Here is a 251,475-nt window from a genome sequence, read left to right on the forward strand (position 1 = left end):
AACAAAAAGTCTTATTATGAGGTGATCAAACACTAAAAAAATACTACTATGAAGATCATGTGAATGTAGAATAATAGTGTAATTTGAAATGAACAATTATCAGAGACTATCTTCTCATGCTGAGAAATGTGACAGTGGATGCTGTAGAGTAAACAGAGCAGGTCGATTGTCTCCTTGCTGTTGACCTTGGCAGCCATTGAAACAAAGCTGGAATCTCTTAGGCTTCTCAGCAGGGTCAGTCAGGCAGAGAGCAGCAATAACTTGTCAGTTAGATTATCACACCTCGACCACTGTTTCACCTGTGACCACCGAACTGTCTCTAACCTTTCAATAACCCCCTACCGCTGACCTCTGACTCCTCCGGGGTCGCCGTGGCGTTCACCATGACGTGCATTACATGCTTGAGAGGCACATTGTGCTACAGGTCAGCGTCCAATGATAACGCAACGCCAACGGCCTTCCCAGTTGTGAACGGAGACATCCTGGCGAAGTACAGGGATCCTCATTAGGACTTGTACAAAGCCCTACTTAACCTTTGACCTCACTCAGACCAGAACTAATTATCTGGCACAAGATTAACCCACATTGCAGAGTAAATTATCAAAATACATACGGCTTTACTTTGAACTGAGACACAATCTTTACAGTCATATAAGGCAGATTTTTTTAAAATGACAAAGACTATTGTTGTCTTCTGTCTCTAATGAAGCAGCATCAGGACTTCAAATGTTTTGCTCATGTTAACATCTGCTCATTATTCTGCCGTGTTGCATGCATAAATACAATAATTGCTGATATAAACTGGGGAAAGCGTGTTGATTTCATTTATAAATACAAAGAGGAGAAAATTGGTCATTTATAAAATGCAGGTTGCTCAGTAGTGTGTTATATTTTGTGCTCTATTACTGACTGATATAACAGCTTTAAATGAGGAAAATGCACCCTGGGATACTAATTAGCTGATGTTTTTTTTAGCATCGCTATTCACATTTTACACAGCAAGACAAATTTTGTTTTTGATTCATAATTTATTATCTATATTTCCTCAGAAAAGTTCATACCACTAAGTCGATGGCTGCTTTACATAACACTTACAATTACTTTAGGCTATGTGAACGAGTATTTACTATTAATTCGGCACGCTAGCATAATTAAAGCTTGCAGTTATATTAGGTCATGTAGATGTGAATGCAATCTTGTTTGAGTCTCTTTAGTGGTGCTAGCTTAGCTACTAAGCTATTAGTAGCTAAGTAGCACCACTAAAAGAGACTCAAACAAGATTGATAATTTAATGATAAAAATGACAAGATTTAAATTATGCTGGTGCCGAATTAATATATTTTTTCCTGGGCAAAATTCGGAAGATATATTTTTGATATAATATAATATAATATAATATAATATAACTAGTGCTGTCAATCGATTAAAGTATTTAATCACGATTAATTGCATGACTGTCCATAGAAATGGTGATTAATTGCAAATTAATTGCACATTTATTATCTGTTCAAACTGTACTTTGAAGGGATATTTATCAAGTAATTAATACTATTATCAACATGGGAGTGGATAAATATGCTTTCTTTATGCAAACATATGAATATATTTATTATTGGAAATCAATTACCAACACAAAACAATGACAAATATTATCCAGAAACCCTCACAGGTACTGCATTTAGCATAAAAAATATGTTCAAATCATAATATGGCAAACTGCAGCCCAACAGGCAACAACAGCTGTCAGTGTGTCAGTGTGCTGACTTGACTATGACTTGCCCCAAAAACTGCATGTGATTATCATAAAGTGGGCATGACTGTAAAGGGGAGACTCGTGGGTACCAATATAACCCATTTTCATTCACATATCTTGAGGTTAGAGGTCAAGGGACCCCTTTGAAAATGGACATGGCAGTTTTTCCTCGCCAAAATTTAGCATAAGTTTGGAGCGTTATTAAGCCTCCTTATATGAAATAAAATATAAATAAATAAAAAATGAAAATATATTCTAGAATAACTTGTTTACTTTGACAGCCATATATATAATATATAATATAATATAATATAATATAATATAATATAATATAATATAATATAATATAATATAATATAATGTGTATCATTTTTGATCCACCTAATGAAAAGTGGAGGTTCAAATGACCGGTGCATCTAAGGGTTAATAGAGTGTCTCAACAATTGGTAATTGTGTCATTTACTGTGTTACTTGTGTTTTTTCTTGGTCTGGTTGGTGAGCAGCACTGTGACTGTGAGGAGGGCAGGATTTGTTGCTTCCAGGAAGTTTCCTCGTCCTTGATCTGTTGGTCTACTACAGGAAGGTGATGCTGGGACGTTGTGATGTACTGGATGTTACATTGGTTCAGACGGCTGTGTGAAGCCCAGGAGGGACACGGACAGTTTGAGGCTCGTCTGAATGACACGGAAACTCAAAAAAACCCTGAGTTTTTCTTGGTGCTTTTCAAGGTCAGGTGGCATAAATGATTTAATTCAGAGCGGCTGTCCCTTTGCATCTGTGTGCATTTGGGAACGTTTTCCAAGAGGCCGGGAGGCAGGGCTGCATAACCCTTTAAAGCAGACATTATGCATGGATAATTGGAATATAATGGTTTTAATTTGGCATTTAAAGGATGAAATGGTGAAATTTTCCAACCACTTTTCTCTGCGCCACCCTCTCAGCACTGACTTGCTGCTACATTTTTGCAGGCAAAAAAAACAACAAAGACACAAACCCTCCCTCCTACTTCTCCACCAGCACAGGACCAAATGTCATTCAAAGCAAAGACACTTCTTTTGTCCTTCACAGCGGCACATTTCCTCAGACTGAGAACACCGTCCGGTATTTTTTGATTGATCATGTATTTGTATCTATTCATAGAGGCCAGATTCATCATTCCAATTTGTCAAAGTTGCTGGAGTGCCGAGTTAATTATGTGCCGGAGAGCCCGGGAAAAAAAAGAGGACAACCTCCTGTTTAGACTCATCTGAGGTTTCCCCGCCTCACCTCGGCTCCAAACGAGCAGCCAAAGCTTCAACCGGGGCTACGGGAGCTGCTTGGCACCATGGGTAATTAGTGTGATGAATGCTTTAGCGGAACAAATTGTGGCAGTCGCCTGTCTCGCTCATCGTGTGGCTGTGCTGTCGTAGCTCAGGGGGCTGTGGGCTCATCAGGGTAATGGATGATTCTGCAACAGCACCATCCTTCAACCAACAGCGCCACTACGACTCAGCAGGAAACACTGAGTTTTACAGGGTTTTTTTCCTGCCTGAAACAGTGCTTCTTCTTACTTTCCTGAAGGCATCTACATGCTGGTTACGGATGTCAAGTGTTTGGAAGGTTTACTGACAACCAATAACCGTTTGGAAATATGTAATCAAGAAAGTCCTGAACACAAATGGAAATGCAGAGGGATGACATGACACATTATTATAAACATGTTTTTGTGATTTCTTTTTTTCCACGCAGCCTCTCAGGACTGCATATATGGATATGCAAACATCTTCATACTAATCCTCTGTGGGATTCTTTTCCATGCCCGGGGTGTAGAGCCGTCGCTGCTGAAATGATGGATCACATTATTAGATTAGAGGAGAGCCAGCAGCTGGATTTGCAATTCACAGCCTCTTTTGTATGTGGACCTTTTCTGCATGAAAGGGATAATTGGGACGTTGTCACCGAGTCAGAGATTGTTTTTTTTTAACAATGCAGGGAACCTTGCAATAAATCAGGTCAGCTGTCGGAGCCATGTCACAAGACAAGGCATTAGTCAAATATGCAGAATAATCCTTTTTGCATACAATGTAAAGAGGAATACATCATCATTTATTCACAGCGGGGCAGGTCCAGATATCCTAATTTTTCCAACAAATGAAGGGCATATGCTGATTCTTGTCTTGTGGATGAACCGGAGGGCAGAGGCAGCCATGAAGGTCTGGCTCTTTGAGCTGTCATTTCAGTACCAGCTAATGGCCCGTGCTTACTCTGTGCCTTGACTTTCGAACCCGCTGTGACAGCGATGAATAATACGCGGTGCATAAGGCTGAATTCTCAGCCATGTCATCCGTGTAGCGGAAGCTGAATAGGTTGACTGCCACAGACGGGGAATCCATGGCTATATCAGTAAGGAAAAAAAACACAAGTTCAGTGAATTGTTTCGATAGCAGCCAGAGCCAAGGCTAACAGAGCGTGAAAGACAGGCAAGGTTGCAGAAAGGTTACTCCTGGGTCCAGGAGGTGAGACTTTGGGGATGCGGACACGTCAGTTCGGCAGAGTCCTCGGGTCAATGTGAAGACAAGTGGAAGACACATTTCTCTGTCAGCACGCAGAGAGCCCGCACGGGTTCAGGCTTTCGTCGTGGAGTCCCAAGTCATTGAGTCAATAGCCAAGGAACATGACACAACCTCTCACAGTCACTCGGCATCAAGCGGAACAGGGAATGGCATGCTTTCCATTCCACTGCACCGTGGCCCCGGCAAGACCCCGTCTGCACTCGAGAAAAAACAGGAGAGCTCTCAGCCCCGGCTCTCGCATAAAAGCAACGCCGCGACCTGGCCCTCCGAACACGTACACCCGTTCCCTCAAAGCAGCGGTACGAGGTGATCCACCGGTCAATCCATAACCCCGGTTATTATCTCCACTAGCTGTCGTAGCGCGGCAGGGAGGCCCGGGGATAACCACAGGGCTCGGATGACAGGAAATTAGATCATGGCAAAGCACAAGCACATTTCAATTAAACTGATGTCAGGATTTATCTTCTTCTGTCTGTTTAGACCAGAAAATAAAATGTGACCTTTCACCTAATCTGACCTACCAAGCATTCAATACAGCCCTTTATCAAAAGCATGGCTCTACATGGCATACAGTAAACCACAACATATTGTCAGAAGTATGAAGTATGAAGTATCTTATATCCTCCATATCATCATCTAATGCTGGTGACTCTTAGAGCCAACACATTTCTACTAATGGCCCCATGACACAGTGTGCATATGTACAGTATTATCTGTGAGCACTTCAACCAAACACTGATGTTCCCTTCTCGGGTTGTTTGGTTGAAATCTTTTCTAGAGTTCTGAGAAGGTCGAACTATCTGCTGTTTCACAAAATAAAAGCAAATATTTGAAAAAAGAAAAAAGAAACATTTTGAAATGTATTTTCTTCTCTTTTTTTTTTAACTATCTTGTTAATCATCTCATGACCCAACAGATTTATCACATGATCCCTAGTGGGTATGGAGGACTAAAAAAGCCAAAATCAAAAATAAATAAATAAATAAATGTAAAAAAATGATAAAATAAATACATAAATAGATAAAAGGGGAAAATTAAACAGAAGAGTAAATAAATAAGGGAATTAATACAAAGATACATAAAGAAGCAAATTAAAACAGGTATATTAATTTATGTCACATTTTATCAATTAATTAATTGCTACATTTATTTTAAATATTATTTTGTTACATTTAATGACATTTATTTATTTATTGAGCCATTTATTTTTTGATTTTGGCAGGTTCCGTCCTCCATAAGTGGGGTCCCCATCCCCAATAGAAGATGAAACATACACAGGGAGGCAAATTCATTAGCATCTGGCTAAATACTGCTATGCTGTGGCTCTCATGATTTTAGCCCCGCTAGCGGCGTGGCTCTAGGGATGGCAAAGTTGGTCTGTAGGTTGGTCCACGACTTTGGTCTAGATTGAAATATCTCAAAAACTATTCAATGGATGGCAATGAAATTCACTTTTTCTCTAGCGCTGCCATGAGGTTCACATTGTGGTTTTGAGCCAAATGTCTCAACAACTATTGGATAAAGTGTCAAGAAAATTTGGTAAAAAATATTCATGCCCTACTCAGGATGAATTGTAATAACTTTGGTAAACCCTGAACATCATCTGGCACCATTATCAGGTTTAATTTGTCTGCAAACTAATGACATTCCCATCAGCCTTTGCGGTCCTGTCGAGAAGGTAACCCACAAGTTGCGAAACGAAAAGAGTTATCGTACAGTTTTGCAACTTAGGGGTTACCTTCTAGACATGACCAGCCTCAGCTGTACTTTGAGTTTAGTGCTGATTAGCAAATGTTACCATGGTAAACAAAAATGGTGAACATAAACAGTGTTTACCTGCTTAACATAAGCATGTTTATCGTCACTGTGAGCATATATGCAGCTTGTGTTAGCATTTAGCTGAAAGCAAGTACAGCCTCAAGGAGCCACTAGCATCACTGCGGGCTTTTAGTCTTGTTCTTCACAACTAACCGTATTGACGTGTAAACATCTGGTAAAAAAATATTTAACAGTGCAGATGTTAGGTGGATGAACAGTTGATGCGATTCTAGCATATTGAATATGAAAATTGATATTTCAGTGGTGTGGAAAAAAAACACCTCACAGTGACAATTAGATCTGATTAACTATGAAATCATCATAGATTTGTTGATAGTTGTCAGGCAGAAAATGTCATATTAAAAACAAAAATAGTATATTTAATGTATTTACAATAAACATACAATCATGTAATCTTTTCCAAGAAATATACAGAACATAAAAGCTTTTAAATATAAATTCATATAATCTAAAGAAAAAAAAGAAAGAAAGAAAAGAAATCCAAAGAAGCAATAGAGCATATCTAAAAATCTTTAGTGATGCTTTGAAAATATAGGTGATATTTTCTTATTTCAATGCCCTTTTCTTCTCAGAGGTCCCCTGCAAAGAGCCATGAAATTCACACATTGAATACCACCCAACAACATAAGCAAACACATCAGTCTATAAACCCGGCACTAACATGGTTAGCACGTGGTTTCACTTTAATCCAAGGCAACATGCTGCCTAAAGGCTCAAACCAAAGGATTATCTATCTGCATACGAAGAGTTTGCTCCCAAAATAACATCCATCGTTTACAAAAAGTGACTATCCGTTATAAATAATTAATAGCAACAAAAACAAATCATGGGCCTATTTACAGGATAACTGTCAAAATGTCTCTCTAATGATAAACCTCAGGACTTTTTTTTTTGCCCAGAAATGTCATATTTTGGCAGTAAACTCTTCATATGTGCATACTTCTGTCACTAAAGATCCGCTATAAAAGTCAATCTGCTGTTACCACAAGGCAAAGGTCATCAAAAGAGAATAATGAGAAAAATAGGATGTAAAAAAACATTTATGCTCCAAAGTTATTTTCTCATCACAAGGCAAAACAGTCCTGTCGCCGCAGGTGAATACAAGGTCAAGCAAGCGCTGTCGCACTTGCCCAGCGTGTTAGACAGACCTAGAATATGTTGGCTTCTTCTTCTTTGCGAGTGTTGAATGTTACAGTGCACGGGTTGATATGGCACAACATCAGGAAGTCTCAAGAGTAGAGATTTAATATCCAGGCACAGGTGCAGGACTGCTATCAGTGAAGTTCGGCTGACTTTCTACAGTCAACCATATCTACTGTACAATGTCAGGCTACAGCTTAACATTGGTGCCACTTATTTCAAGCAAAGTATTGTTTTTATTTGGACCAAAGCAACAAACAGTTATCAGCTTTGCCACTGATGGAAAGAGAGATTAATCTAAATTAGACAATACCTTCACTAGTAGAAAAGTCCTACATATTAACAGTTATTACATCCTAAATAATACTGTTTTTCTAGATTCCATATACAATATTTTATAGGCAATATGTTTTTTGGGACACTTTTTGTATGATATGGTGAAAAGTAAGTGGAGGGATATCACAGAAAGGCTACATACAGCTGGAGGATCTGCTCTGAGCTCCAGCAAGTTCTCTGCAGGACATTACAGAACACTTCTATGGTGTCACTTTGGCACTTGTATGGCACTATTATGTACAGAGGAGTCGGCACTATGACACACTGGACGTTACAGATATCAAAGACAGCGCCACCTGTTGGGGGGGTTACTGAGGAGGAGACGGTGGCCAGCTAGTCGACCCCCTCCTCCCCATTAGAAGCTCTTAGCATCATGTCCGGCTGTCCTGAATGTCCTGCTATAGGAGCCAATCTTCCCATCATGGACAGTCCAATTTTGAGAAACTGTTTACACTACCTAATCAGTGCCCCAAAATCCTTCCATTTTTAAGAATTTAAGTCTCACTGCTGTGCTGTATTTATACTCTCTTAGTTCACATCAAACCAAGCAGACATGAGTCTGGTCTGGCATGGCTCTGTGTTGAATGTAGGTCCATTGTTGATCTCCAACATTCTCTAACATCTGTCCGTTTTCCCCCTTTTGATATAATATTCTCTCTACTATTTATGATGCTGAAGCATCATTAATGTATAGTTTAAGTCTTATACTATTAGCTCATTGAAGTGCTAAACTAAATACATCATATGAGTAGTGTGGATCCAAGATGAATTCCACCATTTGCAAAAAGAAAAATGTACTCATAAAACATGAGCAGCAGCATAAAATGAGACTGAATCATGGAACTTTAGACTTAAAACTTTAAGAACAGTTAGACATTTTTAGGGAGTACGCTTTTTTTGCTTTCTTGCCGAGAGTTAGATGAGAAGATTGATGCCACTCTCATGTCTGTACGGTAGATATGAAGCTACAACCAGGAGCTGGTTAGCTTAGCTTAGCACAAAGATGGAAAGCAGAGGGAATAGCTAGCCTGGTTCCAATAACAAAATCCACCTACGAGCATCTCTAAAATTAATCTATTAACACCATATATCTCATTTGTTTTACTTTTTTTTACTTTATAACTGACAAATTTCCTTTTTACGGGGAGATATGTACACGACTATTTTCTGGCGGCAAAAAGTATAGAAGCAAAGAGACGAAACTCCGGTGTTTTTCTGACAACAGCCGCTGCCGCCATTTTGGACTGAAAACGCTTATTATATTTATGATATTTTATTGTTCAACACAGACCATTTCGGTAGGATATGACAATAGAATAGAAATAAATTTGTGGACGTTTTACTGGAGTCCGGTAGTCGCTTTTAGTCCAAAATGGCGGAAGCGTAGCTCTGCTGCTGGGCACTGATGTTGCAATGGAATGAACAATTGACTTTCACGTCTTGGCAATATATGTTCTTTGGTGGCGGGGTGCAGTGCCAGGCAACCCCCCAAGGCAACAACTTGTCATTTTTACACTTCTGTTTTTGTATGGATTAAACAAACCAGATATAACATGTAAATAAATTAGCTTTAGAGGTGTTGGCAGGTGGATTTTATTTAAGCCAGGCTAGCAGTTTGCCCCTATTTCCAGTCTTTATGCTAAGCTAAGCTAACAGGCTGCTGGCTTTAGCTTCATATTTACCGTAAAGACTTGACGGTGGTATCGATCTTCTTGTCTAACTCTCGCCTACAAAGCTTAATTACCAAAATGTTGAACTACTCCTTTAACCCCCACCTCCAAACATCAAAAGGGGTGAAATCTATTGCGATGGTGAGTGGCTGGACAAAGGTCCATATTTTTGATGCAAAACATATTAAATACTTACAAAGTAAGCCAGGAAAAACAATATATTCTCTATATAAACTGGATATGTCAGAAATCAGAATCCAACAGAATTCCTAAAAACAAAATTATCATTTGAAAAAAAAAAAAAATCAGTTTAGACAATCACTGCAGTGTGAGTGATTATGAGTCAGCTCTTTGCTAAAAATTGTCAACATCACAATGCAGTATGCATTATAAAGCTTTTTCCATGGTCTAAAATAGAATTTGGAGGCCATTGGAGTTAAATGTGTATTTAACCGTTTACCATGGCCACCAAACCACAGAGTCTGTGCAGCTTAGTGACATACTGAATATTTATTTTTTATCATTGCATGCATTATCAGCATGCTTTTAAATGAACTAATTCTGGCTGGACACTGTGCGTCATGCTATGCTGTGTCTGCTGACAGCTAGCCCATCACAACCATCATTGCCTTGACTTGGCGTTCTACTTAAATGCCTCCACACTCTCAGTCTGTACGCTCACGTGAGCTTCGCTGCTGTTACTGATTCTACTGGCGAAGGCCTCCTCCCCCACAGCCTCCACCTGCTTTGGCCCGACTACATACATGTCTCTGTACCCTGGAGAGTCTTATTTGCAATGTTCCCTGCTTGTTATTTATCATGTTGCTGTGTATTCCATGCATTACTGCTGCAGGGGGCGTCCCCAGGAGTAGAATTACACCGCCAAGCCAATCTGCACTTCTGTCTCGATTTGCCATCAACATGAGTGTTCCTGGCCGAATTATAACGGCGGTACGGTCAAATCAGTGGTTAGAGAGATAGTCAAGTAGCTGAAATGTCACAGGTTCAGCTACTGAATCAGCTCATATGTGTCCTGTCCAACTATTCATAGGTGGGCCACCAAACTCTCTCTCTTTATCCTCTCTCATGGTCCGCTGCTTTTTTAGATCATCAGCTTAACACCTAGAAGGACGTTTGGAAGTTGCACTTAATTTCTATAAATGCCAAAGAGAAAAGACTGTATATCAACAAAATGGTGTGAAGTAAAAAAAAAACAGTTCTGTGAGTCTGAAACAGAAAATTTGTCTCAGAATCTCGTCCAGCATTCATAGCAAAACTCCACACTATGACACAGTAAAGGGATAATAAATACATACTGACTCAACACTCCTCTACCTTCAACAGATGTCCTAAAATGCCCTCTAGAACAAGAACGGGCTATTTAAATTGAAAGCTATTGAGAAAGACTCTGCTCCTTGTTTTTTTAAATGTGCAACATCAACTCAAACTGAAGAGTTTGGTTCCAAAATGGGATATCCACCCTTTGATGCAACTAGAGACCTCTACTCATGCAAAATGACTGGTGGCACAAAACGAAAAATAAAATCTGTTTCTGTGACGAATATTGTTGTAAACTTCACTTCTGGGCAATTTTATAAGATATTGAACATTGAAGATAAACAAAAATAAATAATCAAGATTATTAAATACATTTTCAAGACTACATCTTCCATTCATTTTCCACTGCTTAAGATTAAAGGTACAGTGTGTAGGATTTGGTGGCATCTAGTGGTTGTGGTTGCAGATTGCAACCAACTAAGTACCCCTCCCCTCACTCCTCCCTTTCCAAGACTGCGGTAACGTGAGCCGCCAAGTGCAAAACTGTGGTTTCACAAGTGTATGGTGGCCTTCGGGTAACGTAATCGCGAAAGACGCTCTCTAGAACCAGTGTTTGGTTTGTCCGTTCTGGGTTACTGTTGAAACATGGCGGAGCAACATGGTGGACTTCGTGAAGAGGACCTGCTCCCTATGTAGTAGGGGTAGGAGAAAAAATTTATTCACCTATGTATTGTGATTTTTTTACGATCAACGCTACAACTGTAGAGCACCCATATACTAACATTTATGTTAAATACAATGGAGCTGACCATGGACGTATAAACGGGACCTGACGGGAGAGCTAGCTCGGCGACGTTAGCAGAAGTATATACGTGTGACTAGGTCTGTTTTTCAAAATAAGGTGTTAACAAAAGGAGCTGTATATACAAAATACATATATGGAAATAAGATTGATTGGATCATATTCACCAGGAGTATAAAACATTACATGTCCCTTATAAATTAAAAAGAAAATACCACTAATTTGTGAGGGAAATGTCGTTGCTGGAAATTTTTTTAGAAATAATGCCTGACAATGACTGATTTATTTAACTTCAGAACATCTCTGACTACATAGATGCTGAAAATTTTAATTTTTAATTTAGATATTTTCCAAAGTAAAAGTCACTAGAAGTGTGTGATTCAACTTTTTCCCATGGTCTAGTTTTAAAAAAGTTAATAAATCGCAATATCGAATCGCAATACTTGTAGAATCGCAATGCATATCAAATCGGCACCCAAGTATCGTGATAGTATCGAATCGGGAGATAGGTGAATCGTCCCAGCCCTGCTATGTAGATATAAACGGCTCATTCTAAGCTAACGAAAACACAATAATTCTTAGTTTCAGGTGATTATACACTAACGAAAACATAGTTAAGAATATTAAATTACATTTCTGCTAATAGATCCCCTGAAATGTTACACACTGGCCCTTTAAAGAAAAAAACAGTTATTGTGTAATGAGTTTGAAATTAATTGCTTTTAACTGGGGTAGAGAGGTCCATATTTTGTCTATACATATTTTATATTTTAGGCTTTAACGATGTAGCCAGGAAACAGGGTCGTCTAGAGGTGAGACATCTCTGGTGTTGATGTAATATGTTGCCCCTTACTTTATCAATTACTGGGATCATGCCTGTTCCTGTACTCCTATTTCTAGTTGTTGCTGATTTGTTGGTTTTCCTTTGCTTCTTGTGTGGTGTGCCTACATGGGCCTCTGTAGTCAATACAGATCTGTTTTTCCCAATTCATTATGTTAAACTTAAAAAATTGAGTGAAGGAACACAGTCTGTTAATAAGTCTATAGTAGGGTTGCCTAGTAGTTAACTGCATGTTCTGCATGTCTGGAAAAGTACTCCAACCATGAGCTAAAATATGCATCAGCTAATATGCTGACTGTCATCCTTTCTATCTGGCATCTGGACCTGAGAAGTGCTTCCTTCTAAAAGGAAAATAAACTGTCTAATAAAGCTAATGAATAACCAACATTTCAGATTTCTGCTTCTCAAAGAGCTCTGGTCTCCTAATAAAACCTAATAAGACTTCAATTTGAACCGAACTGTTAATGAAGTTGAACTAAAGAAGATCGTTTCAGGGACGTCCTGGTGGATTAGTGGTACGATGCATTAACTGCAAAGTCATTCCTCGTTTCTTTCCCCGTTTTTCTGTCAATCTCTATTTCTGCTGTCAAATTAAGGAAATGTCAAAAACAAATAAAGTTAGCTTATGATTTTGTTTGACAAAAAGTGGACCAGATCGCCTGTATTTTAGTAAAAAGTGCAATGTGGATATAGAGCATTTTGGGAAACATCTCTTCAATAGTTTTCCTTATGTCTGATGTTTTGGGTGAGAAGGAGATAAGACCCTTACTGAGAGCGTTCTTCTACACTGATACAACACCAAAGAAACATCAGATCAGTTGCACATCAACAGCCTCAGCTCCGGTCTGCAGTCCCGGTGCAGACCACCACTATAAAACTGACTCCATGTTGTCGCACATCTCTTGGTCCTCCAGGTTGTATATGAACTTTGTCCTGTTGGCTGGGTTCTGGGTGATCTCCTTGCCCAAATTGTCCAGAGTCACGTTGGAGGCAAAGAGTTCGGTGGGTGTGAGGTAACCCTCGCTGTTCTTGATGTATTTCCTGTAGTTCTTCCTCAAACACTGCCACGTGGTGGTGTACAGGATGAAGGCTGACGACTTGAGGACGATGGCGATGCTGACGTACAGGTGCCTGTAGGCCACGTTGTCGTACAGCATGCAGGCTCCCTTCTCGCCGCAGACGGAGCTCCAGAACAGACAGGTGGAGTCGATGCCCATGCCGAAGATCAGAGGGGGAGGGATGAAGCCTGGAGCAGGAGGGGATCGTTGGCAAACAGCAGGTCAGAGGTTCAAAAAGCACACTGCTTTGAGTTTCCCATATATCCGCCATAGACTGTATGTGGACGTAATCATCGTGACCTCATCCATTGGTTTGTGGACTGCCGTTTTGAAGCCTTGAGTTTGGTATTTTGGCTGTCGCGATCTTGGTCTTTTGCGACCAGAAGTGACACGAGAGGGTCGAGCCCTCACATTTTTAGGCGACCAAATGTGATTTGGAAATGATATTCGCACTGACAGAAAGATGAGGTTAATTTAAACCAAGGTGAAATTCTGACATTTACATCACAGAGCAAAACTACAGGACAACCGTGGGTATGAAAAAACAAAGCAGTGTGAAATTCATTACAGATCGTGCATCTATACCAGTGGGCAACCTCCGGGTCTAAGAAGTGAAGCCAATGCTGAAGTGCCTTAAACCTGCATTCTTTCTAATAGCCAGCAGAGAGCGACTCTTCTGGTTGCAAAAAGAAGTCTGATTGTATAGAAGTCTATGAGAAAATGAGCCTACTTCTCACTTGATTTATTACCTCAGTAAACATTGTAAACATGAGTTTATGGTCTCAATCGCTAGTTTCAAGTCTTCTTCAATACAGCATGATGTTTATTTAGTAAATTATGGTTCCATTTAGAGTCAAATAGACCATAAAGAAGGGGATGCTTTAGGGCGCGGCTATCTTGTGATTGACAGGTCATTACCACGGCGTTGTCCAGTCTGGGAGTTGTCTGTGTTTTTGTTGTTGAACTTTAACTCTTTCACAGTGTGCTTTTAGTTCATTAAAGTTAATTATAACCTTTTTGGTCGCCTAAAAATGTCTAATTCAGCATTCGGTTGTACTTAGCTCCACCCTCTCGAGTCACTTCTGGTGTCCAAAAACCAAGATGACGACGGCCAAAATGACAAACTCAAGGCTTCAAAACGTCAGTCCACAAAACCCCAGTGACTACGTTCGCTTCTTATACACAGTCTATGACTAATACGAATGATGAATTGTTTTTCTGTGGATATAAATGCATTACAGTAAAGTATATAAAGTGAATATATGAAATGTCTTACCGATCAGTCTCAGGAGCAGGAACAGAACTCCGAGGGCATATGATTTCAGCTCTGGACTCACAGTTCTGAAAACAAAGACAGAATTGGCATAAGCGATTCGTACTGGTGACCTGAAAACTCGATTTGCGACTAGTAGCCAATTCACTCTGGTTTATTAAAACTTGGGTCTGATTACTGTAACTTGGGCCATCATTCCTTTCAGTTATGATAACATTGTTCACACCAAAGCAGCTACTGCTGTGATCTGGGAACACGGCAACAATTCAACAACGAAGTTTGAAATCACGCAGATTTTAAACAAGCCAACAGATTAGACAGCTAGCACTTTATTTTGAGGTAAAACAGAAAGTGAGCACACCCAAAAAGTTGTTCATTTGTCCTCATTGGACAGGAAAACTGTGCACACAACTGCGGCAAATTGGTGTGGTAACTGGTCTGTAAAATGTGATGGATGTACACAACAGACAGTTTGCCATCTTTACTACTTGAAACCTGACGAATAATGGACTAGTTTAACAATTTGGGAAATATACTTATTTGCTTTCTCATTTTTTTTTTCTCCCAAAATGTCAAACCACTGTTTGTGTTCTTGCCCCTGCTGCCTTCTTCTTTAGAAATGTTGCCATGGTGACAGATCACAGCAGTTAACTTGATTATATTCTATCTGTAATAATAATGTAATTATATTATAATTCTATTGATATATGGACACAAGTATGAAAATAGGCCCCAAGTTGTAATAAACCCAAAATATTCTTTAATATATAGACAGATATGCATAATTTACTATATTTATGTAGTGATGATATGCATACTCATCTGCTCATCTACATAATACATACAGAGAGGTGAAGTCCCTCCCCGACTGGTTGGACCTTATTAAATATGAACAGTAGTCAACAGTGAGACATAAATCATGTTTTGATCCTGTCTGAATTGCGCCATGAATGTTTAATGAACACATGATGTTTGTCAATTTAAAACATAATTTTGCAAGTGGCGGCCTGTCGTAGGTTTGTCGTAGTATCATTTAGTTTTGTGTGAAACCGCTCAGTGAACTTCATCTCTGGACCCGCAGAATATACGTCACCAACACTAGCTAGCTAGCTAACTTTGCTATGTTCCACGCACAAATGAAACATTAGCTTACTTGATGTGTTTTATCCAGCGACTACTGGTCTTTTAATCAGCCGGGAAGTGAAAGAACGATCAGACCCGCTGCTGGTGTGAGTTCATCCCCGTACGTAACACACAGGCATCGTAGCTTCAGCGAAAGAGATGTCACTTACATGACTTTTGGGTGTGTAGTCTTTCTAATTATGTATTTTCACAGTCTTACCAAAAACTGTGACTTTCCTGACATTCAAAATTATCTTTTAAATTGACAAACATCATATGTGTGATTCATGGAGCAATTCAAATGGGATCAAAAAAATATTTGTCTATCGTCGTTGACTACCGTTCATATTTCCTGCATTCAAAATTTGACTTAAGTAAAAGCACAAAAGTATACAATAAAGTACCTAACTTTGAACTAATTTGATTTGCTTTATACACTGCTGGGTATCTTAACCAGTAATAATACATCCTAATTTATTAGTTGAGTTGTTTTTTGCATTAAGAATCTGAATCTGCAATGTAACTAGTAACTAAAGTAATCAAATAAATGTAGTGGAGTTAAAATATAAAGTAGCATAAAATGGAAATACTCAAGTAAAGTACAAGTACCTCAAAATTGTACTTAAGTAAATGCACTTCCACCACTGTCTGCACCAAAGATGACTGAAGTGATGCCTTTGAGCAGCCATAAATGTCAACAGCTCCCTCTTGTGGGCGGTCTATGTATAGCCACAGGTCTTCTTACCTGATGAGGATGATGACAGAGGGCGTTTGGGCCATAGCTCCGATCATGCTGCACACACAGATAACACACAGGAAGGTGAGGAAGGCCTGCTGACAGCCTGGACTGGGACACTTCCCTGGTAACGCCACCGCTTCTTCACTGTTGCTGGATATACACGTGCAGCTGGTCAGGTTCTGGCACAAAGACAAGAAATGAGATCAAAATGTTTAACCCACTGTCAATATGTGGAGACCTAAAGCAGGGCTGCTGCACTGCATGTATGCTTCTGGTCTCTAGCATTTAGTTTGAGCTCTCCAGTGTCCGAGGTCATCATGATAACAGCTCATTTCAGTCAGTGTTGACTTCTTCACTCACTGGTTTGAGGCAGCCAGCGAAGCAGGCTGAGAGGTAGGTGACTCCATTGGAACCACAGACGGGGCTCACTGATGCTGTGTAGCAGTTACAGTTATTGATGCACGGTGACTCAGGTCGCTGCCAGGACCGCAACGTCCTGTGGAGGTCAAAGGTCATGTTAGGGAGCATATATATATGACGACACACGTTGAGTGACAACCCCCTCATTTGCATAATGAGCCAGAAAGAAATGTATAAGAAAAGAATATAGAAATAAATCAATTTGGGGAAATAAATAAGGGGTGAAATGGAAAAGTAGAAATAAATAAATAAATACTGTATATATATATACCACAGACAGCATGTGGTACCACATACTGTATATATATATATATATATAAATAAATACATACATTTAAAAATAAATTAAAAATAAATGCAAAAATAAATAAATATATTTAAAAATGAATAAAATTAAATACATAAATAAATAAAAGGGAAAATTAAACAAATTAGGGAATTAATACAAAGATAAATAAATATAGAAGCAAATTAAAACAGAAATATCAATTTATATGTCACATTTGAACAATTAATTAATGGCTACATTCATTTATTTTAATATTATACATTAAATTAAATTAAATACATTTAATGACATATTTATTTGTTTATCAAGTCATTTATTTATTTATTTGTTTTGGATTTTTGTTTTCTGCCCTGTGTGATTCAGTGTGGAATTATCTTTTAAAGCACAGCAAACAGTGAGAATGCATCGGCCTGCTATCTGTAATTTAAGACATCAAGTTAAATATATAAAATATTGCTGCTACTTTACTGTTGATGCACAATTATGGAGAGAAGCTCCATAAATCAGCAACAAAACCAAAACCAGCTTGTTCATCTTGTCTCTCATAGTGACAAGAATGGTAGTTTTTGGCTAACTTGAAGTCTCTTACGCAAGACTTGAATTCTGTATTAATACACAATGCATTAATGTCAACAGAAAATTATAGGAGTGGTAATAGCTATTTAGCTATATCTAAACAAAAAAGTTGCAATACTTAGCATTATTTTTTGTATTTTAGCATATTTTAGCATCTAGCATGTTTGAAGTGAAAGTCATGTGAATATGTTTCTTGAGAAAATGCATCAGTAGGTTTCCCTGCTTACTCGTTTCCGTAGGCTACTGTAACCCCGGCGACAGGTCCGGTGTCACAGCCCAAGAACAGAAAAGAGACATAGCAGGCGGTGGACACCAGGTTGACCATCATGGCCATGCGGACGGCGCCGAGAGCTGACAGGTTCAGCTTCTTCACCAGCAGCCCCCCGAGGAAGATACCCAGACAGGCACAGGGGATGGCTGTCATACCTGGGGAGGAACATTTCCCAAAAATGTTTACTAGCATTGTCCTTAGTAAAGGTATCTGCACTACACAAATGTTCTCATTATATTTATATCTTTTTTTGTTTGATTGTAAAACAGAACAATAACTGTTTGCCCTCCACTCAGAGAGGATTATGATCCACCTACCTAGCAGCTGATTGGCTGAGGAGGTGGTAAGGTTGAACTGCTGCTCCAGGTATTTTCCCAGGAAGGCAGCAAAGCCGGCAACCACAGCGATCTCCATGCAGGCCGCCAGCGTGATGCAGCTGAATACCGGATTGGAGAGAAGGTGCCTGGTTACCCGCGGGATTACTGGGTCGAAGAAAATGGAGAAAAGGGATAAAAAGGACAGAGAAAAATGATCATTTCTGAGATTAACAAAATCTGATGTTATATTTTGAAATTCCCCACTTGTCTTCAACCCTTTTCCCTCAGCATCCCCGCCCCTCTGTGCTTCCCCTTACCTCTCAGATGCTCACAAACCGAGAGTCCGCTGTTCATATCAAAGCCGTGAATGGCTCCGTTGGGTTTAGAGCCCTGGTACTCCAGGGTCAGTGAAGAAGGCAGCATGGCCTGCTCACTCTCCCCTCCACCGTCCATGTCCGGGTTGTCCAGCGACTGGGGGAAGCCGAACATGAAGAGGGCCGACAGGAAGAGTAAGGCACCGCAGAGGAGGAAGCCACCCCACCACGCCCCGATCCAGCGAGGGTCATCTGGTGTGATGTCCAGCTTACCTGAATAAGAGGTAGGGGAGTTTACCACAAAGGATGGATGTTGAATGATGTCAGAAGATGATATTTCACAGTAATCAATGTAACTGGATTACGGAAGAAATAAAATGTGTCTTCTTAATTCTTTCTTAATGTTTCTATAGAGTGCTAGAGGAATGAGTCCTTAAACACGAGTTAGCATTTTAGCACTTCCGGCTCCCTCGTCTGGAAGCCAATGGGTTTTTTTAATTGGTTTTTAGTTCAATGCCTGAAATAAGGTCTGTGGTTAACACAAGCTGAAGAGATTTTAAGGTTTTGTTGTACAACATGAAATACATCAGTAAATATCACACTTTTTGAAGCATTTTGAAGCCTTCATATATCTTTAAAAAGGCGGTTGCTAACAAGTGGCTAAATGAGACTACTAAACGTCATCACGCCGACTCGTCCTCCTTTACAGACTCGTTGTGTATACTAGCGCTCATGCGACCGTGGTGTAGTTAATTTATAGCCTAACATTATTTTTTTTACTTCTACTTCATTCACACTTTAATAATCATAAAAGTGGTGTTCATTTGTGGAGATTATCTTGCTGAACAAAACGTGTAAGTATCATAAACGTTTGTTTGCCACAGAGCTTATTTTCTGCAATAATCCAAAACCCAATGGAACAATCCCATTGTCTTTTTGTCAAGGGAACCAGGGCGATGCTAACTTCCTGGTTGGCCTAAAAAGATACGTCATCCATGGAGCACTCTATTGGGGTATAATATTAGGTTATTCTTAATTTTCCCAGTAGGGTCAATACAAATATAACTATTGCAATAAATAAAATGAACAAAATGTAAAGATACATCTAAAGAAATGCAAAAAAAAAGCAACTTTCAACTTACTGGTGTCGATGAAGACAGCATCAACGTAGACTTTGGTACAGACAGAACCTAAGATGAAGCCACAGGCCGGGCCGAACACTAATGTTGAAAATAAAATACCTGCAAGACAGAAATAAGAGCATAAAATAGTCAGTCGGGATGGAAAATGGGATGGAACAGTATATTGAAGTATTTTAATTTAGGTTATCTTTTAGGACTGCAACTAATGATTATTTTCATTGTCGATTAATCTGACGATTATTTTTTCAATTAATCGATTAGTTGTTTGGTCCATAAAATGTCCGCAAATGGTGAAAAATGTTGATCAGACGTCCTGAAGACGACGTCTTCAAAAATCTTGTTTTGTCCACAACGTAAAGATATTTAGTTTACTGTCAGTGAAGAGTAAAGAAATCAGAAAATATTCACATTTAAGAAACTGGAGAAAGATAACTCAAACCAATTAATCGATTATCAAAATAGTTGCGATTAATTTAATAGTTACCAAGTGATCGATTAATTTATTAATCGTTGCAGCACTAGTTTATTTTTTATCTTAGCTTAGTTGTGCAGTGATAACACTACTTATATTGTCCATCATCCAGAAGCCAAGAAATCAGCTTAAGAATGAATTCAGTGAGTGCATTTCACCTCATCTTTCAGCAGAGGGCAGCATTGTATCAAGACTGTAAAGTGTCTATTACTAAGGCCCTTTTATTAAATACCAGTGTGTGATAACATGGAGCTTCTTACAGACACTAGTGTTGTTAAATCCACTGACTGAGGATGAAATGTATTCTATTCAAGGAGAGATTAAGTGTTGAATTCATGCCATGGGACTTTAAATTTCATCAGATGTCTCCCACTGACAGATTTATTCACTGTCACTGTAATATGCGGCTCATAGGTTGCACAGCGTAATTGATCTAAGACTAGATTATCCCGCAGGATCATAAATAATCAAGCAGGAAATGGGTTCTTAGTGTAAGAGCAGCAGGGGACCACTGATGCAGTAGCTCGGGTTGATTTCCTCTTGAAAGCAACGCTGCCCTGCTTTGGCCCAGAGGCCGAGAGGTTTCCAGTAAGCAACGGCAGACTGTGTGTGTGTGTGTGTGTGTGGTACTGAAACTCAGTTATCCATGCTGGTGGTAAGTGGAACAATAGGAGTGAGCTCCAGTAGCCTGACTGCTAATAGAAGAGCCCAGAGCAGAAGTGGCTGCTCCCTACTGAGAGAACGAGAGGGCCAGTCAATGTTTCCTGTGAGGGATGTAATGATTAGTGCCGTGGTTATCACCAGCGATAAATCTGAGAGCGGAAGGGCCGCTTCAATTTTCATGGCTCTATCAATGCATTTCTAAAGATAAAATCTCCATAATATAAATCAGAGACAATTTTTTGGGGGGATTTTTGGTCGCCACCTGTGTCAGCACATATTTTATCCTTAATTATTTTTTTAAGTATTTTGGGGCATTTTTTTTATTCCCTTATAAGAGATACACAGTAGAAAGGTGACAGGAAATGAGGGGAGAGAGAGATGAAGACTGCCAGACTCGAGCTGGGGACACTGCGATTCATGACTAGTGCCTTGGGGCCAGCAGGGAGCCACATCCATAATTCTTTTGACAGATTTGGGGTCTTACAGAGGCACAGACACAGAAATATCTACAATAACTAACTCTAATTATTATAGTCAGGAGCCTCAATCAAAACCACAAAACATATATGTTTGTATTCCTATTAGGGCTGTCAGTCGATTAAAATATTTAATCGCGATTAATCGCATGATTGTCCATTAGTAATCCTAATTAATCACAAATTAATCGCACATATTTTATCTGTTCAAAATGTATCTTACTGGTTGATTTGTCAAGTATTTAATACTCTTATCAACATGGGAGTGGGTAAATATGCTTGCTTTATGCAAACGTATGTATATATTTATTATTGGAAATCAATTAACAACACAAAACAACGATAAACAGTGTCCAGAAACCCTCACAGGTACTGCAATTAGCATAAAAAATATGCTCAAATCATAACATGGCAAACTGCAGCCCAACAGACAACAACAGCTGTCAGTGTGTCAGTGTGCTGACTTGACTATGACTTGCCCCAAATGCATGCGATTATCATAAAGTGGGAATGTCTGTAAAGGGGAGACTCGTGGGTAACCATAGAGTCCATTTTCATTCACATATCTTGAGGTCAGAGGTCAAGGTACCCATTTGAAAATGGCCATGCCAGTTTTTCCTCACCAAATTTTAGCGTAACTTTGGAGCGTTGTTAAGCCTCCTTCTTAACAAGCCAGTATGACATGATTGGTACCAATGAATTCCTTAGGTTTTTCTAGTTTCATATGAAACCAGTATCTTCACTAGTATCTAGCTTTAAAACTAAGCCTGCTACAACCTAAATCGCAAGTTGTGTTAATGAGTTAAAGAAATTAGTGAAGTTAAAACGAATTTGCATTAACGCATTATTATCGCGTTAACTATATATATATACTGTATATACCATATACATTTGTATTCATATACATAAAGATAAAGGTGGACTTGACTGTTTTGTAAAGATTTTGCAATATCATCACTTAAGAAAGTGAATTTTACAAGTACAAAACCAGATACTACATTGTCCAGTTTTCACATTTTCAGGACGCTAGCAGAGTTAATCCCAGGCAAGCTCCATATTCTCTAAACTTCACTGTAGGCACCACCAGCTTTACTGTGTCTCCTATAAGGCCAGAGCCTGGAGAGGCCTTCGCAGCAATAAGCATGATGACGGAGAATTACCGGTAAGCTTTGTTATGGCGTGAGAAAAGACAGAGAGCTCATAATCCTGTGGCAACAGCTGCTCGACAGCCATCAGGAGAAGCATTCAGGACTGATGCCAGTCTGCTGTTTGGACTCAACAGTTGGTACATCTGAGGCCATTTCCTCGGAGACACGACCAAAGGCTCATGGCAGCAACATTCTTTTACTGCCGTGAACTACTGGAGCTTTAACCACAGTAAAACCTTTATTACTGTACAGTAAAAACTATTAGAATATTGGATTTTCTTGACTCCCATATCTGAAAGCAAGTGCGCTCAACTTTTACACATCCCCTGGTCAATATTTGGCACATTCCTGCACAAAACTCACTTTAAAAACATTTATATTTTACATATTTCTATATTTTTTTCATATTTTCTACTGTAAATTGTTGTATTTATATCATGTTTATGCACCAAAACACCAAAAGACAAATTCCTTTTCTGTGCAAACCTGCTTAGCAACATAATGTTTCTGATTCTGAAGTGTGACTCCTTGTCCAGTCCATGTCGACTCTTTCAGAGTCGACATGGACTGGCGTAACAGAATTTACGAAATAATGAATGGCAGAGGATTTGGAGTTTAATTTTTGCTTAAAATATCTGATTTATTTTATTGTGGTTGTGACCTTCAGTATATTTTTGTGAGATTATGGGAGAATTTATGTATTAGGTGTGACCAAAACCCAGTATTTTTTTCCTCAAATTTTCTAAACCTGTAAAATTATAGAAGAATTTAGCAATCCTGTAAAGAAAAAACTAAAATTATGACTTTAAGACGTATTCATTTTAAAGAAATGTAAGAAAAAAAATTTAAATCAACCTTTTGAAATAAAATTTGCGATGGCGTAATTTGAGAAAATTTGCAAACAATAGCAACATTAAATACATTAATATTAAAAAAAACATAATGCATCTGAGGTTAATTTTCAAAGGATTGGTTTAACTTTTGATTGTTATTAGAGGCAGGATGTAAATCCTTCTGAATCTATTGACTTTGCAATGATTGCAGTTCTGCCTCAGTGTAGCCGTGGATGAGAGCTCTAGAATTCTGCAGTGTAGCAGCACATATCAATGGACTGGTGGCTTTGGGACATGAGGTGCGGGGAAATGGTCGAAGCTATAAAACTAGCTGTTAGGAGTGATCATCCTGTGAAAGCTTATTTAGCAGTGATAACACTATTTTTCGCACTTAAAACAATCAAACAAGCCAACTTTGGTAGAAAAAACGGCAACATCTGTTCAGGAAGGCAAGGATTATACAACATTTAATATTTATATAAGACTTCCTTTTCTAAAACAATGTAAACTATAGGGTGTATTTTTATGAAGGACGGAACCTGCCAAAATAAAAAAAAATAATGAATAAATAATTAAATGACTTGATAAATTAATAAATGTCATTAAATGTAGCAAAAATATTAAAAATAAATGTAACCATTAATTAATTGATGTGACATAAAATTGATATTTCTGTCTTTAATTCACTTCTTTACTTATTTATCTTTGTATTAATTCCCTTATGTATTTACTCTTCTGTTTAATTTTCCCTTTTATTTATTTATGTTTTTAGTTTTATTAATTTTTAAATCTATTTATTTATCTTTAAATGTATGTATTTATTTATTTATTTCTGCATGATTTTCCCTTTGCATTTCACCCCTTATTTATTCCCCCAAACCTATTTATTTCTGTATTCTTTTCCTTATACATTACTTTACACATTTCTTTATGCATTTTTGCCTCATCATGCAAATGAGGGAGCTCTCACTCCACGTGTGTCATCATGGGGTCAGGGTGCATGACTATATGCTAACTGGCTACAGTCTCGTCTAGTCTGTACAACTTATTCAAAGACTCCCCTATGTTTCTAATTATCCTTTAACAATCTTCTATCAATTAAAATATAACATTGGTTACCTTATTTTGGAACCAAATTCTTAACTTGTGATTGCAATCAGGATGAACTAAATGCCACAGATGTTTTATGAACATGTATATTTACTGTCCAGAGATATTTTAGCTCAAATCCTCATAGCCATTATAGAGAAATATATTACTAAAGGTACTTGCAAAAGGTTTAAAAATGGCAGAGAAGAGTGTTGGTTGACATGGAGGAATTCAACATGACACCCATCTCAAACACACGCTGTGGGCTGTTTTAGCAGGACATACTCGGCTATGGAGAAGCTGTGCTCTATGAAATATCTCCAGACAGAACCTTAATGGATTTCCAATGTTTCTATGCAAAAAAAAAAACAGACTGCTGTTGTATCCTTCTTGACACTATTTTCAACCTTGCTGTGTTTGAGGGCTGTGACAATGAATATACGCACAAGATGAAGGTAATATAATCCTGCTGGACAACAAACTAATGGGAGATTAGTTTAATTATATTCCTTTCACACTGTGGCGCAGACACAAGCTGACTCTGTGCCACTTTGTGTCACATGAACCTAGATGACATGAATCTAACTGTAAGAGAAAATGTACAATTCACAGGATCATTTATTAAAGAAGAGACACTGCGGGAAGGCTTAGAGCTTCAGAGATGACTTAGATATCCATGTAAAACTCTGGCAGCTTGTCTGACCCAGCCATTTGGAGATGGCAGGTAGAGACACTCCACTTAAGCTGAGAGCTTGTACAGGATTTGACAGCTCCTCCTTACTGTGAGCTTCTATAGCTAAGTGATTTTAATACTATATATAATATAGTCTGCAACTTGGCCTGGACCTGACATGGCTTTGTTCCTAAATTATTAGTATTACTATTAAACATGTCCTGAATATATCACTTTCAATATCTAAAGTACAATTATTAGGGCTGTCATAGTTAACGTGATAATAACACCTTAATGCTAATATTATCTAACTAAGAATATCCTAATATTGTTTTAATGCCACTAATTTCTTTCTCTAGAGTGAAAATACGAAACCTAAGAAATCCACCGGTACCAACCAAGTCATACTAGATTGTCGAAGGAGGCCAGTAACGCCCCAAAATGACTTAGTGTAACTTTGGCGAGGAAAAACTGACATGGCCATTTTCAAAGGGGTCCCTTGACCTCTGACCTCAAGATATGTGAATGAACATGGGTTCTATTGGTACCCACGAGTCTCCCCTTTACAGACATGCCCACTTTATGATAATCACATGCAATTTGGGGAAAGTCATAGTCAAGTCAGCACACTGACACACTGACAGCTGTTGTTGCCTGTTGGGCTTGAGTTTGCCATTTTATGATTTGAGCATATTTGTTTTGCTAAATGCAGTACCTGTGAGGGTTTCTGGACAATATCTGTTACTGTTTTGTGTTGTTAATTGATTTCTAATAATAAATATATACATACATTTGCATAAAGAAAGCACATTTGTCCAGTCCCATATTGATAAGAGCATTAAATGCTTGATAAATCTCCCTTTAAGGTACATTTTGAACAGATAAAAAATGTGTTATTAAAGTGGCAGTAGGCAGTATATTTTTAGCATCATTGGGCAAAAATTCCATAATAACCTTTCAGCATATTGTAATTCAAGTGTTCTGAGACATAATAGACTTCTGCACCTCCTCATGGCTCTGTTTTAAGGCTTTAGAAAATTTAGCCTGTGACGGGAGACTTTGACCAATCACAGGTCATTTCATTGAGAGAGCATTCCTATTGGCTGTGCTCTGGTCATGTGACCAGAACTTTGCGTTCCTTCACCAGATTTCACAAATTGCGACGGCGTCACAAACTTTCTAATTTTACAGCTAAACCGTGCACCACAAGATGATTCTGAAAACATTTGAGGCAAGAAATAGGCATCAACGTAACATTATATTGATTAATATTTGATCAGCGCTGCCTAGTTTGACCGTTTGGTCGGAGTTTGCGAGTGATTGACAACCGGCTCTCATAGACAGCAGCTGGAGAGCAGACCTCAGATCAGCTCTACTGCTTGTTTTCCTCCGTTATGTGAAATCTTTCAGATGCCGTTAGGAGCACCAGAGGACACAGAGGCACATGATTTTTTTCAGGTTACCTGTTTCATGTTCTACTGTCACGATATAGCGACCGTTTTATAAAAATAACTTTCATTTATCATATTTGCTCTAATCTCGCCTACTGCAGCTCAAAATTGCATTTAATCAGGGACAATCATGTGATTAATCCCAATTAAATATTTTAATCAATTGACAGCCCTTACAACATATTCAGTGTTTGTTCATTTTATTGTTAACATTTTTGCTTTGAATCTAATAAAAACAGAAGTGAAAGAAATCAGGCTCAACATGATGGTAATGCCTGTGTTCTGTACCCAGCTGCAATGAATGCAGCAGAGGCAAGGTCATACTGTGTGAAACGGGGCTCCTCCACCTGGTCACACTGCCAGCACATGAATAATTTCTCACTCAGACTCACATTATGGCACGGTTCAATCACTGGCACTTTGTATCTTGGCAAAGGTGCTCCTAAAAGGTGCACATATAAAACAACCTGGGCCGGTCCGAACAGACAGTGTGTGCTGAGTCAGCGTCCGTTCCTTCCTCTGCTGTCCTACAGTGGAAGAGTAATAACTCCACCGGAGTAAAAACATTTTGCTGCAGTGGACTCTCAGCCTCACAGCGCTTCATTACACGCATTACAGCGATGAATAGGGGCTAAGATATGAGGCAGGAAGAGAGAAGCTGACCCAGCCGCCGCAGAGCTGGACCCCTCTGGCTCCGACTGCTCTTTTACTTTACTGTATATTGTTGTGTGCTATAGGTTACTGTACTGTACAGTGTTGCTGCCATTTAACACTATGCTGCAGACCTTAAACATTCCTGTTGTTGTCCAGCCTAGTCTGAGGTACGTTTGTGCGTTCACACAATAATGGGAGGGTCTAACTGTGCTGAACAGCAAGTCATGTTAGTTTGTTAAATATTTCAACAACCTAAACTTTCTTTAAACCAACGTTAGAAAAAGTATGATTGTTAGTCTGACTAACTACACACAGTGTTCACAGTGCTGTGCTTGGAGCAAAATGCTAAAGTCAGCATGCTAACATGCTCACAATGACAATGCTAACATGCTGATGTCCAGCAGGTACGTTTACTATGTTCAACATCTTAGTTAAGCGTGTTAGCATGCTAACATTTGCTAATCAGCACACCTGAGGCTGATGGGAATGTCATTAGTTTTAGAGGTATTGGTCTTAAAGAGGACCTATTGTGCTCGTTTTCAGGTGCATACTTGTGTTTTGGGTTTCTACTAGAACATGCTTACATGCTTTAATGTTTAAAAAAACGCTTTATTTTTCTCAAACTGTCTGTGCTGCAGCACCTCTTTTCACTTTCTGTCTGAAACGCTCTGTTTGAGCTCTTGCCATCCGCTCCAGCTCCGCTCTAACTAGCTTTGTTTGAGGGCGTGCCAAACTAGCCACTAGCAAATGTGTTACTTGGTGACATCACCACGTTACAGAAGAAAAGGCAGGCCTTCAAGTGAGGCATTTCAGGCAATTCAGGAGCAGTGTTTCTGTGGGTGAAAGTAACTCCCTTTGGCGTGGGCTTTTTAACTTTGCAGACCTTTTACATGCACAAAAAGCTATATAACACTAAAGAAAAGGAAAAAAGCACAAAAGCATAATAGTTCCCCTTTAAAACAAAGCATTGCACAACATAAAAATGTATTTGACCTGATAATGGTGCTAGAGGCAAAGTTAGGGATCACTAAAGTTATTACAATTCATCCCGAGGGGAACGTGAACATGTGAACCAAATGTCAAGGCACTCAAAATTGTTGCAACATTTTACTCAAAACCACGAATGCAAACCTCACGGTGGCGCAAGAGGACAAGTCAGGGTATCACCGAAGTGAGTAGGCTTCATCCTCTGGGGATGACGAATGTCTACACAATATGTCATGGCAAGCCATCAGTTGATGAGATATGTCAGTCTAGACTGACAGGCCATCTCTAGAGGCATGCTGCTAGTACGGCTAACAATTAATGTGTCCAAGTGTTTTTGTAAAGCTTCATTTTGACTTCAAAGAGCAATTTTAAAGGAGAAATTTTGCTTTTCTGACACAACAGACAAATACGAATGCATGGAAACCGAGAAAAAACTGTATGTATTTAAATAGCCTACTGAGTCTGTACACTGTCGTGTTACTGTGGTGCTCACATAGACTGACTATATGCTGTAAAGAAAAAGATTTACATCTTCCATTAGCGAGATACAAACATTTACACAGCGCCACATACTGAACCTCATTAGGATGGAAAGCAGAAACTATTTGGAGCTACATTATTGTACAAAAAAAAAGGCACAGAGCATGAATACTGTAATTGAATAGCTGCTTCTCTGTTGGAGGCTCTGTGAGCGATACAATAGATAGGAGGATTAGTTGTCTTTGTCTAGGGTATCAGTCAAGCAGTAGACAGCAATCAATAATCCAATTACACTTCGGCTCGGACATTATACTGTAGTCGACAGAGCTCAGGAGCAGGTTGGTCTTTCTGTGGGAAGCCATTTTCTGGTCATATAAGCCGCAGGTCAAGACTTTAAATATTAAATAGACACACTGTAACTTTAAAGGTGCTAAATGCGAGATTGGGAGCATTTCTATTGCCTCCGCACAGCTCTCAACGGCAACGGTGCTGACAGAGCTAACAGTGCTAACCTGAGGGGGAACCAGAGGGTGGGTGCTACGCTTCCGCGATGATACCGTTGGATGGGATGGCGTCATCAGCTGTAACCGCTGTATGAGAGCAGTACAGAGCGGCGGCCATGAGCTAGCCAGTGGGGCACGCTCACATGCACTTACATGCACTAAAACGCATGCACGGTTGGCCTAGTCATGTCAACAAAGCATGGAGAAGCTTTGATTACAACACACACAGAGGGTGAATGACTTCATTCTCTGCTCAGGTGGACATTACTCCTTTATATCTTTACATAGACAATAGTTGCTTGCTGCTATATTAATTCTCTGGATATTGTATAGAGCACCTTTAATGTGGATGGATATATACCGTATGCACATACACACACACAGATTCAACATCATGTGCATGTACTGCTCCCATATACATACATCTGCTTCTATATTTACCATATACCAAGTATTTCCTTTATTATTGTACTGTATATTATTTGTAAATACACATTTTTTATTTATTTATATGTATTATTTTTGTTAATTCTATTACTGTAAATTTCTTTTGTTATTGTTGTGTAATTTATTATTATTATATTTATTATTATTATTATTATTATTATTATTTTATTTGATTTTTTGCTACTTAACTTACTGTTTCCTTAATGGAGCTTCCCAGCAAAAAAGTATTTCACACGATTGTACTTGTATAACAGGTGTGACAATAAACATATTGAATCTTAATTAGCAAATGTTATCATGCTAAACTAAGATGGTGAACACTGCTAACATTATAGCTGCTAAACATCAGCAAGGTTACCATTGTCTTTGTGCTCATGTTAGCATGCTGACTTTAGCATTTAGATCAAAGCACTGCTGCTGCGCCCCAAGTAAAGCCTCACAGACGCATGGCTGTAGATTCTGGACACACAGATCCCACTCTTTATTGCTTGACTGCAGTGTATCACTGCTGCTTTACTACCATTTTTAAATCTGTTTGTTTTCTTCTCTTATTTGCTTGAAGGTACAATGATCTGATGGCCAGCTAACTGAACATTTTTCCTTTTTATCAGCCGGCTGCGTGATATGTTGCTCTCATTGATCAGGATAAATACACACATAGAGGACAACACAGAGAGAAGTACAGGACACCAAGTGAAAACCTACTCAACGTTTGAGAAAGAACAGGCTGCAGTACTAGGACACAGATACAGGACAGGTGCATGCTGGAAGACATGTGCCATGACAACTGGGAAGTGTTTGCTGGTTTGCTCTCGAGTATTCCCAGTGTCTCTCATTCAGGCAGTATTGATCCATGTGGGGTGAAGATGTGGCCACAACAGAGCAGCGTCTCCTTCTATCATCTGGTTTGTTAGCGAGCCCGCAGAGAGCCGCTGCTTTAATATTTAATCATTTGGTTAGATGTTTGCTAAACAACTCCTAACTGCTGCTCTGTCACGCTGCATTATTCAGGGCTTTTCTTACAATGTTACTGCGTCTTCACACGTCAAGCTTGTCAAACAACGCCACTGCCTTGAGACGAGGAAAAGGAACATGTACATATAACACGCATGTGCTGTATGAAAACCGGTCTCCATGCAATTACAGAAGCCACAACAGACGACGCAGCAGTCACATTGTAGGAGGTAACCATGGCAATCAATATGCCTGGATTGTAAAACGGAGAACAGAGAGGGGGTGGTGTAGAGAAAAGAATAATAGACTATCTGTAAGTGTCAAATGAAGAAGCTTGGGGGATGTTATGAAACAAAAAAATCCTTATGGACTGGTATAAGGACCAGGACATAGAACAGTGGCCATGATACCAAATCAGAGACAAGATTTCAGTCCAAAATGCAAGGTATGCACATTTCCAAACTAACGGACAGCTGAAGAGTGTACCAAAAAAAAGAAGAAGCAACAAATGGTGGTACATTTTTAAAGATTGCCGTTAAGAGACGTCCTTGGTTGACTGACTGGACTGTCAAATCCAGTCTATCACAGGGCTAACTTTAACAGACACAATCAGACTCATACTTACAGGCAGTTCTGACTCTTAAAGTCAAACTGAAATCACAGTTAGTCATTCTCTGGCAAAATAAAGCCAGAGTACTTCTAACGTTGGTCAACCATGATTTGATGGCTTACCATGATTGATGGCAATAATTACCATTTTGTAATCCCTTGACCTTTTCGCTAGCACCACCAGCAGGTTGACATTTGTGGCTTTGAGTGAAATGTCTCTAGTTATCTAAAATTTTGTTCAGACTTTCACGTTCCCTTCAGGATGAAATTCAAAAACTGGATCTGGTCTGCGGTATCTTTGTCAAGGTTGAAAAGAGTGATAAAGTTTGCCGTCTTGGTTCGGACTAAGGAGCCTCCGTGTTGTTGTTTCAGAAATATAGGCGCAACTCAACCCGTTCCGCACAGCATGATAGGTTGATGCCTTTATTCGCGGTACGAAAGCTCAGAAAATCGACCTTGTTTCAGAAAAAAATTACATCCCTTTATTCACCGCGTAATGTTTGAGTTCTGTGTGAAAGTATTCATGACAAAAACAGTTCGAAAAAATATACTGACATGCAAATTAATGGCCTGAAAAAAATAATGCTGGTGTGTAATGGCCTTTAGTCTTGCATTAATTTAAATTTAATTTCAATATATCAGATTTCTTTTTCTCAAAAGAATGCAGGACATGTATTTAAAAAATAAGACCTATATGCTGTGGCAAAACAAAATCTAAACAAAACATACAATTAATTTATTAGTATTATTTTTGTTATTTTACAAAAGCAATAAATGGATAAATAGATAAATGTTAAATGTGTAGTAGTGCTTATTTGTTATCAGATTATAAAAGGGCAATGTAGAAGGGCTATGATGTAGCGCATCATAATAAGTGAAGTGCAGTGAATTCCTTAACATTTTCTAAAATAGCAAAGAAGTATCAAGTGTAATGTCTTACATCAAGCATCTGGTATGAGTTGGCCTCTCGCCAAGCTGGGGGGTAGGGTGGGTTGTTGGGTGCTGTGCTAGCCTTCTTTGCCCTCCTTCCTCTGCTCCATCCCTCCCTCCCTCCCTCGTCTCCTCCCTCCCTCCCTCCCTCGTCTCCTCCACTCTGAGTGTGGCTGACAGAGACTGTACAGATCAAAGCATGCACAGAACAAACCGCAGGCTTTCTCACCCTGCAAGAGGTCTGCACTGAAACGCAAACAGAGACACCGCAACTGGCCAAGGACTAGCAGAGGAGCCTGTGAGGAGGAGCAACTAGCCACATGATCGCCAACAATAATAATTTATTACCTTGTAGTGCCTTTGTTCTTCCCATAGGAGTAAAACTGATGAATCTACAATAAGAGGAGCTTAAGAACAGCACAAGTACTCTTACACAATAACATAAACTACAGCTGTGCTTTGACTTATTGCTGCATCAGCTCTTCAAGGTTTAATGTGATGGTGGTTTTACTTTAGTATACATTATCATACAATAATTGAATGTCATACCCAGCTGTAAAATTTGCAATTGAGTGCGAACCGCAGTAAGAGGAGATGGTAACACTTAATTTTACAGGTCCGTAAATTTCATGGTAATTAGGTGATAATTAGCAAGTAACCTATTTGAAATGTCTTTGGAATTACTGCCAAATTACTCCAATATTTACCTCAAAATGTATCAAAAATTACTTTATTATAAACATTATTTAATAATTATATGCTGAAATAGCATATAATGGTTAAAATAGGGCCCTTAGGCTTGAGAAGCGGCTGTGCGCTGCTTTTCATCGGAGGTGAAAAACCAAAACTAATAGAAGACACTTCTGATCAGGCACAAATCTCACCATTGTGTCACTTATTGTCTACACAAATGTAACCTGGTAGCTAATGTAATGATTCAGGGACTTTTTAAAGAAATTTCAAAGAAGTTATTTGCTAATTATCATCTATTTGCCAGCAGACATGGAAATAAAGCATATAAATTAACTTTGTATTCTTTTCCTGGAAATGTATTGAATAAATTACCAGCTATTTGGAAATAGCAGAATATAATTATTAAATAATGTTTATAATAAAGTAATCTTTGATACATTTTGAGGTAAATATTTGTGGTAATTTGGCAGTAATTCCAAAGAAATTTCGAATAGGTTACTTGCTAATTATCACCTAATTACCATGACATCTGCAAACCTGTAAAATGAAGTGTTACCGAAGAAATGCACAGATATGGAATTGGATATTTCAGGGCCAACAACATGGACCGATTTTACCGATATAATACCAATAACATTATTCTTGCATTTGTAAAAATGTGAAGAATACAATAAAGGACAATCTTTTAGATTGACCAGTGTATTTTCCCACTGGCAGTACATTTTTTGTAAATAAATTGTTGTTAACCCACCACAGTTGCATGCTACTTCCAAGTTTTGGCAGTCTGGTATTACTTGCTTTGTCCATTTTGTACTTTTGTAAGAGAAAAGCCTCAACATTATCAGATTAAATTACTGGCTAATAACAAAAATATATTTTTTTCCTTATTTTAGTAATAATGGGAGTCTTTTTTTCTCTCATCCTCCGTCTCATTCTCCCCAGATGGAGCTCTGCTACTAGCAGGTCGAGGAGTGGTGAGACAAATAGGAATGGCACATACTGTAGGCTCAGTGCGTGTCTCTGTACTGTTGCCTTGGCAACTTTGGCAGACGGGCTGTAATGTGTGTTATGTCGACCTCTTGGTTTCTGCTGTAAGTATAACTGCAGTCCTCTGCTGCTGACCACTGAACACGTGCAGAAGTTGGGAATAATGTGCTTTGCTCAAAGGCACTTAGGTGAGAGAGGGCAGGATCAGACCCACAATTTCCCCATCAACAACATCAATACAGGAAATTTTAAATTAAATAAGATTATTCCTTCTGTTCACAAGGCTGCTTTTCTAATCTTAAACACAGTCATTTTGTTGCAGCGAGGTAGTTTATGACACCATTCAGCAAAAAAGATCATAAAATAGCACAAGCATTGATGGACTCCCCTCACACGTAACTAACATGTTTAATAGTCAGGGATATTTCCATCCACTGGCCAAACTCATTATCTGGGCTGGACAAAACTGTCGAAGTCAATACTGTGCAGTGCAGTATCACAGAAACACGTAACTGGACCTCTCTCATCTCCTTTAATAACATACAGTAATAGTAGAGTATCTAAAAAAAAACATGTTTAAACCAAGAAAAAAAATGTGTGCAGTAGTTGGACAGTTCTATTTTTCTCTCTAAATTAGATCGGCAAAAATGTTAATACATAATTTGTAATGTGAGCTGTTCATGTATGTTGCAGTGACTAAGTGACAAAATCCATCAATGTATATTTATGTTAGATATTCAGTAACACTTCATTGTACAGGTACGCAAATTTCATGGTAATTAGGTGATAATTAGCAAGTCAATTATTTGAAATTTCTTTGGAATTACTGCCAAATTACCCCAATATTTACCTCAAAATTTATCAAACATTACTTTATTAAAAACATTATTTAATAATTATATGCTAAAATAGCATATAATCACTAAAATAGGGCCCTTAGACTTGAGAAGCGGCTGTGCGCTGCTCTTCATTGGAGGTGGAAAACCTATTATTAAGATAATAATCCACACAGATCCTTCAAGGAGGATCCTTCTTTAGAATTTTCCTGCTCCTCCAACACCTTTGGAGCTGGTAAGGATTCAGTGATTAAAAGTTCTTTATACGATATCCAAAGCATTAATATAGCAGCAAACAACTATTTGATATTTAAAGATTAAGAGGAGTAATGTCAACCTGAGCAGAGAATGAAGTCGAAGGCTTCTCTGTGCTTTGTTTACATAGCCGGGTCGGCCACGTGTGCCTTTAATGCTCGTTTGTGCATGTGAGCGTGCCCCACTGACTAGCTCACGGCCGCCCTCTGCACTGTTCTCATACGGCGGTTACAGCTGATAACACCGCCCCGACCGCCGACGTCGTTACAGAAGCAAAGCACCCACCCTGCGGTTCCCCCTCAGGTTAACACTCTTAGCTCTGTCAGCACTGTTGCCTTTGTTTTCACTGTTAGCACCGTTAGCTAAGAGCTGCCTGCTCAGCCGTTGCCATGTTGACAGCCGTGCGGAGGCAATAGAAATGCTCCCGATCTCGAATTTAGCACCTTTAAGGACCACATCAGAAGACACTGGATTTATTCCATAAAGTGTTGTATGTCTATAATTGTTCTGATCAGTGTTTTCAAATGGTAGATGTCTTATTTGCAAATGACGGCCTTCTGAGCATTCCTGCACACTGACCGGCACTGACTGTTTCAGCACATTATATCATATGAACTGTTTTATTGTTGAACACATTGTGATAAACTTTTAAAATTAAATTCAAAAGTAAAATCTAGTCAGAGGTCATGATATCCTTACCATCTCTTGAATACTCTGTTGTCTCTTGTGATTTGATTGTGACCACATTTTTTTATCCATCCATTGCACTGCACACTAACTAAAGCCTAAAACCTGCCATAGCTCCCAACCACTTTCACTTTTACCTACTTTGCTGCACGTGCACCTATCATTATCAATTTGTCTAACTTATCATGACTAATTATGATTTAGTGGAGATTATATCAGCGATCAGATTTTGTTTAATATAATGTAATAATAATGTAATCTTGTAAAATCTTCTAAAATGAGCCTCTGTGTTAATTAAGGAGATCTGATCATTTAGTGCACATGTGAATGATTAATGTCACAGTCATGTTTCAATTATGCCAACATTATCATCCCATTTACTTTGATAGATATTGTGATTGTACAGATTTTATTATGCCATTAGCCTTTGTTTCTTATTACTTCCAGCTAACTGGGATGCAAGACAGCCGAATGCAGGAGTACGAAGAATCAAACTGTTGCTAGTTCTTGTTCAGTTCAGGGATCTTTGTTTTATGCTTTTTAAATGCTAGGACTGGTTCTAAATAATATTCTTCATTGATTATTAGTTGTAAATTTAGCTTAGGGCCGGTGTTGTTTTGGATGTGAGTCAATATTATTTTCTGCATCATTTTATTTCACTCCACCCGTACACTCCATCTGGTGTGGAATGACGGACATCTGGTGTCTTTGATAGTACTTTGAATGTACTGGCATTTACACCCAGCACCATATTCAACATGCTAAATTTGATTTGAGATTTGTATATTTGAGCCTTATAGGTGCCTTTGGACAAACGCATGATTAAAGAAATAGTTGGAAATTTGGGGGAGTACGCTTATTTACTTTCAAGCCGAGATTTAGATGAGAAGGTCGAGACCACTCTCGTGTCTGTTAGCCTACATGCTGGAGCTAGGCTAGCTGTTTGCCCTGGCTCCTAGTCTTTATTCTAAGGTAAGCTAATTGCCTGTTGGCTCTAGCTTCATAGGGCTACTTAAGTGTACAGACATACAGTAAGAGGGGTATCAATCTCCCAATCCTACTGTCAGCAAGAAACCCATTAAATGTGACTTAACTCTGTTGCTATATTGTTGAAAAGGTTAATAGCTCAGCAACCACAGCATATTTACCACATCATAATTGTTTCTGCAGCTTTCGTGGTGTTCATTATGACTCAGCTTTTAACCAGGAAGTTACATACTGTACATCACGGCTGAGCTGGCAACAGTGCTTTCACTCAGCAGTGATGGGAGCTAAAGAGTAAAAAGCTTTTGATATATTGACAATAGAAATCACCTTCTATGTTTCAGTTGTACAGTAGCTACTCACCTATATACAGCGAGGAGTCCTTCCTGTGGACATGGTCATCGATATAGGACACTCCCAGAGGCTGGACGGGCGTGGCTCCGATGCCCAGCAGAACCTGGGCTCCGATCAGCAGAAGGTACATCATGTTGGTGTTGGCTCTGTTGCCACATTTAAACCCAGAGTCCTGGTTCTCCGACCTGGAGGTGTTGGAGCAGACGTCCCTGCCGTCCTCGGCGTGCCACGAGTCCCCAGCCTCGTACTCATACTGGTGAGTCAGGAACTCCGGCAGGGCCGACAGCAGCGCCCCCAACGCCATAACAATCCCGCCGCAGCCAATCAGGCGGGGTCTGTGGGCCTTGGCGCCAAAGTAGCTGACAAACAGGATGAGGGCCAGGTTGCCGATTTCGAAGCTGCTGGCGATGACGCCCACATCTGCACTCTGGAGGTTGAAGCGTCTCTCCAGAGTGGTCAGGACACTTACCTGAGAGAGATGTGGAGGTAAAGGAAGTGTTACAGTGTTTTTACAAGTAGCAACAATTTAGTACTGACAATGACTTTTTAATACAATTTAATCACTTGATTTTATATTCAGCAATTAATAATGTATCATTTCTACACTATTAATTACTGTATCAACCTGTCAGAAGAAGAAAATATGATATATTTTGCGTTCCATTTAAATGTTTATGTAAAACAATAAGGCATTGAGCTTCAGGTGCTGTTCAGTAAAAGCAGGTAAGAAACAGCCATCTGTCACTCGAACCAACAACAGCAACATGTTACTCTGCTTCCAACATCTTCATCCCCACACTCCTCCTCCTCCCAAAACAACCCTGAGGCTAGCCTGATGCCAACCTGGGAAAAAGACATATGTGCATGTGTGTGGCTTTAGGCAAGAAACCTCACGCAGCTGTTCTAATTATGAAACGGACACAAACACATCGTACCAGCTGTGTTCTGGGTGTGTATAAAGTGATGAAGTGGCTCCTTTTACATCAAATGTGTGCTGGATCATCTACAGGACAGGACTGATGATAACAGGTTGGTCAGGAGTTATTTTAAACTTCTATTAATCATTCATCCACAGCAAAAGGTGCAGTACAAGTCCTGAGGCTTCTTGAAGCAATTCCAGATGAAAAGGAGAATTCGCTATGCAGGTGAAATCAGACGGATCATGTGTGATATCCATTCATTTCACACCAAACTCTATTACAAAATCACACTATTTCTTGTTGTCTTATTTACCACCGATTATTTTCATTATCAATTATTCTGCCAATTACCTGATGAATTATTTCTTCTATAAAATGTCAGAAAATTGATAAAAGTACCCGTCACAATTTCCTGAAGCCCAAGATGACAACGTTAATATTTTTCTTTTTTCCCAGAGAAAAAGCCCCAAGGATATTGAATTTACTATCACATGAGAGAAAGAAAAGCTTCAAATCCTGACAATTGAGAAGTGGAACTATAAGCAATGTTTGGCATTTGTGCTTGAAAAATTACTTGAACAATGAATCGATCAACAGTTGATAAATATTTAGTTTTATGTCAGACAACTGATCAATTAATGAGGACCATTTCTAATATGTTAGGGTCCAGTTGAAAAAAAACATCTTATTCTTACTTAAAGCTGAAGTCGGTAACTTTGAGCAAATATGATAAAAATAACTTTATTTTTATAAAACAGTCACTTTATCCTGATAGTAGTGTTTGAGACAGATAATCTGTGAAAAAAATCATGATCCTCTGTGTCCTCCGGTGTCATCCAGTGCTCCTAATGACATTTGCAAGATTTCCCAGACCGGAAGAAAACAACCAATCAGAGCAATCAGTTTGCTGCGGCCGGTAGGCAGTGCTTGGTTTTGGCTTGACCGTTTTCAACATGGCTGCCGGGTCACAATCATTCTCATTTAACAGCTAAACAGTACACTACAAGATGTTTCTGAAAACATTTGTAGAGAGAAATAGGCATTACAGATTATAGATTAAAATATATATTGATTCATATTTGATCAGCGCTGCCTAGTTTGACTGTTTGATTGGATTTCAAAAGCAGTGATTGACAGCTGCCCAGAGACAGCTTGGCTCGGATTGGTTGTTTTTGTTTGGGCGTGGTAGAATCTTGTAAATGCCATTAGGAGCACTAGGATGACACAAAGGAACATGAATTTTTCACAGATTATCTGTCACATGAACTACTGTCAAGATACTATATAGTGACCATTTTATAAATATAACTTTTTATCATATTTGCTCAAAGTTACCAATGGCAGCTTTAATCTTACTTATTAATAATGCTGAAAGAGAAATAACCATGCCCTCTGTCTAGTGAAGCTGTACTGGGTCTGTCCTGGTTGAAACACCACCAGAGTCCAACCAGCTAGACACCTGGCACCCCCCCACTTTCCAAAACAAATCTGTATTTCACTCCTAAAATAGGAAGATGGCCGTCATAGGTCTGTTATTTCAACTGTGGAACACTAACCTAGTTCTGTCACCATGCAGTACACGTGTGGGACTGACGGTACAGCCTGACAATTAATTAAAATGACTACTTAACATGTACTGAACATTCAGCACACACATTGTGCCCACTGTTCACCTACAATTATTACAAAGTTGTAAATCATAGTTCCCTGACATTACAAAGTGGGAGAACACAGTTCAGAGGTCTCAGAGTCTAAACCACAGGGCTAAGATTTACTCTTGTGGTCCTAGAAGATTTATGTACGGCCTCTTACTGGCTGCTGATGGAGAACAGCCGCTTTACACCTTTTAGATTTACACATTTCAGTCCAATCCACTCTGATGTTTACAGACAAGATGAATTGTAGTAGAGCTTTAGAGAAAACCTGCCCGTTTCAGTTTGATGAATATAGCCTAAGCCATGGAAAGGTGCTGCTGTGCTGACAGTGATGATCTTCAGTCATTATAGCTTCGTCCGCTTCCAAAGTTTTACTGTAATTTATTTGTAAAAAACCCAATATGCTACTGAAAAAAAGAAGAGAGAATAGATGCACACTGTAAAACCAATTAAATTAAGAATAGACAGAGAATAAAAGATGATGACAAACAATATTTTATACAGGGGGAGGATAGGCAGTGCTTCCACTGTGCTTTTGTCTGCAGCGGGATTTGCTAAAGGTGCACTTTTGTTTTGGGATGCTGGTTTTAAAAGGAGGAAGATCCACTGCAGTCTTCAAGGTAAACACTAATGCACTTTAAATTTGTGACTGGTGCAAAACATATTAAAACCAACTCAGTTGTGTTTCTGCCAAGCTGCAGTCTTCACCAAACATCATGGAGGAACTTTATTTGGCACGTTATTCTTTTTCTAAACAAAGCCTCCTTTTCAACATATCTACTGGGAAATGTGACTGTGTACAGTTATGATCGGATCCTGGAGATCAGCTCGTGTTGTCACAATACAATTTAGGCCCTTTGTTGTTTTTCTCATCCAAGCCAGCAGCAAGGAAAAGCTACACCAATATATAAAGGTCGGAGCTAATGAGAGTCAAGAAACTAACCTTTGACCTTGCCTCTTTTCCTGGACTGTGTTTATATGACTGTACTTCATCAACTAAGTGTTCTTACCCTCCTGAAGAATAAAATGAAGCCTGCATGTGCAATTATTATTTATTGTATAAAGATTGTGCTGACACCTTTCAGGGGCTTTGATCAGGCAAATTATAATCCTGATTAAAGTGGCAGCTTTCATATTTATACAGATTTACAGTAAGTGGTCGAGCCATCTCTGACTAATGAAGGTAGACCACACAAAAATATAAATACAATGAACACACTTCAAAATTCATTCATCACATATTTAGATTTATAATGCTTCAATTTCACCTTATGCATGAAATTATTTAAAAAATAAACTTATTATTTTTATTTCCTTTTGGCTCCTAAACTCATTTCACCCATCTGCTCACCTATTGAATAGATGTTATCTCTTATATTGACATCAATAGTAAACATATCAATGCATAAAATATAGCACATTATTTGGATCAAATTGACACTGGGAATGCAGTGTAAACGAGTCTAAATAAAAAGGGAGCTTTTTCGGACAATACAATATTAGCTATTGTCGCTTCTGTTGTGGTGATCACGTCATCTCTAGGCCTATACATCCCTCCAGTGTCAAAGGCCTCCTGCGTTACTGAGGCATGCAGGGTGCAGCATGTAGCAGAGCCGGCAGGTTGGATGGATGGACCTCCTCCTCCTGACCGGTGTTTTCATAACCTGCTCTCCAACAAACCATCCACATACGCATACATATATATATATAATTCTCCACCAACAACAACGTGGAGCCTATACGGCCGGCTGTGACGCGCTTTGTGTCATGCAGATGGTGCATAGGCCTGATGGATAATACGCAGCAAGTCATCAATCAGTGAAAGCACCGCGCTCCCATGGCTGCCTGGAGGATGTGATTATTCTAATGTGATCAGAATAATATGATTATTAACCGCATCAGTGGAAAGCACCGCATCGTTGCTCACTGTCTGTGTGTCTGTGCCGGGTTTTTTTTGAAGGGCGCTGCGTTAACCCGATGTTACCTGAGAGATATACACTGCGATATAACGATGGAGCAGCATTGTGTGGCAAAAAAAAACACTCACCAGATAGGCGCCCACGGTGCCCTGTGCCAACATGAGCGCACATTCCGACACCAGGAAAATCTTGATGTTGGAAAAACACGAGGTCTTCTTCTGGTTGTCATCCTGCTCCGGGTCGTCGGTGGTGCTGCTCCTCTCGGTGCAGATCTGGTTTTTAACCTGCATCCTTCGGTGCTCAGGGCTCAGGGCTCAGGCTCCGGTCGGGTTGGACGGCATGAAACTGATGAACGGGTCCGGTCCGGCGGAGAGCATCTGGGTTGTAATGACGAAGCTGCACTGCAGAAGAAGAAGAAGAAGAAGTGCGAATGTCTTTGTCAATATAGCCTATAGTCTAGGCTGGAATACACAGAGAGAAATACTGCTGTCCACTCAGCATTACGCGCAGTCCGTCAGCGACCTCTCTTCAGCCAGCGCGCATCGGCTACATCATATTTAAATACGTAGGCTGAGCGTGGATATGTATGACGGCTTCTAGTACCACGACGTAGAACTACAGGACATCCGGGATGTTACATCTCCACCCAGGACCGGCGCCGACTGGATTTTGGTTTCTCAGCCCGGTTCCGAACCGCAGCTCTGCGTCCTTCAGGCGGTGTTATGATGCTCCTCCTCCTCCTCTCATCCATAGACCAGAGGTGTAATCTCTCTGTCTCTGTTCCTCCCCCCCTCTCCCTCTCCGTCAACGTGTTTCCCAACATCATCATTTTACCTGTGCAAGACTTTCAGCCTAATCATTGCCACAACAAACGCAACATTTCATCAGAACACTGAGTGAAGAAGGACCTCCATCAGCACACACAGCGATGGCTGTAAAATGACACAGCACATCTTCACAATAACAAATGTGTTCTTATATGAGGCTATTTTGCAGATTTAATGATACCGCTATAATAAACAAATATCATTGTGAGATGGCTTCACATTTTACAGGCTACCTACATCACACACCATGTGTGTAGGACTTCACTAGACCAGAGCAGTATTTCCATTTAGAAGTCATATTATTTAAAAGGTGCAGCGTGTAGGATTTGGCGGCATCTAGTGGCGACTGAAACTTCTCCCGTATGCCAAGCGTGTAGGAGAACGACGGTGGCCGACCCAAAAACGTGAAAACGCGAATGGCCCCATCTAGAGCCAGTACAGTGTTTGGTTTGTCCGTTCTGGGCTACTGTAGAAACAAATCGGTCGCACAAAAAGGCGTATGAATGACACGCTAATGCGCAAGGCAAAAGCGTGTAATAAGAACACCGTTCTTGCTTTTGGTGTGTCATTTGTACGACATGTAGTCTGTACTGACTGCATTGTAAATGCATCTATATATCATACTTGCCAACCCTCCCGATTCTCCTGGGAGACTCAAGTTTTTCATTGCCCTCTCCAGGTTTACTCCCGGGGTCACAATTCTCCCGTATTTCTCCCAATTTATGACAAATTTTCAGAAGAGAGCAGTTTATGCTCGCGACACAGCGCAGTTTGAGCTCATGTTTAAGCTGCTCTCGCCACGGTGCGCAGCACCCAAAGTTGGGCTTTGCTCGATGCAGCGAAAAGCCGTCGTGGCACGGCGCAAGCCATAACGGGGTTCAGAGCGCAGTGGTGCCGTTGTTGCGTTGCGTCTGAAAGGACCTTCAGTGAACGAGACAAGGAGAGGGAAATGGAACTAAGAGAAAGAACTACTCAAGAAAAATAAAAAAAACCCGATGAATATTGGTTTATGCTAGAGATTCACACCAGAGGGACAAATTATTCAGTTATCTTCTTTAACTCCTAGGAGTCAAAGGTAAAATCAAAAGTTTAACACAAAAATGCTGTTGCAGTGTACTTATTATTTTGGTATTTCCTTTTAAAGTTACCAGAATGCAGGAAACAAAGTCTCTGAAACTCAAAGACCCCCGCTTTGGTTTTGAAATCCTTCATTTTTTTAAGGTCTCAAGGTTGGCAAGTATGCAAATATGCTACGCTCAGAGCTAGTGACGTTGAATAAAAAGTGTGAGAGACCTCTCATAAGTGTATGGGTCCAACAAACGCAGGACTTTCAACCAGGAGACTGGTGATCGAGACCGATGTTTAGTTTTTTAGGTTACGTTAGTGACGTTTGTGACGTGTTTACCGTACTTATGTCACGTTGTTTCCGTACGTATTGTATTTAGTTTACGTACTTATTTTAAGGCCAACCATGACGTTTTTCTTAAACCTAAGTGGTTTTGTTTCCTAAACCTAAGTGAGTGGTTTTGTTGCCCTCTGCTGGTACTGCACCTTCATACACGCGTGGAATATTCATGCCTTGGCGAGGCAAAATGTGACACTGACACGCAAACCTCTGGTGGACAGGTGGGTCGATTACATGCTTAGGTGTGATACGTGATGTTGAGAAACACTGCGGCCGGCTTCGTAAAGAGGACCCGCTCCGTAAGTAGATATAAACGGCTCATTCTAAGGTAACGAAAACAAAACGATTTGTATTATCAGCTGATTATACACTAAAGAAAACATACTTATTGATATTATATTAAATTTCTGCCAATAGATCCCCGTAATGTTACACACTGGCCCTTCAATGTTTTGACACTCACAGCCTCCTGCTGCACAACTCTAATGTTGCAGTCTTCTGTTTTATTTGCATTATAAAGTAATTCACCAGAAGCTATCCCAGTTAGAGAAGGTCACCACTGTCCTCTGTGATTCCTCATCCATCTCTGGTGAGGTGCAGTGAGACACTGAACCCCACAGCTTCTCTAATGGAGCTGCCAGTAGTAGTGGAGTGAGGATGCGTTAGGCGTCTTTATAGTGTGACTGTACAGCGGAAAGTTACTCTGAAGACGAGAGATGATGATCAATGCACAGTCACCCACGTCATGATATCTAGTAAGATGTAAGATATCAGAGGAAACCTGATTTGCTGACAATAGAGCAAAAATGTTGCTGTATTCTTTTTATTCTGAATTTTTTGATAGGTTTTAATGTAATTTTCAAATATCTCATGCCTAATTATCTGATATAACAAGAGATGCTTTATTTTCAAGGTTCAATATTTAAATCTCTCTATTTTCACCTGCATCTTCTCAATTTACCACTGAATTCTCATCACCTTTCAAATTTATTTGAAAGCTTCCCCTTATATCCTGTCGCACTGGAATGAAAGAGAGAGCCACAGTGCATGTTTGCCATTTATCATCTTTACCTTCCAGAGATGATGGTCATTTCTGCTGTAACTTTATGCGGTATGCTTTATCTCAGGCCTATATATGCAATTTACATTAAATGGAATAAACGTTACTTTCTATGGGGCAAAGAGGGGTTGGGGGTTTGGCAGACCTGAGAAGTGAAGCCAATAAGGAAGTGCCTTAAACCTGCATTCTTTCTAATAGACAGCAGGGGGTGACTCCTCTGGTTGCAAAAAGAAGTCTGATTGTATAGAAGTCTATGAGAAAATGAGACTACTGCTCATTTGATTTTTACCTCAGTAAACATTGTAAACATGAGTTTATGGTCTCAATCGCTAGTTCCAGGTTTCTTCTATACAGCATGATGTCCATTTATTAAATGATGGCCCCATTTAGAGTAAAATATAGTAAAAATCACTACTGCTTCCAAAAAAACAACATGGCGCCGGCTAAAAATCAAGTTGGCGAGGGCCAAAATGCCAAACTCGAGGCTTCAAACGGCATTCCACAAACCAATGGGTGACATCACAGTGACTACGTCCACTTCTTATATACAGTCTGTGGGTTTAGGTAACCTTTTGTTTTCTCCAAGGTTACTACATTGTGGCATTTCAAGTTGCATCGTCAAATGACCCTTTGTGGTACCACACAGGGTCACTTGACGATGCTTGTCTCTTGATGATAGTGTCTCATTAGGGAAAACATTAAGCATTGAAGCGCCTCAGGGCACAGAGGCTTGTTAAATAAGGGTCTCAAAAAAGGGCACCTGCAAAAAGAGCTTGGTCAGTTGCCCCCTAAGCCCCACCTCTTGTGCACACCATGTTATATTATGGTACTTTTAGATTAGGTAATCTATCTTCCTATCTTCACGCGTGGCTGAAGTACACTCAGCTGGCTTCAGGATGGTTAGAAATTCAACACTTGCCACACAAGAACTCTATTACACACATCAGCAGCCCAATGTGTTGTACTGCTGTAGCTGTTCTACATGAAAACATTCAAGGTGAAGCACTGTGGCATCATTGTGGACAAATGCTCAGGGACTATTATAATCTACACCATATTTATTTTATGATGCTCAATGTGTACTCTAAGCGGCTATATTTTGACACTTAAGGTGGTATGATTCTTTTCCTTGGAGTGAGTAAATGATGAGAATGTGATGTGTATGTTCGGCATATTCGTATACTATACTCAATTGCTGCTATGAGAACTGAAATTTTGACCTCTGTAACCATGAAGCCACCATGCCTGCCAACAACTGCCACAATGCTTTGTCCAGTAAATGCATTGAAAATCACCAGACTGGTATTGCTGGTGCAGAGCAAGCTATACAGCTACCAGTCAAGCGAATGTAATGTAACTCTCCATTGTGCTATTTAGAGTTAATGCCTCCTGGAAATCTGGATGTGATGGTTGAATTAGACCAGCAGCACCTCCCAAAGGGCTTCATCAGCTGTACTATGGTCTAGAGTTTTATGTTACCAAATTGAATATACATTGGTTGTGTTTTCATTTATTTAATCACATTTACCTTGTATAAAATGCAAGCATTCAATTTGAGTCCTAGCACCAATTTTCTTTTTAAAATATAAAGTGTTTGTCTGGTTTGTATCAGGGATCAGAATGATGCGAGTTCATCCCCCCTGAAGTTGGCCATGCAGAAGAAATGGAAATGACAGCAGAGTGGCAGGACAGAGTGCCACACAGACAGTAGTAAAAAAAAAAAACACAGGGCAAAAATCCTCCATCATAACTGTGAAATAAGAGAGCACTGAGTGCCAAGGTCACTTACCACTCACCCCACAGCTTTTGGCTTACAATATTCCTCGGACCATTCAGATGCTCTATCAGGACCAATTCAATAGCATCTGAAGCAGCACAATCTATCAGGCAAACTGTGGACTCAGCAGGAAGAGCGTCCATTTCTCATGGAGTCACTCAGAGTACCCGGGGTGATTTAAGATCAACCACAGTGCCTGCTGATGCAGTGCAAGCCAACTGAAGACATTATTTTAGGATGCCTCTTAATCACAAGGTCCACAGAAAGGAGAAGGCATTCATGCGTTTCTCCTGTAACAAACAAATAAATTACCAGAACACAAATGCAAATGATGTCCGAGTTTATATTTAATGCTAAAACCTCTAAGAAACTAGTGTTTTTTGTGTTTTGCTATATATATATATATATATATATATATACACACATATATATATATGTATATACAGTATATACATATACATATATATATATAAAATTAATATTTAAGCGTGATTTAATATGATTGTCCATGATTGATCACGATTAATAGCAAATTAATTGCACATTTTTTATCTGTTCAAAATGTAGCTTAAAGGGAGATTTGTCAAGTATTTAATACTCTTTCATGGGAGCGGGCAAATATGCTGCTTTATTCAAATGTATGTATGTATTTATTATTGGAAATCAATTAACAACACAAAACAATGACAGATATTGTCCAGAAACCCTCACAGGTACTACATTTAGAATAAAAAATATACATGGCAAACGTAAGCCCAACGGGCTACAACAGCTGTCAGTGTGTCAGTGTGCTGACTTGACTATGACCTACCAAAACTGCATGTGATTATATCAAAAACATATCATATCAAAATAACGCTCCAAACTTACGCAAAATTTTGGCGTGGAAAAACTGTCATAGCCATTTTCAAAAGACCTCAGACCTCAAGATATGTGAATGAAAATTAGTTCTATGGGTACCCACGAGTCTCCCGTTTACAGACATGCCCACTTTATGATAATCACATGCAGTTTGGGGCAAGTCATAGTCAAGTCAGCACACTGACACACTGACAGCTGTTGTTGCCTGTTGGGCTTGAGTTTGCCATGTTGTGATTAGAGCCTATTTTTTATGCTAAATGCAGTACCTGTGAGGGTTTCTGGACAATAATTGTCATCGTTTTGTGTTGTTAATTGATTTCCAATAATAAGTATATATACATACATTTGCATAAACCGAGCATATTTGTCTACTCCCATGTTGATAAGAGTATTAAATACTTGACAAATCTCCCTTTAAGGTACATTTTGAACTGATAAAAAATGTGCGATTAATTTGCTATAATAGTAATAATCGCAATTAAATATCTTAATCGATTGACAACCCTAATACATAAGAATTCACATGATTAACATAGATCATGTGAATTCTAAATGGTCTAAGGTAATACAAGATGTTTAGTTCAGCATGTCCCATGCAATGACCAGAGATAACAAACCATGTTTAAAAAGTGGGTTTGTCCGTGGAGTCCTCCCTTCAGAAGTTTGTTCAGGCCTAGCAGTGTAGACCCCAACCCATAATCCTCCTGCAGACACACCTGTAGAGAAGAGTATAAAGACCCTGGACTGAACTGAGTCAAACATCAAGCCTCAAGGAGTCTCTCCACAGCAGCTCTCCAGAGAAGCTCCACAGCCTCCAGACCAACCATGAAGATGACTCCCTCTGCCAGCCTGCTGCTGCTGCTCCTGCTCGGCCTCTCTCAGGCTCTTCCTCTCCAGGAGGAAGGAGGCGAAGAAGAAGAAGAAGTCCCAGACACTGTCGACATCACCACCAGGATTCTGACCTCCAACAACGACACCGATGAGATCCTGCTGGAAGGAGACCTGCTGGTTCCCAGAACTAGAAACGCCATGAAGTGTTGGTCCCAGGACTGCCTGTGGAGGAAATCCTCCAACGGCTTGGTGATGATCCCCTTCACTGTGAGCAGTGAGTTCACCAGCTGGGAGAGGCAGAAGATCGACTACGCCATGGAGGCCTTCCACAGCTGGACCTGCCTCCGCTTCGTGCCCCGTCAGAACGAGTACGACTACATCAGCATCGAGAACAGAGCCGGATGTTTCTCCTCTCTGGGCAGAACTGGAGGCAGTCAGGTGCTTTCTCTCAACAGGCAGGGCTGCCTCCACCACGGCATCATCCAGCACGAGATCAACCACGCTCTGGGCTTCCAGCACGAACAGACCAGGAGCGACCGCGACAACTACGTCAGCATCAACTGGCAGAACATCAACCCGCAGATGGCCTACAACTTCCACAAGCAGGCCACCAACAACCTGAACACTCCCTACGACTACTCCTCCATCAAGCACTATGGAAGAACAGCCTTCTCCATCCAGTACGGGAAGGACTCCATCACCCCCATCCCCAACCCCAACGTCCAGATCGGCCAGAGGCACGGCATGTCCTACTGGGACATCGTGAGGATCAACGTGCTCTACGGCTGTTAATGACAATGGTTCTGATCCGAAGTTGTCATTTAGAAAAACAAATCAGTACCAAATGTAACAAATTCATTTTTTCCCAGTTGGCTGTAATAATTTAAAAGCTACTATACTTTTGATTTCAGTTCCTGTTACTGTGGTCTTTCAATATTCTGTAATAAAGTCAGTGAAAAAAGGCTAATTTTCATCTTATTTTTATGTATTTGTGCCTGCGTATACACACATTAGTACAAATATGCAAATCTAGGTTGGGACTCGCAGACCCCAAGAAAACAAAACTGGCTGCTGACACCATATCTAATGGTGTAAACTACTGTAAAGTAAAAGGAACATTAACAGCATCTCAGAGAGACATCTGAAGAGCTGTTCCTTTTTTTAACTCCACAATGAAACAGGTGTTCAGATCCTATAGCCCAGCGGGGGTGTGATGTGTGTGGGTGGGTGAAGGTGGGGGGCTTCATCTGCTGTTTTAATGAGAGTAACGATAGATATCAGCCTTAAAGGTAATGTTCACATAATGTGTTCTATTGTTTCCAATAGTGGTTGAGTTATTGCTTACTTTGGGTTTTCTTTGGCTCATGCACCTTGGATGAACTGTGGAGGTTTTTTTATACCCTTTACCTCAGTGAGAGGCAGCCATCGCGTGTTCATCCCATCTGTTTTCATCTTCCTGTGGCATATCTCACCTCGGCTGCCTGCCTGCCAACTATCTCTGCCATGAAGTGAGGACATTTCCTACAGGCTCCACAATTCATATGGAGGACCCTCCTTCAAGACACAGCAGACAGGCAGAAAGATGCCTCTAAAACTCGGCTCTGTTCTGCAAATCAATGTCTCTCACACAAGAGATCTGTACAACGGCAGTGTTGTACCAGTCAAACCAATTAACCATGTGCAACAGCAAAATGCGTACAGTGTAACTTCAGAAACACATACCACTACAGCCGTCACAGCACCACATTTTTAATCAAGGAAAACTTCACAGGGGATATCTGATCGGGAGGTGATACATCATGTGCTTTATGTGCTTAAATAAATGTGTATAATAAATTAGATTATATAGTCAAAATTATCTTTTTTTTCCCTGATGTATTGAAGCACCAAAAACAGCAAAGAAAGCAGCACAGAAGCCTATTATTGTCGTACAAATGACAACATGATGTAGGGGAAGAATCTCATTTGCATGGCCCTTTCATTGGTATTACAGCATCGCTAGATCTGGTAAGCTAAGTGCCTTAAATGGAAATACCGATGCCTATATTTGCATTTTATAGACTGTTCTGTAGTGCCCTCTGGAGGTCATTGAAGTTAATGTCAGTCAGGACATAAATCATCTATAAATCCATAAACTATACCCATTTAGCATTGATTGAGAGGGGCGGGGAGCCAATCCCAGCTGACATAGGGCGAGAGGCAGGTTACACTCAGGATACACTGGTCAGGCTGCCATTCAATCACAGGGCTGACACATAGAGGCAGTCCAATCAGTTCAGTTCAATACAGTTCAATTCAATTGATCAACTCAACTGGAATTGGTGATCAATCAGGGATTCTGTGATGGAAGTATTCACATAGTATACCACAATGTAAAAATACTCCATAACAAGTAAAAGCCCCGCATTCAAAATCTTACTTAAGAATTAAGTACTGATTTAGTATTATCCCTCTAAATGTACTTCAAGTATCATGTACTCATTGAGCAGAAGAAATACCGCTGTGACTGTAATGATAATAATGGATTATTATTGCTAATGCATTGGATTATTATTGCCGTTCCCTTCTTTATTTACTGTTGCATCATTTAATCTATAACATTGCATGATAGTTCAGATGCTGATCATAAATTTCATTTGTAAAATCGTAATCTTAAAGTAACTATAGTTGTAAAGTAAATGTAGTCAAAAGTAGGGCTGCAGCTAACAAATTATTTTCATTGTTGATTAATCTGTCGATTATATTCTCGATTAATCGATAAGTTGTTTGGTCTATAAAATGGCAGAAAATGGTGAAAAATGTCGATCAGTGTTTCCCAAAGCCCAAGATGACGTCCTGAAATTTCTTGTTTTGTCCACAACTCAAAGATATTCAGTTTATTGTCACAGACGAGTAAAAAAAAGACAGAAAATATTCACATTTAAGAAGCTGGAATTTTTACTTTTTTTCTCTTAAAAAATTACTCAAACCGATTAATCAATTATCAAAATAGTTGGCGATTAATTTAATAGTTGACAACTAATCGATTCATGTTGCAGCTCAAAAGTACAATATTTACCTCTGAAATCATGTAGAGAAGTATAAAGTATCAAACATGGAAATACACTAGTAAAGTACATGTACCTCAAAATTGCTCTTGAGCATAGTACTTGAGTAAACATACGTATAAGTTATCCTTCTACCACTGAATAAAATTTAATATAAAATGGGTTAATTTTAGAATTTAAAGTATTGGCAGTATTGAGTGTGCAAACGGTAGCATACAACAAGCCACACAATACACATTAATAAAAATATACACCTGTCCATTTGTAAACTTAAGTTAAGTTATTAAACTAGCCAAATGTCGGCCAAGACAAAAGCGACGTGAGGTGACGCAACATGTACAAAAAGGCTTGAACACATTTAGCCTCAGTGTTAAATACAAAAGGCCTTTTCCACACAAGACATGATGACATGTCACAGAAAAAAGCTCAGGGGTAAATAATACAATTAATGCTGTTTGAATTCCATTTAGCTGCTTCAGTTTAAAGGGTCTTAGTGTTGTACATGCTGGCTCACTGTCACGGCTGACTGGGACACTTGAATATAACAGAGCCATCACTAATGTTATTAGTAACACCTGCTTGTCCCACTATGACAAGTTACAATGTCCTCTATGAAAAAGGCCTATTGTATTTAGCATTGAGGCTGATATGACATAAATGTGTTGTACTGTGTTGTACTGTATGTGGACTTAATGCCACTAGATGGCAGCAAAGCACCTAATAAGTATGTCACTCTATTCTGTCCCAATAGCATATCTCTGTTCTCCATCAAACCTCTCATATCTGCACTGTATTTATTCATGCAACGTGCCTGGGTTGATTTTATCGTAATTCTCCTCTCCTGTGCCTACTACAACAACAACCTCAATCTGCTTTGGCAAAATTCCCCCCACTGAGATCATTAAAGTTTAATTTTGTCTTGTTGTCATATCCTGGTCCAGAGATGACATACGGTCACCGATTGAACCCCCCAGAGAGACTGGGAAAGGAAATGAGAATCTCATCCTTCTCATCCCTCAACATATAGAGTACTATATTATATTGCAATATCATATACTGTAATATATACAGTGCCTTCTCAGGGACAGCTGACTGGTTTTACTGAGCAGCTACCAGATGCCCCTCTGCAAACTGTCTCTGGAGACATGAATGCTTAAAGGTGCTAAATACAGGATTGGGAGCATTTCTATTGCCTCTCAACGGCTCTCATCATAGCGACGGCAAGCCACAGCTTGCAGCTCATTGTGCTAACAGCGCTAAACAGTGCAAATAATGTCGAAAGTGCTGACAGAGCTAACAGTGTTTACCTGAGGGGGAACCAGAGGGTGGCTGCTATGCTTCCGTGACGACGCCATCAGTTGGGATGGCGTTATCAGCTGTAACCGCCTTATAAGAGCAGTGCAGAGCGCCGGCCGTGAGCTAGCCAGTGGGGCACACTCACGTGCACGAACATGCACTAAAAGCACGCGACCCGGCTATGTCAACAAAGCATGGAGAAGCCTGGATTAAAACACACACAGAGGGAGAGTGACTTCATTCTCTGCTCAGTTAGACAGTTCTCCTCTATATCTTTACATAGACAATAGCTGTTTGATGCTATATTAATGCTCTGGATATCGAATTTAGCACCTTTAAGAGGTGCAGTGTGTTGGATCTGGCAGCATCTAGCAGTGAAGTTGCAGATTGCAACCAACTGAAGCCTTGCCCATGTGCCAAGAGAACTGGTGGCCAACGCGAAAACGTGAAAGGCTCTCTCTAGAGCCAGTGTTTGGTTTGTCCGTTCTGAGCTATTATAGAAACATGGCGGCCGGCTCCATGAAGAGGACCCGCTCTGTATGTAGATATAACGGCTCATTTTAAGCAGACATACATTCTTATTTTCAGGTGATTATACACTAGAGAAAACTTACTTATTAATATTATATTACATTTCTGCTAATAGCCCCATAAATGCTACACACTGGTCTTCAACACACAAAGCCAGTTTGGTGCCTATAATGGAAAGCTTGAGCAGGTTGAATGCCTTGCTCAAGGAAATCTATATAGTTGAATGCATTCACATCCAGAGTTTCAGCTAACACAACCTCCATCTGACAGGGACCAAAAAAAAAAACAGCCCCAGAAAACCAATTTCCCCCTCTTCACACTTCTTTGTGTTTTCAAAGTTGACATTTTGTGTTAGCATGGCGTGGCATCTCCTTACTGAGGCGTTTTCAAAGCTTCCTTTGATCTGACACAGCCCTTTCATCTATAGACAGAAATGAAACGGCGATAAGGACAAAACTCAAGGTGCAGAACTCATCATCAGCCGTATTGTACTGTACGTAGCTCCTGCATCTACCTCATTCATTTATATACATACCTGTCAGGGACATCTCACACACACACACACACACACACACACACACACACACACACACACATGTTGCTTTTCTGACATTGACTACTGGAAAAAACACTGCTGGGAAAACTACAAAGCATCTGAATCTCTAAAGCAGAGACATTTTTAGTCATGAGTTCATTCAGTGATGTTTTTTGTTATAATTTCGGCGAATATTACCCACCGTAATGTATTGTTTGCTGTAAGCCTTGAAGCACTAGTCAGATTATAAATAGTCCAAGTCACCGTTTTCATGTGGGGAGAAAAGAATCAGTAAACATGTATACATATCTTTGGAATGTCGATGTGTGTGTGTGTGTGTGTGTGTGTGTGTGTGTGTGTGTGTGTGTGTGTGTGCGCGTGTGTGTGTGTGTGTGTGTGTGTGTGTGTGTGTGTGTGTGTGTGTGTGTGTGTGTGTGTGTGTGTCTTTTTTTTTTTAAACTATCATGTTCTCTTGTTATATTAGGATCACAATTAGCTGCCAACTTCCTGGGATCCTTACAGAGAGTTTATCAGTAACACAAAAGCTAAATGTATTTATTTCAGTTAGGTAGAGTAGCTTCCCAGGAAAGATAAAGTAAGAAAGATGAAATCATGTAGGCATTACTCATCAGTGCATAATTCAATGTCTTAAAATAGGCTTGTTTGTTGCTAACCAAATGGTTAGTTGTGACTTTTTCCACTTGAATAAATTGTATACCATTAGCATACAGTTATTCCAATTAGAACATATGATTTCTAGAAGACAATACATTTCTGAGGAATGTGAAGACATTAAATAAATCTAAATTTAGCTGCCTGCCATAAAGAGGCATTTTAGCAACATTATCATACAGTATTTGTACTGTTTGAGCATCCAAGCATCATCCTAGCTGTTCTACGGTGTGCCAGTTAGTTTAGTTCCCTGTTTGGCATTGATTTTATGATCAATAGATTAAATATAATAAATGTTGCTCTGTATCTGCTGAATGTCTGACTAAGCAACTGCTTGCCAACAAGTTCATCAAAATGTACTGTAAAATGTGATGACATGCGACGTATTAGTTTGTTGCACTACCCTCAAGTGGCCAGAAGAAGAAAAATAAATTTGTGGCAGAAAGCAATTGATGCATTTATGGATTGAAACTTTCTTTCTTTCTAATCAATGTGGTCACTACCCACTAGTCAGCTGTGGCGGCTGTTGGCGATAGTACCTCAGTCCGTAGAGACTTGGCTGGGGAACCGGAAGATCGCTGGTTCAAGTCCCAGCACGGGTCAAGCACAAACTGTGGACTGGTAGCTGGAGAGGTGCCAGTTCGACACCTGAGCACTGCCGTGGGTGCTCTTGCAAGGCACCGGATCCCCAAACTGCTCCCCAGGTATTATATAGTAGCTGCCCACTGCTCCTAGGATGGGTTAAATGTAGAGAGTAAATTTCACTGTGTGCTGTGCTGTGTACAATGTACTGTGTGACAATAAAAGCTGATTTACAATGATCTACATTAAAAGGGTCAGTACAGTGCTGGTTTGTGTTGGGTGGAGGTGGTTTGTCATTCACATGTGACACAACAATCAAACCCTTACACATGTTTAAAAACAATCATTGTCTCTTGTACTTTTCCCCTCATATTCACCGTATTCGCAGTGTTTATACAACATGTCAAAATATATAAAGTATATCAAGTGATAAAATGCATCAAAACAAAAATTACCTTTTTCAGATATATACATTTCATGAAATGTGACTGTGACAAAATAGCGTATCACAAAGTATCACAAATAAAATACTTCTAGTATTTCATTCACTAATTTTTACTCCACTTCTATGCTCAAATCAACATATATGGCGTTCGTATCATATCGTAAATATGTTTTGTGAGCCTGGTTGATAGCTCAGGGCTTTTGCCCCTTTCTATCCATAGGAAATCATTGGAGGGAGGAGAGAGGAGTTGGAGTAGGAGCCCAGTTGGTGTTGAGGCAGCATGGCCCATGCCCGGCCAGTTGAGGAGTTTTTTTTATATATATATATATATATATATAATTTATTTTTCTCTTTCCTTATAACAAAATAAAATCGAATGAAATATGGATAAAACAAAATGGAAAGAAAAAAAAGTTGTAATATTACTATAATAAAGTCATAACTTTAAGAGAAAAAAAGTTGTAATATTATGAGAAAAAAGCATAATATTACGAGACTTAAAGCTAAAGTAGGCGAGATTGGAGCGAATATGATTAAAAAAAAGTTATTTTTATTAAACGGTCGCCATATCCTGATAGTAGTACTTGAAACAGGTAACCTGAAAAAAAAATCCTGTGTCTCTGTGTCCTCCGGTGTCCTCCGGTGCTCCTAACGGCATCCGCAAGATTTCGCATCATTTCGCGAACCTGACCTGTGGTTGGTCAAAGTCTCCCGTCACGGGCTAGATTTTCTAAAGCCTGAAAACAGAGCCATGATGAGGAGCAGAAGTCTAGTTTTCTCTCAGAACACTTGAATTACAATATGCTGAAAGGTTATTATGGAATTTTTGCCCAATGATGCCAAAAATATACTGCCTACTGCCACTTTAATTGTCCCCTTGGGGAAATTTGTCTTGGATTCAGTGCTGCACACCATCAGCTGCCTCCACAGCTGCATCAATAAATAGAACAATTTAAAACGAACAATTCACATGTAAACACAGAAACATATAAACATAACAATGTAAACCACAAACAACATACAGTATATTGCACATTACCCTTATTGCACAGGATCTATATAAATCAGCATAAATAAGAGATAAGAATAAGAACACAATGACGCTATTGCACAACCCTACAGCCTCACGAAACATTATTTAAAATTTAAATAATGTTTAATTTACTCAGTTAGGATTATCATGATATTAAAGCTGATATTAAGTTTAGTTTACACCAACCAGTTAAAAGTTTTAATTGGGTTGCATGTAATAATCCCTCAACCAGGGACGTGCAAAGCTCCTTTTATCCTTCAGTATGGGGTTTTATATTTCAACTTTTGCAACCACTATGGGTCTAAATAATCATGTTTTTCTTTTTCAACATTTACTGCACCGAAATTGAGTCGACTTTAGAGTTAACAAAAAGAAAAACACACACTGCACTGAGTTTTTATTTTAATAAACTGTTGAGAGAGGTCAAAGACACTGTTTCATTAAAATCTCTTCTCCTGTCAGCAGGAAAAAAAAGATCCTGACTAACCATGGTATGAATAATCCACATCCTCCTTTTTTTGCTTTCACAGAAAAAAAAAAAATCCATCTGCCACAGGACAAGCTTCACAGGGACAGAGGCGAGACAAGGGAGAGTTTAAATAAATGCTAAATACTCTAGTGATATTCCACAATCACTGGAGAAAATGCTTGGAGGGGACCACAGCAGTCAGATAACAATGCAAAGCCTAATCGAGTGCAATGATTATTGGCTTTTTGTGAGTCGAAGGATTAAAGAAGACAGTTCCAAAACGTTTCGTAAATGTAAAACCCTGGAGTGCAGAGGAGAGATTGGGATATGAAATCATCACAGTCATTGTATTTATTCCCTTTGAATTAAATTATCTCACCCATTTGGCAGAATGTGTGTTATTTTGAGTTTAAATGACTTCTTACTGCAACATATTCAACCTTCATAGTTTTCTCATAGCAGTGTTTTTTTTTTTTTTTTTTTACATATTAACCCTCTAATACACTGGTTCCCAAACTGGGGGTCCCAACCCCCACTAGGGGTCGCCAAAGCTTCACAGGGTGTAAGGTGTAAGTGGAAAAAAAAACATTGACCAATATCTCAGAATTTCAATCATTTCTGTGAAGAAAGTTTGTATTATAATTTAAGATATAAACAGGATAAGGGCACGGCGAAGACCTGAACACAAGCTATATTCAGAGAGCCTTCCCTCTCTGCTAAACAGCCTTGTCCTGCATTAGAAAAGTACGCAGTTAAAACAAGAAAAGAGCTAATAGAACAATGGCAAAGCGTCAGGGAGAAAACACTAAAATTGGCAGAAAAGAAGCCTTTTTAAGTATGAATGATTGTTAGAAGAAAACAGTGAATAATCTGCTCAAAATTCATCCATATCGCTCGTTTTACACAAACTTCCTGCAGTTATTGTGTTCACTTTTTGGGCTAATTGCGCAGTTTATCAGTTGTTCTGTACTGTTATTGTTATGCATTGAATATAATATGAAATATCCATAAAAAATGTCACTTAGTCAGGGGTCGTCAGTTTACTCAATGATAGAAAAGGGGCCCCTTAAAGAAAAAGGTTGAATAATAGCATGCATCAGTGCATTGAAAGTTGCTTGTACATGTTTGGTCAGCAATGTACATTAGAACATGCAGTTGCAATGACTCTTGATGCAGTTACACTACTTACCAGGATTTATTTAACTTCCTCTATACTTCTCAACGTACTTTGAGACTGTGCACCCATGCACAAGCCCCAATTTACCATGAGTGATAAACACATCCCTAACCCAGTTTATTAGACAAAAATGGCAACATCCTCATCAGTATCCTACAACAGAACCAAAGGAGCAATTGTGTTGTTTTTGCACAGCCATTACACACTTCTCCTGTATATTATGAGCCTAAAAGGATAATACTGGTGATATTTTTTTCTGGACAGGACCCAGGTTCAGATGGAGCAGGCAGGCAGGATCAGTTCAGTGATTTATGGCAGGTATATAGGCTTACTGGTAGGTGAATCGCAGGCAGGCAGGTTCAGGTAAGCAGGCAGGCAGGCAGGTACGGGGGCAGATCTGGTGGATGGATGGAAAATGTCAATAATGAAGGGGCCTGGGGAACCGAGAATGTGGCTACACAGGAGGGACAGAGAGACTGACATGAAGATATGCATCTTTAAAAATTAGTCACAACTAAATACTTTATTTTTTTAATGGGAAATAGTTTCTGAAAACAGTAGGCTATTTGATTTTTTGCAAATGTTACTTAAAGGTACAGTGTGTAGGATTTGGCAGCATCTAGCGGTGTGGTTGCAGACCAACTAAGTATCCCTCCACTCACTCTTCCCTTTCCAAGGACAGTGGTAACACGGGCCACCGAGTGCAAAACCGTGGTAACGCATCACATCCTTACCAAAGTAACTCTACCTTAGGGAGCAACAGTAGTCAGACGGCGGCTGGCAGTACCACACTTTTGCACTCAATGGCTCAGTTTCAGTTTCACAAGCGCGTGGGAGAACTACGGTGGCCTTCAGGTAACGTAAAAACGTGAAAGACCATCTCTAGAGGCAGTGTTTGGTTTGTCCATTCTGGGCTACTGTAGAAACATGGCGGAGCAACATGGAGGACTCCATGAAGAGGAACCGCTTAGATATGAAGGGCTCATTCTAAGATAACATAAAAACGCAACGATTCTTAGTTTCAGGTGATTACACACTAATGAAAACATAGATATGAATATTATATTCCATCTCTACTAATAAATCCCCGGAAATGTAACACACTTTTCCTTTAAATAGTGCATTTGTTGGAGACTATTTTCTGAAGCTGGTTTTGGTGCTCTGCTGAATATTTACTGGAGCAGTAGGATCAACTCAAAATGAAGAAATGTTTTTAGGGCAACAGTGGAGGTCTACAGAAGAGAGGTTTTCAAACTGTGAGAGACATCTCTTCTGCTTTACTCTCCAACATAACAAGGTGCCTGCCGTGTGTAAAACAGTTGTCACGACTTTCTCTGAGGCAGAGCCCACACTGTCAGACTTTGAAAACCCCTGGCACAGAAATAATAAGCTGTATAAGGCTTTGTTTTTACACACACCACTTGTTAGGAGGATATTTTCATGGAATTTGTTGACAGAGAAAAATAGAAAAATCTCCACACTTATCCTTTAAGAACCTATTAACTGATTATTAAGACTCAGGACAAATGAATAAATGTTACTACAATTCTCTCACATTGCTGCATTTAACTCAGTTTAGCTAGATAAACTATAACTGTAATCTGACTTGACTGAATCAACATTAATTCACAGGTTTACTTCGCAGCAGAACTCAAAGTGCAGTCAAGTTCCTGATAGTGTTGACATATTTGAAAAGGTCACTACAGATGGTAAATGCCACCTTGACATGATAAAACCAGTTAGCAATGATTGGAGCTCCCTGCATCTGGAAAAGATGTGCCCTTAATGACTTTTAGCTATCTCTGCACTTTATCTGCACCGATGTTTGAGAGAAAAAATGCATTAGTCTGTACGGTAAAGTAGTTTAACTGCGGACAGAATGCCAAGTCTTCAACCCAACAAATCTGCCATTAGGCCAAACTGACCTTTAAAAAGTCGAGAAATTTGGTTCCAAAGGGAACTTTTTGGGAAAAAAGGAGTCACTTTTGCTCGCACAAGTCAAACAAGATCTTTGTTGACTCCTTCCTCTGAATTTAAAGCTTCTGAAAGGTAATTCAAAGTGATTTTGTGGCCAAAACGGAACTGTGGGACCATGTAAAAACTGCACACAAAAAACAATCACTTCACTGGGCTCATTCAAGAGTGTTACTGCACAAAGATAAATGCAGTTTGACATACTGAGCAGTCATTGTTACCTATTATGCTTTTTCCCTTTCCTTTGTGTGTTATATATTTTTTTTTTGTACGTGTAAAAGGTCTGCAAATTTACAAAACCTAAAGTCCTCGCCGAAGGGAGTTACTCTCCCCCAGAGAAACACTGCTCCTGAACTGCCTGAAACGCTTTGCTAAAATACAAGTATGCATCTGAAAATGAGCACTATAGAGTGCTCCAGGGAACTCCACATGGATTCATACATGGCCATGAAATTCATGAGGCTACTGCAGGCCAGAGAATGTATCCAGGCTAATAATATCTCAGTCAAAGACATTATCGGACCCCGTGAATGAGTGGTGGTGATTTCACCAGAGGCTGAAAGATCCAGGCCAGAGCAGCAGGCTGATTCAGCGTTATGAAACAGCACGCGTTTTAATTGATTCTGTGAGGAGATCACTATTTACACACTGAGCCACACTGGTCTGACTGTCCTCAAGTGGCCGTTTTTATACTCCTCATACCCAACCCAGCACATCTGTATGGGCTTCATGTCAGGAGGACATTGAATTGGCGGCTGCAACGAGGCGAACGCAAAACATGTACGTTTCCTGGCTTCAGAAGCTGCCTTTTAGCGAGCTACAGGTACGTACATCTGTTCCGTGAGCGGCATACAGCGGATGCATGTCGAAAGGAGGCCTGCATGATGATTTGCTCATCAGACGATGTGCTACCGGAGACGTGGTAGGAGTGGACAGGCCTGGGAAGGATCAGTGAGCAATGAATGAGTTGGCATTCTCCAGCCGAGAAGAGAGGAGAAAATAATCGGGGCCAAGTCCTAAACAATGTAAGCAATAACACACGCTGTGTTTCAGTCTGGGCTGAGAAGAGGATTAGACTGGAAACAGTATCAGTGATATGGATCCATGTGACCAACCAGATTAAAACAGCAGTGACTGTTGTGTTTTTTCTTCTTTCATTAAGCCAATGGCCATTCTGTCATTCAGTTTGTCAGGACAGTTTGTCCAGTGCTCTGGACCAGATGTGCCGATTGCTCCGGTAACAGGGACACAGCTTCAGGGTCTCCAGAGGACTCAGTGGGACTGGTTACAAGATGAGAAAACATCAGCGATAAAATGCTCTGGTCCCTTAGAGACTTGGACCATCCACATCATCCTGTTCAACACGGCAGCCAGAAAAATCTCAGTGAAACCTATAACAACAAATGACGGTGGCACAAATCCACTATAAAGTACTGTACCATAATGGGTTTAAGATATCATATATATTGGTTTACTGTATATCATGATTTTTGATGTATTATTAGAAATACTTAATTAAATTAAAGGAATAGTTTGAAATTTTTGGAAAATACACTTTCTTGCCGAGAGTTAGGGTGTTTTCACATATAGTCCTTTTAAAAGAACCGAGCTCAGTCCTCATAAAATGGATCAAAAAGTGGACCAACAGAAAAGGGACTCAGTTATTTTTCTGTTCATATCATCAGTTAATTTGAAAGGACTCGGTTCTGTTTCTGGTTCACTTCAGCTCTGATGGGTCCTCAGTCCTCTTTCTGTTCACACTATAGTTTCTCAGGAGCTCAGACCCACATTGATTCTTTTTTTACTTGGACGCGGTTCTTGCTGTTCGGTCCTAATGAAATAAATTCATTAAGATAAACGTCTGATGTGCGGCGCCCCAGTAGCTCACCTGGTAAAGTCCTTGCTGCAGCGGCTCAGGGGTTCGAATCCGACGTGCAGCCCTTTGCTGCATGTCATCCCCTCTCTCTCCCCCTTTTGAAACTATCTATCTCTGTCAAATAAAGGCAAAAAGCCAAAAAAAATTATCTTGAAAAAAAAAAAGATAACGTCTGTGTGGCGTATATGGAAAAAGCCAGATGTCCAATCAGTGCAATTATTAATGTGTTTTGTCATCAATTATTCTGCTAATATTTGATATTTGCAGGAGAACCGTACAGATCACGGATCAACTACACGGTCTGTTACACCACTAATTGATAGTGAGTTTACTGCGTCCCAAACACATTTTCTGAACGACGGTATACCTGCAATACCATAGAAAAACGAGTAGGCCTACCGTCATGTTTTCAGAATTTTGGCATCAACTTGGTACCGAAGTAGCCTATTCTTGTGACATCCCTAAAGCGAACCTGGAGCGCTTTGTGTTTCACAATGCACAGATTAAGTGAACCGCAACGTGGACTTGAAATTACGACGTTACCGTCTCCCTCCTGCGCCCGCAGGGAGACACCGGGTGCCGGTGTCATGGTTCACGTTTCTCTCTGCGGAGTCCCGTCACTTCACAAGACACGGAAAACCTCTGTTGGTGCGCGCTGTGTCAGTGAAGGCAAGCAGGCAGCAGAGGAGAGGCTCCGGGTGCCGGTGTCTCTCTGCGGGCGCAGGAGGGTGAGGCAGGAAAAGCCAACAATAGGATCAGATCTAGATCATGTTCATGGAGAGACCTCGTCTGGGCAGCTAACATTACTGCCAAGCAGGTGAAATATAGAGTGATATTGTGGTTTTAGCTGACGTGTGTCGCCTCACTGTTTTGAGCGATGCTCGTTCAGGTATATTTAGAGCGAGCAAGCGCGAGCCCGACTCTGACTTTCGCTGACTTCACGGCCACAGGTGTCGCTGTTAAGCAGCAATTCTGAAAGTAACAAATAGTCCCTTTAAAGGTCTCATATTATGCTCATTTCCAGGTTCATAGATGTATTTTAATGTCGCATTAGAACATGTTAACATGCTGCAATGTTCAAAAAAAACTTTATTCTTCTCATAGTGTCTCTCTCACTCAGCCTGCATTTAGCCTGTCTGAGAGACCCTGATTTACAGCCTGTCTCCTCCCACTCTGCTCTGATTGGTCAGTGTTTCTGTCAATCAAACGTCCTCAACACAGCGTCACTCAGAGTACTGGTATATTATTTACTGTAGTAGCTGTCTCTGTGTTATCATGACTACAGACCACCGGAGCTTAGCTTACCGGAGCTGAAAGACTTTCTCCTGTACCATGTCAACATAACTGCAGATGGGATGATTACAAATGCTGTGAATAATTAATATTGTCATCTGTCTACTCAAATAAAGTTTGACTGTGAAACAGAAATGTGTTGTGTTGCTTACAGTCACTATTTACTACTTGTACTCTTCTACATGCATGACATCAAATATATATAATATATAAATATCATCTGTTTAAACAGTGTAATTACATAAAGCCTTTGTGAATGAACATGTTATATTTAGATGATGGGAGTACATGAAGCCTGTTCTGCTGGTTCTTGCAGACTAACAGTAGGAGCTACTTTGGTCAAAGCTAGGCTGCGGAGGAGGGAGAGTGACGCGCGTCAGCTAGCTGGACTTCTCTCTTGTTCCACCAGGAAACCCTTACATGGCTTGCAATTCTCTAATGACGTCAGAAGAGAAGGAAAAGCTGCTCAGTGATTTTCCACAACCATTTCCGGACAAACGGAGCAGGAGAAAAAGAGAGAGGATGGTCTTTTATGATACTATGGTGACCTGTAGACACACTGGGGACAGATATTGATGTTTAAAAGACATGGAAAAGTGCATTTTGCATAAGAGGTGACCTTTAACATAATCCAGCCAAGTCTAATATGAAGTGGTGGCAATTGCTAAAGTAGCCTATGCCTTTAAGATTGTCTTATATTACTGTAATCCGCATTAAAAGTGCATACAGTACAAGTCTCCCTGCAGCAGCTGTCCTGCTTCATCTCCACATCATCACCGTCGGCAATTAATTATATAATGTTACATACTGTAAAGACACTAAACTCTTAAACTCGTTACCAGACCATTGCTTATGATGAATAATTATAAACCTTTTCAAACTTTTTTTACACGTCTAACGGCCCTTTTCAAGGAGAATATTTTTGAGGAGTAGCTTAACTGCTTCAGTTTCAGGGTCCTGGTTTAGTGCATGCTGGCTCCGTCACGCTGTCATCATGACTTACTGGGACACATTGAGATTTTCCTACTACGACATGATGGCCACATAGACTGTATATAAAGATGGACGAAATGACAGCTCCCCAAAAAGTGAAGCCAAAACATCTGGATCGCCCCCTGGTGGCTGGCTGCAGTATAGGTCATAAACCCCGCCATGTTAGCGGATGGGACATGGGCCAAACTACAAAGTCAAAGTACACGTCAAATAAATTTTTCCCAAAGATGGCTTCTGTCATTGTAGGTAGTTCTTATCACGCTGATGTATGTTCAAGTGTTCATTTTTCTGATAAGTTTGGTTTTAATTAATTATTTGATGCTATAAAAAGGGGGTGAGACGTCATGATTGGCAGCTGTGAGTCTCTCTCGCTGACAAGCAGCGGCTGTGCTCGGCTCGCGATTGGTTCGGGCGGGTGACCTCGATACCGCAGCTCCACCGGCCGATCACTACTGTGCAGACTCTGCAGTGGAGACGCGTCGTCCATCTTTATATACGGTCTATGGATGGACATGTGGTTTTTCATTTTTCCTAAGGGAATGGACTGGATAATGCATCTCTTAAACTTTTATCTTGTTTTGTGTTAGCTGTAAACAAAAGCTCTCAACCTCAGTAACATCGACAGTCAATCATAGGCAGTGTGTAACCACACAACCAACTCTTGTAACCTGATAATCACCATCCTCTATTTTTTCCATTTAGTCCTGAAGCTTTTTCCAGACTCTGATGAATGTATTGACTCGTCTTAAAATAGGAGCCACTTACACGACACACAAAGCATCAAACATGTTTACTGGGTTCGTATAGATGTTATATAACCCTTAAGTAAGATGGACAGCCTCAAGCACAACACACACAAAGACACATCTATGGAATTTTTCAGACTTATTCTACACATGCACGTTAGCTGTGATTGTGAAATAAACACGTCCGGTATACACATAACCCTGAAAAAAGGGGAAATAGGTCAACCAGTCAGTGTAAAGTTCCTGGTTGTACTCATCATATTGCACTCTCAGCGCTGAATGAGCAAGGTTGTCCTCGTTCTCCTCGGCTGGACGCAGTCAGAGACCTGCCATCATTGGATTTTGGCTCAGCCTGTCCACAGTGGCTGTCCTGCTCACCAGTAGCAATCCCTCTCTTAGAGGGCAAAGCCCCGGCAGCATATTTGGTTTCTGACATCACCGCGGCTTTGCGGCAGCAGCTTCTCAGCCCCTTGCGGAAGCGTATGGCGAACAGGCCGTAGATGATGGGATCCAGGCAGGTGTTGAAAAGCCCAAAGATGAACAGGATGTGGGTGAGGGAGTGGGAGACCTTCCCCTCCAGGTCGTCTGGAAAGAACCAGTACCACAAACCCAGCAGGTAGTACGGAGTCCAGCAGACTATGAAGCAGATCACTATGACGATGCTCATTTTCAGAGTTCTCATTCGAGCTTTGGGGATGTTGTTCATTGAGCAACGGAGATGTGGCTCGTCCGAGGACACTGGAGGAAAGAGAGACAGATATTAATGGAAAGATGGGATGTGTGAGCATGAAACAATTTCCTGACCCACTCATGTATGTTCTGACCAACCCAACAGCAGAATCAGCTGTGAACTTACAGCCCCTCTTTGTCATCCGTTTGGAGATCTGGATGAAGATCCTGGTGTAGCAGATGATCATGATGACCAGCGGCAGCAGGAAGAGGCAGGAGAAGGTGAACATGTTGTAGGCTGTTTCCTGCCAGTGAGTGACAAAGCTCCCTCTAGTGGTGCACTGGGTAAAGTTGGCTGGGTATGTGATGGTCACATTATGGAAAATGAACATCTGTGGAATAAAAAAAAAAAAAAAGAACACATTATAGGATAGCATTTTGCTGGCAGCAGCTGCCATGCAATATTTAATTTGCCCTGTTTGATTAGCAGAGAAAGATTAAAGCATCATGTAATACTGGTGTCTCGTGGTTTAAACAAATAGCCCAGTATGTATATTATATTTTCTACATGTATTGTTACTGTCAACTGAATTATTTGAATTATTGAAGAGATCCTATTCATTTTATTTATTTATTTATTATTTTCCTTTTGTTGAAGTATTTTCTTTACTTTTTCTTCTTTCTTTTTTGGATGTTATATTGTCATGTCATCAAATTGTCTTGTTTGTTATGTGTATTTTGCCTGTATTAACTTATTTATTTTTTTAAATAGCCCATTATCCCTAGGAATAACATTCATGTAGGTCAAATGCCAGTGTTTAATGGAAATTAGTAATTATATATTGTATTATGATATTGCTAATTCTATCCAACCAAAAGTCCAAAAGCCAAAGATATTCAGTCTATCTTATATGACAAAAAAGCATTTAAATCAGCAGTGAATGTTTAGTATTTTTGGTGGAACATTTTCTTAAAACATTAAATTAATAGGCAAAATAATTTCAGATTAATTTGCAGTCATTCCCGCTGTAATCTCATTGTATTTGTGTGGTATTTCTGTGAAAATACTGCCATTGGATGTACTCGAGTCTTATGCAGAATCGTACAACAGTCTGTTTGGAGATTGGATTGAACCGTATCGCCGGCTTTTTCTCTCACAAGTGAAGCATCTATACTGCCAGGATTAGGGATTCCCATCCTTGTGTAACTAAACGATAGAACCACTAATCCCCAACACCGAGACCTGGTGGGTCCCCTAAATCCTGCTGCAGGTTTTCTTGCAGCAAAGCCTCTACGAATTAATGCATTTTATGTAAATGCACAGAGATATACAGAGAATGATGATATAGGAATGTAGATTTTAGTTTCCTCTAACATGTATGTTTGGGTTCCCTACAGTTTAATACCTCTATGAGAGTGAGATAATGCATGCAGATCCAATAATCTGTTGCCAGATGTAAAGACCTAGGGCCTCACTGTGGTGCTGTTTGGAGGAACACAAGAGAGAGATCAGTTCACAAACTATCCAGCTTTTCTCTGTGAACCCGTTGCTTCAGTGTTCAACTGAGCCAAACAATCACCTGTCTAGTCAAACCAGTGTCATCTGGCCTCACCTGAGGGATTGAGAACAAAGCACTCATAGTCCACGCCACCATCAGCATGACCCTGTTCCTTCTCCGCGCCATGCTAATGGCCAGAGGGTTGAGGATGGCCGACTGTCTGTCCAGACTGATCACCACTGTGACGAAGGCGCACGAGTACATGGCCTGCAGCTTGAGGAACATCAGAAACCTGCAGGCCAGGTCTCTGGCCAGCCACTGGACCGTGATGTTCCATGCCGCATCCACGGGCATCACGATGAAGGTGACCAAGAGGTCGGCCACGGTCAGGTTGATTATCAGCACCCTGATGTGGGATTTACGCTTGTGGCCATTCACCGCCCACAGCACGGCCAAATTGCAGAAAGCGGAAACGCCACACAGGATGAAGGTGACGATAACTCGGACTTTGGCCGCTGTGGAGAAGGTGGGCAGCTGCGGCGGCTCTCTGTCCACTGACGTCCAGTTGCAGTGAGGAGTCAGCCAGTCACAGCTGGCATTGAGGTCAAATCCTGAGCTCTGCTGATACATGATGACTGCGGGATCAGAGCGAGAGGAGGCGTTCATCTTCTGACCATCACCAAGGAGTCAGCATTTTGTTCAGAGGCTGGTGCTGCCAGAGGGAGATAAGGCAAAAATAAAAAACGAGCGTTTTGGTGCAAAATATTCATCTGCATGGATTTGCATAAGAAGAGTAAAAGAATAGTTATGTGAGAAATACAGTGGGTAGGACACATCTGTTTCTCTCTGTTGCTCACTGGGGTAGAAAGATGCTATGATTGCCCTGTGTGCATAGGAGGCTCTCCAGACTATTGAATCTGCAGCACCACCAACAGCAACACCTGACAACCAATCAACTAACTAGAAAATATTCTCTTATATGACAAAAAAATATATATAATTGTTTGGTATTCATAATACAAACTTTTCCATTTAAATATACTAGAATTTGCATAGTGAAAATAGCAATAAATCTTAACTAAAACTAAATCTTAATAATGGCTTCTAATTTATTTTTTATTTATTTATTAGTTTATTTGACAGGGACAATATATAAGCATTGTTACACTTAATTAAAGTGCAACCGATGCAAGGTATATAGGACTTCTAGCCATAGCTAATTTGCAGACCGTGTCCATGGTTAGGCTTTTAAGAAAAGAAAAGAAAAAAGAAAAATACAGAATAGCACATCTTAAATAAAATCACATCAATTTGCATAATGTGGGCTATTTTCCAACAATGTAAAGATATACTTGTATCATTATTACTTAACACTTTGGCAAATATTGTCAACAAAGCATATTGAATAGCAACAGTTAAGACTATAACTGAATTATGTTATTATCTTGCATTATATTTGGTTTCTGTGTTTGAAATAATAACAAATGCATAAAAACAATGGCAACAACAACAAGGGTTACTTAACCAAATACTACATGTTACAATACACTATTTATCTCCATTTTATATAGCAATAAGGCAAAAAAAAAAGTATTTTTTAACATATAGATGTAAGTAATACAGCAAACTCACATCTATGTCTGTGTTGTCGTGATGTATTTCCCGCATCAGATGATAAAACAAAGTGAAATCCTCTTGATGGAAGAAGTCCCAGACTCTGCTGCGCTCAGCTCCATCTCCCTGCTGGACCTCGTTATGATGAGCAACCAGGACAGAACTGAGTTCCTGAGTCTCCTCCAGTCAGAGCTCTCAGTTTCATCTCAGAGCTCCTTCAGGAGTTTTTCACACGCAGTTTGTTCTCTCTCTCTCCCTCTCTCTCTCTCTCCCTCCCTCCCTCCCTCACTCCTCTCCTCCTCGCTGTGAGCTCAATGGACGCTGCTAAGCTCCAAGAGCAAAGTTTCTAATTTTAACCCTGCCGTAGTAAATATGATGAGACACCCCTACAGTCCCCCAGCCCCCTAGTAGCATCACTAAAACCTGCTCTTAATAATAACTGCATTAGTCTAATGATGATGTGCTGCAAGGTCATGTGATGATACAGAGGAGTGGACAAAATTAGGCTACAAGAATATCTACAAAATATATTAATGCAATCTCAAGCTTAACTTTGGTATTTTCCAACCTGGACCATATTTGTCCATGTTTTTGAGTCAAAAGTGATTAATGGGAACAACACTTTCTGAAACTGGTCCAATATTGAGACTGTAACAGGTGTTTCCCACCGACATTGTTATTGTTAGTGTCTGACAACATTATGGAAAAGAACCCTACAGAGAAATCAAACCTTTTTCTTACCTTTCACTTGATCTGGTCTGATGGTGCCTGGGCAGAGGCACCAACGTCGATCACCTGCGATCGGTGCACAATGCATGCTGGTTAGATTTTTTTTTTTTCAATAAGTAAAATTGTATGTATTTAAAATTTGTAAACAATACAAATAACAATTAAATCAACATGCAGGTAAACAATACATATAGAGGAAATAAAGGTATAAATAAAAACAAACATAAAAATAAAATAAATTTAAAAAAGTAACATAAAACACAAAACAGGCCAGAGGTTAATATAAATAAATAAATTATAGTAACTTAAGTGAAAACATTTAAATGGGAGGAAAAACTCACCGTTTTACTAGCCTTTTTTTTTTTTTTTGCAGAAGATACTGTCTTAATATATAGTTCCATTTCTTTCTTGAAAACATTAAAATTAGGTTTCACTCTCGCAAATTTGCATTTATGAATGTAAAGCTTTGCGACAATGATGAGATTAATTAGAAAAATATTCTCTCTCATATAAAGTGTTGAACCTTAAGAAACCCCCAAAAATTGTTTTCCAGTAGAAGTTCAAAGTCACATAGATAATATTTTCCGAGATAAATCTACAAATATCTTGCCACAGTTTACGGGTGTGTGTACATTTCCAGAACAGATGGACAATAGTTTCAGTTTGGGAATCACACAAGGCACAGCTTAAATCAATATCATTTTTTAATCCAACAAAAATGGACCAAACTGGGTAACATCGATGATTGATTTTAAATGACACTTCTTCGGTTAGTTTTGTGTCCCACTTGATCCCGACTTCCTCTGACGTCATGCACACATGGACAACCAAACACAAACCAACACAAAGATAACCTCACAAGATCGAGGCAGCCGCAGATTTTAGAGCCAGGCGCTGCAGCTGCTCCCATGAACTTATATTGAACGTATATTATTATATATTCTATACTGGTTGGGTTGCTCTCCACCGACCGCAAGACCCAGGGCATGATGGGAAACGCCTGATCAAAGAGCTGATTGGCTCTTATGATAAGCACTTATCAAAACAAGCTTTACAAGGCAGACATAAGAAGAATAAAGGATAGAATACAATGCCAGATACATGCACATTTCTACATATAAAGGCTATTACAAACAAATATAAATAAATCCTAACATGGTTTGCAAATTACAAGTAGTCTACAGATCGGATCTATCTGTAGATAGATAGATACATCTATATTGCGACATGTTTCTTATTTTGTCCACACTTATATTAATTATTCAATGCGAATCAGTAGCATTTTCTCATATGATGAACGATGTTCTTGTTTTCCTTTTCAATGCAGGAGGAACACTTTTACGTCTTACATCTACATATTCCATTAGCAGCACCGCTCAAACAGACAAATACAGGGAAGAATCTAATAAAGAGCAAGCGGTCCTCCTTCAGCCGTTTGCCGGCTGCTATGAGGTTTAACATAAGTGGCACAGTCTTGTTCAGACTTTATCACAATAAATAAATAAAACCATATTTCTGTTTCCACGGGTAATACTGAGTCATACAGTTTTATTAGCCCCAGTATGGAGATTTCAGAGTATGAGATTCTGAGTGCAGGATACATCAGATGGCGCTCAAAGCATGAAAAATGACATTTGTTTGTAGCATGTAAGTGTGTGCCCGGTGCTGCTGTGAGTTAGCAAATGTTTTGCGCAGTCCAGCCGGTGAAGTAGGCCTAATAAAGAGAAGAGCCGGATATTTTCTCAGGAGCTGGTGGAGACCAAAAGAAGAGCTTAAAGGAGAGTGAATGTCAACTTGAAGGAAAAGTTTGACACTTTCTAACCGAGAGTTAGATGAGAAGATCAAATCACTCCCATATCTGGAAAGTGGTATCGATCTTCTCATCTAATTCTCAGCAAGACAGTGAATAAGCATGTTTCATGAAATGTCTAACCATTCCTTTAAAAGGTGATATGTCAGTGTTAGTAGCTGTTTCCGCAGCCCCCTGACTGCACATACCAATGGCCCAGGCAGTTATATGTTATAGATATGCATGCAATTACACACAAGAAAATGTCACCAGTGAATAAGTCTTGTTTCCACACGTATGCACTACACCCCACATTTCAGCTCCAACACATTATTGTAAGAATGAAAACACCCTGCGGACTTGGTTTTTACAGCATATTATCAAACACCTACCCTACACATTCACATAATCTCTTATATGAAGTAACAAAAGAAGTCCTATGTGTGCTTCCCATACAGACACTATTAGAATAATCCACTGAATGAAATGTATTGTTGGGCATATTTTATTTTTCCTTTCCACTTATTAGACAATAGAGAGTGACAGAAAGGATGTTGAGACCAGATGACAAGTTGTGACCTGGATTCAAACCAAGTAGGCCGTGACGTAGACTGCTAAGCCATCACCTTTATGCAGATGTCAGGCTCTGGGCTACTGTCCAAAGAGGCTGTGACCTTCCCAGCTCCATAGACATCCGGCCCATTTTCACGTTAATCCACAGTAATGGTGGTGCTTGTATTGAGGCTAAGTATTATCATCATTCATTACTTCACTGTGATATTGCTGAAATCCCCCCCTTCCACAACCAACACATATTACTGCACCTGCAGGCACATGAAGCCGAGCACAACAGGGTGTTTAACCTGTACATGCTTGCTGACAATGAAAATGCAAGCATGTTGATGCATCCTATTTTAGCGTGTTAGCATGCTAATATTTGGGACAAGTTATACATTAGACCTGATGGTGGCGCTAGATGTAAAGTTAAGATTTTGAGGGGGTGACATGAATGTGTGCACCAAATTCCAGAGCAACCCAGGTGTTGAGACATTTCACTCAAACCCACAAATGTCAATCTTGCGGTGACACGAAAGGAAAAATCAGGGGATCACCAATGTCATAAGTATTCATCAGGATATGTTATGCACATGGATGGATTACTGAATGGGTCGACTGGGCACAGGCCCAGGGGCCCAAAGTGTCAGGGGCCCCCCCGGCCTTCACCAACAAAATATCACTCAAAGAGACACATACTAACCAGGAAGAGACTCACAATGACCACAAAGACGCATAAAACGACCACAAAAAGACTACAAAGTGACTCACAGCAACCATGAAAATGGGCAAAACAACCACAAAGAGACACAAAATTACCACAAAGAGACAGAATACAACTAGAAAGAGACCAAAACAACTACAAAGACATGCAAAACAGTTGCAAAGAGACACAGAAGGACTCACAACAATGAAAAGGGGCAAAAAAAGGACTACAAAAAGACACAAAACAACCATTAAGAGATACAAAAGGCCTACCAAAGACATAAAGCAACTACAAAGAGACTCAAAATGACTAGAAAGAGACACAAAATTACCACAAAGAGACAGACTACAACTAGAAAGAGACCAAAACAACTACAAAGACATGCAAAACAGCTGCAAAGAGACACAAAAGGACTAAGAAAGACACAAAACAACCATAAAGAGATACAAAAGGCCTACCAAAGACACAAAGCAACTACAAAGAGACCAATCAGGGTCCAAGAAAGGGTCAAAAACCACCACAGACAAAAAATATCTACAAAAAAAACAAAACAAAATAAAGTGACACAAAATGACCACAAAGAGACACAAATCAAATCAAATCATAAGTTTGGAAACTGATTTGAATGAAGTAAATCCTTAGTAATAGTCTAAACAATATGGTGGCCACACTGCAAGCCTCTGTAATACCGACCTACATGTTGGCCGGATGGGATTTAACAGGCTAAAAGGAGCTGGCAGGGAAGTCAGCTGATACCCAAACTGCTGATACTACATCTCGGCCACAGGCGCCAGATGTGTCCACACAGTACATGTCCAAAGGTCAAAGTATAAGTGAGGAGTCCAGTACTAATCTGACCAGCGCAAATGTTTTATAGAGGATTTAGCTACCATATGTCCCCACCTGCAAGACGTCACTAATTTCCACAGAAGTTCCCCATACCATGCATCATTTGTTATTTTTCTCAATAGAGAAATTGCGACCACTTCTACCACTATCATATCATCAGAATTCAAACTTATAAGACTGTTGATGAGCTGATCACTGTTGATGGACAAACCCAGAGTGGATGTGAATTAAGAAGCAGCTCCACTGATGGATATTAGCTGGTGGCTCACTGACCCATAACCATGTAAAACACTGCAGCAGCATTAATGCAGTTTTATACCTGAGAGCAGTAAAGTAACCATTCACCTTCCTAAAAGCTAAAAACCTGTCCTGATCCAAGAAATTAACATATCAGTGAGCATTTCATTATCTGTGGTTCCTGAACTGAAGGTCACCCGCAATCAGACGATTTTATCAGATGATGTTATGTTCAACCTGATGGAGCAGAGTCAACCTTGACTAGAAGCTGCATACTCAGCGTAAAAACAGGTTTGTGTTTGACTGCTGTGTAATCACATTGAAGACATGACTGGCCACGATGAAGCAGGCAGGTACTCCGTTTGTGGCTGTGAGGAAGACTGCAGGTCCATTCTGGTGTCCTCAGATGGTCCTCCTTCATTTTTCTGTTCATTGTTTTGTACTTTTTCAGAGCATCTGCACCTACATATATACACTTTTACACAGTTTCTACCACTCTCCTCATGTTGGATCATCATTCTGTTGTCAAATGGATGTTTCCCTTATAATTCTTGGTGCAGTGACCACTGACATTTATGACCACTTCTTGTTGCTCATAATGTTGGTGATTATCAGTAACTGAAGATTCAAGACTCTAGTGTTTGTAATAACCATGTGGAATTGAGTTCTCAGTGACAGTACAGTAAGATAATAAACTGAGTATCCATAAAACATGCTTATGAATAATGAAAATCAAACAAATGTCCCCTTTACCATTACAGTGTCTGTGCAATGATCTAATATGAACACTGGTGGAGTCGGAGTGGGAGCAGCAAAAGTGCCCTCTTGGATGCCCCTATGGAAGATAAAACATGATCCCCTTCCAGTGGAGAAAACAAGATAAAGTTCCCTTAAATAGAGTAAACATGATGGTGCCCTTCCAGTATAGAGAAAATTTGATAACATGCCCTCTAGGGTGCCTTTCCAGTGTGAAAATGTGCCCTCTAGGGTGGCCTTAAATGGAGAAAATATGATAAATTGCCCCTATGGTTGCCCTTCCAGCGGAGAAAACCTTATATAGTGCCCTCTAGGGTGCCCTTAAATGGAGAAAACATGATAAAGTGCCCTCTTGGGTGCCCTTCCAGTGGAGAAACACCATGTGCGCTGGAGCTCCACCGCATGCAGCTGGTACCATTTTTATTTTTTTCACCCCTGCCCCTCAGACAGCCTGAGTCCGCCTCCGAATATGAACTATATGTTACATAAAAATCTCATGGTGTCTGAGGAGGTAATTGCAGCAGAAGATATCAAGATATATACAGAACAGATTTTTTTTTATTCAGCTCTAGCACGAGCTGTACTATATAATCAAAAGAATGAGATTTATAGGGAATAAATCAAGTTTCTACTTTTTCAAGTCAACCTAAATACATCTAATGCAGCAGCCGTGCAATAAATCTTGCCTTTACTGTATGAAACTTACCATGTTTAGTTGAGACTGAGGTGTTCACAGAACTTTATGCTCATTTCAGAGGTTATTATTAGTGGTGCTGTTGAATTGTTGTCTTTATATTAAAAGGGTGCTTCAAATATGTCACCCAATGTCAGCTGTGATCGGCTCCAGCCACCTGCCGCGACCCTGTAAAGGATAAGCAGATAATGGATGGATGGACTTTAAAGGACTATACCAGCTGGTTTTCAACGTATTCGACAAATAACAATTCCGAGCTCTCCAGAACGCCATAACACAACCCTTTGTCTTGTGTTCTGCTTTTGCCCGATTGCCTATAATTTTCTATCCAATCAGCAACCTTTTTGTCTGCCTGCTGATTATGTGAATAGAATAAAGCAGCGGGAAATCATACCTGCAGCGCCATCTTGCCAAACCACAGGAGTGATCGAATGTTTCAGAGAGGATTTTGTGACTGCTCTCATCCAGAGCAGCATAGCACAATAACACAAGTGACCTTCAGTGATCTTCTGACAAAATACTGAGGCTGCAAATTCACATGTATTTTATATTCTCTCACAATGAGTCCTCTTTTGTCATAAACATTTTCAGTACAATATGTGTCACCCTATTACAGTATGTAAATTCATTTATTTCAGTCATGAAACAAAATGCATTTGACCATTTAATCTAAATTATGTACCCATAGTAATGAACTAGCCTGCTCTTATAGCTCACATGTGCAATTCTTCACATATGATCTCGGAGCAAAGAAAGAAAGCACTTTACCCTCCAATCCAATTTACCAGACGGATGTACGATGGCAGAAAAATAATTGACATACTCTTTTCAACACCATTCACAGTCAACAGGCACTATCTGCACACGAGAGATTACAGGGAACAAATCCTGTGGCATTTGGAGTACTTTGCATCGTGTGGCTTTTTTGCTGCAGGCGACAGCAGGCACAGAGAGTTTAAGTGTTGGTGGAGAGTTTTGGTGTGGGGGTATCAATCAAACTGAGCATGTCAAGTTGAAGTCAATCCATAATCATGATGAATCTACACAGAAAAACTGCACACCACTGCCACATCTGAGAGGAATACAATCAGGAAAAAAATATATATATTACATTATTTTATTCTCAACAGACATCATTAGCATATTCTGAAAACACTCTAAAGCCAGCGGAAATCAAACATGTTTGTATCTCCATATCCCACCCAAGGCCAATCAGAAATGAGATGCATTGTCTCTGAGTTTAATCAAACACTGGACTGGATGGTGTAAAAGTCACTGCGTAAAAAGCTTCATGTTTTGACCTTAACTATAACATGACAGCATCTATCACGACTCTAATTTGTAAGGACAGCGGGATCGACAACATTAACTGACAGCCACTATGTCTTCATTCTTGATAGTCAGAGGCTGCTATTACTTTTACAAATCAATCGAAAGCAGCATGCAGAGACAGCTGCTAACTTTGACTAGAACACAATACATCATGCAGAACAGCCCATATGGTTTTCTGACAGGAATCACTTAGCTTGAAATGCCAGAGCACAGCGCCAAATGAGTCGCTTTCCATGTTTCCTTCAAATGGATCAATGTTGCGAATGGTGAGAAATGACATCAGAGTTCAAACTCTTGACTTTAAGTCACACCACCTTCATCCGGTCGGCCAAGTATCTGTATTTTTAAAAGGTGTTAAATGCAAGATTGGGAGCATATCTATTGCCTCCGCACAGCTCTCAACATGGCGACAGCTGAGCCGGCAGCTCGTAACTAACGATGCCAACGGCGTTAACAGTGAAAACAGCAACGGTGTTAAACTGGGAAGAAACCAGGGAGTGGGTGCTATGCTTCCTCAACGGTCACGTCGTCGAGAGAAGTGCAGAGCGGAGGCCGTGAGCTAGCCAGTGGGGCACGCTCACATGCACAAATATGCACTAAAAGCATGTCGGCCCAGATATCTCTACAAAATAAGGAGAAGCTCAGATTACAACACACAGAGGGAGAGAAACTTCATTATCTGCTCAGGTTGACATTACCCCTCTATATCTGTACATAGCAAATAGTTGTTTGCTGCTATATTAATGCTCTGGATATCATAGAGAACCTTTAAGATAGGAAACAGCTGGTGTAACAGTTCTTCCTCCTCCTCCTGTAAGGTTACCTGCAGATGCTACCACTCAGACCACTGATGTTTATCATACACGCAACATAAATACGAGAATCACGAAATTCCGTTGACCAAATGTTCATTCACTGACCTCTCTTCCATTACTGACTGGGTGAAACTGATTTAAATTGGTGGAGGAAACAAACCACCGATTACAATGATCTCCTGAGGAGGTCACAGAAGCGGATAGAATATAACAGAAAATACATAAACATGATGAGAGCAGCAGGGATGGCTGAACCAACTGCGCTGCTGCCATCTTCCAAACTACATGCAAATCATCAGGCAAGTCACAATTTAATTTATAGTCAAATTAGTTTCTGTGTGCGGTGTGGTCTAATGCAATCCAGAGAGACAAAGGCAGACTGCAGAGTGTTTTTTAAATGTAGCTTCAAAAGAGGGATGAGTTTCCATAATAGACCATACAGCTATAATCAGATTGAATTGTCATTTGGTTTTCACTTTTATTTGGAGATGTGGGTGGTCAGTCAGAGGTCTGGGACCAGAGTAAATAAACCGGCCTTCTGTGACCGAGTTATCATCAGCAGATAACTGGCTCTGATTTAAATGATGACTCCCACCCTTTGCACAGTGAATTTCAGCTTCTTCCTTCTGGATGCAGGTTCCATCACTCAGATGAACAAGTTGTAGCAACACTTGTTTATTTATGTATTTATTCATTCATTGTATTTTAGTGATCAGTGGAGCCTTGAGCATTTTTTTTATCATGTTTGTCTATTATCTGTTTGTAAAATGTGTGTACAAGATGGATACCTCGTCTTTTTACTGCAAACCAAATTTACATATGGGTACAAATGAAATAACCTGAACCTCTGGGGGGGAAAAAAACAGTTCAAAATTGAACACCTCTACAGGATAAGAACAGAAATGGGCAGACAGAGCTTTATCTAAAGGATGAAGAAACTGTCTATATACTATAATCTATATTATTTACATGTCAATGTGTTTTATAATAAAACAAATAAACCCATTCAGGTTTGCTCAGCAGTAGGTGGGACCGCAAAGGAAGTGGTGGAGGTCTATGAATTAGAAAACCCCAGTAGGAATATTTTTAGCCCCGTCTCACTTCCCTCAGAGTGCCAAAGCTTGTCTGCTGGCTTCTCTCTCTGGGAATATGGAGAGATAACTCAGTTCTGTCTCAGGTTCACCCAGACAGAAAACACAAATCTGAGCTGGATGTTTCATGTCCAGAGACAAGGAACTGCAGCTGGACCACTGGTCCACTTCCATCACTCAGTCATTTAGTCAACACACAATCATTTCAAGTCAGCCTGGACATGATGGAGGAATGCTGCGGATTCTTACATTATCAGCCAGATGAGGGTGGATGACGGACTGAAATAATAGACTGAAATAATAATAATGATGTGTCTGTTTCTGAATTGTCAGAGGACACAAGTCAGTTTTTATTATTGTAATGCCAGTTAAATCTAGGCTCAAGTACAATTATTTTGAGCTTCTAAGCACATTTGCTATGCGCCTCTATGAATAATAGCCTACCTGTCTGAAACCATAAACACATCAATCCCATAGCAAGAGAAGTGAGCTAATAGGCACACAGCAGATAGGGTTAATGGCATCCAAAAAAGGGTGTTTTCTCATTTCATTTGTAACCCAACATAGTATAGAGAATGGCCAATGCAATGCTACTGCAGAAACCCACAGGCAATAGACCTCAATTACTTGAGTGTTGACACCAATAAATTCACAAATTCAAGAGCGGGAGACGTGCTTTCAGTTCAACGCTACCAAATTTATTGAATTAAAGCGAAAAAAAAATATGGAAATGGATAACCTAAAAAAAGGAGGGCAATCATAAATTAATAATATCTATTCAACAATAATGGTTAAAACCACTTATCCATAAAAACTCCAACTGACTCCCTTTTTAAATTAGAAACCACAAAACCCCACAAAAAATGCCAAATACTATAGGCAGGGTACTGTCTATTGTAACCCCTCTTTAAACCCACCGTGTGAGCACACTATGAACTTTATCATTACACTGCAAATAGATAATGTATGAAACTGTAAAAAAGTGACCATCACCCTTTTGGGCCTACCACACGGCATGCGAAGAGAGAGGAAATACCACGACTAGCCCACTGGCCCCGCAGGTCTCCCACTGCCTGGAAGAACAGAAACAAAAACACAATATAATGTGAATCAGTTGGTTCTGGTTTACAAAGAGTTTAAAAAGGATGTTAATTTACAACCACCACAATGCAACAGTCAGACTTGGAGGTATCCAAATTAACAAAGGGGCGGCTGGACAAAGTCTCAGTTTAAGTCAATGTAAAACAATCAGTGGCCACATTTATCAGGCTTCGGAGTTAAATACATCTAGGCAAAGCAGCAGTCTAGCTTTAATCTTAAAAAAGGGGAAACATGGTAAAAATCAAATATTTCTGCAAGAATACCTCGGAGGGAGTAACCCTCCTACATTACCAGCCTACTTTAAGTTACCTTACTCATCAGGGCCCAACTTCACTGCAATCACTGGCTCTGCTGTGGCTCAACTGGTATGATATGAAATTAACAGACTTTCTGCAACATACTTTTTCAGTATGGTGTTGCAGAGCATAAATCTGGACGGCTCAGGACACAGCTGCACTACAAATCCATATAAAGAGGAAGTGGTTAAACTCACTATAAAACAATAGAGCCATTTTTCCCCCCCGAAATCTCTCCCTTACCTGTACAAACAGTGTTGACCTGCCACCGATCTACCAGGAGTCAGACAAAGAGACTCTAATCACCCACACCTGACCTTATGAAGGCAGGAAGCTCCACTCAACCACACCTACAAAGGGCAGTGCTCCCTGCCTATAGGTGCTGGCCCTCACACTATGAACCTTCTAGTCACCACAGCCATAGCAAAGGGAAATGTGCTGTCTATTAGGCTACAAGATGGCATACTGCTTTATTTTGCTCTTATTATTTCAACATGTGAAAAGAAACATGGTGGGATATGTAGTCTTCATCATGAAAATAGGGAACATTTTCGAGAAATCGCAGTAGTAGCCTATTCTCGTACCATTCTATCCATTAGCGTTTACTTAATGGACATGACAGCTCCCCAAAAGTGAAGCCAAAACATCTGGATCGCCATCTGCTGGCTGGCTGCAGTATAGGTAATAAATCCCGCCCCCTCCATGTTAGCGGATGGGACATGAGCTAAACTAAAAAGTCAAATTACATGACAAATACATTTTTCCCGAAGATGGTTTCTGTAATTTTTAGGTAGTTCTTATCACGCTGATGTATGTTCAAGTGTTAATTTTTCTGATAAATTTGTTTTTAATTAATTATTTGATGCTATAAAAAAAAGGGCTGAGACGTCATGATTGACAGCTGCTCTGAGTGAAGTAGTCGCGGAGCCAGAGGCTCGGGAATTGTACGAGAGAGGAGACGTAACTTTAACTTTCCATAACCGTCACAAGTCTGTGTCATAGAACATGTGTCAATTTGATCATCATCATGGATTTATAGAGATATTATGGTTAGTTGTTGTGTCTTTCTAGCCAAACAGCTACCGCGGTGCTAGCTAACATAGCATCTAGGTGGCTCACGCTAGCAAGCTGCCTACTTGCTCAGCTTGTGATTGGCTCAGGCTGGTGTGTGGGTGGGATCTTGATACCGCGGCTACCTGCTCGATCACTACTGTGCAAACTCCGGCTCCAAATGACGTCAAAATCTCAAGATGGTAGCTCCTGTATTTGGGATATTTTGGCATCACTTCTGTACAGTGGGAGGAAGTAGAGACACATCGTCCATCTATATGTACAGTCTGGTAATTATCAAGAAACTGTTAGAACAAAGGTTTTATTATCCAACAATATAGGATACCGTAATACATAATATTCAGGGATGCCAAAATCTAACAAGACTAAGAGTCTACAGCCATGCTAGCAGCTCTGTGAGCGAAATACTATCAGCATGCAAACATGCTCACAATGAAAACGACAACATGCTAATGTTATAAGCTTTGCCATGTTTGCCAATTTAGCGTGTTAGAAAGCTAACATTGGCTGAGTAAGCACTAAACACAAAATACAGCTGTGGTCGATGGAAGTATTATTAGTTTTGCGGTTCATTGGTCATAGACCAAGCATTGGGAAAATTGAAATTTTGACCTGATGATGGTGCCAGGAGTCACTAAAGTTAATAAAAATCATCCTCTGGGGACCATGAATGTCTTTGCCAAATTACATGGCAATCCATGCAATGCAGCTAGTGTCATGGAGCCAGACCTAATTCACTTCATGGCAAATATACACATCTGGAAACAGCTGGTTAAAACTGTTGTTGTAGTGTATCGAGGTGAAATTTGCTCCCGATCACTACCCTCAGCTACCCTCAGCACCTAGAGTGGTATAAAAATGTAAAACCCCAGATGTTAATACACCAGCTCTGTATGTGTGACTTGTCTTGTGAGTCATTTTGTTGGAAACCTTCTCAGCATCCCAACATGGGCCGCCCTCTGATCACAAGCCAGCTCGTACAATAAAGACCTCTGAATTACTATACACCTCTGTTGATTGTGCTCATCACATCGATTGTGCTCATCACATCGATTGTGCTCATCACATCGATTGTGCTTATCTTGCTGTCACGTGAGAGATGATGAGGTCAATAAGGTCACTGTGATAGTCATCACTTGAACTAAGGTGTGAATGATGTAAAATCGCCTTGGGATATCCGGACAGCATTGTAAGTACTGATTGCAGAACTGATGAAGCCTCTCAGATGAGATGTGTGTGTTACGTGTGCAAAAATAAACACGTTCATGTCATTCTGGTTGGGCTTCAACTTATTTTTATTTTTTTGTGTGTATGTGTGGATTTGTTGGTGGTAATTTTCCCTGATATAACTTATTCATAAAATAAAGAATTAAATTTAAATTCTGGTATCGTTGCGGAAATCATGACAACTTAACACTTTTGCAGATCTCTGCAACATAGTAGGTGACTGAATGTTCCCTTAGTTTAACCATAACATGGACCCACTGTGACTTGGTTAAGAGTGCCCTCTAGTGGCACACAAAATAACACAGGGTGATATCTTATATTGGGGAGACATTCACAAGCAGTTACTTGACTATGACTTGCCCAAAACTGCCAGTGATTATCATAAAGTGGGCATGCCTGTAAAGGGGAGACTCGTGGGTACCCATAGAACCCATTTTATTTCACATATCTTGAGGTCAGAGGTCAAGTCAAGGCCATGACAGTTTTTCCCGACCAACATTACGCATAAGTTTGGAGCATTATTTAGCCTCCTTTGCGACACGTAAGTATGACATGGTTGGTACCAATGGATTCCTTAGGTTTTGTAGTTTCATATGATACCATATATAGTATATATGTTGTACTATTTAGGATGCAAACTTCTTGTAATGTCAATGTGGTGAATGGTGTTCCTAATGTTCTGTGATGTAATTTCAATATAATGACACAATTTCATTTCTCAAGAATCTCATTTATTTCTCAAAGTCATTTATTTAAGTAAGATCACTTACTTAAAGGCACACTCTGTGATCCCAAAGCAAACAACACCAAAGTCAAAAACTGCATTTGAACCTGATATCAGTCCCAAATTGATTGACAGACCTTTTTATAACACAAAAACAAGTGCAAGACAACAACTAAAAACAATTATTATGAATTGTTTCTGATAAGCGTAAAAGGTTTGTTTACATCTGCGATGTTTCTTAAGATCTCTTGCAAAACATTTGCGTTGTCATATAAGAATCTAGGGAGGAAAGTTTAACTCAAAGGTCAATGTATGTATGTGGTGCAGGAATGAGTCCTAAAGCCCAGAAATAAGTTAGCATTTTAGCACTTCTGGTTCCCTCGTCTGGACGTCAATGATTTTTTTTAATGGCATAGCGTTATTAATATTACCGGTTTGTTTAAAGTAAAAGTTTGAAGACATTTTTCAACTTCTTCTCTTTACGCTGTTACCGTCTATGAGGGACATGGGATTGTTTTCCCCCAAAAGGGGGAGTGGTCATGTGAGCCAACTCTGGATGACGTATTGCCGGTCTGATGTATATGGAAAACATGTATGAATTTTGAAAATGGGCGTAGTTCCTCTTTCAGCCACACCATCAATCATGTTTCTTTTCATGGCTTTGACTCTCTACTCATGTTGCCTTTATTTTAAAATGACGGTGATGTTCAAGATGAACAAATCATTCCTCTCCCAGCGTTCATTTGTTTTTGCCGCAGATGAAGTTTCTCTTCTCACTACAGTTCATTATCTTCCAGCCTTTTTCGTAGGGAAGCTTGGCGCCGCAGTGCTGCTGCTGGGCAGGACAGTGAGGAAGGTCGGAGCTCGTCACCCTGTGTCCATTCATCCACCACCACTCACCAGCCAGGAATCGCAGTCCGATCCACACCTGCAGGAAACAACAGGGGCAATTGGCAGAAAAAACCACTGTGTAACACACAATCACTGAGACTCCAGGAAGTCACTGCGCCGGGCCAAGAAATAGTCCGTCACATAACCCCGTAAAAGCACAAACAAATTTTTGTACGGATTAAACAAATGTGCAGAGCGTCAGGGTGCGGCATCACCCTGTCTGGGTTTACTTCACAAGAATGATCGGCTTGCTGTATATTATCCCGCTTATTACACGGCTACTTCCTTAAGAAATTAATAATTTGACACAAAACCGGTCTGCAAGAGTCTGACATCGGAACTGTGCCCATAGCATCGGTCTGCTATACATAGCAACGGTCTTAGAACGCTGTGACTGACCAATCAGAATCGAGCATTCAACAAAGCTGTGTAATAAAATATGTTAATTCATGACCTTCAGGGGTGGCGGTAACCTTACCTTTGGACAGAGCTAGGCTAGCTGTTTCCCCTTGTTTCCTGTCTTTGTGCTAAGCTAAGCTAACCGGCTGCTCTCGGGGCAAGAAAGCAAAATTTCTCAGAATGTCGAACTATTCTTTTAACATCACAGTTACAGTGATATAACCTGACTACAAACACATACAAACTCTGCAGAAAAACATCAAACCTCATTAGTGGTTGCTTGCTGTGTTATTGTCTCTCTGTTCAACAGAAAGGTGTCTGCTTCCGGCAGGCTGACGAGGTCGTAATTTTCTTTTTCTCTACAGTGCTCCAAGGCCCCTTCCCATGTCTTCTTCTCCTGGGCCACACTTAGTCTTTCATCACAAATGAAAGGGTGAAGGTGATTGCAAGGTTGATTTATCCATTGTAGGTGAGATTGATGTTTCCAAACACAGCAGTAACCAGATTGTGGCTCACCTACAAGAACAAGGAGAGAGAGACTGAAATGACATGGACATGGTAGCATTCTGGTAAACATCATTTAAGAGTCATCCCCCCAAAACATTCATCCATCCATCCATTATCTGTAACCGCTTATCCTATTCAGGGTCGCGGGAGGGCTGGGGCTGATCCCAGCTGACATTGGGTGAAGATGGGGTACACCCTGGACAGGTCGCCAGGCTATCACAGGGCTGACACATAGAGACAGACTCACATTCACACCTACAGGCAATTTAGAGTGAACAATTAACCTAACCTGCATGTCTTTGGACTGTAGGAGGAAACCAGAGAACTCGGAGAATACCCACGCTAACACGGGGAGAACATGCAAACTCCACACAGATGGGCCCCAAGCCGGGTTTTGAACCTGCGACCCTCTTGCTGGCTTGTGGCAGGGGCGATTCCAGGATCTTTTAAATGAGGTGGCACAGGCGGGCCAAGAACCAGTCGGGGGTTCTTGACCCATTGAAAAAGCGTTTAAAATTGGCTTAGGTAACATTGGGCATGATTTTCAGGCTCTTGAGCACTGCTCTGTGTCCTAATACAAGACCAGGAAGTGCTCTAGCCTGGCAGGGCACCAAGTGGGGCCAATCGTGTTTCTGGGGGGGGGGCTACCAAGCAACAACGCTGTTAAATACTTAAATGAAAGCACACATGTTAATGTTAATGCAGGTATAATGTTCACCATCTTAGTTTAGTGTGTTAGCATGCTAATATTTGCTAATTAGCAATAAACACAAGTGCAGCCGAGGCTGATGGGAAAGCCATTAGTATTGCAGGTATTCGGTCATAAAACCAACTGTTAGAATATATAGAATAATAATAATACTGAATACTGTATATTATAAATTAGGGCTGTCACGGTTAACGTGTTAATGCAAAGTCGTTTTAACGCCACTGATTTCTTTAATGCATTAACGCAGCTTGTGATTTTATGATTGTTGATTGGTTTGCCAAGTTATGATTTGAGCATATGTTTTATGCTAAATGCAGTACCTGTGAGGGTTTCTGGACAATATTTGTCATTGTTTTGTGTTGTTAATTGATTTCCAATAATAAATATATACATACTTTTGCATAAAGCAGCATATTTGTCCACTCCCATGTTGATAAGAGTATTAAATACTTGACGAATCTCTCTCTAAGGTACATTTTGAACAGATAAAAAATGTGTGATTAATTTGCAATTAATCACGATTAAACATTTTATTGTTTAACAGCCCTAAAAAAATACATATTTTGAACTGCTGATTTGCCTAGATGAAGTGTTAAGGGATCACCGAAGTTATTACATTTCATCCTGTGGGGAACACGAATGTCAATCCACCCAGTAATTATTGAGACAGTTCAGTCGCAACCACAAATGTTAACCTCATGATGGCGCTAGAGGAAAAGTCAGGGGATCATGGACAGTATGACTCATCCTCATGTTACCATGGATATCTGTACCAACATCCATGGCGATGCATCCTCTATTTGTCGAGATATTTCACTGAAAAACAGAAATATCCACCTCATGGTGGCCTGAGAGGAGTCAGAGGGATTCATCCTCTGGGGAACATGAATGCCTGTTCCAAATGTGAATCCATCCAATAGTTATTGACATATTTCAGTCTTGATCAAAGTAGTGCAATGACAAACCAACAATCCAACATTGCCATCCATATGCAGCTAGTGTGGCTAAATAGTCCTACATTCAAATTTGAATTTAGTGGATGTAGCAAAGGTTAAAAACACTCTTTCATTACTGAAATTAAATCACATTTGAGTCCCTTAAATTGTGGAGTACATTAAAAGTGTAAACTGAAACTGGACTTGAGAACAACACTCAGTATGTATCGTCATTTTCCTTGCAACCCTGCTCACCAACATCCCAGTTGTCGAAGCTGACTTTCTCATCTCCTCTGGACCATCTCCAACCTCCTGTCTTTACCCGACGCAAACCAATCCAGCCTCCATACGGGACAAGCTCGGTGGCCTCCTCTAGGTTTGTGATGGTGACCAAGTCATCATGGAACTGTCTGCAGTGGCTCCGGGCAGACACCCAGTCCTTCAAATCGCTGATGAGGACAACCTTTGAAATGTTACTGACTGTAGACTCTGCACACGAAGGAGCGGAGAGGACGAAGACGAGATGGATGAGGAGAAGACTGGGGATGTTTCTCTCCATGTTGTCTTCAAAAAGACTTCAAAGTAGAGTTAGATCACCTTTCAGGGGTTACAACACAATGCAATAATTACAAAAAGTCTGTTAGTTTAATTACAAAACGCTATTTATTCATCGTACATCCTCACTGAGAGAGATATCTGGCAACTGTCCGTCACTGTCAATCAAACCAGACTAAAGGTAACTGGAATTGTATATGAGAATAGTGCTATACAGAGCAGCACAAAGCCAAACATCATTAATCACCATCTTCTGGTAAGCAATAGCCGAGGATGAACTCTGTCTCTCTCACACTACATTTATGCATAAACTTCTCAGTATCTTCTATTGGCACAGGCAAAAAATGAAAAGCTGGTACGGTTAAAAGATTTACACTAAAATCAACAGCTATGAACTCAACCTTTTTTTCCAAACAACAATCAATCCTGTTTCTGTGTTAACACTCACCATAAAGGACGGCACCGACAAAGGGAGCTCAGCGTTTGTTGAAAAGAGACGGGACGCTCCTTATTCAGAGACAGAGCTGATAGAGAGGGCTGTGTGTTATGTGGGACCTTTGCTAAGACCCCCACCAGGTATCAGAGCTCTGATGCGCCTGAGTTCCAACTAAACGGACCAATCAGAGCAGCGCGTAGAAACAGCTCAGGTCCCAGCAGTCTGGGTCGTTCACCTGAACATCCACCAAAACACACAAAGGACATCTTTAATCCCTTTTATCCTCAGCAGTCAAATGTCTGCAGTGATGCAAAGCGGAGAGAGACCAGGGAGCATCATCAACAAACAAACATGTGCGTCTTCTTTGATTTGCCTTTTACATTTACCTGAGATAGATCTGCATATTATTTTGCAAGAAGTACAAACCCAGACGGACATGCTGATATGTGCTTGAGTTAATTGGTTGAAATAACACAAAATATAGATTGGTTACTACAGTTCACAGTTCACACTAGCATTGTTAGTAACATTTAGGCTGCGTTTTGCAAAAAATTTGACCGAGCTGGTTGTGTTGTTTCAGCACTGTCGCCTCACAGCAAGAGGGTCGCAGGTTCAAACCAGGCTTGGGGCCCTTCTGTGTGGAGTTTGCATGTTCTCCCCACACAAGACATGTAGGTTAGGTTAATTGTTGACTCTAAGTTGCCCGTAGGTGTGAATGTAAGTGTGAATGGTTGTCTGTCTCTATGTGTCAGCCCTGTGATCGTCTGGCGACCTGTCCAGGGTGGACCCCGCTTTCGCCCAATGTCAGCTGGGATCAGCTCCAGCCCCCCCGTGACCCTGAATAGGATAAGCTGTTACAGATAATGGATGGATGGATGATTGTGTTGTGTTTTTACATGATACCAACCGTGACATGGTTGGTACCAATGGATTCCTTAGGTTTTGTAGTTTCATATGATACCATATATAGTATATATGTTGTACTATTAGGGATGCAAACTTCTTGTAATGTCAATGTGGTGAATGGTGTTCCTAATGTTCTGTGATGTAATTTCAATATAATGACACAATTTCAATTCTCAAGAATCTCATTTATTTCTCAAAGTCATTTATTTAAGTAAGATCACTTACTTAAAGGCACACTCTATGATCCCAAAGCAAACAACACCAAAGTCAAAAACAGCATTTGAACCTGATATCAGTCCCAAATTGATTGACAGACCTTTTTATAACACAAAAACTAGTGCAAGACAACAACTAAAAACAATTATTATTAATTGTTTCTGATAAGCGTAAAAGGTTTGTTTACATCTGCGATGTTTCTTAAGATCTCTTGCAAAACATTTGCGTTGTCATATAAGAATCTAGGGAGGAAAGTTTAACTCAAAGGTCAATGTATGTATGTGGTGCAGGAATGAGTCCTAAAACCCGGAAATGAGTTAGCATTTTAGCACTTCTGGTTCCCTCGTCTGGACGTCAATGTTTTTTTTTAATGGCATAGCGTTATTAATATTACCGGTTTGTTTAAAGTAAAAGTTTGATGACATGATTCAACTTCTTCTCTTTACGCTGTTACCGTCTATGAGTGAGAAGGGATTGTTTTCCCCCAAAAGGGGGCGTGGTCATGTGAGCCAACTCTGGATGACGTATTGCCGGTCTGATGTGTATGAAAAACATATATGAATTTTGAAAATGGGCGTAGTTCCTCTTTCAGCCACACCACCAATCATGTTTCTTTTCATGGCTTTGACTCTCTACTCATGTTGCCTTTATTTTAAAATGACATTGATGTTCAAGATGAACAAATCATTCCTCTTCCAACGTTCATTTGATTTTGCCGCATAGGAAGTTTCTCTTCTCACTACAGTTCATTATCTTCCAGCCTTTTTCGTTGGGAAGCAGGGCGCCGCAGTGCTGCTGCTGGGCAGGACAGTGAGGAAGGTCAGAGCTCCTCGCCCTCTGTCCATTCATCCACCACCACTCACCAGCCAGGAATCGCAGTCCGATCCACACCTGCAGGAAACAACAGGGGCAATTGGCAGAGAAAACCACTGTGTCACACACAATCACTGAGACTCCAGGAAGTCACTGCGCCGGGCCAAGAAATAGTCCGTCACATAACCCCGTAAAAGCACAACCAAATTTTTGTATGGATTAGAAAATGCGCAGAGCGTCAGGGTGCGGCATCACCCTGTCTGGGTTTACTTCACAAGAATGATCGGCTTGCTGTATATTATCCCGCTTATTACACGGCTACTTCCTTAAGAAATTAATAATTTGACACAAAACCGGTCTGCAAGAGTCTGACATCGGAACTGCGCCCATAGCAACGGTCTTAGAACGCTGTGACTGACCAATCAGAATCGAGCATTCAACAAAGCTGTGTAATAAAATATGTTAATTCATGACCTTCAGCGGTGCTGGTAGCCTTACCTTTGGACAGAGCTAGGCTAGCTGTCTCCCCTTGTTTCCTGTCTTTGTGCTAAGCTAAGCTAACCGGCTGCTCTCGGGGCAAGAAAGCAAAATTTCTCAAAATTTCAAACTATTCTTTTAACATCACAGTTACAGTGATATAACCTGACTACAAACACACACAAACTCTGCAGAAAAACATCAAACCTCATTGGTGGTTGCTTGCTGTGTTATTGTCTCTCTGTTCAACAGAAAGGTGTCTGCTTCCGGCAGGCTGACGAGGTCATAATTTTCTATTGCTCTACAGTGCTCCAAGGCCCCTTCCCATGTCTTCTTTTCCTGGGCCAGATCCAGTCTTTCATCACACATGAAGGGGTGAAGCACATAGCAATGATGATTTTCCCATTTTAGGTGAGATTGACGCTTCAAAACACAGCGGTAACCAGATTGTGGCTCACCTACAAGAACAAGGAGAGAGAGACTGAAATGACATGGACATGGTAGCATTCTGGTAAACATCATTTAAGAGTCATCCCCCCAAAACATTCATCCATCCATCCATTATCTGTAACCGCTTATCCTATTCAGGATCGTGGGGGGAGCTGGAGCCGATCCCAGCTGACATTGGGCAAAGACGGGGTACACCCTGGACTGGTCGCCAGACTATCACAGGGCTGACACATAGAGACAGACAACCATTCACACTCACATTCACACCTACGGGCAACTTAGAGTCATCAATTAACTTAACCTGCATGTCTTTTGACTGTGGGAGGAAACCGGAGAACACGGAGAAATCCCACGCTAACACGGGGAGAACATGCAAACTCCACACAGAAGAGCCCCAAGCCGGGTTTGAACCTGCGACCCTCTTTCTGTGAGGCAACAGTGCTGACCCAACACAACCAGCTCGGTCAAATTTTTTGCAAAACGCAGCCAAAATGTTACTAACAATGCTAGTGTGAACTGTGAACTATAGTAACCAATCTATATTTTGTGTTATTTCAACCAATTAACTCAAGCACATATCAGCATGTCCGTCTGGGTTTATACTTCTTGCAAAAAAATATGCAGATCTATCTCAGGTAAATGTAAAAGGCAAATCAAAGAAGACGCTCATGTTTGTTTGTTGATGAGAACTGTAATCCCAATTAAGGCTCCCTGGTCTCGCTCTGCTTTGCATCACTGCAGACATTTGACTGCTGAGGATAAAAGCGATTAAAGATGTCCTTTGTGTGTTTTGGTGGATGTCCAGGTGAAAGACCCAGACTGATGACACTGAGGTGACAGTGCTAACTGCCCCCAAAACATTCTATAAAATACTAAGCTTGGTAGCTGGTGCTCCAGCTCGGCGGGGCACCAGATGGGGCCAATCATGTTTCTAGTAACACAAATTCGTTTTAACGCAACTAATTTCTTTAACGCAGCTTGCGATTTTATGATTTTAGCGGGATCACTTTTATAACTAGAAAGAAGATACTGCTATCATATGAAACTAGAAAACCTAAAGAATACATTGGTACCAACTATGTTGTACTAGCTTGTCGCAAACTGCAAACTTATGCTAAATTTTTAATTGAAAAACTGGCATGGCAATTTTTAAAGGTGTCCCTTGACTTCTGACCTCAAGATATGTAAATGAAATGGGTTCTATTGGTACCCACGAGTCTCCCCTTTACAAACATGCCCACTTTATGATAACCACATGCAGTTTGGGGCAAGTCATAGTCAAGTCAGCACACTGACACACTGACAGCTGTTGTTGCCTGTTGGGCTGCAGTTTGCCATGTTATGATCTGAGTATATTTTTTATGCTAAATGCAGTATCTGTGATGGTTTGTGTTATTAATTGATTTCCAATAATAAATATATACATACATTTGCATAAAGCAAGCATATTTGTCCACTCCCATGTTGATAAGAGTATTACTGTATATACTTGCGAAATCTCCCTTTAAAGCTGAAGTAGGCGATATTGGAGCAAATATGATTAAAAAAAGTTATTTTTATAAAACGGTCGCTATATCGCGACAGTAGTACATGAAACAGGTAACTTGAAAAAAAGAATGTGTCCTCCGGTGCTTCAACAACATCTGCAAGATTTCACAGACCGGAGGAAAACTAGCAGTCAGAGCTGATCTGGGATCTGCTGTCCATCTGCCATCTATGAGAGCCGGCTGTCAATCACTCACAAACTCCGACCAAACGGTCAAACTAGGCCGCGCTGATCAAATATGAATCAATATTCTGTTACTGTAATGTTTATTTCTCACCTCAAATGTTTTCAGAATCATCTTGTAGTGCACGGTTTAGCTGTAACATGAGAAAGTTTGATACCCTGCAGCCATGTTGAAATCTCTTGAAGGAACGCCAAGCACCGGTCACATGACCGGAGCACAGCCAATAGGAACACTCTCTCTCTGAAATTACCTATGATTAGCCAAAGTCTCCCTAAACAGAGCCGTGATGAGGTGCAGAAGTCTAGTTTTCTCTCAGAACACTTGAATAACAATATGCTGAAAGGTTATTATGGAATTTTTGCCCATTGATGCCAAAAATATTCTGCCTACTGCCACTTTAAGGTACATTTTGAACAGATAAAAAATGTGTGATCAATTTGAAACTGAAACTGGACTTGAGAACAACACTCAGTATGTATCGTCATTTTCCTTCCAACCCTGCTCACCATCATCCCAGTTGTCGAAGTTGACTTTCTCATCTCCTCTGGACCATCTCCAATCTCCTGATACCCGATTCAAACCAATCCAGCCTCCATACGGGACAAGCTCGGTGGCCTCCTGTTGGTTTGTGATGGTGACCAAGTCACCATGGAACTTTCTGCAGTGTTTCTGGGCAGACCACCAGTTCTTCGAATCGCTGATGAAGATAACTTTTGAAATGTTACTGACTGTAGACTCTGCGCACGGAGGAGCGGAGAGGACGAAGAAGACGAGGTGGATGAGGAGAAGACTGAGGATGTTTCTCTCCATGTTGTCTTCAAAAAGACTTCAAAGTAAAGTTAAGTCACGTTACACATGTTACAACACAATGCAATAATTACAAAAAGTCTGTTACTTTAATTACAAAACACAATTTATTCATCGTACATCCTCACTGAGAGAGATATCTGGCAACCGTCGACCACTGTCAATCAAACCACACTAAAGGTAACTGGAATTGTATATGAGAATAGTGCTATACAGAGCAGCACAAAGCCAAACATCATTGATCACCATCTTCTGGTAAGCAATAGCTGAGGATGAACTCTGTCTCTCACACACTACATTTATGCATAAACTTCTCAGTATCTTCTATTGGCACAGGCAAAAATGAAAAGCTGGTACGGTTAAAAGATTTACACAAAAATCAACAGCTATGAACCCAACCATTATTTTTTTTCAAACAACAATCAATCCTGTTTCTGTGTTTACACTCACCATAAAGGACGGCACCGACAAAGGGAGCTCAGCGTTTGTTGAAAAGAGACGGGACGCTCCTTATTCAGAGACAGAGCTGATAGAGAGGGCTGTGTGTTATGTGGGACCTTTGCTAACACCCCCACCAGGTATCAGAGCTCTGATGCGCCTTAGTTCCACCTAAACGGACCAATCAGAGCAGCGCGTAGAAACAGCTCAGGTCCCAGTAGTCTGGGTCGTTCACCTGGACATCCACCAAAACACACAAAGGACATCTTTAATCGCTTTTATCCTCAGCAGTCAAATGTCTGCACTGATGCAGTGCAGAGCGAGACCAGGGAGAATTATTGGGATTACAGTTCTCATCAACAAACAAACATGAGCATCTTCTTTGATTTGCCTTTTACATTTACTTGAGATAGATCTGCATATTATTTTGCAAGACGTACAAACCCAGACGGACATGCTGAAATGTGCTTGAGTTAATTGGTTGTTACAGATAATGGATGGAGGGATGGTTGGGTTGTGTTTTCAGGGCCAGCGTAAGGCAAAGGCCATATGGGCGGTCGGCTAGGGTGGCACTTTCTGGGGGGTGCTGGTCGCCTCCTAAAAGTGTATTTCTTTAAAAAAAAAAAAATTTAAAAACATGCTGGTGGGCACCTTTCTTTACTTTCTGCACTGAGATAACAAATGAACAAATAAATAAATAAAGAAATATACTTTTCAAACTGACTAAACACTTTAAAGCCAACAATATCAGTGACCAATTGTTCATTTATATTGTCGGAAGCACTTGGCCTGTCAAGGAAACGTCATCAGGACTGGTTTGACAACAACTCTACAGAAATCAAATCACTCCTGCAAGCAAAACATGAAGCCCACAAAGCTCTCTTGGCCAACCCTGGATCCTCCACTCTGAAAGCCACTTTTGCTGAGGCAAGAGCTACAACCCAGCATGCGCTCCGGACCATGGAAGACGCCTGGTGGATGCAGAGGGCACAAGAAATCCAAAAGTTTGCAGACTGCAACAACACCTAGGGCTTCTATGATGCCATCAAAGCTATATATGGCCCCAGGAGGCAAACCATTGCCCCTGTCCGATCAGCAAACGGGAACACTCTCCTCAAGGACCGCCATGATATTCTTGGCCGCTGGGCGGATCATTTTGAGACCCTCCTCAACCACACCAACCCCGTTGATCTCCATATCCTTTAATAAACTCACAGATCTTCCACCAATCCTCCCTCTTGACACTCCACCACAGTTCTCTGAAACCTGTAAAGCCATTAAAAGCCTAAAGAACAACAAAAGGACCTGATGGCATCCCGGCAGAGGTCCTCAAACATGGGGGGTTCCTCATCACCTACATCTCCTGATCATAAACATCTGGAAGTCCGAGATGGATGCTAACATTGTGGTCATCTACAAACAGAAGGGCGATAGAGCCATCTGCGGGAACAGCCGCGGAATCTCTCTCATCTCCATCGCAGGAAAAGTGCTGGCAAAGATCATGCTTAATAGGCTGGTGGAGTACATTTCGGAAAGTGCTCTCCCAGAAACGCATTGTGGTTTTTGGAAGTCCAGATCCACTACCGACATGATCTTTGTTTTACGGCAGCTACTAGAGAAGAGCAGAGAACAACACAAGGACCTGTACATTGCCTTCATCGACCTCAGCAAAGCCTTTGACACCATAAACCGTGAAATGCTCTAGAAACAGCTCTCCAAACTTGGGGTACCACCCAAGTTTCTTTCCATCCTGCAGCAACTGCATGATGGGATGCAAGCCAGAGTTCTCACAGGAGGACTCCAGTCAGAGTCCTTCATGGTCAACACAGGGGTGAAGCAGGGCTGTGTCTTGGCACCGGTCCTGTTCAATCTCCTCCTCTCAGCCATTACCCACCTCTTCCACCATACCCTGGGATACAGAGATGGAGTTCACATGGAGTATCACCTTGATGGAAGTCTATTCAACATCTGACGGCTCCAGACCCACACAAAGAAAAAGACAAGCCAAATCCGTGAGCTCCAATACGCAGATGACTGCGCTGTCTTTGCACATAACCCAGAGTCCATGCAGCATGCCCTAAACACAATCTCCAGCCTATACCAGTCCTTTGGGCCAGCTCGTACAATAAAGACCTCTGAATTACTGTAGACCTCTGTTGATTGTGCTCATCACATCGATTGTGCTTATCACATCGATTGTGCTCATCACATCGATTGTGCTCATCACATCGATTGTGCTCATCACATCGATTGTGCTTATCTTGGTGTCACATGAGAGATGATGAGTTCATTGAGGTCACTGTGATAGTCATCACTTAAACTAAGGTGTGAATGATGTAAAATCACCTTGGGATATCCGGACAGCATTGTAAGTACTGATTGCAGAACTGATGAAGCCTCTCAGATGAGATGCGTGTGTTACGTGTGCAAAAATAAACACGTTCATGTCATTCTGGTTGGGCTGCAACTTATTTTCATTTTTCCTGTGTATGTGTGGATTTGCTGGTGTGGATTTTAGCCTTTCCCTGATATAACTTATTCATGAAATAAAGAATTTTAAATTCTGGTATCGTATGCGGAAATCATGACAAATTAACACTATTGCAGATCTCTGCAACACTGTAGGTGACTGAATGTTTCCTTAGTTTAACCACAATATGGACCCACTGTGACTTGGTTAAGAGTGCCCTCTAGTGGCACACAAAATAACACAGGGTGATATTTTATATTGGGGAGACATTCACAAGCAGTTACAATACAGACCCAAATTTGGGAGAAAACACTTTTATTTTTGCCTACACCCTATATTTTTGTTATAGTATAAAGGAGTTAAAGGTGTGTATTTTACCACAAAAAGAAAATATACTACTGACATATTAGGGCTATACAGTGTACATATTAGGGCTGTCAATCGATTAAAATATTTAATCGTGATTCATCACATGATTGTCCATAGTTAGTCGTAATTAATTGCAAATTAATCTCACATTTTCTATCTTTTCAAAATGTACCTCAAAGGGAGTTTTGGCAAGTATTTTACACTATTATCAACATAGGAGTGGGCAAATATGCTTGCTTTATGCAAATGTATGTACACATTTATTATTGGAAATCAATTAACAACACAAAACAATGGCAGATATTGTCCAGAAACCCTCACAGGTACTGCAGTTACCATAAAAAAATATGCTCAAATCATAACATGGCAAACTCAAACCCAACAGACAGCAACAGCTGTCATTGTGTCAGTGTGCTGACTTGACTATGACTTGCCCCCATCTGCATGTGATTATCATAAAGTGGGCATGTCTGTAAAGGGGAGACTCGTGGGTACTCATAGAACCCATTTTTATTCACATATGATGAGGTCAGAGGTCAAGGGGCCCCTTTGAAAATAGCCATGACAGTTTTTCCCCGCCAAAATTAAGCATAAGTCTGGAGCGTTATTTCACCTCCTTCGTGACACGTGATTATGACATGGTTGGTACCAATGGATTCCTTAGGTTTTGTAGATTCATATGAGACCATATATAGTATATATGTTGTACTATTAAAGATGCAAACTTCTTGTAATGTCAATGTGGTGAATGGTGTTCCTAATGTTCTGTGATGTAATTTCAATATAATGACACAATTTAATTTTCAAGAATCTCATTTATTTCTCATTTATTAAGTCATTTATTTAAGTTAGATCACTAACTTAAAGGCACACTCTATGATCCCAAAGCAAACAACACCAAAGTCAAAAACACAACATTTGAACCTGATATCAGTCCCAAATTGATTGACAGACCTTTTTATAACACAAAAACTAGTGCAAGACAACAACTAAAAACAATTATTATGAATTGTTTCTGATAAGCTTAAAAGGTTTGTTTACATCTGCGATGTTTCTTAAGATCTCTTGCAAAACATTTGCGTTGTCATATAAGAATCTAGGGAGGAAAGTTTAACTCAAAGGTCAATGTATGTATGTGGTGCAGGAATGAGTCCCAAATACCAGAAATAAGTTAGCATTTTAGCACTTCTGGTTCCCTCGTCTGGACGTCAATGATTTTTTTTAATGGCATAGCGTTATTAATATTACCGGTTTGTTTAAAGTAGAAGTTTGATGACATGATTCAACTTCTTCTCTTTACGCTGTTACCGTCTATGAGGGACACAGGATTGTTTTCCACCAAAAGGGGGCGTGGTCATGTGAGCCAACTCTGGATGACGTATTGCCGTTCTGATGTATATGAAAAACATATATGAATTTAAAAAATGGGCGTAGTTCCTCTTTCAGCCACACCACCAATCATGTTTCTTTTCATGGCTTTGACTCTCTACTCATGTTGCCTTTATTTTAAAATGACATTGATGTTCAAGATGAACAAATCATTCCTCTCCCAGCATTCATTACTTTCTGCCGCATAGGAAGTTTCTCTTCTCACTACAGTTCATTATCTTCCAGCCTTTTTCGTTGGGAAGCAGGGCGCCGCAGTGCTGCTGCTGGGCAGGACAGTGAGGAAGGTCGGAGCTCCTCGCCCTCTGTCCATTCATCCACCACCACTCACCAGCCAGGAATCGCAGTCCGATCCACACCTGCAGGAAACAACAGGGGCAATTGGCAGAGAAAACCACTGTGTCACACACAATCACTGAGACTCCAGGAAGTCACTGCGCCGGGCCAAGAAATAGTCCGTCACATAACCCCATAAAAGCACAACCACATTTTTGTACGGATTAAACAAATGTGCAGAGCGTCGGGGTCCGGCATCGCCCTGTCTGGGTTTACTTCACAAGAATGATCGGCTTGCTGTATATTATCCCGCTTATTACACGGCTGCTTCCTTAAAAAAATAATAATTTGACAAACAAACGGTCCGCCAGAGTCTGACATCGGAACTGTGCCCATAGCAACGGTCTGTTATACATAGCAACGGTCTGCTATAAAGAAATAAAAGACCGTAGAACGCCGTGATTGACCAATCAGAATCGAGCATTCAACGAAGATGTGTAATAAAATGTGTTAATTCATGACCTTCAGGGGTGCTGGTAGCCTTACCTTTGGACAGAGCTAGGCTAGCTGTTTCCCCTTGTTCCCTGTCTTTGTGCTAAGCTAAGCTAACCGGCTGCTCTCGGGGCATGAAAGCAAAATTTCTCAAAATTTCAAACTATTCTTTTAACATCACAGTTACAGTGATATAACCTGACTACAAACACACACAAACTCTGCAGAAAAACATCAAACCTCATTATTGGTTGCTTGCTGTGTTATTGTCTCTCTGTTCAACAGAAAGATGTTTCTGGCAGCGACTTCCGGCAGGCTGACGAGGTCGTAATTTTCTTTTTCTCTACAGTGCTCCAAGGCCTCTTCCCATGTCTTCTTTTCCTGGACCAGGTCCAGTCTTTCATCACAAATGAAGGGGTGAAGCTCATTGCAAGGATAATTTGCCCATTTTAGGTGAGATTGACGTTTCCAAACACAGTGCTCATAACGGTCTGGTTCACCTACAAGAACAAGGAGAGAGAGACTGAAATCACATGGACATGGTAGCATTCTGGTAAACATCATTTTCATCCCCTCAAAACATTCATCCATCCATCCATTATCTGTAACAGCTTATCCTATTCGGGGTCGCGGGGGGGCTGGAGCCGATCACGGCTGACATTGGGCGAAGACGGGGTACACCCTGGACAGGTCGCCAGACTATCACAGGGCTGACACATAGAGACAGACTCACATTCACACCTACGGGCAATTTAGAGTCAACGATTAACCTGCATGTCTTTGGACTGTAGGAGGAAGCCGGAGAACCCGGAGAAAACCCACGCTAACACGGGGAGAACATGCAAACTCCACACAGATGGACCCCAAGCCGGGTTTTGAACCTGCGACCCTCTTGCTGGCTTGTGGCAGGGGCGATTCCAGGATCTTTTAAATGAGGTGGCACAGGGGGGCCAAGAACCAGTCGGGGGTTCTTGACCCGTTGAAAAAGCGTTTAAAATTGGCTTAGGTAACATTGGGCATGATTTTCAGGCTCTTGAGCACTGCTCTGTGTCCTAATACAGGTGGTATTACATGAAAAGTGGCGATGCACAAGACCAGGAAGTGCTCTAGCCTGGCGGGGCACCAAGTGGGGCCAATCATGTTTCTGGCCGGGGGGGTGGGGGGGGGGCTACCGAGCGACAACGGTGTTAAATACATGAAAGCACACATGTTAATGTTAATGCAGGTAGCATGCTAATATTTGCTAATTAGCACTAAACACAAGGGCAGCCGAGGCTGATGGGAAAGCCATTAGTATTGCAGGTATTCGGTCATAAACAAACTGTTAGAATATATATAATAATAATAATACTGAATACTGTATATTATAAATTAGGGCTGTCACGGTTAACGTGTTAATGCAAAGTCGTTTTAAAGCCACTGATTTCTTTAAAGCATTAACGCAGCTTGTGATTTCATGATTGTTGATTGGTTTGCCAAGTTATGATTTGAGCATATGTTTTATGCTAAATGCAGTACCTGTGAGGGTTTCTGGACAATATTTGTCATTGTTTTGTGTTGTTAATTGATTTCCAATAATAAATATATACATACTTTTGCATAAAGCAGCATATTTGTCCACTCCCATGTTGATAAGAGTATTAAATACTTGACGAATCTCTCTCTAAGGTACATTTTGAACAGATAAAAAATGTGTGATTAATTTGTATTAATCACGATTAAACATTTTATCGTTTAACAGCCCTAAAAAAATACATATTTTGAACTGCTGATTTGCCTAGATGAAGCGTTAAGGGATGACCAAAGTTATTACAATTCATCCTGTGGGGAACACGAATGCCAATCCACCCAGTAATTATTGAGACAGTTCAGTCAAAACCACAAATGTTAACCTCATGATGGCGCTAGAGGAAGAGTCAGGGGATCATGGACAGTATGACTCATCCTCATGTTACCATGGATATCTTTACCAAAATCCATGGCGATGAAATTCACTATTTGTCGAGATATTTCACTGAAAAACAGAAATATCCACCTCATGGTGGCCTGAGAGGAGTCAGAGGGATTCATCCTCTGGGGAACATGAATGCCTGTTCCAAATGTGAATCCATCCAATAGTTATTGACATATTTCAGTCTTGATCAAAGTAGTGCAATGACAAACCAACAATCCAACATTGCCATCGATATGCAGCTAGTGTGGCTAAATAGTCCTACATTCAAATTTGAATTTAGTGGATGTAGCAAAGGTTAAAAACACTCTTTCATTACTGAAATTAAATCACATTTGAGTCCCTTAAATTGTGGAGTACATTAAAAGTGGAAACTGAAACTGGACTTGAGAACAACACTCAGTATGTATCGTCATTTTCCTTCCAACCCTGCTCACCAACATCCCAGTTGTCGAAGCTGACTTTCTCATCTCCTCTGGACCATTTCCAATCTTCTGATACCCGACGCAAACCAATCCAGCCTCCATACGGGACAAGCTCGGTGGCCTCCTCTAGGTTTGTGATGGTGACCAAGTCATCATGGAACTTTCTGCAGTGGCTCTGGGCAGACACCCAGTCCTTCAAATCGCTGATGAGGACAACCTTTGAAATGTTACTGACTGTAGACTCTGCACACAAAGGAGCGGAGAGGACGAAGAAGACGAGGTGGATGAGGAGAAGACTGGGGACGTTTCTCTCCATGTTGTCTTCAAAAAGACTTCAAAGTAGAGTTAGATCACCTTTCAGGGGTTACAACACAATGCAATAATTACAAAAAGTCTGTTACATTAATTACAAAACACAATTTATTCATTGTACATCCTCACTGAGAGAGATATCTGGCAACTATCAATCAAACCACACTAAAGGTAACTGGAATTGTATATGAGAATAGTGCTATACAGAGCAGCACAAAGCCAAACATCATTAATCACCATCTTCTGGTAAGCAATAGCCGAGGATGAACTCTGTCTCTCTCACACTACATTTATGCATAAACTTCTCAGTATCTTCTATTGGCACAGGCAAAAATGAAAAGCTGGTACGGTTAAAAGATTTACACTAAAATCAACAGCTATGAACTCAACCTTTTTTCCAAACAACAATCAATCCTGTTTCTGTGTTTACACTCACCATAAAGGACGGCACCGACAAAGGGAGCTCAGCGTTTGTTGAAAAGAGACGGGGCGCTCCTTATTCAGAGACAGAGCTGATAGAGAGGGCTGTGTGTTATGTGGGACCTTTGCTAACACCCCCACCAGGTATCAGAGCTCTGATGCGCCTGAGTTCCAACTAAACGGACCAATCAGAGCAGCGCGTAGAAACAGCTCAGGTCCCAGCAGTCTGGGTCGTTCACCTGAACATCCACCAAAACACACAAAGGACATCTTTAATCGCTTTTATCCTCAGCAGTCAAATGTCTGCAGTGATGCAAAGCGGAGAGAGACCAGGGAGCAATAATTGGGATTACAAATCTTATCAACAAACAAACATGAGCGTCTTCTTTGATTTGCCTTTTACATTTACCTGAGATAGATTTGCATATTTTGCAAGAAGTACAAACCCAGACGGACATGCTGAAATTTTGACCAAGCTGGTTGTGTTGGATCAGCACTGTCGCCTCACAGCAAGAGGGTCGCAGGTTCAAACCCGGCTTGGGGCCCTTCTGTGTGGAGTTTGCATGTTAACCCCGTGTTAGCGTGGGTTTTCTCCGGGTTCTCCGTCTTCGTCCCACAGTCCAAAGACATGTAGGTTTGGTTAATTGTTGACTCTAAATTGCCCATAGGTGTGAATGTAAGTGTGAATGGTTGTCTGTCTCTATGTGTCAGCCCTGCGATAGTCTTTCGACCTGTCCAGGGTGTACCCCGCCTTCGCCCAATGTCAGCTGGGATCGGCTCCAGCCCCCCCGCGAGCCTGAATAAGATAAACTGTTACAGAGAATGGATGGATGGATGGTCATGTTGTGTTTTCAGGGCCGGCGTAAGGCATAGGTCATATAGGCGGTCGCCTAGGGTGATACTTTCTGGGGGGCAGTGGTGAAGCAAGAGAGAGAGAGAGAGAGCGGCGGCGACGGGAGCGAGTAACATTATCGACTCCGGTCCAAGCAGGAAAAGTTAACAGAGTTTGGTTTGTCCATTCTGGGCTACTGTAGAAACATGGCGGTACAACATGGCCGACTCCGTGGAGAGGACCTGCTATCTATGTAGATATAAACGGCTCATTCTAAGTTAACAAAAACACAACGATTCTCATTTTCAGGTGATTATACACTAAAGAAAACATACTTAATAATATTATATTCCATTTCTGCCGATAGATCCCCCTAATTGTTACACACTGGCCCTTTAAATCTACATCCAAAAATAGCCAATACTGGTAGCATTTTCAGCAAATCCAGACCCTGAAGCAGTGACTTCACGGTCGATTCTGCTTTATCAAAGCACAAAACCCTTCGGACGGTGCAGAAATGAAGTCACATCGTTCCTGGGTGAGCTTGAGCCGCCAACCTTCAGGTTAAAATCTGTAGGCGCTGACTGATCAACACACCACAGAGACCTTTCTACCGGGTTCAAGTGGTCAATAAATTGATGTGTAATCTGCTAACAATGAAGCCAAATTAGACTGTAAGACTTTCTGATGCAGTAAATGATCTCATCTCTAGTAGGCTGCAAGTAGTCTGGCGGATGTAAAGCAGTCCCTGACTAGATGGATAGAATGAAGAGCAGGTGGCAGAGGTCAGAATTTGGTCTCAGTGCTTTAGAGAGCAAGCTTTCATGTTGAAGCCCAACAACAGCAGGTTGGATCAGAAGTGTCAGACAGGCACGGTTGGGATTTTGTTTACAAGACCGGCACTTTAACCAACGGAGCCAAAATTCCTGCACACTGAACACATCTAAAAAGTGCCTCACAACTTCTTGGTTTGGTTCAGATTTCACTAAAATTGCTCTAGGGAAATTATCTTAAGATCAACAACTCATTTTATTGTTTGGTTTGAAAATTCATCAATGTGAGCCCACACGCAAAAGTGTGATTGTAAAGACACACTTAAAATTTGAGATTTTGATATTCTGGTATAATGTTGAATTATAAAACTGATTTCTCAAAACAGCCAGACATTTTAACACAAATTAAAGATTTTACTTTTTTTTAAGTTTCTTTTTACAGCCCAGATTTTTTCTTATTGAATCAGAAAGGTCTTCAAAATGATGTCGACCGAATAGTGGAGACAGTTATGCGGTTGAAGGTGGTAAAGCAACCATGTGGATTTTAAAACTATTTCTTTGAAAAATAATACATGTGAGAATTCATTGTTTTAAAATAATTCAGAAAACCTTAAAAACTGTAAATCACACTTTTCCCTTTATGACTGAACTTCCTTGAGTGTTTTTTGCACAAACAAATAGTTACGTTTTGCTTCGTCTCTCAAAACTACAAGAAAACACAAATCCATTTTGTTTAAACGATGGCTTTCACATTTATTACACAGTAATACCGCTTTGTTTCAGCATCCCTTTTTGAAGACGCATACAAACTGATGATTGTAGACAAACGCAACAGCTACACAAAGTCGTTGCTATTCATAGCAATAACTCAGGTATCTAATCTATTTGCTCATCAACTGTCCAATAGAAGTCCAGCACATGCCAGGGAGGGCAGACTGATTCCTGTGGTGCAAGTGATCCCGCTCTGTTTTCCCTCAGCTCAGTTGCTAAATTCTTCTCTAAACCCAGACGTCCTCCTCTCACATGTGAAGCCACAGCAGGTCTTGCCTGTATGAACTGCAGCAGGTAGCGTGTTGTCAGTTTTTAGGAGGTAATGGACACCATGTTGTTAGGACTCAGGATCTCAATCCAGTAACCATCAGGGTCCTGAATGAAGGCCAAGCCTTTCATTTTACCTGAGAAGGAAATAAGAGAAAAGGAACCGTTAATACTGTATGAATAAATGCTCTAATCATGGTGCAGTGATGACATGCCAATACACTGAGGAGAAATATATTTCAAATGTAGAAACAGGTACTGAACAGGTGCTTTCTGTTGTTATGGAATGAGGCAGGACATGGAAAGGAATAGCCATACAATACAGTGTATTACGGTAATACATAATTATCTTTTGACACTTTCATGAACTAGTTGCGCCAGTACAAATACTTATAATTATCTGTTAGTTTAGAGTTTACAGAAATCTGCAATCATTAATATTCTTGGGGTGAAGTGGATGAAACTCAAGCTGTGCAGTAGAGATGTCATGTTACCAGAAATTTAGTAGTCAATACCAACACCAGTGAAATTCCACTATTCTCGTTACCAATTTGATTCCCACGGTAAAAAACAAAAGTAGAACAATAAACCCTGTGTACTTCAACATACACTCCTTTAACTTCCTAACAAATACCAGTATGCACGGTAATAAACAGGTCATTATTGTCTCTCTATTATTTATTTTATATTTGTGTGAAAACATCTTCAAACAACTGGATTTATTAAAGTTTCTCGACAAAAACTGCATTTTACAATACATTTGAACACACCATGATAACGTTAGAATTTACGTTCGCCCAATACTTAACAAAGCCTGAACACGTCATAATGCACCTCCCGTTGACATTGGCCGTTAGCTCTGCAGGACTGTGCTGCTCACCGGCTGCTAATTTGGACATGGATGCGTCGATAGTGAGTTTATTGCGTCCCAAACACATTTTCTATCATCCCCAGGATGTTGTTAGTCTCGAGCCCTGACGGTTCCTGCTGTATTTAGAGAAACGAAGATTTTGGCAAGTATCGGTTCTTGTGATATCCCTACTGTGAAGTGTAGAAGTTAATTTATTAATAAAATAACATTACCTGTGAGAAAGCAGATTCTTCACCTCTACTGTAATATATATTTCAGCGCTTACTGCCCATCGCCCTAATCAAGGATTTTCTGTCTTGAATAAATGGCTTCAACCCCGATTACAACTTCAATTATTTTCCATTTTGAGTGTATAAGCCAACTAAAAAGTGAAGTGGGGAAAGAAAGGTTAAAGGTGAACTAAATATACTAAAAAGGCGGTCAAGTTGTGTCTATTTAACCTGTCTGTGACCCTCATATTCACAAACGCTTCTCATCTTACCATCGTCTGGCTTCTTGACAAATGTGACTCCTTGTTCTTCAAACAGTTTGCAGGCTTGATAGACGTCAGGAACGGCAATTCCAATGTGTCCTGTCAAATGCCAGGAGGACAAATAGAGACTGTTCACTGTAAATCCACACTACAGTCACATAGTTTGCTCTAGTGAGTCTTCAAACGGTAACAGACAAGAAGCATACAGTATATCCTTTAAAAATGTGGTGCAATATAAGAAAGAATAAATGATAGATGAATTGGTACTGTATGAATTTTTGGAAAAACTGAATGCTCAACATTTAAAACACAGATCACAGATCAGCTAAAATGTTACAAACCTAAGTAAACCAAGAGTGTGTTCCTGTATTTCAAGTTCATCCATTCATATATTGTATGTCATCATAGAAGAAAACTTTATGTTTTGGGACAACAAAGTCTTTCCTGTCCGTTTGTAAAACAGGGAAGCGATCTTACCAAAGCCACGTGGATCTGAGTTTCCGTTGTGATAAGACTGGCTCTCGTCAGCCTCAGAGCCCCAGTTACTGAAAGACAGGAGGGGCGGGAGGAGGAATACGACAAGGTAAGAGACGAAATGCAGAAAGAGGAAAGAGAGGAAGGCACATATTGTAGACCCTTACTGTGTCAGCTCAATGGTAGCTCTTCTGGAAAAGGTCCAGGCCGTCTTCTCCTTCACTTCTGTAGGAATCTCCTTCTTGTCCTCGTAGCCCAAGAAGAAGAGAGAGAAACGCATGGAGGGGAAGTCAAACTTCTGCAGGAGTCTGGAAGATTTTACACAGAAGGAGAGAAAACCCCACTTTAGTCACCAAGTCCAGTTTATGTATGAGATGTTCTCACCAGCACATGCACACAAAAACATCTCTGAAAAATGTTTAGGATTCATTGGGTGTTTCTCAAAGTCAAGGAAGGATCCTTCATCGGCTGAATTTCAAGGATCCTACGTCATCGAATCCCCCCGGAGGACTGTTCCAATGTCGAAGATCCTTCCAATTCTACCGAGGACTGAGGATTTTCAATAATGCATGCGTGTGTCCTCTGCACTCCTAAAACACCCACAATCCTGTGCTCATGATGCATTTCCTGTACCCCGATTTGGAAACAGCGGAAACACTCTAGTAAACTTTCAGTTATTTCACCTCAGCAGTCCGCCCAAATATGTTTCTGAACAAATTTGAGGCGAGAAACCAGATGTTGAATCTCCACTCACATTAGATCCACAGGGCCTAATTTAAGGCATAATTTCAGCAACAGACTTGTGAGCTATTAATAGCACAGCGGAAGGCAATGGCAAGAGATAGACAGCCGGGTAGAGCCGGCATATTTCCGCATCGAGCTCTGTGAATTAAGGCTTTATTTCAACCAACCCAGATTGTTGGAAGTGTAAAGACTCAGCGAAGTAAAAGTACTGTGTTTTTCCAGTGGAGTCTGGTAGCTTTGGGGAGAGCATTACGGTTGTTTCTTTTCACATTTAACGAGTGGGAATTAAGGGTTTATTTCAAACCAGAGTGGGTCATTGTTGGAACAGCGGAAAGAGTTAACCAAGAAGAGTTTGATTTTGTCTCTGTCGAGTTTGAATGAAGTGTGTTTTATTAATCAGCGAGGTAAAATTACTGTGTTTTTCCAATGGAGTCTGGTGGCTTTGAGGAGAGCATATTAATTGTATGTTTTGTACGTTTTTAAATTATATTAATTGTCCAAATCCCTGTTGGTTTTAGTTATTTTTCAATAGGCCGACATGTTTTTAATCTGTTTATATTGTTTTGAGGAATGCAAAATCAATATTCCTACTAGAAATTGTATTGTACTGGTCTGTTCTAAATAAAGTACAAATACCAGGTCCATTTCTTCCGCACACCAGCTAGACTGTTCCAATGTGTGCTCTCCGAATGCTAGGAAGGAGTCTTGCCTAGCCTCAATAGGACACGACTTGGAAGGACCCGTCCTACCAAAGAAGCATCCTTGAATTTGAGAAACACCCCTTGTGTCACTTTTTGGGAATAATCTGTTGCAAGTGGGAATAAAGATTCTTTGAGCTGAAGCCCACACTACATACTCACGTCATGCCGAGGATTCTGGTGTAAAAATCCAAGGATTTAACTGGATCTTTAACCCGCAGCATAGTCTGCTGCATCATAAAATCCTAGGACACACAAATACAATAACAGAGCTTTAAGTCAAGTGGTCGGCAATACTATGAATCAATCACAAAGATTACAGGATGGTGAGTTATCATATCTCTAAAATACAGATGGAACAGTCATTCAAATTTCCCGGGGCGTTACATATGACTAATTCTGATTAGTGCTGATTTAGCACTACTAAAAACAGGTCTTCCCAAGAGGAGAAACAGACATTTTAGTAGCTCAAAGAGTGAATTTGGATGTGTTGCACCACAGTGTGTTAAATAGAAACACTGCTGGTTCATTTTCTAGGCGTGCCACAGTTGGTTAGCCACAGACCCAAGAGAGTGCTGCAGGAATGAGTCCTAAAACCCAGAAATTAGTTAATTTATCACTTCTGGACCAGTTCCCTCATCTGAAAGTCAATGTTTTTTTTAATGGGTTTTTAGTTAGATGCCTGAAATAAAGCTTGATAGATTTTAACGTTTTGTTCTACATTATAAAATACGTCAATAAATATCCTGCTTGTGAATTTTGAAGCCTTTGTGTCTTATAAAAGGCGGTTGCTAACAAATGGCTAAATGAGACTACAAGACGCCATCACGCCGTTGACTCGTCCGCCTTTACAGCCTTGTTGTGTATACTCGCGCTCATGTGACCGTGGTGTAGTTCTTTAACGTTAGCTTTTTACTTCTGGTGATTGCATTTATGCTTAAAAAAAAAATCACAAAAGTGGTGTTCATTTGTGGAGATTATCTTGCTAAACAAAACACGCGTTTGCCACAGAGCTTATTTTCTGCAATAATACAAAACTCAATGGGAAAATCCCATTTTTTTTGCTGAGGGAACCAGGGGGAAGCTAACTTACTAACTACGAACATTCGTCATCCCTGTAGCACTCCATTGGTTACTCAGAAACAAATTGTGGCCATCCATCAGCCAATACAACTTGTACAAAAACCATTACAAAAGCTTGCATGTTAGCCAACATTAGAGGCAAATGGCCAAGTCAATGGTTTTCCTGTTATGCTAATTCCCAGCGAGTACACTGTATGTGCATCTGAAGTGTGTATGAATACTCCAGACCCTGCTTCTTCCACAGGAAAAATAAAAATACACTGCATATACATATAAGGAAGGATTAACACTTGAGATGTAAGGTTAAGGGATAGTTACTGATGTGAAATATAATTATATTCTTGTGTTAAAATGCTCCGAAAAGCCTTCACAACACATTTGCTTGCAGGGTACAAGATCTCTGTCGGCTGTGCCTGAATTCCAGCAGAGGGAAATTTGTATCCCGGCTGGCACTCACTCGTGAAAAGGTATATCAGCCAAACTACACCTCTGTGCAACCAAGCGCGTATGAATCACCACATCTGTGTGAGCGACGCATCAGTCAATATCACCACACTGAACAGATCAGGCCTGCTTGGATGAGTTAAAATTACTTCCTTGTTTTCTATGCAAAAACATGGCGTGACAGTGATGGTCTGATGATGTCTTCATTTTTTTTACTGTACTAAGGCCGATTTCACAGAAGCGATTAGCGACTCCACGCATAAGCAAATGGTTACAGCGTCGTGTTTCACAAAGGATTATTGAGTGTAAATTGGAGGTAAATCTAGGTAAACTATCTTGCGTGCCCATGGATGGGTCAGAACATAGATTTTGATTAGGGAAATGTGTCAAAGTAACCCAAGGAGAAATCGCAAATTTGGTAAAAACTGGTTTTCACTCTGATATTTGTATTGTATGAGCGTATGGAAACCAAACTACTACTCTGTGTGTGTTTCACAGTTGAGTGTTATCTCTGTGGTTAGCAACTGTTCTCCTTTCCTGTGCCCTTCCTCCAACCGTGTCAAATTTTCACAGTGTACAGAAGTATCTTCACTTCCATAGAAACTCCCCAAACACTGCTGAAGCATTATCTCCAGTTGACTACATACATATGTTCCAAACAGTCAATGTTTTGTCACTTATAGCTAAAAGCATTACTTCTGGCGGAGCTTCAAAACTCCAAAAGGGGATGACATAGAAGCAGAGTGCATTCAGCCATATTATTGCAACCTGATTATGTGACGAACTCTAAGCAAACAAACAGCAGAGATCATGCTGCAAGAGAGATATGAACGGTTTCTATGGACTTTAATCCAGTATTATAAAGTCTCTTTTATTTATCAGGTCAAAGGTGAACATGACCTGACATGTGATTCTACTGATGCTGCCAGAGCTACTACTACCAACTATCAACTTTATTGAACAAAAGGCTCGCAGAACAGAGTGAATCTCCAATGTCCTGTCAATTTGGGAGATATGATATTTTCCTGTTCCTAAGCAAGTATATATATTGTATGTATGTACAGTGTATAGGACTACAATACAAAACTGACAGGACAATGGATATTCACTCTGTTCTACGAGCCTTTTGTTCAATAAAGTTGATAGTTGGTAGCAGTAGCTCTGGCAGTATTAGTAGAATCACATGTCAAAGTTCACCTTTGACCCTTAGAAATAAAATAGACTTTATAATGCTGGATAAAAGTCCATAGAAACCTTTCATATCTTGCTTGCAGCATGGTCTCTGCTGTTTCTTTGCTTAGAGTTCACCACATAATCAGATTGCCATAATATGGCTGAATGCACTCTGCTTCTATGTCATCCCATTAACCCTTTTGGAGTTTTAAAAGCTCTGCCAGAAGTAATGCATTTAGCGATAAGGTGACAAAACTGTGACTGTTTGGAACGTATGGATGTAGTCAACTGGAAATTATGCTGCAGCAGTGTTTGGGGAGTTTCTATGGAAGTGAAGATACTTCTGTACACTGTGAATATTTGACACGGTTGGAGGAAGGGCACAGGAAAGGAGAACAGTTGCTAACCACATGCGGCTCTTTAGCCCCTCTCCAGTGGCTCCCTGTGGATTTAAAAAAAAAAAAAAAAGAGTGGAAATGAAAGCTGTTTTTTTGTTTACATTTTCAAATTTTGTTGTAGGTCTATGGTACGACAGAGTATTAGGGCCACATTGAGGAAAAAAAAAAAAATTTGAGATTTCGGTAATGAAGTCATAATATTATGAGAATAAAGTCATAGGTTTACGAGAAAAAAAGTCGTAGTATTATGAGAATAAAGTCATAATATAAAGTAGTAATTGTAGGTGTTATTTTCTTTTTTTCTTGTAAAGTTATTACTTTATTCTCATAATATTACGACTTTTTTTCTCATAAAGTTATGATTTTATTCTCTTAATATGACTTTTTTTCCCGTAAAGTTATGACTTTATTCTTGTAATATTATGACCTTTTTTTTCTCGTAAAGTAATGGCTTTATTCTCGTAACATTATAACTTTATTCTGGAAATCTCAGATTTTCTTTCCCTCAATGTGGCCCTAATACTCCGTAGTACATTTGCTCTTTGGCCCTCACTGCATTAGACTATAAACTGTGTTACCTTCATCACAATGCTCAAATGTTTTGCGGCTCCAGACAGATTTTCTTTTATTATTTTTGCCTAAAATGGCTCTTTTGATAGTAAAGGTTGCTGACCCCTGGTCTAGATAGATAGATAATTGTACTTTATTGATCCCACATTGGGAAATTATTGTGTAACAGCATCAGGTTATCCAAGAATGCACAGGAACAATACATCAAATTTACATGCCAACACTAAAGAAAAATATCCATAGAATACAAAATATAAAGAATATTGGAATACACTATAAATATACCTGACAACTACAACTAGCATAACAAAAATCTAAATTATAAAATGTTCTTTAAGTTTAGTTAACAAGAAAATATAAAGTTACAATCTAAAAATGGACATGAAACGTTCACCTTTAAGTCTATAACAATACAAATAAAACTAATTACAAGCTAAAAATGGGTGCAAAAATGACATGAAATGTCAAACTTCTTTTAGTTTAGTTAACAAAAAAAATGTGAAGTTACAAGCTAAAAATTGATGCAAAAAAATGCAGTGCAATGCATTCAATCCAGAACAAATTCATACATTTATATGAAGTTTGCCTCTCTCTCTCTTATTGTGGTAGGTAAGGTTGCTTGTTTTGGGGCGTTTTTTGGGGGTGTCGCTTGTTTCTCTCGCGATATTTGGCAATCACGTCTGAGCTTTTAATGAGTTTCTACACGAGAAAGTTAGATTATAAATTACCTAGCTTTAACATATATGTAATAAAAACCCACAAATTAGTTAGCTGACATGTTAACGTTACTGTAAATATAATAATAAGCATTGGAAAACATGTTTAACATAAGCAAATCTCTTGTCACCGGATGACAAACCGCTGTCAGATGGACGGAATGTGCATATCTGGGAGCCGCTGGCCTCTTGGGTTGACTCGGGTTGACTCGGTTTCAGTGTCTCTAGTAACGTTATAAGTTTAGTTTAACTTCCAAGAGAGACGACAATAATCTTACCTTAGTAACTGGGTCTCCATCTTTGCAGGCTGACGCCGCTGCCTCGTCTGACAAACCTTTGTCGCTCATGTTTTGCTAACAAACTGTACGAAGCTGGACCGGACTGACAGTGGGAGTGGAACCACCAGAGTGGAATGCAACGCAGCCGGGGGGAACTTTAAAAGAAACACCTTCCGGTACCAGCTTTCAAAAATAAAAGCCACTATAATAATTTGAATGTATTGATTACAGGATATAGGTCTTTTTTTTCTTGTTAAATTAAAAAATTATATTGATTTAAGCTGTGCCTTCCCATACTGAAACCATCTGTTATGGAAATGTACACATACCCTGTAAACTGTCGCAAGATATTTGTAATTTTATCTTGGAAAATATTATCTGTGACTTTGAATTTCTACTGGGAAATATATGTTTGTTTTGTTTTTTTAAGGTTCAACACAGTATATGAGAGAGAATATTTTCCAATCAATCTCATTATTATTGTCACAAAGTTTTACAAGAAAGAAATGGAACTATAATAACAATAACAATACCTTCTGCAAAAAATAAAAAGGTGAGTTTGTGCTCCTATTTAAATGTTTTTACTTAAGTTACTATTATCTTATTTATATTAAACCCTGCAATGTTTTGTGTTTTATGTTATTTATTTTTTTTAATTTATTTTGTTTTTGTTTTTATTGATCCCTTTATTTCCTTTATATGTATTGTTTACCTACTATATGTTTTGATTTAATTGTTCTTTATATTGTTACAAATCTAAAATAAAGTCTATTGGAAAAATAAACACTGATTTTTAATTTATTTTATTTTTTATGTTTGTTTTTATTCATCCCTTTATTTCCTTTATATGTATTGTTTACTTACTGTATGTTTCGATTTAATTGTTCTTTGTATTGTTACAAATCTAAAATAAAGTCTATTGGCAAAATAAATATTGATAACAGGACAGCATTGTTGGGCCACTTCAAGACATTTAAAGGCATTTTCCCCTCTTTATAATTAAGATTGATTTTATATTGCATATGTAATGACCTATAAAATCGAATCATATGCTATTAACACAGCAATAATTTCTGGATTAGACTACATTTCATGAAGCTTTTATTGGAAAAATTAATTTGTATTTGAATCTGTTTTTATCACTTTAACTTAAAGTGAAGTCCAAGTAACACCTCCAACAATTTTATTTTGAAAATAAGACCGGAAGTATCGGTTTTTATCTCTTGGCTGGTCAAGACCAAGACCATGGATGTATTAAAAGAACTAGACTACAAGGCTCAGTATTATGTAACCAAGGAAGCTTACTGAATGTAAAATGTCCTATTATTTACCTTGTATATTCCACTACATATACACCATTACTAGTTTAATAGGTACACCTGCACAACCTGATGTATTTCAATAACACTGTAATAACTCATATTTTTGTGAAGCTAATTATGCTCAGCTTAGTGAAATACTACATCCCATCATTGCAGTTTGGTAATGGTGTGTTAATACTGCATATTATAAAGTTATAAACCATTTTAATTCATTAACACATTCACATTGTAAACCTTAATTTGACTTGCATAATACTCATATGGATGTAAAGCATAATCAATGACCAACTCAGCAGGCCCAGGACTCCCTGGTTTAACATCTCCACCCATGTTTATCCAGAATCAAAAACAACAGAGGGCAGCTTGCCATGGAAATGACTTTATTATAGACAAGTTGTCGAGTTCCTTAACGGGAGAGTAGTGACAGAAGACTACATTACTGACTATTAACCATTTACAGTTCCTCGCAGCCTTGCGTCATTTGGCTCTGGTGGATCTGAGGAGTTTATATTAAGCTGTGAATCATGAGCCACATACTGTAACCAGTCATACGGAGCGAGGAGGGCTGATAAAGCTGTGAGAATAATACCCCAACTACAAGCCTGAGTACCTGCAGAGTTCCTGAGACAGTTTGGCTGCAAGGGACGGGACTGTTAGCAGGCAAGAGTACTTTTTCCCCAGACGGCGGTAGATGGTATGTTTCCCGTGATTTTTTTTTCTAACAGTATTTGCTTTTTTGAGTTTTTCCAGATTTCAAAGGGCGCAAACCAACTTAATGTGTGTGACAGAAACTTAACTTAACAAACATTTTAACTAGATTTTTTTTTAACAGTGTAAAAAAAATATGGGTAGAAAGATTTAACATTTGCCTGTTTTTTTGGTGGTATTTCCCATCCTAATACAAACCACTGCCTGACAGTGAGTGTTATTTTGACATGGCCTTTAGAGAGTAATCAGCCATGTAGGAGACAAACAGCACAACCAGCATTTCTTCTCATGACGGAACTGTTAAGAGTAACTTTCTTCCAGCTGCGTTATAACAATGTTAACATATAATGTTTAAAAAAACATATTGCCATTCTAAATCCCACAGTCCAGTCACCCCTTACCCATTATACCCCATACGCTCACACAAGAGATCAGAGAAAAAGAAAGAGATGAGAGATGACAGAAGGTAGGAAAGCCCTTTTTAGCTAAGATGTTCGTCCTCGTGCTGCAGCGGAGCAGCTGCTCAGTAGCTGCGTCCAAACAGGGTGTAGTACTGGGCAGGCTCCTTGCCGCTGACACACATCTGACCGGGCTGCAGCGTCTTCAGGGGGGAGAAGGGGATACAGAGGCTCTTGGCTCCCATGGACGGAGCTCCAGGCTCCAGGTCCTGGTCCCTAAAGGGACAACGAAACACAACAATGTCTTTACTGGTTGAAATTAAAGCACTCAAAGCAAAAGGAGGTGAAATTGGGCAGGAATAATTAATATTTAACATTTTGTATTTTCCAAAAACCTGATGTGAAAGGGACAAATCATATAGTACTTTACAAATAACCCTATCTTGAATATGTGTATTTGAAATGACTCCATAGAACAGCAAAATGTGCAAAAAGTATTATTTTTTAATAATGTGACTCAGTGCTTATTGTATATTTGTCAGCCAGTGACATGTTGGACGTACTTGGCAGTGGTTTTCTTGATCCAATCCTCGCACTCAATTCCTCCACAGAACGGAATCTGGACCATCTATCAAGCAAGATAAACGTATTATCAGTTATTTACTCTGGTGAGAAACAGACGAGATAAATTAAACGTTTTGTGCTGCATGTGGTTTGTTGTTACTCACCTTGCCCTGATCCAGCTCTTTCTGGAACTGTTCCATTGTGTCTGCAGGCACCATGTTTCTCTTCAGGTCATCTGATGCTCTGACAAACACACACACATAACACACTTCAATCAATCTTATTGTATGTTTATGGACACCATGTAAGCATCTCTTCTTTTTACTATAATTCTGTGTATTCTCATTTACAACTGGATCTGTCACAGTCTGTGTTCATTATTTCTAACACAATGTTGCCCCCAGCTGGTTGGGATTATAATTTTAAACCTGCAACGAAATGTTTTTTGGCCACTTGGGGGCAGCAGAAAAAAAGTTGTGAACACAACACTGACATATCACCTTTTAAGTTCATATAGCTAACGTCTTAGCATGCTTCTTTACACATCCAGCAGCACTATAAAGCTCTGTAAAGACGAGGGGAGCTGCAGATTCGAGTGATAGGTAGGTTCACTATGAGCGAATCCCTCTCACATTACACATTATCATTTGATACATTATTATATAAAATATCAATTAAAGCCACTTCAATTTACAGCTATGTCAACCACAACACTATAAGAAGTTTAATACTGCATGTGTCTGTTTTTTTGTGCCTTTATGAAAGCTAGTGTTGATCAGCAGCTGTCCGAAAGCAATGATGGACCAAGTATGTCCAATGTATGTCATACATTTATCAAATACAAGTGTATACAATTTTATTTTATTAAAAAGCCCCTTCTATCTATCAGTTATATGTATGGGTTTACGTAATCTGTGTGTGTGAGTAAAGGTCCGACCAACATGAGAATAGGAGGGTCAGTAGACTAATTATTCTGTGCAGTGTGAATGCCTCTGAAACAGCGGGTTTTATTCTATCACATGACATTAAAGCACATGGTGTTAAAATCCTTTGAGTGAGATTAAGATCATGCGAGACAGGTTTCACTGCTGTTTTTTCCATGCCTTTTCTGTGGTCAGTTGAATGCTGATATGTCAAGTTGCCAGACAAGTATAGTGCAGGTCTGACCCTGGTGTGTGGTGCTGCATCTTACTTGTTGAATAGGTTGGTTTGGATGTCCTCCAACATGACGACCAGCTTCTTCTCCACCTCAGCCTCTGGAATTGTCGTCTTCACGCCCGAGTCTCTCCTCACTGTGACACACTGGCGCTGCTGCATATCTTTAGGACCCACTTCCAGACGGATAGGAACTCCCTGGACAAGAAACATACGTACACACAGAGAAACGAGAGAAACGAGAGAAACGAGAGAGAGAAACAGATACTGTCATTAGCAATGCCTTCACAACTACTTTGTTGTGACTTGAACTTTTATTGGCACAAAGGTGTAATACAAGAGTACAATTATAGAGGGTTTGTATTTTACATATTTTCACAACATTGTCATCCTAGACCAATATTCCCTCAAACCAGGGCTCCTCTGATGTGATTGAGATAGTGTGGTACACATGGAAGATTTGGCAAGTTAAACATGGAATTAAATTAGGTAATCACAGACAAAGTAAAGAAGAAAAAACGGATATATAAATAGTTGTGAATAAATAAATGGATACAAAAATAAAATAAATAGAAAAAATAATAATAATTTAAAAATAAATAAATAACAAAACCATATTAATACAGACACCAAAACAAGTACTAGAAAAGTAAGAGTTAGTGTTTGCTGACACTCAGGCTGTAACACTGGACTATTCAGATCTGTAGACGGCGACTCAACTTTTATCTTCTTTATTTATTGTTTCCTATTGTTGAATTTATGCCTTCCGGTAAAGCAGTACCACAACTATCACTACAACTACCACTGTTGTCATCATATTATGTCTGACCTTGAGCTCCCAGTGGTTGAACTTCCACCCTGGGGAGTAGTTGTCTCGGAGGTCAGTCTTCACCCTGATGCCGGCAGCCTGCAGCCTTTTCAGGTATTTAGAGCACTGGGTCAACAGTGCCTCCTTCTCCGGCTCTGGCAGGGTGGCAGTGATCCCACATGGGATGATAACAACCTGGGAAAAAAAGAGACATTTTAATCATATAGTGCTATATGCTTTTTTCTTGCATGTATCAGTTTATCAAAGGTGTTTTTGTTCCTTTAGAAGGGGGGTTTGTTCTTCATCTATTCTTTTATTTCATGTAAAAATATAAGATGGAGATTAAAAAAAAAAATCAGGTGTCTTGGGCTTAATGGGTGTGAATAATGAATAAAATCATCCATCAAGTATATTTATTTATTTATTTAAAAAGGATCCCCATTAGCTGATACCAATGGCACCAGCTAGTCTTCCTGGGGTCCGAAATCATGTACATTAATTTAATACATACATACTACATGCAACACTATACATCTACTGTATTTCCATTTCGCGTGTGAGAATGGTATGTATGTGTGTCTACCTGCAGGCAGGCAACCCTGGGTGGCAATACGAGTCCCATGTTGTCTCCGTGGACCATGGTGAGGACACCAATAGTCCTGGTTGTGATTCCCCAGGAGTTCTGGTAAACCAGCTGTTTCTCACCCGGATTCTTCGGATCCTCGAACATGATCTCAAACATCTTGGCGAAGTTCTGGCCGAGATGATGAGATGTAGCGCCCTGACGAAGCACAAAGACAAGATGACTTCATGTTTTGTTTTGTTTTTTTACAGTGCAATGGTTACTAAAAAAAAACAACACTCTAATCCATCACTGTCTGACTGCATATTGAATTAAGTGTGAAAAAGAGGAGAATAATTATCATGAATCATTGTCTGTTTCTCTGCAGCTCATCATAGGAATTAAACGTAACCTTTTGCTGGTATCGGTGTGAAAGGATCAAATGAAGTGATCCACTGTACTACAGTACCTGAATGGCTCGGCCGCTGGCAGAGATGAATGCCTCCACAGTGGTGGTGTAATCTCCTCCTGCAAACTTCTCCTTCTCCGTCTTCCTCCCCTTCACCACGGGGATCGCCATCAGCTCTTCATACACCCTGGCGTACAGATCCAGGATCTCAAGCACCTACAAATACATTAGAGTTACATTTTTGTACAATACAGGGTAGTCAAAACAACAACACTACTGTTGGGGCTGTAAATGTATTATCCATCTCAGCACTGATGCATCAAAAACAGTTCTTGTGTATTTCATTAAACATAACGGACAGAGGAGTGCTTGTGTCAGTTGTAGGTACGACAGCATTGCCAGCAGGGCTGTTACCTCCTCAGCTGCCTCCTCTTTGGTGGCATAGGCTGTGTGTCCCTCCTGCCACAGGAACTCTCTTGTCCTCAGGAAGGGCTGGGGGTGTTTGAACTCCCATCTCTGCAGGCAGAAGTGGGAGGAGAGAAAGAGGTGAGAAGAGAGAAAAAGACACAAGGTTGCCAGTCCTCTGTGTTCTAATTTTCTTTAACAAGCTTGTAAGAGGATACTGACCACAACGTTACACCACTGGTTGAGTTTGATTGGCAGGTCTCTGTGGGACTGGACCCATTTAGCGTAGGCAGGGTACATCGCTGAGGCAAAACAAAACAGACCACAGGTTCATACCAAACATGACAGAACAGCAAAACAACACCGACCGCTGCATTAACAACAAGATAAAAGCTATTATGTTCATTGTATGTGTCTGAATTGATGGTGATGATGATGATTGATGCTGTGGTTCAGACCTGTCTCACTGGTGGGTCTGACAGCAATGGGCTCTGCCAGCTCGGTCTTCCCTGACCGGGTTACCCAGGCAACCTGACAAAAGATGACAACATCATCATTAAATGATTATTATAATATAAATCGTTGTGCTGCATTGTTTCAGTAAAGTATACTTCTGGTATTTTCTATTATCATGCTTCTTCCCTCCATTATATTATTTCACCCATGGGAGGTCCTCTCCTCTTACCTCTGGAGCAAAGTCTTCTATGTGTGTTTTCTCTTTCTCCAGGGCAGCCTGAGAGACGAACATGGGGAAGTAGCAGTTCTCCACTCCCATTTTTCTGATCTCCCGGTTAAAGAAGTCTTGAATGGCCTCCCAGATGGAGTAGGCCCAGGGCCGCAGCACGTAGCAGCCGCTGACATCGTAGTACTCAATCATCTCTGCTTTAGTGATGACCTGGTGAGGAGGAGCAGCATTACATTGACAAGGGGGATTTTTAAAAGACATTTTAAATGGCTATTCCGTAGGTAGAAACATATTTTATTGGAGTAACTCACCTGAGAGTACCAGTCAGCCAGGTTCTCCTCTTTCTTGGCCTCCAAGCCCAACCTGTCAGGAGACAGACAAGTTAGTGTGATGCAAACCTCGAGATTAAGAGGTCCAAAACACTCCAAAACAATACCTAAAGTGTAACTGTGTGTAACAGTGTTTTTATTTTGTTAATCACACAGTTCAATTTATTATTTTGTTTTATAGGCATCACATTTTTTAAGAAGTGGTTACTGTCTGTTTTACTGTATTAGAGTTTTCTCCACTCAAATTGTTTTATTATCTTTGCACTGAAAGAACAATTTGTCAAATTAGAGGCAGTGGTGATGAAGCACTGCCCAAATAAAGTGGCAGAGCAATCTGGGAAATTATACCACAACACAACACAATATGTGAGGCCATGCCTGATTAGTTAGTCTAGGTGTAGGTACAAGAATACTCTTGAGTGCAATAACACAATTCTAACAAAACACAGAGCCATTCCCAGCTCAGCCAACCATGCAACTCAAAGCTCACATCAGTAGCTATAAAACCAGCAAACCAGCTTCCATCTGCTAACAGACAAAACGGAGACGGAGCTTCACCATAATGGCAAAATATCATAATCTCCATTATTAGGGCGACAGTGTGATCATGATTATTAGTCTTTATCTGAGGAACAGATGTTTTTATTGTCCTTTTTGCATCTTTTATCAAAACCTTTTCAACTTCAGCAGGTCTTCATGGTTTAAGGGTGCTGATGTGTTCTGTATTTAATATGGATAGAAAACCATGCAGAATATAGATATTCATATTCATTAGTAATGCAGCACTATCATTCACAGAGCACCCTTGAGGCTTACAGCAGACCACAAGCACTGATCAAGCAGACGGAAAACACACCAACCATTTAAAACTCACCAAATCTGATTACAAAAAACAAAACCTCTTCAGTCGTTTAGCAACCGTAGCAGAGGGTTGTGCTTACAGATGATCCATCTTCAGTGTCCAAGTAAGAAATCCAAGTATGTGTCTCTGTCCCCACAATGTGTCACCGCTCCAGTATTTGTTTTAAAGACTAAAAAATACAACTACCGGCATCATAAGGCTTATTAATTGCCAGTTACTGTATGTTTAACTCCTCCATACCAAACAATGCACCTTGCTAAGGAAGCATCTCATTCAACGAACTATAACATGCCCAATAGAGAAAAGACAGTTCAGAACAAGGCTTTTTATTGGCTCAGACATTTTGACGCCAAATCCTGTCAATTTCAGCATAATTCATTTTCAGTACAACCAACTGTGACTGCTTGTGTTCTCGTCATACATCTGTTCATCTAACTGCCTAAATATCCACATATCTTTCTTCAGCCTGCAGAGCTCCAAATGTGGGATGACGGAGAAATATAGTTTGACTATAGTTAGAGACACCAAACTAAAACTGAAAACAGGTTTGAAAATCATGATGTGAGAGGTTAAATGTGCACTTACAGAGAGAGACTGAAAGGAAGAGTTTGAAGTAGAAAAAGTTGACTTCAGATGCAAAAAGTAAAATAACATTTTTGTTCCTGAGATAACAACTCGCCGTAATGGAGCCCATTTTATACTAAACATACCGGCTGGTAACATTTCAAACTACTGTCAGATGAAGAAAGAGCTAGTTTATCATCGTCTGGATCTACTTCTTAACCTCTCTCCTTTTATATATCCGTTTCCAGTCTCTCACCGTGTTTGTTTCTTAGGTCCTTGACCCTCTCCTGATCCTCCTGCTCCTCCTGACGCCTCTTTGCCCTGGCCGGCTTTGTCTCCTTTACCCTTCTTCCCTCCTCCTGGTCCTCCTCCTCCCTGCTTCTCAGACTTGTTCTCCCTCTCCTTGCGGTTTTTGTCCTCTCCTCCAGTGGCTCCGGCAGCTGCCACTGGTTTGTACTCCTGTCCAGTAAGCGTCTTGTACTGGCTCTTCAGGTCCAGGAGAGCCTTCACGGCTTCTTCCACCTGATCCTGAAATGGATGTAAAGTTATTATATTTCCTCTTCAGTACTAGCCGTATTTAACTCCACTCTGTGATTGAGTCCTTACCTTTGGGGCTTTCTCAGACTTCAACTTTCTCACTAGCTCTCCCTGTTGGGACACCTGTGAGAACAGCTCCTGGGCCTGCGGGGGAGAACTGGACTGGGTCGAGGGGGGGCTGGACTGGGTCTTGGCTTGGCTACCTGGGGCTTGTAATCCTGGTTTGTAATCCTGTCCGGTCTGCTGTTTATACTCTGCCTTTAGAGCCAACAGCTGCTTCACTGCAGCCTCTACCTGATCCTGATGAACAGCCAGGAAGAAGAGAACCATTTAGTCAGAGCAGCAGAGACTATTCAACAGTATAAAGACTCTGAAAGTAGGGAAACACTGGTAGTAGATGGATACGCAGTAGTCGTGATAGTGCAGTTATAGTCTTACCTTGGGTGCTTTTCCAACTTTCAGTTTCCTGACCTCTTCTCCCTGCTCAGCAACCTTCTCGTAGAGGCCGGTGGCAGCAGGGGCAGGGCTGGGGTTGTTCTGGACTGGGGCGGCGGCCTTCTGGACCGGGGCGGCGGCTTTCTGAACCGGGGCGGCAGCTTTCTGGACCGGGGCGGTGGCTTTCTGGACTGGGGCGGAGGCGGCTTTCTCTACTGGGGCTGCTCCAGGCTTGTACTCCTGGCCCGTGGCCTGTTTGTATTCTGCCTTCAGGACAAGCAGCTGTTTAATTGCTGCATCAACCTGGTCCTGGGGACACAAGGACAAGGATACAGTGACTAAATTCATATTTTTAGAATCCTGTAATGGCAACACTGCTGTGACAGCACATGTGCATAATTGACATGGAAGCACTGAATAAAAATACAAATATTGTGATTCTGAAAATGTTGATACTGAAGAAAAAAATCACTTATTTAAGCATATAAGCTTATAGCTAACAATCACTGGCCTGGTTTACCTTTTCATCAGCATTGGTGTTGGGTCAGTCTCTTTTCAGAGGGGGTTGGACCAGCTGTTGATGCCCCACCCCAGATCTTGTTTCAACCAAAAGTTCTTAGTGTTTATACTGTGTATTTTGTATGTTTATTTTATTATTAGTGTTATTACCCACTCTAAACACCTGTTCTAACCATCTTTGGGATTCCCTTTTGTTGTATGTTCTACTAAGACTTGTCTTTTTCGTGTTACTATAAGACCATCATTAAACTCAGCATATCAAATAAGACCAGAAACACCTCCTGCTGTAGGCATCTCACTATGTGACTTCAAGACAGCTTGGAGTGGCAGACTATAGAGGCCTCCCTAGATCAGACACTGGCAAGTGAACCTGAAATGATTCCTCATACCTCTCTGAAAACTTATATTGGCTGGTGGAATAGAAGAGTCAAAAGACCTTAGAAACAGGAGGAATGTTCGATTTTAGCACAGAGGAGTCTGGCTGAGTGTTGCAGGTGGAGTCGACCAGTGATTCTAAATTGCTAAATCTTGATTGGTGCACAGACGTACGTGACATCACCTTTCTCCAACTGAGCTTCGAACAACTCAAACATGTGAGAAAAGCATTGAGAAAAAATAAATACTGTAATCTATCATGTGAAGTAACCCAACTGGTTCCAACTTTGGCAGAAAACAGTAGGGGTGGGAATCACAAGTGGCCCCACGATACCTTATCTTATTGCGATTTTAAACATTTTGCGATATGCTAAGTATTGCGATAAGATATATTGTGATATATTGCGATTTATTACCTTTTTTCAACTGCAAATTATGCAGTTTGTCAACATCTGTTATATCTTACAAGTTTTCACTCATTTCATCTCAGTTTTCATTCACATATCTTGATGTCAGAGGTCAAGGGACCCCTTCGAAAAATGCCCATGGCAGTTTTTCCTCACCAAAATTTTGCGTAACTTTGGAGCATTATTTAACATTTTTCTTAACAACCTAACATGACACGGTTGGTACCAATCGAAAGGTTTTCTAGTTTGAGATGTGATACCAGGATCTTCACTCTAGCTTTGGGACTGAGCCCGCTACAACTTCTGAAAGACAGAATAGCAGCCGGATTGTTAAGAGGTTAATAGTTTATATAATAAAAGATCTGTACTTTACTCCGTCGAGTAATGGACTAATTGGTTATGAGCGTCTTGGTCATGTTAGAAATGTGAGGTTGATTTGTTTGTTAAATGGTGTTTGTATAAGTAATGAGGTACTAGTTATTAGTGATAATATATAGCTACTTGCGGCATTACACTGATATTCACAATTGCACTTGATTTTTATTTGACATTATTTTCTATCACTACGTCTCTACTGCCTGCGATGCTGCATCAGAATACCTTGGGGGCTTTTTCAGACTTCAGTTTCCTCACAGTGTCCCCCTGTTGTGAAACACGCTCATACAGGCCCGAAGAAGAGCAGGAGGAAGAAGAAGAGGAGGAGGAGGAGGAGGAAGTCACAGGAGAAGGAGCAGCGGAGGAGGCAGGAGTGGAAGGGGCCATCCCAGGTTTGTAATCCTGACCAGTCAGCTTTTTAAACTCCACCTTGAGTGCGAGGAGCTGCTTCACTGCTACATCAACCTGGTCCTGGTGCCATCAACAAACCAGCTTATTGTTGCAGGTAGTTAAGGACAAACTCGACTGGCATGCAAACGACGTGGGGGACACGAGCAATAACTGGACAAATCATTGGGACACGAGCAGCGAGCGACTAACAAACAAACAACTTTTGGACGTGAGGATTCACTGGACAACGAACGAGGACACGAGAAATGACTGGACAAATCACTCAGGACAATATCAATGAACGGACAGACGACTTGGGACGTGAGTGCTAATTGACGGATGAGGACATGAACAGTGACAGGGCAAGCAGATGTGTACATGACAAATGTCTAGGTTACCTTAGGTGCCTTCTCTGCCTTCAGTTTCCTGACCAGCTCGCCCTGCTGGGTAACGAGGGTGAACGGACAGGAGGTGGTGTCTGCTGATGTGGTGGGCGGGGCTGGAGCTGAGGTGGGAGGAGCCATGCCTGGTTTGTAGTCCATACCTGTCTGCTGCTTAAACTGTGCCTGCAGAGAGAGAGAGAGAGAGAGAGAGAGTAAGAATGAGACTGCAAATCATGTGTATAACTTTATTTAGTTCAATTGCTTTTCATAACAGCTGACGTACCTTTAGAGAGAGCAGCTGCTGGACGGCCTTGTCCACTTCTTCTTTAGGAGCCTTGGCAACCTTTAGCAGACGGACAGCTTCCCCTTGTGCTACTATGCTGGAGAACACGTCACCGGCTGAGGCTGAGGCAGGCGCTGGGGCAGAGGTGGAGGCAGCCTTTGCAGGGGTTGAGGCAGGCTAAGATGAGAGGTAAGGTAGATTTAGAAACAAAGAAGAGCAAGAAACTGACAGGTGCCAGTTTATCCCAGACGTCAAAGAGATGACTGCGGGCTCCTCTTTCTTTTTCTAACCTTCCCTGTTGTGACTAAAGACTCTACTAGTGTCTTTAAAGCTTGATTCAAAGCATACCTAAAGTCTATCTATTGTTTGGCCAACATTTGCATTACTGGTAAGACTAGTTAGCAATCACTACCACTCAGGTTCGTCCTACTGCGGTTGACGTCCCAACACAGCTAACTTCACTCTGTACCCATCCCAAGGCTGAACACCCATATACCCTTATTAATACCAGATCGAGTAATTTTACATCCTCAACCAGTTGATGTTAAGTAACAAAAGATCAGAGCACTAGTGTGTGAATAATCAACAAGCTGACAGAGAAGCAGCCAAGCAGGAACTGCACTACACTCTGCTGCTCGCGGAAGAAGACGGTCGACATTGAGTTTGTGAAAAGGTTAAGAAGGGAGTGCCGGCGTGGAAAGACTGCAGTGCTTTTAAATAGATTATATACTAAATATTTAAAGGGGAACTACGGCCATTTTCAAAATTCATACATGTTATTCCTATTGGTCTAAGACAGTCCAAAAAATATTAGTAAACATGAACAACTCTCTCTCAAATCCAAAAACTAGAGTGCTAAAACTCAAATTAAAACTCAAACATAAGGTCTAAAGTTTGGAGCTGCTCCATAGACAATGAATTGGGAGAGATGTTCTAGATGAAACTGAGAGCACCCAGGGTAATGATCTGAGTATATAGTTACATTTTCTTGTTAGTTTTATCTCATAATAATGTTTACATTGTGTTCGTTTGCACAGCAATCTAGTCCGATATATATTGCTGCTCGTTCGCTGTTGTTTGTATAAAGGAGAGAGTAGCAGTCTCAAAAAATGTGTATTACAGCCTGTATTCTGTCCCCGTATGTTTAATCCTTCAATTAATGTATAACCAACGCTGTATATTAATGGCGGTGTTGCTTTACAAGCTTCAATTAGGCGGTTATTAGTTTGCTGTTCTCTGCAAAATGTAGGCAAAGTTTATTTCTGTGAGATTGCTAATATTGGATGGATGCTAGTAGCTACTTTATGCCATCCGCCATAATGAAGAAAAAACCTGTAGAAGATGTTCAGCTGATTCAGCGTGATGCCTTATTGTTGTATGAGACTTATTTGCAAAATGAATGTTTGAACAGAGATGTCAGTGACTATTTCATTTCTGGGTTTGTATTTGCTTTATGTATTTAACCTCTAAAAGTGTATATTTGTTGCACTGTATACCTGTAGGTTATGTAACAAGCTGTTGAAACATATAAATTGTACTAATTATTGTCATTTATCTACAGTTCCAGTACTCCACACACTCATTTGTCTATTTTCAATAAATAACCAAAAGGAACATCTTAACTGGAGTGCATTTTAACCGCTGCCCCCTGGTGGCCACAACTTTTATGAACCAGTCAAAGTAAACAGTCCTTCCCATTCAACATTAACACTAACAGTTAAACCAATTTCTGTTGGATTATTTAAGAGGTCTTATACACTGATAACAAGTCTGATATACAGATAGAGGATAATGGTCATTGGTAAATAATTAAAAAAACATTTGGGGGTTTTCATCAAAAGCACTCACTGCATTGCTGGAGGCCTTGCTCTTGTCCTTGGATCCAGCAGTCGGCATCTCCTTGGTGTGTCCATCAGGAATGTAGAGCAGGACACAGGGACTCTCCTTACAGCTGTTAGGACTGTACACAGACAGTGGGACAATCAACATAGTTAGATCCAAGTATGTTTATGGTGATCTCCATTTAAACAAAAAAATTGGTCGTTTCCCCTCACCTAACTGGCTCATACGTCTGGTCACAGATGTAGAAGCCCCGCCTCTGGAGCTGGATGATGTCACCTTTCTTCAGGTTCTTCAGACAAGGATCTCCGAGCATCTTCTCCTCCAACTGAGAAAGTGAAAATGAGACAATCAAACAAAACATAAGATTTGAAAAGGATAAATGCGACGCATGCTGTGAGATCAAGAACACGTGTTGGAAAACAGACCTTGCTGTTTTTGTTAATGAAGTCCTTGAAGTCGTCTTCTTTGGTGATGACGGCTTTGGAGATGAGAGGCTGGTAGTTTATGCAGATGGTGGGCAGCATGGGGGCGCTGCTTGTGTCAGCCAGCCACGTGATCTTTGTCGTCTTCTTGTAGTCCTTGTTCTCCAGGTTCAGACGAGCCTCCATGGACACGACCTTACCATCAGCCCCTCTGAGCGAGGAGAAGGGATGCGTATCATTACTTTAATGCGACACCACGTGATTCTCATCAACAACAACAACAACAACAACGTGGATTAGGATCCCCCAGTACATACTTATTGATCTTGGTGATGATGAGGTTGCCCCAGTTGATGAAGGTGACCATCTCTCCTACGGAGAAGGTCTCAGCATCGGCTCCTTCAACCAGAACTCGAGGTCCAAACCAGACGTTCTTCATGCCCACCTCTGCGTTCTGGATGGACACAGAAATGACTTCAGCACTTGCATGTGTACTAAGAGACAGTTGTGGTACCAATGAGTGAGAATACAATGACCTCTAAAAGCTCAATGTGTCCAACACTACAGCACAGTGTTGTTTGTAACAGAATCACTGAACTGAATCATGTGTAGACGCCAACAGGTAGGGTTGGGCGATATGACGGTATATACTGTGCGACGGTAGAAATGTGTCCACCGGTAGAGATTTGGCTACACCGTTTCTACCACGGTAGCTATTCTCACGTTATCTCACAATTCTCACGAATCCAGCTGCCTTGCGAGGTAACGTGATTTGGGCAGACATGGAGAAGGAGAGTGAAGTAGAGCAAGAGGACGCATCCCAACCAACCCAAGATGAGGAAGAACTCGAACATGATTAGCCTACCAGACATTTGTAAACTGTAGTTTACTTTGACAGTGTTTTGTCAGCTTTTTGAAATGAAAGATGATCAAATCCTGCAGGAAAAGACAAGACTTTTTTTTCCCTTTTAGTATAAACACAAATTTGTGCAATTTTTATATTGCATTGAGTGACTGAAATCAGGCTCTCAGGAACCTTAAAGCTTCCATTTTGAAAGAATTTTAGTTTTAGTGTTTTGAGTATTTTGTTTTCAACTCAAGTGTTTTCTCATGTGAGGAAGTTGTTTTTGTTTGTTCCAGATAAAAGAGAAAAAATAATAAAATGTGATGGAAGTACGGTATGGTTAATTTAAACAATTTCTTTCTTTATTTTATTGTGATATATACAGTTACCGTGATATAAAATTACAAATAACGTGATAGAAGATTTTGGCTATATCGCCCACTCCTTCCAACAGGCCTCCTGTTGCTTGCTTTTGACTTCTACCACACTGCCTGTCTGTAGCACAAGGCTCTAAATGCTCTGCACAACTTAAAAAGTAGTTAATGTATGTCCTCCAAGCAATGGAAATAAGAGAAAGGTGGTCTAATTGAGAAAAAAGTATGCAGTATGCACATCCAAAATAATAGGTGCTGCAGCTGTACCACACAGAAGATATCATGGCAAAAAGTAGCATCCCCACAATGTTTGTTTCTTTATTATCTCCTGCTGCTGTGTAACTTTTGATCAGTCAGATCTCCTCCAGGTACAAACAGCACTAACAAACATCACAAGTTTGAGGTTCGCTGATGAGACTGTATGAGAGAGCTCTAACCTTAGGGTGTTTGGCCACCTCCTTCATCTCCTCTGTAGCCTCTGAGACGGAGACTGGAACCACATAGGAGCTGGACAGAGCCGTGTACCTGGGAGCTACCGGGTCAATAACCTAACACACACAAACAAAGACACACACAGAAAGACACAAACGGGTCAGTAAAAGAAACGGCAGACGAGTGCTTTGTAACAATCTCTACATACAAAATGCTGAGTAATGAAAAGGACAAAGCAGAAAATGGTGCAACTCAATTCAAAAACAGTTTTCTTTGGAAAACAAACCAAAAATGTAAAATATACCCCGGCTCAGTAAGTGACGAATGAAGAACGTAAGACGCACAAGAAGAAAGACGAATGGAGAAAGAAAAGCGGATTTCATGAGTGGATCATGATCGTATGCTGGCGAGGGAAACAAGCTTTTCTTCAGCTGCTTATTCAGTCACCGTTCACTTTCACTACTTTACCAGCCAGCATGTTTAAGAGCCCAAATGATCCAAGCAGAAAGACACCAACACCATCTTAATCCCAAAGATCACAAAGAAGCGCTTGTGCATAGTTTTATGCAAATGACTTCCCAGTACAATAGAAGTAGACATTTTCAGTATGCAAGCCCCAGTAGGAACAATAATAGTCCCGACTCCCTAGTTCCAACAAGGATGGAATCAAACCAGTTGATAAACTCAAAGACTATAAACTTATCAAACTAACAAATACATTTTTTGCATGCTATTTCCCGATAGTAATCGGTGTGTTTTATTAACTTATTTATGGTGATTTAGGAAATAAAGTGTGAAGCACTTTTGAAATCTCACATAAATGATGGATACGGTCAATAAATGAAGAGGAAACGTCTCAACTGCTCGCTCAAAAAGCTGCAACGGACTGAAGGATGAAGAGAAGGGAATAGATGGAGGAACACATTAAGGGAGGAGGATTTAACACTGGATATTAATGTCTTTCTCTGGTGAAGGACTGTCTGTGTTTTTAAATACATTTAGCAGTTTATGTAACCAGTCTGTTTTGTAGAGATCTTGACCTGCGTTTAGAAAATTCTTCTGTTAAGTTTAGCCATCTTATCTTGGTCCCCGAGCCTAAATCACAGAAGGGTTGCAGAGTACAGCATCCTGTCCTCTAAGAGACAATGCAGTCCCATTGTAGTAGTCCAAACTATTCCTATAACTGGTGTGGGTATAGGCAAATGGAATTTCCTGTATTGACATTATTTTTCTTCTTTCTACATTAGTTTTGACAAATGCCAGGTTCCATGTAGATATCAACAGATGCATAAATAGTTTATTGATCCCGAAGGAAATTTAGGCATCCAGTAGCTTAAGCGACACATCCAACACCAAAAAGTAAAATAAAATAAAAATAAGATAACATAAGTACAGCAGTGAAGTGACAGTGTGCCATTGTACTGAATATAGTAGTGTATATTAGTGTATGATACAGTAGTGTAATGTAATAGTATAATAATAGTATAGCTGTATAATATGATAATACAAGAAGATGTAAGAAATGATATAAGATATAATAATAACAATAATAATAATAATATAGATGTAGTATAGGTTAATACAACAATAATAATAATAATAATAGTAATAGTAATACTAATGATGGTACTATATATATATATAATATGAATGAAAGATACAGTTTCCAGCAGTCAAGTACTCAGGTGAGTATGTAAACAATAGCAAACTGAACCCACAAAAATGTCTCTTCAACCACTCCATTCCACCTCCAACAGCAACATTTACTTTACCGATGTCACCAGTTATGGTTTTGGGCCCTGAAGTCTTCAAAACCAAAGCAAGCACACAGCTCAGTATCAATTTAAATCAGTGAGGATGGAGAATGGGAAGTGATGAAAGCAACAAACGGGTAAAAAAACAAAAACAAACATGGTGTGCAAGAGACTAACGTTGATCCATCGTACTCATTTTTGTGCCATGATACAAGATTTCACACAGGACGCCAATTCAGAGTTCTAGTAGTTCACCAATGACTGGATGACATGTCTCTCTGACCTCCTACTACACAACTCTGCTGTCCTTTGCTTTTTTAACACGTTTTGTTATTTATTATTTTGGATACACTATATATACTCTGAACATCTAACCGGCTGGTAAAACAGTGAATGCTGTTGGTAGATTTTAGGATAAACCAGACCATGATGAAAGCAGGGAGGGAGTGGGTGAAAATGAGCAAGAGGAGGTGGAGGAGGAGGTGGAGGAGTACCTTCAGACAGCTAATTGGCAGCTTGGAAACAGAAGAGTGAGATGCTGTTTAATGTCAGATACAAGGAGGGAGGAAGATAGAGGAAAGAGGTAGAGACACATTTATATAGAATGGAACGTTTACATTATTTCCCCTCTCCGCTTTGTCCTCAATACAACGGTTACACCTTCCTGTTTTTTTATTTCCAGCTCTAACCACGTATGGTTTTTACTCTTGTATTGAGGGAACATCATGCTAAACTCCATACGATGCTAGTCTGTTATGCATGAACATTATCCACCAGGCGAAGGAATCCCAACCTAAATTCTAATACTAATAATTCAGTAGTCTAGGGAGCTAATGACCTTTATAATCTGTACTTTTTCTGTTGCCCAACATTCTAAAATAGGACCAAAACATCAATGGGAACGTAGTGAAATCTATCGCAAGAGGAGAAGCACCCAGGTGCCAATAGAAGGATTAACATTAGATTAACACTGCCAGGACAACTACTGGAATTGATTTAAGTAGCTCTGCCTGCAGAGACACCAGATTAAAAATCTGAATCCATAATCCGTAATTACTTCAAACCTGTTGCAGCTTGAAACAACATGAAATATTCAATCAAAGTCAATGAAGCATCATCAATGCTTCAGCTTGTGTTTTGCAACATATTTCAGCCACAAACGTGACCAAACATGCTTGTGGCTATTTACTAGCGATTGTGTGGGGCACCAGTAGACAAACTGTCCTTTAAATAACCACTCAGGTACAAAACGATTTACATAGTAAAGCAGTTTGTCTGTTATTTTTCATTTGGTTTGCTATTCTTGTATTATTCTGAATTTACTGTGATTTAATAACATGTATAACTGCATTCACTGAATTCAGAGGCTTTCGCTAAATATTGGACATCGAAAAAAAAAACATCTGTAATGTAAATATCGGCAAGTTGACGTGAAGGAACGTTGGGGCCTGAAGAGGGCAGGGAGGAGTGGGTTAGTTGAACATGCATATGAAGTCGACGTTTGTTCCTAAATCTGAACCTGACACTAACTGTCATCACTACTTTGGTAGCTGTTCTTTGTCCCTGAAGAGTCCTTAAAGCCTGTATTCAACTCCACCAATCAGAAGTCATTAGTATAAAATGTGTCTCTAATTCAAACTAAGGTCTGAAACTCACTTATTTGTTCTTTCTTTCCCTAGCATTAGATATGTATGCGGTCTCGTTTATGAAATTTTTTTCAACTATTAGCTTCTCGTCACCTTCTACTTGACTCTGGGATGAAGCAGCGAGTGCCAGCGAGGAAAAACCACACAGAGGAAGCAACACTGATGTCCACACAGATGAAAATGGGGACAACAAAACAATGAAATGTGGGATATGAAATGAAGCAGCTGGTTTGGTTTTTGAGGTTTTTCAGTGTTATTGGGGGTGATGTGGAGGGCGAAGGTGGGGTAATGAGGCAGGAAACCAGGTAGCAAATGAAAGCGTTCAACAGAATGAGAACAGCAAAGCAGAAAGAAGCCATGCCAGCAGCAAACCCACGGGCAATTCTCTGAACCTCGGTTATATTATTCAGTCATCATACCCCTCTTTCTCTAACATAGCAAGACAATATCAAAGTAGCCCTTAATCTTCAAAAGTAGCACATTACACAAATGTCAGTACATTAAAATGGTCTGCAGTGGTCTACCGGGGGACCCTTTGAAATATTTTAAATTATTCGTACATCTTACAACAATGCAGACTATGATTAAATAAAAATGGAGCCACATTTAAGTATAGAGCTAGGTTCAGACAATCAGGCCTATATGTGCGATGACAAAGGAGAAAAATGTACCTTCTTATTGAAGGCCCAGATCTTGTCCCACTCCATGTTCACCACTGACCGGGATCCACCCTGGAAGGAGGAGGAGGATAAAAGGAAAACACATTTTTCACTGAGACAAAAGCCTTTTTAAGCTCCGTGGACGCCAATAAGGAAAGCTAGAATTCATTACATTTACAAATGTGAACGCTCTTACGCCCTTGATATTGACATTGTAGGACTCCTTATTCGTGCCGACTGTGGCACTATGTACACAATGTTTGAAAGTATACGGAACAATTTAAGCCCACGTGAAAATGAAAACAAATTCTACATTTTATTGTGATAAATGCTTTTCAGGCCACGACTTGTATAATTTTTTCTGGTCTAGTGGAGAGTTGAGAGTGTTATCTCTCATTTATTCATCACCTCCTGTCTTTGTTTTAGAGAGGTATCCGGGCTTTTCCCCTTGCCCATCTCTCACTATGACAGATGTACCTGGGCAGCTATGAACTGCTTCAGACCCTCCACGGTCATTCCTCTCCTCAGGACTCCTCTGACAGTGGGGAAGCGAGGGTCCTCCCTGGAGAACGAGATGAGAAAAGTCAAATGAGAACATGGCGGTGGAGAGGGAAACAAGTAAAAGGTAAAGAGATCAAGGGGAGGAATACAGGGGGAATAGAGGGGACAGGGAGAAAAAGAGGAGGTTGTGGGAGAACAATAAGAAGTAGTAGAAGAACTAGTTGACGTATACATTGCAGATAGTCCCGTTACTAAGCATCAGTCACCAGCTAAATCAAACTAGACCTACCATCCTTCGACGTATCCCTGGTCGACAAACCAGGTGAGCTTTCTCTTGGACAGCACGGTGTTGTTGAGGTTGAGTCGGGCGTACTCCCAGATGTAGGGCTTCCTGAGGCGCAGAGCGTCGATTATCCAGTAGAACTGCTCGTCACGATCGTGGTACTCAGTGGTCCTAAGAGCATGGGTCACACCCTCCAAACTGTCCACGATGGGACAGGCAAAGTCGTATGTTGGGTAGACTCTGGAAGAACAACACATATTTGTAGGATATTTCAATATGTCCAATATTTGATGCAAATACTCCAGATGTTCATGTTCAAATTGTTGGTTGTATTTTAATTACTAATCTAGTTTGCCCCTCCCTGGACTTATTTAAATCAAGTACTTGTGGGTGGTTCCGGTGCGAGGGTGAGGAGTGTTCTTGCAGCGGTAGAGGGTGGGGTCTCTCAGGCAGCCGTTGTTGGAGTTCATGTCAATCTTGGCCCTCATGCAGCAGGTCTGACCGCTCTCTGTCCCAGCTTTCATCTCTGTCCACATCTTCATGTTCTGCTCTACCGCTACAGAGGAGAGAGAGAGAGAAGTTGTAGCTTCAGAAAGTTCCGAAATTCGAACATTCACTGTGACTGATAAACTTGGCGTGTTTCTCCAGGCGTACTGTTATTTCTGTTTTTTGACTCTGTGCGCTGCTCCCTCTCCTGCTTCATCTGCTCAGGAGGTGTGTTGTCGATGTAGGCCTTGCCCTCAGAAAGCAGCTGTTCACCAAATTGCATTATGGTAAGAAAATGGTCGCTGGTGTAGGTGAACTGGTCAGGGTGAATCTGGAGCATGGCGACATCTTCAAGGATCACCTGAGAAGCAATAAAGACATGTAGAAATAAGAACACAAAATACATTTTTTCATCTGAATGATAAGCACTGTTTCTGGGTTCTTACAGGTAGTATGAGAATAATTAAATGTTTTTTTTATAATAACACATTAACACAAATTCATTTTAATGCCACTAATTTCTTTAACACATTAACCCAACTTGCGATTTTTGATTAATCCATTGTTACCAACCACGTCATACTAGCTTGTCATGAAGGAGGTTAAATAACGCTTCAAACTTACGCTAAATGTTTGCGAGGAAAAACTTGCATGGCCATTTTCAAAGGGGTCCCTTGACCTCTGACCCAAAGATATGTGAATGAAAATGGGTTCTATGGGTACCCACAAGTCTCCCCTTTACAGACATGCCAACTTTATGATAATCACATGCTGTTTGGGGCAAGTCATAGTCAAGTCAGCACACTGACACACTGACAGCTGTTGTTGCCTGTTGGGCTGCAGTTTGCCATGTTATGATTTGAGCATATGTTCTATGCTAAATGCAGAGAGTTTCTAGACAATAACTGTCTTTGTTTTGTGTTGTTAATCGATTTCCAATAATATACATACATTTGCATAAAGCAAGCAAGTATTAAATACTTGAAAAATCTTCTTTTAAGGTACATTTTGAACAGATAAAAAATGTGTGATTAATTTGCGATTAATCACGATTAACTATGGACCATTATGCAATTAAATATTTTAATTGATTTATAGCCTTGTTTTTTTTTTTTCATTTGCTCTGAGATCTGAGTGTTTTACCTTCTCAAAGTCCTCCTTTTCCTTCTCAGGGTTGGTGTCGTCGAAGCGCATGATGAGCTTGCCTTTAAATGTGACCTGGTAGTGCTGGTTGAGCAGAGCAGCCTTGGCATGGCCGATATGCAGGTATCTGGCCACAGAGAGACAGAAACATTGGTCCATGTTAAGAAAGGTACTAAAATGACCATTTATAATCTGAACCTCTCTTAAACTCCAGATCAGGCCTTACCCGCTGGCCTCAGGAGGGAACCGAACCACCACCTTGCCCATCTCAGCTCCCGGCAACTCCGCAAATTTGCCAAGATCTTGCTTCTTCTCATCTGACTGTCGATCAGGGACACAAACAGTCAAGAACACAACAGGACAGCTGCATTTGTTTCGTACTTATTATGTTACTTTCCCCCCCAAAATGAGTTCCAGTGATGTCAAACGAAGAGTTAGTTTAAATTACTTTTGTTAACATATAAAAACTTTTCACACTAATACTAATTTTGATATTCTTCAGTATAGTGAGCATAAACGCTCCAGGTCAGCCCTGTCGGACTTCCCAATGATGATCTTTTCTTCAAATTTTATAAATATTAAAACACAAATCACTTAATGTCTGAAGTAACACTTACGCTTGATTTCCTCATTGGAGCTCTCTTACTGGCGTACTTGTTGCCCACAGCAGTGAAGGGAACCTGGGAGCTCAGGAAAGAGAACCAGCGGTTGACGTGAGAGAAGGATTTGCCCTGGCTCGGCCACTCCCCATGACCTGCAGGGAAACACCGGTTACCGGTTTAGCTACAGAAATTCCAAACTAAAACAGAAAAACAGATAGAGAAAATGGCAAAAAGGTACCGACCTTTGAGGGCAGCCCAGACAGACAAGTCAGCCAGGGTGAGGGCATGTCCAACCAGGAAGGTCCGCAGGGAAAGGGCCTTGTCCAATTCACCCAGCGCTACGCTCAAATCAGACTGGCCACACAGACGGCGAGCACTGAACTCCAACCAGTGGTCGACCTGCAGAAACCAGATAGCATCTCAACTTAAGAAAATTGTGCCCAAACAGATCAGAAAATCTCTAACATGCATGAACACACACCTCAGTCTGCTCCATCAAGTTGGCTCCGTAGAGGCCAAGAGCCGGAGCCACCCGAGCCAAGTACCGACTGATGGAGTTGGCATCATTGAACTGGATCGCACTGAGGGAAGGAACGAGTACACAGAGTGGAAATAAATGAGTCATAGTAAAAACATCAAAATTGCACATCTTATAACTTCACATGTGCATTTTCTACAGTACGCCACAATTTGAAATAATGATTTCACCTACTCTGAGACGTGAAGCTGGGTGTCTTTGCCTTCCTCCACTGATACCTGCACGCTGCCCTTCACATGCTCTGCTGTCAGAAGCGCTCCTGTAGGACAGAGGAGAAAATTCAACGTCTGTAATTAGTGTTTGTTGTGAGCCTGGGTAAACACGGCTTAACAGCGTAAACAAGCTTCAGTCAAGTTTGGTTAGAGAATCTAGAAGTGTTAAGTCTGGGGCAACTGGACTTGCTTTAGATTCTTATAAATGTTCAGCCTCTCATACACAAGGCGGTGCAGAACCATACCATACCATCTAGACATAACCAGTTGAACCGGTCCTGAGATGCACAGTATGCTCACTGTAGTGTGCCTCTGTTACTTGCAATCTTTGCAGAAGTACTGCTTGCCTAATACAGTGGTTTTGTCAGTACTCAAGTGGCTTTGCATAGAAATGCTTGTAATATCAAGGGATGATATCAATACAGGAAACAGAATTTGGGATAAATTGCAAGTCAACTTGAAGCACAACCAAAAGATCCTAGGTTGTTTTTTTTCTGCATGGGCAATATGCTGGGAGCTTTAAAGGGGACATATTATGCTCATTTTCAGGTTCATACTTGTATTTTTTGTTTCTACAAGAACATGTTTACATGCTTTAATGTTTAAAAAAACACATTATTTTCCTCATACTATCTGCCTGAATATGGCAGGAAACAGCTTGAGTCCATGTTTACATCCTGTCAGCTGATGTTATTCACATACACTGCAACAGGAAATAAACTGGGACACATTTAGAATGATTATGTTTAAAACTGTGTAATGGTCTAAATATTGTATATTTGTGACATCACAAATGGACAGAAATCCTAACGGCTTGTTTCAAACGCACAATTTCTGAATACGGAGTGTGTATTTCTCCGTATATTGAGTGTTTTGATGGTTTAACAGTATTTATATAACATTAAAACCTGCTTTATAATATAAAAAAACATGAAAATCTCACTCTTTACAATATGGGAGCTTTAAATAAAGTAAGCAAAAAAGTTAAAAAACCCTAACAAGCCAAACTTTAAAAGACTAAAAATAAAAAGTTGAATACAAAATAGGGTAATTATGTAGTTCAGGCTGTGAGTTCCTGTGATCACGTGATCATATACATCTATTGTGCAGCTACTCTGTTTTACTCTGTTCTTATTGTTGTTTGCTTTGAAATTAATTTGTATTATAGACATGTTCAGCACTTTGGTCAACTGTGGTTGTTTTTAAACGTGTTATATAAATAAAGTTGTTTTTTTTAAACAGTTGATTTCTGAATTTTGTTAATACAACTCTGATAATCCACTGCACGAACATGTTTGGACTGATAGATATCCCGCCCACCCCCCACCCACGACAATACCCACAAATATACAAATGAAATAAAATAGTAGTATAATAGGTATATAAGTATAATAAGTACTATACTATAAGTACTATTGTATTATTATAAAAAAACAATTATAAACATAAATAAATAATGATAAATTGTTAGAGGTCTAGGACAGTACACCCTACCATCTAGGGCACTAACATGCACTAACATGCATAAAACAAGCAAAGGAGTTAAGCCGAAGAGTTGAACACAAAGACAAATCAGGGGTCCTTCCAATGCTTCGCTTGAAATATATAAATAAAGTTTGACTTGACTATTAAATCATGTTATCTTTTTCCCTCATAATCTCAGCATTCCTGACTTTCTTTGTCTCAAACACTTAGCGTACACATTAACTGTTTACCATAAAAGGTCTGATGGAAGAGCTGCATAGATGGTTTTACTCTTAGTAGGTTGATCTCTGCAGATGAAAACTAGTGTGTGGGCACCAACCCAACAAAGGCTGCCCATTTCCCAGGAAGAGTGCTGGTGCAAAGCAAATGAAACAGAAATCATAGTGCAACAAATATGCAACCCCTCCTCCCATCCAACTCTCCACGTTTCAGCCTGCTTGCATCAGCCTGCTGTTCTCACTGTGAACACACAGGGAGCTGTTTAGCTGCTGTCAAAGCTACTTCATACATTAGCTTATCATGCTACAAAACAGAGACACACTAACCCTTTGGAAAGCTTTATCCTGACTGTATTCAACCTCACACAATGAACTGTCTCATACTAATATAACACATCAGGTTATAGATAGATTATAACAACATGTAATATGTCTAAACTTAAAGCACCTTAAACCTGAGCTAACCTGGTGTTAGCTCATGTCAGCATGTGTTTGTATGATTTGTCATGTCCAACTTTAAAAGACTTTTTGCATGCAATGAAGCAATGTTTATATGCTTCCTAAGGTTAAAGTTGAAAAATTGAAGTGTAAAGTGTAAAGTAGCTGCTGTCATTAAAAGGGTATTTGAACCAGCTGTCCTCATGTTGTTGTTCAGGGTGCCACGACGACAAGCTAGCTAACTTTAGCTTGTTAGAGCAAGTAGTGCTGCTGCAGACTCTCATTAAGCCAACCAGAGCAGTCCAGAGAAGGATTCATGAGACTGACAGGTGAAGCACACTGAGGAACAGTTTTTTCCCCCAGACCATCAAACTTTTAAATAAATAATTTATACGACACCTTCTCACACAAAAATATATCTTGTACTGTATATACTGTATATATTCTTAATATGCCTGTATACATTCTTAACATGCCTGTATATACTCTTAATATGTTCTTAATATGCCTGTATATACTCTTAATATGTTCTTAATATGCCTGTATATGTTCTTAATATGCCTGTATACATTCTTAACATGCCTGTATATACTCTTAATATGCCTGTATATGTTTGTATATGTTCTAAATATGCCTGTATATGTTTGTATATGTTCTAAATATGCCTGTATATATTCTTAATATGTTCTTAATATGCCTGTATATGTTCTTAATATGCCTGTATATATTCTTAATATGTTCTTAATATGCCTGTATATGTTCTTAATATGCCTGTATATATTCTTAACATGCCTGTATATGTTCTTAATATGCCTGTATATATTCTTAATATGTTCTTAATATGCCTGTACATGTTCTTAATATGCCTGTATATATTCTTAATATGCCTGTATATGTTCTTAATATGCCTGTATATATTCTTAATATGCCTGTATATGTTCTTAATATGCCTGTATATATTCTTAATATGCCTGTATATGTTCTTAATATGCCTGTATATATTCTTAATATGCCTGTATATGTTCTTAATATGCCTGTATACATTCTTAACATGCCTGTATATACTCTTAATATGCCTGTATATGTTTGTATATGTTCTAAATATGCCTGTATATGTTTGTATATGTTCTAAATATGCCTGTATATATTCTTAATATGCCTGTATATGTTCTTAATGTATATATTCTTAATATGCCTGTATATGTTCTTAATGTATATGTTCTTAATATGCCTGTATATATTCTTAATATGCCTGTATATGTTCTTAATGTATATGTTCTTAATATGCCTGTATATATTTTTAATATGCCTGTATATGTTCTTAATATGCCTGTATATGTTCTTAATATGTTCTTAATATGCCTGTATATATTCTTAATATGCCTGTATATGTTTGTATATGCCTGTATGTTTGTATATGCCTGTATATATTCTTAATATGCCAGTATATATTCTTAATATACCTGTATATGTTCTTAATATGCCTGTATATGTTCTTAATATGCCTGTATATGTTCTTAATATGCCTGTATATGTTCTTAATGTATATGTTCTTAATGTATATATTCTTAATATGCCTGTATATATTTTTAATATGCCTGTATATGTTCTTAATGTGCCTGTATATGTTCTTAATGTATATGTTCTTAATGTATATATTCTTAATATGCCTGTATATATTTTTAATATGCCTGTATATGTTCTTAATGTGCCTGTATATGTTCTTAATATGCCTGTATATGTTCTTAATATGCCTGTATATGTTCTTAATGTATATGTTCTTAATATGCCTGTATATATTTTTAATATGCCTGTATATGTTCTTAATATGCCTGTATATGTTCTTAATATGCCTGTATATGTTCTTAATGTATATGTTCTTAATATGCCTGTATATGTTCTTAATGTATATGTTCTTAATGTATATATTCTTAATATGCCTGTATATGTTCTTAATGTATATGTTCTTAATATGCCTGTATATGTTCTTAATGTATATGTTCTTAATGTGCCTGTATATATTCTTAATATGCCTGTATATGTTCTTAATGTATATGTTCTTAATGTGCCTGTATATATTCTTAATATGCCTGTATATGTTCTTAATGTATATGTTCTTAATGTGCCTGTATATATTCTTAATATGCCTGTATATGTTCTTAATGTATATATTCTTAATATGCCTGTATATGTTCTTAATGTATATGTTCTTAATATGCCTGTATATGTTCTTAATATATATGTTCTTAATGTATATATTCTTAATATGCCTGTATATGTTCTTAATATGCCTGTATATGTTCTTAATGTATATGTTCTTAATATGCCTGTATATATTCTTAATATGCCTGTATATGTTCTTAATATATATGTTCTTAATGTATATGTTCTTAATATGCCTGTATATGTTCTTAATGTATATGTTCTTAATATGCCTTGTACAAAGTATTTCCTTTTATAATTGTAATATAGCTTATTATTTTAATGGAGCTTCCCAGCAAAAAGCATTTCACATCATTTGTACCTGCATAACCGGCCTGACAATAAACATCTTGAGTCTTGAAGAGAGTAAAGCAGTAGCTAGGAGCTAGCTAACTACTAGCTAACTACTAGCTAGTAGCTAGCTAGTAGTTAGCTAGCATACACGCCCATTTGAACTTATATGGACATACTGTCATACCTATTTTAATTCATATTTACCAGTAGGTCGGTTACAGACGTAACTTATCTACTAAATAAACAACTTGGCTACTTGTTTGAGTTGTAAACAAACAAACATCCTATTCAGTTCAGCTGGTTTCCATAAACTAAACCTTTAATATGATCTTTTAATCTGACTGTTTCTCTTTGTGTCTTCTGTTATCAACCAGATCCTAATGACTGGTCCAGTGACTTTAATGTTTTTGGGACATAGCTATTTATATTCTTTTTAATTAAGACATTAAAGTGGATGATATTCAACTAGAGTGTCTCATTTGTTGGGGTGACACGTAACAGCTAACAGCTAACAGCTAGCTGTCTGTCAGTCATTGAGGTGTTAGTGTTGAAGTGTTTATTTAACTCACCCAGAGGCGGATTGCTGGTGTTGATGGTGAGGTTTAACGCCATGTTGTGAAGTCCTTCTTCCACTAAAGGTTCACTGTTTGATAAGAGACCCAACAGCAGCTGCAGACAGCCAGAGACTAGTTACTCCTCACAGCCACACCAAGCAGCAGCAGCACAGCGTGAAGAAGAGAGACAGGAAACCAACTCTTTTGTTTTTATGACTGCAAAGATAACCAACAACTGACTGGTGCAATGCTGCCACCAGCTGGACAGGAGGATGAACACACAGACACAAAATACAAGCACAAAACTGAAAAAAAAATAAGGTCTTGTGCTTTGCATATTTTTTTTTTATTTAAGTAGCACAAACCACTACCAACCTACATTTCTGGGGGCCCATAAAAGTTGTGTTACACTGAAATCTGTCGCCAGCAACACATGAGGTCACCATTGTGTCATCACTGTCGTCAGAAAATGTGACCCCACTGTACCTGTATCATAAATGAGGCAAATATGTGACAGAAAACACACAAAACATGTATTTTAATATTTAAATAGATAGATAGATAGATAGATAGATAGATAGATAGATAGATAGATAGATAGATAGATGTAGTTTATTGATCCCAAATTGGGAAATTATTTTGTTACAGCAGCAGGTTATCCAAGAATACACAGGAACAGTACATAAAGTGTACATGTCAACACTAAAGAAATGTATATTATCATTGGATTAAAATAATGATAGATATATATAAATTATATTTCAGATATAGACTATAAGATATATACATTTTTATATTCAGGGATATGTTTTTTAATTCAGAAGTTCATTTAAATTTGTCCAAAAAATTAAAGTGGCTAATCTCAAAGATTTTCATTTAAATAAATGTATATCTATCTATCTATCTATCTATCTCTCTATCTATCTATCTATCTACCTATCTATCTATCTATCGCCGAAGGAAGGAGGTAACATGATGGTGGTTGAGTCTACGGCCCACTGGTGAAAGTATTGTAATATTTATATATTTGCAGTATTACAAACTGGTTGTCTGTGGCAACATTCACACTGTGGCAAAAAAAAAATGCTATTCACAATTCCATTGTTTTCACTCAAATAGAAATTCTAAATCAAGCAGGACTGAAATCTTCAGGATTAGCACTTTGTAGGAAGCTATCCAAACCCCTCTGTACAAATATATTCATTCACTCACTGCAATCAACAAACCCTGAGAGTTTTTTTCTTTGTATCAGGTATGTAAACTCTTTATTTTTTTAAACAAAAACAGAAAAAAATCATCCTCCAAACAGCAACTTGGTAAATTGAAATATGCTCCATAATGTGATACAAACTTTCAGAAGTTTGAGATTGGTTCAAAATGAACACCTGCTTCATCTTTCATCGAGTTCACCAAATGAGACCGCCCTCTTTCTCAGAGGAAGAGAGGCGTTGCTACAGAGCAGAGGTCAGTCAGGTGCACTGTTCATATGATAATAGCATTTTAGTATAGCATGATGTCTCTGTGTCAGCTAGTCCAAACTGCAACACTGAATCTGTTTTGCAGAAAATGACGATGAGACAGTTTATGCTCATGAAGAAACAGGACCAGGTTCCTGTGTGTTTAACTGTCGAGGACATGAAGACCTGGCTGCTGGGGGGAAGAAGCTTCCTGGAAGAGTGAGTTAAACTGCTCATTGATGTGACCGCCACACTGACGGAAAACTGACATATTACACTAAAGCTTTCTACACATTTGGACCAGATGAATAACAGAATTATTGTTTTATTTTTAAAGGTTTGATGAAATAATAGGGACGACAGAGCCAAGAACGCTCCTCATGGCTGAACTGGTATGTACAACACAGATCCTGCACATGACACTTGACGCTGTTGTCAGGCTATTAAATAGGCGTTATCGGTCGCTCTAAGCACCATAGATGTGGGTCAAAAAGGGGCCTACTATACCCAATATTAGGTTTATCATCTATTCACATGGTCGATAACCGAAAGAAGGTACAAATGAACACGACAGCAATCTCAAAAGACCGAAGTAATTATGACAGGAGCAGAGGAATAAGTCAGGTACAGTATAGTCATCACAAAACTCCATATAGAGTGAAGGTCAAGGGTGATAGATGGACCACGAAACTTTTCACCCAGGAGTCTGGGGTTTACATCCTGTGTGAAACTAACAATGCGTAATTTCACTTTCACTTTATTTTAAGCCAAAACATGATGTTTTCCCATAAACTTGAATGGTTTTTGTTGCCTAAACCTGTAGAAGTATTACGTTTCATTCAGTTTTACATAAAACACGTAGCTTTTAAGTTTCGCTTTTACAACGTAGTAGGCCCCTTATGACCCACATCTATGGTGCTTATAGGGACCGATAATGCCTATTTAATGGCCTGATAACAATCGAATCAGGTGCAGCGATGGCATACAATGAAACAAAATTAACAATCATCAGACTTTAGAGAAACAACCAACCCTTTATTTACTAAATCATTAGCCTATTGTATATAAATCCATATACGTACTATCAGCTACATGACCTTCCTGTTGAGACTAAATAAAGAGTGATGTGCACAGGCCTGGACCACAGCGAGGCGCTTCTGTCTCAGTCACATGGAGAAAGAGCTCTTGGAAGAACTGGATAAAGAAGCGCACCTGTCACAGCTGTTCAGCAGGACGGTAAGGACAAGAGTCCAGCATAATCAACAGTATATGCACCTGTAACATACAGTCATTCACACTGCTCTCTCTCTCTCGTTCTCTGTCCCTGAAGGTCACACTGGAGGGCATTCACATTTTGGTCTCAGTCGTCCGCTCAGGAGCAGAGGAGGAAGTGGAAACCCTCCTCAAATCCCTCTTCAGCAAGCTGCTGAAAACGTTTGCTGGAATCCAGATCGCCAGCGATCCGCTCTCTGCAGAGGACACGAAACCAGCAGAGCTGGAGCTTGAGCACTGTGTTGCGCTCCTGGTACCACAGATTGTGAAAACTGCTCTGAAGTTCCTCCTGGAGGAACCAGAGAACGAGAACAAGACTGAAGCTGCCGGTGTTGAGATTGGCAGACTGTTGACCGAGTCAGCAGGTCCCTCCCTAGCTGGGTTTGGACCCTTTCCGAATACCCTTTTGCTCTTGTTGTGCACTGTAGCGGCCAGGTGCATGGTCAAAGCTGTGTACAAGAAACTTGATGAGCGCTCCAAAACCTTCCAACTGATGAACTACGACGACAGCTCGTACACTGCCAGAGAGAGCGTCGTCTTTGCCATCAAGGCGATGGAGGTTGCTGACGCCAGCGAAGCTCTCCTTGAGCTCAGGACCCCAGAGGAGCCAGAGGAGGACACATCCTCGGTCAGCGGCTTGATTGGGAGCTGTGTTCCTATTAATAATAATAATGATGATACTGTGGAAGAGGAATCCGTGTCCTTCTTCAGTTTCATCTGGAACACGATGACTTCCTGCTTCTGTTGTTGTACTAAAGAGTGAATCACAACAAAAACACAACAAACAGTGTAATAACCATATTAATAGCATTGAATAAAACATTCATTTTAAATGTAATTTATTCTGCACGTTCTTTTACACAGACGTCATGTTAAGTAATACTCAAGATTAAAAAAACAGGTAGAAATTCATTCGATATGCCTTATGAGTCCATTTATAAACACTTAAAAGTCAATCGTTTTTTGTATTTTTTGTTACACATCATTTACATTGTAAATGATTACAAGAATAAGAGCAGAGGGGGCAAACCAAAACAAGGCTTTTCATCCCAAACTACTGCAGAGGAGCTGGGTTTTACAGGCCGCCTGTAGTTGGTTGAGTTGGCTCATTTTTAACTATTTTGTATGAAGGACTTCAACTAATAAATATGCATTATGGATTAATCTGCTGCTTCAGGATGATCAGCTGGGGTCTGCTAGGAGAAACACACCTTTAGCTACCCATCCAATAAGAATGATAGACTTTAACCCCCACTTACCTAAAGGCCTGGACACAGGAATATCATAATGTGCAGCAATTACACATTGCCTAGGCCAGGGGTCAGCAACCTTTACTATCAAAAGAGCCATTTTAGGCCCAAACAATTAAATTTAAATAAATATGTCTGGAGCCTCAAAACATTTGAGCATTGTGATGAATCAAACAACAATAACAATCAATTTTTTTAGGATTATTTGCAAAACTTTCCAAACTAAACAGAGCCATATCTCAGACGAGCCCCCACTTATGTTACAACCTTTACTTGATGTTTAGTGGAACACAGGAAGTAACTCATACCAATCCTTTGCAAAAATGGGACTGAAACAACAAGAGTGGGCAAGTTAATTTTAATAATATTGTAATTTACATATGCAAAAAATACTAACTTGCCTATAAACAGAAATAAAAAATAGAAACAAACAAAAATATATATATTTTTTATTTTTATTTTTTATTTAACCTTTAGTTAACCAGGTAGTACTCATTGAGATTAAGAATCTCTTTTGCAAGCGAGACATGGCCAAGACAGCAGCATTTAAACATACATTAAAGTTTCAGACGCCACAACATAAAACAAATGCAAAAATAAATCATACAAAACACATTAAAATCAAGTGTTTAAAGCCAACGTTAACGTGAAAATATTCAGAAACACAGACAGCTCCCGATTGACTCTGCTTCTAGGTCTTTCATTAATGTTTTAAATTCATCAAAAGTAATCCGATTTTCCAATAAAATAATGTTAACAACAATAATATTATATTTATATTTATATTTATATTTATATTTATATTTATATTTATATTTATATTAAAATAAAATAAAACAAACCAACTGATTTTATTGTTCTTGCTTGCTTGTGCACCAGCCCTTATTTGTTATGAGTCGCTGCTTGGTTTGTATTTAGATCTGTGGCGGAACGACGTGATGAAAAGGAAGGAAGAGGAGTTTCCACCCGGACACGTGTTCCTTGTGCACCTCCCGCACTGTGGTTTGTTTCATGCAGCTGTATTGTATGAAGTTTGTTTAGCAGTGGATTGATAATAATCTCTGCATTCACAACATCACAACCTGCTGCTGCTGATCACTGATCTGACTCTGGTAAAGCAAATATCTCCATCAACCATCATGTTCCTTTATATCCGCTCTGCAGAACAATAACTCATAATATCAGTTTATCATTTGTAAATAGCAGAACTTGCATGATCTGTTTTGCATGTGTTAATCTGGCTTTTTTGTTTACTGTTATTTTATTTTTTTTAAACTATTTTTAGTGTTTTTGCATGTTTTGCATATTTAAAAAATTTTTTTTGTTAAAGCATGCTTTGATGTTATTGTGCATGTACACATGTAGTTAATATGCTCACACATTTTACATTTAGACCCAGTTAAGCATGTATAACACCATTCAAAATAGCCTATATGCAGATGTTTTTCAGCTGCAAACATCCACTAACATTTAAAATTTAATTTAAATATTTAAATATAAATATAAAATATATTTAAATATATATATATATATGTCTCTATGATGTTCCTATAATAAACAGTAATTGTCACAGATTGGTAGAATAAGTTGGCTCAAATCATATCTATCCTGATAGTTCCATGGCTATAAGTTGATATGTTTGGTATAACACTCGTATAGGGCTGCAGCTAAAGATTATTTTCATTGTCGATTAATCTATAGATTATTTTCTCGATTAATCGATTAGTTGTTTGGTCTATAAAATGTCAGAAAATGGTGAAAACTGTCGATCAGTGTTTCCCAAAGCCCAAGATGACGTCCTCAAATGTCTTGTTTTGTCCACAACTCAAAGATATTCAGTTTACTGTCAGAGAGGAGGAAAGAAACCAGAAAATATTCACATTTAAGAAGTTGGAATCAGAGAATTTTTACTTTTTTTCTTAAAAAACTACTCAAACTGATTAATTAATCAATCGATTATCAAAATAGTTGGCAATTGATTTAAGAACATCCAGCAGGACTAACCAGTGGCTTTACTTCTGGCCTGCTCTCATCCTGTTGCTCCGCTGATAGTTGACCTCTCTGTATCTCTGGTCAGGCATGTCTCAGGACAGTCAACACGGCAGGTGGACCATCTCCAGCAGTGATGACGATGATGAGGCTCTTCCTCTTTCTGGGACTACAACATCTAAACCCCACCGACCTGCTGTATCCAGTCACAGCCCCCGTCCATCTACCTCTCCCCCCAGCCCCAAACTGGAACCAGTACCTGTGGAGGTGAAACCAGAACCAACTAACACCCCTGTATCCTCACTGGCTATTGGCTCTGAGGCCAGACGGTCAGCAGCAACAAACAAGTTAAACCCAGTGAAGTATGAAACCAGTCCGTCATTGGCTGGAAAGCGGAAGAAAGAGGCGTCTGACGGCTCAGGCTGGGCTCTCTCAGATAGTGACGATGATGATGGAGATGTGAAGGCGAAGAGCGTCAGTAAGAGGGCTCCCAGTCCAAGCCCCAAAGCAAAGAAACCGAAGGTGGAGAACGAGCGCCCTCCAAGTCCTCACGGTCGCCTCTACTACATCGACGAGCCAGATGACTTCTTCGAAACCAGTATTCCTCGTCTGAACGACACCTACAGGTTTTACCTCAACAAAGTCACAGGCCTGGACAAGAAGTATAACAGTGGAGCGCTGCACATCAAAGGTGAGAGGAGCTGCATTTCATTTGGTACACATAGTTTCATTATAACAATAAAATCATGCTTTTGATCAGAAGGTTGCAGGTTAAAATCCCTCATTCATTCTTCATCACCCATTCTTTTAAATTCCAAATCTCCTTGAGGCACCTCATTGCTCCAGTAGAGTTGTTCAGTGACAAGTGGTTGTACTGGGAAGAACAGAGTTAAAGTGTGGCTCTGCTTGTGTGCCAGTCTCTTAATACTTTTTTGTTATGTAATTTTCTGAATTGGCAGCAGAGTGATCTCATAGGTAGAGAGATCCTCCGAGATTTAAGAGAAACAGTTGTCAGGGGCAGTTAAACATGTATATATTCTCTAACAACACATGCATCATGTTCCATGTAAATGATAATTTTTTCCCAGTTCTTGTCAAAGATATTGCTTGTAATTTTTAGTTGATACGTCACTTTTTCCATTGAAAAAATATCACGAACAATCTCAAACCAGTGATCTTTCCCTGGAGGTTCCGCTTTATACCAGTTTCTTGTTATAGCTTTTTTGCTGGCTATAAGCATATCTAGTAATCTTTCTACTTTTTTTCTTTCATTTAGACATTCTCTCTCCATTGTTTGGGACCCTGAAAGAGTCTGTTCAGGTGAGTAACCACATGAACTGTGGTAACTATTTTATATGCTGTTTTTTACACATGCAGGTGGCATGCCTCTAGGAATGGCAATGTGTGTCAGTTGATCAGTTGAGTCTACAACTTTAGTCCAGACTGAAATATCTCAACAACTATTGGATGAATTGCTGTGTGTTCCGATACCCGTACTATTTAGTATTCCAGAAAAAAAGATTTAATATATCCCAATCAATAGTGTGTCAAATGCAGTATGCCAGAAATACCAGGATGTCCTACTACATCCGGTCACATTTTGCAGTATGCAAGCCAGCATGCTTTTCTGGCTACTCTGACCCACAATCCTCCGCGCAGAAAATATATGAGCAAGAGGGTCAAAGTTTAAGACGTAATCTTATGAGGAAGTAGTATGTCCCGATTGTATGCATACTGCATGCAAAAGTATGTACTTTGTACGGGCAGCTGCAGTACTAAAGTAAAAAGATAAATTGATTTGCAATAGTTGGATGCAGTGTATGTGTTACATTTGGTGTTTATAACAAAATACAAAACTAATGGCATTCCCATCAGCCTCTGCTTTACCTTGTGTTTAGTGCTAATAAGCTAATCTTAGCATTCTAACACAGACACACTAAGCTAAGATGGGAAACATTGGAAACATAACACCTGCTAAACATCAGCATGTTGCCATTGTCATTATATATTAGGAAATTAACACAGGTCTACTTTCTTTCCTCATAGTTTAACTACTGCTTTGATATCGCCTGGATGGTTAACCAGTTCCCACCAGAGTTTAGGTAAGATCTACTTCTTCTTTGCTGCCATCACATTATCATAAACATATCCCCATTTTTTTCTTATTAGTTTGAATCTCCTCATGTCCACATTATACTGAAGGCAGCGCTGTCTAGTGTATTAGGGTTGGTATTACTGTATGTGAGATGTTTTCTCATAAATAAACTAGAAAATAGGAAAAATCTCTTAACAAGCTCTCTTGTTAAAACAGAAGTTTAGTGTTGTGTGCAATTCTGCAGCTATAGCCACGAATTAGTTTATACTTTTATTTAACAGTGACTCGTAGTTAAAAGGAGATGTGTTTACAGGGATCGTCCAGTTCTGATCGTCCATGGAGATAAGAGGGAAGCCAAGGCTCGGCTGCTGCAGCAGGCTAAGCCTTTTCCACATGTTCGCTTCTGCCAGGTACAGACTCTAGGGTAGTCATACTGGGAAATGCCTGTTAATGGGAATGTTCTTTAAGGACTCTGGATTTCCCTTTAAATGGGACTAATGTGTGTGACTTTCCCTGGCAGGCCAAGCTGGATATTGCTTTTGGAACTCACCACACGTAAGCATTTCTTTCCCTGCATGGTTGTTTTTTTGATACTCACACATCAAATCAGTTTTGGATATTGTTGCAGCTTTATATAAGGCAAGGTCAGTCGGTCGTACCACTTTGGTCCAGACTGACATTTGTCAATAACTTTTAGATGGATTAGCATGACATTTGTGGACAAACAATTTACTTTAACCCTACATGATCAGGGCTAAAGTAGTCCAATTATTTTTCTAGATATTATGACCACTAGACATCACTGTCATCAACCTTTACAAACGTATAACTTATCTGAAGTATTTTTAAACTCCCTGTAAAGTCTGAATTAAATAATTAAACATTAATGTGTGTTGACCTGCAGATAACAGTCAGTGGTAGATAAAATAGTAATTTACATTTAGCGCTACACTACATTGTAGATGTTACAGGTCTTGGGTTGCGCTCTTTGTTTTTAGATAAAGCAGAAAAGTGTGTGTGTTTTATGCAGGAAGATGATGTTGCTGTGGTATGAGGAAGGCTTCAGAGTCATCATCCTGACCTCCAACCTCATCAGAGCTGACTGGTACCAGAAAACACAAGGGTGAGTCTGTCTGTCTGTCTTTTTTTTTTTTTTACTTTTATGTAACCAAAGAAAAGTTTTGAGGCCGTAAACATCAATCTGACTAAAGATAGTCCAACTTGAGAACAGACAGTAGTGTCATAATTTGTTGCACTGCATCCAGATATAAGGTTTGGTTATGGAAAACGCCTGAAAAATGTCTGAAAAAAATGTCTAAAAAAATGTTGGAAAACAGAAGTCTGAAAAAATGACCGTAAAAAAAAAAGTCTGGAAAAAAAATCTGAAAAAAAAGTTTGAAAATTGCTGGAAAAAACGACTGAAAAAAAGTTTGAAAAATGGCAGTAAACAAAAGTCTGAAAAAATTACCGTAAAAAAAGTCTAAAAAAAAAAAAAGTTGGAAAAATGTTGGAAAACGAAAGTCTGAAAAAATGACCGTAAAAAAAAGTCTGAAAAAAAGTCTAAAAAAAAAAGTTTGAAAAATGTTGGAAAACAAAAGTCTGAAAAAAATGTTTAAAAAAAAAAGTTTGAAAAATGTTGGAAAACTAAAGTCTGAAAAAATGACCGTAAAACAAAAGTCTGAAAAATGTCTGAAAAAAATGTCTAAAAAAAAAAGTTGGAAAAATGTTGGAAAACAAAAGTCTGAAAAAATTACCGTAAAAGAAAAGTCTGAAAAATGTCTGAAAAAAATGTCAAAAAAAAATCAGAAAAAATGACCGTAAAAGAAAAGTCTGAAAAATGTTCTAAAAAATATTCTTAAAGAAAAAGTCTGAAAAATCTGTGAAAAATGTTCTAAAAAAAGAAAATCTGAAAAATGTTTGAAAGATATCTGAAAAATATTCGGGAAAAAAAAGTCTGAAAAAATAAAAACCTGAAAAATTTTCTAAAAAAAAAAAGTCTGAAAAATATCTGAAAAAATATTCTTAAAAAAAAAAGTCGGAAAAAAATCTGAAAAAATATTCTTAAAAAAAAAAGTCGGAAAAAAATCTGAAAAAATATTCTTTAAAAAAAAATCTGAAAAAAGTCTCAAAAATGTTTTAAAGATATGAGAAATATTTTTTAAAAAAAGTCTGAAAAATGTTCTAAAAAAAAAAGTCGGAAAAATATCTGAAAAAATATTCTTAAAAAAAAAAGTCGGAAAAATATCTGAAAAAATATTCTTAATAAAAAACTCTGAAAAATGTCTGAAAAAAAATTGTTGGAAAACAAAAGTCTGAAAAAATGACCGTAAAAGAAAAGTTGGAAAAATGTTGAACAACAAAAGTCTGAATAAATGACCGTAAAAAAAGTCTAAAAAAATTACCCTAAAAAAAAAAAAAGTTGGAAAAATGTTGAACAACAAAAGTCTGAATAAATGACCGTAAAAAAGTCTAAAAAAATGACCCTAAAAAAAAAAGTCTGAAAAAAAATGTTGGAAAACAAAAGTCTGAAAAAATGACCGTAAAAGAAAAGAAAAAAAAAGTTGGAAAAATGTTGAACAAAAGTCTGAAAAAATGACTGTAAAAAAAGTCTGAAAAAATTACCCTAAAAAAAAGTCTGAAAAAAAATGTTGGAAAACAAAAGTCTGAAAAAATTACCGTAAAAGAAAAGTTTGAAAAATGTTGAACAACAAAAGTCTGAATAAAAAGTCTGAAAAAAATTAAAAAAAAAAAAAGTCTAAAAAAATGACCCTAAAAAAAAAAGTCTGAAAAAAAATGTTGGAAAACAAAAGTCTGAAAAAATGACCGTAAAAGAAAAGTCTAAAAAAATGACCCTAAAAAAAAAATTCTAAAAAAAAAAGTTTGAAAAATGTTGGAAAAGAAAAGTCTGAAAAATGTCTAAAAAAAAAGTTTGAAAAATGTTGGAAAACAGAAGTCTGGAAAAAAAATCTGAAAAAAGTTTGAAAATTGCTGGAAAAAACGACTCTGAAAAAAAGTTTGAAAAATGTTAGAAAACAAAAGTCTGAAAAAATGGCCGTAAACAAAAGTCTGAAAAATAACTGAAAAAAATGTCTAAAAAAAAAGTTTGAAAAATGTTGGAAAACAACAGTCTGAAAAAATGACCGTTAAAAAAACGTTTGAAAAAAAACGTCTGAAAAACGTCTGAAAAAAAAGTTTGAAAAATGTTGGAAAAAATAAATCTGAAAAAATGTCCCAAAAAAAGTCTGAAAAAAGTCTGGAAAAAAAGAGTTTGAAAAATGTCCTAAAAAAAAGTCTGAAAAATAAAGTTTGAAAAATGCTGGAAAAAAAGACTCTGAAAAATGTCTTAAAAAGGTGAAAAAAAGGTCTGAGAAATGTCGAAAAAAAATTCGGAAAAATATCTGAAAAAATATTCTTAAAAAAAAAGTCGGAAAAATATCTGAAAAAATATTCTTAAAAAAAAAGTCGGAAAAATATCTGAAAAAATATTCTTAAAATAAAAATCTGAAAAATTTTCTAAAAAAAAAATATCTGAAAAAAGTCTCAAAAATGTTTGAAAGATATCTGAAAAATATTCGGGAAAAAATTCTGAAAAAATAAAAACCTGAAAAATTTTCTAAAAAAAAAAAGTCGGAAAAATATCTGAAAAAATATTCTTAAAAAAAAGTCGGAAAAATATCTGAAAAAATATTCTTAAAAAAAAAAGTCGGAAAAATATCTGAAAAAATATTCTTAATAAAAAACTCTGAAAAATGTCTGAAAAAAAATTGTTGGAAAACAAAAGTCTGAAAAAATGACCGTAAAAGAAAAGTTGGAAAAATGTTGAACAACAAAAGTCTGAATAAATGACCGTAAAAAAAGTCTAAAAAAATTACCCTAAAAAAAAAAAAAGTTGGAAAAATGTTGAACAACAAAAGTCTGAATAAATGACCGTAAAAAAGTCTAAAAAAATGACCCTAAAAAAAAAAGTCTGAAAAAAAATGTTGGAAAACAAAAGTCTGAAAAAATGACCGTAAAAGAAAAGTAAAAAAAAATTACCCTAAAAAAAAAAAAAAAAAGTTGGAAAAATGTTGAACAAAAGTCTGAAAAAATGACTGTAAAAAAAGTCTGAAAAAATTACCCTAAAAAAAAGTCTGAAAAAAAATGTTGGAAAATAAAAGTCTGAAAAAATTACCGTAAAAGAAAAGTTTGAAAAATGTTGAACAACAAAAGTCTGAATAAAAAGTCTGAAAAAAATTTAAAAAAAAAAAAGTCTAAAAAAATGACCCTAAAAAAAAAAGTCTGAAAAAAAATGTTGGAAAACAAAAGTCTGAAAAAATGACCGTAAAAGAAAAGTCTAAAAAAATGACCCTAAAAAAAAAATTCTAAAAAAAAAAGTTTGAAAAGTCTGAAAAATGTCTAAAAAAAAAGTTTGAAAAATGTTGGAAAACAGAAGTCTGGAAAAAAAATCTGAAAAAAGTTTGAAAATTGCTGGAAAAAACGACTCTGAAAAAAAGTTTGAAAAATGTTAGAAAACAAAAGTCTGAAAAAATGGCCATAAACAAAAGTCTGAAAAATAACTGAAAAAAATGTCTAAAAAAAAAAGTTTGAAAAATGTTAGAAAACAAAAGTCTGAAAAAATGGCCGTAAACAAAAGTCTGAAAAATAACTGAAAAAAATAGTTTGAAAAATGTTGGAAAACAACAGTCTGAAAAAATGACCGTTAAAAAAAAGTTTGAAAAATGTTGGAAAAAATAAATCTGAAAAAATGTCCCAAAAAAAGTCTGAAAAAAGTCTGGAAAAAAAGAGTTTGAAAAATGTCCTAAAAAAAAGTCTGAAAAATAAAGTTTGAAAAATGCTGGAAAAAAAGACTCTGAAAAATGTCTTAAAAAGGTGAAAAAAAGGTCTGAGAAATGTCGGAAAAAAGTCTGGAAAAAATGTCGAAATTTTTTTTTGAAAAATGTTGGAAAAAAAAGTCTGAAAAAAGTCTGAAAAAAATGTCGAAAAAAACTCATCAGAGCTGACTGGTACCAGAAAACACAAGGGTGAGTCTGTCTGTCTGTCTTTTTAAAAAAAAAACTTTTTATGTAACCAAAGAAATGTTTAGAGGCCGTAAACATCAATCTAACTAAAGATAGTCCAACTTGAGAACAGACAGTAGTGTCATAATTTGTTGCACTGCATCCAGATATAAGGTTTGGTTATGGAAAATGCCCCTGCATATATTTTTTCCTAACCAGAATGTGGATGAGCCCCCTTTTTCCACGATTACCAAATGGCAGCAGTGAGAGTGCAGGTGAATCACCGACCTTCGTTAAGAGGGACCTGCTGGAATACCTGGCATCGTACCGCGCACCAGAACTGGAGGAGTGGATCCAACGCATCAAAGAGCACGACCTGTCAGAGACCAGGTAAACATGTACAGTAACACGTATGATGGGCGTGCACACATCCAACACAGTTTTGATGCAGACTTTACTGTTGAAAGTGATGGAAAATAGAGAGATATAGCAATAACATTTAAGCAGGTAATACAGACATCTGCTGCTAAATGATGGCCCTGCAACATTCACTGCAGTTGTAAGTAAATATAAAATCCGGACTAACTCTTATCTTCTACTCATATTTTCTATTTTTAGGGTTTATTTGGTCGGCTCAACCCCAGGGAGATACGTTGGCCCAGACATGGAGCGCTGGGGCCACTTGAGGCTGAGGAAGGTAAAGATTTCTCTGCTTGTCTCTACTCTCTTCTCTAACTAGTTAATAACACACTGCTGTCCAAAAAACCAAGGAAGGAAACAAAAGTCAATAGCTGCCAGTAGTTCCAGTTTGTTTCTTTATTATATATAGTTTTATGTAACATTTTCACAACAAGCAGAGATGCATCTTTCATAGTCATGGTTCCAGTTCATTTCAGTGCAAAAATCAACTTTTAGACCTGCTGTTGGATTTGATCATCCCTCAAACACTCATACCGTCTTCATATTTGTCAAAGGTAGAATATCAATCTGGTTAATAGTTATAACAATGTGTAGTATGTGTGTCTAAAACATGCAAACACACATGTATATACACGTATATACATGTGCCAGGTAACATTCCTTTTGAATGTTGCCTGGCTGATAGTTTGCATCTTAGCAACATTTCCCAAAGAAACACACTCTTGTATTTGCTTGCATGCACACAGTCTATTAGGAACAAGTCTCAGCACCCTAATAATCAAGTGAATTGGATAACTATCTAAATGTAATGTACAAATAAAAGGTATTTTCATAAGACAATGACAGCACTGTAAAATATTGTGAAATTTAACAATGCCCATGTAGTTTCTAACTCATCTCTCTTGTTCTCTTCTTATTTCATTAGCTGTTGTATGACCATACAGACCCTGTTCCTGGGGAGGAGCCGTGGCCTGTGATTGGCCAGTTCTCCAGCATCGGCTCTTTGGGACTGGATAAAACCAAATGGTTGACGGGGGAATTTCAGCGCACCATGACCACGCTGGGGAAATCCTCTCATCGCCCGGACACCCCCATACACTTGGTACAGTCCTCCTAACACAAACCTGACATAGTCTGTTGCTTCTGTGATGCCGCATTCAAATGCTACGAGAAAGATAGTACACAAGAATACAATAGGTTTTCTATTACTGCTGCTATTACTAATATTATTATTCTATAATAGAGAATAGCATTTTTCACTTACTGAATTTTCTCTTTTTGTGCTACTGCCACGCTTTGCATCACTTTAAGATGATAAAGATCGGAATATATAAAACAATTTGCTAAGTGGTTGATCTTTTGCAGCTGTATCCATCAGTTGAAGATGTGAGGACTAGTTTAGAAGGCTATCCGGGTGAGTAAGGTTTTTTTTTTTCCTTTGAAAAATGAATTTGTTAAAGAGGACCTATTATGCTTTTTTCCTTTCCTTTAGTGTGTTATATAGTTTTTTGTGTATGTAAAAAGGTCTGCAAAGTTACAAAGCCCAAAGTCCACGCCAAAGGGGAGTTACTCTTCCTCAAAGAAACACTGCTCCTGAACTTCCTCGCTTGAAGTCCCGCCTTTTCTTCTGTAACGTGGTGATGGCACCAAGTAACACATTTGACCTAAAACAAAGCTAGTTACAGTGGAGCTGGAGCGGAGTCCGAAAAATTTGGTTTGAACATTAAAGCACTTAAACATGTTCTAGCCGAAACCAAGTATGAACCTGAAAATGAGCATTAAGAGGTCCTCTTTAATACGCATGTGTTGTAGAAGTCACAACCTTTACTAAATACAAGTAAACGTTGGCCCCAGCATGATCACTTTGGCAGCTTTTTGCTGGCATATTTGTGAATTTAATCATCCACCTCTAAACATCAGAGTTTGACCGATTGCTTGATTGATCCAGCATTTGATCATTTAGTGATTTCCACCATGTATTTGGTTGTGATGTACATCTCTCTTTTATCCTCCAGCGGGAGGCTCTCTTCCTTACAGCATCCAGACGGCTCAGAAACAACTGTGGCTCCACTCCTTCTTCCAGTAAGTTCACAATTCAGACCTATCGTAAGGGGTCACCGGTACTTCTACATTACATCACCTCTGTTAAACCGGTTAGCTAGTCATGATATCTTTCATTTGTAATGCAAATATTGGAAGTTACTCTAACTGGTCACACTGTACGAGGTTCTACACACCTAAATGACATTTGCATTTGAATTTTGGTCAGAAATTATGGGACAGGACTATGTGCGGGATGATTTTATCTTAGTAAACTGCATAGTTATACGTTCCATCAAGTTCAGTTCAACAGAATAACAATGTGTGTGTGTTTGTGCATGCGTTTAGCCGTTGGAAGGCGAATACAACAGGAAGGAGTCACGCCATGCCACACATCAAGACATACATGAGGGCGTCACCAGATTTCACTCAGCTCGCCTGGTTCCTCGTCACGAGGTGTGTTTGCCAGCTTTATATTTGTTGATTTTTTATCAAGAGAAATTGTTATGTGTTTATTTGTGGTTGTCCGATTTGTTTTCTTATATCTTAAATGTTACTTGCTGCGGAAACTGGTGCGGTAACCCATTAAATAAATGGTACCATTTAAAGTTGATCCAAAACCAGGAATCCATTTTGTCATGTTTCACCTCAAATTCATTTGAATGAACTTTCACTAAATTCTTGCTCATAGACGTAAATCCTCTAAATTCATGTTTTATTTTATACACAGATCAGAGGTTTTTATTTTTCTCCATAAAAACAAATGTATTATCTCATGGAGAATCAACAGAAAGACAACTTTTGTAACTTAATTTCCACCTCTTATACACTTATCAATATACAATACTGAAACATGCATATGTTTCTGGCAGCACTGTTCTAGAGAAAGTTGTTCAACCTCAACACAGATCAAACACATCCTACAGAAAATGAATTAAGATGATCGTTTCAGATTATTTATATTCTGAAATTGATCCTTTTATCCACACAGCTGTATTGAAACATGTGTTTGTGTGTGTGTTTCAGTTCCAACCTGTCCAAAGCCGCGTGGGGAGCGCTGGAGAAGAACAACACTCAGGTGATGGTTCGTTCATACGAGCTGGGAGTCCTCTTCGTGCCTTCTGCCTTTGTAAGAAACAACACACAATGAACAAACAGAAGCAGTATTACATGTGCTGACTAACAATGAAAACTATACAGAGCTGCTGTATAGTAATATGTGGTGTGGGATGGTTTGTCTCCTTCCAGAACATGAAGACCTTTCCTGTTCACAAAAATCCGTTTCCTGTCTCCTCCTCCTCTGGTTTCCCTGTGCCCTTTGACCTCCCCCCAACAAGCTACTCTCCTAAAGGTACAGAAGTGTGTGTGAATTCTCTGTATGTGTTTATGTACAGGCTGTAGTATTCAGTTAGTCTGTTACTCTCTCACTTAGCATTTGACTCTAGCAGTTTAGAACGGGTCCTTTTAGGTGAAACTCTGGTTAAAATACCACATTGTCTGTGCTGTTTAGACATGCTAATTTCTCTTGGCAAATGGTGAAGAAGAAACATCTTTGCAGTCTTTCAATGTCTGATTTCAGCACTACGCTGAACTCTGTGGTCTTAAACCACATGTGCAGCAGGTTTAGCTTAAACTGCAGCGACATCTAGTGGCATTTAGGTGAAAGAGTTTATACTAAAACCACAGCTGTAAAGAGGTTGAAGAGAGCACATCATTTATTCCACAAAACACAGGTTAGAATTAGTCTTAAAAGCTAACCTGTTGACTAAACTGACAGTAACAGCCGCTATATGTTTGGTCTTTTAGTTTGTGCCTTGGTGTAAAACTGAAACCATTTACAGGCAGTCGTGGCATATTGTTGAACTCGGACAGATGTAAAGATATGTTTTACTTGTGTCATTAGCTTGTGGGTTATATGTTTTTTGATTCTCTAATTTTAAGCTATATTTAAATTTTCTGTAAATTAAGCAATGTCCCTAGTTTCACAAGAGTATGAATATTAAAACTTCATCCTTTTCAAGGGATTAGGGATGCACCGATCAGACTTTTTCAGTCCCTACACTGATGTGAGACTATCGGCTGATACAGAGTATTGATCCGATACCAAGATCATTCTTTTATGTGTAACATAATGCTTTCCTAACATTGTAAAACAAAATGTAACAAATAAGTACGTAGATATAAATTTACTGAATTGATATTTATTATTAAACCGAGGAACTTGATAAAAAAATCTTCAAAGTGAACAGGAATTACAGTTCAAGTGTAAACCTTTTAATGCAGCAACAAACTGATCAAAACTTAAAGAGAAATAAAAATTCTAGTATATGATGTATGTAGAGTAGAATTTAATTGAATAGATCGGCCCCATTGTCCCCGATCCAGCTATTTGAGTCAGTATCCACCCGATATCAGGGTCAGTGTCGGTGCATCCCTAAATGTTGGTAGTTTCCTAATAAATGGCAGACATCAACAAAATCCATTCCCCAAACTGTCATCATCAGAAAGTGCTGTTTTGGTATTCACATATCGGAGGACAGCTATATCATATGTTTTGTTCAGCGCTAATTGTAGTTGCAGTACACAAATAATAATTTTATCAATGAGTTTGAATAGATAAGTAGTTTTCCTGCAGTACTTCACTTCTGGTTTCCAGAGTTTAGTTACCAGAGACGCTGAGATGCAGCCTCACTGAAACATCTCCTGGTCACTAGTTGTCTGCTGTGCTCATTTGTGTCATTGTATTCCCCGGCTCCAGTAAAGAAAAGCTTTCACTGTCACTTAGCCATATTTTAGTAATATATGTTCTAATAATTATTAATCCAATTTCTTTTAGCAGACCAGTGCAGCTAAGTGGATGTGATGTATGAGATACAGCTGAGATATTAATCTCTGAGTGGGGCATGTTCTTCCACTTGGACAGTGAATGAAGAGACACTGTGATGTCCTTTTTTATTTATTAAACCATGTATTCACATTAATTTTTACTGACCTCTTCTCTGTCTGTGTTTCCAGATCAGCCTTGGATCTGGAACATTCCGTACAGCCAGGCTCCCGACACTCACGGCAACATCTGGGTTCCCTCCTAAACACACGCACACATACAGACCTTCCTGTTACCTTAAAACTGCTGTCTTTGTAATTATCAGTACTACAGTGTTAGTTGTCAGTAACATTTATTTTTATATTTTATACCGTTCTGTAAACTCATGTTTTCTACTACCAATAAATAAAATAATGCTGTCCAGATGTGATTATATGTTTCTATAAATTCTTGCAACAGGATTTAAATGTGTAAGAACATACCTCATTAGGGCGGGCTAAACATATTGATTTAATTATTTACAGTTTTTTTACACAAGGCCTGTCCGACAAAGCATCATAACACAGACAGGAAGCGAAAGAGGTTATTATCACTCAGAGTGATTCTTTTATTCTTTAGACGCACCATATGGTCACCAAATTATCAGCAGTGAGAGAACAAATCTGTCCTTAAATGTATCCAACGGTCAGGTGGAATCATATATTTTGGCTTAATGCAGCAGATTCAGCATCTTATCGAGTTAACCTGCAAGAATAGTCAACTTCTTCCGAATCAAAATTGCTGCACAGGATGTCCTAAATATGCTGATTCAGCAGTGTTTGTTCCCGAATATCATCCTGAAGTCAGTTTTCATCCTGGATAAAAATGGAGAAAGCACCCTTTATAAAGCGGGCACAGGACACACAGTATACAAGGGCTGTGTATTGGCAAGAATCTGGTGATATGATGATACAAAATATTGCGATATATTGCGACACTGTAAGCAAGGAGATATATTGTGATTTTTTTAAAAATCAAATTTTAGGAAAACTGTCATAACATAAAGACACACCACAATATGCATGACATCTGTGTAACTAAATTTTTTTTCATGCATTCAGACCAGTGATGTCTGGATTTACATTTAACATACTCCCTGTAACATCCACCATCATAGCACCTATGAATTAAAAATCAATAGTGTTTTTGAGAATCGATACAGTATCACAAAACATAATATTGCGATACTCAAATGTATCAATATTTTCTTACACCCCTACAGTATGTAAGGGATAATGTACAGCGAGCCGGTCATTGTTGTGAAATAAACCCCGGCAGGGCGAGGTCTTGCATCGCCCTGAAGGGGTTTATTTTACAACAATGACCTGCTAGCTGTACATTATCACACTTATTACACGGCTACTTACCTAAGAAATCAATAATTTGACACAAAAACAGAACTGCGTCCATAGCAACGGTCTGTTATACATAGTAACGGTAGGAGTGGTTGTCAGGACCCAGAGCACTGCAGGTTTTTCTAACTTACCAGGTTGATTATTGCAGTCCGATGGTCCCCCAGGTGTTAATTTGTCACTGATTCGGCAGCTAGAATGCAAACCAGCAGGGCTCTCTGTGTAATGAGCACTGACCTAAAGAAGGGTCACGCATAGGTCCCCTCTGCTCCTGACACATCAGTGGCATTCTGGGTAAAGGAGTTTCCTGTTGTCAGCTCCAGAAGAGTCACAAGTGGGATGCTCTGAGTGCTGAAATTACTAAATGTACATGAAAAAACTGACCTTGTGGTTCCTCAAAGGTCACAGGAGCAACTCTGTGTCCACCTCTGTCTGGTTCCATGTTTTGCAGCTCTGTGGCTACAGACACTTGGGAGAGCGTTTGAGTCATAGATATATCTATGGTTTGAGTATGATTAAGTCATTTTTACTTCAGCAGGATGGCCTGTTTTTTAATCTTTTTGAAATTTGGTGAGACACAAACTCTTTATGTGTGTGGGTTAAAAGAGTCATCCAAATGTTTACACTGTAAATACATGTAAACACCTAAAATAAGGACAAATAATTGTTTCAGTGATTGTGAAAAAGGAACAAAATAGTTGAAAAGTTGGTTCTGAAGCTGCATAGCAGCACAGCAAGTCCCTAAATATGCTGATTCAGCAGTGTTTGTTCCTGAAAATCATACTGAAGTCCGTTTTCATCATGGATAAAAATTGGAGAATGCAACTTTATAAAACGGGCACATGACACACAGTATGGTAGGGCTGTGTATTGACAAGAATCTGGTGATACAATGCGTAAATAAAGGTTAAATAAAATAAAAAAAAAGTAGAACTATATAACTCCCCCCCCCCTTCTGCAGGAAGGACAGCTGAAAACTCCGGACACTGAGAACAACAATAATATCAATATCATGTGCAATATTACTTTTTCCATTCTCATGTGCAATATCACTGTCTATCATGTGCAATATTACTTTTTTCTGTTTTTATTTATCTAAAATTGTATTTTATTTATCTAATTTTTATTATCTTTTTTTTTTTTTACTTATTTTATTTACTCATTTTACTAAATGTATCCTACTCTATTGTTATTCTATTAGGCATTGGCTCTAGAAATAGTACTTTTTATTGTATACACTTGACTTGTTGTAATTTTAAGCAATCTCTGGCACAAGAGCACAATAATTATATTGCGATATATTGAGATACTGTAAGCAAATATATATATATATTTTTCAATTTTAATTAATTTCTTTTTTTAAATCTAATTTTAGGAAAACTGTAGTATGATTAAGTAATGTTTACTTCAGCAGGATGGCCTTTACACTGTAAGTACATGTAAGTAACACATAAAATAAGTCAAATTAATTACTCCATTGAAAAAGGAACACAATAGTTGGAAAATTGGTTCTGAAGCTGCATAAGTATAACCTCCCTGAGACATTTATAAGCAAACTAAGTCACATCGAAAATGTCATATTAACATAATAGAAACAGTGCAACCTCCCCGTTGTCTATAGAATTAAAACCTACTGTCAACAAAGGCTGATGTTGTATTGACTTTCATGTGCAGCCAGGTGTACATAATAATCTGCCCCCTCTCTCTGTGTCTCTGTGTGTACAGTAACTTCTGTAAACTACGTCTCCCGTCGTGCCTTGCGTCATTGTGTCAACATGGCGCCTGTCTGCCGGACAAAAGGAGAATCTGTCTGACGGAGGATTGAAACCCAATTAGAAACAGAGGAGACATTTTGGGAAAACTGTCAGTATCCGTGTGTCCCCGGCGCCCCGAGGCAATAGATAATAGATCTATGGTCCAATAAAACATCCTGTGGAGGCTCTTAGACTGGAATAATCAGGTAAGTTTAAGTCCTGCAGCTCCAAACTAGGATCCTCTGCTAACCTGGTTCACATTTCCTTTTCTCTCTCTGAAAACTCCTTAAAAATATCGCCTGTGCTGCGGCGTTTTCTACTTGGCGTTTGACATTAACACTAGCTAAATATGATTTTTACGGTGTGATCGTAATAATAAAAGAGTATGCCTTTAATTCGGCTTGCACATAGTTAATCAAAGAAACAGTTAATCAAACACAATGTCAACTTTCCCAGTTGGGGTGCCACAATACAGTACCGCGCTGCACAGCGAATTCTAGTAAATAATGGTGAACAACAGGCGAGCAAGCTATTAAAATGCTCTATATTTGTTGTGTTGTGGTGTGGATTAGTTTATGTGATATATGCCGAATTGAAGAGTTGTCCTTCATTGTCCAGAAGACGTCTTAAGACACCCTCTATCGGACATGCCTATACTCCTAGTAGCAGGGGAAAAATTAAAATCCGTGTTTTTCCAATGGGATTTGGTGATCGTTTAAAGAAAACACTGTGTATAGGGGGGCTATCTTGACATTTGGGACTACTACAGTGTTGTCTGCGACCACATGAGCCAGCTTTTCTTTTTTTGGGTTAAATTTCGGGGTTTAGATGCCAGTTTAAAAAAGTTGCATACTGTAATTAAATGACTTTTTGTGTATTTGTGCTCAGCTCAGCACATGTCTGCAACTAGGATACAGTTAAATGTTATGCCACGTCTGGTTTGGATCTTATAGGTCAGATCAGGAATAGAAATAATCTTTAACATGTTAGACCTTTTAAGTACAGCAAACATATTATCTGCATAAAAATGCACACTTTAAAGCAGACATAAAGTGAGAGCCTGGCCTTGCATGGTGTGGAGTTTGTCTGCAGAGGTGTGCAGAGGACTCAGAGGTCAGAGGACTCAGAGGTCAGAGGTCAGGTCAAGTTCAGCTCCAGTAGCAGCACCTGGAGGCTAGTAGGTGTTGAGTGTGTTGCTCAATGACACCTTCGGATATGAGTCAAACTGTTTAAGTATTACCCGAGTGTTTGTGTGTGTGTTTCCACACTGTACTTCCTGCTGCTGTTGGTGTTTAGCAGAGATGTCTGAAGGAGTTGAGCAGTGTGTGCCAGTCAGCACTATTTGATTACTAGTCCCTCTATCCCTACTGGCACATATATACTCTATCCCAGCCTCACATAGTCACACATGCTGTAAATTGGTTCGCTGTCAGTCCACTAAATCCTAAACTCTTCAGCTAATGTCATTTACCACCAAAACTGGGCCATGTACTTTATTTTTTTATTACTTCTTAAATATTCTGGCATTTTTTCTTTGCGGTTGTCTCTCTGTTTATAATGATAAAAAAACTACAAAGATATCATTTGGAGTGCTTTGATAAGGTACCTTTTCCTTACTGTTATGTCTGCATGATTATGGCCAAAATGATTATTATTTGAGATCACTATTATTTATCACGATTATTCATTGATTTTAGCGACAACATATTTCTATTGCACTTTGTCCTTAAAATAAACAGAGCACTGTTTTCACTTCTATGCGGTGCTACATCCCTGTTAATGTACAAATTAAGGCTGCATGATGTTGGAAAAAACTGACATTGCAATATTTTTTTCTGCTATATATATTGTGAGAAAAATACAATTCACACTACCCTTTTGTTAGCTATATTTTAAAGTGAAACGCTTCGTGCACTTTGAGAGCAAAACTAGCAACAATAAGAGCTATATAATCAATTGTATGCTCTTAATTTTAATCATAAACACATTGGTTTTATAGATAATATCTATACCCAAAAGTGAAGCCAAAACATCCCAATCACCGGCTGGTGGCTGGCTGTTAGTTTAGGAGGCGCTTGATTTGATATGCAGCAGCGTTTTCTATGAGCAGAATGCAAATTTTAGACGTCAATATCGCAGGCGATCATGTTCATTTAATTGTGGGAAGCCAAAATTGTGATCGCGATTTAATATTCGATTAATTGTGTGCAGCCCTACTTACTGTACCAGGGTTATCTTATTAGTGATTGTGGCTGCTGGAAATGCTCTGTTGATGATGTACTGCAGCCAGGGTTGGAAATTATCACCAGCCACCAGACAAATGCTGGTAAAATATGCAAGTGTCTGCTTGATTTGCTTCACTCACCAGCCAAAAAAACAATCTATTGAATAGCTGGTATATTTTGGAATCCACCAGCCACAGTGGCAGGTGGACAAAAAAAGCTAATTTCCAACCCTGCAGCCATGATTAGAAACTTTAGTGACCACCAAGGCCGCTAGTGTGTAAAAATAAAAGCTTAAACCCAAACAGCCACTGTTGGTTCCTGCACCGTTGAGGAAAGACGCATTTTGGTGGGATACACTATTGTCTGCTAGGCTATGACAAATAGTTTGTCTGAGTCTTTTTTTCTCAGGGCAGGAAGGAAAAGTTCTGTTTGCCTCCTGGTGTCATTGTGCATCTAAAAGCCACTGTGTCGTCTTACAACAGTAGCACCCTTTTAAAGGAAGGTTGGTTTCCTGCCAAGGTGGCTGCTAGAGAAACTGACTTAGGAGATAGATTAAGCCAAAATACCTTTTGTTTTCCCCCAGTGGCTGATTTATTCATTTATTGAAATTTGTCAAGATGTCTTTAGCTCATGCACTCAGGTGTACAAGTAAAAAAAAATATTTGTTTAATGAAAGTCACATTTTTGTAGTGTTTTGTGAATCCTCCACTGCTTCTCTTCATTTTAGTTTACAAACTGGGATTGCTTTTAAGTCTACAGGATGAGAATCCACAATATTCCAGCTCCCTTTTAGAAAAAGTGTGTAATGTTGGAGCAGAGGGGCAGATGTCTGTAGAGTTTAAGTCATTCTTGTCAGCACTTCTTGCTCTTCACTGAACTTTAAATAGGTACAGCTTCAGTGCATTTTCTGTAAGGCTGTCACTGGTCTTCACTTGGATACATCTGGTTGCCTTTAATCATTCTAAATGTGTCTCTAGATTACATCTGGCAAACTTGCTGTTTTTTGTTATTGTCTTGTTGTAGTTCCCACAACTCACACAGTGCATGTAGAGCAAAACTAAACACCACTGAACCTCACCACTCTGGCCAAACTCAGACAGGGGAAAGAATGGCCCAGGAGCTGTGAGGCAAAAGATGGTAGGGTTAACTAAAAGTTATTTTCTTGGGCATCCTGGCCTGGTGGCCAGAGGTTGAAGCATCCACCGTGAGCCGCAACGTTTTTTTCAGCCAGCTGGGGACCTTTGTTGCACGTCATTCCAATGGAGGTATTAAGAGAACTGGATATAGCGTTGGAGGCGGGGCCTCGTTCATTCCTATGAAAGTTGCTCAAAATGGCTCGACTTCCAACCATCCATTGGGCCCGTGGAGCAGGCGCAGTAGCTGGTCACATGGCTCGGTCTCAACCCTCAAGGTGTCGTTGCGGCTTGCTAACTCCGCCTCCCAGCCCTCGCTCCGGCCTCAGTCTGGGTCTCATTCCCATGAACGGAGGAAGGGAAATAACTCTGGATTTGGCTATTAGTGCCTTTTACAACTTTTAGGACCTAATGTTTTTAATAAGGGCTATTCAAGTGTTCGTACGGGGGAGTTGATTTACCTAAAAAAAAATGATCCCCCCAGTTACAGACGTCTTTTTCCCGATGTAAGTCTATGGGAAAAAGTCTTTTTGGGCCCAATGGCATCACGTGACGGACACAGAAGTTGTAGTACCGCTGTTTGGCCACTATGGAAATTGGCATCTACGAACCGGTGCTCTTCTTGGGGGCTTGGTCATTCCCCATCTTTTTTTTCTTTCTTCAATTCCTGTTATCCATTTGTTGCGGGTTATTTCAATAACGGCATAAAAGCTGATATTGACCAATGTTTGCACAATGAATAAAAATCCTAATCATACTTTTTAGTTAAGTAATATTAGAGTGTTTCTCGTAGATTCAGTTTCCTTGCAGGCTCCACTTTGGTCAGAGAAATGTTGTGTAAACCACAAAAACGTATTACAAGGAGCAAGTAAACAATGTGTTAATTCTATCAGTCTTGTAAAGAGCTGCAATAACAGTGATGCAGGACGACTGTAAACAAGGCTCAATAAATAATACTACACTGAAATCATTTAATTGTTAATTTGCAACAACATATTGTAAACTCAGGACAAAAAAAACTGTTATTATGAAATGAAAAACATAATAGCTGTGATTATCATTTCCCTTAATGTAGCCGTCCTGTATGGAACCGATCAGTCAAACTTTATACAGCGTGACTCATCCTCTGCAGCAGTGAAAGAAAGTATAGAGCTTGGCTGCCTGAGATGTAATTTTTTTTTTGGCATTTTTCCCGAGACGCACGCACACACACATCCATACACGCTCGCCCTCTCCCTCCTTCTCTATATAAGTGTTGACATGTCTGCTGACTTTGATTCTCTGCTGTGGCCTGTTTTTCTCCTCCTCGGCATCAGAAAGAAAAGCATCAAGACAGATGTGTTATCTTATTTCTCCGTTTATCTTCCTCCGTTGCTCCTCTCTCAGTTCAGTTCAGTGACTATAATCACGACAGTATATTTTAAAGAAATGACACAAAATCGTTGTTTTGTTAAAGCCGCATTGAAGTGAGCATGTTTTAGGTTTGAAACATGCATTGCATTTGGGTAACATTACATGATTATCGGGGGTAAAAACACAATGATAAAAGCCTTATTTAATGTGGAGGAATGCATTTCATATCTGGATAGCAGCTGCTGAGCTCTGATGTCTCACTGTGAGTGTATGCGTGTCTGTGTGAGCTATAAATCTGCAGGCAGGAAGCTAACAGATGTGACTGGTCTTCCATTTTGTTCTGTGATTGTCTCATTGACGGAGATGTGGAGCTCAGAGTGTAGAGAAAGGTCACTAATGAGCTAAAACTGCATTCATTAATCAGAAATAGGAAATGTAGATTTTGTCAGGCTCCAATTTTGACACTATTTATGGCGAGTATTCTTTCTGCAATAGCGACTCAATGTATTTGCAATTGGTAATTTCCTATCTACAGTATATATAGTAGTTTTCTTTGTCCCCTTTCCTGCATGGAATTCAAATTGTGCACCAATGTACAAGGGATTGACACTAAATGCTGGACATGATGTAGAAAATAAAAGCCAGGGGATGCCCGCATTTCATGCAATAAAGAAGACAACTTTCGAGCATGATTTTATCATGTCGGACAATATTGTTGACTGTCTTCTTTAGTCCCATTTATGAAATTAACGTGACACGGTAAATCTTTTTAGTTGTTTTCTGGTACACGTGTTATCAGAGCCGTGGTTGGCCATTTTTTTCCGAAGCTGATTTTTTTCAAAAATGTAAAACTGTGCATCGTTTACTGTTATATGCATGTTATCTTGCCATCAGTCTTCTTCTTCACTGTCTTTGTTGGTGCATTGATACGCTTATTTGGCGCGTTACTACCACTAACTGTCGATCAATGGAAAATAGGGCTGCAACTAATGATTATTTTCATTGTTGATTAATCTGTCCATTATTTTCTTGATTAATCAATTAGTTGTATGCTCTATAAAGTGTCAGAAAATGGTGAAAAATGTTGATCGTGTTTCCCAACATTCAAATTTAAGACGCAGGAAGCGTCGACGTTTTTTTCTTAAATATGACTCAAACTGATTAATCGATTATCAAAATAGTTGCAGATTAATTTAATAGTTGAAAACTAACAGATTAATTGTTGCAGCTCTAGTGGAAAACCAACGGCAGGAGGTGAATCACGCTGCCTGTGTGCATACTACAAATTATTAAGTGAATAATTCTTAGTTTTTACATACTTGCATCAAAGTAAAAGACAGTAAAATGTTCTTTGTGTATAGAATTATTCTGTTTGCATAAAACTACTGTTGTATAGTATGTAGTAAAACAAAGTAAAAGTACTCTTTGCCATTAATGGTGTTGTGATTGTCCTGATCTCCTCCAGGATGTTCCAGCAGTGTGAGGAGCCTCGTTTCACCATCGAGCAGATTGACCTCCTCCAGAGGCTGAGGAGGACGGGTATCACACATACGGAGGTCCTCCATGCCCTGGACACCCTGGACCACCTGGACCGCCAACATGGACACAAGCTGACCCATAAACCTCCCTACATGCCTCCCTCGTCCTCCTTGTCTTCTTCCAGCGCCGTCGTCGCCTCCTCCTCCATGACCTCCACCGCCACTCAGACAAGTTTCCCTAGCAACCGACTCTCGTTGTCGCCCAACAACAACTTCGACACCACCTCCCCGCCTCTGCCGATTCCAGTAGCCTCGCCTGTCGCCATGGCAGCGGTAGTCCAGAATGGCCTAGTCGCCGTCACCAATGGGAAGCTGTCGCCGCCCCGGTTTCCTCTGGGTGTGGTTAGCGGCAGCGTGACGGTGCCAGGCTACGCGTTTGAGACCAGTGAAGAGGACGTAGATGTCGATGACAGGGTGGAGGACTTGATGAGGTAAGACCAGACTAGATTGCCTCAACTTAGACCAGAACTGACTAGATCAGGAAGAACCAGGCCAGCTGATGTCGGCTCATGCAAAAATGCGAAAGATATATTTTGAAACAGTGTCACCAATCTATAGAAGAGATTAATGACTAGTTTATTTTTCAACTGTAAAACGTCCTGCCCAGTAGATTTCTTCAGTGCATAAACTTGTTTGTACTAGTTGGCAAACTCGACGCCTCATGCATTTGCAAAATTTCCTTCGACTGCCAAGAAACCTTGTTGCTGCTGACACTATTAAAGAGAGTCAGTCACAATCTGTACAGTTTGCTACAACCATGACAATAATCAGTACTCAGAATTACAATTAAAGTGGACCTATTATGCTCATTTTCAGGTGCATACTTGTGTTTTAGGTTACTACCAGAACATGTTTACGTGCTTTAATGTTCAAAAAACACTTTACTTTTCTCATACCGGCTATGCTGCAGCACCTCTTTTCACCCTCTGTCTGAAACGCTCTGTTTGAGCTCCTATCCCCCCCTGCTCTGATTGGTCAGCTGACCCGCTGTTGTGATTGGTAAACCGAACCAAACTCTTTAGACTCTGCTCCAGCTCCGCTGTAACTAACTTTGTTTGAGGACGTGCCAAACTAACCGCTTGGCTGGTATTATGCAAATGTGTTACTTGGTGACATCACCATGTTGCGGAAAAAGGTGGGGCATCAAGCAAGGCGTTTCAGGCAGTTCAAAGGCAGTGTTTCTGTGGGTGAGAGTAACGCCCTTTGGACTTTGGGCTTTATAACTTTGCAGACCTTTTACAAGCACAACAAACTATATAACACACTAAAGGAAAGGGAAAAAGCACAAAAGCATAATAGGTCCTCTTTAACATAATTGTGATTATGATTATTATGCTTTTTCCTTTTGCTATCAAATGGATATTCTGTACTTGGTTTAAGAACCCACTGGCAACATATAGAGTAGATCACTGCACCAGAGAGCAGGTGTTTATACAGCCTGTCTGTTGCTCACACTGCATCTGAATGATACAAGGATTAATGCCTACACACACTCACACAGACAGTACTGTACAGACACGCACACACACACACACGCACACGCACACGCACACGCACACACACATACACACACACACACACACTCACACACACTCACGAGTGCCTCTCATCTGCAGTCTGCAGTCAGACAGCAGCAATCAGAGCGCTATTGATTTGAGGGTGTGTGAAGATGAAATCAACCCAGAAAGCAGCGAATATTCCAGCAGCATCTGGCCTCTGATTCCTGTTCATATTCAGCTCCAACAGCTGCTGCCATTAATCTATATATATGAGAGGATTGCAGAGTTACAGCTGGTTTAAGTATGGCGACTCTTATCTTGTGCCATATGTGTAATGTCAGGCTGTTGGAGATTTAAACATTTATTGTACTGGTGTGGTAAACAGTAGATTCCTCTCTCTGCTCGTAGGAGGGACAGTTCTATGATCAAAGAAGAGATTAAGTCCTTCCTGGCCAACAGGCGGATCTCCCAGGCTGTGGTCGCTCAGGTAACGGGTGAGTATCGACTTCATCTCATAGACTGTATATAAAGATGGACAACATGACAGCTCCTCAAAAGTGGAGGTAAAACATCTTGATCGCCCCCTGGTGGCTGGCTGCAGTATAGTTACCTCCATGTTAGCGGATGGGACATGGGCCAAACTATAAAGTCAAAGTACACAGTGGTTTCTGTCAATTTAGGTAGCTCTTATCACACTGATGTATGTTCAAGTGTTCATTTTTCTGATAAGTTTGGTTTTAATTAGTTATTTGATGCGATAAAAAGAGGGAGACGTCATGATTGATAGCTGCTCTGAGTGAAGTAGTCGCAGACGGAGGCTCGGGAATTGTACGAGAGAGGAGATTTTATATATACAGTACAGTCTATGGTTCAGCCTAGCAGCCTACTGACTGTACAGATCTCGCTCCGTTCCTCTTCCTCCTCCAGGGATCAGTCAGAGTCGGATCTCCCACTGGCTCCTACAGCAGGGATCAGACCTCAGCGAGCAGAAGAAACGAGCCTTCTTTCGCTGGTACCAGCTGGAGAAGACCAACCCTGGTAATAACACCCTACACCATAAGGCCTCCTGCATACCCCCTCCCTACACACACACACACTCTTCCACTTGTAAAAAAAATAAAATACTGTAAAGCGAAAGGGATAACACGTTTTTCAATAACCAGCTGCACTGAATGCATGACTGGCAGCGCTGACTTCAATAGAGTTTCTTAACGCTGACTGAGCAAAAATCAGGCCATTCAGACTACAACATAATGGGAAGAACGTGTTATCTGTTAAGAACATGTTGTCATTGCATATTATCAACGTCTCCCCGGACAGCCCAGATTGACAGCTCTAATACATCAGTGCAGAAAAGAAAACTGTACCTCAGCTCATTGGTATTCATAGCTGTGATTTCAACATGAACTACTGTAGGAGGCTAAGCCGAGCTTTAAGCCACTGAGGTGTTGCCCCGGGCTCACCTGAATGATGCGCTGAATAACGTTACCGTGTACAATTTAAGTCCGAAACACACTTTCTGCTTGAACACTTCCGGGCGGAACCCCTGACCCGGCCAACGTTAATTCCTACTTGAGTACCAATTATCCCCAGGAGACGTGATACACCATCTGGCTCCGACACACCGGCCCCAAATTGCTAATACCAGGCAGGCATAACAATGCAATGCAACAAAGAGGAGCCAAATGTGAAAACCTCAATTACCATACATGGGAATGCAAATTAACACCATTCAATCTACACCTCTTGTATCACACAAAGTTTAGTTACAGGTCTCTCAGTAATGTTGTTTTTGGTCTGACAGACCAGTCTTGACAGAACGCACCAGACCTCTTTTGTCCGGAAAAACCTCCAACGCTTTAGAGTAGAAATGGTTCCTGAGCCTCTAAGCAGGACACAGTATAAATACAGACTGTAGGCTGTTATTCATGTGCAGGTGTTTGTTAAACAGGTAACAGACTACAGAGCGAAAACACTGCTGATCTGCCACTGATAACTGTGTCTTTATTAATATTAATACAGTTCAGACACAAACAGCTGTTAAAGCCGACTGACAGCTGATCCAGCTGTGATCATATTTCCTCGTTTCCTCTGTGCTCGCATGGTTTCCTTGAGGGAAACATGGATGCAATTAAGAGACTTGGGATGCAGCCGGTGTGTCCTTATCCGCTCTTCCATATTTAAAAATCCAACAGTCAACAGATTTGCAACAAATAAATCGATGCAAGGTTTACTCTTCCACAACCAAGGCATTGGAGTTACGCTATGATGTGTGCACACAGATAAACTACACATACCTTCTCCTTGAGCTGAACTTTATCCTGCTCTTCACCCTGGTGAGAAGCTCCACAGCGTCCGAAGCAACGTCGCTCCTCTCCGGTGTCCAGAGCAGCTTGATGAGCGGACGAGCTCCAGCTCGCGACACGCTCCAAACATGCAGCTCCCTCCGTCCTCCGTCCTCACCGTCCTCGAAAACACCAAAAAAACTCCAAAAGTCTCCAACGAAAGCAACGTTTTTTTACTTTATTGTAGAGGCTAAGCCAAGTTTTAAGCCCTTTAAGCTCACCTGAATGACGCGCTGAATAACGTTACCGTGTATAACCTAAACACACTTTACGCTTCAACACTCCGTTGGTTTAATGTCCATGAATCCATTAACTCGATAACACGTTCACTCTAATAACAATAAACAAACAATATACAGGTAACGTCTGCAGCAACATGCTGCCTCAGCGGTCAAAAACAGTTCATGCTTCCGGGCGGAACACCTGACAACATTGGTTTCTACTTGAGTACCAATTATCCCCAGGAGACCCGATACATTATCTGGCTACTACAGGTGGATTCTTCAACCCTCTGAGACCTACAATAGACCCGTTTTTGTCTTTTTTAGAGGGTCTTTAGGGGGACATAGCAGGTCAACAGTAGATGTCACATAGAAGTGGTGTACATCATCTGAAAGCTGAGAACATGAAGATTAATTTGAGATGCAGCTCAGCACTGTGAGTCAAGTTGTTCTAGTCATAAATCAGAAATAAACATGAATTAATTAATTAAAATAAATTGTAAAAGTGTTTTAAGGGCTTAGAGCATGATGATATAAGTATGTGATGGTCATCCCCATGTTCTATTATGTCTCATAAGTTGTTGCAGCAATTTTTGGGTTGGTACCATTTGTTACACAGATTTGGTGCAAAATTTTAAAAAAATGTACCACTCGAGAATTGATCAAAATTATTTTAAAAAATCCCTCCAAAATACCACATTAAGACTCCAAGACCTTGAGGAACTCCATAGAAAAGGCCATGCTCTGATTTGGTATCAAAAACTTTTGACATTTGGAAATTGGATGGCGAGCACTTCTGTTCTGGAAACTGCTCAGAAACCCCCTTATTGTCAATATACATATGGAAAGCACATAGAAAATGGCCATGCAAGTTTTTCCTTGCCAAAATTTAGCCTAATTTTGGAGCGTTATTTATCCTCCTTCCTGACATGCTAGCATGACATGTACCAATGGATTCCTCAGGTCTAGTTTCATATATCTGTACTTTCACTCTAGCTCTAAAACTGAACCTGCTACACCCTCTGACAGTAAAGTCTGTCAGGATAATCTACAATCCCGCAGGTCTCAGAGGGTTAATTTTGCAGCAGCTTTCTGGTATTGGGAGAGTTGCAGATGTGACATAATCAAAGAGTCGTCTGACAGATAAGAAAGCCACGTGTTCTCGTTGTTTTATGGGCATCTTGAGATGTCCCTGGTTACAGAAATAAAGAAACTCTTGACCTGTGGTTGAACAATGACTAGATTGTGTTAAGTTGAGACCAACATAGAGGAATGTATGAAAAATCAGTACAGTCACAGTTATCCCTGTGTCTTCCCTTGATAAGAAAACAGACAGGCATGATGCTTTAATTAGAGTCTCTTGACTTTAATTTGATTCATTGGCTCGATGCTCTAAAGTAAATGTCAGGGTGTGATGAATTAATTTTGTCCTTTCAACCTCATGATGAAGTTTACACACTCTAAATAAACATAGTAAATGTGCAATACGCAATGACTGCTTTTCATTATTTTATGTGAGACATATATTTTTAGACGGAGAAACTGTCTTAAGCATCACTCTGTATGGCATTACTGAAACTTTATTATTAACGCTGTCTGGTGTGTGTGTGTGTGTGTGTGTGTGTGTGTGACTTCAGGTGCCACTCTGGCCATGCGAGCCGCCCCGATGGCTCTGGAGGAAGTGATGGACTGGCACCAAGCCCCGCCTCCGTTCGGCTCGACCCCCGGCGGCTTCCGTCTGCGGCGAGGGAGCAGGTTCACCTGGAGGAAGGAGTGCCTGGCTGTCATGGAGAGGTGAGCTGTTGGGGGGGGTTGAGGAGGAGGAGGAGGCGGCGTGGACTGGCTGAACGTGTTACAAAGTCTAATATTTAAAGGGGACACATCCTGCTCATTTTGAGGTTCATGTTTGTATTTTGGGTTTCTACTAGAACATGTTTACATGCTTTAATGTTCAAAAGACACATTATTTTTCTCATACTGTCTGTCTGAATAAATCTGTATTCATGCTCGGTCTGAAACGCTCCGGAACGGAATTGCGTTGCTAGGAAACAGCTTGGGTCCATGTTTACATCCTGTCCGCTGATGTCATTCACATACACTGCAACAGGAAATAAACTGGGACACATTTAGTATGTTTACATTTAAAACTGTGAAATGGTCTAAATTTAAACCTGCTTTATAATATAAAAGACATGAAAATCTCACTTTTCTCAATATGGGACCTTTAATGTGTGTGTGTGTGTGTGTGTGTGTGTGTGTGTGTGTGTGTGTGTGTGTGTGTGTGTGTGTGTGTGTGTGTGTGTGTGTGTGTGTGTGTGTGTGTGTGTGTGTGTGTGTGTGTGTGTGTGTGTGTGTGTGTGTGTGTGTGTGTGTGTGTGTGTGTGTGTGTGTGTGTGTGTGTGTGTGTGTGTGTGTGTGTGTGTGTGTGTGTGTGTGTGTGTGTGTGTGTGTGTGTGTGTGTGTGTGTGTGTGTGTGTGTGTGTGTGTGTGTGTGTGTGTGTCTGTGTCTACACAGCTACTTCATTGATAACCAGTACCCTGATGAAGCGAAGAGAGAGGAGATCGCCACTGCCTGCAACGCTGTCATTCAAAAACCAGGTACATAAAAACAGGAAAGATATGATCATTACTTGGTTAACAAAATACTTTTACTCTTTACTTTTGGTAACTTAGTTCACAATCACAAAGTGGGCATTTATCTCTCTTGTATCGGTATCAGCTTTTACTCAGTGGACCTGTTATTAAAGAGGCTGTTGAAAAGCCAATCCAACTACATGGATGTTTCTAGATATGTAATTGGCTATAAATCCTACTCTATTGAATGATGACTGAGGGGAAATAAATAATGATATAGGAATATAGAAAAAAAAAAGCGCTGTCATGTCCATTACTTTGTAAACTGAGACTCAACAGAAAGTGTTATCATGCTTTTATAATGTCCACTTACCAAGACTGCAAATTGGCCTCCATTTTCAGTATACTTGGTTGTATTTTTGGAGATCTTTTGGAGAACTGATTTGGTTTTATTAGATGTTAACTACTCTCTTGACTCCCTACATATTGGCCATGTTGCAACAATAAAAAACAAGGTAACTATAAGAGTGGCATCATGACAAACACACTACTTAACCCCTTGTGCTTCACTTTACAAAAGTTGCTCTGATGTACTTAAAGGACAAAAATGTCCCCTTCCTAAAGCTGCTATAAAAACACTTTATATAAATGTTATTTTCCACTTTCACTGAGTTAAATCTTTTAACCAACACCAGTCCTGATCACAACTACCAAATATTCATTCATTCATTTTCAGAATTATAACCTTTTAAATGCCGGTTTGTTTACATAATGCAACTGTTTTGTTTACAAACGTCTTCCTCCGTTTTAGCAATCATGCTTTCAATCTATAGGCTACCCCTAGTGCTGCTACAGCAATTACTATTATGTACTTACTAATAAGAGCAATCAGAATAACAGGCAAATAGTAGTACATTAATGAATAATGGTAACAATTTATATTAGTATAATATTAGTTATGATCTCAATTTATTGAAATAATGGTGATAATACAGCATGATTTAAACACAGTATCATGTTTTTGAATTATAACCCTTTAAATGCCAAGTTTGTTTACATAATGACACTGTTGAAACTTATTTTCTGTAAATAGTAAAAACTACAGTTCTCTAGACTTAAAGCCTGATATAATAGTGTGGTTTAATTAATGAATGAATAAATGTGGTTTTAATGGGGACATTTTGTCCTGAAGGGTCTGAGTGTATTTTGGTGCCATAGTTTATTATAGACTTATTATTATAGGAGCTGAGGTTGAACTTTCAAAATTCGAAAACAAAAAAACTCTAGCCAAAATGATGGAAAAATTAAAAAGCCCAAAATGTCCCTAGTTAAATGGTTGAATATGTTCAATAAATAAGCAGCAACATTGAACCTCTGAACTGCATTGTGAGCTAACTTGTCTCGTAAATGTCTATCAAAGGAAGAACCTTGCATTGTCGCGAAGATACTTTCTGACCAGTGAGATTAAATATGCTTGAATGAGCCTTCAAAAACACAACACAGGGAGAGACTGAAGGAGGAGAGGACAGAGACGCAGCAGCTCACTATCTCTGATCTGAGATCTGTGTGTTTGTTACAGGAAAGAAGCTGTCTGATCTGGAGAGGGTAACATCTCTGAAGGTCTACAACTGGTTTGCCAACCGCCGCAAAGACATCAAGAGGCGCGCCAACATTGGTAATATCTACCTCCGTGTGTGTGTGTGTGTGTTAACAGTAGTGGATGTTATTGGATGTCCTAGTGTGACTGAAGACTTTACCATTAAGCAGATGTGTGTTATCCCTTTAAGAAGCATTTATTCACTGTGCTGAGCTGTCTCTCTAAATAAATCAATAAACACACATAAAAGAGCTCTCTGTGTTACAGCCAACACTTAGACGCCATCCTGCTCGTCACAATACCGCTGTAGAATTTCACACACACCTGGGCATCAGTGAGGAATACACATTCCTGACCTGAACGCCTTCGTGTTTGCTTGCATCTGAGTGTGTTGTCGTTTGAGGTCGATACGCTATGATGAGGTTTGTGTTTTTGAAGAAGCAGCCATCTTGGAGAGCCACGGAATCGAGGTTCAGAGTCCAGGCGGTCAGTCCAACAGCGACGAGGTGGACGGCAACGATTTCCCCGACCAGGTAAAGTAGATGAAAAGCAGCTAAGCAGCTCAGAGGTTCCCATGTGTGGAGCAGTAAACATACAGCAGGGGCTCAGTGAAAGTCAGTAAAGTCTATGAAACATTATTAAATCTGCTTTGTTTTTAGTCCTCTCTGTGTAACCTGTTTAAATTTACATTTGGTCACATATTTGACTCAAAGATTATAAATAACTAGCTATAAAGAACCAAGAGGTCACAGCATTATGACACCATTCTTGTGACAGTAGAATGACCTGGTTATTGTATAACATGTGTGTGCGCTGCTCTGTCACAGGGTTGTGAGGTGTCCTTATTTGACAAGAGAGCCTCAGCCAGGCAGTTTGGTTTCAGTCGAGCTGACCTGTCCTCTCCAACCCAGGTACAGCCCGACCCCAGACACACACACACACACACACACACACTCACACACACACACACACACACACACTGCTTTGGCCCTTAGATGAAGAGACGAGGGCAGATTTAAGACCTTTGCACACCAAGTCCGTATTTTTCGTCGTACGTTTAAAAATAAGTACGACCTCACGTTGTGTCAATCACGTTAAAACACTGACTCCTTCGCTGACTTTCATCCGTCATTAAAGTTTTTCAGAACAGGTTAAATTTTCTGCATTTCTTTCGCATCCGGCAAAAGCCAAAAGAGGGTTGTTTGACAACTCCGAGCCACCGTCCGTGCAAACGTCAACATCCAAAAATAGCATCTGATAAACATTAACTTTGTCTCCCAGCACAAAGCACTTTATGATAAAGAAATGAATGAAAACAGAGTTGCAGAATTTAAAGACAGATTCTGGCAGGTGATTGCAGAACAGCTTGGAATCGGGGCATTCAGTTTTATCTTGTATTGCGAATTATTGCAACAAATAGAATAATAAAACGCATCAGACTCAGTGTGCAAGGTTTCTGTGTGTAACGTTTTTTATCGGATGATGGATTAAAAAAACGCACACGAAAAATAGACTCTTGGTGTGTAAAGACTTACAATAAAAACTTCCAAGAATTCTTAGGATGACTCTCAACCCTTGATTTCTCCTCTCCTCGCTCAGGTACCCACGCTGCTCCCCAGCTGGTTCTCCGCCCTGGGTAGAGGAGCCTTGTCCGGACAGAGGAGCGCATCTCTGATTGGCCGCTCCCTAGTGGCAGGGGTGGGCCCTCAGGCGGAAGGTTCCAGACTGACCGGCGTGTCCTGGTCTCCCCCTTCCCCCTCCCTCCAGGACGAACCCACCATTCACAGCGCGCTGTCCGAGCCCCAGGACCCAATCGGTTTGGAGAAGGCGTCCGTCAATCACAGCAGCCAAGCGTTGGCCAATCAGGCGGACGGGGCGGGGTGCAGTATCGGGAACGACATCAAGACGGAAACGCTGGAGGACGACTGAAACGGGCGGCGGATATTTTGAGTTTTCCGAGATGATAATGGAACAGGATCAGAGGTGTGTTAATATGCAAGCAGATTTTATAGGAATGTAATAAGTGAAAAAAAAAAGACCAAAAGTCGTGTAAACTCCAACCCTGAGATACCTCCCAACCCTACCTCCAACCACCAACCTGCTCTGCTACGCTCTTATAGGCATTACTAGTATATTATAATAATAATAATTATGATAATAATAACAATAAACTTTTATTTTTTAAAGTGCTCCCCAGCAGGCTATGGAAGATTAAAAATGCCTAAATAAAAACAAAATAGATTATGCATTCTTTAATTATGTCACATAAAAGGAAAATACACATAGCAACGTGTGTTGTTTTATGCTTTTGTTGATTTGTTTTAGGCATTTTAAATCTTCCGTAGAGACTGTCTAACAGGACATGATGCATTGTGCCGATTTTCTTCGGAAAACTGCATTTATTCACCGCAGGACAACACTGTATTTGACACAGGGTTCAGATAATTTCAGGGTCTTGCACTGTGATCACACAACACAACTGAACAGCCTCACGAGATAAACACATGAATTTGAAAGTTCATTTTTAACTGATTGTTTTTTAATTTCATCACAGTTGATTTATATTTAATTTTTTTTTTTTTTCGCTGTTGGTTCCTTCCAGTGAGAAGAAAACAGCAGAATAAGCTCAGTTTCATTGAGGTCACAGCACATAGGTGATATTTCTGTGGGCCCTACGATGATTTAAATCATAAAACAGAATGACCCACTCCTCCATCCCCCTCCATGGTAGAATAAGCTCAACATATATGGAAGCAAAGAAAGGACTATGAAATTTAAATAGCACTGAATGGATCGCATTGAAATGTTTTAATGTGAAAATCATCTATCTGAATTTGAGTGGTTGAATTCCCAGGAGGTATTTCAATTTAAAAAACACACCTGAAGTAGCTTTTTTGTTGTTGTTCAAATGTGCGGTGTTTTCAGTTGCTCAACTGAACTCCTCTTAGATCACATGACTAACAGAACATCACCTGATAGGCCAGAGATCTGATTGATTCCATCTCGGCTTCACTGCTTATTTTTGTATCCTGAACATTTGTTTGTTAAAAAAATTAGTAAAGTTGAGCACGTTTTTTAGGGGTTCACAAAATTCAAGTTTTTTTTTTTTTTATTCGCACAATTTGAAATTACGGAGGAGTTTAAACCCTATACACAGGTGGTTTTCTAGATAAAATACTATAAAAATACAAAACAAACTATGAATTCAGCGATATTTAAATATCAAGTATTCAGTAGAGATCAAATTTCACAATTGGGTATTCGTTATGGCCTCTCTTTGCTTCCATATTAATAACAATTAATAAAAGAAAAAAGTTACTCAATACATAAATGTTGAAGGTAGCTGAAACTGTTGTATGAAAACTAGAAACCCGGGTGTGATTAATTTGTGCCCCGACGGCTGATCAGGCAGAATGAACGATCACTGTGAGATGATCTATAATCAATACAGATCAGTCAGTTTCGGAGGTAGATACTACCGATTAAAGTGTAACGTACATATACTACACATGTATGTATGCATACACACACATACGTATATATACAGTATATTATATAAACTGCGGGGTGTATATATATATATATGTACCCTGGTCCATTTCTATTTACAGTATCTAGACATATTAGCTTCAGATGAGAGAAACTATCAGTATGAGTCTTTCTTGTTGGTGAAAGGTGAGTGAAGCATTAGCCAAAGTATTAAGTTTTGAATTTTTGTGTATTTTCTGAGTGTGTGATGATGATAGTCACGGATGGAGCTGTGTATTAGAGATATGCTAATCAAAGATGCATCAGATGTGTCAAATTATTGCAAGGGAAAATGCATTTCCTTTTTTTTTTTTTAGGTATATCCGTGTTTGTGCTCGATATGCCATGTGTTTTAAACACACACTGTCAACCTTTAAAATTGTATTTTCGTTTTAAATGACACTTTATTGGATCAATATCATGGTGCTTAGAGTCCCTGCTGTTTAGACATTCGATTGATCAGTGTGAATGACTGACAGACAGACCAGAGAGGCAGTAGGGAGAGAAAATGATTTGTTTTTTCTCAGAAAGATAATAGTTCAGAATTAGTGAGTGAGTTGGATTCAAGTGAAACAACCACAGCAAGAAGTGTTCTTTAGAGAAAATGAAGTCAAATCAAGAAATATTTATCCCCGTACAGCCATTGTAGAAGTCTTCTTCTGCATTTTTGTTAATCTCCATCCCGACAAGGAATTATTAAATCAGGTTTTCCCCTTTTTTTTAGCCTTTTGGACCACAGTCTGATAACTGGTTGGATGAGAAAACACATACATTTTGTCTTAAACACTCAAATTTTCTTTAAAAAAAACACATTTTCATTCACTAATTTATCAGGAAACATTTTTCGCTTGCTGTTATACATCCCACTATAGTACGCACCGTATTTACGTCTTTCAAACACTTTGTTTTTTGGGTAAAGTTCGAGATGTGTGTACATTAAAGCAGCATTAGTTACATTTTTAGCAGCAGTGACATATTAACACCTTATAAAGTTGCTAATACTAATGTGTTCGACATCCAGCAGATCAGATATTCACTGTCTTTTAGCTCTGTTTTGGTCTCCACCAACCCCAGAATAAGCTGCTAAATGCTCCGCTATATTCACTAGCTCGTTGCTAACTTTATTAGTCTGCTGTTTGGTGCTGGGCAGGTAGCGTACGGGGAGTTTACGCCTCGTTTCCACATCGTTTTGTGTCCGTATAGCATACAGATTACGCCCCCCTGGTGTTCAACGCAAGAAAAAGCATTTCTTTACGGAAGTTTCACAGGAAGTTAGCGTGGCACAGAGTGTCTGTCCGTCATCTGCCGCAAAAGTAAAATTTTTTCATGGAGATCATAGAGGTTCCCCATAGGAATGAATGAACATCTGGTTGATTCGCATAAGTACGCAGAGCTACAAGCTAAAACACACGACGGCTAACGGCCGGAAACAAGTTTTAATGAGGGTGGAGTTTGCGGGCTAGAAAAACCAAAACAATGAGCTAAAAGAGACAAAAAGATGAGGTGAATATATAGCGTTGGATGATAATTGTTCCCGTTCACATTACACAGATCCAATTTGAATATGAAAAAAAAAGCTAAGTGCAATTGAAAACTACATTTTAAGGATATTGAAAGTTAATGTTCAAGTTCGGTAGCTGTAATTCTATCAGACATTGAAAGTGGTATCCACCTCCTTTCTGTTTGCATAAGTGTAGTTAGCTTATACTTTACTGTGTAGTGTGACACATTAACTACTGACTCTAAACACTTTCTCACTAGTTAAAAAGTAAATAATACTGGAGTTTGTTAGGTGATCCAGCTATCCAGAATAATTCCAGTAATGTTGTTACTGTATGGGTTTTTTTAGTTAAAGTGCCTTATTTATTTCAGTGTATTAATAACACAGGATCAGGACTTCCACAATGGCTGTACACACTATATCTCTATATCAGAACCAATGCAGGAAAGCACATGATGCTCTGTTAACGGCCAACGCTACAGTGGCTTCATTTAAAAACCGGTTCATCATCATCATCGTTCATCACCAGGTGCTTTACAGGCTAAGCTACTAGTTCAGAGTTCAGAACTCGACACAGATACCTCACGTTACCCCCCCCCTCCTCCACCGTCAGCTATAAGCTACCCCCCGCAGGTTCCTCCGCAGCTGCTTCAATGTGAATCAAGGTTTAGACAGTCGAGAGTGAAAGTAACTGTAGAGCTGATTTATTCAGAGGAGACTGGCGGCAAACTGTGATGAGGCTGTAAAAGACGGCTCGCTGGCTGATCTGGGACAACAGAAACGTCAGTGTCCTCTAAAAAAGGGAAATTCCTTCTCGAACTTGAGCCAATAAATATTAAGTTTGAACATAAAGGGAAATTCCACTTCAAAAAGAAAGAATATATCATTCATAAGCTCCTGCTTCCACTTATAAAAATATGTCCCCCTCATCCTGGTGGAATACTAACACAACCCGTCAGTGTTGGTTTCAGATTGAACGTCTGTGAGAATTAAAGTTTTGTGGTGGAATGTCTCTTTAATTGTACGGCAGCACAGCTGTCCCAGGTGTCTTTTTGCTTTAAGCATTTTGTAAAGGCATCATTAGTCAGTGTGATGTAGCTTCCCGTCATCTGTTTGAGTTATTTTACACCAAAATATCTAAATATACTACCCCACTAAGGGTTAGAGAACATGTTTCTTTTTTTAATTTTCTTTTAAATCTGCCAAGCAGAAGCCTTTCTGAAGTGAATCTCTGGGTTCATTTAAGACAACGTGCTGTTCTGAGATTATTTCAGGATTTTTAAAGCATTTCAGTTTTGCTGCCTTCGTGGTCGTCTCACGAAGTCGTACTTTGGAGTTCTGAAGCGGCAAATTGATGTGAAATGAAACGAGTAGTTTATTAAGTGTCATTTTGGAGCCAAAAAAAATCTGAAAGGAAAAAGAAATGAAAACCATAAGAGAATTAAAATGAGACCGAAAACAAAAACACACATCCATGATGAGAAAAGTTTTATCGTGTTTCTTATTTTTCAGATCTTTTCATTTCATTTTGCTTTCAGTTTTTGAACCCTAAATTGGCTCCGTACCTTTTCTTCTACAAAAAGTGTTTTTAAAGTGTTTATTCTTATTATAATCAACTTGAAATGCATAATAAGTCAAATTTATCATGAAATAGAAACACAGTAAACACCCGTTTTTTTTTTGTTTTTTTTTCCATAAATGACATAGAAAGCATTTGTTCTTCCAGTTGGATTCAGCACTGTGTCAGGCTACTCATGTGCACTTTGTTTCTGACAGTATTGAGGTCAGCATGTTGTGTCTTTTTGCTGGTTAAAATGCAGTTTCTGCCTTCAGCCCTCTGTTGCCTTGCTGTACTGTTAGTGGTGTACTGTTTAGTTTAAAAGGGACGAGCTTCCATCTTCACTGGAACAAAGCGGCCGATGTGTCAGATCCCTGGTGTTGACTATATCTTGATGACATTTGTCTTTCTCCTGCCAAATCTAACTTCCTCTGGCGATATCCGCCCGTCCCTTTACACAGACAGTACAGTAAATATTAGTCTCACTGTTTGGATTGGCACACTGGGCTGTTAGTATGACAGAATTAGGCTGCACGTTGATGAACATGCTAATGATCTGATCTGAGATCTGCTGTGTGAACAAAGAGAAAGCGTGGTGTCAGTGTGGTTTCAGTCAGTTAACGCCTCAGGACTGAACGTCGCCGTTTGTTGGTCTCTTAACCTTCGTCAATGTTGTGAATACACAAGATAACGGTTGAAGAGTTGTAATTCCAAAATGCTGTTTTTATTTTAATTTAGGTGAAAAAATCATCCATTCATTCAACATAAAATGTAGATGTTCCAGTCTTAATGTCCCCCTTTAAATCAGCCCATGACTGTAAATAAATACTACTTAAAAGAAATGGTTCAAACATTTTATCAGTCATGTAAAAAAAATAAGTTTTTTAAAACCTTCTGAGTGGTTTCCATTTCATTTTGGCAATAAACGATTTAATAATTCTCTATAGGATGATGAATATCAAACCTCAGCAGGACGTTTGTTGTATCACTCTGAATTGATTTTGATCCCCTCGTTCTTTTCTATTTCAAGATTTAGTGCCTTTTTTGGACGGTAGACTGTTCTGTAATCGCTATGTAGAGAATCTACATATGCCTTTTGTTACTTTTTCATCTGTTGGATAAACCTTATTTGTTATTTTTAAGGTGTGTTTTTATTGATATTCTATTTACAAGGGAATAAAAAGTGATCTGAGTCCATGCAGCGTGTCTTGGTTTGTTTTTGGTTTGTTTCTCAGCCTCACCTAACTGGAACCTACCACCTGACCAGGTAAGTATAGGGGGGAGCTAAACTGAGCAAGCATCCAAATTCACACACAATAATGAACAGACCATTAATACAAGATCTTTAAGTTACTGCTGGCATCTCAATCTATCTAGGGGCACTCACACATACCAATGAGACCACCAACCATTGTAGAATATCATTTCCTGCAGAACCATCTCACCTTACATGTTATCAGAGCCCAGCCGCTCCCTGCTAAGAGGACATAATGAGGCAAACCTGTTGGCACTTTCCTTGATTGAGCTGCTGAGCAGTTGATCAACAAACCTGGCTGGACAACAAAATCCTATGAACCCACAAAACAAACTAAACAAGTTTGACATGGTATCAATTAAACTGAAATATTGGACTGAAATAAACAACTAAGCAGACACAAAACACTTTGTGGAACAGGGCCCAGTGAAAAGGGAGAAAAGCAACCTTTTCACACTCACCAAGGTACAATGAAAAACTAAAATAACCAAACGGCATTAAAGAGGACCTATTATGCTCCTTTTCAGGTTCATACTTGTATGTTGGGTTTCTACAAGAACATGTTTTACATGCTGTAATGTTAAAAAAACACTGAAACGCTGTGTTTGAACCCCCCCCGAACCAAACTCTTCGGATTCTGCTCCAGCTCCGCTCTAACTAGCTTTATTTGAGGGAGTTCCAAACTAGCCACTAGGCAGGTGTTATGCAAATATGTTACTTGGTGACATCACCACGTTACGGAAAAAAACTTCAAGCGAGGCATTTCAAGGCCTATGGAAAGGAGGATGGGTCACGGGCGGACATGGCTCTTGGGGTATGGGGTATAACACATGCGCAGTGTAACTGAAGCTGCGGTCGTGCATTGCGATTTGCTCAATTTCGGCGAGTGCAGGCCAGATTTTACTGCGCATGTGTTATAGCCCCAAAGATGAGGCATTTCAGGAGCAGTGTTTCTGTGGGGGAGAGTAACTCCCTTTGTTGTGGACTTTGTAACTTTGCAGACCTTTTACATGCAAAAAACACTATACAACACATTAAAAGGAAAAAGCACAAAATCATAATAGGTCCTCTTTAACATCAGTTACCACTTACCTTTAGAGCTGCTATTATTTGTCAGTTTTTGGTAAAAGTAAAACTCATAACACTACGAGCTGCATCAGTCTCCCACAGCTCTGCAGTGGTCAGTTCATTATTTCTGCTAAAAGATAAATGTATGGAAGATCAGAGTAATGGTATATTATTTACAGTAGTAGCTGTCTCTGTGTTACCATGACTACAGACCACCGGAGCTTAGCTTACCAGAGCTGAAGACTTTCTCCTGTACCATGTTAAAATAACTAACTAACAGGTGGGATGATTACAAATGCTGTGAATAATTAATATTGTCATCTGTCAACTCAAATAAAGTTTGACTGTGAAACAGAAATGTGTTGTGTTGCTTACAAGTCACTATTTACTACCTGTACTCTGCTACATGCATGACATCAAATATATATAATATATAAATATCATCTGTTTAAACAGTGTAATTACATAAAGCCTTTGTGAATGAACATGTTATATTTAGATGATGGGAGTACATGAAGACGGTTCTGCTGGTTCTTGCAGACTAACTGTAGGGAGCTACTTTGCTCAAGTTAGGTTGAGGAGGAGAGACAGTGACGCGCTGTGGGCCGGGGTCAGCTACTGAAGGTTCTCTCTGGTTCGACCAGGAAACCCTTACGTGACTTGCATTCCCTAATGACGTCAAGATACAAGGAAAAAAGCGAATTTTTTTTCTGCACCCATTTCCGGACAAACGGAGGAGGAGAAAAAGAGAGAGGATGGTCTTTTATGATACTATGGTGGCCTGTAGACACACTGGGGACAGATATTGATGTTTAAAAGACATGGAAAAGTGCATTTTGCATAATAGGTGACCGTTAACCGTTTAATCAGTTTGGTAAAAAAAAAAAAAAGAACAAAATACTCTTTTAATCTTCCTTTTTTTATTTTTTCTTACCAGATTACTGTTCAGATGATAAAAAAAAAGAAAATTATAAATGTATTATAATACATGTTTATTCTTTGGATTGCAGCATAGAATTACATCAAACAATTAAATTAATCAAAACCCAAACTTGTGCTCAGATTTGTCTTTTTATAAGTCTTAATATGCGCATATATACACATACATACATACATAGATAGAACAACCACTCCAACTGTGCACTCACACATACAAATGACACATCAAGGCAAACCCGTGCCACAGAATCAACAGTAGCAAACAAACAATTGATAATGATTGGTTAGGATGATATAGTAATACTGTTGACCGGGCCGAGGCCGCGGTATTTAAACCCATGTCCGATTATTCAAACAGCTGAATGTGTGAAAGGTTACAGGGCCTGCATGGAGGGGCTTTTCTATTAAAACTCCCTGCATCAGCAAGCACCAAGCCCTCTCCTTAAGCTCCTATTAGCCTTCCATTATTACACAGCTCACTTAAATATGGCTGCTGGTACCGAGGACATTTTTAATGCAACATTGCGTTGATACCAACTGCCTTTAAAATGCACCAAGAAGAGAAGTTGTATCTGAACGTTTTCCTGGAACCCGGCTGTTGTAATAATCGTTCCTTACCAAAAAATAAAACCCCTGCAACAAGGCTGCATTTCGTCACCCGACAGCCACGTATTGCTCGTTTGTGTGGTTTATTCTATAATAATTGAGAACACACAGAAAGTGATCTGGCTGTGAAGCAGGTTACGACTGTCAGCTACTAAAAGGCCTCAGGGAAGAAGTTGGCAGAACACTCTGGACAGGCGAGAGAGAGAGAGAGAGAGAGAGAGGTAGTAAAAAAGGTGAACACTCACTACTGAGGCAGGAAAATATGTTGTAGTGCCTGGCAAATAGAAAAATCAAGCCAACTACTTTTCTGCAGGGCAAATATTTTTAAAAGAGATCTCAGATCTGGTGGTGTAATGAGAGTAGGTAGAAGCTGTCAGGAGGGTAGCAGCGGGTTGTAAATCCACTGATTTTGATGGCGATATATATAAAATTCCCTGTGTGGAAGTCAGGCCTTTTTTTGACTGAGGTGTGACAGCGGCCACCAGGGGGCGACACCATGACCTTCCTTCCAGTGAGGCAGTAATACAGGAGTGAAAATCTTATTCCAAAATCCCTTTTGATGTCTTTAAAACCTGACAGCAGCTGAGACCAAATGACCTACCTCAGATGATAACTTTTTTTAAATAGTATATGGGTTTATGTGTTTTTTTTGGAATGATCCTGTTAAATAATAGCACAGTACATTTCAGTTTTTATAGTACAGCAGTGATGTGTTTAGTAGAGAGCTGGGATTGTTCCTGCTAGAAACCAGTCTGGCTCCAGGTTGAAGGCCACATTAAGGCAGAGAGACATGTTGCTCCAGACCGGTTATCCCACAGAGCTACACGGGAAGGTGAATGCAACAAAGATATGGGACCAAATCTATCTGAGCAAAACAGAAGCATTTACAAGAAAAGAAAACCAACAAAAATAAAATAACAAAAAAAAAAGAGAGAAACATTCTGAAGGGCTGAAGATTCATACAGATCAATATGAAGATGCTCAAATCACATCAATAGAAATAAAACAGAATGTGGTTCTTATGGTTGATACAGTCACATAAATAACACTTCTGGCTTTGCTCTAATCTCTACAGTGGCAGAGGTGAAGACCACTGAAATCAAGTTACAACATTAAATCCATTCTGAGCAAAACAGTTATTATTACAATGCTAGTTTTCTCTTTTTACAGTTCCTTATTGAAATGGCTGTTTGTGCACCAAGCAGCACATGAGCTGCACTTTTTCTATCTAATGTCAGCGTCACATTGAAGGCCTTTACACACCGGCAGCGTTATTTTTAGTGCGAATTAACATTTTTTTGTCATGAGGACTTTCGCACAGAACGCAAATATTACACGGTGAAAAAGCGACGTACATTCCTTTTGGAACGAGGTTGATTTTTCTGAGCTTTCGCACTGCGAATAAAGGCATCAACTATGGCAAGCCACGCAGTTCAAATATACGATCAATCCCATTGTGTGGACCCAGTTGAGTTGCGCCTATAGAGCGCTGCAGGATTTCAATTCAATTCAATTCAATTTATTTTTATATAGTGTCAAATCATAACAGAAGTTATCTCGAGACGCTTTATATATAGAGCAGGTCTTAGACCGTACACCATGAGTCCTAAAACCCAGAAATGAGTTAGCATTTCAGCACTTCCGGTTCCCTCTTCTGGAAGTCAATGGTTTTTTTTAATAGGTTTTTAGTTAGATGTCTGAAATAATGTCTGTGGTTAACACAAGCTGAAGAGATTTTAACGTTTTGCTCTATGATATAAAATACGTCAGTAAATATCCCACATTTTGAAGCTTTTATATGTCTTAAAAAAGGCAGTTGCTAACAAGTGGCTAAATAAAAACTACAAAATGTCATCACGCCAACACGTCTGCCTTCACAGCCTCGTTGTGTATACTCGCGTTCATGCGACCGTGGTGTAGTTTGTTTATAGCCTAAAGTTAGCTTTTTACTTCTGGCGATTGCATTCACACTTCAAAAATCATAAAAGTGGTGTTCAATTGTGGAGATTATCTTATGTAACAAAACGAGTTAGTATCATAAATGTTTGTTTGCCACAGAGTTTATTTTCTGCAGTAATCCAAAACCCAATGGATCAATCCCTTTGGCGTTTTGTCGAGGGGACCAGGGTGATGCTAATTTCCTGGTTTGCCAACAAAAATATGTCACTCTATATTTATAAGGATTATAAAACAACAACACGGAGGCTCCGTAGTCCGAACCAAGATGGTAAATTGTCATATAATACATATAATATTCACAGGCGAGTATTTTGCATTTTTGTGTTGTTTATTCGTCACACCCCCCGGGTGTGTAAAGGCCTTGAATCTGTTAAAGTAATGCATATATATGAGATTTATGGAGGAAGATGTGTGCTGGAAGAAAAAGACATGTTTCTATGGTAACCAAGTCGCTTATTACCACCATGTTACCACCATGAGCTTAGCTCTGCCAAGTAAAATAATAGCTCCCGATTTAACCACCTGTCATATTATTACTTGAAAAGGTAGTTGAGTGATGGAGTACGGCTGAAGAATATTGAATTGAAAGCAGAAAACAAATTTAAAACAATTTCAGTATAATTTAAAGAACAGGTAACTTGAGAACACTGGATTATAAAATAAGATCAGGTTGTATTTTTTCTTCCTACATATACAAGCGTTTCCAGAAATGAACTCTTCCATTTCTCCTCTGGAGACTTTTTTGTGCAAAGGAATTGAAGCGATATGAAAACAGTGTGTGTGCGGAAGATACATGGTCACATGGTTTCTGAGGCACAGTAACATAAAGGGACATCCGGAAGCCTGAAGTGATCTCAAACCCCCTATAACAGCGCCCCCGAGCTGAGACCAGGACGGGAAAGTACACCAGCCACAGAGAGACGGGAATTTTAAATTTATCAAGAGAGCAGGGAGGGTGTTGTTGCTCTAAGTCCTGACTATAATAAGTAAAGTGGCAGCTGGTGGTCATTTCCCATCTTAGCAAGAACTCGCAGACACAACTGAATCAAAGCCAGGTCCACCCAACATTCACACACACAAACAAACACACAGAATACACAAGAAAACTGGACTCTCTTCCTTCATTACCACAAAACTGTTATGAACCACATTACTATAAAAAACAGGAGTCCAACCTACGAACCACTTCACAATTAGCCAACCAATAACATACCAGACAGCCACCTACAGTAACCAACCAACCAATCAGAGGACTCCAGGGTCCCGGGCTTTAAGGCCAGATAATAAATACACAGATAATATAACTACACTATGGTGATATATTGTCTCATACTTCAACTTCAATGCAATTCCAACATTATATTTCCTCTTCAAAACAACGCAGGAGTGATTTTGTCACCCAGAATATATCCCAACCTTTACTCCCATATCACCTTCGAGGCTCACACGACAAAGTGCCTTATCTTTTGAGAAATTTTACTGCTTCATATTAAAAATATAACCAAAAGCGCCAAAGCGCTGACTTTAGTTTCTCCATCTGGGATTAAAAAACAAAAAAAGAAAATATTGAATTTCAATCTAGTATACAGTAAGAGATACAGAGTGTTAGATAAATCAACTGATCCATTTACAGGTAGATTTACAATGCTAATAGCAGCAATTTTCATGGAATCATTTGTGCAATATTTATTAAAATAAAAAAAAAAATCTATTTTCATGCGATAAATGCATGTTTACTAGCATTTAAATATAAATAGTAAATTCAGGCCTCTCGAATTAAGAAGACGTATGATAAAAAGGAAACGTATTGTATCCATAAAGATGATAGAGTTTGGACATACTGAGTGCGTTTACATGCACGGCGTATTCCAGATAATGTGTTCATATGTATGCGTCATCGCATCACAAATCTGTATAGACTCCTTAGTATACATGGATAAACTGAATCCCACTATAGAAACAGCATATAACAGCATGTTCAGGTATAGAATAAGAACTTGTAAATGAGACATGATACTAAATTAACCAAGTGATGATGAAATATTACATTTCCATCATCAAATCAACCCATCAGCACATGCCTATTGCTCACTCGGTGAGACAGCATCGCTCCAACTCAGGAGGACTCAAACCAAACACTTTACACTGACCTTAATCTAGTGTGTTAAAAGGCTACTTTGCTTTTAAATAACCCTGATGACATCATCAGGGTTACTTTCTCAAACTTTATAAAGCTCCCCCAGAGCTACAGAAGACATTATACAACTGTTTGAACAGGCCGAGTAGTACTCCTTATGAGGAGTAAACTAAACTTCATGTAGGGTTGGGCCGGACCGGTTTACCGAATTTGACCACTAGGTGTCACACTTGACTCAGCAGCCGCTTATCACTAAATGTGAATAAATGGTCCACCTTAACAGCCCACCTTAAGTGAGCCTGGGCTGTTGTTGTCGCTAGCTTGGGGGCTAACCCCCTTCACGTTAATCAGCAGGTGGCAAGCAAGACGCGGGAACTTGGCTTGGGTCTTGAGGAGTTGTAGCACCGACAGCCTAAACTGTACACACACTGCACTGCTATGTTCACAGCTATAACGGTACTGATAACTTCATACTCCTCATCAGCCGCACGCTTGCTCTCTCTCCCTCTTGTTGACTTGTCTCGTCACCCCAAAAAACACATGAACTTTCTAGTAAACCAACAACGTGTGCCCCTTCGCCCTCCCACCTCTACTGAAATTTGATCTCCTTCACGTTGCCGGTGTGATGTCACCGCCCCCCGGCTCGCTGGCCTGACAGACACTAATGGCTCTGTTAGTCCGTTTATAAACAAACATAATATTATGTAAACCACGTTGTCATATTGCTTATTACTTATGCAACACAAGCTGGATTTTGCACCGTGACTCCGTCGGCAAAGGTTGCTGATGTCAGCTACTTTTTCATTTGTTGAACGTGTCATAATGACAAATGCCGGTACAACCGGTTGGCATAAAATCAAACCGGTGTAAGCTCGTACACCGGACTGAACCGGCAAAACTGGAAATCGACCCAACTCCAACCTCATGGGTAAAAAAAATGAGTGGAGTGCCCCTTTAACTTATGGAAAAGTATTGGCAGCACATGTGTATTCAGTCTACATCCTTCACGTATTAATGTATACATAAAGTATGAAACAGTGCTGTGGTGTATTGCTAATGCTTTTCCACAAACAATAAGGTCAGTGTAAAATGTTAAAGTCCCTCTGGAATGAAATGTTCAATAAAAAGCTAATAAAAAAAAAAATCCCAAAGTCTGCCACAGACGTGCCAGGAATGTTCAATCAGTCTTTCTTGTTCAATACTTTCCCAAAACGTACAGCTCGTCCTCCCAGTTGTGTCAGTCATTTAGCAAATAAAGACTAGATTCCTTTAAAAACAGATCAAATGCATAGAAGCAAATCAATTCTCTTCTGAAGCGTGAAACACCCAGCAGAGGTTCCTTCGGCGTGTCCATCTCACTTTCTCTTCCTCAACACATACACATGCCTATTCCCACCAACTCCACCAGAGTACTACAGCGCCCCCTGGTGTCCAAATGTCAGTCACAGAGGACAACCAGCAAACCGGCTTCAAGTACAGACATCCAGATGGAAAATATACTCTACTTTAAGATCACCAACAACTACTTTCACATTACTAGTATAACCTGTTTACGCTCGTCTACCTCTCTGTCTCGCTGCACCGTGACCACAGACACGTTCTGCTAACATACAGATGCTTCTTATCCAACGTCTCCAGTGCAAAAATCGACTTTTAAAGCCTCCCAGTACAAACAGCTTGCTCCCATAGTGGCTTTGTCCAACAGGGACACAACTTTTCCTGCTTTACACATATATTCTTCAACATCGACACGACAATATGAACTCATTTTGTGCACGCAGGGCAACACTGTACAACATTTACAAACATACACACACACACACACACACACACAGACACGCCCCTCCTCGTCTTTTCCCCTCTGCAGTCCCTGAGATCACCTCACACTTAGCACAAGGCATTCTCTTAAAACTCAAACACAGCTAGCAGAAATTAAATACACCGAAAAACAAAAACAAATGCAAACCAAGCCATGGTGAAGGCACATTCTGGGAGGATCTATCTTAAAAGAAAAGGAGTCCAGGAAATGGAAGATGAGTCTCAAATAATGAGGTGTCAGTCTGGAGACGTAGAAAGTTCAGGGGAGTGGCAGCCGGAGCAGGGGATTCTGGGACATAGAGTCTCAGGACTACCGGGTAGAGACGTCATATCCAGGGATGCAAACACATTGTCACAAAGTAGGAATGGCATGGTTAAAAAAAAAAAAAAAGACTAAAAAAAAAGTGTCTAAAAATCGAATTTGATCATTTCTGCTTCCTCATTCACAAAGAACGTGAAGCACATATGATAGTAAGATGTGGAGGGAGGATAAAAATGCCAAAGAAACACTAAAGGACAATTCAATATTGTCTATTTTGACAGTATTTTCAGCTAGAAGAATGTGGTTATAAATCAGAATGGCCATACACTATCTTTTGATCTTAAATTTCTAGTAGCTGTGATTACCAGCCAGCATCCAACTGGAAAAGATGAAGACTTTTCATTCTAGAAGTGTTTCTTCTGGACTATAAAATGCCCTCCAAGTTTAAAATATATTCTCAGATGTGAACTAAGATCAAAAAAAGTGACTCCTGCCTGAAATGTGACGAGTTTGCATCCCTGTATATCAGCTCAGCAAGAATCTCTGAGGCAAATCATCCAGTCTGCAGCGTCCGATCCACGCCCCCCCCCCCCCCGGCAGAGCTCCGACACTCCTAATAACGACAAAGTCTGCACTGACTTCCATTCACTCTCGGCAGTCTTCCCATTGACCGCAATTCATTTTAGCATTATCTTCCCACATGATAAATAGTCCTTTCCACGGACCTCTATATACTCTGCATAGTCTTTCATCAACTTACTTGCATTCGTCCTGAATGGTCTCTTCATTGTCTTTATTCTACTTCATTACTTGTAGTAATGTAGTGAGTGTAGTTTCAAAGTGTAGGAGGGGAGGGCAGTAAGTCAGTTCTGATGAGTGTGAGCCTGTTGCATAGCTGGGAGGAGAGGAAGAGGAAGAGGAGGAGGAGGAGGAGGAGGAGGAAGGCTGTGGGGAGTTCATCTCTCCCATCCAGCTCCTACCCTCCCTGTCTCAACTGCTCCAGGACTTGCGGTTCTCCCCCCGGCGGGCAACGATGGCTTCTCCTCTCAAGACGGGGACGTGGGCGGGAGCGGTGAAGTCTCCCGTGCGCCGGCTGGTCCGATCGCGGCAGGACAGCCGGTCTGGGCGAACCAGCACCCCGTAACCCGGTTTACAGTGGAAATACCGATGACCTCCTACTGAACCGTCGTTTTTACCTGCAGGGAGAAAATAAAGGGTCATCACCGCTAGTCGGAAGTCATTCAGCATTTTATTATAGCCAATCATGGCTCAGCTGAACTGATCATTCAGGAAGTATCTGTGACTATTACAACACTACAGTATAGTAAGGTTATCTTTTTAAACGCTTGATGAAGTGGTTTCTCGTGTATTTGTGTAATTTGGGTGACCTGTCCCTTTAACCGTGTACCTACCTACAGGGGTGTCCAGCTCCACCCCGACCCACACTCCCTCAGCAAACTGCGTCGTTCCCACGTAACGCACTGTCCCGGCCTTATTGCTTCCTACTGTAACATACGCGCCTTCTGTCAGCCAATCAGGCAGCACGTCATCATGGCTATGCTCTTCATCGTCCACAAAGATCTCCAGCCTCTCAAAGCCTTCTCCTCCTCCTCCTCCTGAGTTAACCAGCTTGTGTTCAGAGAAGGAGTTGTCTGCAGTGACGTTGTTGTGATTGGCCGAGCTGTGGGGAGCGGGCGGAGCGGGCGGAGCGGGCGGAGCGGCGACGACGGCGGCCGTCTTGGTGCCACACTGAGAAGGAGAATTTACAACATCGTTCCTGTCAGCGCCCTGCTGCTGGTGGGTTGTGGGTAACGTAGTCTCGGCAGCCAGGAGGGAGGAAGACGAGGAGGAAGGTTGGAGAACGTCAGACAGGGTGACTGTAGAAACACTACTGGAGAAGTAGCCGCTTGATGACTGGCTGAGGGGGCTGAGGGGGGTGATGTCATGCGGGTCATGCACGGGAAGAGGAGGGACTTCTGGGAACTCTGCCCGTCTGTCTTTGGTTGGGGGCCGTAGGACAGCAGTCTACAGGAAACCAACGGTTGCCACGGGAACAGAGGGACGGACGAGAGCATGCAAGGCAAAACAACAAAACAACCATCATCAATAATGATCAACTTCCCTACAATGTCACAGTCAGCCTTTGGACCAAACAGGGGCTCTTAAAGGGATAGTTTGGGTGTTTTGAAGTGGGGTTGTAAGAGGTACTTATCCATAGTCAGTGTGGATGATGGTCGGCACGCCCCCAGCTTGTGAGGGCAGACAAGAGTACCAGCATGGAGGCTATGCAACGCATTGCTGTGAACGTGTTTTAGCCACCTAAAAAGCTCGGCCAGGCTCACCACTGACTACGGATAAATACCTCATACAACCCCACTTCAAAACACCCAAACTACTCCTTTTAGTCTGGCGTCTGTTATGTGCAGCATGAAAACATTGACATTTGCAGACACATACTGGTTGACAGCACAGTCGCCCTTTGGGCTAATGAGTAAATACATGAAAATGTCTTAGGAACAAAACCACATACACATTTACGTTACTGCAAACTGAACCAGATCAAGAACCAATGTGGGACCAGAACTGTAAATTAAAGGGGTACTCCAACAATTTTACATATGAAGGCATGTTTACTCGCCGTGTTGAGTACTACTTGTCTCGGCATGTGAAAGGCTTTAGGGGAGCTAATAAGAAAAATAATCCCAGTGATGTCATAATGATGTCATCAGGGTAACTTTACTAACAGGGTTATCTCTGCTATAACAGAAAGCGTGTGGTACAAACTGGGGGCATGGAGTTTAAAAGACGTGGGTATTTACCAAGCAGAAAGGGTCTAACAGCCAGATACCGTTGTCTGCATTATTGGAGGTGTAAGATCCAGTGTTTCTGGCCAACACTATGGTCTAAAATTCAGGATCATCTCAGCCTCTGCTGCTTCACCATCTCTGTCAGTCCCCCAACATTTATAGGGGAGCAGTACTAAACAGTGACACTTTAATGTGACCGCTGTAGACAATCTCATGTCCAGAGTGACCCCAGATTGAAATTGGGGTCAGTGTTGTGCAGCTTGAATATAACTACGTCTTGTAATACTGTTGAAAACTACATCCACAAACCAATTACTTGATCAAATTACAAATGACTAAATATTAAAAGGTAGGGTTGGTAGTGCTGTTCAGGTACATTTTTTGTTATATTTGATATATGTTTACATTCATAATGATAATTTTGGGGGAGTGGCTTTGGAGGGGGGGCCTGAAGGGATGGACAGTCAGTGTTGCCGCCTTTCTCTCTAGATTTAGAGACTTTTGGAGATAGTGCTGCTAGCTACTTTCATAGGAAAAGAGTTGGCAACACTGTTTTTCGGTTGGATCATTTTAAAAATCTAGTGTACGCTTGCTAGTTTCTCAGCATTACCGACCCAAGCTTTAACATTTTTTGTAATGTTTTGGCACAAAACAAAACCCCACATTGATCAAATCCAACTGTTACATAAAACACAATCTGAGCTAAAAGTGGAGATCAAACAACAGAAACTTGTGAGTGGAAGGTGGACCGAGCCACAATCTCACCGTCTCAGCCTTGACCCGATTGTCGTCCCCTCCTGATGTCATGATGCGAGGAACATGCTGCCGAGTAACGACAAACACGGTCATGACATGACAACACTTGCACATATATGCATTCCTGTACTCTCAACTTGCTGCCAGAGCTTGACATGTACTAGTTGAACCAGTCTAGCTATCTTTATTCCTTCAGCAAGAATAACTGAATCCCACCCCGCTCCACCATTCACACCATTAAATAAAGACCTGAGTATTCTGGGCTGTACTGAGCTCTGCTGACCTGCTGGTTGTGTGGCGATGGTCTCAGCTCCTTCTTTTCGTCTCGCGCTGGAAACAGAGACTTGAGCAGTTTGGGCATCTGAGGAACCAGCGCCTTAACTGAAAGATAAGAGGCAGCAAGTCCTGAACGACCTGGGGGAGGGGTGGGGCGAGGAGGTGAGAGAGGAGGAAGAGGAGAGGAAAGAGGCAAGGAAAGAGGAGCAAGGTGTGGGAGGTAGAGGAGGTGTGAAAGATTAAGAGAGAAAGTTGAAAGCGAGTCCAGAAAATGGCAAATAACCCCAACACAGTGATAGACTGACAGAAGAAGACTGGCTATCGGGCACACCAACACACACAATGTGATTAAAACACATCCAAATCACTGGAAGCAGAAATTACTAAAATAATATTAATTCTGTTCATTTTGTGAACGGAATTAATCTAAAGCACATCACAGTAACATGAATTCTGATATGAACAAGAAATCACTATGAAACAGAAATATTCAGATTGATTACACTGAAAAGCTTTGGTAATGAATATGAGAAGAGAGGAGAAAAAAGTTCAAAGCACTGCATTAGACAAAGAAGACTACAGAAATGGATGTAAGGGACACCAAAAGGAGCAGGTAGGAAGAGAGATATGACACATCACTTTTGCTGGGAAGGATGCGGAAGAGAGCAGAGACCCAGCATTTAATTACACAAACAATGACACACAGGAATTGCAGTATTTTTGGCAACATCAAACAGAAGAAGTGGAATCTCATGATTAAGCTCAAAGTATTATTGAGATTAGAATGTAGTAGAAATGGATGAACCCGGATGAAAGAACTCGTAGGAGAGTAAGAGTTGGGAGTGTGGAGGAAAAGTGACAAGGTATGTATGGTAGAGTAGAGAGGGGAGTAGAGGTAGAGGGGGGTAAAGGGAGGAGGTTTACCTTGCTCCGGTTCCTGGTTCTGTTGGGGTGACACGCCGAAGGGAGTAGGAGACGAAGAAGGGGAGGTGGAGTAGGTGGAAGGAGACGAGGCGGGCCGGGGGAGGGTGCGAAACTGAGAAGGCATGAAGATATCCTGCTGACTCTCCCATCGACCCTGAGAAACAGAAAGATGACAGGACATTGGTTTGAGAATAATGAAATATGGCATCAGAGCTACCAGATGTCTGTCAATGCTACATATGAACATATGCTAAAGTTTTCACATTTGCTATTTTAAGTAGCTGGTAGGTCTTTTGTGTTATTCAGTTACATCAGACTAACAATTGACACTGGATTCACAATTAATCAAAACATATTTGAAAAACTGTTGCTGAGAATAATCAACATGTAGAAAAAGTGTGTTACCTTATCGTCCAGGCAGGTTGTGGACAGGTCTTGTCTACTTCCAGACAGCTGAGGATGGATGGACAGAGAAAGAGAGTAATTAAGAGAAATCATATCATATTGAAGGATATCGCATTGTCATGCAGTGCAGTATGATGGTATTGTAGTAGTGTTTTACCCTGTGGACAGAAGGAGAACTGATGCTCCGTCTGTTGCTCTTCCCTCTGCTAGTCAGCTGTTCCTTCACTGCCACCTCCTAAAACACACACACAGAACATTTTAAACATATTAGAAACCACTAAAATGAAAAAGCACAAAGTGGAAAAAAAACCAACTTTGTTAAATGTAATATTTTGACAATGTTAAAACTTCACATATTCTTTGCAACTGCATGCCTCGATCAGTGGATCTTATTTCTGTCTACTTGAGACTGTCTATATCTCTACCAGTTTCTCCACCTACCTGTCTGAGTCGATCCAGAGTCAGGATGTTCTCCAGACTGAGGACACTGCGGAGGTATTTCTCAATTGCAGCCTCGTCTTCACCTGACTGGTTGTTGTGTGCGCTGGCAGCGAGGTTGGCCAGCATCTCCCTGTCCTCTGAACCAGGGGCGTCCTGATGGGACAAAATATCATTAAAGATTTGTGTTTAATAATCCACCCCGCTGAAAGTTTCTCTTCAAAACACTAGACGCCTGATATTTCCCCCTGGTCTTACCCCGGGGATGTTGGAGACCACCTCAAAGGTGACCCCGCAGCCGGGTATGGTGCTGCGGGTGGACATCCTTCTGAGGAAGTTGTGTGCAAAACCCTGGCGGCCCGGGTTAACGTTGACGCAGATCCTCTTCCTCAGGACCAGCTGCATGTCGGCGGGATGGCTGAGCTGGACCACCACTCGAATCGTCAGGTACACCCGCTGCTCCGGCCACGCCCCCCCACGACTGAGCTGGGGACACTCGTGGACGGTAGAGTCCCATGATGCCTCTGCTTTCACCTGCAGGGTCGACAAACACAATTGGTTAATGGTACGGATTTTCCAAATGCACTTCCTCAGAAAAATACCTCATGCGGGTCCCGTCATCCTCACCTCTCCATCGTAGTGTTTGACGATCTGTAGGTCAAAAAAGTCATCCTCGTCCTCTCCACTCAGGGTGGCGTCCCAACCTCCGGCCTCAGGAACCTCAAACTGGTCTTGAGAGCTGAGGTCATCAGCTGGGAAAACCAGTAGAAAACATTGTAAATCAGCCTGCCAGTACAAAAACAAGGCATATATTATTAAGCAAAGAAGTGACATACGTTTGAGGTTCAGGAAGAGGACAGGAATATGAGTCTCCATGCCTGGCAGAGGAACCCTGTGAGCAAACATGCAATACACACTGGGATCAACATATATACACGTGTCTGGAAGTAAAGTGGAGACAATCACAAGGAAGTATTAAATAAATCATACTAGAGACACACATCCTGCTATGTGTCATACCATTCAGCTGGTGCTCCAGGAATGCCGCTGCCAGCAGAGGGCACCATGACGGCGTTTCTTTCCTCTGTCAGAGTCAAGCGCCACTCCAGCAGCTGGGCCTCCCTCTCCATATCATCCTCTGTCTTTTCTGTGCACACAACATCGCTCAAACATTTAACATATACTGTACTGAAAACCACCAAAATGTAACAAGCCAAATACGGAAGATATATAAAACAACCCCTAAGAGAGGGCAGTGTTTGTATTTTTGAATGTGTAAGCATGTTTTTATGAATGGGTGTTACCTGCTTTGCTGACTAGGCTCTGCAGGTGCTGGTCGAGGTATTCCTGTCTCTTGGTGAGAGCAGCTAACCACTGCCGCCGCAACCGTTCCAGATCTCCTTCCTGTACAACAAAGTTAGTTAACCATCTTTGGTTTCACTTCACTTGTGAGTTATTTTAAGACTTACTGAAAGAGGCAAACAGACAGTCGACAGAGCTGTGTTAAACTGATCTACCTGATAACTGTCCATCTCATCTCCTTCCTGGTCTGCTGTGGTGTTTCTCATCTCCACACATCCCACTGACACTGCGAGCAGTATTTCTGATATCAGAGGCATGGTGCCCGAGTCCTGAACTGAACGCACGTCCACCTGGATTCGCCTCGACTGACCCTGGAGATGTAGGAGGAGGAGGAGGGGGAGCAAGACAGAAAATATTTAGAAGTTGGCTTTTCAGTTGAAGTTTGCTGGTTCCACCCGCTGCGACCACGTTAACTGTGGTTGTGTTAGAGCTTATCCCTACCTGCCGAAGCTGGAAGATTCCCCCGGTCCGCACATCTCTAGCAGGAACCACTTCCACAGCGACAAAGTCTCCGGCCTCGTTTATCTCCAGGATTTGGATCCACAGCTCCAGGCGACGTGTCACCTCACTCCACCTACAAAAATGAACACTATCAGCACATCTGGGCAACACCGGTGGATTGTTTTTTCATCAATTACTGGAAAGCAAAGGGAAATGAAAAGGTGACTGAGGGTGTCTACCTGTCTCGTAGTGTGCGTGTCTTGGCCTGGATGATGCTGAGGTCCCACAGGGCGGGGTTTCTTCCTGCGTCAGCCTGTCTGTGTCCATACACCTCGATGGCAACTGCCCCTTCAGTCAGGTACTCGATGAAATCTTCTGTTACTGACACTGCCACCTCCTACAGCACCAAAGAAAGATCAGTTTTATACCAACAACTTATAACTGACCAGCCCCCCTCCCACCATTTATATCAATATTTGCTTTCCAACTCCCTACGTGTCAGTTTAACGCAATAACAATTATTGTCGTCCGCCTCCTCCCTCCCAGGCTTCACCTTGCAGCTGTCAAACACCACCATGCAGTGTGGGTCCTTGGTGCTGGGCGACGAGGACGATGGGTCTACTTCAGGAGCCACGATGATGGGCTCAGGCTGGTCCCAGAATGAATACTGACAGAAGACGAAGTTGGACAGGTACTGGGGAAGACCAGTGGCCTGCAGGATCTTAATCTGTAGAGGATACACAGGTCAAAGGTCAGTTAAACACAAAATGATCACACGGTTGAATCAACAACTCTCTGGAGGTAGAATTTATTGCAGGACTGTTGTATTAAAACTGCATTGGTTTTTAGAGAGGTGAACCTAATAAACTGAAAACTGAGTGTATACTGAGAATTAAGGTAATCTGAACACGCTCCTTGAACTAGAAAACAAAGCTCCTGGAATGATTTTAAACTACTGACTGACCCAGGTCTGAATACCAGAGATAATGTACTTCTCTCTGTCTTACCATGCAGACCAGTTTGCGATCCTGGATTTCAGAGTCTTGGTTGTTGTCGGGTTCATCTCCTCCAGCCATGTTGTCCTCTAATCCCCCTCCAACCCTCACCACCTCCACATGAAGACGCCCTGCAACCTGACCACAGGAAACGAGCGGTGAAAACATTTAGAAAAACGTTTACCTCAACTTTTCTAGTATTTTGCTATCATACTCTAGCAACATGATTATCATCTGAAGATCATGTGGCCTTTGACTCTGTAATCCAAGACAATCTAGGGATTGAAAGACTACTGATCTCACTGAAAGTCACTGGATGGGTGTCACAGAGATTACTAGAAAAATAGTAAAATCTCAATAGAAGTAGCTGCTGAAATTACAGAAACAGAAACTACATTAAAGAAATTCATAATACAGTCTAGAGACTCTCTCTCCCAATCTCTGATTCTTTATTGATTCATCTGTTAAGGGCACTTGTTCAGGACAAAGGGATGGAGATGTAGGAATTAAATTGATAACCATCATGTCTGTGACTGCCTACCTCCCCCTTCTGGTTGATGATGGGAATGGCGTACTGCATTTTGACATCGTAGAAGAGACAGGAAAGGAAGACGTTTGCAACGCCGATCAGACTGTGGTTTTCCTGCTCGTCAAAGAACGGGTCTGCTCGACGGAAATATGAGCGCATCACCTGAACAAGGAAAAAGGGAGAAAGTGGAATACAACACAGAAGTTTTAGCATGTTCTAACCACAAGGACTCATCAGTGCTCATCTTTTATGGTTCCATGATTTCGGTAGGCCCTCATTTCTCATTAAATAATTAACTCAGTCGTTTAATGTATTTGTGTACCCCTGCTTACTGACAGCGCTGTCCTCATGACCTGGCAGGGTTATTGTAAAAGCTCACATGGCAAATTTGCCATGGTAACTCACAGGGTTGTCTTGGTGATGGACATGGTAGTCCTGCCACTCTTGGTACAGCTCTCTCATGTCAACTAGACGGTTCTCCATCTTCTCTAGACTCCAGATCTGCTTCCCTCGACACCGACGTCGAATCTGAATTGCTGGTTCACTGAGCACTGCATCCCTCTATACACACACACACACACACAGACAGAGGTATTTTGAGAAATGACTGTGCTAAAAACAGATGAAGGGAAATCTGTGCATGAGCGTCTACATGCTTGTGTGTGTGTGTGTGTGTGTGTGTGTGTGTGTGAGACCTTGCGGTTTGCATTGAGGTTGTCTGATGGGATCTGCAGAGTGACTCTGTACTCTGTGTGTCGCTCCAGCTCCTCAGAGATGAAACAGGCTTCTTGCACCAGGAGGTTTGCCCTCACTATCTGCTCCCTCAAGCGCCGCAGACTCCTAACCAACACCGCCTCCCTGGAGGAGGAGAGGAGAAGGGGAGACAGAGGCGAGGAGGAGGAGGGAATACAAGGAGGAGGTGTTTAGTTTGCATTCATATCAAAATGAACATTACACAGATTTTAAAAATACTCACCTGTCCTCATTCCACTGCCTCAGTCTGCTCTGAGCGCTGGTTGAATGACTCATCCCTCCCATACTGAGTCTCTCCAGGCTGCGGTAGTGAGACTGCTGTCCTGGACCTGACTGGCCGGACGCCGGCCCTCCAGAGGGGCCGCTGGACAGACGGTCCGGGTTCAGCTTCTTGCGGAGCTGCTGGAGTTCCTGCTCGTACATTTGTCTCTGTCGCTCCAGAGCAGATTGCTTCTCCTCTTCATGCTGCCTCTCCAGAGATTGCAGGACTGCTTGCATGGGGTCTGACGGGACAAAACATAGAGGAGTCAGAAAACACAGGAGTCTAAACTAACTAACTAACTAACTAACTAACTAACACAGAACATAGATATTCAATTTCCTTAACACCTCCTTACCGTTATTGCCCAGAGCCTTCATCATGACCTCTGTCTGGGCGAACTCATAGGAGAAGCTGACTTCACTGGAGACTTCGCTGGCCGTGTCACCATCTGCATCCAGCTGCTCACTGCTGCCACTGTTCTTCATCACGCCACCCTCACCCTCCTCATCCTCAGCTCCCCGAGAGCGCCGCTTAGGCAGGTTGATCCTGCAGGTAGGATGTCCAGTTAATGACCGTAATCTTTGGTATCAGTTGGTTCATTTGCTATAACCCAGTGATATGTGATAAAACGTGCTATATCTTTAATCATTCCTGCGGGGAGCTAAAAAAATGTAGATACATAAGAAGAAATAGGTGTGTTTAAATGGGAACTAAAATAAATGAAGTAATAAATAGTAAAATAATATTATTTAAAAAAAGATATGTGTATTTAAAGGAGATGCAGCGTATGTAAAATGCATGTTTCTTAATTGTTCTTATGTGTGTACAGGTTGTGGAAACAAATTTCCTCTAACGAAGGACAGTACTTTATCTTTCTATCTACATAGTGATATTTTATCGTATGAAAAACATGACAATATATAAAATCGTAAACAACGTACAAATAACTTAAGTGTATAAAATTACCTGAAGAAGTGGTTGTTTCCCCAGAAGATTCGGTCTCCATGGTGAAGCTGCAGAGCGCTGGTCACTGGAGAACCATTAACACATGTCCTATAACACAATAAGACAGCGATGAGGATTTACTGTGAAAAACTGATACCTCCAGTGGTGAAAGAACTCTAAACCCTGGCACTGTAGGTGCTTTGATCTCTTGCTTTCTTTTTCTCTCAGACTTTGTGTCTGTGATGTCGGTGTTCCTTACCGAGCATTGCGGTAGGGGCTGAGGATGACTCCAGCCTCCGCTGTGATGTCGATGACACAGTGCTCTGCTTGGATACCCATCCCGCATAGCTGTATGTCCTGAGAGTCTGCCGAGCCCACCTTTGTGTGATCCTGAGACACAACATTTAAGATATGACTCAACTATATCAGCTGAGAGTCAGACAATAAAATAAATGTGACCAAGTCATGACTGCTGGAGAAAAGCCTACATACAACTTAGTAAAGTGCTTCAATTTTGAAATGTAATCAAAGACTGTCTTGATATGATATTCTGATCCAGCCCATCAAACACCAACTTGATTATTTTTTCCTGAAGGCTTTTTTGTGCTTCAAATTTGGTATAATTCCTGTCTTGAGGCTTCTCAACACACAAAACACTGTGTTCCACAAGCACCCACTGTCAGTCAGATGACAAACTGACTCCAGCTCAGCCGGTTTCATTATGAAAATGGAGCTTCAGTTTCTATAACCCAAATAGCGTGCATGTGTGAAGATTTGAATTGTGATGTAATGTTTACATGGCAGATGGACTGGAAACACTGTCAAACACAGATGGTGAACTCAATTATGGTGATAATATAATATTTAGTATTCTGTGTAAACAGGGAGAATACAGTAAGTAGCAAGGCATAAAGTAAAGCATGATGAGGAAAGTATGTGCATGTGTGTGTGTGTGTGTGTGTGTGTGTATGTGTGTGTGTGTGTGTGTGTACCTTCAGATAGTACACCAGCAGTTCATTGAGGGCCGGATCGGCGTTAAGGTTGACCAGAAAACTCTTATCATCTCCAACTTTAATCCCTGATGACTGGAGAGAGATGCCCAGACTCTCTAACTGTTTCTGGCGCTCCTACAAACACACAGAGACAAAGATCACATTCATACAGTGTAATAATCCAATATCTTAATTTCTAGCACTAGGAGGAGTTTTACCAAAAATCAAACAGGGAGTGATTATGTATTGCAGCTCAATATGTTTGGTTTAATAATCACATATTCACAACTCTTGTGTCTCACAGTACCTGTGCAATCTCTTCAGTTTTGCGAAGCTTCTCCTCCCAGGTGATGGTCATCTCTTGAATCAACTTTTCGGACTCTTCCAGACGGTCTTTCAGCTCGGGAGCCTTCAAAGACTGGAGGAAAAAAAAAAACAGCAGATGAGAGTATGGGGGAAAGAAGAGATTTCTACATGCCGATTTCTAACATTTTGATGATATCTCACCTCTGCCTGAGTCAGCTGTACTCGTAGTTTCTCTACTTCCTCTCGGAGTTCCCTGATGATGCGAGCATTGGGGTCTTCGTTGACAACCGCGTGGTTGACGATGCTCTTTGCTCGGTCCGCGTAGCGCAGCGTCGATAGCGTCTCCTCGTAGCTGTCTGCTGCTGGACTCACAGTTGCAACCATCGCTGTGCGACTGTTGCCACCCAGACAGTCCTGGAGACAGGCAAACATGCAAGACGGAGAGAGACACACACACACACACACAGAGAAATTATAAGAAAATGAAGAACATGCACTGGACAGTCAAACAGGGGGAAATGTATTTTCCTCTGTCTCTGGTGGACATCGTGTATGTACCTTCAGCAGCCATGTCAGAACAGAGTCTCTGTACGGAACAAACTTGTTCTTGTTCTTGGCTGTTCCCTGTTCAGCTAGCGCCGAGATCACCAGGCCCAGCGTAGTGAGAGACCTGACAAACACACAAAAACAATGGGGTCAGCTGCTTTCCATTTCAATTCCTGTATCTGTTCAAAGGTTGGTATCACTATGTCCCCGTCCCTTTGGCATGTGTACCTCTCACTATTTATGTGTTGGAATAACTTAACATCAAGCTTGTGTCAAGGGTTTTTCCAGACACATTCACTTAGTATTATATTATGATTTAAGTGAAAGTAAAGTTGCTATAGTGGGACACCAAATTCAAAAAATCACATTTACAGCTGTCTAAAGACTCATATGTCAACACATATGTCTTGCAAAAGAAAGACAATAAGAGTTTGGACTTGAATAAACAGCCTGATAGAGAAAACACCAATCATATGTGTGTGTGTGTGTGTGTGTGTGTGTTAAAACTGCTTTTACGTACTTGTTGATGTTGCTTCCCTCCTTGAGTCGCTCCCCTGCTGCTCCAGTCTTTGCTGCTCGCTCACTTCCAGCCAAGTCTACCAGACTCAACCGACTCACCTTCTCCCCACTCGTCTACAGAGAGAAAGAGAAAGAGACATAAAGAAAGTCTGATCATTCTCTCATTCTCTACAGTATATTCAGCTGCTACACCGGCAACTTGCATATTCTTTATTTAAACATTAATGTCCTCCTCTGAATGTTCCCCAGCTCTCTCAGATTCAGATTGGCCAGCCATAGGACAATAAGCACTGCAATATCGCGCCTGTACTAGGACCAGATCTGGATCTGCTGACTTTCCTGAAAGCAGTATCGTACATCGACATGAGGTCTGACAGGACTCTGATGGCTCATTATTCACCAAAGAGGCATTACATCAAGGCAATCCCTGCTAAGGTTTTCAGCAGCTTCCAACTGAGCTCTACTCTGATTTGCCAGCATGACAGCAACAACAAACCCAGAAATAGACAACAAGGTGTTTGGCTTTATCAGAAAGCTCCTCTCATCTATGTGCTCTTGCTTGGCTGGATGCTTTTGTCCACAGGACCTTCTCTATGCTTTCTCTGGTTCATGTGATTCTTCCAACCAGGCGACGCCAAAGTGCTCTGTTAGACTTTGGTTTCTCATCTTTCAGTCTCTCGTTGACAGGTTCCTTCTGTTGCTTCTCACGGGCTGCTGAAGGTGTGGATATCACATTGCCATCTATACTGGGACACATCCGCTCCTGGCCAAGCATGACAAGTCAGTAGCTGACGAGGCTGAATGTTAACACCTGATCTTCACCTGCCTCACAGCGAAAGCAGCGCATCAGCAGCTCAACGTCAGCAGATGCGGCCCTCTGTCTGTGTCTATAGTGGTGGACCTGCTCAGCGGAGCCGCAGTTGCGACACAAGCAAAGTGCAAGCTTTTGCATAGCCAGTGTAGACAGCTGCACTGAGAGTCGTTGGTAAAACATGTCTGGTGTTTCTAAATGGAAAGAGTTTCCCCATTGACATCATACAAACAATGAGGTGCTGGACACTTCCCAGATCCTGTGATATTTCCCTTCTTGTTGAGGAAACAGGTTTATTCCTACACACTCATACCTCCATTAAATCTATCGGGATTCCACACTGCTTCTGCTATTGTGTTCAGTTTGTCATGGTTGTAAAACACAAAACATACACGCTTCATTCTGTTGCATATAGAAACCTATTACATATTGTGTTTTAAAATCTAAAATTTTTACAGGTGGAGCTCTGTGTGATGGGAAGGAGACATCACATTTAAATCTCAGGCAAATCCAAAACCTGAATACTGAAAAGAGCGATACAAATCAGCCTCAGACAAATCCCCCAGAGTGCAACAAATTATTAAACAAACAAGAGAGTTCTATCTGGGACACTGAGCAAATAATATCCAAAAATAGACTAAATCCATTTTTCAACTGTAAATAACTACTGGAGAGCCAGATAGAGGGGAGCAAAGCTGGTGACTGAACACCAGTACATACAGGAGGGAGCTACAACTTTGTGTAAATTCAATAATTACAGCTCAATGACTAATGACTGGATTGTAACGTACAGAGCCAGCAGGTACAGGTCCTGTTACCTGGTGGTGTCAGACTTGCAAATAATTACCAGTAAAACCAACTCTGCTGCCTTTTTCAATTTTATTAACTGTGTAGAGCAGGCAGACATTCTTTTGTCCTATTCAATTCATAACATCTAGCCGGCTGATCAAATAGTGAAAAGGAGGAAATACCAGCCACTGCGGCATTTTCCTTTCTTAACAAGGGATTCTGTAACTCGGAGAGATGATATCTGAGTCAGTAACCAGATCAGCAGGCAGGACGTACAGCTCGTCACGCTACTTGGCAGCAGCTTTAAAGGTACCAGCACAGAACAAGGGTCGGGACATCAACCACAACGATCTTGTAGATGTCATCATGGAAAAAAAAAAGGAAAACAATTCATTTTTGAACTCTGCTGCACTATGCAAAAATAAGTCACCCAAGATTGACTAGCAAAATAGCAAACAACTGAGAGGTGGCGGCAAACAGGGCCAAAGTTCAAACTGACTGAACTTTGAGTGTTTGGCTGACAAGTCTGAACAGGCCACCTTAATGACAGGAAATCCTGTGATGAGCGTCAGAATGACTCCAAACTCATTTGAAACTCATTTCCGTCCATTTAATCTTTTGTATTTAGAATGAGGAGACAATAAAATAAAGCAACAAAGCCAATAAAGAACCGAATCATCCAGACAGGACGTGTCAGCTAAGTGATTCACTCTCTGACTACACCGTCTATGTTTGCCTGATGAAGCTACTGACTGACTGACTCTGGGTGTGCCTTGAAAACAGAGCAGGCTGTATCAGCTGACGAACTCAGAGTCATGCCAGTGAATTATTAACAGGATTCGCTGGTGGCAAGTTTGTCTTGAAATAAGAGCAAGGAGCAGGAGAGCCTAAGTGGGTCAGTGAGGATGGAGAGTGAGTCATTTAGGTCTTTTCTTGGAGTGCCTGGTCAGACAGCTGAGCTGACATCATCCCATTTAGTAACTACCTTTTCATCCGTCAGCTGCAGGAGGTGATTGATAGACACCAGACACGGTTTGCCCAGTCAAGTACCCACAATTACACATACACTTCTGTTCTGGTACAGACAAAAATATCTGGATTCTGTTTGCAGAGGGGATTCACCACTAGTATATCATATGCCAATTATATAAAAAATTCTGGCAATACTATAACAGAAAACCACATCCAAAATGAATTCAGCAGTCATTAGGATTAGGAAATGACCACAAGACGTAGCAGATGGATTCTGGGAGTACAGAAGGTGAGGGAGGAAAGGTATTTAATGTCTGATGATGTGCAAACTAGGATGAACTTGGAGTGCATTAGGGATGGATGGGACACATTGAAAAAGGACTGGCCTCTTCCGTAATACCAAAACAACTTCTGCACTAAAAAAGTATGCCAGTATGCCAGTGGCCACTGAGGTCTGGCCCAGCTCCCAGCAGCCACTCTGGCCCCGCACCCCCGCAACAAATGGCCCGACCCTGGCGCTGTCAGCAGGCCCCATCTCACTGACTGTCCTAAGCACACTCATTATCTGGTGGACTTTATCAATGATAGATGATTGACATGTTCAGTTTAAGGCAACACACGTCCAGAACTATCTAGATCAAGTTCATCACTTCTATATCTAGGATCAACACCAACTGTTTATATTTCTATTGAGATGCACACTCAGGGTGCTTTCACAAGTCAATGTTTAGTCCGTTTTAATCGAACTCTGGTGCGGTTCGTTTGGGCAGTAGTGAACGCAGTTATCATACTCTGGTGCGAACCAAAACAACTAGTCTGAGACTGCTTGCGAGAGGTGGTCTCGGACCGTTTCCAAGGGAACCTGCCTGTGCGAGCATTTGTTGAGATGGACGCAGGTAAACGACAGGTTAACATGAATGGGAGAGGACTGACCTGGACTTCTCCCGAAGTCCGATGTTTGCTTGACATCTGGGCCGAAGGGAACATACAGCATATGCTAAATAAAGTCCACAAATATAGTGACCTTTATAAAGTCATTCGAGATGAACTGGAGAAGGGATTTGTGCACACAGCAGATCAGTGCCGAGTCAAAGTGAAAATACTTCGACAGTAATATATCAAAGTCAGCAAAAACCTGTCAGCAAATTATTAACTATTAATTATTATCCGCTTTAATTCGTGCACAGTAAAAGCAAACCAGACTAAATAGAAAACAAACCAAACGGACTATGGCTTGTAAAAGCGCCCTAGGGTGATCTTTGTGTCATCTTAGAACATCTCAGAAATTAATTTCTGATCTTATCCATTATTTAAATTTCCCTTAAAAATGATAAAAAACTAAGTGTGTGTGTTAAAACTGTGCCATACCCCAGCCTGTGTGTGTGTGTGTGTGTGTGTGTGTGTGTGTGTGTGTCATATATTACCCCAGACTTCACGTCTTTCAGTGTGTGTGTGAGGATGATGTTGAAGACGGCGTGTGATCGGCTGCTCTCCTCGTTCATGTTGGTAGCAGCGACAGTCCGAGACTTATTCCCCTCTGACATCAGTACCTCAATGTCCTGTCAGAACAACAACAACAATAAATACATGAATAATGGTAATGGTATATTTTCCCATTTTGCTTCACCCTGCACAATAACCTTTAAGACTGCGAAGAATATTATACAGTAAACTTGGTGAGATTCTATGCATGTTTATGTATTTATTCACTGCTTCAATTGGCAAAGAGCTCGAGTCTCCTGGATAGCCCAATATATAAACTACAAGATGTAATTAAACCCTGACATTTTAATAACTAGCCTCTTTGTAGTGTGATTGGTGGGGCAGTTGCTAAGCAGACTGCTGCGATCACGTGAGCAACGCTGATGCAAATCCTCAAAGTTGAAACATCAAAGTGAGAAGGAATGCAAGTAAGAAGCGCTGCTTGTCTGCTGGACACTGACACACTGGTCAGAGTGGGGCAGAGCCAGGATGCAACACAGTAGTAGATGTGAACTAGCGTGTTTACAAACCATAAAAGCATTTTTTTAAATGCTTAAATTGAAGATAAATATTTTTACCTTGTAGCAGGCCACAGCTAGGCGAGACAGGCCATCCACGTAGGGACCTAAAACTTTATGTTCCCTCACCCTCAGAGCTTGTCGACCCCTGGACAGAAAAACAAAAACAGGTTTCAAACACAGACAAACAACATGATCACTCCTGGTAAATTACTATTCATCTGATGTACTACCAAAAGGGTGGCAATATTGGTTCAGCTGGTTCTGGCCACCACTACAACTTTCCCCAGTTCATAGGGACTTTGTTAGCACTTGGCTCTCTGACCCCCATTCAAACTTGCTCCAGGCCTGACAACTTCATCATTCAGCAAAGCCCATATGGCTGTCAGATGGTCTGCGTCTCTTTGGCCCGTTTTACTGAGGTGAAAGGTCACATAGTGAGCGAAGGTCACAGGTCATGCTGTCTGGGGCAGCAGACACAGGCCTGTGTTCCTGATTTACTGCTGACCTGCTGGACATGAACTGGACTCCATCAGTGACCGCAAGGTCAGAAGAGTGACCTTTTCATCCACTGACCACAGCAGCTGGTGGTACCACAATCCACCAGCAACTTTCTCCAGTTCTACCAACTAACTTGAGGTTAAAAGTACTTCAGATACTACTGGTTGTTCTCCTAAAAATAGCCCATCTTACCAAAGTCAGACAGCATTTACTTGTATTTAAGGTTGATGCCCCAGCCAATGACCGTTGTTTATTTGTATTTCAGCCCAAATATCAGTCGATCAATCTTATCTCTTCAGTGGAAGGATTTTAAAGTAAAGAAGCTACAAGAGGTGTATTCTATATCTCCCTATATATAGGGCCTCCAGAGAGAAAGAAGATGATCCTTCCTTTCAATAAAAGGGTTCGAAGATGAGGTCGAGGTCATACCCTTTGGGGTCGAGCAGATCTCGGACCTTCTCGTTGTAGATCTCCATGTAGGACACCTCCACAGTGAAGCACTCCTCCTCCCGCTGTTCCTTCTGGGTTCGGTCAAACAAAGCACTGCACAGCCGGGGAATCAGACCTGGCTGGTCCACTGAACCCATCATGGTGTACGACTTTCCCGAACCTGGTAACAAACACACACAGAGACAACGTCAATTGGAACAGGTAATTGGAAAGGTGAAAATGGCAGCTGAGGCAAAACTCCGAGAAACACAATCAAGTCAGTCATGCAATTTGAGTTATGAACTATTAAACAACAAGTGGCCACTTCATTGCGTACAACTACGCAATTCAATACAACAGGCTAGCAGTGCTACTGTGTGAAAATGACCTCGGCAGAACCAAACAGAAAAGAGCAAGAGGTGACTTTACAACAGTCATCTAGACGTATTTTGGGTTTAGACAAAACGGTGCTTGACAGAGTCAGGTATTGTGCAGAACGTGCCGCGCTACCGTAGCTACAACACAGGTACAAATCTGTTCCAGCATTTAAAAAAGCATCACAAGGCTGTGTATGACGATTGCATGGCCAAAAAAACAGAATTTACCGGTGTGTCAAGGAGTTTTTTAGATGTTTAGAGTGGCGAAGACATATTAGTCAGGTGTTGAGATTTGTTCTTTTTGATATGTCAGCTCTCTAGTTTGTGTGATTTTTTACTGTAACTGACTGGAGATCAGTAAGAATCATATCTACTTTTCATATATTAATGTTCACACACCAGGCCTGTGGTTTTGCAGTGCTTTGTTCTTCTTTTTTTCAGACTTTATGAAAAAGTTAAGTCATGAATGATGATTATATCACATGTTTACAAGGCTTGACGTTATAATAATATATATAATACAGAAGATAAGGAACTATAATAAAGTGGACTAACTCATTCTGGCGTTTGTGTAGACGCTGAAATGATTTATATCAGTTCTAACAAGTCTGTTGAAAGATTTGTAGTGTTGAGATTATGTGTAAACTGAGAGGAGAGAGATAATCTTTTTACACCGTGTCTACACTTGACATGTTCCAGCCCTGTTTTTTTTTCAGTCATCAGTCTGATGGAACAGAAACACTTGCATTTTAACCAGTGCCGATATCTACACCATCTGCACAGCATCGCTTAGGGTTTAGCAACATCGTGTAGGTCTATCATGCCTCTGATGTTCTGCTGTTGGTTGAAAACTGCAGTCAAGGTTTGGTATTTTGTTCATGCCAGAGAGAGGAGAGGCTGTCCAACCTTCCTGCTGCAACACATCCACACTGACACTCCTCTCTTAATCATTATATTAAAAAAAAGCTTTAGGGCACTAATGGGAGCAAAGAGAAATTGTTCATACATTGTGTCCTGTAGTTATTCAATAGGCTCCGTTATGAAACATATTCACATCTTATTGACCACACAACAGTGAGCTGTCTCATGGTTAAATACCAGTTTGTCCGTAGGCAAAGATACAGGCGTTGTAGCCCTGGAAGGCGTTGTGGAGAAGACTTTCCCCAAGGCACTGGAAGACCACCTCCTGACCTGGAGACACACACACATAGCATTTTATTCTATTTCATTGTGAACATTGAATCTTTCTAAACGATCTGTTTGAACGGTATTTTAGTGATGAAATGTTAAAACGTTTATCAGTTGATGAACTAACCAGCAAATCTCTCCTTATCCGTCTCATCCATGGACCAGAAACAGTAATCATAGGCAAAGACCTGGAGAGGGAAAACAGTAGAAGTATGAGAGACACAAATGACAGAAATCTATGGCTGAATGTAACGCAGCAATGTTAACATTTAATAACAATGTTCACCTTTTAATTGACATACATGTTTTGGAAAAAATCGCTTTCAAAAGTTATTTTTATATGACGGTCAACTGGGAAATATGATGTAGATATTATCCATCTTACCAGTTAATAAGGTTTGATTTAATGAGCTTTCAATTGAGAAACAAAGTTGGATACAAATGACTTCTTCTTTTTCAACTTTGTGCAACATAGTGTACGTTATGTGTAATGTGGTTTATGGGTTATGATTAGGGCACTACGGGAATTTTTCAGAAAAAAAGAAGAAATGCTGACACACATTAAAGTGTTAAAGCCAGAAACATGTTAAAAAAAGTTTCCCCAGCAACAAGTACTCCTTGAAGTTCTGGCAAAATATTGTTTTACAAATCATTACTTTGTATCACTGCCTGGACGGTTGCTCCCAGTTCATTAACTGAGTCGGAGAAATACAGCGGCTCCTTTGTTTAACACAGAGATGATTCACAACCACTGGAATTACCTCAGTGTTAAACTGTCTGTGCATGTTTTTGTGTGTGTGTGTGGGTGTGTGCTGTTACCTTGGACTGATTCCTGATTATGTTGGGAGGGTCAAGGTCCACAGCAGCATGTGGAGAGATAGGAAGATGACATTTAGTGCACACGTTACAGAGGATGCCGTATGTTAAGTCATTCAATAGGCTCTTCACACTGCAAAAGTTTACCCTGGGATAACTTAGCCTGTTTCCACACACACACACACACATTGTTGAACCAGAGTTAATCTAAGCCCAGGGCTACACAATTCATACTGCACTTCTACTAGCTCAAAATCATGACACACATTCCCTTGTTTACTTTCGCCCCGTTTCATACTAGAAACTTTTAGTCCTGTGTTTAGTCGTTTTTCAGGGGGATAACCCCACAAACTCAAGGCTAACCCTGCTCTAAAGCCCTAGGCTAAAGTCAGGGTTAGCCCACTTTGGAATGTGCCAGGATTGTGCCACTGTGAAAGCTTTCTTAGCCCCAGGCTAACAGTTCACTTAGCCTGGGGCTAAGTGCAGCGTGAAAAGCCCTTCAGAGCAAGCTGTAGTGAAGTCTTTCCAGACCGAGAATAAAAATGATTTATCTAGCTATCTGTCTATCAATATTTCCTATTGATAACATTTTTATGTAAACAAAATATTATTTTTAAAAATAACAAATACACAGAGCTTTTAGAAAGGGGCCAAATAAAAGTATGGTTTTTGCTGAAAAAAAATATATTTATTAATCATTTACAATAATTTGGTGGATCCAAATGAATGTTTTGTTTATCTCTGTGGAAGATATCTGACGTTTGGTTCGGACCTCTGACAAGGCTTGTGAGCCAATAGTAAAACTACGTTGGTATCACGTGATATCTCTGGGTCGTCAGCTAGTGTGGAAAAAATGGCTGAGATGGACAGTAAGTGCCTGGCAACGACTTGTTGTGAAGTGAATGCAATGGAACAGGGGAGCGACAATGTGGCATTTAGTGGCTGAATGTTATGAATGTTATCAATAGCACCTTTAATTAATCATCATGTGTCCCTCTAATTATAAAAGAGAGGGAGCGAGTCAGAAAGAGAAATAAAGACACGGGTGAATAGAGACAGATAGAAAGACAAAGGCAGAGCCAGAGCCACCGGCCTCAGGCTCACTTTAGCACACAGTGGATTCAAAATCAGCCTTGTGCGTGAGTAGCTTGTTTACATGTTGTTTGTTTGTCTCGCGTCAAACCAACTTCCCAGGGGATTTGGTAAGGGTGGGTGTATGTGGATATCAGGGTAGGGCCTGTATTCATCTCTGAGGGCTTGGGTAGACATAAAAAAAATCATCTCTGGGACTGGGTGAATTGTTGTGGGAATGTCTGTGTGTGGGCATGTGTGTGTGGGGCTGAGTGGTGGAGGGGGGTTGGTGCTGAAGTTGGCAGAGGGTTGAGGTAGTGTGTGGTGGAATCAGATGGTGGTGTAGAGGGGTTACTGGGTCGAGGTCATGCCCAGAAATGGACAGGCACATGTGGGAAAAATGTCTGTCTCTGAAAGAAAAAAAAAATCTGACATTTAAAAAGAGACCGGGATTGGCCCCAATATCTGTGTGATCTTTTACTGAAAAATACATGTGCGAGCGAGCAGGCATTTACACCACACACATGAACCCACAAACATGTCCTTTAGAACCGATCTTTGCATAAGGGGAATGTCAGAGCATCCAGACCAGGCAAATCAATTTTAAGAAGTTCGTTATGAAATAAAAAAGCAATCTAAACAATAAAACCACAACATAAAGTTACAGAAAGATAAAACTCTCTTTAACATCCTCTGCAGAATACAGAAAAATAAGCCACATGTAAATTACAAGAACATTCATTTTACCACCAATAAAAGCATCAGATACATTCCCAGACAGATCTGCCGATATGAGCACTATATATATCTTATTATGCTCATGGCTGGTATATAATCACAAACACACACACACACATACACTGTTAATGCATTAATAAGTATTTATCCGTATTTGTTCAGTACACGGATCCACTAAATGGTCTGCATGTTTATTAATGTGGGCATTTAATCAAAATGCTCTCATAGCATTAACAGCACAGCTGTCTGGGCATTTCAGAATTTTCACTTCATTAGATACAGTATCTGCTTTTGATCTATAATCGAGAGATGCAGTGACACAGATCTTGATATTACAGATCACACTGATCAGATCTAAAATTGCTGCCTGGTGCATTTAAAAAGCATGACTTGGCACTCTGAACCAATATTAATTACCATTAATTTATTTCAAAGCCCAAACTACCTGGCAGTCAGATCAGCAGTTGTCAACTTATTCTGCTGCCAAGCTCAGCATCAATCTGCTTTTAAACAGCATTAGTTTTAACCTACTGGGCATATAAGATGGGGGGCATTTATGATACAGGGACAATAAATAAAGAGGGATATTATTAGCACAATACAAACACTGATACATCTTAACTGCGCCTAAGAAATCTGTGTTAAACAGTGAAACTAGCTGGAGGTGCACTTTGTTATTTTCAAGCCACTGCGTCACATGAGCCAACAATTTAATGTCATGCCTAAGAAAATGTGAATAAAACTCACTGACGTGCTTTCTTGTGATTGAAGTCAAAATTGTCTTTAGAGTATTAACGTCAGCCATTTGGTCTGCGCTTTAATCAAACAGGCTTACTGCAATATAACAACGTCAGGACCCCCGAGGGAACAGAATCCAAAACAATAACAGTCTTGTTCTTCCCATTAACGCACACACAAAACCTGCAGTGCTCTCATGAACTTCTCTGATTTATAAAATCATCTCCTGTCGGGCGTTTCTATGAAAACATTCACTCCAAATTCTAAAAAGTTACGCACTTCTTCTCTTTTCTCTTTCTTCTGCTCTGATCTTCCTCACTACGGGCGACCCCCTAGTCATCTTCCTCCTCCATCTGTGCAGAGCTTGCCTCCGCCCACAGGGTGACGGCAGCTGTCAGTCAGAGAGCTGCATCAAGTCAGATGATGAGGCCAGAGGGAAGACACTACTAGTGGTTTACACACCCACACGCTTCTATCCTTATGAGGACCCTCAACGATATTCACTCTGTAACGCTCACCATCAGTGCTAAATGCCTGACCTGACACCGTGTCCAACCTTGACCCTGAACTGCATCACAAAAATGTCCTCAATCTCAATGGTTCAAACTAGCTCTCGTAAAGACAGATATAGAGGAACAAGCACAAACAAAGACAGTCGAACACCTGTTTCCTTTTACCCATGCACATTCTTTACAAAACGCCAAAGCCGCAGTTCTTGCACAAACCAGCCAGCATCCAGTCCAATCTGTAACACTTCATATTTCACTGACGTTCCATTGCTGACGTGCTGCATTCAGAAGGCGAATGCATGCAGAGTAATTCCTATCTGACGCCTAACTGATTCCAGCAGCTCTCTTCAAACTAGGATACTATTAGGACATCTTCTACACAGCGGCATTGACGTTTATCCAGAATACTGATTTTGGCAGTAAGAGAGAGAGGATTCTCAGAGTGTTTGAGGGGGTTTAATGCTGTTAAATGTGTTAAAAGCATCTTATTCTACAGAGAAAAGATATAACAGGGTACTACTGTGAGTCTGCAAAAACATTTCTATCAACACAAAACTTCACAGATGGGCTTGCTTAGAGTAAAATCTTAATGTATAAATTAAATTCTTGCTGATATTGTTTATGAATGCCTGACTCCCAAATATTTATGTTTCGCTGAATGCTCTTCTCGGGGGCTTTCAGAGCATCCTACATGCCTCCCATCTCCCCACAGTCACATCTCCAAACACTCTAGGGGTGAAATCGGTGTGGCAGGTTTTGACGTACGCAGTGATGACAGCTGTCATGGTTGCTACAAAGGCTGCGGGCGAGAAGGGTCGCCCATGTCTTGTGCTCAGACGCCCGTTAACGAAGCAAGGGGCCCCCTCTGACCAATGAGACGGGAGAATGAGGCAGTCAGGAGAGCCGTGAGCCCGCCTCCCTCGGTCCTCGAACACTTCTATTCGTCCCTCCTCCCTGCGTCCCGCTCCTCCGCTCTGATCACCGTCATTTAAAAAATAACTTAATGCATGGTTGCTCACCCCCCCCCCCCCCCGACCACCCCTCTCTTTCTCTACTGTTCTTGCATGCTTTTTTTCCCCTCTCTGGGACTGTACCATCCACGGCTGTGTAGGGAGGAACGGAGGATGGAAAGGAGGCTGAAGGTAGCCAGAGGGGTTAGGGAGGGAAGAGGCTGGGCCTGAGACTGGAATGTTAAGCTGAAGCAGAAACAGCATCAGCGTAACACAGTACATACTGATGGAACAGGATAACAGGACATGTAACAGGCTAATACTTCAGTTCAGCACATACTGAATAACATATAGGACAACAGTTCCCACACATACTGTGAAAAGGATTATACGGTAGACAGCCTACGCATATCCTCCTACACAAACCGTATGTTCAAGGGGACATGAAGTGGATTATACCAACCACTGTTCAGGTGATGCGTCGCTTTACAAATATACATTGAAAGTCCAGTATTCTAGCAGCCTATGGGTGGTATTGAAATGTTTGAATAAATTAAATTCACTGCCATATCAAGGAGGCCAGTCTGAGACAGGATTTATTCACACAGCCTCAAGAGATCTTCTCTGGCAGGAAATTAGATTTTACTTGCATTTGCAGTATGTCATTTATTTCAAATACATGGTATGTGTAGCTGTCGCCTTAAGACAGATTCGTCATATTCTTGATATCAATTCCATGTTTTATGGCTCCTATAATGCATGCCAAGAATTCAAGACAATAAAATTCAGGCAGTAAAATTCAGTAGTAGTTTGCTTTTACTTTCACTTCTCTTTGCCCACTAGTATCAAGAAGGAAACCTTTAAATAAATCCAACTATATGTATAAGATTATACGCTCTACTGCAAAATTGAAAGGCTAACATGTATATTTGAAATCTCGCTTGACTGTAAAACCCAAACTCAAAATAACTCTTCTGAAAAGGCCAGTAAAACAAACTGTGTATTTATTAATAATTCCTTCACTGATTAATTTCGACCATGCCAAGCTTATAGCGAGCGGAACGTGCAAGAACCATTTAAATCAACGCATGTGTTTTGACATTAAGCCCTTGCATCAAATAGAGAGCCTAATATACGCATTTTACTTTCTATCCATGTGATGCACATTAAATGGATCTCTGGATAGCTGGGCTTTCTCATGCTAGCTTTCATGCTCTTCACAGAAAGCTGACCTAGAAAATAGAAATAGTTTGCACGGTAAATGTTTAGCATTTTGCCATCGCCAACAGTGAACCAGTTCATACGTAAGTAAGACATTTTCTTGCTATTTAAATTCTTCAGCCACACCCTGACTCTGGATGTTCAGACGGGAGCCATACAGCACACGATGGTTTCCTGCTCCTTGCCAAACCTGAGCTTGATGCTAATTTCATACAATCATATCAGCTTATTTGGATACAATGCTGCTGTCTGACTAAGCATAGTTGGAGGGGCACACTACATGAGCAGTGGTGACTCTGGTAGCCTCCTCACATACTGTATTTGAGAGATGGACAAGTTCACTGTGTCTGCTCTCCTCCTTCTCCCCGGAGCAACGACGCAGCTAAAGAAAATCTGATTTATGGTTTCCTCTTCACTCATTTCAGTCTTTAACTCTTCAGGCTTAATACTGACTCATCAGGTCAGGAACCATATATTGATGGGTTTACATCTTAATTCAGTATCCTCTCACAACAGCCAAAACAACTCAGTATTTGCTCATCATGGTGATGTATTTATGGGAAAGACCAATATTCAAAGGGCTGCCGAACAACCTCTCTCCTTTGGCTCTGATTTTCTGACAAACAGCTTGTGAATGTGATGTTGTTTTGGCCCCTGACTGTAGTTTAAGATGTTTGAGATACCACAGCATGTGAACGCACCACCACACTGTTAAAAGCATATGCTGCAAAATGTTTGCTACACTTGTATACTTTTTTTATTCGGATTTCCTAAATTGATTTTGTCAACTAAGTAGCATTAACTGTCCAAAGCCTCTACCTGAGCCGGGCCAAGTGGTCTGAAACCGGAAAATTGTGGAGAAAATGAGCCAGTGTGGCCTGTGGATGAATGACACTCTCTTTCCTTAATTCCTAACCGTGTTATTATGTTAGCGGGCTGTTAGAAACTCCCACCGTCACATGGTTGGTTCAGGCTGGACTGTTTAAGCACTTTGCCTAACCCTGCATCAACATACTACATTTATGTTTTTCTACGTTAACAAATACACTGTAGATCCTTCACGTTCAAAAACAGATGTTAGCAAACACAATAAGACTAGACACACACAAAATGTCTAACATTCCGCTATATGCGCCCGCACAGACTCTTTTGTGTATCGCCTTGGAAACCAAGCCGCTTGCATTTGCCTCACTGATGTCTGACAGCAGACAGATCGTTGTCGGAGTGTGTCAACATCCAGCTTCACCAATCCAATGCAAACAGCCTCAGGTCATTATGCAAACTGCAGTGTCTGCTTATCAGACCGACCGGTACAAAGTGGCCTGGCCCTGCACTTCAAACTCTGGAGGTTAGGAAATCCCTGGTGGTTGCAAAGTGATTCATGGAGAGTAGGTGCAAAAGCAAACAGGACACAAAATAAAATGTGTTCAATATGCAACAAAAGATTGCCAGGACCAGACAGCAAAAAAAAAAAACTATGCTGTCAGAGCTTGTACATCATAGCGTTAAATGTTTCCTTGATGATCCTCTATAAGCAGTGCTTAAAGATAGCAAAATACTCAGACTACATAAAACAAGATTTATGTCGCCATCATCACCGCAGTGAGTCACTGAGAGTGGCAGAGTGAGGAACTTAAGTCTTACTGCCCAGTGAGCGCTGCTGGTGGAAAAACTGAATCAGACACACAAGCAGAACACACACAGCTGAGGAGTAAAAAAATAAAATAAACGACCTTCAAGTGAGGTCCTTTCAAATTATCCATAGAGGAGAATTCAAAAATAGTTCCTGGATGTTTTGAGAATGGTTTGTAGAAAAGTCACTGTTTGGCATCAAACTTTTTGTTAGAAACACTTATCTTTTTTTAGCTTGTGGAAGGAACTTTGTGTTTTAATTAAATAGTTGGGTGTTTAATTGAACTAATAATTTGAGTATAACAAATTAATAATTAAAATTCACTGATTAATTCTTGTCTTGCAGCTCTGGCCTTAATCTAATGTACCAGCGCGTAGTAGAGAGAGCAGGTCTACACACTGGGGTGTGTGAGAGTTGTTCAAGGCTCAGTGTTTACCAATCCTGCACATGGCCTTGTCTACTTTCTCTCCCATGCCTGAGTGGAAGAGGCGGTCATTTCTAAGTATAGTAAGAGAAGTTAAGTAGGCAGAAGAGCCACAAGAGACCTAAAACATTATGTGCACTCAATATACAGAACAACGTATTGAGTTATACCTTGATAGTAAATGCCTTTGAAAGTTCTCCTCCCCTACATTTTCTATCTGCTGACCCCTGTATCAGATTACACAAACCAATTAGGAAATGACCATACTCCACCAGGCAAACACTGGTCAATATTCATCTCTGTCTGTTAATGTAAATCTGGTAATTAACCATTGTTTTGCCCTCTGAGGATCATTTCCCAGACTGGTTGTAAGAACGAACACAAAAAAAGGGGAGGGAAAAAATGGAAAACAGTTTCACTATACGTCCAAAACTCAAAAAACAGGTTGATGCTAATGTATTAGCTGTAGGGCATGCAGCCAGAGTCCACTTACTAAACAGGAGTAAGACAGTTACAAATGAACGTTCTATTTCCCAGCTGCTGTGAGCCATTAGATGAATACAAGATGAGAACCCCAATGGGTTTTAACAATTTCATGGATGGAAAACTGTTTGACAGCCCTAGAGAAAGACTAAATCTTTCATCTATATTTAAACAGAACTAATACTGAGCTTCGGGAACAACCCCCACAAAAACACTGGCTCAGACAGTTTTTAAAAATCGCATGTCATACTGGAGAGATTAGGAGTCTATTGTTGAAGATGGTGAATATACATGTCACAGGTAAAGCCTCTATAGGAGATGATCAACAGAAAGGTTTCATTGCATCACAACAGACTTAGCGGGTGTCCAGACTGAAAACATCTCTGCGTTAAAACAATGCAATGTTTTGGTGGGGGTGTGTTGCTTCAGGTAGACATGAAATCAAATCCAGGATGTCCAGTTTAAGTGAATTTGATGTCTCATGGGAGGCCAAAATACTGCAAGGGGTTTGTTATTCTCACTGGAAAATTATCTTGGCTGTAATTAATCTTTTATCCCGACTATGACGAGCTAAACAGTACAAATATAACGTTCACAAACAAAGTAATCCACCAGGAATGTGCACTTAACATGTATTTGATTGGCCCCTGCAGCGCCTTGCCAGATGACATCGCGTTGGAGCAAAAGTTGAGCAACGCTCAACTTTTTGCCGAACGACACTCATTTTTTGACAGAATATTTGCTCCATCTATTTGGCAGGGTCACATGATGACCTCTGACCCAGGATATCCTTCCTAGAGCTTATTTGTATAGAGAGCCAATTTTAAGGCTTGCTTCTGTTCCGCATTGTGTTTTTGCCTCAGCTATAGTTCAGCGCTGTGGCGGTTTAATGCTAACAAAATAATTGCTTTTATGTCTTTGTAAACATTTCAAGGTGTTCAGATATGATTAGCAAGGATAGTAGTAAATATCCATTTACAGATGCATACCAATCAACGAAAGAAACGTAAAGTAGAAATACACTATGTAATGGAGTCTAATGGATCAGGGGGCTATCCTAGAAGTGGGGCAGGATGCAGCTCTCTGTTAATGGTAATCTAGGAAATGAAGATCATTTGAAGATACAGTAGAGTCCAACAAATGCCACAAAAATTAAGTGTATTTAAAATAGTACAGAATACTGGCAAATGGCAACAGATCATAATAGCACATACATGTAATATGGACTGAGCACCTATATGGGATTGAAAATTTAAATCTAACAACAGCCTTTTTCTTAGTTATATATTGATTAACTGGTTTTCTGTTGGGAGACTGTTGTTTTGAAGAACAGATTGCTGTCTTGGTGCTTATACAAGAACACGTCTCTTTCACATTTAATGATTTTGTTGGTTTAATAACGCGAGAATCCAAAACACATTGTGCTAATCAGTTTAATGTAGGCATCTTCTACTGCAACGTCTGTAGTTTTTTGCAGATAAGCCATAAAAGGGTTTGGATTCTGTCAGGAAGCTGCACTCTCTTTTTTTATGAGTTATCTTCTGCAGATATGTCTTCCAAGTTTTAAACAAAGGGCATCCTGGTGATACAGTCAGCTAAGCAAACACCATGCACCTGCAATATCCTAACTTTACAGCATACTGTACTTCCTTTACACACCCACTCCAGTCTTTCTCAACTATTAACAACAGCTCAGTAAAATGCTGAGTAAGAGATAGTACTCCAATGAAAACGGTATGAAAATGGAAAACAAACAAACAAAATGAAAATAGCATCTGCACGCTGAGGGCAGCCATCAGTCAGTCCATCCTCCCGCTGCTTCCTCGCTCCTTTGTCACCGAGAGACAGAGAGACAAACTACAGCTCTGCTCTTGTTTAGTCCTCCATAAAAGTCACTGGGGGAAGTTTATGGACGACAGATGCTCGAGTAAATGAGGGTTTTTTCCCCCTCTTCCATCGTCTCCACTCTCAAGGAAGGGGCTTCACGGTCACCGACAGCGACCCGGAGTTAACCTCCCCCTGTGTTGCCACGGAAACGGAAGAGCTGAGAAAAAAGGGAGGAAGCCAGGCGGTGGGAGTTACGACCCGACGGAGTGAGGGAAGAGAGGAGCGGAGTTGAGCCTGTCTTTTCATGTGTAATTGTCTCTGTCTGCCTGTGTCTCGCCGCTGCTGTCTTTCTTCCAGGCAGAGGCACCTCTGACACACACAGAAACACATGCTGCTGCTGTTGCTGCTGCTGCTGCACCTCAGCCCGAGGCCAGCCTTATTCACTACTTCTGATCCGGCAGTCTGCAGTCAGATCCGCCAGTCACAAGGAGAGCTTTCTTCCGACGCAGCTGGCTTCCTCCAAGATGGCGGGTCGGTAGTCAAGTAAGGCCAACAGGCTGATTTTGAATCATTACATAAATTAAACAGCTGTAATTACAGCTTTTTCATTACAGATGAGATGATTAACTTCACAGTTATATCTGCAACAGTATGCTGAGTCTGACCGTCTGACCACTACAGCAACATTCCCTCTCTCACAACAACACACACACACACACAGAGTACATGCAGTCACACATTTCTGTTCTGCCCAACGCTTACACGTTCTAATGCCTCAGAGACACTCAAGAGTCCAAATCAGTGTTACCCACAAACAGCAGCTGGTTCAACAGGATGGAAACAAGCCAAGAGAGGGGAAACAAGTGATTGGAGTTGAAATACACCTGCCTCGCGGAGGCCCAACAGCTGGTTAGTCAGCTTCCTGCCAAAAACTACGTCATGACGACAAAGGAACATTCCAGACAAATCTGAGACGAGACCAGCTTTTTAGAAGTAGCAATCAGGGAAAGGATACAAGAAAAATATCACTCAGAGTACAGTAAAGATAAAAGAAATGTAGCAGAGTCTGTGTGAGGGCGATAGAAAGGGGCTCGTGGTAGCTCATAAGAAGCTACAGAGTTCCATGGCTGAGAGAACTTACTGTATTGGCAACATTAAATGTATGCCAACGCTATTAGTAGTTCCTGTTTGTAATGTCCTCATGGATGTACAGACAACTATCACTGGATTACTCTGACATTCATGAAACTTTAAAGACGATTTCTCAGGCAAGTTCTTCATTCTTTGTTATAACATGCGTCTTTTTTCTATGATTTCGAAGCAGATTTATGGATGTTTATTCGTGATGGACATTTCATTAGATATTCATATCCTCGGAAAGGATTTGGAGTCATCTAGTGCTGTGGTTACAGACTGCAACTGAGTACCCCTTCGCTCACTCCTCCCTTTCCAAAACTACAGTAACGTGAGCCGCCGAATGCAAAAGCGTGGTAACGCCGTTCGCCTCGCTCAGAGGCCATCATTACCATAATAACTACTTTAGGAGCAACGGAAGTCGGACGACAACTGGTAATACAACGATTTTGCACTCGCAAAAGCGTGTTGGAGAACTACAGTGGCCTTCAGGTAACGTAAAAACGCGAAAGGCCCTCTCTAGAGCCAGTGTTTGGTTTGTCCGTTCTGGGCTACTGTAGAAACATTGCGGAGCAACATGGTGGACACCATGGAGGACCCGCTCCCTGCGTAGATATGAAGGGCTCATTCTAAGCTAACGAAACCACAATCAATCTTTTGTTTCAGGTGATTTTACACTAATGAAAACATAGTTATGAATATTATATTTCCATTTCTGCTAATAGATCCCCTGAAATGTTGCACACTGTTCCATTAAGTCATACAGAATCTAAAAATATGTCCATCATGTCTGTGTTTTCAGATTTGACTAAACTATGACTCAGCGAAGGAATTCAATTTTATGCAAATTGCAGCAATTACACGATAAGCGTTTTAAAGCACCACACCTGCATGCACCTATCCCTTTCACCTCACGCAGTATCTTTGCTTCACATCTCTCAGTATGCTTTCTCTTGGTCAGTTCTGCATAAAATGTATATTGTAATACACCATACCCCTTGTGAAATATAAAAATATAAAATCATTTATACATTTATAGGCACTGATTTGTTCAATTAGATATGTTTAAAGAGAATAAATCATTGCTGTGGATACAGATTGTTGTAAACGTACCTGGAGTCTGCTTTGCCCAGGTTCGCTCCGCCCGGATGGAGGATCGTTTGGTTCTTCTCCATCTCCACGATGCATTTAGTGTTTAGTTCTCTTTCTGTGGATCAGACAACACATTAAAGTGTTACAACCAAAGTAATAAAACCCACAACAACACGTTTCTACTGTGACCCTTGCTTGTTTTAACATTATTACACAATGTCAAGTTGTATGTCGCTTTGTCATCTCCAGCTCACTTTCATGACAAAATAGGATAGAAAGTGTAACAAAGGTATCATAGTATCACCATCATCCAGAAGTACACACATATTCCCTTAACATTCTTCCTCTGGTGGGAATATAACTGCAGAAACTTTCAAGCCACCTTGTAAACTTTGACTCTTTTACGAGCCAACTTGATATTTAGAAAAATGACTCTAAATGGTGTGTGTTAGGTAGATCGGCTTCATTTATAGAGTGCTGCAGGAATGAGTCTTAAAACTCATAAATGAGTTAGCATTTTTGCACTTCCGGTTCCCTCATCTGGGAGTCAATGGGTATTTAGTTAGATGCCTGAAATAAGGTCTGTGGTTAACACAAGCTGAAGAAATGTTAACCTTTTGTTCTACAATGTAAAATATGTCAATAAATACCTCACTAGTGAATTTTAAAGCTTTTACATACAAAAAAAGGCGGTTGCTAACAAGTGGCTAAATGAGACTACAAGACGTCATCACGCTGACTCGTCCACCTTTACAGCCTCATTTTGTATACTCGCGCTCATGCAACCGTGGTGTAGCTCGTTTACAGCCTAACGTTAACTTTTTACTTCTGCCGATTGCTTCAAAAATCACTTCAAAAATCATAAAAGTGGTGTTCATTTGTGGAGATTATTTTACGGAACAAAATGTGTAAGTATCATAAACGTGTGTTTGCCACAGAGCTTATTTTCTGCAATAATCCAAAACCCAATGGAGAAAATCCCTTTGGCTTTTTGTCGAGGGAATCAGGGCGATGCTAACTTCACACATGGGGTAAACAATAAGTTGTTCTATATACTACAAGTGTTGCTGGACTTTTGAGCTCTTCCGACTTTTACCCTTCTCCATGCTCCTTGGATGTAGGTGAAGCTGTTCCAGAAACCCCCACAAGTTAAATAGCACAATAGCACAATAATTCCCTGTGGAACATTAAGTTCAGACAATTGTGTGAGTGGGCCAGGAAACACCAACTCTGAAAATGACCTTTTACCTCGGAGAGAGCATTAAGCTAATCAATAAAACAGGACTTCTTTCCCTGCTTCTCACACACACACACACACACACACACACACACACACACACGCACACACGCACACATGTACACGATCAAGGGCCTCCCAGGCTGACCCTGGCCTGTTTGCGTCATGACGCAACACCAGCCACTTCCAACTCAGCATATGGAGTGGTCCTAATGCTTTGTCCACTCGGATATTTATGTCCATCGGCTGAACAAGTCAGCATATAACGCTGCACATTGAGGCTACTTGATCGAGGTTGAAGTTTTGCCAACTACAATTTCACATTCCATCAGAATTCTTTTCTCGAAATGCAAGGAATACATTAGTACAGAGTAATCTCTTTTTGTGGACTTTAAAATAGGTATCTTACATGTTCCTAGTCTAAAGCACTACATATTTGTTTTCATAGCCAAGTAAGTCTTAAATGCTTGTAACAGAAGCCTTGCTGTGAAAGTAACCAGCAGAAGTGTTGGAAAATAACAACATGAACCGCACTGGAAATTCACGAGGCTGGTAAGTCTCTCCATTCATTGGTCTCGCCAATGAGACCTAATGATGGTTGTCTACATACGGGCTAGGTGCTGCCAGCCTGTCCTGGGCATCCAGTTTTTGGCAGAACTGGTCGTGTATTTAAAAGAAAAAAGAAAAGAAAAAAGGCATTTGTCGGGTGGTTACTTGCAGAGCAGACTAATTTACCAGGATTAGAATAACTGTGTTTTACTGCTGGTGAATGTTTGGGCCACAGCCACTTTGTTTTTTTTAAGGCCAATTGCTGCCATTTATTACACTAATTACACCATTATACTAATAAAATAAAAAAGGGTCACCAAATACTGAATTAACATAATTATGATCATGCCTGTAGCCGTTTGTTTTTAATTAAAATAGTCTTTACCTTGGCCTGGAGGCAAATCAATAATACAGGATGAGGTCACGTCACCTTCACGATTTTCTCTGCAATCAGGAAGCTTGTTTGTCAAAGCAGGCCACAAAACCCAATGACAAATTCATGCTATTTAAGCTGATAAGATAAGGGTGGGACTCGGTATTTCTATCCCCCCTGGTGGGGATGTCCTTTTCCATTTTGCCCCCTTCCACAGGGAGGTCAGAGGTCAAGGCTAGGACAGCACTCCTTTATTTGCAAATCAGTGTTTGCTCAAGGACACTACAGCAGAGAGGAGACTTGCCGATAATGAATAATGTCCTTCAACTATAAGACCTGGTTCAAGCCTCCCATGTAAACAAGCATCCATCCTGATCAACTGCCCTTCAGAAGTAGTTTACTGGGTGTCTTATCACTGCATTGACCATCACCATTTGACCCAGGATTTACTGCTAGATTTTTAAGACACAATCATGTCCCAGATGACGGTAATCATCTCTCCATTATGTAGCAAGCATGCAAGAGCATGCACAGATTATGAACTTCAGCAAATGTGTTAGGACAGGAAACGTTCTGTGGTTTCAATTCCTTTCTTCGACAAGAGAACTCTCTAAAGCCGTATTATTACACTGTGTCACGTTATGGTTGTTCTGCCTTCGGTTGCTTTTTCTGACCAAGGCATGACTACTTTGAAGAAGGGATGAGCACATACAGTATAATGAATTAGTCAGCAGCAATGGAGCATGTGATGTTTTTTTTCTTGATGAAAGAAAATGGTACGAAATTCTCAACAGTCTTTGCACTACCCAGAGTTAATTACAGTGTATGGGAGGCAGAGCAATTTCAAATAAACCTTTCCTCCATGTGCGATGACTTCACCAGATGACAACTTATTGCTTAAACTAGTGATGGTTATGAATGCTGTTGCAAGAAGCTTAGCATCCTTGCCAAACAGTAGCTGGCTTTACCTGCCTACTCTGCTCTTGCCAAGAGTGTTTTCAACTGCTGTGTAAGTGTTCAGCAGGCACACCTAACTATTAGCGTGGTTTTGTTTCCCTAACAAATACATGCAAATGACCCGTTTATCAGGCTGTAATGGCAGGTAGAATAAAAGAAAATACACAAGTCACTTCACAAGTTTGTTACTTCTTCTAAAAGTGGCTGCTCAAGTACACAACTAGAACTTCTCAGCCACAGTCAAAATCTACCATCATTTCCCTCCCTGAGATACAAAAGGGGAATCTCAACCTGAGGAGCTCTACGACTGAGGAGAAGCTAGCTGTGTCTGTGCAAACCAGGCAGGGACATTAGGGATTTGAGGCTCAACACTGCTGTTCCTGGCAGGAACACAGGGGTAGAGCCATGGAAACTTGGTGTCAGAGGTCAGAGGACCTGAATTACCCACCTATTATTCTGCTGTCAAGGACACTGCAAAGCAAAAAAAGCAGGGTGAGCCAACAGAGACCGAGTGACAAAAGACAGTGAGAGCGAAAGAACACGATAAAGTTAAACAGGGAGACTGACACAGACAGAGAGAGGTGCTCTCTTCTTCTTCTGCTGCTGCTACTGCCTACATTACCCATGTGCCCCTACTGCTGCAGCTTTACTTCCTGCTTAGCAAGAGGGGAAAGTGTGATGCCGTGTGGGGATATGATGAGGATAAATGTACCCATTGTTATCTGCCTCTCCTTGCTCCATAACCAGCTCCCACTTTCCACTTGTCTCTGGTCCTTCCCTGGGCTACCGGTGCTGAGGTTTGGCACAACAGCCCTGACATCAGCCTGTGTTGCCGTTGCTACGCCTGGGGTTGCTCTGTTCTTCGAAGGCCACAGCCATGGGAACATGGAGCATTACGCAACGTTAGCAAATATTCATTCAGATTCACTCCCTTCCTGCCTTTGTCCAGCTAGGCTGTTACACCAACTCTCCTCCTCAACCTGGGATACACAGGGACAGTGCCCCCGAGGTTAAAGAAGCCTGCTTATAATTTCAGTGTCACAGGTCTGAATCACTGCACCAGCTGGGGAAATGCAAGTGAGGAAAGTGTCCTCCCTTAACTACTGCTGCTACTGTGTCCTGAAGCAAATGTCTGGCAGCAGAAGACAGGGAAAGAGCTGTACCTGAACTGAGCAGCTCAAAAGGTATGAGATAGAGGCCTGAATAGCAAATGATGGGGAGCTGGAAAAGAGCAAGGGTAGCATTTTTTCTAGGGGTGATTCATTTCTTCTGAACTGGCATGTGATAGATGAGTTCTGTGTCCACTCGGGGCTGATATGGTATTTGGGGGGGGCTATTTGAAATCATAAAAGTCTAACATTAACACTGGTAGATATGGACAGAAGCTCCATTCAGACAGGGACCAGAAAGGCAACACTGGAAACATGGCACTGCTGGTTCCAAACCCTTTCCAACTGCCTTTAGTGAGCCATCAATTTGCCTGCTTGTTCCCCTTCACCAAAAATCATAGTTGCTTTTTCTTGCTGAGCAGTGGAGGACACATGCAGGATTTTGTTTACAGTGTCAACAGAATCTTGCATGTTTGATCGCGCACCAGTGAAGCTGGATATACAGCTACTAGTGATGCAGGTTGCTTCTCTTTAAAAACCTGGCTGCAGCCAGGAAAAAATATCATACATTAAAGGACTATTTGGTAGACTTTGCTCCATTGAATTCATCTCCTTTTGAAAGTGGATTTTTGGTGCTTGAATCGTGGTTATTTCAAAATAAAAAAATAACTGAGGATTTTGTGTTCTATACTAAATTAACAATGGAAACACAAAAAAGGAGGCGGTGTTTCAATCAAGAAAATCTGGCAGACACTTGGCCATCACCTGCACCCGTCAGGTTAGTTAGAGAGAAACTTGAATGACTAAATGAGTCACACCTACAGTGGGCATACTGGGAACAAGTGGAGTTAAAAGAGGAGATGTCACACGTCATACCATTGGGGAAACACAGGCGCAGTTAAATCTGGTCCGCAATTGAGCCAATAGTAACGCATGACAGCATCTCCAGTTACACTGCGCATGTGTCATACCCCATAGCTCAAGACCGAGTCCCAGCCTCTTTCAATAAGCCTCGACTGGGAAGTGGTCAAGAACAGAACTCTCCCATTAGAAATGGATGAGATGTCGCCAGAGAAATGCATTACAGTAAATGCCTGCCTCTCTGAATCTAAATGCTCCTGATCTGAAGCTGAATTCCACCAGAGCTAACCTGTAACCTCTCCGTCTGTATCACCATCTACATAAACACAACCTTGGTGTGTCCAAAACAAATGTCCAACCTTGCAGAGTGCCATTACTGAAAAATCACCCTGATTGCTGAGTTTCTCTACTCTTGAGGTCACGGTAAATCCCTGCTTATGGGAACAGCGTTGCGATCCACTGCCTTGGTCTTGTGACCGACTTCTCCAGCTCACAGTGGGGTGAGAGAGAGAGGGAGAGAGAGAGAGAGAGAGAGAGAGAGAAGGGGATACACGTGATTCATTCTGCCAGTTGTTGGTCAACCACTCTGCCTCAGTAGCTCTCCTCCTCCTCCTCCTCCTTTCACAGCACACATGGTCTCCCACGGTAAAAACACAACTTGGCAATCGACCAGGAAAGCTCACCCATCCTTTACTGCACTGAAAATCTGTAATATAATTGACCGGAGTATTTGCACGCAGATTTGTGTAACACTGTGCCTTTGTTAGCCGGGCTTTTCTAAAATTAGGGATGAGGGTGTAACAATATCTAGACAGAATATGTAACAGGGGAAGGGAAGATTGGTGGACTAATGATACAAGCATGTTGGTCTAATATTAGAGAGGCAAAGATGACAGGCGTAGGAGAAAATATAGTATCAATGAGCAACTTAATTTCTAGTAAATGATACTTCATTACTGAGTGCACTGATCCCCCCCGAGGAGAGTTTTTCTGGCATATCACCGTTGCCCTCATTCAATTATACCAAACCCCAGCTCTCCTGTTAAACTACTGAATTGCCCCTCTGTTACAGCAAGTGACAGATAAAGTCAATTGGCATTTGTATCAGCCGGCGAAGAAGCCAAAGCGTCTAGACTTTTTAACAGTAGATCTCACACAGCATCTCGCTCAGCTTTAAATCTAGCTGGATGGCAGGCAGCCATGAGGGAAGCCCTATGGCAGCAGCAGCAGCAGCAGTGTACTAATATGTGCCACCCAGACCAGCCAGACCACAGCTTTTTTTTTTAATCTGCAAGAGCTCATTTCACTAATGGGTGGTGGTGATTTCTGACTGGCATCCCATTCCCAGGAAATTAAACGGAGGGAGCATTTAACTCAAGCCAGTCTCCTGGGGGAAAGCGTTATTGTTACTGCAGTGTGTTTACAGTGAACCCATGGTAGTCTATGCATCATGTCCAATAATGTTAATCTGATTTTGGTGCATTCATGATAATAATCTGACATTTAGCATTATATAACCTCAATGTATTCATCGTGTTAATAACCTGAAATTCAGACACATGCAGTTTCCATGTACAGCAATAACAATCCCCAGACAGAAGCCTTCTTCATGGGAAAGCCTTATTGTTACTGCAATGTGTTTACAGTAAACCTGTGGTAGACTATGCATCATATAAACCATAGATTGTCCAATAATGTTAATCTGGTTTTGGTGCATTCATGATAATAATGTATTCATTGTGTTAACATGAAATTCAGACAGATGCAGTTTCCATGTACAGCAATAACAATCCCAGACAGAAGCACCTCTCTCACCTCTCCTGTTCATGGGAAAGCGTTATTGTTACTGCAGTGTGTTTACAGTGAACCTGTGGTAGTCTATGCATCATATAAACCTTAGATTGACCAATAATGTTAATCTGGTTTTGGGGCATTCATGATAATAAAATCTGACATTTAGCATTACATAGCCTCAATGTATTCATCGTGTTAATAACCTGAAATTCAGAAAGATGCAGTTTCCATGTATAGCAATAACAATCCCAGACAGAAGCACCTCTCTCCCCTCTCCTGTTCATGGGAAAGCGTTATTGTTACTGCAGTGTGTTTACAGTGAACCTGTGGTAGTCTATGCATCATATAAACCTTAGATTGTCCAATAATGTTAATCTGATTTTGGTGCATTCATGATAATAAATGTGACATTTATTCATTGTGTTGTGTGATGCAGTTTCCATGTACAGCAATAACAATCCCAGACATAAACCCTCTCACCTCTCCTGTTCATGGGCCGTACACGAACAGCCACCTTGACATTGGCGTCGTCCAGGCTGGGCTCCCCCATGCTGACTCCTCTCCTGATCCAATATAAATCAGCTCTTCTTCAGCTAAACAATCATCCAAAAGCCTGGAAATGTTGCGCTAGCCTGGACTGGACTGTCAGCCAGCTAGCTTCGCTCAGCGTTGCTCCATAGACCAGGCATGGAAAAACACAAAAATCCTGCAGGAAGCCAGCTGCCAATGCTGCTTTATCTTCTTCTCCTGCTCATATTCCAGGCTGATTTAAATCCACAGAGGAGGCTGGTGGAGGCTGGAAGGGAAAGAAATGTAAATGAAGATATTACAGCAGCTGCATGGTGGATGTGACTGAGCAATGCTATCTGAGAGGCAAAAAAAAAAAACGGTGCTAGCCAGCTAATTTGCCAGGCAAACTGAAGGGGCAGGAAAGAGGAAAGTTTTTGGTCATTTCTAACCATTTTTACTACATAACATCCTCAAATACAACCCAATCTTTGAGCTACATACCTTGGTAGATTCATCCCTAAGCCTGACACCCGCTAACCTACTGAGAACAACCGAGAGAGATCCCCAGAGAACCGCTTGGTTGATGATCTACTTCTTCTTCCCAACAGGAATCCACTGTCCTCCCTCTCTCTCTGTGTGTGTCAAGCAACTGGCAGCAATCCGCCCTTCCGGTGACATATTATAGCCCTTCAAATTAAAAGCGCGTCGGTTAATTAAAGGTCCCATATTGTATAAAAGTGAGATTTCCATGTCTTTTATGTTATAAAGCAGGTTAAAGTGCTTTATAAATACTGTTAAACTATCAAAACACTCAATATATGGAGAAATACACACAGCCCCGTATTCAGATATTGCGCGTTTGAAACAAGCCGTTATAGGATTTCTGTCCATTTGTGATGTCACAAATATACAATATATATAGACCATTACACGACTCGTTTTCAGTAAAAGTGCCCATTAAAGCTTCAGTAGGCAGAATGTTTTTGGCATCATTGGGCAAAAAATTCCATAATAACCTTTCAGCATATTGTAATTCAAGTGTTCGGAGAGAAAACCAGACTTCTGCACCTCCTTATGGCTCTGTTTTCAGGCTTTAGAACATCTAGCCCGTAACGGGAGACTTTAACCAATCACAGGTCATTTCAGAGAGAGAGCATTCCTATTGGCTGTTCATTCAACAGAGGCAGCCGTCAATTACTCGCGAACTCTGATCAAACGGTCAAACTAGGCAGCGCCGATCAAATATGAATCAATATTCTGTTACTGTAATTCTTATTTCTCTCCTCAAATGTTGTCAGAATCATCTTGTAGTGCACGGTTTAGCTGTAAACAGCTGCTCAGAGACGGTAAGGCTCCAGCTCGGCTCTGACTGCTTGTTTTCCTCCGGTCTGTGAAATCTTGCAGATGCCATTAGGAGCACCGGAGGACACAGAGGCACATGATTTTTTTCAGATTACCTGTCTCATAGATATGTGTGCATGTGTACAGTATATGTGTTTAAGAGTAGATATATGTCATATATGACCATCTAGCCTCATTCAATGCCAAACACACACCCATTATCCACATCACACACACAACACACGCACACACACACACACACACAAACACACACACACACACACACACACACACACACACACACATTCTTCAACCTGCTTTTATCCCCTTGTGTTGTTTTTGTTTTGTTTTGTTTTGTTTTTGTACTTTGTTATTTGTCTTTCTCTGTATAATATATTTGGTCTTTTTTATATATGCCCCTGCACGTCTTCACTTGTTTTGTAATCACTTTATAACACAATAAAAACATAAAAATAAAAATAAAAAAATAAAAAAAGATTACCTGTCTCATGCACTACTCTCAGGATATAGTGACAGTTTTATGAAAATAACTTTTTTAATCATGTTTGCTCCAGTTTTACCTACTGCTGCTTTAACATTGACTTAGCTATTCGTTTAATTTGGCCAACAGCATCTGTTGAACAAGTTAAAATCACTCTACTATTGTTTTTATGGTTAAACTTTAGTCCTTTAGTGGTTGCTGCAACCCAGTTCCCACAGGGGGGAGGACATTATTAGTTACACCAGCCCAGCCTGGGGAGGACATTATTAGTTACACCAGCCCAGTTACCGTTAACCGTTAAGTTTTAGCGAGAACCGTTAGCTTTAAAGTACCGGTCAATCTCGGTTAGTCAGAGGTCAAGATTACACTTTTACACGCTAAACAGGAGAAACTGACTAAATAACAATTTACGCTAGCCTTCTTTAGGATGAAATATGGTAAAAAATGAGCTTGTTACCCAGATGTGTTGAAGACCCCAGTCAGTCAGTCACGCGACACTTTCGGTGCCCACTGGTCAAACTAAACAATAAACGTTTACACTTCCTGTTATGGTTTTCAAAATAAATCCTGCTAATGGAAAGTCACATTACTGGAGAAGGGAAGATTGGTGGACTAAAGATACATGCATGTTGGTCTAATATTAGTGAGAGAAAATATATTCTTAAAGTCACAAAATATATTCTTAAAGTCACAAAATATATTCTTAAAGTCACAAAATATATTCTTAAAGTCACAAAATATATTCTTAAAGTCACAAAATATATTCTTAAAGTTACAAAATATATTCTTAAAGTCACAAGATATATTCTTAAAGTCACAAAATTCTTAAAGTCACAAGATATATTCTTAAAGTTACAAAATATATTCTTAAAGTCACAAGATATATTCTTAAAGTCACAAAATATATTCTTAAAGTCACAAAATTCTTAAAGTCACAAAATATATTCTTAAAGTCACAAGATATATTCTTAAAGTCACAAAATATATTCTTAAAGTCACAAAATTCTTAAAGTCACAAAATATATTCTTAAAGTCACAAAATTCTTAAAGTCACAAAATATATTCTTAAAGTCACAAGATATATTCTTAAAGTCACAAAATATATTCTTAAAGTCACAAAATTCTTAAAGTCACAAAATATATTCTTAAAGTCACAAAATATATTCTTAAAGTCACAAAATTCTTAAAGTCACAAAATATATTCTTAAAGTTACAAAATATATTCTTAAAGTCACAAAATATATTCTTAAAGTCACAAAATATATTCTTAAAGTTACAAAATATATTCTTAAAGTCACAAGATATATTCTTAAAGTCACAACATTCTTAAAGTCACAAGATATATTCTTAAAGTTACAAAATATATTCTTAAAGTCACAAGATATATTCTTAAAGTCACAAAATATATTCTTAAAGTCACAAAATTCTTAAAGTCACAAAATATATTCTTAAAGTCACAAGATATATTCTTAAAGTTACAAAATATATTCTTAAAGTCACAAAATATATTCTTAAAGTCACAAAATATATTCTTAAAGTCACAAAATTCTTAAAGTCACAAGATATATTCTTAAAGTTACAAAATATATTCTTAAAGTCACAAAATTCTTAAAGTCACAAAATATATTCTTAAAGTCACAAAATTCTTAAAGTCACAAAATATATTCTTAAAGTCACAAGATATATTCTTAAAGTTACAAAATATATTCTTAAAGTCACAAAATATATTCTTAAAGTCACAAAATTCTTGAAGTCACAAAACATATTCTTAAAGTCACATTACAGTTCAATTCAGTCAGTCCACTTTAGTTTCATTGCATTCCACCGCACACAGGTGCACAGTAAAAACACATTAGAGCACAGTACAAAAAAAACACACTTAGGCCTACATATATAAAGCACTGAAATAAAAACATGCTGGTATTAACTACTGTGGTGGCAGTTTCTGTTAAAACAAGACACAAGCCAAGGTCACAACTTGTCTTTCAAGTCAATTTAATAAGAAAAGCATACATTAATAAGAAAAGCATCTGCAAATGGACTCACAAGCACAGCCACCTTAGTGGGCTGTGGCAAGTTAGCCCCGAACACAAAAATAGTCAGGCCTTTATACATACTAATAGAAAACACAGATAAGTGCTGAGTCATGAAAAAATAGTAAAGTGAATCATTATCCTTAAGTCAGCACAGAACAGACAACATACAAGACATAACAAGTACCTCAGCCCTCTATTGTTTACATACACAGAAGACAAAACTGTCGGCTCACATTTTTAATGCTTATGGTGACAAGGTCTGCTATGTGAGGCCCTGAGATTCTCTAAAGGTACATGGTTAACTTTGGCCAACTCAGATATGAAAATTTCAATTACACTACACAAAAATACAAATTTCCCAATTTCCCAATCTCCCAAATGCAGTTGTGACGGCCCCTCTGTGTTTGGATCTTGTACTGTGTTTGTTCTCTCATCAGGGCTGCAGACCAGATGAGGCTAATCAGCAGTATGGGACACACCTGGGCCCGGTGTGCTCCCTGCATATAAGCCAGAACATGCAGCAGTCTGGGGCTGGCAGACCTCTGCACATCTTACCTTTGTAACTTGGTTTTTGGTTCTTTTGTCTTTGCAGCAAAACATCCATGCAGCACATTTTCACACATCTACTCCCTACACTATTGACTCTACAGATTCCTCCCATGCATTCTTTTGAATTTTTACATAGTTTTTTTTAGTTAATAAATCACTTTATTTATTCAGTATACCCGTGTGTCTCCCGTTTTTATCACAGTTCTAGAGCCGGGCTGTGACACAGTCATTTAAAGGTACAATATGTAACATTTTACATGTATTAATTGCTTTGTATTATGTGTGAACAGATTGTAATGTAATTGATAAACTGAGATCTTCCCCGACTTTTTTGGTTGCCTATAACAGCCTGTGGACTGATTTCTATGTTAAGGACTCGGGACGGTTTTGCAGACTGCAGTTCACTTAACGGCAACCGGTGTCATTAATAACAAGGATTTTAGTTACATATAGTACCTTTTAAAGCAATCATATTTTAATATATGAATGTTGCCATATTGTATCTTTTACAATAAATAATAACAAAAAAAACATTTACCTGCTGTCAAGTCAGCTAGTAAAAGACTTGTGTAAGAGTCCATGTTCAGGTGACCCAAAGTGGCGAGGGCTGGAGACTCTGGACATTTAGAAATGGATGTGAGGCAACCAGAATCAGGGAGAGAGAGAGAGAGCCAGGACATTCCACCAAAGAATACTTTATTTCAGATGGGTTTACCCTTTAACCTCATCAAGTGGCATTAAATAAACAAACAAAGGATGCATGCAGGGTCTGAAATAAATTTTTTTCCTCACCTGCCACTGTGGCAAGTCACTGAACATTTTTAGCAGCCACTCACTTTTTTTTACCAGCCACTTCTGAAATCAATGTAGGACGCTTGTTGTAAACACTGAGTCAGTAGTACCAGACAGTAGAAATATGGAATATATCATGTAACCGTGATCTCAAACTATTTTTAACTTAGGAATTTCTTTAAAAATATAATATTTGTTAATATAAGGAAAACCTACCTGCCATGGTGACAGGTGTCCTGAAATTTGTACCTGCCACAGCCAACATTTACCCTGTATTTGACAGGTGGCAGGTGCTAATTTCATTCCCTGGATGCCTGACATAACAGCATTGCACATGCATTTACTCGTCTTAATATTATCCAAGCAAAGTCAAATAATACTTGAACACAAACATATTCCAGCTAAACCTATGAATCTAGTCATAACGTGAACAAAGGCATGGCATGATAAGAACAGGCTGACGGATGAAAGGGGATCAGGCATTGCTGGTAGCAGGGCGGAGAAATGTCCTCAGATTGGGCTAACCTGTGCTGTTCAGAGGCAACTATAGGCACAGGTGAGCCGGTGGCTGCTCTCAGAGCTCATTAGGGATGTAGGCAGACATGAAAGACTTTCCAACAGCCCATGGTCAATAGAATCAATAAATATTATCTGTGATTATATTCTGTACTTTGATGATGATAGATTCACACATATTAGTATTGACATGATCATCTGCACAACATACCACATGCAAAACTCCCAAGGATTCCTCAAGACGAGCAATTCATCAGCAGTATTGTTTATTACAGATAAATAGATGAACATGGATATTTATTTATTCATGATTGACAAATTCCTTTATTTATTTATTTTTTTAAATTTCTATAAATCTTATGACTCCTCCTAATCTAAAATTGCAGCAAATGCCATTCATTAAACATGTACTAATGACTAATCAGCTTTTTAAAAATGTTTTAATCAGCTTTTATCTTGAAAAACAAGTACCGGAAGTAGAGACACATCCTTCAATGAAACAAAGGATTCTTGTCACAAAAAAAAAAGAAAAAAAGACTGGAAGATTTCTGCCTCCTGCTGGACACTGGTGGTACTATGTGACAATATTATTACACAGCAAAATAGTATGAGACATTGCCTAATATTAGACATTATCTGGTGAGGGAGTGGTTCCATTTCTGTGCTGAGAACTTAAAGCCATGAGTGACTAAACATTTATATAGGGGGCTGGGGGGGTCAAAGGTCACTTATTCCCCACCTTATGTGATCTGCTTCCACTGTGAATGTGAGGAAGTGTATGGACGTGAAGCCAGATGGAGGTGTTTAAATATTAAGTTTGAAAAATGAGGAAAAGGACGATGAGGGCCTTCATCAGCTATAGTCAGGACTTTCAATGGATTGTTGAATACACTTCTGGATTTGAGCCCACCTGAGAAGCGCTTGAGTACAGCAAAAAGGTCTTTATAATAAAGATTATGGGCTACTTTAGTATCAGTGTAATTACACATAATAAATGACCTGCTGAGCATTAAAAAACTTCATTAATTTTCTCTGCCCGCTTGTTCCTATTTGAAGCCTTACCCCTGCATGAACAGAATGAAAGATGTATAGATGTATATATAGATGTCTATGTAAAGATGTATACCATGTAACACCTATTTCTTCACGTTTGAGAGTAACAAGACGAGAATCTTCCACTTTTTTATGGGGGGGGGGGGCGAGTCTATATAAGGGACATTTAAAATAACTTCCATAGATCGCAAAGAGGAATTGGTCTTTTCACTCATCTCTTTTTCAAAGGAAATGGGAAGTTCAAATATTCCTGTCTCAAGCAAAATGTCTCAGATTCTCTTATCGGAAGAACCAAGAATAACCATGAGAGATACTATGTTTACTGTTGAATGCAGTTAAAGAGTCTTCTAGGAGCAGGAAACAGCATTTATTTGATGCGTGGAAACACGGAGTAAAACCCTGTTTAAAGCAATCTGCTTTTTGGGGGAAAAATCTGTGAAAATCTGAATATTCTGTCTTAAAGAGCACTTCACAATCATATCTCAGCAGAGGGGTCAGAGGTCAAAGGGACAGCATTTGGTGTCTTGTTTATGTCTTAAACAAGCAGCACTGGCTGTTGCTGGAATCTGATCAGTGGTGCAGCTGAAACCCCTAGAGGGCACTCTGCTGCAAGATTTGGCAGCATTGGAGTATAATGTGGTGGACATGATGGAGAACAACTGTCTGTTTAACAACACACTCCTTGCAGCGTAGAGTTAACGCTTGTTTAACTGTTACATACTGTAATTCTTTATGGCATGAATTTAAAGTTTATTTAATTGGAAATCATATCAGAGTAAGAACACCAGTTAAAGGTTTTCTTAAAATATGATCATATTCGTTGGTGGTGTACCAAATGAGGTTGTTAGAAAGTGTCTCATGTCTGCCATGATGACCCTGATGGCTCGACTGTGCTGTTCAGAGGCAGGTAAAGGTGAGTTAAATCTGCACACAATCAGTGCTCCTATAACTAGGAGGGGAGGAGAAAGTATTAGTGTTTGCCCTGCTGAACCAGACCTGGTACCTTAGCCAATGTGTCTAAAGTGAGTTATTCTTTAATAGGTTCACTTTGAAATTATGATTACAATGAGTAAATGCATGTACAATGCTGATTATGTCATGCATCTCCCTCTGTTTTGTGTATTTAATGCAGATACACCACTTGATGAGATAAAGGGGGAACTTCATTACAATAAAGTCCTTTTTTGGTGGAATTTTCTGGCTAATTCTGGTTACCTAATGTCTGATACTTCACTGTCCCATAGAGTCCAGCCTTTGCCAATTAGGTCACCTAAACAGAGGTCATAACTTACTTTTTTTTTTTTAAATATAACCATCAGTAACATCATTACTTGAACCAATGCCTTTCCCCCAGGTGAACTGCAACTATGGGAGATGGTGACGGGAAGGACAGAGCGTATTCAACTCATGTCGCCACAGTGTTGAGCGTAGGCAGAGGGGAGAAAACCGCAGACAATACCCCACCTCTTTTTCCCAGGAACCAACGTACACACCAGCGTCCGCTGTCATTGCTTACGTCTGAAGGATTTATGTCCTGTTTTATAATTTTTCTACTGGCTGACTCCCAGTATTAATGTACTGTGGTACTATATGAAAGTCTTGTTGGTCAGCTTTAGTATTCCCTCAAAAGATTGAGATTTAGGAAATGAAAATTGTGGAAAAGTAAATGTATATTTGAAAATAAAATATACAGCATCAAGACTACTCTTATTTTATTATGTAAAATGTCAATGTATTCGGTATCCAAAGAGTTTGCATTACCCAATATAAAGAGAAAAAGCACTTTAGGATGTGAATGTAATCTCATTGAGATGCTCTTAAGCAGCAAAACAGTGAGATGGCTGTTTGTCAAGAATACTCTACTTGATAGATAGACACAGAATCCTAACATACTATAGGCTACACACTCATTCATAATATAGAGAATATGCACCGGGCCCAGGTGTTCCCAGTTGGCATAAACGATCACCTGGTATCTGGAAAACAGGTGGACGAAGAAGGCAGGGAAGGGCAGGGGTCGTCTCAATATATAGTCGCTACAGAAAGTATTCAGATTTCATTTTGTAAAGATAAAATTGGCATTCCCCCCCAATCAATAACCCTTAATGTCAAAGTGAAAACATGTTTTCATTCATTTTTGTAAATTTATTAAAAATCAAACACTGAAATCTTTCATTTACAAAAGTATTCAGACCCTAATTCAGTGTTTTGTAGAAGACCCTTTGCTTCCAGTCTTCCTGAGTAAGTCTCTACAGGCTTTGCACAACTGGATTTGGGCAGTTCATCCCATTCTTCCTGGCAGATCCTCTCAAGCTCCGTCATATTGGATAGGAAGAGTCTGTGTCACCTGTCTGACCCAGGACCTTCTTGTTCGGTTTCTCAATTTGTCTGGATGGCCAACTCTGTGAACAGTCTTGGACTGGTGGTTTCAAACTTTTTCCATTACACGTTGAGTCCACTGTGCTCCTGGGAACGCTCAAAGCTTTAGAAATGGTTTTATACCATTGTCCTGATTTATATACCTCATCACAATTTTATCACAGAGGTCTACAGAGAGTTCCTTGGACTTCATAGTTTGTTTTTTGTCCTGACAAGCAGTGTGAATTATGGGATCCTATATACCGTATGCAGGTGTGTGCTTTTCTAAACTGTGTCCAATCTATTCAATTTTCCATAGGTGCACTCCAATCAACTTCTAGACATCTCAAGGATAATTAAAGCTAACAGGATAAACCTGACCAGAATTTGGAGCCACAGCAAACACTCATTTTATAAATGAGATATTTCAGTTTTTGATTTTATTTGCAAAAAATCTAAAAACACTTTTTCACTTGTCATTATGGGTTATTGATATTGATTTTATTACAGTAGCTGTGGGTGCTCCCCTACCCCTCTCGTTGCCAGTGGCCACATGCATGACGTATAGTGCTACGTAAGTGCTCAGAGGAAGTCAATAATGGGATGTCAAACGATTACCGAATCACACCACTCCTCTTAGACGTATAGGAGAACTGGAAATAGCAGAAGAAGAGGGGGGCAAAGTGCGGAGGAGAGAAAGATGTCACAGCTGTCACCATGACACATTATAAGTGACTAGAAAAAAAAAATCAAGTTATGCCCCACAGGTCTGTTTACTTTCTTTCAAGCTGGTTAATTCAAAGTCAATGTTTGCACCCCACAACCGACGGAAACCTGGAGGGTTTAGAGTGATTACGACTCCCAAGGGGTTTTCCTACGCAAAGGGCAGGGGCTTTGAAGAATATTAAAGAACACTCCTACTGTTTATATTATTAAATTTCAATCAGCATCTTCAACTCAGGGTAATGAGGAAATAGCCTCCTGTTATCTCCCTCACACAGATACATACAGTAAATACATGTCAAATGAGAGGTCAGAGGTCACCCAGGAAGGGAACACATCGAACAGCTAAAGGGTAGCTACACCCTTAAACTACACCCTATACCTCTCTATATATGTACCTCTATAAAAAAATGCAACAGAGTGAGGGAGCGAAGACTGTAGGAGGTGTGGCCTGTTGGCTACATTGCGTGTGACCTTTGGTGAATTAACCTAGTGAGGAAAATGTTACTATCAGTGGAATAAATACTTATAAACTACAAAAACTTAGATCCAAGTTGTAAAAACAAGAGCAACAATCTACAGCCATGCTAGGCACAGTGGAAGAAAACAAGATTATGGGTAACACGGGAGTAACAATTGGATATTTTAGAGGGAAGGAGAAATAAATTAGGCTACAATTAGACTATTTTTGTAAATACTGGGTAGCCTATCTACAGTATGGGGTACAGTACTGGGAAACAAAAGTTTGGGGAAAATGGTGTTAACAACACTGATATTCTGCATAACCTATAAAATATGTTTCACTTGTTACAATATGCTACAAAAACTGCTGGGGTAACAAAAGGGGCATTGGGAAACTTAATTATAAGATGTATGGTTAGGTTAACCTGAGGTACAGATATGGTGTTGTGTGTGTGTTTTGAGGTAAGAAAATCAATGAAAAGGGGTACAAATCTTGGAATAATGAGGGACTTGTCAATCATCTATGGAGTACAGCAACATACTTACATGTATATGGATTTAACAGGTAGCCCACTGTATAAGCCATTTAGCCTGCATGCTTTTGTTCTTTGGATTGATTACAGTGTAAGTGCTGTTCCTTTTAATGGATGAAGTAACAGCAAAAAAAAATGCCTTTTCCCTTTGCTCATGGCAGTTATTAGGTAAGATGTCCCCAACAGAAAATTTGTTATAGAGGAGAACCCTGGGCAGCTTTTATGTCCGGTGACATTACAGCCACAATAAACGAAAAAAAGAACACTATAAATACATGCTGTGGTTTCAAACATTATGGCAGCGTGTAGGAGAAAATACGGACGAAAGTAAGGAAGTCCAGCAATGGGTCTATAAAATAAAATTAGCACCCAGCAGGAGTGTTCGTCCAGCACTACAGCAGCTCATAATTGGAAGGATAACAAATACTTACCTCAAAAGGCTTGTATTATAACATAATAAAGTCATGTAATAATATAACACATATAGGAATAATTGTTGAAATTACTTTAATTACACAGTAAGAATAAAGTATGCAGACAGTAATATATAATCTTGACTGTGAAATTATGGTTCTCTGTATATTTATTTTGCACTGTGTGTGTGTGTCTCTCTCTCTGTGTGTGTGTGGTGATGTTAGTGATAAGGGCGGAGGGGCGGAGGGGTGGAGGGGAAGGTCTGACTCCTTATCTTCGCTGAGATGACTCGATTACAGTAATTGTTCCGGCCACTAATCAGACCAAAGCAGGAGATGGTGGATGTGTGTGTGTGTGTTTGTGTGTGTGTGTGTGTGTGTGTGTGTGTGTGTGTGTGTGTGTGTGTGTGATGATTATCTGAAGGATGGTGTTGGAGGATGGTGGATTCTCAACATTATCTAAGCTTTGGGTCTTCAGAGCCCGGCATACATAACAGGTATCATCTTCAAGTTTCATCTGGACAACCTGATTGGTTACAGTGATGATTTCCAGTTGTATGCACAAGTGCGTGTGCGCTTTTTGTGTGTTTGTGTGTAATATCACACTTGTGGAGTTGTCGATAATCCCTCTTACAGATGCACAGTTATGATCCACTGCTTCTCATTAAAGGCCGATAGTGTATTGTATTGTATTGTATTTGTGTTTTCTAGTATTCTCCATCGATTGGGGTACTTGGGTGCATAGGTCAAGAGCATGCAGACAGTTGTTACTGAGTATCAGGAGGATGCTACACGTTCTTCCTCCCCGTACAGGTGGTGATAATGTGATATATTAAATATATTGATTGACATTCTTGTTTCCCCGGTCTGTCTGCAGCAGACAGCAGTCGCAACAGGTTAAAGGAGCCGGCTGCTTATTGGAGGGCTGCTCAGTTGAATTCCCAACGGGCTTGGGGAAATCCAGACGGGATGAAGACATAATTGAGTGATGTTGCCCTCCAGCAGTGTACAGTGCACACACAAACACACTGTTTCAGTGCTTCTTTTGATAATGATGTCTGGCTACTGAACACCAGGTTATACCCTCTCCCTGTCTATCCTCACCCAATCAGGGTTAAAAACAAGGCTGTGTGAGACTGACAGTAGTCTTGAGAAACTATCATTGTCAATCAGACAGACTTTGTTTAATCCCAAAACTTAAAGTCGTCCTCTCAATACAAATAACAGAAATCTAAACTTGTAAGACACAGACCAGTTTCGATTGTCCTACCCAAGCTGGAGAACACCCTTCAGTGACGTTTAACATCTGAACATGACCTCCACCTCAGGACATAGTCACGACCTGAGCGACGTGATGTCATCCCGTCCATTAGAAGAAGCAAAGCAATGCATCAAACCTCCCACATCTCCCAAACCTGAAGCTCCAGCCAACCACACCCTAATGGGATCTCAAATGGTTGCTTAATATAATTGTCTTTATTGCCTATTACCTCGGTACAGGGCATGGCGGGGGTTAGGGGTGCAGTTAGTGTTGAGTGCGTGCACGGGGGGGAGGGCGCCGAGGTATGCGGCTAAAAGCAGAGCCCAGTTCTGGAGACAGTGGAGATTGCTCTTTATGGCCATGGCGGCGGAGATCCATGCCAGAATATGGCCGTCCATTACAGTGGGCTATATAAGGTTAATGACTTTAGCAGCTTTATGGCCATGAGCTCATTACTTAGACAGGCCAATCTAATCAGAAGCCGCATCGGTGACCACCAACAAAGCAAACTGGTTTGTGAGTAAAAGCGGGCCCAAGGGTTTTCCCTCTGCAGCCTGGGAGATACTCTGTCGTGCGTAGAGAGAAACCACACAGACACAGTGTACATGAAGAAGAGGCTTTCCATGAGTTTTGATGGTTGCAGTGGTAGACTTTATTTAAAACTCACGCTTACAGGCTATGATGTTCATACACTGACAAAATTATAAAGGTTGTTAAAATGTCTGGAATAATGTGTGTGTGTGTCTGTGCATGTGTGTTTTTTGCAGATACAGAATCTTTAAGCCTCCGACAGACGTGATGAACCACAGCAGCATCATTGACTGTACCTGCATCGACTCATCGGCCTGCTGCTTCCTGGATCTGCAGTGGTCAATAGGGAGCTGCAGGAGTTTATTTGATTCATCTCACACCTCTAACAGAGTTATTTTAAACCCAGAGTTTGAAGGTACACAGCAGTCTAGAAGCTGTGGCTTGTGATGGCCAGGGTGAAATGTAATTTAACATTTGTTTGTGTTCAACACACTTTACTTTGTGCTTTTCTTGTGTCACTTTCCACCCTGCCTTCACCTCAGACAGTTGCTGATTTAGTTTAGTATGGATGTTTTCCAACATGTATGTTGAGCCCCCAGATAACGTGATAATGTGCTTACTAGGTGGTCAATGTGATGGACAGAAGAAAGACAGAGAAACAAAACCCGATCACCAGACAGAATACTAATACTAAATACATTTGATAATACTTTTAAATATTCAATGCCAGATTTTTTTTTTTTAAATTAACATTAATTTGATTAATATTAGAGAACAAGTTAAACCAGCTGAAATATGTGATATAGGAGTGTATTCCAGGGTGTGTGGTCAGTACATTACATGAAGTTACAGGTGCAACAGACTTGAAACTTTCAACTATAGTGAAACACAGCTTTTCAGTCTCATATTAAGTTACTGTTTAACTATTATTCATTTCTGCAATATCTGTCCATGTCAACAACAGGAATTTGGCAAAAATAATTTTAATTCAATATCCAATGCAGGCAAGGCAAAACTGAAACTCTAATAACAAAATCAAGGACCCAACAAAGACTTAACTGAAAACCAGGACTTAAGTACAAACTGATCTGACGAGAGGATGAAGCGCAGGTCGAGAGAGATGGGCGGAGAAGCTCAGGTGAGGGGAATGAGGTGATTAGGCTGAGAAAATGGGCAGCGAGCTGATTGGCAGAGGAAAAACACTGGGAACAAGAAAGGAGCTGATTGGTTGCGAAGAACTAACGAGGCTGATTCAGAGCAGGTGTGTAGATGATGGACAAAGGTAGGAAAGCCAATACAGAACCAGTACTTCTCCTGAGTCTTGTTTTTCACCTATACACCCAAAACACAGAAAACGACTCAGTCCGGTCTACGGAAAGTCTGAGGGCGTCTGGACACAGTGCCAGACTGTGACACATGCAGCCGTGTATACTCCAATTAATGTAACTGTCAGTGAAGTTGTTGGACCATGCAAACACAGCCTCCCTCTACTGACCTCCTCCTCCCTTACACACCAAATCGTGCTCTTGGATCTTCTGACCAAAAACTTCTGGCGGTCCCCCAAACCCACTATAAAACCCTAGGTGACCGTGTCTTTCAAACCCAATCTATGGAATGCCATCCCCCTATCGCTGCGATCCCTAGACTCCTGTGACATTTTTATGAAGCAGCTGAAAACGTTTTTAATTAGACAGGCTTTTGTTAATCTGTCTGAATAACTGATCCATTTTACTTATTGCTTTTATTGGCCTTTCATCGACTGTATTCTGAACTTGTAACTTGTTTGTGTCTCTGTCCTCATTTGTTTGTTTTGCTGTGATTTTAGTCTGACAGCCCTTCGCTTGTTATCGCTACTTTTAATATTGACTTGATGTATTCTTTTTATTAATGTAAAGCACTTTGTGAGTTTGTATCTGTGAAAGGTGCTATACAAATAAACTTGACTTACTTACTTACTTTTATTCCTTCAACCACCTTCTTGAAAAGGTTGGCTTTACGATATTTGCTCATATCCAAAAACCTGTTAAAATCCAGGTCTTTCATAATGTTTAAAAGTAGGTGTGTTTCTCCATTCCTTTTGGGCATGCATCTCTGCAAACTGTCGGCTATAGTTGGTTTGTGTTCAACGCACAGAGCTGGCCGTAAACAGGCAAGAGGCTGTGTGTCCCAAACTGCCGTAAAACCCCCGATTGAGATGCATATTCCGAATGCGCTGTGTACGTGTCCAAAGAATTCATCAAAAACCTTAATAATATCGGCATATCTCACATGTCCCAATCTGAAAATGCTCCATTCAGAATAAGGCCTAATTTTGAATATCCAAACAGAATATTACATGACCCGTATCAAATTCACACTATTGCCGTATTCGGAATAATAGTGGAATATTAATGTGCATGTAAACATAGTCATTGATTTTTGCCTGTGAACTCCTCCACTGTGTAGCTCCATGAAATGTAAAGCTTTGCTGCTGCTGTATGGGTCTGTGCATGATTGTGAGTCAGTGAGTGTATTGTGTGTGTGTGTGTGTGTGTGTGTGAGAGACAGAGACATGACGGCAGAAGTGAAGCATCCAGGGAACACTGGTAGATAACAGTGTGTTTCTGTTCTCTGCTCTGCTGAACACCAATCACTTCCTCTTTCAGATAAAACCCAGAGGAATGAAAACAGACTACCGAGTGTGTGAGTGTGTTTTTAAGTCCATGCAGGGATGTGTGACAATGAACATTTACTGTTTTAAGAAGTCCTGTATTAAATGTTTCTGCAGTTTTGCTGATCCAGCTCTCCTTGAGTCACTTTTCTCATCTCGGCATGGACTGACCCTGCAGGCGATAAACCTTCCACAAACCACTGGGTCGGTATTCTCTCAGTCCCTGATGCTGTGGCCTGCTGTCCACATCCAGATTTCTTAGCTAATGGTTCTGACCTCTATTAGTGCCCCTTTTCCATCACAGACTCACCTCTTCTGTCCTCCTGCACGTATCGGCCTCCTCCTGTTCTGCTCCCGACTCCTCCTGTTTCTTTTCTTTTCCTTTCAGCTATCCTCACCTCCTCTAAATGCAAGAAGGATCCCTCAGGTTGGCCGCATCAGCACTGGATCAAGACATTATCACACTCTAGTGGGGTCAAACCATTAAAGAACATTAGGTTTGGTAAAGATAACCTAAAAAATGAACCACTAAAAATCTACTGCATTCTATGAAGTGTTAAATCATGTCTTTATAGTGAGGATGTGACCTGAAAGGAGGCATAAGCTTCACTTTTAGGTTTGTAAAGTGCACCAGTGACGTAGTCTAAGACATGAAAATAAAAACATTTTATGTTTTTCAGCTCTATCAGTTTTATGGTACCTGTGTTCTGGAGCTTTGTCACACGGGAGAGCTGTAAATGCACATATCTGAAAAGAATTGATGAGTCTTTTGACGACCTCTTAAAGCAGCAGTGGGTAGAATTGGAGCAAATGTGATTAAAAAAAGTTATTTTTATAAAATGGTCACTATATCCTGACAGTATAGTGCATGAGACAGGTAATCTGAAAGAAATCATGTGCCTCTGTGTCCTCCGGTGCTCCTAATGGCATCTGCAAGATTTCACAGACTGGAGGAAAACAACCAATCAGAGTTGGGGGGAAAAGAGAGCTTTTTATCCTTTGATGTTGCAATGACTAATTTAAATGAACTGTTTTCTCACGAGATAACTTATCCTGCTGTTCCCTGGCCAAATCAGCCTTGTGACTCTTTTTGGAGTTGGTTGAGAACTGTTGATGCTGGTCAACATGCCACCCCAAACCTCCACCTCCAGCCTGTTATAATAGAGACCTTCAGCTCTAGCACTGATCAGTCACCTTCCAGATAAGGAGCTCTGTGGGCTGGGGAGGGAACACATCTGTCCATGTGACGTAGAAATCCCAGATGTGTCAGTGCGGCCCTGTTTATCTTGGAATTGAGGAGGTTGTTAAATTCCTTTCCTTTCTCCGTCTGCACCTCCTCCATCTTGTTTCCCTCATCTCTCCAACACCATTCTATTGAGCAACCGATGGCTAGATTATTGACGCTCTCGCCATTGACCAGCTGATGACTCCCCGCTATGAATGATGGGTATTGCATTGAATTTTACAGCGCCATACCAGCTCTCTGTCATCATTAAAGTCTTTGGATGCAACAGGCCATCACAGGACAGTGATGGAGAAATATGTTTACTCAATCATTTGCTTATGACTTCCAGCTGATGTGGCCATAACGGTGTGGCTTTTAGAGGCTGATAAATCAGCCATGGTGGTGGAAGTGCGATTAAAGCCTAATTGGCTCCAGCCAAGGAGCAACAAAAGCTAGCTGTGAACCCCACTGTCGTCAACGCAATCATCAGTCACGGCCATGGCGATGAGGTACAAAGCTTCCTTTCAAGTGATGCCTGCTCTGACGTCACTGACTGATTCAATCAGGATCACTAAAGAATTATACTTTTTGAAATGTATATGGAAATAAAAGAGAAGAAAATCCAAAGAAAAAATCCAAAATGAACTCCTAACACCAGATTTA

General features: G+C 40.2%; 10 protein-coding genes across 23 annotated transcripts; 4 read left to right on the top strand and 6 right to left on the bottom strand.

The window, feature by feature from the left end:
- Nucleotides 1–8,103: 8,103 nt before the first annotated feature.
- LOC141783625 (solute carrier organic anion transporter family member 3A1-like) lies at nucleotides 8,104–42,233 on the bottom strand. Of its 2 annotated transcripts, none has more exons than XM_074661037.1 (11): nucleotides 41,995–42,233; nucleotides 41,520–41,792; nucleotides 36,907–37,366; nucleotides 19,733–19,831; nucleotides 18,594–18,863; nucleotides 18,277–18,441; nucleotides 17,916–18,114; nucleotides 16,764–16,899; nucleotides 16,410–16,582; nucleotides 14,546–14,610; nucleotides 8,104–13,457 (listed from the first exon to the last, which is right to left on the bottom strand). In XM_074661037.1, the coding sequence occupies exons 2-11, from the start codon at nucleotides 41,679–41,681 to the stop codon at nucleotides 13,081–13,083; spliced, it is 2,106 nt and encodes a 701-aa protein (XP_074517138.1). In that variant the 5' UTR covers nucleotides 41,682–41,792; nucleotides 41,995–42,233; the 3' UTR covers nucleotides 8,104–13,080. The 2 variants fall into 2 exon arrangements, with proteins under 2 accessions (XP_074517138.1, XP_074517128.1); XM_074661027.1 differs by having other exon boundaries at nucleotides 41,896–42,233.
- A 5,707-nt stretch (nucleotides 42,234–47,940) lies between these two features.
- Nucleotides 47,941–48,944, top strand: LOC141761951 (high choriolytic enzyme 1-like). Its single transcript, XM_074625641.1, has one exon. The coding sequence runs from the start codon at nucleotides 48,147–48,149 to the stop codon at nucleotides 48,942–48,944; it is 798 nt and encodes a 265-aa protein (XP_074481742.1). The 5' UTR covers nucleotides 47,941–48,146.
- Nucleotides 48,945–64,883: 15,939 nt separating this feature from the next.
- On the bottom strand, nucleotides 64,884–67,686 carry LOC141761959 (putative gonadotropin-releasing hormone II receptor). The gene is given in 4 exon segments (XM_074625655.1): nucleotides 64,884–65,559; nucleotides 65,678–65,882; nucleotides 67,104–67,673; nucleotides 67,675–67,686. Coding segments are annotated over 4 exon segments (1,266 nt in total). The 5' UTR covers nucleotides 67,684–67,686; the 3' UTR covers nucleotides 64,884–65,077.
- A 20,457-nt stretch (nucleotides 67,687–88,143) lies between these two features.
- On the bottom strand, nucleotides 88,144–92,409 carry LOC141761691 (secretory phospholipase A2 receptor-like). Its single transcript, XM_074625248.1, has 3 exons — nucleotides 92,106–92,409; nucleotides 89,627–89,877; nucleotides 88,144–89,020 (listed from the first exon to the last, which is right to left on the bottom strand). The coding sequence occupies exons 1-3, from the start codon at nucleotides 92,407–92,409 to the stop codon at nucleotides 88,832–88,834; spliced, it is 744 nt and encodes a 247-aa protein (XP_074481349.1). The 3' UTR covers nucleotides 88,144–88,831.
- Nucleotides 92,410–103,277: 10,868 nt separating this feature from the next.
- Nucleotides 103,278–111,668, bottom strand: LOC141783679 (lactoylglutathione lyase-like). The gene is made up of 6 exons (XM_074661100.1): nucleotides 111,510–111,668; nucleotides 107,010–107,092; nucleotides 105,573–105,713; nucleotides 105,409–105,476; nucleotides 104,941–105,030; nucleotides 103,278–103,725 (listed from the first exon to the last, which is right to left on the bottom strand). Exons 1-6 carry the CDS (start codon nucleotides 111,576–111,578, stop codon nucleotides 103,634–103,636), a joined length of 543 nt encoding a protein of 180 aa, XP_074517201.1. The 5' UTR covers nucleotides 111,579–111,668; the 3' UTR covers nucleotides 103,278–103,633.
- A 1,526-nt stretch (nucleotides 111,669–113,194) lies between these two features.
- Nucleotides 113,195–141,094, bottom strand: eprs1 (glutamyl-prolyl-tRNA synthetase 1). Of its 4 annotated transcripts, XM_074661042.1 has the most exons (36): nucleotides 140,929–141,094; nucleotides 135,685–135,769; nucleotides 135,454–135,553; nucleotides 135,215–135,371; nucleotides 134,988–135,124; nucleotides 134,597–134,691; nucleotides 134,371–134,497; nucleotides 133,396–133,588; nucleotides 133,126–133,297; nucleotides 132,748–132,981; nucleotides 132,435–132,519; nucleotides 131,970–132,029; nucleotides 130,147–130,167; nucleotides 127,904–128,014; nucleotides 126,566–126,702; nucleotides 126,252–126,459; nucleotides 126,039–126,151; nucleotides 125,833–125,944; nucleotides 123,985–124,161; nucleotides 123,717–123,884; nucleotides 123,154–123,399; nucleotides 121,256–121,561; nucleotides 120,887–121,117; nucleotides 120,537–120,808; nucleotides 118,837–118,888; nucleotides 118,526–118,735; nucleotides 118,299–118,371; nucleotides 118,063–118,142; nucleotides 117,850–117,951; nucleotides 117,496–117,651; nucleotides 117,048–117,245; nucleotides 116,486–116,659; nucleotides 115,694–115,854; nucleotides 114,666–114,744; nucleotides 114,501–114,565; nucleotides 113,195–114,213 (listed from the first exon to the last, which is right to left on the bottom strand). In XM_074661042.1, the coding sequence occupies exons 1-36, from the start codon at nucleotides 140,969–140,971 to the stop codon at nucleotides 114,063–114,065; spliced, it is 5,091 nt and encodes a 1,696-aa protein (XP_074517143.1). In that variant the 5' UTR covers nucleotides 140,972–141,094; the 3' UTR covers nucleotides 113,195–114,062. The 4 variants fall into 4 exon arrangements, with proteins under 4 accessions (XP_074517143.1, XP_074517151.1, XP_074517160.1 ...); XM_074661050.1 differs by lacking the exon at nucleotides 130,147–130,167; XM_074661059.1 differs by lacking the exon at nucleotides 123,154–123,399.
- A 931-nt stretch (nucleotides 141,095–142,025) lies between these two features.
- Nucleotides 142,026–144,480, top strand: LOC141783666 (uncharacterized). Of its 2 annotated transcripts, none has more exons than XM_074661078.1 (6): nucleotides 142,026–142,165; nucleotides 142,271–142,377; nucleotides 142,477–142,589; nucleotides 142,708–142,762; nucleotides 143,505–143,606; nucleotides 143,701–144,480. In XM_074661078.1, the coding sequence occupies exons 2-6, from the start codon at nucleotides 142,291–142,293 to the stop codon at nucleotides 144,403–144,405; spliced, it is 1,062 nt and encodes a 353-aa protein (XP_074517179.1). In that variant the 5' UTR covers nucleotides 142,026–142,165; nucleotides 142,271–142,290; the 3' UTR covers nucleotides 144,406–144,480. The 2 variants fall into 2 exon arrangements, with proteins under 2 accessions (XP_074517179.1, XP_074517188.1); XM_074661087.1 differs by having other exon boundaries at nucleotides 142,036–142,169; nucleotides 142,274–142,377.
- A 1,351-nt stretch (nucleotides 144,481–145,831) lies between these two features.
- tdp1 (tyrosyl-DNA phosphodiesterase 1) lies at nucleotides 145,832–159,687 on the top strand. The gene is made up of 16 exons (XM_074661113.1): nucleotides 145,832–146,004; nucleotides 146,970–147,572; nucleotides 148,158–148,201; nucleotides 148,928–148,983; nucleotides 149,290–149,386; nucleotides 149,497–149,531; nucleotides 150,007–150,099; nucleotides 154,193–154,363; nucleotides 154,592–154,670; nucleotides 155,319–155,495; nucleotides 155,759–155,807; nucleotides 156,409–156,475; nucleotides 156,782–156,889; nucleotides 157,460–157,562; nucleotides 157,682–157,784; nucleotides 159,449–159,687. Exons 2-16 carry the CDS (start codon nucleotides 146,972–146,974, stop codon nucleotides 159,520–159,522), a joined length of 1,857 nt encoding a protein of 618 aa, XP_074517214.1. The 5' UTR covers nucleotides 145,832–146,004; nucleotides 146,970–146,971; the 3' UTR covers nucleotides 159,523–159,687.
- A 2,727-nt stretch (nucleotides 159,688–162,414) lies between these two features.
- On the top strand, nucleotides 162,415–180,259 carry LOC141783692 (homeobox-containing protein 1-like). Of its 3 annotated transcripts, none has more exons than XM_074661126.1 (10): nucleotides 162,415–162,608; nucleotides 168,579–169,082; nucleotides 170,559–170,644; nucleotides 171,078–171,188; nucleotides 174,354–174,510; nucleotides 175,232–175,314; nucleotides 176,870–176,965; nucleotides 177,326–177,420; nucleotides 177,715–177,798; nucleotides 178,487–180,259. In XM_074661126.1, exons 2-10 carry the CDS (start codon nucleotides 168,580–168,582, stop codon nucleotides 178,814–178,816), a joined length of 1,545 nt encoding a protein of 514 aa, XP_074517227.1. In that variant the 5' UTR covers nucleotides 162,415–162,608; nucleotide 168,579; the 3' UTR covers nucleotides 178,817–180,259. The 3 variants fall into 3 exon arrangements, with proteins under 3 accessions (XP_074517227.1, XP_074517236.1, XP_074517242.1); XM_074661135.1 differs by having other exon boundaries at nucleotides 177,329–177,420; XM_074661141.1 differs by having other exon boundaries at nucleotides 177,332–177,420.
- Nucleotides 180,260–186,774: 6,515 nt separating this feature from the next.
- Nucleotides 186,775–236,219, bottom strand: kif13ba (kinesin family member 13Ba). Of its 7 annotated transcripts, none has more exons than XM_074661161.1 (39): nucleotides 236,168–236,219; nucleotides 233,838–234,153; nucleotides 226,499–226,592; nucleotides 214,661–214,673; nucleotides 213,969–214,029; nucleotides 213,752–213,844; nucleotides 212,277–212,457; nucleotides 211,407–211,494; nucleotides 210,771–210,905; nucleotides 206,776–206,888; nucleotides 206,268–206,379; nucleotides 205,911–206,123; nucleotides 205,711–205,821; nucleotides 205,404–205,538; nucleotides 204,671–204,801; nucleotides 204,433–204,519; nucleotides 203,822–204,012; nucleotides 203,428–203,707; nucleotides 203,147–203,309; nucleotides 202,857–203,012; nucleotides 202,464–202,613; nucleotides 201,935–202,060; nucleotides 201,481–201,654; nucleotides 201,167–201,324; nucleotides 200,928–201,060; nucleotides 200,642–200,797; nucleotides 200,429–200,528; nucleotides 200,145–200,271; nucleotides 199,961–200,016; nucleotides 199,752–199,876; nucleotides 199,383–199,658; nucleotides 199,128–199,280; nucleotides 198,844–198,921; nucleotides 198,687–198,734; nucleotides 198,282–198,435; nucleotides 197,365–197,495; nucleotides 197,091–197,147; nucleotides 194,931–195,543; nucleotides 186,775–194,714 (listed from the first exon to the last, which is right to left on the bottom strand). In XM_074661161.1, exons 2-39 carry the CDS (start codon nucleotides 233,905–233,907, stop codon nucleotides 194,509–194,511), a joined length of 5,448 nt encoding a protein of 1,815 aa, XP_074517262.1. In that variant the 5' UTR covers nucleotides 233,908–234,153; nucleotides 236,168–236,219; the 3' UTR covers nucleotides 186,775–194,508. The 7 variants fall into 7 exon arrangements, with proteins under 7 accessions (XP_074517262.1, XP_074517268.1, XP_074517275.1 ...); XM_074661167.1 differs by lacking the exon at nucleotides 236,168–236,219 and adding an exon at nucleotides 236,122–236,142; XM_074661174.1 differs by lacking the exon at nucleotides 236,168–236,219 and adding an exon at nucleotides 234,369–234,525 and having other exon boundaries at nucleotides 197,365–197,462.
- Between the last annotated feature and the right edge of the window lie 15,256 nt (nucleotides 236,220–251,475).

The sequence above is a fragment of the Sebastes fasciatus genome, chromosome 2 (genome assembly GCF_043250625.1).
Source record: "Sebastes fasciatus isolate fSebFas1 chromosome 2, fSebFas1.pri, whole genome shotgun sequence".
NCBI lineage: Eukaryota > Metazoa > Chordata > Actinopteri > Perciformes > Sebastidae > Sebastes > Sebastes fasciatus.

Bases quoted from the DNA above. Each gene is read 5' to 3' on its own strand.
- LOC141783679 (XM_074661100.1), bottom strand. From the start codon at position 111,578: ATGAGCGACAAAGGTTTGTCAGACGAGGCAGCGGCGTCAGCCTGCAAA. The intron at 105,477-105,572 runs GTAAGGGTCTAC...CCTGTCTTTCAG, and splicing joins GCTACCATTGAGCTGACACA to TAACTGGGGCTCTGAGGCTG. The intron at 103,726-104,940 runs GTAAGATGAGAA...TTTCCTTCTCAG, and splicing joins TGTCAAGAAGCCAGACGATG to GTAAAATGAAAGGCTTGGCC.
- LOC141761951 (XM_074625641.1), top strand. From the start codon at position 48,147: ATGAAGATGACTCCCTCTGCCAGCCTGCTGCTGCTGCTCCTGCTCGGC.
- LOC141761691 (XM_074625248.1), bottom strand. From the start codon at position 92,409: ATGGAGAGAAACATCCTCAGTCTTCTCCTCATCCACCTCGTCTTCTTC. The intron at 89,878-92,105 runs GTGAGCAGGGTT...TTGTTCTTGTAG, and splicing joins CTTCGACAACTGGGATGATG to GTGAGCCACAATCTGGTTAC. The intron at 89,021-89,626 runs GTTTGATGTTTT...TGTTTCCTGCAG, and splicing joins AGCAAGCAACCACCAATGAG to GTGTGGATCGGACTGCGATT.
- eprs1 (XM_074661042.1), bottom strand. From the start codon at position 140,971: ATGGCGTTAAACCTCACCATCAACACCAGCAATCCGCCTCTGG. The intron at 130,168-131,969 runs GTACATTTTTCT...TCTGTTTCCAAG, and splicing joins TCTGGGCCTTCAATAAGAAG to CTGCCAATTAGCTGTCTGAA. The intron at 121,562-123,153 runs GTATTCTGATGC...TTGTGTCCCCAG, and splicing joins AGTCTGAAAAAGCCCCCAAG to GACCAGGTTGATGCAGCAAT.
- LOC141783666 (XM_074661078.1), top strand. From the start codon at position 142,291: ATGAACACCTGCTTCATCTTTCATCGAGTTCACCAAATGAGACCGCCC. The intron at 142,590-142,707 runs GTGAGTTAAACT...TTATTTTTAAAG, and splicing joins GGAAGAAGCTTCCTGGAAGA to GTTTGATGAAATAATAGGGA. The intron at 142,763-143,504 runs GTATGTACAACA...TGATGTGCACAG, and splicing joins CGCTCCTCATGGCTGAACTG to GCCTGGACCACAGCGAGGCG.
- LOC141783625 (XM_074661037.1), bottom strand. From the start codon at position 41,681: ATGCAGGTTAAAAACCAGATCTGCACCGAGAGGAGCAGCACCACCGAC. The intron at 16,900-17,915 runs GTAAGCAGGGAA...TGACCTCCACAG, and splicing joins ACAGTAGCCTACGGAAACGA to GACGTTGCGGTCCTGGCAGC. The intron at 14,611-16,409 runs GTAAGAAGACCT...CTTTGTTTTCAG, and splicing joins TCTGTCATCATCCTCATCAG to AACTGTGAGTCCAGAGCTGA.
- LOC141783692 (XM_074661126.1), top strand. From the start codon at position 168,580: ATGTTCCAGCAGTGTGAGGAGCCTCGTTTCACCATCGAGCAGATTGAC. The intron at 174,511-175,231 runs GTGAGCTGTTGG...GTGTCTACACAG, and splicing joins TGCCTGGCTGTCATGGAGAG to CTACTTCATTGATAACCAGT. The intron at 177,799-178,486 runs GTACAGCCCGAC...CTCCTCGCTCAG, and splicing joins ACCTGTCCTCTCCAACCCAG to GTACCCACGCTGCTCCCCAG.
- tdp1 (XM_074661113.1), top strand. From the start codon at position 146,972: ATGTCTCAGGACAGTCAACACGGCAGGTGGACCATCTCCAGCAGTGAT. The intron at 150,100-154,192 runs GTGAGTCTGTCT...TTTCCTAACCAG, and splicing joins TGGTACCAGAAAACACAAGG to AATGTGGATGAGCCCCCTTT. The intron at 155,808-156,408 runs GTGAGTAAGGTT...TTTATCCTCCAG, and splicing joins TAGTTTAGAAGGCTATCCGG to CGGGAGGCTCTCTTCCTTAC.
- kif13ba (XM_074661161.1), bottom strand. From the start codon at position 233,907: ATGGGGGAGCCCAGCCTGGACGACGCCAATGTCAAGGTGGCTGTTCGT. The intron at 202,061-202,463 runs GTAGGCAGTCAC...TCCTGTGGTCAG, and splicing joins TCATCAACCAGAAGGGGGAG to GTTGCAGGGCGTCTTCATGT. The intron at 200,529-200,641 runs GTAGATCAGTTT...TTTGTTGTACAG, and splicing joins ATGAGATGGACAGTTATCAG to GAAGGAGATCTGGAACGGTT.